Below are 262,602 nucleotides of genomic sequence, written 5' to 3'. Positions count from 1 at the left end.
CTATATAAGGCCACCAGCGCGGCGGCCTTGTGTAGTGTGTTGGCGTCTGTAGGAGTTAGTGGGTGTTCTGTGTACCTTCAACACAGTATACACCGATCGTTATCGGCCAATTTTTCGTTCTTGCTCTTCTGTAGTGGTTGTTGTCTGCGTGCCCTGACTGCAGTATACACCGCTATATTCACCTATATAGCTAGCTATATTTCTCTTTTTTAATAGAGCTTGCAGTCAGTGTTAGGAGATTGTGTGTGCTGTCTGCGTGCTCTGAACCCAGTATACACCGCTATATCCACCTATATAGCTAACTATCTTACTCGTTTTAAATAGAGCTTGCAGTCAGTGTTAGGAGATTGTGCGTGCTGTCTGCGTGCTCTGAACCCAGTATACACCGCTATATCCACCTATATAGCTAACTATCTTGCTGGTTTTAAATAGAGCTTGCAGTCAGTGTTAGGAGATTGTGCGTGCTGTCTGCATGCTCTGAACCCAGTATACACCGCTATATCCACCTATATAGCTAACTATCTTGCTCGTTTTAAATAAAGCTTGCAGTCAGTGTTAGGAGATTGTGCGTGCTGTCTGCGTGCTCTGAACCCAGTATACACCGCTATATCCACCTATATAGCTAACTATCTTGCTTGTTTTAAATAGAGCTTGCAGTCAATGTTAGGAGAATGTGCGTGCTCTGAACCCAGTATACACCGCTATATCCACCTATATAGATAACTATCTTGCTTGTTTTAAATAGAGCTTGCAGTCAGTGTTAGGAGATTGTGCGTGCTGTCTGCGTGCTCTGAACCCAGTATACACCGCTATATCCACCTATATAGCTAACTATCTTGCTCGTTTTAAATAGAGCTTGCAGTCAGTGTTAGGAGATTGTGCGTGCTGTCTGCGTGGTCTGAACTCAGTATATACCGCTATATCCACCTATATAGCTAACTATCTTGCTCGTTTTAAATAGAGCTTGCAGTCAGTGTTAGGAGATTGTGTGTGCTGTCTGCGTGTTCTGAACCCAGTATACACCGCTATATCCACCTATATAGCTAACTATCTTGCTCGTTTTAAAAAGAGCTTGCAGTCAGTGGTAGGAGATTGTGCGTGCTGTCTGCGTGCTCTGAACCCAGTATACACCGCTATATCCACCTACATAGCTCTTCTCTATTTGAGCCATCTGCCATCTGCAGGAGTTAGTGGAAGTTGTGTGTGCTTCCAGCACAATATACACTACCCAATTGCTGGTTTTCCCAACTCCCTTCAGGCCATTACCATGTCTGAACAAAAAAGAAAAAACACTGCGCTATTTCAAAAAATAAAAAAAGTGAGGAAAAGTAGTGACTAAACTATTATTAGTAACTAAATAATTAATTAAAAATACCAGAGGCTCATGGGAAAAAGACACACCCCCAGAATTAACCCCGTATGTGCTCACACAATGTTAAAGACGCAAACACACAGGACCACAAATACATCTCAGTTCTCAATTCTGGGGGTGTGTCTTTTTCCCATGAGCCTCTGGTATTTTTAATTAATTATTTAGTTTATATATTGCAGCAATGTGGGGGAGTCAGGCTATGCCCCTGTTGAAGACTTTGAGGTCGAAACGCGTAGGGCCTGCAGTTGTTTGCTCCCCACATTGCTATTGTTTTTATGTATCACGTGATTTTATAATATTAAGTTCTGTCTACCAGAATTTTTTCAATAAACCATCATTGGTTGTATTTCACTATGCAAGGCGTTTTTTATGCTTTGTTCCTTTTATGGTGAACCCTCACGAGACTTCTGGCACCAAGCTCTACAGTAGTTTATGGTACGGAAACCCTACTCACCTTCTCCATCCGGATACCGTAAGGAACCCTGAAAGGAAAATAACATCTGGTCGGTGTACTGGGGTGAGTGGCTGGAGCCCCCCCATAAGCTCGCAAGACACACTACTATACGGTGGATGTGTCCAACCCATCTGGTAAGAGTATCTACTTTCTCTACTTGCCTATAACCCATGTTCAAGAGTTTTTGAGGTCTGAGAACGTGACAAGATATTTTACCTTGAATGCCATCTGAAGATTTTTAACCAAGCTCTAGATGCACCAAACGGATTCATTTTGGGACTGTTCTCAAATATTTCATGGACTTTCCATTCACTTGTTTTGTTTGTTAGTTACGAACATTTTTTTCACTTATTTAAATAGGTGCCTTTAAGCGCAGCACTAATTTATATACATTACCATGTCTGATAAAAGAGGGCAAGCAGGCTCTGTGTCTAGAGACAACAGTGCTGGTCGTGGACGCGGTGCATCGTCATCATCAGCACGTGGCCATGGGACACGCTTGTCCTTCTTTTCGGCAGCTGGACATGTTGAGCCGCAACATGCCAACGACTTGGTAGAGTGGATGACCAAGCCCTCTTCATCCTCCTCATCGTCTCTCACCCAGGCTCAGGGTACTAGCAAAGCAGCTGCCAACCTCCCTCCTCTCAATGTCATCATCAGTGACTCCTTCCCTAGACCCACCACATCCTCCTGAGGAGTCTCCTGAACTCTTTGAGCACAGTGTTGGGTACATGCTCCAGGAGGATGCCCAGTGTTTTGTAGGCTCTGATGATGATACTCAGCTAGAGGAAGGCAGTAGCGTGAATGCAGAGAGAGGGGATGCTCAAGAAGGACAGCAATCTGGAAGTCATGTTCCACAAGCTGCAGCATACTGCCAGGTTTGCTCCAGCGATGAAGAGGGAGGGGATGATGAGGGCACTGACTCCACGTGGGTGCCTGGTAGGAGAGAGGAGGAGGAGGAGGCACATGTCCAACAAGGCAGGATGCCCTCCGGGGGCCAGCTTAGGGGCAGCACACCGACTGAATCACACCGCAGAGCTCCGCCTGTGCAGGGCGCTGCCTCTGCACGTTATTCTAAAAGTTCTTTGGTGTGGGCCTTTTTTGAGACGAGTTCATCAGATTGCACCGCTGCTATTTGCAACATATGTCTCAAGCGTATCTCGCGTGGCCAAAACATCAGCCGCTTGGGCACCACATGCTTGACCAGACATATGTTGACCTGCCATGCAGCTCATTGGCAAGCGTACCTCAAAGACCCACACCAAAGAGGACCTCTCCTTGCTCCTCATCAGCCGGGATCTCCAACCCCACTAGACCTTCAGTCCTCTCTGAAACCTGCTCTGAGAGGAATGAAGGTGTACAATTAGGTGTGTCACAGCCAAGTGCTTCCGGGCACTCTGCTAGCAGTACACCCACATCCGATTATAGCAGGCAAATGTCCCTGCCCCAGCTGCTGGACCGGCGAAAGAAGTTCACTCCCAGCCATCCACATGCCCAGCGATTGAATGCTAGCTTGGCTAAATTGCTAGCACTTCAAGTGCTGCCTTTTCAGTTGGTAGACTTGGGCCCCTTCCGTGAGTTTGTACAATGTGCGGTTCCTCAGTGGCAGGTCCCCAAAAGCCACTTTTTCTCATGGAAGGCGATTCCGGCTCTCTACCGGCATGTGGAAGGCAATGTCCTTGCCTCGCTGGACAGGGCGGTCAGCGGTAAGGTGCATATTACCGCTGACTCATGGTCCAGCAGGCATGGACAGGGACGTTACCTGTCTTTCACGGCCCATTGGGTCACTCTTCTGGCAGCTGGGAAGGATGCAGGACAAGGTGCAGTAGTGTTGGAGGTTGTTCCGCCACCACGCCTCCAAAATGCTACTATTGGTTGTGACACACCTCTCTCCTCCACCCCCTCCTCTTCTTCTTCCTCCATGGCCTCTTCCAGTGCCCTGTCCTCAGAACCAGCGGTGCTCCATAGGCGTTCAAGGGGCTACGCAAGTACGCAGGCAAAAGGATGCCATGCCGTGCTTGCGCTGGTTTGTTTGGGGGACAGGAGCGACACTGGGGCAGATGTTTTGTCAGCTCTGCAGGGGCAGGCCGAGAGGTGGTTGACGCCACGTCAGCTTAAGCCAGGAATGGTGGTTTGCGACAATGGCACCAACCTCCTCTCCGCCCTCCGACAGGGACAACTGACCCATGTGCCTTGTGTAGCTCACCTCCTTAACCTGGTGGTGCAGCGGTTCTTGGGCAGGTACCCGGGCTTACAGGATGTCCTGAAGCAGGCCAAGAAAGTCTGTGTGCATTTCCGACGATAATTTAATGCCTGTGCTCGGCTGGCTGAGCTACAAAAGGAGTTGAACCTGCCCAAGAACCGCCTTATATGTGACATGCCCACCAGGTGGAACTCAACACTGTCCATGCTGCAGCGGCTGCACACGCAGCAGAGGGCCATCAATGAGTACCTGTGCCACTACGTCACTAGGACAGGGTCAGGGGAGCTCGGTTTTTTCTCACCACGCCAGTGGGGAATGATCAGGGATGCATGCACTGTCCTGTAACCATTTGAGGAGGCCACAAGGATGGTGAGCAGTGACAGTGCATGCATCAGTGACACTGTACCTCTTCTCCACCTCTTGGAGAATATGCTGCGTGGAATAATGGACAGGGCACTTGAGGCAGAACAGAGGCAGGAAGAGGAGGACTTCCTTGCCTCTCAAGGCCCCCTTTATCCAGACAGTGTTCCTGCTGTGCCACCCATCACACAGGAAGAGGATGAGGAGGAGGAGGAGGAGGATGATTGTGTCAGCATGGAGGTGGAGGCTGGCACTCAGCATCAGCAGCAGCAGCAGTCTTGTAGGGATGATTTAGAGTCCCAAGAAACCCGTGGACTTGTACGTGGCTGGGAGGAGGTAGCTGCGGATCATGTTGTCCTTAGTGACCCAGAGGACTCCGGACCGAATACCTCAGCTAACCTACGCTGCATGGCCTCCCTGATCCTTCAAAGCCTGCGGAAGGATCCTCGTATTCTTCGGATCAAGGAGAGGGACCATTACTGGCTGGCCACTCTCCTTGATCCACGGTACAAGGGTAAGGTTGCCGACCTTATCTTGCCGTCGCAGAGGGAGCAGAGGATGAGACATCTCCGGGAGGCCTTGCAGAAAGGTCTGTGCAACGCGTTTCCAGAGACTGGGAGGTTACAAACTCCTGGTCCTGGACAACATGTTGCTGAGGCATCGGTCAGAAGGAGCGGTGGAGAAGGTGGCTGTCTGATCGATGCTTTCAGGCAATTTTTTAGTCCGCAGCCCCAAGGTATGATCGGTTCCAGCAACCATCGCCAGCGTCTGATTTACATGGTGCAGGAAAACCTAGGGGCAAGGTCAGACTTGGACACCTTTCCCACCGAAAATCCTCTGGCTTATTGGGTCTTGAGGATGGATCACTGGCCAGAGCTTGCACAGTATGCGATTGAGCTACTGGCCTGTCCTGCATCCAGCGTTCTTTCGGAACGCACCTTCAGTGCTGCTGGTGGCTTTGTTACCGATCACAGGGTGCACCTGTCCACCGAATCAGTTGATCGACTGACCTTCATCAAGATGAATCAGTCTTGGATCACCCACAGCTACCAAGCACCTGAAGCTGATGTAACCGAATCATTTTTTTTAGAAATATCACATCCCTTCAAGACTGCCTATGCTGATGCTGAGAGACTGTCCTGTTATGTTGATTGTCTATCCTCTTCCTCCTCCGCTGATATGTTGGAAGAACATTTTTGGTTCTGGGTGATGCCACCAGCCCAATTTTTCTGCCCCTGTTTAACAGGGGCGTTTAATAACAATTTTTGATGCAATGCTTTGCAGCAGGGCTCATTCCTGCACTACAACTAGAGTATATGGGAGAGGTTGCAGTGTCGTGGCACCAGCACCAGTGCCTAAGGCCCAATTTTTCTGCCCCTGTTTAACAGGGACATGTAATTACAATTCTTGATATAATATTTCACAGGAGGGCCTGTTCCTGTGCCCACCCAGAGTAACAGAGGACTTATAGTGTTGTGGCACCAGCACCACAACCACCAAAGGTAAATTTTTCTACCACTGTTCAACAATGGCATGTACTTACAATTCTTGATATAATCGTTCACAGCAGGGCACTCCAGCGCCCACCAAGAGTCACTTTGAGGGCTTACAATGTTGTGGCAAAACCAACACCTTGTTCTGCCATTTCTGCAGAGCATATAGGGCAGGCCCCTACTTTCAAACATCCAACTTACAAACATCTCCTACTGCAAACGGAAGGAGACAACAGCAAGTGAGATGAAAAAAGGACGGCAAAACAAATTATACAGGAGTGATAACCCTTCCCTATGTTTTCCAAAAAGCTTAAAAATAGTTTTTTTGACTGAAACTACACTTTAAAAATGTACCAGTTGAAAATTACAAACAGATTCAACTTAACACAACAAATCTACACAGTCCCTGTCTTGTTTGCACCGCCTGTATACTGCTGTTCTGAGTATATAGGGCCTGGGGGCCACACGTATTTCCTTTTTTTAATATGGGTACGGGGTTCCCCTTAATATCCGTACAAGAACCAAAGGGGCTGGTAATGGGCAGGGAGGGCTACCTATGCCATTTTTCTCAATGATTTTCAACCATATTGCAGGAACCAGATATAACATTAAAACCGCAAGCAGTTTGAAATGACGTTATTTCCGTTAAATGTCATTTTGTGCAGGGACTGTTCTAAACACGGGAAACATGTGGCACTTCATAGGCATACTATAGACACCCCCCAGGCACGATATTTAAAGGAATATTTCACTTTTTTTTCACTTTAATCATCATTAAAATCAGTGCTCCCGCCAAAACGGCCATTTTTAAAACTTTTTTTTGCATTGACCCATGTCCCCTGGGGCAGAAGCCATGTCCCCCAAACCCTTTTTAGGACAGTATCTTGCATATTAACCGTTAAAATTAGCACTTTTAATTTCGAACGTTTGAGTCCCATAGACTTCAATGGGGTTCTAACCTTCGTACGAATTTGGGGTCCGTTCGAAAGTTCTGGTGCGAACCGAATCGGGGGGTGTTCGGCTCATCCCTAATCCCTAATAGTAAGCGAACAAGATAGGTATGATTTCTAGGTGTAGCACTGTCAATCATAGAGATAGTAAAAAAATGCAGCACGCTGTGGTGTAAGCATGTGACTTGAGTCAATGACAACCAATAGATCCACAATAAGCATGTTAGTTATTCAGCACCATGTTTCCATGAAACATTAAAGATAACACTGCATATAAGTTGGATAGGAAAATATGGTCAGCTGAGTCAAATCACAGAGCCTCAAAAAAATGTTCAGGCTGTGATCACTTGCTCAATATACCAGTTGAAAAGAAACTCACTGTTTAGACGATATTATATTGGTCCTCAATTGCAGCGACAAGGTGGTGAATCCAGAGTCCTTTGCAGGGGTCCACAGGTGTGCATGATGCAAATATCTGTATTAGGGCATGTGTAGGCGCACACACCGACATGTTTCACCCACTTGTGACATGGGTTTCTTCAGGGTCAAGTGTTTCCATGGACAGAATCCTTTTGTAGGCATTCAGAGTGACACTCAGGGAATTACTTCCCGTTACATCCCTTCCTGCCTAGACATGGTCATGTTAACCCCATAGGGGAATTCAGACTGCTGTAAGGAAAAAGTGTTTTTACACTGCTGCCATCTTGTGGTAGTATATGACTATTGATGTATAAGGTAAATCGCCATTCACAAGTTGACATTATATGCTATTAATCACATCTATTAAATTCAATAGTAGTTGTATTAAGATGTGAATGTAAAGCTATATACAGAGTGATACATTTGAACAAACTGAGGCTTAGTATGATATTTTGACAATCGATCAGTTCAGTGGAGATCAACTTATGGAGTCAGGAATACATGTAAGTTCAGCTCAATGTTTAATCCATTCGGCGCGAGCGTCCCCAGCCAAAAAATCCACTCCTTTTCTTTTTAAAGAAGTACCAGGTCGAAGTCACCTCTTCTTACTGGGAGTTTTAAGGCATAGAACCCCTTAATTTTGAGTCCGTTTGGTTCCCTACTGTGATATTTCGAAAAGTGTTCTCCTATGGGGGTATCTTCATCTGGGGAACAAATACTTGATAAATGTTCCCCTATAGGGACCTTTAAGGGACGCTTTATTTTGCCTATATACAGTTTATGACAGGGACATTCCAGCATATACAGTACTCATGTAGTATAGCAGTTAATGAAATCTATAATTTGATACACCTTTCTTCCTGTTGCATCTGTAAATGAGTCAGATCTATCTACAAATCCACAAATATTGCATTTTCCAGAAGCATACATCCCTCGCAGTGGAGGCAGGTTTGTGAGCCAATCAAAGGAGAACACAGTGCTGTAAAGAGCTAGGAGGGTGCTGCTCACCCCAAGTAGATACAAATAGAACTAGTTCCCCCACAAACGGGGTTTTTAGGCAGCAAGAGACAGTAATAGAAGCCAATAGAAGTAGTATAAAAGGTATTTTAATATTAATTGGTAAAAACAAACATGAGCTTCACCTGAACACTTGGATAACAGACAAAATCATGTATATAAAGTACATATAATGTCACATGGAAGTAAAATAACAGACACAGCTATGTTACACTGTATGGGTAGATAACAGTGAGAGCATAAAACTAACGCGTTTCAACCCCAAAGGGGGTCTTCTTCAGAGATGGTGGTCTGTTAAAAGAAAAACAAGATTACACTGAATAAATGAATCCGGTGTTATACATGTTAGGGATACCCAATATTAATTTAAAATGGTTTACCCAATAATGTACTTTCAGGTAGGTAAGGTGGATTATAGTGCTTCGGATAAGATTCCCCCATAGGGCAATGTCTCAATTTCCTTTACGCATCTTGAGTAGTACCTGGTCCGTATGTGTTGCCACGATGCCAGAGGGAAGAGGAGGCAGCGTCACAAACCCACTGGCGTGACTCGCGGGAGGTCACACTGTTACCTTGCCCCCCAGAAGAGGAAACTCCGGGGGGGTAGGTACGAGTAAGGGTACACCGAAGATATGGCGAGTGACACCTGCAGCGAGATCCCAACAACAGGCAAAAAATTAATTAATTAAAAGCGAGGATTATTTAATATTGGAAACATGGAGTGCATACATGATATGAGGTTAATGATATCATATCCTCATTATGTATGCCAAAGGTTGTATACATGTACATATATATATATATATATATATATATATATATATACATGTGCACCCCCAATTGTCCAAATATCCATATAGCATGCTTTCTAAGGCCAGGACAGAGAAAGAAAAAAGAGGGGGAGGGGGGGCCATGCCTGGGAGTCCATGGAGCCTTCAGGCATGGCCCCCCCTCCCCCTCTTTTTTCTTTCTCTGTCCTGGCCTTAGAAAGCATGCTATATGGATATTTGGACAATTGGGGGTGCACATGTATATATATATATATATATATATATATATATATATATATATATATATATATATATATATATATGTACATGTATACAACCTTTGGCATACATAATGAGGATATGATATCATTAACCTCATATCATGTATGCACTCCATGTTTCCAATATTAAATAATCCTCGCTTTTAATTAATTAATTTTTTGCCTGTTGTTGGGATCTCGCTGCAGGTGTCACTCGCCATATCTTCGGTGTACCCTTACTCGCACCTACCCCCCTGGAGTTTCCTCTTCTGGGGGGCAAGGTAACAGTGTGACCTTCCGCGAGTCACGCCAGTGGGTTTGTGACGCTGCCTCCTCTTCCCTCTGGCATCGTGGCAACACATACGGACCAGGTACTACTCAAGATGCGTAAAGGAAATTGAGACATTGCCCTATGGGGGAATCTTATCCGAAGCACTATAATCCACCTTACCTACCTGGAAGTACATTATTGGGTAAACCATTTTAAATTAATATTGGGTATCCCTAACATGTATAACACCGGATTCATTTATTCAGTGTAATCTTGTTTTTCTTTTAACAGACCACCATCTCTGAAGAAGACCCCCTTTGGGGTTGAAACGCGTTAGTTTTATGCTCTCACTGTTATCTACCCATACAGTGTAACATAGCTGTGCCTGTTATTTTACTTCCATGTGACATTATATGTACTTTATATACATGATTTTGTCTGTTATTCAAGTGTTCAGGTGAAGCTCATGTTTGTTTTTACCAATTAATATTAAAATACCTTTTATACTACTTCTATTGGCTTCTATTACTGTCTCTTGCTGCCTAAAAACCCCGTTTGTGGGGGAACTAGTTCTATTTGGGTCTGTGAGCCAATTGTGTGGATTAGGTCTGGTATATTCACTTCATCGAGATCATCGGTCAGATTTTTGGCTCTTCTTGCTACCATTAAGGGTTTAGGGCCTATACTATAGAAGCCACCTGGGAAGCTCGAGCCAATACGTGCTAATGTTTAGTCAAAATCGTTCGCACATCTTCCCACTGTGTACCAAAAGTGGTGATCATTTTCACTTGATCAGAAAGGCTCTTGTTGGCATCTTGGTCATTCTTTGGTATTAGCAGTTCTTTCCAGTCAATTGCGGATGCTCATTTTCTTGAGTTCTTTAAAGATCTATGGGGGTAACCCCTTTCTCTAAATCGTTTATAGAGTTGCTTTGATTCAGCCTGATAGTCCTGGTCCAGTGAGCAGTTGCGTCTAATTCTCAGAAACTGCCCCATTGGTATACCTCTGACCAAGGACTTAGGATGATTGCTGGTTGCCTCAAGAAGGGTGTTTGCTGCTGCTGCTTTATTAAACGTTTTCATGGTTAGATGGTCTCCATCCATCCTTATTAGGTCCAGAAACAAAATTTAGTTCAAGTCGTAGGTGAATGTTAGGCATATATTACGGCTGTTTTCGTTCAGTTCACTCAAGAACTCTTCAAGGGATTCGACAGACCCCTTCCACAGCAGCAGGACATTGTCGATATATCTTAGCCACAATCTGGCATGGTCTAGAGAAGATTCAGAGCAATAAACAACTTCCTCTTCCCAATAACCAAGATGTAAGCATGCATAGGCAGGTGCCCAAGGGGCCCCCATGGAGGTTTGTCTATAATAGACCCCTAGAAACTGAAAGCAGTTATTAATCAAGGCAAACTGCAGCATCTCAAGGATTAACTCATTCTGAGGTACGTGGAATTTTCTGGTCAAGAAAGTATGCCACTGCTGCCAAGTCCCATCATGGGGTATAGAATTCCAGGATATACTGTTACTTCTTACATTTTTGCTAATACATCAAGGGTATCTCTAACGTATGAGGGTTACATCACAGACCGTTTTTTCAGTAGGGCATCTAAGTATCTTCCAGTTTTCTCCAGGGGACCCTTCACTGAAACGATTGGCCTGCCTGGTGGGTTTGTCAGGGATTTATGGACTTCAGAAATGATGCAGATGGTAGGATTGCTAAACTCCTTCACTTTCAGATACTCATACTCACTCCGAGACGAGAAGAGCCCGGATTCCTGTGCAAACATAAGTTTAAAATTGAGTTCATTGGTTATAGAGGTAAAGGGGTTAGCAGGAAGTTTTTTATAGGTGGATTGATCATTTAACTGTCTTTTTATCTCATTTTCATAGTATTCTGTTGAGAGCCATACCACATTGCCCCCTTGTCGCTTTTCTTGATCACCAAATTTGGTGCCTCCTTCAGCTCTCATAAAGCCCAGCGTTGTTCAGGATTCAGGTTGTCTTTTCTTCCTCTTTGCCAATTCACCTCAGTAAGGCCATCTTGAACCAGGTCTAAGAAGACCCCCAGCCATCAATTTTTTCGGAAAGGGGGCATTTGTGTTGATTTTATAAGTAGATTGGCATCTCATTTCTATGGGCTAGAGGGAGTAGGGATAGATTGGTCATCATCCTTACTTTCCATTAATAAGGAGGTAAGTATATCTAGAACTTCATCTTGGGATTCAGTTGGGGGGTTTTCATCTTTGTCTTATCTAAACATTACGCTTTATATGCCATGTAAAGGACACGAGGGGTACTACCTTCATGGTAATTTGTTTAGTATATATGTATATGGTTTCTGGCCACAAGATGATAATGAGTCCTTATTGCAGCTATCCCATCCTTTTTAGCTTTAATATATCAATATAATAGGCTAGCTTCATATTTTATATACCGTAGTAGTATACATTGTTATACATTTTCCTTTGTTGTTTGTTTTATTTGGCCCGGTCTAAATATTTCAGCCAATGTGATATTCAGGGTGATCTATGTACAGGTATATCCCTGAAATAATTATTGTTCTTTACTTCCTGTCTCCGATTTCAAATCCGGCTAAGAAGTGAATTGATTGAGTGGCGTCATTTACAATTCCTGGAGGTTTCCCATTGTGAGGCTTGTAACACAATTAAGGTGAAATTCTGTGAGTCACCACCCTATCTACACATTATATATTTACATACATACACCACTGTTGTGCTCATAAGTTTAAATACCCTGACAGAATTTATGATCTCTTGGCCATTTTTTTTTGAGAATATGAATGATAAAACAAATAGATTTATTTCACTCATGGTTAGAGCCCATTCACACAGGGGCAACACGACTTGTAGGCGACTTGAGTCAGGCAACTTGGACACGACTTGAGTTAAGATCACAGCGCAACTTGGGACGACTTCAAAACGACTTGTGATGACTTCAAGCGCGACTTGGGACGACTTACAAGTCGCCCCAGGCCAGGCGACTTTTGCCGAGGCCAAGCAGAGAATGAGCTCAAGGTGGAACTCCACGGCAAATTTCTGAAAAAAATTTGGCGTGGGTTCCCCCTCCGAGAGCATACCAGGCCCTTAGGTCTGGTATGGATTCCAAGGGGAACCCCCTACGCCGAAAAAACGGCGTGGGGGTCCACCCCCAGATCCACACCAGACCCTTATCCGAGCACGCTACCCGGCCAGGAAAGGGGGTGGGGACGAGCGGGCGCCCCCCCCCCTCCTGAGCCGTACCAGGCCGCGTGCCCTCAACATGGTGGGGTGCCTTGGGGGAGGGGGGGCGTGCGGCCCCCCCCACCCCAAAGCACCTTGTCCCCATGTCGATGAGGACAAGGGCCTCTTCCCGACAACCCTGGCCGTTGGTTGTCGGGGTCTGCGGGCGGGGGGCTTATCGGAATCCGGGAGCCCCCTTTAATAAGGGGGCCCCCGGATACCGGCCCCCCCACCCTATGTGAATGAGTATGGGGTACAATGTACCCCTACCCATTCACCTGTGGGAAAAAAAGTACAAAAAAAAAACACAACACAGGGAAAAAATATTTTATTGCACAGCTCCGGGGGTCTTACGTCTTCGGGGGTCTTCTCGCCGGACTCCTCCGCTATCTTCTTGTAGCTCTTTTGCTAGCAGAGGAGTCCGGCTTTCTTCCTCCCCGCCGCCGGCCTCTTCTCCCGACTTCGGGGGTCTTGTCCCCCTCTTCGGTTCTTCTGCCGGTCTTCTGTAGCCGCCGCCGCCGCCGCCGCCTTCCGTTCTTCTTCTTCTTCTCCAGGAGATGTTGACACGACGCTCTCTCCGGCCACAATGCCAGGGACGCGCTCCGCTGCCACTTATATAGGGACAATGGGGCGGTGTCACATGGGTTGATGTCACATGGGTTGGTCACATGGGTTGATGTCACATGGTAAGGGGCGGGGTCACCATGTGACATCAACCCATGTGACATCAACCCATGTGACACCGCCCCATTGTCCCTATATAAGTGGCAGCGGAGCGCGTCCCTGGCATTGTGGCCGGAGAGAGCGTCGTGTCAACATCTCCTGGAGAAGAAGAAGAAGAAGAAGAACGGAAGGCGGCGGCGGCGACAGAAGACCGGGCCACCGCCTGCAAAAGAGCTATAAGAAGGTGCGGTGGCCCGGCAGAAGAACCGAAGAGGGGGACAAGACCCCCGAAGTCGGGAGAAGAGGCCGGCGGCGGGGAGGAAGAAAGCCGGACTCCTCCGCTAGCAAAAGAGCTACAAGAAGATAGCGGAGGAGTCCGGCGAGAAGACCCCCAAAGACGGAAGACCCCCGGAGCTGTGCAATAAAATATTTTTTCTCTGTGTTGTGGAAAAAAAAGTACAAAAAAAAAACACAACACAGAGAAAAAATATTTTATTGCACAGCTCCGGGGGTCTTCCGTCTTTGGGGGTCTTCTCGCCGGACTCCTCCGCTATCTTCTTGTAGCTCTTTTGCTAGCGGAGGAGTCCGGCTTTCTTCCTCCCCGCCGCCGGCCTCTTCTCCCGACTTCGGGGGTCTTGTCCCCCTCTTCGGTTCTTCTGCCGGGCCACCGCGCCTTCTTATAGCTCTTTTGCAGGCGGTGGCCCGGTCTTCTGTCGCCGCCGCCGCCTTCCGTTCTTCTTCTTCTTCTTCTTCTCCAGGAGATGTTGACACGACGCTCTCTCCGGCCACAATGCCAGGGACGCGCTCCGCTGCCACTTATATAGGGACAATGGGGCGGTGTCACATGGGTTGATGTCACATGGGTTGGTCACATGGGTTGATGTCACATGGTGACCCCACCCCCTTACCATGTGACATCAACCCATGTGACATCAACCCATGTGACACCGCCCCATTGTCCCTATATAAGTGGCAGCGGAGCGCGTCCCTGGCATTGTGGCCGGAGAGAGCGTCGTGTCAACATCTCCTGGAGAAGAAGAAGAAGAAGAAGAAGAAGAACGGAAGGCGGCGGCGGCGACAGAAGAACCGAAGAGGGGGACAAGACCCCCGAAGTCAGGAGAAGAGGCCGGCGGCGGGGAGGAAGAAAGCCGGACTCCTCCGCTAGCAAAAGAGCTACAAGAAGATAGCGGAGGAGTCCGGCGAGAAGACCCCCAAAGACGGAAGACCCCCGGAGCTGTGCAATAAAATATTTTTTCTCTGTGTTGTGTTTTTTTTTTGTACTTTTTTTTCCACAGGTGAATGGGTAGGGGTACATTGTACCCCATACTCATTCACATAGGGTGGGGGGCCGGTATCCGGGGGCCCCCTTATTAAAGGGGGCTCCCGGATTCCGATAAGCCCCCCGCCCGCAGACCCCGACAACCAACGGCCAGGGTTGTCGGGAAGAGGCCCTTGTCCTCATGGACATGGGGACAAGGTGCTTTGGGGTGGGGGGCCGCACGCCCCCCCTGCCCCAAGGCACCCCCCCATGTTGAGGGCACGCGGCCTGGTACGGCTCAGGAGGGGGGGGGCGCCCGCTCGTCCCCACCCCCTTTCCTGGCCGGCCGGGTAGCGTGCTCGGATAAGGGTCTGGTGTGGATCTGGGGGGGACCCCCACGCCGTTTTTTCGGCGTAGGGGGTTCCCCTTGGAATCCATACCAGACCTAAGGGCCTGGTATGCTCTCGGAGGGGGAACCCACGCCAAATTTTTTTCTGAAATTTGCCGTGGAGTTCCCTCTTGAGAGCTGATAATTCTGTCAAAGTCGCCTCCGTATAGACGGAGATCCGACTTGGAGGCGATCTCCATTGAAATCAATGGGTACCGGTCGCCTACAAGTCGGATAGAAGTAGTACAGGAACCTTTTCTGAAGTCGGAGCGACTTCAGTAGTGTGCATTAAGACGGCTCTCATTCACTTACATTGCTTTTTAAATGTTGTCCGACCTGAGGCGACTAGGGGCGACCTGAAGTCGGATCAGGAGTTGCCCCTGTGTGAATGGGCTCTTAGTGTTTGGCTGAATCCATTTATTATCAAACAACTGTGTTTACTCTTTTTAAATCATAATGACAACAGAAACTACCCAAATGACCATGATCAAAAATGTACATACCCTGATGATTTTGGCCTGATAACATGCACACAAGTTGACACAAAGGGGTTTGAATAGCTATTAAAAGGTAACCATCCTCACCTGTGATCTGTTTATTTTTAATTAGTGTGTGTATATAAAAGGTCAATGAGTTTCTGGACTCCTGACAGACCCTTACATCTTTCATCTAGAGCTGCACTGACGTTTCTGGATTTTACTGCAGGTGTTGGTGGAAGACCACTGTTCATCTTTGTAGTCAAGGTTCATGCACCTACCAGGTGCTTCTTGGGATTGATGGAAAATTACTTTTCTTTTATGGACATTTAATTGATGCATTTCTTCACTTTAAATTTGTATATTGTTGCCCACCAATTTATGCTAGCTGCTGTCCGCTTATTGTCTTTGTAACTTAAGCGCAGTATCATTCATTTTTATAACTACATCTGACCTCTGATTACCAACAAATGTTTTGCTGCCAAGTACCAAGTCATGTTTTGCGAAGAATCAAAAAAAATAAAAAAAAAGTTTTGGGACTTTAAATGAAGCACAGCTAAGAACGTATAAGGATAAAAATCATATCATTATGGATGCCAAAAGCATATACAGGCAGTCCCCTAGTTACAAACATCCGACTTACAAATGACTCCTACTTCCAAAACGGAGGGAGACAACCGGAAGTGAGAGGAAATCTACCCCAAGGAAGGGAAATTCACTCCTGTAAGGCAAATCATGGTAAAAAGATGTCTCCACTGATGTTTTACCACCAATCCTTGTTTCCACAACGGAAAATTTTCAAAATCCAATTGTCATTGGGACAGAAAGTGAGGTGAAATCTTCTGAACAGGGGTACAGACAGCAAAACAAATGTTACAGGGGTGTTGCTATCCAAAAAGCTTAAAAATAGTTATTTTGGCTGGAGCTACACTTAAAAAATGTACCTGTTCCAACTTACAAACAAACCTATAGACCCCATCTTGTTTGTAACCCGGGGACCGCCTGTACATTGGTTCATAAGAAAAACATAATAGAAATAAATGAAATGATAATGACATAATTCAAAACCAATCTACAGGTAATATTGGCACAGGGTAATATGTTAACTCAGACAACATAATAGTATTGAAAATGACATAAGTCATAACCAATTTATAAAAAAAATTAATACATTGGAATAAGATAGTGTGATTATGCCAATTCATAGGCAACATAATTATGTTAATGGTAATAAAATTAAAAAACATATTGAAAATGTAAACATTGAAGGTAAGATTAATATCACTTAATACGGAATCTCAAGCTCACATTATTATGAGGTGTAGCATAAGGCTGAGGCTCTACGCGTTTCGTGGTAATTCCCACGCATCAGGAGCAGTTGCATATATAACGGTCTATAATAGAAAAAGAAAGGATTACGAAGTGAACAAATGCTGGACACAGAGGAACTTGGAGCGAGAATGCAAGGGTATTGCTAAACGCTCTTACCTACAAGTAAAAATGGATAGTTGAATAATCTTATTAAAAGCTGAAGACGCCATGGGGATACCAGAGATCCTATGGGAGCAAAAAAATGCGGCCACACCAAGGCCCAGGACTGCAGCATGAGGAACATCTGTGATGGTGCGATTCCCTATCGGTGATTGAATGTTTGGTGCAAATTTTTCCCACGAACTATAATAAAAATAATAAAATAATAATAAAATAAGTGTATTAGTGTATGAGAGGAATCATTGGGCAGGATTTGCCCAGGCCAAGTGAAAAGCTATATTGGACGTTATATCGCACCAACCCAACCAGGGTTGGTGAAAATGTGAAAACCAAAAAACTCAGTGAGAAATTACACTAACAAAATAGTGAAAAAATTGTGATTAATTTAAATCTCTGAAGGGGGATCGTGGGAACCAATGTGTGCAGGTCTGGAGAGTGAAGTGAGGTGTGTGTTCAGCCAGCGTGCAGCCCAGATGGCTAAGGATAGCTGCGGTATGAAGCGAACACCACGCTGCGCCATAAAACAGAGGGAGTGGGGCGGCGCCACCACCCGGACGTCTAATGTCACTCAGCAGCTGCACTCCAATCCCTCCCGTGTATAACGCTGTTGGAAAAGAAAGGCACAGTGGCGCACAGCGTCATGACGCCACACATTGGGTGTACTAGGTTGTGGCGTCGATGTGTGGGTGGCGCTGCCCACTTCCCCAGATCCAAGGAGGGGGGGGCGGAGGGAGTGGCCACGTCACACATCGCAGCTCACAGGGGTACAGGACCCATGCGTCCAGAGCCAAGATTATAATATTAAACAATTAAACCATGAAGTCCAAAGTGTCAAGCAGGAGCCACATTGTAAGGTATAACCAATAACTGGTAAATAAACCGTATGCTACCTTAGCTATTGTGCTTCCATCCCTAAGTCATGGCGGTAAAAAAAGAGGGAAGGGGATTTGTGGGACTTTAATTGAGGCAATGAATGGGTAGGTTCATCTGCCTCCATCCCCAATATCTGCAGAAGCATTAAAAAAAGAAAATGTTTTGGGACTTTACATGAAGCACAGCCAAGAACGATAACGATATTAGGGATGGAGGCAGATGAACCTACCATTCATTGCCTCAATCCAAGTTCCATAAATCCACTTCCCTCTTTTTTTACCTCCATGACTTAGGGATGGAAGCACAATAGCTAAGGTAGCATAAGGTTTATTTATCAGTTATACCTTACAATGTGGCTCCTGCTTGACACTTTGGACTTTAAAGTTCAATTGTTTAATATTACTAATTATTTTAGTTCACAGCACATACGTGGGAAAAATTTGCACCAAACATTCAATCACCGATAGGGAATCACACCATCACAGATGTTCCTCATGCTGCAGTCTTGGGCTTTGGTGTGGCCATGGTTTTTTTCAGCCTCAGCTCCCATGGGATATCGGTTATCCCCATGGTGTCTTCAGCTTTTAATATGATTATTCAACTATCCATTTTAACGTGTAGGTAAGAGCATTTAGCAATACCCTTGCATTCTCGCTCCAAGTTCCTCTGCGTGTCCAGCATTTGTTCACTTTGTAATCCTTTCTTTTTCTATTCTAGACCGTTATATATATCTAACTGCTCCCGATGAGTGGGAATTACCACGAAACGCATAATGTTACCACGAAATGTTGTCTATGAATTAACATATTGCCCTGTAACAATATTAACTGTAGATTAGTTATGAATTATGTCATAATCATGCATAATAAATGAAGATTTCATTTATTTCCATTATGTTTTTCTTCTGAACCAATGATCATAGGAATTTTATCCTTATACTTTGTTAGCTGTGCTTCATGTAAAGTCCCAAAACTTTATTTTTTGATGCTTCTGCAGATATTAGGGATGGAGGCAGATGAACCTACCCATTCATTGCCTCAAAGTCCCACAAATCCCCTTACCTTTTTTTAACCGCCATGTTTTGTGAAGGCGTCAAATACTTATTTCACTCATTAACCAGTTGCCGACCGCCGCACGCCGATGTACGTCGGTACAATGGCACGGGCAGGCATAAGGACATACATGTACGTCCCTTGCCTCCCGCGGGTCGGGGGCCCGATCGGGCCCCCGCCCGGTGCCTGCGGCGGTCGGTATTCGTTCGGGAGCGATCCCGGACGAGGGGACGGCCATTCATTCATGGCCACCCCCTCGCGATCGCTCCCGACGAATAGAAATCCCCCGTGACATCACTTCCTCTCCTGTAATGTAAACACAGGAGAGGAAGTGATGTATTCTCTCCTCCGTGTCGGTATTTTTCGTTCCGACACGGAGGAGAGCGGATCAGTAAGTTGCACCAACACTCACACACACAGTAGAACATGCCAGGCACACTCACACCCCCCCTTTACCCCCCCCAATTACCCCTGCCCCCCAGTCACAGTGACACCAATGTCATTTTTTTTTTTTTTTTTTTTTTTTTTTGCATTGGTGTCATTTGTGACTGTAATAACTGTTAGGGCAGTTAGAGTTAGCCCCCTTTAGTTCTAATGTACCCCCCTAACCCCCCCAATAAAGGTTTAACCCCGTGATCACCCCCCGTCGCCAGTGTCACTAAGGCTGGGTTCACATTGCAGCGGTTTATGAGAACGAATGTGATTCGCACCGCACTGCAGTGCAAATCACATCCGATCTCTGTGCGATTCGAGTTCAGCCATTCGCCGCACCCGCCGCACCCGCCACACCCGCCGCACCCGCCGCAAATTCGCACGGGACCCTTTTTTTGGCCCGCAGCAGAATCGGATCGCATGGGTGTTCACACCATGCGATCCGAGTTTGCAGATCGCACTGCGATATGCGAACTGATCTGGGGGTGTCAGTAACATTTCACTGACACTCCCAGCAGTTCGCATAGGGCAGTGTGAACTGCCGCCGGGAGGCATGCGATGCGGGAACCCGCCGCGGATTTGCGGCGTTTCCGCATCGTTCCAGTGTGAACCCAGCCTAATAAGCGATCATTTTTCTGATCGCCGTATTAGTGTCACAGGTGACGCTAGTTAGGCAGGTAGGTATTTAGGTTCGCCGCAGCTTTTTATAGCGCCAGGGACCCCCATATACTACCGCATAAAGCCCCCTGATTGCCCCCTAGTTAACCCTTTCACCAGTGATCACCATATAACTGTTACAGGTGACGCTGGTTGGTTAGTTATTTTTTTATAGTTTCAGGGCACCCGCCATTTATTACCTAATAAAGGTTTAACCCCCTGATCACCCGGCGGGTGTCATTTGTGACTAATAACTGTTAGGGCAGTTAGGGTTAGCCCCCTTTAGTTCTAAGGTACCCCCCTAACCCCCCCAATAAAGGTTTAACCCCGTGATCACCCCCCGTCGCCAGTGTCACTAAGGCTGGGTTCACATTGCAGCGGTTTATGAGAACGGATGTGATTCGCACCGCACTGCAGTGCAAATCACATCCGATCTCTGTGCGATTTGAGTTCAGCCATTCGCCGCACCCGCCGCAAATTCGCACGGGACCCTTTTTTTGGCCCGCAGCAGAATCGGATCGCATGGGTGTTCACACCATGCGATCCGAGTTTGCAGATCGCACTGCGATATGCGAACTGATCTGGGGGTGTCAGTAACATTTCACTGACACTCCCAGCAGTTCGCATAGGGCAGTGTGAACTGCCGCCGGGAGGCATGCGATGCGGGAACCCGCCGCGCATTCGTGGCGTTCCCACATCGCTCCAGTGTGAACCCAGCCTAATAAGCGATCGTTTTTCTGATCGCTGTATTAGTGTCACAGGTGACGCTAGTTAGGCAGGTAGGTATTTAGGTTCGCTGCAGCTTTTTATAGCGCCAGGGACCCCCATATACTACCGCATAAAGCCCCCTAATTGCCCCCTAGTTAACCCTTTCACCAGTGATCACCATATAACTGTTACAGGTGACGCTGGTTGGTTAGTTATTTTTTTATAGTTTCAGGGCACCCGCCATTTATTACCTAGTCTCACTAGTGTACCCCTAAATTTAGGGGTGTCTACTTTCCAAAATGGGGTCATTTGGGGGGGGTTTGTGCCATCTTGGCATTTTATGGCCTTCAAAACTGTAACGCCCTTAGAAAGCCTGAAGGCGGTGCTTGGTTTTCGGGGCCCCGTACGCGGCTAGGCTCCCAAAAAGTCCCACATATGTGGTATCCCCATACTCAGGAGAAGCAGCAGAATTTATTTTGGGGTGTCATTTCACATATGCCCATGGCATGCGTGAGCAATATATCATTTAGTGACAACTTTGTGAAAAAAAAAAAAAAAAAAGTTTGTAATTTTCCCGCAACTTGTGGCAAAATATAAAATATTCCATGGACTCAACATGCCTCTCAGCAAATAGCTTGGGGTGTCTACTTTCTAAAATGGGGTCATTTGTGGGGGTTTTGTGCCATCTTGGCATTTTATGGCCTTCAAAACTGTAATAGGTAGTGAGGAGTGAAATCAAAAAATTACGCCCTTAGAAAGCCTGAAGGCGGTGCTTGGTTTTCGGGGCCCCGTACGCGGCTAGGCTCCCAAAAAGTCCCACATATGTGGTATCCCCGTACTCAGGAGAAGCAGCAGAATTTATTTTGGGGTGTCATGTCACATACGCCCATAGCATGTGTGAGCAATATATCATTTAGTGACAACTTTGTGTAAAAAAAAAAAAAAATTTTTTTTTTTGTCATTATTCAATCGCTTGAGGCAAAAAAATAAAATATTCAATGGGCTCAACATGCCTCTTATCAATTTCCTTAGGGGGTCTACTTTCCAAAATGGGGTCATTTGGGGGGGTTTTGTACTGCCCTGCCATTTTAGCACCTTAAGAAATGAGATAGGCAGTCGTAAACTAAAAGCTGCGTAAATTCCAGAAAACGTACCTTAGTTTGTAGATGTGACAACTTTTGCGCAAACCAATAAATATACAATTATTGACTTTTTTTTTACCAAAGACATGTGGCTGAATACATTTTGGCCTAAATGTATGACTAAAATTGAGTTGATTGGATTTTTCTAATAACAAAAAGTAGAAAATATCATTTTTTTTCAAAATTTGCGGTCTTTTTACGTTTATATCGCAAAAAATAAAAATCGCAGAGGCAATCAAATACCATCAAAAGAAAGCTCTATTTGTGGGAAGAAAAGGACGCAAATTTTGTTTGGGTACAACATTGCATGACCGCGCAATTACCAGTTAAAGCAGCGCAGTGCCAAAGTGTAAAAAGACCTCTGGTCATTTACCAGCAAAATGGTCCGGTCTGAAAGTGGTTAAAATGCAAATCAATTTAACTTTTTTGAAATGCTTTTTTTTTTATTTTTTGTTGTTATTCTGTGTCTCACTGTTAAACTGTTAAAATAAACCCACCACTAAAATTATAGACTAAGCATTTCTTTGTCAGTATGCAAACATACAAAATCAGCAGAGGATCAAATACTTTCCCTTCACTGTGAACAAAAAAATAAAAAAAAAAATAAAAAAAACAGACGGGATCTGTCTGCATCCATCTGGGAGGATCGGATCCGAAGGCTCATAGTTGTGCCCACTTTACATAGGCAGAGTGGACACGAAGAGGTCATCCATCCTCTCGCTCTTGGTGGCCTGCGAATGGTTACCATGTTGCTTAAGTGGCCCTCACTCTTCAAAAGGTTGGGCACCCCTGATATAAAGAATAAAGTAGCTTCTGTGGTCAACTCAAATGTATATATATTCTAAGATATGGTTTATCGAAAGACACTTCTTAGAGATATATCTGCCCTAAAAAGTATCTTTCGATAAACCACACCTTAAAATATAGATATATACACCGATCAACCACAATATTATGACCACTAACAGGTAAAGTAAAATGATTAAATTGTTACAATGGCACACGAAAGTGTGTGGGGATATATTAGGGCAAAAGGAACATGTTGTCCCTGACGCTGTGTTGAAAGCAAAAAAATGTATTTGATCTGGTTCAAGGCAGCTCCAAAACTGCAGCTCTTTGCAGTGGTCAGAGCAGGACCTTCCAAAATTGGTTCAAGAAAAGAAAATTGATGATGTACATTAGGAGAGAAGGCTGGCACGTGTAGTTAAATCCAATAGAAGAGCTACTGTAGCTCTAAGAAGTGAAGTGACTTCACCTACAATGGGCATTTGAGCATCAGAACTTGACCATGGGACAATGAAAGTATCTTTTTGGTGTTGGCTTGGCCTTCAAATTCTCCAGACCTCAATCCAATAAAGCATCTGTAGGATGTGCTGGAAAAAGAAGTGCAATCTCCATGGAGGCCCTTCCACTCAACTTACAGGACTTAAAGGATCTGCACGTGACAGCTTGGTGCCAGATACCATATCATACCTTCAGAGGTCCAGAGGAGTCCATCTTTTGAGGCAGGGCTGTTTTGGCCTTAAAAAGGGGACACCTTTAATATCAGGTGGGTGGTCATTTAATAAAATAATTACATTCATGTGGATCCTAAATGCCATCTCCAAAAACGTTCTATACTTTCTCTTTGGACCACAACTTATGAACATATGGTAAAGTTAGTGAAGAAAGCACACAGAGATTAACAGCAGAACGGTTTTGTTATAATTTTAATTCATTTGTTCAATACTTTTATATTACAAGTGGATCAAAAATGAAAAAGTCCTATTGTACCAAATCAACATAAATAAATCAATTAGAAGATACAAAACTGGGAAACAAATTAAAGTAACATGTACCGTTGGGTAAAGTTACACAACATTGAACGACAATTTTCTGGATGTTTAATTCAGCACTGTTATATGCAGTTTAGATACATTTCCCAAGATATATAAAAAAACAAAAACAAAAACAAAAAAAAAAAAAAAACACATTTGCACTGCTTCAGAGAACAATATATGTACCTTTTTGTGCCTGCTCAGCACCATTAACTTTAAATGCTGCAGTACCTGAACATGTGTGGAATTGTGATCTATAACTAGTAAAGGGCAGGCCACCAAAAAAAAAAAATGATACTTCATTTATGGAGATAGCGCACTATTATATCAGATAATGGTTCCTTGCATCTCTCTGGAAATTCAATGATGAGATTTCAGTGCTCAAGTTCCTAGTTCTGAACACATCCCAGGACCCTTACAAAAGCAGTCGCCTTTCCGTGCTGGGTGTTTATTTTACATGGAGAATGCAAAAAGGACAGTAGGAACACCAAAAACTCCAGGAAACCAAAATCAGATCTCATAGCTGGAGTCCCCAAGAGATAAGCTTGCAAGTGAGACTGCCCATCACACTCCATTTAAATAAAAAAAAATGTTTTGTGGGCTGACCTTTAAAATATATTTTTCAATAGGCTATACACTATTACTGGTTAGGGACAGATGAGAGCTTTTCAAGGCAGTGTTTTTTTTTTTTTTTTTTTTTTTAATTAGTAAAAAATTGCAGAGGGAAAAAAGTTACTGAACTGATGGACATAATTCCTACGTGGAAGTCAATGGAACAAATGCAAGATTATATTTAAAAGGAATTTAAAAAGCAACATGTTCGAATCAGAGCATTTATCATCACTGACTAGGAGTATGAAGCATTATCAGCTAAGAAACTATTTTTAGTATAAAGACAATCTATACTTGGCCCCTACAAGACAAAACTATCACAGGACCTAGGGTGTATCTTAATTAGCATATTTTAACTAAACTGCAGATTCCAAAAGAAAGAATACTTTTATGAGTTCAGCTGGTCATTATAGCCGCACTTTCCCAATTATATATGCTATAGCAAATTTTCGTTCCTGAGGTTATTTTTTTATCTTGATAACTGATATTTTCCCTTTCTGTATGAGGTTTACGTTTAACCTCTAATTTTTATTTATAATTTTTTTTTTACAAGATAAGGCCTCGTACATAGATGCTTCAGCTTGTAAAACAACATTATACACAGCAAGCTTTTACAAAGGATTGTCAAAGCTTTCAACCAGTATCATGCAACTCTCTGGAAGTTTATGGCGCAAAACTCAGCACCAACTGAAGGATCTTAAAGGGTATGCCGGCCCTCACTTAAAACAAGCTGTTTTGCAGGCTGTAGAAAGATTCAAGTGTAATTAAAGTTAGGTTTAAAACAAAACAAAAACAAACATGTCATACTTACCTGCTCTGTGCAATGGTTTTGCACAGAGCAGCCCTGATCCTCCTGTTCTGGGGGCAAACTGCTTGCTGTGGGGGCACTTGAGCAGGCTTGCTGTTGAGCCGCTGCTCTGCATGTCTATTCAGACAGGCCCTTCCCTCTTTTTCTCATTGGCTCACTGGCTGTGATTGACAGCAGCAGGAACCAATGGCTGCTGCCTGAGCCAATGAGGGAAACTCCTTGGAGAGCAGAGACTTTGGTGTGCATTGCTGGATCGCATCGGGGGTTAAGATAAGTATAAAGGGGAGGGGGCTTCCGCACAAAGCTTTTTTTTATCATGCTTAGAATGCAGGAAGGTAAAAAACCTCAAGCCTTCAGAAATACTTTCAGCACTGCTTGAAATTTGTTGAAAGCCTGCTGACAGCCAATGCTCTCAAACGTTTGCACCCATTTTCCAGATTCTGCAGCCCCTCACAATTTCTGTGACAGCATACCTGCTGTCACTATTTAAAGAGCTCGGGCGTGCGGGGCTCCACTCAAACAGCTGTGTCATTGATTCACAGATCCCTATGAATCAGCTAACAAGTACCGATAGCCTTTGTGGTTGTCGGCTTGTCAATTAACTACCAGGGCGCTGTTGAGCACTCTAGCGGTACATTGAGTCTTCATGTCTTTGTGAAACTGCCTGCCCATACAATGTACAGGCAGACAGCTTAAACTGACAGTCTGTAGAAGTCTTGCATGGCACCCGCGATCTGCTGATCGCGGATGTAATACTTTCCAAGATCCTACAAAAAAAAAAAAGTAAATGCATATTTTCTTACCTGCAAAAAAATAAAAAATATTTGTTTTTACATGTATTTATTTTAAAGTGAACCTATCCTTTAACCGGAGCTGGAAGTTGCTTTAAAGGCTTCAACAAACCTTCCTGAAAGTTTCAACAATGCTTTAAGACAAATGTGTACGTCAATATTTTTTCAAACACACTGAAGCCCATATGTACAAGGCCTTAAAGACTTAAATAACAGAAGTGCAGAAAGAGGTCTACAACCAATGCTTCATTTTTATTCACTCTAAAGCACTGGCTTTTAGATATCTATACACTTTTATAGGTAACAAAACCTGGATCTTCCTTACATTCACTGCATACAGATAAATATAACCAAGTAAAAACAAAACTTTTGGTGAAATATCTTGAATAATAAGATCAAGATGAATTGCTGTTCAAATCTTGAAAGAAAAAAATCCAACCGTTTAGCTCCAAGCAAACAATGTGCAGAAAACTTGAACAATCTGGGAATTCCAGAGCTTTAAACATAAAGAGTGTAATTACCAGAAAAAGCAAATTATGAAAAAAAATAAAAAAATCAGAAGAAAATCAGATGGCTAGACTGAACATTTATCCGATTTTCAAAATCTTTTCATCGAAAAAGTAATAACTGCAATCAGCATAAAAGCCATACTAGTAAACACTGATGCTCTCTCTCAGATGTATGAATTGTTAGAGGGGTTTGTACTTGGCCACCTTCTGATATCATCTACAGTCCTTGATGTTTCTTTTGTGGACACTATATAGGTGTCCATCATTCTAATATCACAGCACTATAATATCTGAATAGATCTGTTCTACTTACAATGAGACTACAGTTAAAGAGGGATTTCACTGTGGAAAAAATTAAAAGCCAGCAGCTACAAATACTGCAGCTGCTGACTTTTAATAAATGGACACTCACACGTCCCAGGGTCCAGCGATGCCGGCAGCCGAGGCCAATCAATCGCTCGGCTCTCGGCTGCTGCCCCCACCATTCTAGGTGAGGGAATCAGGAAGTGAAGCACTGCGGCTTCACTTCCCGGTTCCCTACTGCGCATGCGCGAGTCACGCAGCGCAATAGGAATGGTCCGCGCTGTCTCTGGGACCCGTGTGTGTCCCAGCAGACAGCGCGCTGGGACAGGAAGAGGCATAGACTCCCGTGGGAGTCTATGCCCAGAAGTCGGTGTCTTTGACAGGTATCTGCACCCCCCCTCCCCCCTGAAAGGTGCCAATTGTGACACCGGAGTGGGGGAGGGTTCCGATGAGCGGAAGTTCCACTTTAGGGTGGAACCCCGCTTTAAAATCAGACCTCGCACCTCTTAGAGATTGAGGAGGTTGAAGAGTAGCAGGATCACCTTTGGTTGTGAGAAGAGACCTCAAGCACGGAGTCCACACTTTGTTTTAAATTTTCTCCCTTCAAGCCCACCTAATAAAAATGTGCAAATTAAGGCTCCCTGTAGGGTTTCCATTTCAGACTACATAAATACATTGTGGCAGAACAAATGGACTGCAAAAACATCAATGCTTTTGCTTTTAAACTGTACAAAGGTTATACCACTTTAAATTAAATTATTTTTAATAGACATAGTTCAATACCTTCATTCTGTAATTGGATATCGTGCAAAGGACAGCAGCAACTTTAAGCATATTATAATATAAAAAAAGAAAAAAAAAGAAAATAAAAGAAAAGGAATTTCATAATTCTATACTGAATGCTTCAGTATGGAATCCAAAAAGATGATGTTATTAACACATTTAAATTATACTCTGGTTTCAAGACAAAAATTACAAGCATGTAGGAGTGCATTTCCTAAATCTAGATGAGATCTGTCCCCCTCCATTGAGTTCTGCAGTATGGCCCTGCCAGCAGGAATAACTTGCTGCTGTGGTAAGCCAACCTGAGTTGTAGTTCAAGTGAATAAATAGTAGTCAAACTTTGTTGATGTCATCCAGTGGCAGAGGATCCAACACACATAGATTTAACTTGTATCTTCAGTCTTTCATTGATTACAAAGAGTAATTTACATAATACAAGAAGATGCCAGCTCCCGTACTTAGAAAAAACAAAAATCCCAATGATTACATATATCGCATTTAGTGCAGGGGTACTCAAACGGTGCACAGAAAGCTTCCCTAAAAGTCTTCAGTGCAGAAAGGGTTAATCCACATCATTTGATTATCACTGTAAACTGAAGAGAAAGAAAAGATCCCTGTCTTCCCTAATATCTACATTTTATGCTCAACCCATTAAAGGTCAAAACAAAACAGGTTGAGTTATACGTATTTGGTTGCAGTAGCATTGTCCATTCAAACAATGTTATTTTAGGCACAGTTAGGAGGAGGGATTGAAATTGCAGCTGGCACTAAACGTTAAGCAAGTCCTCGTCACTGTCATCATGAAATGAGGCTACATTCAGCTTGTCCTCTTTATTCAGTTGGCCTGATCTCGGCTTTCTAGTCTTTTCTTGCCCTCCATTAAAAATTCCTATCAAGTTCTCGTCACTGTCAGAAGGATATGGGTTTAATGACGGTTTTTCACTACTCTTCTTGTTTCTTGCAGACTTTATTCTGACTTCTGGTACAGTCAGAACCTCATCTTCACTGTCAAGGTCATCCACATGCAAGGACGTAAATGCTCCGGCCTTCACGCTTCTGACATGGCCGTTCTCATGGTGTGGTTTTGCATGGCTTCCAGACACTTCTTCCATAAGCCACTCTGTTTCATTGTCCATTTCTTCTTCTGTATTGATCTGAATGATGTAACAAAATAAAAAGGAAAATAAAAAAATAAATAAAACACACATCCGTTATACTGATTACAGGAGAAACAAATACTAACCTCTTTGTGGACTATATCTGGATGATGCCTGCAGCCACAGGAATCATCCAAATATCTTTTTTTTTTTTTTTTTTAGTTACAGATTCCCTACAATGTTAAAGAAATCCTAGCAGCCGATTAGCCACTAAATAGCTTTTACAGACAATGGGAGGGAACGAGCCTTCCCTCCCGCTGCCCATCAGTGACCTCTCCTTGCCATGGGAAAACAAGAGATATGATCTGGTGGCGCCGTTGGGTTACCACGGAGCTGGACGGATGGTTCCCCGCCAACTCTATGACCCTTGGAGGCTGGAATTGGTGTCATGATGTTTTTTTCTTTTCTAGAAAGCAGAGATCCAGGTTTTCTTTTTTGATCTTATGCTTTCCAGGGTAGAGGAGATATCTGGGGTCCTATAGACACTAGATGTCTTCATAAAAAGGACTTGTCATGCCTTCTATCACAAGGGATGTTTAAATTTTTTAATAAATAATATAAAAATTGTATAAATAATAATTTAACACATAAGCAGGTCGTGCTCGCATATGTAAATGAGGTTTGCACCACACATCTGAGCTATCACCATGGACATTATAGTGAGAGCAATAATTCTAGCGCTAGACCTCCTCTAACTCTAAGCTGGTAACCTGTAAACAAAATTTGAAAGCATGGCCTATGGAGATTTTTAAATACCATAGTTTGGCACCATTCCACGAGTGTGCACAATTTTAAAACATGACATGCAAGGTATTTATTTAGATAGCGTAATATCTTTTATAACTTACTAAAAAATAGGCTATATATTGTGTTTTTAAGCATTAGAAATTAATTAACCACTTGGGACCCGCGCTATAGCCGAATGACGGCTACAGCACGGATCTCCTTTTACGGGACTACGTCTATTGACGTAGTCCCGTGCACGAGTGGCCTGCACGCCCCCTGAGGGGCATGCGCGCGGCGCGCTCTGTGATCGGCGAGTCTGAGACTCGCCTGATCACCGATCAGAGCAAGGGGTCGATCCCGACCCCTTATCACGTGATCAGCTGTCAGCCAATGACAGCTGATCATGTGATATAACGGAGCCGGTAATCGGCTATTATTCCTCCTCGCGCTGACAGCGCGAGGAGAAAAAAAAAAGCCGATCACCGGCGGCCGTGATCGGGACATTAGTCCCGATCACGGCCAGCCCTGCCAGTGCCCACCTGCCCCCTACCAGTGCCCACCTGCCCCCTCATCAATAAAGATGATAAAAAAAATAAGTGTCCCCCGTCAGTGCCACCCAGCAGTGCCCATAGTGCCACCCAGCAGTGCCCACAATCTGCCTCAAAGGTGCTGCACCCCAGTGCCACATATCCGTGCCCATCAGTGCCCCTTAGTGCCACCCATCTGTGCCCATCTTTGCCCATCGGTGCAGCCTATCAGTGCCCATCGGTGCAGCCTATCAGTGAGCACCAGTGCAGCCTATCAGTGAGCACCAGTGCAGCCTATCAGTGAGCACCAGTGCAGCCTATCAGTGAGCACCAGTGCAGCCTATCAGTGCCGCCTCATCAGCGCACTTCAATGAAGGAGAAAAATGACCTGTTTGCAAAATTTTATAACAAACTATTAAACATGATTTTTTTTTTTTTGCATCTTTTTTTGTTTGTTTAGCAAAAAATAAAACTCCCAGCTGTAATTAAATACCACCAAAAGAAAGCTCTATTTGTGGGGGAAAAAAATGATAAAAATTTCATTTGGGTACAGTGTTGTATGCCCACGCAATTGTCATTCAAAATGCATCAGCACTGAAAGATGAAAATTGGTCTGGGACTGAGGGGGGTTTAAGTGCCCAGTAAGCAAGTAGTTAAAGTATTTTTTCCAAACAAATCACGTTTAAAAAAAAAAAAACGCTGCGCAAAGACCGTGTGACAAATTGCAACAACCACCATTTTATTCTCTAGGGCAGTGTTAGCGAACCTTGGCTCTCCAGATGTTCTGGAACTACATTTCCCATGATGCTCATGTACTCTGAAGTGTAGTTGAGCATCGTGGGAAATGTAGTTCCAAAACATCTGGGGTGCCAAGGCTCGCCATCACTGATCTAGGGTCTCTGCTAAAAAAAACAAATATAATGTTTGGGGGTTCCGAGCAATTTTCTAGCAAGAAAATAGATTTTTACATGTAGGAGAGAAATGTCAGAATTGACCTGGGTGGGAACTGGTTAATGAACATTTAAAACTATAATCATCTACTCCATCGTATATATTTCTGTTTTGGACAGCTGAACTACTGTCTTGATTGTTCAATCATTTCTAAAGCCATACTTTAGTTTAAGACAGAGCTGAAAATATTTAGCAACCATGATAGGTTTTTTTATTGCAGCCTGTGACATTCACTCGCTTGTTTGACCTTGTAACCATTGTCACTAGGACTGAAATTTTTAAGTCGTCACTGGAAGAGTGAAAGTCTTTAAATAGGGACCCTTTAATGGTGCCAACTGTCAAAAGAGGAGACTATCCCTTTGCAGAGATTTCCTCTGGTTTCCCTTTGAGTCTTTGGGACAAGACGTGAAGGAAAACAGGACACTAGATGCTGCAAGAATAACACTATGACTGTATGCTAAAACCATGATCTTTATTCAGCTGTAATATGGACATTCTTCCTACTGACTTCAAATATCAGGGTCTGCTTTTTTTTTTTAAACTTTATTACTACCGTAGTTTCATTATTCATTCATGATCATTTATAATTCTCTAAAAAAGTTATTGCATGGGAGTTGTAACTGTATTCTATAAAATGTTCCCTCTATAAAAAGGTAAGAAAGAAATTGTTAGCTTTGGGTGTCAAATCTAGGTGAGTTTTTCTTACTTTAGATATTATTGTTTTAGATATACAACTTGTTGATCACGCTAATGCATAGTGAACTGTAGATAAAACTTTTAGCAGGGGTTCCGAAACCTAATAATTTTTAGGGGTCCCTTCAGTGCCCTTAGTAAAAATCTAGTATAGGCTCTCAAAGTAATGTAGCAATACATACAGTGCCTTGAAAAAGTATTCACACCCCTTGAAATTTTCCATATTTTGTCATGTCACAACCAAAAAACGTAAATGTATTTTGTTGGAATTTTATGCGATAGACCAACACAAAGTGGCACATAATTGTGAAGTGAAAAGAAAATGATAAATGGTTTTCCAAATTTTTTACAAATAAATATGTTTAAAGTGTGGCGTGCATTTGTATTCAGTCAATACCGTCTTTTACTGAAATTAAAGCTGCAAGTCTTTTTGGGTGTGTCTTTAACAGCTTTGCACATCTAGAGTGTGACATTTTTTCTCAATCTTCTTTTAAAAATAGCTCAAGCTCTGTCAAATTGGATGAACAGTGCCTGAATAGCAACTTTCAATTCTTGCCACAGATTCTCAATTGGATTTAGGCCTGGATTTTGACTGGGCCGTGCTAACACATGAATATGCTTTGATCTAAACCATTCCACTGTAGCACTGGCTGTATGTTTACGGTCGTTTCCCTGCTGGAAGGTGAACCTCCGACCCGTCTCAGGTCTTTTGCAGACTGTAACAGGTTTTCTTCTAAGACTGCCCTGTATTTGGCTCCATCCATCTTCCCATCAACTGACCAGCTTCTCTGTCCCTGCTGAAGAAAAGCATCCCCACAACATGATGTTGCCGCCACCATGTTTCACAGTGGGGATGGTGTATTCAGGGCGATGTGCAGTGTTTGTTTTCCACCACACATAGCGTTTTGCTTTGAGGCCAAAAAGTTAAATTTTGGTCTCATCTGACCAGAGCACCTTCTTCCACATAATTGCTGTGTCCCCACATGGCTTCTCACAAACTGAAAATGGACTTCTTATGGCTTTTAACAATTGCTTTCTTCTTGTAACTCTTCAATAAAGGCCAGATTTGTGGAGCGCACGACTAATAGTTGTCCTGTGGACAGATTCTCCAACCTGAGCTGTGGATCTGTGTAGCTCCTCCAGAGTTACCATGGGCCTCTTGGCTGCTTCTCTCATTAATGCTCTCCTTGCCCGACCTGTCCGTTTAGGTTGACGGCCATGTGTTTGTAGGTTTGCAGTTGTGCCATACTCTTACCATTTTTGGATGATGGATTGAACAGTGCTCTATGAGATGTTCAAAGCTTGATACATTTTTATTTTATATAACCTAACCCTGCTCTAAATTTCTCCACAACTTCCCTGACCTGTCTGGTGTGTTCCTTTGCCTTCATGATGCTGTTTGTTCATTAAGGTTCTCTAAAAAACCTCTGAGGACTTTACAGAACAGCTGTATTTATAGCAAGATTAAATTACACACAGATGGACTATTTACTAATTAGGTGACTTCTGAAGGCAATTGGTTTCAATAAGTGACTAGATTTTAGTTAGGGGTATCAGAGTAAAGGGGGCTGAATAGAAATGCACGCCACACTTTTTAGATATTTACTTGTAAAACATTTTGAAAACCATTTATCATTTTCCTTCCACTTCACAATTCTGTGTATGGTCTATCACATAAAATAAAATACAGTTATGTTTTTGGTTGTAACATGACAAAATGTGTAACTTTTCAAGGGATATGAATACCTTATCAAGGCACTGTAAATGCATGCAATCTTTACATTTGCAAATGTGAATTTTGCAAGATTACAAGCTGCATGAAGACATTAGCAATGCTCCTTAAATCCCCTCATACACACTACACTGTTTTGTAGGAAAAAAAATAAAAAAAAATAATATATATATATATATATATATATATATATATATATATATATATATATTTCATGATGGTCAGATGATCAGTCCATGTTCGACTATGGCTGAACATGTATTGTAATCATGAAGCTGCTTGAAGTTCTGCTCCAAGCTGAGGCCGAGTTGTCTCCCTACCAGTATTCAGATAATGGGAGCAGACATCAAAGTTCACTTATCCAGAAGCGTCAAGCTGTTCAATATAGGACACCGCTCTGATCGATCCAATAATGATGAAGTGTATTAAGATGTGTGGCCTCAGCCAGCACTGCTCCAGTCGTGCCCTGTGACGCATTTCCCCCATCCACTGGGGCTTGGTCACAGATACTTCCTCAGCATTGGGTCTGTCTGAGCAGCGTCCTATATTACTCAACATTTAATGCCACACATTTAGAAATACCTAGGTCTACATTTCCAATTCCTACACTTTAGTTGGTAAACTGCACCCAAAATGGAAAAGTGCACATCCCAAGTCTAGTCAAACGCCTGACTTTATGATCAAGAAAGTAACTTACTTTACCCATAAAAAAAATTTGTGCACGGTGAATTAAAGTATTTGACACTAAAATTAATAATACTGAAAAAAAAGGGCTCCCTGCAAAGAAGTTAGATCCTCACTTTTCCTGATGCAGGTGTTCTGCCAATAAAAATCCCCCTGGCGGATAACGAACCCCTTGCCACAGGTGCAGCGATTGCACAGTACGAACCACAATGAAGCCGGCAAAAATAGCCAAAGATGAAGAGCTGTGAGGCAGCTGTACATGGCGCCTGTGCAATGACGAATGCAAAACCTGCCCTTAATTTGTTTAAACACGCCCCGCAAAGACGTGTAGTTTATTGTTAAAATCACCCCTAAATTATCAGCTCTGCCCATCAATTTAAAATTCGCCCTCTTCTGTAGCCATCCGCCGCTTACACGATATAACAGCTATACACCTGCTCCTGGCAGAGTAGCACGAGCATCGGGAGCATACGGCAGCGTCTGGCACAATGTCGTGGTCATTGCGAAGGCGCCATGTACAGCTGACTCACAGCTGTTTATCTTCGGCTATTTTTGGCGGCTCCGTTGTGGTTCGTACTGTGCAAGTGCTTATCCGCTGGGGGACCTTTTTCGTCAGGACACCGGCACCACTGATGTCTGCAACAGAAAGAATATATCTTCAGACACCAAGACTCCTGGCAGTGTTAGATGCCTTATTCCCTGATGCTTTCAGTGGTTCCATCTGCTAGCCTCTACATCAAGGATATGCAATTAGCGGACCTCAAGCTGTTGCAAAACTACAAGTCCCTTCATGCCTCTGCCTCTGGGCGTCATGCTTGTGGCTGTCAGAGTCTTGCTATCTCTCATGGGACTTGTAGTTCTGCAACAGCTGGAGGTCTGCTACATGCATGGAGGAACCACAAGTAACAGCAGGGAGATCAGAAATAAGACACCACCAGAAGTGTCTGTTTCTGAAGTCTTAAAGTAGTGATTTCTCTTTATTTAAGCGGTGTTTGGCAGTGTGGGAAGCAGGAGAGGCATTCAACATTTTTTGTAGGTAGTGCTTTATTTTAGGCATTAGTTTTAGCAAAAGGTCACTTTAATTTTACTTAAAAGGCTTTTGTCGAGCTTGCATTTTTAACATGCAAAAAAAATCTGAACCTACAGCAACCCACATTTAGCTTTCAGAATCATGAAATCTAGTTCAGTGCTGTCTTATCAAGTGTAGTATGCCTGAATGTTATAAGATCCAAGCTTACCTTTGTGTATTTGTACGACACATTGGAACTCCTTCTACAGCAGTTGGTTAGTTTGTACATCACAGTTTCCCTAAAAATAAACCCAAAAGAATTAAAATGTATAATATTTTCTAGACACACTAACTTGCTACCACTTACATTTTAAATAGTGGTGAGTTAGTTACTACATTAAATTGGTAGTATAGTATGGTAAGGAACTTAGGGGCTTAGCAGCAGCAGTATGCTAGCATACAGGACTTGCACTGTTTGCCCATCCCTTTCTGACTCTTCTGCCATTCAAACTGGTAGTAGAATTGCCCCACAATGCAATATGTTCTGTGAATGAAGGAGGAGAGAATGAATATCAGGATCTCTCCTACCCATTCACAGAACATGTAGTATTGCGAGACAAATAATAGTACAAGTTCTGTTAATAAGGGAGGTGCCAACAAACCAATCCAAAAAAAAAAAAAAGTGTCATTCATGTACCTGTGCCACAGGAGAATAGATGAACCTTATTAACAGAAAATGTCCCTCACATCCCCACCTGGTGATATGCAAGGCAGGACAAGTGCTACATGCCACATCTCAAAAGGTAGCCACACCGATTAAAAAGGAACACACTGTGAGTAAAACATTTTATAGGACATCTGTTATTAGGATTTGATCCTTTAACAAGTATTCCACATAAATGAAATTAAAAAAAAGCTGCTCCAGGTGAATAAGTCTCTGGTTAATCCCCACACACACTAGTCAGGTGCTAGCCCAGCTCGCATTATGATGTTTAATATAAGGAAATAATTCCGGATGGCTGCACTTCCAAAATTCCTTTTATGGAAGCTTCATGTGACAAGTGGTTGACAGATGGAGCAGGGGACAAAGAGGTAGATGCGTTTCACACAAATGTTAGAGCTTAGTCATTACTAAGCGCTAACATTTGTGCAAAACGAGTTTCCTCTTTGTTCCCAGCTCCGTCAATCCCTTTTCATATGAAGCCTCAATAAAAGGATTTTTGGAAGTGCAGCCATCCAGAATCATTTTTGAAGTAGTCCACATACTCTTGTGTTAAAGGCTGCGTTCTTTAGAACATGTTACACCTGTATATAGAGTAACATATTCCAGCCCCCCTCACCACCTACTTACCCTGCTAAGTCGCCTATCTCCAGCAATGCAAGGTCTACACCCCATCTTCCACCCATGCTTTCAGGTTCGGAAGTCTTCAGCTGGCTACCATGCACAGCTGCACCAGATTTTGTGCTTCAGGTTTAGTAAATCAACCCCAGTTTGTTTTCAGAAATTAGGATATAACTTTTCCTTAAAAGTAACTTACCTTCTCTCTTTTTTGTACAACAGCAACACCACCAGACAAATGACAAGGATCACTAAAAGAATACTAAGAATAGCTCCCACAGCTTGGCTTCTGCCAGACAGGCCCTGGTATTGATTCTGATGGTCTCCGTCGTCTGTAGTACTTCCAGCACTGTCAGGCCTGCCAAAAAAAAATGCAGCAACAGTAATAAAAGCTAAATCCAAAAATACAAGATTGTCTGCTATATTTTGCAGAGAGTTAAGAATGATTACGAAAAAACTAACTATTATTTAAGGAAATGAAATACAAAAAAAGGAAGGAAACACTCTCCTCGCCTATTTAAGCAATTTTAGCAGAAGACTCAGTGTATATTAAGGCACTTACACATACACATTTCACTTAGCAGCAGCAGTCAACTTCAAACATGCAAACTGCAACAGAAACTGTTAAAGCTAAACTGGCAGATAAAAGGCACAAATGAATGCAGATCTGCCTAAAGCAGTATTACAGACAAAAATAACTAGATAAACATGAATTAAAAATAAAACTTGCTGCTTCTACTCACACTTTAGCCCTACTGTACACAGACTGCAAGAAGCTGATATCATGCCAAATTCAGATATCTACAGTACCGTATATACTCGAGTATAGGCCGACCCGAATATAAGCCGAGGCCCCCAATTTACCCCCAAAAAACTGGAAAACTTATTGACTCGTGTATAAGCCAAGGGTGAGACATGGCTGTCCATCCCTGTGTGTCCGTCCATCCCTGTGTGTGTGTCCGTCCATCCATCCCTGTGTGTGTGTCCATCCATCCATCCCTGTGTGTGTGTCCGTCCATCCATCCCTGTGTGTGTATCCATCCATCCCTGTGTGTGTGTGTGTGTGTGTGTGTGTGTGTATCCATCCATCCATCCCTGTGTGTGTGTGTGTGTATCCATCCATCCATCCCTGTGTGTGTGTGTGTGTATCCATCCATCCGTGTGTGTGTGTGTGTGTGTGTGTGTGTGTGTGTGTGTGTGTGTGTGTGTGTGTGTGTGTGTGTGTGTCCGTGCAGCCTTGTGTGTGTGTGTCCAGCCTACCTGTGTCCCAAGCCTCCGTCCCGAGCCTCCTCTGTCCCGAGCCTCCTCTGTCCCGAGCCTCCTCTGTCCCGAGCCTCCTCTGTCCCGAGCCTCCTCTGTCCCGAGCCTCCTCTGTCCCGTGCCTCCTCTGTCCCGTGCCTCCTCTGTCCCGTGCCTCCTCTGTCCCGTGCCTCCTCTGTCCCGTGCCTCCTCTGTCCCGTGCCTCCTCTGTCCCGTGCCTCCTCTGTCCCGTGCCTCCTCTGTCCCGTGCCTCCTCCGTCCCGTGCCTCCTCCGTCCCGTGCCTCCTCCGTCCCGTGCCTCCTCCGTCCCGTGCCTCCTCCGTCCCGTGCCTCCTCCGTCCCGTGGCTCCTCCGTCCCGTGGCTCCTCCGTCCCGTGGCTCCTCCGTCCCGTGTCGTGCCGATGGATCGCCGCTCCAGGATCGCCGCTCTTCTCGGCGGCCATTCTACAATTCAAAAGCCGCGCCTCCTTCTCCGCCTGTGATAGGCGGAACACTCAATTTCCCAGCAGCCTGTGTTCCGCCTATCACGGACATCCTCTCATACTCGTCCGTAGTATGAGAATGAACGGATGTCCGTGATAGGCGGAACACTGACTGCTGGGAAATTCAGTGTTCCGCCTATCACAGGCGGAGGCGGAGAAGGAGGCGCGGCTTTTGAATTTTAATGTCCGCCGTCTGTCTGCTCGATACGCTGATCGAGCAGTCAGACAGCGGTGACTCGAGTATAAGCCGAGGGGGCACTTTCAGCCTCAAAAAAGAGGCTGAAAATCTCGGCTTATACTCGAGTATATACGGTACTTGCATTAAGGACATACATGTAATGATTCATTCATGATTTTATAGCTGCATTCATTTGTATCTTTTATAGCTACCTAGACTCCAGCTTTAAAGGCTATATTTTATAAATACATTTTCAAAGCATTAAAAATGCTGTTTATTGGATAATGAATCAAGATCCATAATCAATTCTTTTTTTAACCCTTTACATTTGCAAATAATACAGATAGCTCTTTAAATCGTTTTTTTCCAAAATCAGATTGTTTTAACCTTTACCTGAGAAGTTGCTTGTCGATGGTATTTTTTAAATGCAATTCAATTTTTTAAATGCCAATCAATTTTTTTAAATTCCAATGGCACATTTTCTCAGTTGAAACATTTGACACGTTTTCTATTTTCTATTGCGACTAAAATATTGGTTTATGAGATTTGCAAATCAGTGCATTTTGTCTTTATGTAGATTTTAAACAGCATCCCAATTTTTGGGGAATTTGGGTATAGTACAACCTAAAGTTTAATGGTACCAGCCTTTTGAAATGGGAAAACCTGTAAAATCCTGTATTTACATACACACGTCATTCCACAACAATAATAAACTACTCATTTTAGAGACACTCTAAATATCAAACATATATGATTAGTAAAACCTGAACTTACACCAGTGGACAGATGGCAGCTGTGTACCAAGAGAATAAATACTGACAGTCGGCGGTCTCGTGTAGGAATTCTGGTGTCCCTTCCCCTTCAGTTTGGCCACAGTAGAAGAATATAGTGGAAGTGGCATTTTTTTGGGGATCTTTACCACATATTGAGTTGGAAGAGAAAACGGCTTCTAAACTATCATCTGTGAAAAACAAAACAAAAAATGCAATCAATGGCACTGATAAGGATCTACGCGATGATATATTACCCAAAATGTAAAAACATTTTAAACATTTGTGTGTAACAAATCAGAAGGGTTTATTTCCCCTTTTAAAAAGAACAGTGTTCTTAAAATCATGTTTTTTTAAGCCTCCTGCACACAGGATGTCAAAAACACCACTTTAACAGGTGTTTTTTTCTTTTGCCTCTAAATGTCCCTCTGTGTTAGCCTACTCACAACATAGATAGGCATTCACACTCATTTAGAGGCAGGAGCATTTAAAGGCAGAAAAAAACCCATCACTTGTGTGTTCAGAAAAGGAGTGTTTGGGCAGAAAAAACAACAAACCACACATTAACACTAGATGCACGTTCACACACATTTATACATTCTAATGGCCAGCAAAAATCTATATTTTGGCCAACAGAATACATTAAACACCAAACTCTATTCATGAGACCTTTTTACCTTTAAGGGTATGAATATAGGAGCTATCAATATTATATATATATATATATATATATATATATATATATATATATATATATTTTATAGAGCTGCACAATTAATCTTTAAAAAATCGTGATCTCGATTCAACGCCTCTGACATCTCTATTACAGAGTTTGCCAATTCTTTCATATAACAAGTGGAGAGACTTCTCTGCTCACTCAGCTGTCAAAAGAAAACATCTGGGCAGTCTGCCAAGTTTTTAAAATTAAACATTGTAACCAACTTCCTCCTTAGATCAAAGGGATAAACTTCTGTGTGTAAAGAAAAAAATCCAGGCAGTCTGCCAAGTTTTTAAACAAGTGTGAATGCAGGAAGTTTAACCACTTAAAGCAGGGGTGTCCAAACTTTTTTCAAAGAGGGCCGGATTTGATGAAGTGAACATGCGTGAGGGCCGACCATTTTGCTTGACATTCTTTGAACCGTTAAAATTCGGTCTAAGTGTGTTCGTTCGAGCTCTAATACACTGCCCAACAAGAATTCTCTTGCCTTTGTGGCCCCCACCATAGCCAGGAATGCACCATCATAGCCCAGAAAACAGCACCATTGCCAGGAACGCAGCACCATTGCCAGGAATGCACTGACGAGCACCAAAGGAGAATCTCCTATTTACACGGCGGCCTCTTTAACAGAAATTCCCGCCTCCTTTGATGGACAGAACAATCGTCCAATGGCACCGCCGGAGACGGGACTTCCTATTACAGAGGCGGCCCGTAAACCGGAAATTCTCCTGTGTACGGCACTCGGTCCTGCCTCCTTCCTGTCCTTTCCGAAGCATATACATCTTTTGTGGCCCGGCGCTGGGAGATCGTCGGGGGCCACAAAAGTAACCAGACGAGCCGTTCAAAACCGGGCCGTGGGCCGGACTTTGGACATACCTGGTCTAAATCTGTTTCTGACACTTGTTTAAGGTAAAATCAATATTTTTTTGCTAGAAAATTAGTTGGAACTCCCAAACATTATATATATTTTAGCAGAGACCCTAAGGAATAAAATTTCAATTGCTGCAATATTTTGTTACACTATTTGCCCAGCAGGCTTTCAAACGCAATTTTTTGGGAAAAAATACACTTCAATTAATAAAAAAACACAGTAAGGTTTGCCCAATTTTTTTGTTTTAATGGGAAAGATGATGTTAAGCTGCGAGAATCATGAGAGAATCGTGATCTATCTTTTAAGCAAAAAAAAAATAAAAAATTGCGATTCTCATTTTAGCCAGAATCATGCAGCTCTAATATTATAGAGAACCTGCACTCAGGTGATCTCATCTTTGAATCAAGTGAAAGCTGCTCAAGTATAATTTAACAGCAATATTGTAAAAGTTTAACACTGTTGCCCCTGAATAAGCTACAAACATAGCAGTGAAACATGTTGGATTTTTGTATTTTCATGGGGTTTTAGCTTGAAATGAAAAGAATTATATAAGAGGGAAGTAAAGATGAAAATGAGAAAGATTGTAAACTACTAGCTAAAACTGGGCAAGTGTTTAAAAATAAGAATAAAGAGGAAATAAAGGAAAATGCATAAAGTTTGAATTGAAGACTAGATGCAAAAAAAAAAAAAAAATCTGGTATTTTTAGAAAGATCACTTGGAAAAGTAGAAGACCGAGATATCGAAATTTTTGGGGTCTTCTAAATTGTTAATAAGGGCGCAAAGTAAAAACACACGATGAACACAGAGTTTTTATTTAAGGATTTTATTGAGATATTTATTAAGAGTTAAGTATTATAAATTCTGATCAGGATACAGATACAAATGCAAGTGTGTGTGTGTGTGTGTGTGTGTGTGTGTGTGTGTGTGTGTGTGTGTGTGTGTGTGTGTGTGTGTGTGTGTCCAGCCATTACATAAAAAATTAATAATTAATACCCAGAGTACAGAACGAAAAGATGTTAAAAAGTAAAATCTCCTTAGTTAATTTTAAACTCCAGCAAAGCTAGAAAACAGGAGTTATGACTAAGCATGAAATCCTTTTCTGGAAGTTCATTAGGGGCACAGGATCAGAAAAAATTACTGGAAAGAGATTCCATCTGGAACTTTTTTTTTTTTTTCAACTGAATGAAAGCATTCAGTGCTCTCTATTCCATTATGAGGCAAATGCTCACTTTAAAGCATAAGTTCACCTTTTATAAAAGATCCCAAGTTCACAGTCACAGGGGAAAAACTGGTGGAACATGTAACGTTCCCATAGGTGAAATTTTCCTTTACCCTAGGTTCACATCTATGCAGCTGTTAAGGAGTGGGCTGGGAAACCGGGTGTTGCGTCCTTAACTGATAAGTCAATAGATGTCAGCGTACAAGAATTGCCAGCAATATAAAAACGAAATAAATAAATATATATTGGGGGAAAAAAAATGGTGTCCCCCCCCCCCCCCCCCCCCAAATCCATACCAGGCCCTTATCCAAGCATGCAGCATGTCAGGAAAGGGAGAAAACAAGTGAGCGGGAAGGGCGGGGGGGGTTGGCCTCTACCCATTCACCAAAAAATTGTGTCTTATGGATTGGTGCACTTGTCATTTAACTCCCCCCCCCTTTTCTGACCTTCTGTGTTGCATGCTCGAATAATAGTCTGGTATGAATTTGGGGGGCCTACGCCATTTTTTTTTATAGCATCCCCCCCCCCCCCCCCAACTACAAACCCTCAAAATCCATACCAGACCCGAAGGGCCTGGTATAGATTGGGGGGCTGGGAACCATACGCCATTTTTATTGCTGCCAATTCTTGTTTTCACAACCCCGCTGACAAGTTTTGTTCTTTATTTTTACTTTTAATACGTTGTAAGATGTTGTTAGTTTACGTCACAGTTATCAGCAGAAACTGGTTAAAAAAAAAAAGCTATTTGTACTGATGAATATATTACATTCAGTTATGGGAAAAGACTTCTAGATGGAAATAATATACTGACATATGCAACTATTTAAAAAAAAAAAATGCATAGGTGTGAACCTAGAATAAAAGAGGATCTTCACCCTGTAAACAAAAACGTAAAAATCAGCAACTACAAATTCTGTACCTGCTGACTTTAAAAAAAAAAAACATCAAACTTCCACTCAGAGTCCAACAGCGATCTGACCAGGAACGGGAGCAGGTATCTGTTAAAATCAGCTCCTGCTCCCCCTCAAAAATAAAATAAAACTTAACCTTTTAGGTGAAGTTCTGCTTTAAGTTCAGGAACTGTGAACAGGTTTGAGGAGAAAACTTAAAACTTCCAGTGACATAGCTAATTAAACTTCTAGGAAGCACCATAGAGGCGTTTTCCCATCAAATTACATACGCAAGTGTTTTTTGCACTGCCGTTCAGCAGACCAATATTTAAGCCTGTAAGCCTTAATTTACCCTGTACACAGTGCACTCGGTATATTGCACACTCCTGAAAGCTGTACTCTGTATATTGTACACCCCTGAACTCTGTAATTATATTATATATATATATATATATATATATAGCGCACCCCTGAATGCCGCAATCTCTACATTGGCGCACTCCTGAACTCTGCACTCCTAAATACTAAACTCCGTACATTGTGCACTTCTTGGCAAATACACCAAGGTGATAAATAACCAAGCCATACTAAAATCTAACTAATAGAAGTAGGTAGCTACAGCAAGGAAAAAAAAATGGCAAAAAAAAAATAAAAAATGTATTGCTGTGTACAACAAACTGAATAAAATATTAAAGCAATTGTTAATCTCCCACCAAAAACATTTAATAAAAATAAAATATATGGATCCTGCTTCTTTAACCACTTCAGCCCCGGAACAATTTACCCCCTTCCTGACCAGGCCATTTTTTGCGATACGGCACTGCGTCGCTTAGTGCTTTGATTGACAATTGCGTGGTTGTGCAACATAGTACCCAAACAAAATTTATGTCCTTTTTTTCCCCCATAAATAGAGCTTTCTTTTGGCGGTATTTAATCACCTCTGCAGTTTTTATTTTTTGCGCGATAAACAAAAATGACCCCCAATTTTGAAAAAAAAAATTATATATATATATATATATATATATATATATATATATATATATATATATATATATATATATATATATATATATATATATTTTTTTTTTTTTACTTTTTCTATAATAAATATCCCGATTTAACCACTTCCCTACCCACCCATTGTCATATGACGTCAACAGATGGGATCTCCCATCCTATGCAGGCGTCATATGACGCCCTCAGCTTCCTGGCGGTATAGGAGGCGCGTGCCGCATCACGAGGAGCTGATACGCGTGCCCGGCAACCACGATGGCTGCCGGGCGATCGCTCATTACAGAGCAGGTCCACGTCCTGTCAGGGGTGAGGAGACAGATCGTGTGTTCACATTAAGTATGAACACCGACTGGCCTCCTCCTCCTCAGGGAAGGAGTTATCAGTGCATATTTATAGCAATGATCATTGTATAACTGTCAGTGGTCCCAAAATTGTGTCAAAAGTGTCTGATCTGTCCGACGTAATGTCACAGTCACAATAAAAATTGCACATTGCCGCCATTACTAGAAAAAAAAAGAAAAAAATGCATAAAACTATCCCCTATTTTGTAGGCGCTATAACTTTTGCACAAACCAATCAATATACGCTTATTGCGTTTTTGTTTTACTAAAAATATGTAGAATATTTTATGGCCTAAATTGAGGGAAAAAAATATATATTTTTCAAAATTGGGATATTTATTATAGCAAAAAGTTAAAAATATTGCATTTTTTTTCCAACTTGTTGCTCTTCTTTTGTTTATAGCGCAAAAAATAAAAACCGCAGAGGTGATCAAATACCACCAAAAGAAAGCTCTATTTGTGGAGAGAAAAAAAAATGATAAAAATTTCATTTGGGTACAGTGTTGCACAACCGTGCAATTATCATTCAAAATGTTACAGCGCTGAAAACTGGCCTGGGCAGGAAGGTGAAAATTCTCTGTATTGAAGTGGTAAAAAAAAAAAAAAAATCCTCAGTTTAGGCCGATATGTAATCATCTACATATTTTTGGTAAAAAAAAAAAAAATGCAATAAGCATAGATCGATTGGTTTGTGCAAAAGTTATAGCGCCTACAATATAGGTTATTGATTTATGGCATTTTTATTTATTTTATTTAGTAATAGCGATGATCTGCGATTATCAGGACTGGACATCGTGGAGGACAGATCGGACACTTTTTTGAAACTATTGACATTTATACAGCGATCAGTGCTTTAACTAGTCATTGTATAAATGTCACTGGTAGGGAAGGGGTTAACACTAGGGGGGGCGATCAAGGGGTTAAATGTGTTCCCTCACTGTGTTCTAACTGGGGGGGGGGGGGGCAGGAGACTGATCAGTGTTCCTATATACTAGTGACACAATTCCCCCTGCTGGGCCCACGCATTGGCTCATCAGTGACACGGCCCCTGTACCCCATCCAGCCACAGCGATTCGTGCAGGGGAGTCTTTCTGCCATTGTTGGATGGTGGCAGAAAGGCTCCCCTGCACAAATTGCTGCGGCTGGATGGGGTACAGGGGGCGCGCGCCCGCCACGTCATGTGGTTAAAGCATTTTATACAGCAAAGTGCTTGTGCTGCGTAATTTGGACCCCTTTAACACCTATAAAAAATAAAAAAAATAAAAAAAAAACCTGGCCGATTCTGCCAGGTTCTCTCCTGCCTATGTAAACAGACCACTATAATCATGGCTGCTGAGCCCTGACATCGTGGTCTGTTTACGTGTCTCTGTCATCTGCAGTCTGCTCTCCTGTGTCTGTCTCCTCTGCCTGTCACCTAGTGACAGTGCCACCCCATCAATCTCCTGCTGCAGGAATAATATATTGGCATACTATCCATTTGTTTCCTAATACAGTGCCTCACTGTGTTTTATGAAAAAAATAATCCTCCTATACTGTATCTCATGACGGCTTCCAGTGAGCACGTGAACAGCCATGTCTCCTCTCTCATCGCGGCCTGCTGACGTCTGCGGGGAAATTTCAGCCCTGCCCGCTGCCTCTGTCAGACGGGCAGAGAGGATACACGGCTGGTTACATGAGTGCTGGGAGCCGCCATGAAATATAGTATAGGAGGAATTCTTTTTTTAAGAAAACACAGAAAGCGGGGCACTGTATTAGGAGACAAAACGGTTAACAACAACTTTAAAGCAATAATTTTGAACATATTGTGCTGCCTTCAAAATACATACTTTGAGCATATCTTTTTAAGAGTAGCAGAAAATTAGTAAGAAGCCACAATATGTAATTTTTATTTTTTAGTAAAATGGTAAATAATAAAAATAAACTTACCATCGATATAATACTTGGTTTTCATAGGAGAACCGACTGCTCTTGTGAATGGATCATTTGTCTTTACTTGGCATATGCTGGCTCCATTACAGTTCTGATGGGCAGAGTTTACTCTACCAGAAAGTTGAATTTCATACATATACTTATCTGTCCCTCTTACATCCCCACTGGCACTGTAATATCTGCAGACAGTTAAAATGGCTGAGTTTAATATAACAAATAATTAATACAGAAGAAAAAACAGGATTTTTAAAACAGCTTACCTGTAAAATCCTTTTCTTTGAAGTACATCAGGTGACACAGAGCTATTGTAGTTACTATGTGGGTTAATAGGCCACCTTTAGGTGATGGACACTGGCACGCCCGAAGACCAGAAGTGCACTCCCTATATAACCCCTCTCACTACTGGGAGTACCTCAGTTTTGTAGCCAAGCAATACAAGTGTATACCAAAGAAGGGAGGGACCTCTGTGTCCCTGATGTACTTCAAAGAAAAGGATTTTACAGGCAAGTTATTTTAAAAATCCTGTTTTCTTCTCATACATCAGGGGACACAGATCCATAGTAGTTACTATGTGGGATGTCACATCGCAATGGCAACTGAAGGAAGGGAGACAACAAAAAAAGTAGGGCAAGAGAGGCTAGAGGACTCATACTGCAGCACACTACGCCCAAGGACAATATCCTCATGATCTTTAACATCGATTTGATAGAATCTGGTAAATGTATGAACTGAAGACCAATTTACGGCCTTGCAGATCTGAACCATAGAGGTCTGATGCACCGCCCAAGAGGCACTAACCGCCCTGGTAGAGTGTGCTTTAACATGAAAAGGACACATTTTTTTCCTTAGACCATAAGCTTGAACAATCACTTGACAAATCCATTTGGAAATAGTAGATTTTGATGCTGCCTGTCCCCTTTTTGGAGCTTCTAGCAGTACAAACAAAACATCTGTTTTGCGAACCTGAGTGGTCGCCTTTAAATAGACTCTGGTCACTCTTACTACATCAAGGGAATGTAGTGCCTTCTCTTCCCTAAATCGTGGCTTTGTGAACAAGGAAGGTAGAATAATAATAATTAAATAATATCCTGGTTTAAATAAAAACCTGTCACCACCTTTGGCAGGATGAGGATGCAAAACAACCTTATTCTTATGAATGATCAAATATGGCTATTTACAAGACAGAGCCGCTAGTACTCTTCTAACAGAAGAAATGGCAACCAAAAAGATTTTCCTTGTCAAAAGAACCAAGGGAATTTCCCGTAAAGGCTCAAAAGTCTGATTCTGTGAAGCCGATAAGACTAAATTCAAAACCCAAGGATTTAGAGGTGCCCTGATAGGGGGATTGATCTGCGTTACCCCCCGAATAAAACTACACACCAGAGAGTGAGAAGCAAGAGGCCATTGAAAAAACACTGACAAGGCCGAGACCTGGCCCTTGATAGTACTCAAGGCCAGATTAATTTCCAATCCCATTTGCAGGAATTCAAGGATCCTACCTATGACATACTTCCTGGGGTGCCACCCCTGGATCCACACCAGGAAACATATGCCTTTCAGACTCTGTAGTAAATGACTCCGGAGGCCAGCTTCCTGGCATTAACCAAAGTAGACACTACTGAAGGGGATAACCCACGGTCCTTTAGAATGTGGGTTTCAATAGCCAAACCATTAAATTTAGCATCTGTAAGGTAGGATGGAATACCGGACCTTGCACGAGAAGGTCTGGCCATAATGTCAGGGTCCAAGGGACTCCTACCGCCAACTTTATGATCTCGGCAAACCAAGATGATCTGGGCCATGCTGGAGCCACCAGAATCAACTCCTTTTATTCCTGCTTGATAATATCCAACCCAGAGAGATTCCAGGTAGTTTACAGCTGCGATTAAACTTTGGTTTAGACCAGAGACTGAATGATCTACTAAAAGTAGATCATCTAAATAGGCTAGGATAGTTATGCCCTGAGCCCTTAATCTGGCTAAAGGAGGTGTCAGAATTTTTGAGAACACCCGCGGTGCAGTGACTAGACCAAATGGCAGAGCCATAAACTGAAAATGATGATTTTTTTATCTCGAAGCGTCGAAATTTCTAATGAGCAGGAAATATCGGCACATGGATATATGCATCCTTGATATCGATTGATGCCAAAAACTCCCTTCCTTGCAAAATGGAAACAACCGATGGGATTGATTCCATGCGCAAGGACTGGATATTTAAGTGCCGATTCAGATCTTTGAGATCTAGAATGGGTCTTACCTCTCCGTTTAGTTTTGGAACCGTAAAAAGGTTGAATAAAACCCTGAGCCCTCTTCCTCTGATATCACCAGTTGGGATAAGAGATGATCCAGAGCTAGAAAGAGAGACTTCCTTTTTCTCTGGATCCCTGGGAACATTTGATCGTAGAAAACGAGGAAATTCCCGGAACTCTAGTTTGTAACCTAGAGAAACTGAGGAAGCCACCCATCTGTGTTGACCTTGTTCCTGCCAGATCTTTGAAAATTGCAGAAGCCTTCCCCCCAACCGAGCGAGCAGGGGCGCCCCTTCATAAGGAGGCTTTAGCATTCTGTCTTGCGGGCTTTCTGCCCCAAGACCTCTTTTGGCCCTGGTGCTGCCCTTGGGCTCTTCCTCTTGAACCTGACGGTGGAGGCCGTCAAGACTGCCTATAGGTTGATGCCCCTGGCACAGGTGAGGAAGCACGCTTAAAAAGGAGAAATGTTTAAATGTTCTTCTTTACTGGTAAAAGAGCTTTTCACATTAGAGATTCTTTGGATGCATTTATCTAGATCGTCCCCAAATAGCTGTTCACCGTCAAAGGGGAAACTGGTCAAAAGTTTTTTACACAGGGCTTCGGCTGACCAATTCTTCAGCCACAGGACTCTGTGAGAATGCACTAGTCCTAGCATAAGCCATAAGGCTTGGATGATAGAACCTTTCATATCATTTACTGTGACACATAATGCATCTGATACGCCAGCCCATTGCTGGGCCTGCTGATCAGGAAGAATCTCAAGTATCTCCACAAACTGTTCCTTAATGGACTGAGATACACCAATTGACACAAGAACCGGCTGAGCTACTGAACTCGCTAGAGACAAGTTTTTAACCACTTCAGGACCGCCGTATTGCCAATGTACGTCAACACAATGGCACAGGCAGGCACAATCACGTAGATCTACGTGATAGCCTTCCAGCGGGTGGGGGGTCCGATCGGACCCCCTCCCGCTGGTTACGGCGGTCCGGTTCGCTCCAGGAGCGCTCCGTGATGAGGGGATGGCCGTTGGTTTTCGGCCACCCCCTCTGGATCGCTCCTGGCCAATGAGAAGCTTCCTCCCACTGTGTATTGTTTACACAGGAAGGAGGAAGTGATGTCATTCTCCTCGGGGCGGTCTTTTTGACCGGACTACGAGGAGAAGACTGATAGTAAGTGTGCACCAACACTACACTGACATGTAGGTACACACAGGCACACAAACCCCCCCCCCCCCCCCTCCAGTCACAGTGTCACTGATTGCATTGATCATTTCTTTACTGATCAATGCATTCAGTGTCAGTTGTGACAGTAAAAACTGTCAGGACAGTTAGTGTTAGGTCCAGGGTAGCCCCCTATCACCCCCCAATAAAGATTTAACCCCCTGATTGCCCCTAGAGTTAACCCTTTCACCCCCTTTTGCCAGTGTCACTAAGCGATCGTTTTTCTGATCGCTGCATTAGTGTCGCTACAGTCGCTAGGTAGCTAGTTATTTTTTTAGGTTCACCGCCAGGTTTTTATAGCGCTAGGTACCCCGATATACTACCCAATAATGGTTTTAACCCCCTGATTTCCGCTAGTTAACCCTTTCACCCCCTTTTGCCAGTGTCACTAAGCGATAATTTTTCTGAACGCTGCATCAGTGTCGCTAGGTAGCTAGTTATTTTTTTAGGTTCACCGCCAGGTTTTTATAGCGCTAGGTACCCCGATATACTACCCAATAATGGTTTTAACCCCGATTGCTGCTAGTTAACCCTTTCACCCCCTTTCACCAGCGATCACAGTATAAGTGTCACTGGTGACGCTGGTTAGCCAGTTATTTAGGTTCCCCGTCAGGTTTTTATATAGCGCCAGGGACCCCCATATACTACCTAATAAAAATTTGAACCCCCTGATTGCCCCTAGTTAACCCTTTCACCACTGATCACCGTATAAGTGTTACGGGTGACTCTGGTTAGTTTGTTTTTTATAGCATCAGGGCACCCACCATTTATTACCCAATAAAGGTTTAACCCCCTGATCACCCGGCGGGTGATATCAATTAGGTTTTAGGGTCAGGGTCTGCGTCGCCCCAGGCAGCGCTAGGTTAGTGCCAGTACCGCTAACACCCACACGCAAAGCATACACCTCCCGTAGTGGTATAGAATCTGAACAGATCAATATCTGATCTGATCAGATCTATACTAGCGTCCCCAGCAGTTTAGGGTTCCAAAAAAACGCATTGTTAGCGGGATCAGCCCAAATACCTGCTAGCACCTGCGTTTTGCCCCTCTGCCCAGCCCACCCAAGTGCAGTATCGATCGATCACTGTCACTTACAAAACACTAAACACATAACTGCAGCGATCGCAGAGTCAGGCCTGATCCCTGCCATCGCTAACAGGTTTTTTGGTAGCATTTTATATTCAAATCCGGAAGGCAGTGCTTGGTTTTCGGGGTCCCGTACGTGGCTAGGCTCCCAAAAAGTCCCCCACATGTGGTATCCCCGAACTCGGGAGAAGCAGCAGAATTTATTTTGGGGTGTAATTTGACTTCTGCCCATAGCATGTGTGAGCAATATATCATTTAGTGACAACTTTGTGCAAAAAAAAAAAAAAGTTTGTAATATTCCCGCAACTTTTGGCAAAATATAAAATATTCCATGGACTCAACATGCCTCTCAGTAAATAGCTTGGGGTGTCTACTTTCCAAAATGGGGTCATGTTGGGGGGTTTTGTGCTATTTTGGCATTTTATGGCCTTCGAAACTGATAGGTAGTGAGGAGTTAAATCAAAAATTTGCACCCTTAGAAATCCTGAAGGTGGTGATTGGTTTTCGGGGTGCCGTGCGCGACTAGACTCCCAAAAAGTCCCACACATGTGGTATCCCCATACTCGGGAGAAGTAGCGGAATATATTTTGGGGTGCAATTCCACATATAACCATGGCATGTGTGAGCAATATATCATTTAGTGACAACTTTTTGTAAAAAAAATTTTTATATTTTTTGTCATTATTCAATCCCTTAGGACAAAAAAAATAAATATTCAATGGGCTCAACATACCCATCAGCAATTTCCTTGGGGTGTCTACTTTCCAAAATGGGGTCATTTGGGGGGGATTTGTACTGCCCTGTCATTTTAGCACCTCAAGAAATGAGATCGGCAGTCATAAATTAAAAGCTGTGTAAATTCCAGAAATTGTACTCTAGTTTGTAGACGCTATAACTTTTGCGCAAACCAAAAAATATACGCTTATTGACATTTTTTTTTACTAAAGACATGTGGCTGAATAAATTTTGCCCTCAATGTATGACTAAAATTTAGTTTATTCGATTTTTCTTATAACAAAAAGAAGAAAATATCTTTTTTTTTCAAAATTTTCGCTCTTTTTCCATTTATATCGCAAAAAAATAAAATTCGCAGAGGCAATCAAATACCATCAAAAGAAAGCTCTATTTGTGGGAAGAAAAGGACGCAAATTTCATTTGGGTGCAATATTGCATGACAATTACTAGTTAAATCAGCGCAGTGCGAAATTGCAAAAAGACCTCTGGTCCTTAAGGTGTTTATTGGTCTGGAGCTGAAGTGGTTAAAAAGAAATTACAACTTTTTATATTTGTTGGATCCTTTAACATCAGAGCATTATCCACCGGACAAGTGAGATTTTTGCTCACTGAGGCGATTGCAGCATCAATTGCTGGAACCCCCCCCATTTCTTATAGAAATCCTCCTCCATAGGATACAGTGTATAAAACTTTCTACGAGGATAAAAAGGATCATCCGGGTGTTCCCATTCAGAATATATAAGCTTTTTTAACCATGAACGAATAGGAAAAGCATCCCCAGATGGGGGAGGCTTTAGTGATCCCAAACCAGAGGTGGGTTCATCAAGATACTGCGCTGCAGGCAGCAAAAAGTTTGACTGAACCAATTTAGTAAGGAAGTGTACAAGCAAACTGTCTTGTGATACTACTCCCTCTATATTAGGATCCTCGGAAGAGTATATATTAGTATCTTCCAAATCTCTTGGAAGATCTTCCTGATCCCCTGCCCCTTGTACCTCAATATAAGGGTCCTGAGCACTGAATAGGGATCTGCTACGTTTGGACGCACTATGGAGAGTGATCATAGCATCAATCTTCTTTTCCAAATTAGAAATGGTAGAAGAAAAAACCTCCTGTATGATCTATATAGGGGCTGAAGTGTCCAGCGCTGCTGCAACATCCGTCTCCCCTGATGGCTCAATCTGACCGGCCGCATCACTCTCAGAGGAGGATGACATTCTTTTGGAAATGGATTTAGGTTGTTGTGAAACCATCAAACCTCTATAACCCTTTAAAGAGTTACTGGTCCCTCTTCCACTCATAGCCTGAAGCACAAAGCACAGGCACTACCAAAAAGAGTGCACACTGCTAGGCTATAGTACAGCAATACAATGCTGCTATTGATGCCCAGCCTGAAACTGTAATAATGTGTCAAGGGGAAATGTCTGTGTCACCAAATCTGAAGTGAAGCCACCTCTGATCGTGTCCCTTCACAGCCAGCAGCTGCACACAGTGCTTTTAAAAGCTTCCTCCACGTGTCTGGCATCTGAGAATGCCAACGCCGTTAGCCCCGCCCCCCCACACTGATTATGGCCCCAACTATGTTTTTCAAAAGAAGGGGTTTTCTTGCCTGAGCGGCAGACTATAGGTGCCTAGCATACAGAGCTGGTATGGGGGGGAACTTGGGAAAAAAAAAAAACACTGCTGTGCGGCCCCGTTTTATATATATATATATATTTTTTTTCATAGAAAAATTAATTCGGGCTTTCAAATCCCGGGGGGGGGGGGGGTTGGGGGAGTTCCAATATTGAGGGGCCAGCACAGGCGGAGAGACAACTCCCCCATCTTTCTTACCAGAGGAAGAGGGGGGACTCCTGACACAGCGCTGTTTCCAGCATAAGGCGGTGAGTGCTCAATACAGCCCCCAGTGGTGACACATAGCCATAACAACATTATATACTTAAAGATATTCATAAGAAAATTCAAAGATATTTCTTAGAAAACTCCACTTACCTTCCCGCCGCAGGGTTTTCTGGAGGTAAACCCAATCTTCACCCTTCACGGTGGGCTCCATAACCTTCAGGAGCAGGGCAACCTAAAGGTAACCCACAATCCTGGACCTGCAACAGCACCCTGCCAGTAAAAACTTTATGACCTTACTACCAAAAAAGTACTGGATCCCAGGGTCCAGCTCTCTAAAAAGAGAAGCATTCGCAGGCAAAACCTTGTTTCTTCGGATATGAGGCCCAGGTACCATTCCTTAGGCCCAAAAAAGGACACACTGAACGGATCCAGTCAGTATGGCTAGCCCCAGTAAGGATTGCTCCAGATGAGCTCAGCACATCTTTACTCGTGACCAACACCTTAGAGACTGGCAAAAAAAATTGAGTTATTCCCAGTAGTGGGAGGGGTTATGGTCTTAGGGCGTGCCAGTGTCCATCACCGAAAGGTGGCCTATTAACCCACATAGTAACTACTATGGCTCTGGGCCCCCTGATGTATGAAAATAAAGATTTTTTCTTTTATGTTGGGGGCTGAGGCAATAGCAATATATTATAATATTTTATAAATCATACAGACTGCAATAAAGTAGAACAGTGAGAACTTCAGCCTCAGTCGTGAATTCACCTAGATCACCATATAAATATTCAGACTGATTTAGTAAAGCAGGCCAATACGCACTGAAGTGTAAAATGCAGCAAACCATTACAAAGTACAGTGAAGTAATGATTGCTCTAGATTAGTGCATAATATACACTGCTCTTTGCCTTATGGAATAAAGCTAATCAGTAAATATTAGTATAATTTTTAACCACTAGTGCTCATCAGCAAAGCATACAGTGAAATAGAGGTTCAACAACCATGTAACACCATGACACTGCTTTATTTGAAAGAAGACCAAAACGAAAGAAAAAAAAAAAAAATACTTAACAAGCTAAAAATGTTTTTTTTTTTTTTAAATAAAACAATGTAATAAAATATTTAAAAAAAAGTCTTACTTGAGATAGATGCCTGACATGTTAACACTTGCACCATTGTCCCCATATATTATTCCATGTGTCATCACAACCTCTTTTGGAATAACAGCACAAGCTGCTCTGGTCTCCCAAGTAATTATGTACTGACAAGACTCCGAGTTGTATCTATAAAAAAAAAAAAAAAAAAAAAAAAAAAAAACAATTTAATTATTTTTTTTACATATGTTTTAACATGTTCATTGTAAAAGTAATTTTCAATATTTTTAAAATGTGCTTCTGTAATTTAAATATCCGGTGATGCTGCTATGAAGGTCCTTGTTTTATAGGATGACAACAGTCTTTCCCAGTTTTGCAAATGTCTTTCTGCATTGTCCCATGCTTTCAGTGGAGATTAAAAGTAGCTTTTAAACACACGTTACACATGCATGGTTCACTGTAGTCGTGATCAAAAACATGCTCTATGAGAAATGTCACGCAGCCATCATCGGACTGCATGCAGGTACACAAAGTGGTGTTGTTTTTCTTCATTAAAAAACAATATCTTTTTTTCTTTATTGTAGCTTCAACAAATAAGTGCCATTCAGTTAAGCATTTGGCTTCCTTATGACTTAAAGTAGGGTTCAGATCTACTTTAAAATATCAGTAAATACTATAATAGTATGGAAAGCAATGGTACCCCACACAGTTCTCTACAAAATCATGTCTTTCTTAAGTGGCAATGCAGCACAGTGGGGATTGGAGTACGGACGAGTCGCAGGGTGCTAGCAGGGGGGAGCTGGATTTTGTATCTACTTTTATATAGTGCCGATATGCACCAAAATCATATGTGAGGTTTTATCTATAGGTTTATTAAATGTATTGAGAATTTATACCATGTGTGATGCCGCTACTACTTATGTCATGGCTAAATGTGTGGCTGGAGGATACATCTAGGAGGAGTATTTGAGTGCACTGTGTTGTGACATCTGCAGGAGTGAGGATATGCAACTGGCAGGATCCATATATAGAGCACTATTGCCTTTACATAATTACAGAGGCAAAGGATTTGCTAATGAGTGTGGTTTCAACGGGTAGAGAAGCGCACATTTTGTGATAGAAAAAAAATAAATAAAAAGGAAGATTTTTGAAAACTATAGGACAGCTCGGTATGTGGTGTAAAAAGAACGAATCACCTTCTATTTTACATCTTGGAAAACACTACCATCACACAATTTGTGACATGGGGATTATTGTATTTTTATAATTATTTGTATATTCGCATGTTCATGAAGCCACTTTATTAGGGAGGCCTGTTCAATTGCTTTGTAACACAAATTGCTAATCAGACACTCAATGCATTTAGGCAACTAAACGTGATGAAGACAACTTACTGAAGTTCAAACAGAGCATCAGAATGGGGAAGAAAGGGGGTTTTAAGTGACTTTGAATGAGGCATGGTTGTTGGTGCCAGACAGGCTGGTCTGAGTATTTCAAAAACTGCTGATCTACTGCGACATTCTGATGGTAGGGTCAGAACTTGGCATAAACAATGATAATTCATGAATCCATCCAGTCTCATATCAATGGTTCAGGCTGGTGGTGTAGGAAATATTTTCTTGGCACATTTTGGCCCCCTTAGTACCAATTGAGCATCATTTAAATGCCACGGCCGACTTGAGTATTGTTGATGACCATGTCCATTACTTTATGACTTTAGTGTACCCATCTTCTGATGGCAACTTGCAGCAGGATAATGCACCAGGTCCCAAAGCTCAAATCATCTCAAACTGGATTCTTGAACATGACAATGATTTCACTGTACTCCAATGGCCTCCACAGTGACCAGATCTCAATCCAATAGAGCACCTTTGGGATGTGGTGGAACGGGAGACTCACATCATGTATGTGCAGCCAACAAATCTGCAGCAACTACGTGATGTTATTTCAATATGGACCAAAATCTCTGAGGAATGTTTTCAACACCTTGTTGAATCTATGTCACGAAGGATAAGGAGGTCCTTCCGGGACTAGCAAGGTGTACCTAATAAAGTGGCCGGAATACAATTACACCCCACACTTTTACAGATAATTATTTGTTAAAAAGTTTGAAAAACATTTATCATTTTCCTTCCACTTCACAATTATGTACCACTTTGTGTTGGTCTATCTCAATCACAAAATACGAATAAAATAAAATGTATGTTTTTGGCTGTAACATGACAAAATGTGGAAAATTTCAAGGGGGTATGAATACTTTGCCAAGGCGGCGTGTGTGTTTAATTTATATATGCACACACACCGTATTTACCGGCGTATAACATGCACTTTTTTCCCCTTAAAATCAGGGGAAAATCGCGGGTGCGTGCTATACGCAGATCCTCCACCATTATGGAGCCTCTGGGCAGCTTTCAGCGGCCTTCGGCCCTTCTCGGCGGCTTTCGGTCGCCTTCAGCCCTTCTCGGCAGCCAAAAACCGGCGAGAACGGCCGAAAGCTGATGAGAAGGGCTGAAAGCCGACGAGAAGGGCCAAAGGCGGCCAAAAGCCAACAAGAACGGCCGAAGGCAGCCGAGAACTACCGAGCACCGCCGAGATACACAGGACATCTCGCGGCGCCATTTTTAAAAATAAAAGCTGAAAATGACACTGACAAGGGGACAAAGCTGCAACAATGGACTAGGCTGCAACGATGGACTAGGCTGCAAATGACACTGACAAGGCTGCAAATGGACACTGATAAGGCTGCATTGATGGGCATTTAAATGTAAGTTTTTTTTCCTTAAAATTCCCCTCCTAAACTTGGGGTGCGTGTTATACGCTGATAAATATGGCACACACACACACACACACACACACACACACACACACACATTTTTATCGGCATATAACACGCACCTTTATTTTAAGAGGGACGTTCAGGGAAAAAATATAAAGAACTTTGAAGCAAAAAAAGGGTCAGTGCCCATCTGCAGCCTCACAATTGCCCATCAATGCAGCTTGATCAGTGCCCATCTGCAGCCTCACCATTGCCATGAATGCAACCTGAACAGTGCCCATCTGCAGACTCACCGCAGATTACTGCTGCCTTGGAGGGGACAGTGAGGGTGGTGGGATAAGCACCGTCAGATTACATACAGCGAGAATCTCCTGTTTACTCTGCGGCTTCTTTAATACAAAGTCCCGCCTCCTGGACCGGCTTCTATGATAGACAGAACAGTGGTCCAATGCTGGCTCAGGAGAGGGGACTTTATAACAGAGGTCACTGAGTAAACAGGAGATTCTCGTTGTATATAATCTGACGGCTCTCGTCCCGCCCCTCCCCCGTTCTCTCACAGGCAGCCCAATCTGCAGTATCAGCGTATAACACGCACACACTATTTGCACTTGATTTTCAGGGTGAAAAAGTGTGTGTTATACACCAATACATACAGTATATACATATTATATATACACATACACACCGTATTTATCGGCGTATAACCCGCACTTTTTCCCCCCTTAAAATCAGGGGCAAATCGTGGGTGCGTGTTATATGGCGATCGCCGCTGATTGTGAGCGGAGTGAGCGCCGCCAATATACACATAGCCGAGCATACTCGGCTTTGTTTATGTCGGCGGCACTCGCTCCTCTCCGCTCACAAGTAAGTGGAGATCTAAGCCAAATTTTAAATAGCCTGCAGATGGACGCTGGGCAAGGCTGCAGATGGTCACTGATAAGGCTGCATTGATGGGCATTTAAATGTAAGGTTTTTTTTCCTTAAACTTCCCTCCTAAACTTGGGGTGCATGTTATACGCCGACAAATACGGTGTGTGTGTGTGTGTATATATATATATATATATATATATATATATATATATATATATATATATATATATAGATAGAGCGAGAGTGAATCACGGTATTTAATTATACAGAGTTGCTAAAGTAATTTTCTTGCCACTTACTGCTTCATCTTTGGTTTTCCAGTTACATTCGCACACGTCAGCTCTATTGTGGTAGAAAATCTTTTGTCCTTTCCACAAGAGTCTCCACCGGAATAAGTCACTGACACTACATTACCTAGAAAAAGAAAAAAAGGATGTAATTAAAGAGTTTGCAAAAGAAGAACTACAGAGTAATTACAGTTTATGTTCGGCCAACCCTCTTTTTTTTTGTTTTGGATACAGTGCCTATGGATAGAATCCCTGTTTATGTCCAAAATTTACCCTATTTGTCTGCATGACTATTGCCACTAAAATAGAAAATGATGGGAAACCCAAAATGTTTACAGTTGTCAACCAGCACAAGAGGTTAGGGTTACCCTTCCAATGGAGACACAAGTGTCAGTGAAAGTTTGGCTATAGAGCTAAAGTAATTGAAAGTACTGTAACCTCTCCTATGGAGATCAGCAGTTCCCTGCCATCCATCAAGCCATGGATCAGCACCCATCTCGGCCACCATTCAAGCCATGGGTCTCCACCTATTCCTTGCATTAATGCATGTTGTTTTCAAAACACAAGTAATGCAGGAGGCTAAGCAGGGAGATTTCTAACTGGATTATAGGAAATTGCTTTTTTTTTTTTTAATTACCAAGTTATTCTGCTATGAAATGCTCTAGAGCATTGGTCTTCAAAGTATGGCCAGATGTGCTTGCCTTTAGCTTTCCGGACACAGAGCATAATTCCAGTTACCGTTACCAACAAAAGGGAACAATTTCTACCACTTATTCCCAACAATAGGGCACTATATCCCTTCCACAAGACACAACTCTTCCCACCGACACCAATGATAGGGCAACATTCCTTCCCCTGAAACCAGCTATGTGGCAATATTCCTCCCATCAATACCTTCATGGGGCATGGTTTACTCCCATAGACGCCAGGGCTTTTCCTGCTTTCACTGGCCAGTCTGGCCCCCTTAAAGTCTGAAGGACAGTAAACTGGCCCTTTGTTCATAAAGTTTGGAGAGCCCTGCTCTAGAGAAACAATCTAATCAGGAACAAATATTTAAATATCTGTACCAATTATTTAAATGGGACTGCATGTAAGGCATTTTTTTTTGTTTTTAAACGTTACATTTTCCCTAAAATTATCAGGAGATTCTTCCTCAAGCAATTCTGTCAGTTAAATGAAAAGTATAAGTACAATTGGTAGCCTTACTATCTACAAATACATTTTGAAAATGACTGAAGAAATGGTCACATTTAACTTACCGTGCACTGAGACCTTCTGTGTGTGAACTTGCCCCAAAACCTGAACTCGCCCATTACTCTCTTGGCACACACTAGCACTCTCTGAGCATGCGCTAGGACCCCGGTTCACTCTTTGACAAAGGTTTAAATAATACCTGTATATCAAACAATAAAAAATAATACGTTGAGAAAAGTATAAAGAAAAGAGAAAAAGAAGAAAGTACAATAGAAAATAAATACATTATCCAAAATTCATAGAAAACAAGCTTGATAGTTCTTGCTGCAGAAACAGGCAGACAAGATGTGTGTTTGAAAGGCAATGGGGGACCTGCATCTACATAATCATCACTACAGGAATTTTACACTTTAAAGTGCTGCATTTGCTTTTACCCTTTTTAAGCCAAGCATGAATCATTTTATGTGCCATCGTCTGAAATAATAATAGCGAGCTTCTTAAAGGATAAGTTCACCTTTGTATAAAAAATAAATGCATATTTTTTTGCAGGTAAAAAAAAATGTGCATTTATTATTTTTTGTATTAGGAGCCTGAAAAGCATTGCACCCGCTGATGCCATGGAGGTCTCATGCACACTGTCAGTGTATCTGCTTACCTGTAAGGGTAAGCAGATGCTCACACTGACAGGAAGATTCAATGAACTACCACAGCACTGCTGGTAGTTCATCAAAAACTACAAAGAGTCAGCCGCTAAGGACGTCAGGACTTGTAGTTCATGGACATACAGAGGTGTGTGTGTGTGTGTGTGTGTGTGTGTGTGTGTGTGTGTGTGTGTGTGTGTGTGTGTGTGTGTGTGTGTGTGTGTGAATGCCGCGGCCATGTGGGCAGAGCGACAGCTAGTATAGGGAATTTCTCTACGTACTGCTGCCACAGGCAGGGGGGGGGCAGTGGCTGCAGCACCTAAAATCGGGTGGAACATGCAACATGTTTCCAAAGATGAACTTATCCTTTAATGACATATATCAAAACATTAAAAATGTTATATGGATTTAAATGACATTTGTAACTTGAAGTGACTTACTTGCTGCCGTCTGACGCAAAAGACCAGGATCCAGTCAAGGAGGAGAGCATCCTTAAGTCATAAGACTTGTGATCGATAATGAACTTGCAATCTAACTTCCTTGGAAGACATGCCAGCTGCGTTTTCCATTCAAATGTAGCTGAGCACCCCTTGGTGTCAGCAACCAACACAGGTGCTCCTCTTGCAGCATGTTCATCGCACTTAAAGAAGATGGTGGAGCGTCTGCTATCAGATCCTGAAAAACATAGACAGGTGTAAACCTAATTCTCTAAACCTGAAAGTCAGATGACATTACTGTCCATGATGCAGTGGTTTTAAAAGTAAATTGGTAGCTTTCACCTATGTGCACAAGGAGACACTTTCTTGCAGGAGATTCCTCAAAAACACAATAATGGGAGAGGTACCATCTTATGTGGCCAGAAATATGAGGACAATAACTTGGAACTATTCAGCTTTACATAACAGATACACAGCCTGTACTGACCTCTCCCACAGTATTTTATGCAGAGAGCTTAATTAGGCAGATGAACTTTAAAAGAATAGGTGAAATCTAAGAAGGCACCACCTGATTAGAAATTCTCAACATGCATACTATATTCTGTCATGGAATTACATAATTTAACAACTTTGTATGAACAGTTTGAAAAAGCCAAAAACTTTAGAGGTTCAAAGTTATACAACACTGGCAGGATAATACACTTCCACCAGAGGATACAGCAATGCCATAACTTGATGCTTCTGGTCTACAGGTTGGCTTGAGAAAACCACTCTGAATAAAAAGCTTAGGAGCATTCCTACCATGAGGCACCTGTGTAGTAAGCAGACTAGAACACAATTTTTACACTTTTTCCGTAAAGACTGCTCTTCAAATTTTTAAAGCTCTCTGAATTAATGGCTGGCAGAATTTCAGCAAATGTATTAGTATCCTGAATAATGCCAAGAATCCCTATCTTTCAGGAAGGTTTAACGTCTATCACACCTACGGCATGGTTATTCAGTCAATGTAGCTGCTTCCCTGGTATAGAACACTATATATTTTTTCTCTTTTCCCCGTGTGTTCAATGTAAAGCATGGGGGGGTTGCAAAAATGTTTTGTATTTAAGTCAGACCAAAAAAAATATTAAAAGTGTAGGTAGAGGAAAAACTTTTTTCAAGCTTTGGATATTGAGAAAGGGTTAGAATCTGTGTTAGGTTATTATAGCCGTCTTTGTCCCCACTGGAGAGATTCAACATCTCTATTTGTCATGTTGTCTAATTTTACCAGATCAGAAAATGCTTGGAAATGAAACCATATAGAGATGTCCTCAAAACAGAAACAGAGAGGGGACCTTCCAGTAGGTTTATAGGGATTCTAGGGATATTAACTTTGGTTTGAATAAATGTATCACTTTCCTTTCCATCTCTATGACATAAAGTAAAGAAAAATCTCTCCAACATGAGAGACAACAAAATCTAAACTTAATTATTATGTAATCTTACATCCAAGTCAACTAGTGGAGTACTAGACTCATTTTTACATGTAAGCTTTTTAACTTTTTCTATTATCTAACAAAATTCTACAAATATCAGTAATTAAGCTACAATGTACACATATAATTGAATAACTCATCCCTTGTTGGACAGCTGACTCCAAAGACCATGAAGTTTTTTTTTCAAAAGGAGCTTCAGTCAAGTTCTAGGAGCCAAAGCACCCAATGTTCTGGACCCTTCCTTTTTTGGTCAGATTTCCACAGAATTTGTCCACCTCAAGTGTGAAAAACGAAACACACTTGGAGCAATCTAAAATTACGTTTAATATCAGGACACATTTTATGGACCACGGGAACACTATTACATGTCTGGAATAGTCACAGCTCTTCTTCCCCCTCCATTTTCTTTTTTTAGGCAAGACTTTCATTATGGGTATACATTTTTGGGACATTGGGTTATATCAATATCTGTCTGTGTAATCTGATCATTTTCATAGTACTTAATATACACACACACATTTGTATTCAATGGGGGGATCCTGGTGCTCCTTGTACTCCCTCTGTTGACCATGGGGGGGTCATCGGCAACTTAGGAACACACTATTTTTATTCTTGGTTGATGGTCTTCTGTATCTTGTCAGTGGGCAACATAAGTCATTGATTATCATTAATGTTAAGCGTGTGCTGTGAGGCCTGTTTGGATTTTTTGTTTTGATATATGCACTTATATTGCAGACCTACCACCCATCTTACTTCTTGATTGAGATTCTCTTGAAATTGAAATGTGTTGGTCCCACATGTAACAAAATCGATCAAAGTTTGGTTGTAAGGAAAGTAAAACATCTTGTGACGTGTGTTGATAAGTGGTTCTTGCGACATGATGGTCCAAATTTTTAATCAGCTTTATACGTTTTTTTTTTTTTTTTTTTTTTTTAAGTATTTTATGGAATATTAAATCAAATTTGTTTTATTATGGTGTCTTTTTGTGATGCCTGAAAAAAAAAATCCAATTTTTTGGACTACTTTGGTTGTAACTGCTTATATAGCTTTGTTTTCATCCCACATTTCTGCCCAGGTTTATCTGCTCCTTCATAAGGAGCCCCAGTTAAGACTACAATTTGTTTTACTATTATATCAAACTGCCCATCAATAAACCTTAAACTGAGATAAAAATTCTTAATACAAGGAATACCTTTTAAACAATAACCCCATTTGCAATTTTTCTCAAAATCTGAGGAGGTCGGACACCATAGCTGAGGTTTATCTTCAGAAATACATGTGCAATAAGTTTTTCCTTTATATGTAAATGGTAGGACACAGACATCACCACTTTCAGTCAAAAAAAATAAAAAATGAAGATGTATAAAATGACAACAATCTATTACATAGGAAATAACCATAGAGGACAAATGTTCACTTTATTAAAGGCAGCAACAATGTCTCTGCACAAATTCCTTACCAAATCACCTGGGTGGAGCTATACATTACTAAGCATTACTACATATGTGTGAATTATGAGTGTTTTTACCTAGTGGGCAAGGATCTCCTCCAACATACTTAAGAACCAACATATCTTCTAAATGATGATACTCCATTTGCATTGCTTTTGTGCTGCCATAGGAAAAAGCAGTGTTTCCTGACTGAAGGCACACAGCGCCATCACATTTGCCAAATGGTAGATTTTCTGCTGCGGAACATACTCCAATGTAGTAGGGGTTTATCCCAGATACCTGAAAGAAAAAACAGGTTAATTTTATTCATGTTAATGGGCAGCACTGGAGAAGGCAAGCAATGCAGTTGTTGTTCTGTTTGTACAACAGCAATGCTGTATGAAGATCCCCGGTATTCAAATAACCATACTGGGGGACAATACTCTGTCCAAAAACTGCCTTAACGGTTGGGACATTGTAGCTGTGTGAGTACAACCGCAGAAAAAGCGCCCAAGGAAGAAAAAAAAAAAAGCCAAAAAATGTTACAGACTGTGAGGGGTTGCACAGGGTATTGTAGATGTTGTTAGACGATTACAAACAGGCTCTGTTTGAAAGTGCTGCCAGAGACAAGAGCCATCACTGCCCTCTTTCCTCTGTGCAAGGTCTCTGTCACGCCCCTCTCCTTGCTGTGTGCAACCAGTTATGATATTTGCCTCATTCTAAACAGCACTGTCCAACTGTGGCGGAAGGAAGGGAAATGGGCTGTAGACCAAGCTAGCTCACCAACCACAGTGCGGATCTTAACAGGACCAAGTGCTAAATGTACTTTGTCCCATGGGGGACATAGACAGGGATTTTTAATTTCTGGTGATAATTCTTTAAATCACACCTACATGGTAAAAATACATGTTTAAACCTTAAAGTCAACCTTTCATTTACCTATGTCTCCTTTCCTAGCAACACATTTTCTTTTGCTCCCCAGCTATTCTTTACAGTTGCTGGGGCCAAAGTTAACAAATGTTTTGTACTTAAAGTGGAAGTAAACACATCGATTTAAACAGTTAAAAAAAAAAAAAAAAAAAAAAAAAGGCATGCCGGGAATGCTAACTGAACATTGGCTGTGCTCTCAGCCAAACTATCAAACCATCCAATGGCTGGTGTCATAACGAATCACATGTGCAGCACCATAGCAAGAGCAGAATGAGACTGTACCTTCCCACCACAAACCAAAAAAAAAGTAACTAATCTTTAACCACTTCCCGACCAGCGCACGACGATGTACGTCGACAGAATGGCACGGGCAGGTATATTGGCGTACAGGTACGTCCAATATTCAATGCCGCCCTGGCATCGGGAGCGCGCCGCCGGAGCTGGTCGGGACCCCCGTGAGTCCGGTCGCGGGACCCGCGGACTCGATCGCGTGGGCATCCCCGCGATCGTCTCACGGGACGGCTGAATGGAGGAAATGCCGTGTAAACAGCATTTCTCCATTCTGCCTAGCAACTAGTGACGCTGATCTCTGCTCCATGTGATTGGAGCAGAGATCAGTGTTCACTAAATGAAAGCCCAACCCCCCCCCACAGTTAGTAACACACCCCTAGGAACACTTAACCCCTACACTGCCACCCACTGGTTAACCCCTTCACTGCCAGTGTCATTTACACAGGAATCACTGCATTTATATAGCAGTGATTACTGTATAAATGACAATGGTCCCAAAAATGTGTCAAAAATGTCCGATGGGTCCCCCACAATGTCGCAGTCACAATAAAAATCGCTGATCGCCGTCATTACTAGTAAAAAAAAAAAAATAATAAAAAATTATTAATAAAAATGCTATAAAACTATCCCTATTTTGTAAACGCTATAACTTTTGCGCAAACCAATCAATAATCGCTTATTGCGATTTTTTTTACCAAAAATATGTAGAAGAATACGTATCGGCCTAAACTGAGGGAAAAAAATGTTTTTTTTAAATATTTTTGGGGGATATTTATTATAACAAAAAGTAAAAAATAATGCGTTTTTTTCAAAATTGTCGCTCTATTTTTGTTTATAGCGCAAAAAATAAACGCAGGGTGATCAAATACCACCAAAAGAAAGCTCTATTTGTGGGAAAAAAAAGGACATCAATTTTGTTTGGGAGCCACGTCGCACGACCGCGCAATTGTCAGTTAAAGCGACGCAGTGCCGAATCGCAAAAAGTGGTCTGGTCTTTGACCAGCAAAATGGTCCGGTCTGCAAGTGGTTAATATTTAAAGCAAACTCCCCTATTTACCCATGTCTCTATACTTTGATTTTTTTTTTCTTCAGAAATCACTTTGAAAAACACCCCATTGCCATTTCTGGTCGTGGCCATCTTGAGTAAGGGTAAATTATTTGTGTAGCATTTACATCCTGGAATCGGTTTGCCCTTAGCTCAAGCGTGCATGCAGGAGAGTGTGCTTAGAGAAAACTGCTCCTCCTCTTCTGAAGACTCCTGGGATGCAGGACATCATTTACCTAGGCCTGGAAACCAGGAAGTGACTGAAGAAATGTAAAAAAAAAAAAAAAAGTTTAACACAAGCAAATGGAATATACTTTCCTATTTACTAATGTTAACAGCATGAGGCTTAAAAATAATCAATGTTGATTGGGAGATTGAATTTCCACTTTAAGGAACAGGAGGAGCTTTTGATTCCATGTGATAGCATGGGTGGTTGGTGAATGGGCTATTGTCACATAGATTTGGGAGAGTCTTCAGACATGTGTAAGCTCCCCAGAGGAGATTTGGGGCATACATAAAGTTGTCTCTTAGTTTCCCAAGCACTGGGGGAAGCAAAGAAAAGGCAAGTATGTGCAATTAGAAAAAGGGGGGGCTACAGTAAACTTGTCACTTTTCCCCGCTTGGCCTATGCACGGGTTCACTTTAAAGCTGAATTCCAACTTTATTTTCATTAAAAATATGATTTTTTTCACAATACTTACCTGTAAAATCCTTTTGAGTACATCATGGGACACAGAGTTAAGCGAATATTCATTACCTGCTGGGTTATACTTCATCTCCAGGTGAATGGACACTGGTAGACAAAAAGTCTTCAGACAGGAACTGATCCCCTATATAACCCCTCCCATACAGGAAGTACTTCAGTTTTGTAGCAAACACTGAATCCTCAAAAAGAGGGGAGGGACCTCTGTGTCCCCTGATGTACTCAAAGAAAAGGATTTTATGGGTAAGTATGATGAAAAAATCCTATTTTCTTTTTCTTTTATCATGGGACACAGAGTTAGGCAAATATTTATTACCTGCTGGGCCGTCCCAGAGCAAAAAGTCCAGGAGCTTCCTACATCCCAGGTAGAATGAGCTCTCACACTAAAGGGAGGGGTTTTACGTTTCAGACCATAGGCCCGAATGACCAATTGATGGAACCAATTGGGTCACCTGCTTTGATTATCAGAGCATCTCTTGTTTGGGACAAACTGCTGTAGCTTGTTGTTGAATCTGGATGCTAGTAGGTCGACCTCTGGCCATCCCCAACACTGGCAAATTTCCTGGACCACCCCTGGGTGTAGGGACCATTGCCCTGGGCAGATCTACTGGCGGCTGAGATAATCTGCCTTCCAGTTCTCTACTCCTGGGATATGGACTGCCGATAGTATTGGCACATGTCCCTCTACCCAGGCTAGTATGTGGTTCACCTTCTTCAGAGCTGAATGACTCCTGATACCGCCTTGGTGGTTTATATAGGCCACTGCAGTGGCATTGTCAGACTGAACACTCATAGGACAGTCCTGAAGCTCCACCATCCAGGACCGTAGGGCCAGACGTACTGCGCGTAATTCCAGGACGTTGATGGGCAGGATCTGTTCTGTCCTTGACCATTTCCTCTGAGGTGTGAGCCCCTCTAGGGTTGCTCCCCAGCCTGAGAGACTGGCATCGGTAATCAGTACTCTCCTAGTTACCGTGAGGAAGAATTTTCCCTATCACAGGTGCTGATCCTGCGACCACCAGTTTAGGCTTAACCGTACCCTAGGAGATAAGAACATTGGATAATCCAGGGCTTGTCCTCTTCTGTTCCAAGCCAACAAGATGTCTTGTTGTAAAGGCCTGGAATGGAACTGGACACTGCCTCGAAGGAGAATAACATCCTCCCTAGGAGACTCGCACAGAGCCGAACGAAGGGATGTCTGGTGCCCCCTTATCTGACGCACCTGATCCTTCAGGGCACAGATCCTTGCGGGTGGCAAGAATACTCTTGCTTGGACCGCGTCTAGGATCAGACCTGAATACTTGAGACTTTGGTCTCAAGGTTGACTTTTCGGTATTTATGATCCAGCCTAAGCTTTCCAAATACCGCACTGTGCATGTTATGCTCTGTTCTAGAGTCTGTAGTGAGTGATCTCTGAGCAAGGGGTCATCCAGATACCTAAGCACCAAGGGCCCTTAAAAGACCCAGTACTGGTGCTAGGACCTTTATGAATACCCGGGGAGCTGTAGCAAGCCTGAACGGTAGAGCCACAAACTGAAAATTACATTCCTCTACTGCAAATCGCAGGAACCTCTAATGATGCTGAAAGATCGGTACGTGTAAATACATGTCCTTTATATCGATGGAATCGATAAATGAATGAATCTGCAGGGAGGCTACTACTGAGCCGGCTGACTCGATCCGAAAGGACTAGATCAGTAGATACTGGTTCAGGGATCTTGTGTCCCAGTTTGGTTTTTGAACCGTAAACAGGTTTGAGTAAAACCCTGATCCTCTCTCAGTTACAGGAACTTCTACAATAACTCCTTGATGCACTAAATCAGGGATATGCAGATAGTGGACCTACAGCTGTTTCATTACTACAAGTCCTATGAGGCATAGCAAGATCGACAGCCACAAGCATGAAAGCCAGAGGCAGAGGCATGATGGGACTTGTATATTAAAATGCAAATAACCGCGCTTAGGAAAAAACCCGAACTGCAGCCTCCCTAATACAGGAACACCACCTAAGTGGAGTCCAGAAATTAATAAAACTCTAAATAGGGAAGATGGCGTTGACCAAATAAAATTATAAAAATGGTGAAAAAAAGGTATAAATATTTGGAAATGTTAGGGAGATATATAAAGTAAAAACTGTGTCATAGCTATTGTAGGTGCACTAGTTCACTTTTTAACATGGGTGCTAGCACTTGCACCTAACAGTTACAAATATTTATACCTTTTCTCACCATTTAGAATTTTTCTTTGGACAGCGCCATCTTTCCTATTTAGAGTTTTATTATATGATAGGACTTGTAGTTTTGAAATAGCTGGCGGTCCGCTACTTACATATCCCTGCACTAAATGATGTAGTGCCTGAAGCAATAAGTCTATTTTTGGAAGATCCAAGGGAATGCTGGATCTTAAAAAACTTTGTGGGGGATCCCCCGCAACTCCAGCTTGTAACGGCAGGATATAGTTGAGGTGACCCACTCGTCCTGAATTATTGTTCTCCACCAAATGTCGGCAAAGTGCAGCAGCCCCCAACCCCCCACCGATGGTGGGTTTAGAAGAATTCTCTACCCAAGGCTTTTTCTGATCCTGGCCTTGTGGCTTGCCCCTGGCTCTAACACTCTGTTGGCAGAGGAACTGCCTTGGAACTGCCTTGGCACTGAGACACTTGAGGTTGGTTTTAAACCATGGATGCCTGTAGCTTTTCTTCACAGGAAGAGAATTCTTCCCTCTGGAAATTCTTTGGATATATCTGTCCAAATGATAACCAAATAAACGTTCCCCATGAAAGGGGAAACCTGCCAATAACTTTTTACAAGGAAGCTCAGATGACCAGTTCTTAAGCCACAAAAGTCTGTCCATATGTACAGACAAGAAAGCTAAACGAGAAACCTGCTGTATTGAATCCTTTAAGCCGTCAACAACAAAACACAGTGCTCAAGGAATATCCATCTTATTTTCAGCCAGACCATCCTCCTGGTTTGGCCTGTCAGGCCATCTGATCTGATCCTTTATGGACTGGCAGATACCAATTGCTGCAACAGCTGGCTGAATTGGCCAAAGCAAAGGAATCCTTTAACCGGTTCCCGACCAGCGCACGCCGATGTACGTCGGCAGAACGGCACGGGCAGGCATATTGGCGTACAGGTACGTCCAATCTTCAATGCCCCCTTGCCATCGTGAGTGCGCCGGTCGGGACCCCCGTGAGTCTGGTCGTGGGTCCAGCGGACTCGATCGCCGCGGGCATGCCTAGCAACTAGTGACGCTGATCTCTGCTCCATGTGATTGGAGCAGAGATCAGTGTTCACTAAATAAAAGCCCAACCCACCACAGTTAGTAACACATCCCTAGGAATACTAAACCCATACACTGCCACCCACTGCCAGTGTCATTTACACAGGAATCACTGCATTTGTATAACAGTGATTGCTGTATAACTGACAATGGTCCCAAAAATGTGTCAAAAATGTCCGATGTGTCCACCATAATGTCGCAGTCACAATAAAAATTGCTGATCGCCGCCATTACTAGTAAAAAAAAAAATAAAATTATTAATAAAAATGCCATAAACTATCCCTATTTTGTAAACGCTATAACTTTTGCGGAAACCAATCAATAATCGCTTATTGTGATTTTGTTTACCAAAAATATGTAGAAGAATATGTATCGGCCTAAACTGAGGGAAAATTTTTTTTTTTATATATATATATTTTTGGGGGATATTATAACAAAAAGTAAAAAAGAATGCGGCTTTTTTCAAAATTGTCACTCTATTTTTGTTTATAGCGCAAAAAATAAAAACCGCAGGGGTGATCAAATACCACCAAAAGAAAGCTCTATTTGTGGGAAAAAAAGGACGTAAATTTTGTTTGGGAGCCATGTCGCACGACCGCACAATTGGCAGTTAAAGCGACGCAGTGCCGAATCAGACCCTTATCCGAGCACGCTACCCGGCCGGCCAGGAAAGGGGGTGGGGGACGAGCGAGCGCCCCCTCCTGAGCCGTACCAGGCCACGTGCCCTCAACATGGGGGGTGCCACGCGGCCCCCCACCCCAAAGCACCTTGTCCCCAATGTTGATGAGCACAAGGGCCTCTTCCCGACAACCCTGGCCGTTGGTTGACGGGGTCTGCGGGCGGGGGGGCTTATCAGAATCCATGAGCCCCCTTAAATAGGGGGGCCCCATATCCCGGCCCCCCACCCTATGTGAATGATTATGGGGTACAATGTACCCCTACCCATGCACCTGTGAAAAAAATGTAAAAAAAACACAACACACAAGGGTTAAAATAGTTTACTGCACAGCTCCGGGGGTCTTCTTCCGTCTTCGGGGGTCTTCTCGCCGGACTCCTCCGCTATCTTCTGCTCTTTTGCTAGCTCTTTTACTAGCGGAGGAGCCCGGCTTTCTTCTTCGCCGCCACCCTTTTCTTCCGACTTCGGGGGTCTTGTCCCCCTCTTCGGTTCTTCTTGCCGGGCCACCGCTTGTAAAAGAGCTAGAAGAAGGCGCGGTGGCCCGGCAAGAAGAACCGAAGAGGGGAACAAGACCCCCGAAGTCGGAAGAAAAGGGTGGCCTTCTGCCGCTGCCTTCTGTTCTTCTCTTCTTCTTTTCTTGAGCTGTTGCCTCGTCGCTGTCTCTGGTCACGACAGGCACGTGGCGACTTATATAGGGACATCGCCAGATGATGTCTCCGCCCATTATGATGTCACAGTCCCAGCTTCCTCTGGGACTGTGACATCATAATGGGCGGGGACATCATTGGTATCATTGTAAAAGAGCTAGAAGAAGGCACCGTGGCCCGGCAAGAAGAACGAAGAGGGGGACAAGACCTCCGAAGTCGGAAGAAGAGGGCGGCGGCGGCGTAGAAGAAAGCCAGACTCCTCCGCTAGTAAAAGAGCTAGCAGAAGATAACAGAGGAGTCCGGCGAAGATGGCAGAGGAGTCCGGCGAAGATGGCAGAGGAGTCCGGCGAAGATGGCAGAGGAGTCCGGCGAAAATACCCCCGGAGCTGTGCAATAAACTATTTTAACCCTTGTGTGTTGTGTTTTTTTTACATTTTTTTCACAGGTGAATGGGTAGGGGTACATTGTACCCCATACTCATTCACATAGGGTGGGGGGCCGGTATCCGGGGGCCCCCTTATTAAAGGGGTCTCACGGATTCCGATAAGTCCCTCGCCCGCAGACTCCGACAACCAACGGCCAGGGGACAAAGTGCTTTGGGGTGGGGGCCACGCGCCCCCCTTCCCCAAAGCACCCCCCATGTTGAGGGCACTGGTACGGCTCAGGAGGGGGTGCGCTCGGTCGTCCCCACCTCCTTTCCTAACCAGCCGGGTAGCGCGCTCGGATAAGGGTCTGATATGGACCGGGGAGGGGAGCCGTTTTTTTGGTGTAGGGATTCCCCTTTAAGTCCATACCAGGTGCCGTGGCCAGCGATGCCTCCTTCGCTGGTCCCGGCTACCTGGAGCCATGCTCAATATGAGCGGACTTTTCTCCAGGCGGGAAAAGTCCATTCATTTCAAAAGTACGGCGGACTAGCACACACACGGCCGTATTGTCCGCCAGACTAGCACACACACGGCCGTATTGTCCACCAGACTAGCACACACACGGCCGTATTGTCCGCCGAAATGCGAGTCTGGCGGACAGATTGATGTGAAAAACGACTTTCTTAGTCCGCCGGACTTTTGGGTAAAAAAAAGCCCACACATGGGCGGATTGTCCGGCGGACTCAATCCACCGGATTGTTTGATCGTGTTTACGCGGCTTAACACTCCCCTTTGTTGTCTTTCAGAATCTGCAAATTGTGCAACTTCCTTCACTGCCCTGATGGTGGATGGGATTGAATACATCCTAATTACCATTCAATTCCACCCAAGTCACGCATCACAGATCACAGCATTATTGGAAAAGGAAATCCCTTCATACACAGCCTGTTCTGAGAGCCAACTTTGGTTATGCTGGGCAGGATGGAATGGATCATAATTAAAATTCAATCTTGCTCAGATAAATATGATGACCAGTGAACAGGGAGAGTCTCACCCCTCAGATCCCACCCTCCCAAAGCCATACTCTCTGTGAAGTAATTTACATAAGGAAATGCCTTCATAATTACCTCCCATAGCCCTTCCTCTGTAGTCTTGCAGTAAGCCATTATTCTTTGGCATGCTGCAAGACAGCAAGGACACAGGAGGAGATATGACACATTTACACCTTTCACCACCCACATGAAGACCCAGAAACATCCACCATAACCCTAGGACCCACCCACATCAACTCCCAGAACTGGTACAAGCAACTCCTCGTAGCGCACACTAAAACTACAGGGGATCATGGTATGGGACATGTATAATCAGGACTGGAAAACGCAGGAAACTGAGTCAGAGAACTTTTAAATTCAGCCAGGAGGAGGAGTGACATCACAGACACAGAAACCTGCTGTATACAGCTAAAGGAGGCAAGTTACACACAAACTGACAGTGGGGCTAGGATTCATTTACATGCACTATGCATCCGTTTTTTGGGGGAGGAAAAACTGGAGTTCTTCTTTAGGCACACAAAAAAGCAGTACATTTTATGTGTTTGTAGGGCCTAATAATGCCCAAGTTTAAACAGTGTCCCTTTCTTTCCTCCTCCTCTTTCTTTAATCTGGGTCATAAAAAAGATTAATCGTAGACCTAGAATGCCTGGTCCCTACTGTGTTTCAGCCACCATTATCCGAAAATACAGAACTACGTCAGAACTTATCAGAAAAGGGCGACATTGACATATGATACCCTATACTAGCAGCACGCAGAGGAGGCAAACCACTGTTCTCATCAGTGCTGGCCTCCAATGATCTGACACCCCCAGCATAGTCCTCCCATCAACAAGACTATTTCGATAGAATGAGCATCAGCGGGGCATGTCGGAATATTGGAGACACGAACTGATGCATTCTGCGTGAAAGCTGCCAGCACAGTGCAGCTTCTTCCATTTTTTTTTAATCATGAACACACAAAAATGTGCCACATTCTTTGTTATGCAGCCTGGCTGGATAACAAGTACACAAAATAAAACATCTTTGCGGTTACCTAGGTCTCATTTCCTAGATCTGGCTACTCCATCTCTAAGACAAAACAAAATAGAAGGTTTGGAGTTCCACCTCTGCTGGCTGCATGCTCTTCAGACAAATAGCTCACTTAAAATAGCAACTAGATAAAGATGTTGACTGGTGAACCAGTAACTTTAAAAGGGAAGTCATCAACATCAGTACCAGCACTTCAGACGTGACAGGTTTCCTTTCAAAATGCACACTCAAAACCCATCATGACCACCATCACTTTGGGCATAAGAGCCAAGGGTCAGATATAATAGCCAAAACAACTGCAGTGTCAAATAATATGCAGAGGAAATGTATAACAAAAGCATTCACATACATCTGAACACCATTAAAATAGTATTTTTATCCAATTAACTGCGTCTGTTTTCATGCTGTAATTAGATATAAACATGTATACATGCAAAGCCAGGTCCCCTTACCTTGTAGGTTTGCCCAGATAGGCTAGACAGGTTAAATGTGTAATGACGCTGCTGGTCCATCAGAGAACATCCAGACAATATTTCCTCATCAGGACACACTAATGGGGTGCCCCACTCAAACACATAACTGCATTTAGCTTCTTGGACAAACTTTGGGCTTCCCTGTTAATTAAGAATGAAATAAAGTATGTATTATCTAATTAAAAGTTCTATAAAAGCCTGAAATGGTAAACTGACAAATAAATGTATTTACCAGGTCTACTCCCTTTTTGCAACGAAAGATGATAATGGTAGAATAGTTTAACTGTTTGTCCGCATCACATGGTGCCGAGCTGTTCATTGTGATTGAGACTGTTTGGTTTGCAGCATCCATCCGAGGAGGACTAGTCGGGCGACCAATATCCTTTAAAAGGAATTAAAGAAATAAAAAGCGAGTTATAACCAAAAATGTTTTAAATGTTGTTCAGGTAATCGCACAAATCCAATTACACAGCTCCACAAAAAAAATTGACACTTGAGCTGTAGTTGCATTAACTGCTTCCGGACCAGTCGCCGCAGTTATGCTCCCCTGCACGAGTCGTCGTACCCATGCTTTAGCAGGCACACGCCTCCAGAGGTGTCCCCGCAGCCGATGCGTGTGCCTGACGGGCACGATGTGCATCGGGCACCCACGATTGCTCGTGACAGAGCGAGAACCGGGATCTGTGTGTGTAAACACACAAATCCCAGTTCTCTCAGGGGAGTAGAGACAGATCGTGTGCTCCTGCCAAGTAGAAACACTGATCGGTCTCCTTCCCTAGTCAGTCCCATCCCCCCCACAATTAGAACACACTTAAGGAACAGTGTTAACTCCTTGATCGACCCCTAGTGTTGGCCCCTTCCCTGCCAATGACATTTATACAGTAATCAATGGCCATTTGTAGCTCTGATTGCTGTATAAAGGTTACCGGTCCCAAAAAAGTGTCCGATCAGTCCGCTGCAATGTTGCAGTCACGATAAACGCTGATCACTGCTATTACTAGTAAAAATAATAAAATGACAAATCTAGCCCCTATTTTGTAGACGCTATAACTTTTGCGCAAACCAATATACGCTTATTGCGATTTTTGTTACCAAAAATATGTAGAATACATATAGTCCAGTATAAATTCACCAATTATCAAAAAATGAATGAACATAACCCACCTTTGTGGCAAATATTATAGTATATAACTGTAAAAACAGCAATATATTCAAATGAAAAAAAAAAAAAAAACACTGGGTTGAGGACACAATCTAATGTGTTTGCATTTCCAGCATACCAGGAATGTAACTTTTTTGAAACCGAGCTGACTTCCTGAAAATTCAATCACATATCTCTCTTAAACAACCCTGGAATAGGGCGGTCTGTTTTTCCTGATCTGGGTATTCAAGATCCTGAGGAGAGAGGACTTACCGTGCTTGGCTGTTGGGGCAGGATAAGAACTTATTCCCTGGATTGAAGGACAGGTGAAGGTTATCGTTTGCCGGCAGGCTGATGTAACAGGCTCCTCTGATCTCTATAACTTGAGGTCCAACTGACCTGCTAAGCAGCATTAATATCGTATGTTTTTGGCTGCAGGAACATCTTGCCTCTCTTGAATACTGAAGATCTCCATAATCGCTGTTTATATGGACTATGTTGTGTTTCATAGCACTGATTCTTTGAAATAGGCATCACTGTGTAAAACACTGTTCACATGACCACTTTTGAATTGCGTTTTTTTTTCATTTGAATATATTGCCGTTTTTACAGTGTTATATACTATAATATTTGCCACGGAGGTGGGTTATGTTCATTCATTTTTTGATAATTAGTGAATTTATACTGGATGCGCACTTGTTTCTTTTGAATTATATGTTTTTGAGCTTTTTTGTATTTAGGCTAGCACAAGTAGCTGCACAATTTTTCATACGTAGTTAGCGCAAAATTCTTTACTTTTTTACCCATAGAATAGATATCGACTTAAACTGAGGGAAACATTTTTGAATATTTATTATAGCAAAAAGTACAAAATATTGTGTTTTTTTCAAAAATTTTAATTTAGTTATAGTGCAAAAAATAAAAACCTCAGAGGTGATTAAATATCACCAAAAGAAAGCTCTATTTATGGGGAAAAAGGACATCAATTTTGTTTGGGTACAATGTCGCACGACCGTGCAATTCTCAGTTAAAGCGACGAATTGTCGTATCATAAAAAATTGCCTGGTCAGGAAGGAGGTAAATTCTTCCGAGGCTGAAATGGTTAGAAAGCAAAGACAAACATACAAGCATGTCGAGAGCAGCAGCACTGCTCTTTTCCTCCTTACTGGACTCAGTGAGAGCAGTAATAGCTATTGGCTGTCAATCAAATCCAGTGAGAAGGGTGTGAGGGGGCAGGACCGAGCTGCACTGTGTGTGTTTATGCACACTGCACATTTATGGGAAGCTGCACAGTCCCTCATCCAACATTTCAGAATTTGGAGAGGACATAAAAATGTGTTGGTTAGCCTCCTTTTTAGGGCCCTCAGGGGATTTGTGAGCTTTTAACACGGCAACCTGGCATTACTACTGCCCATAGCGGAGAAGTAGTGGACCTGGATGTGATGGCAAAGCTTTGAAGTGGATTTAAAGTGATTGTAAAGTCTCTTTTTTCTTTCAATAAAAACAAGCAGCATGTTATAATTTACCTGCTCGGTTGCAGTGGTTTTGCACAGAGCAGCCTAGATCCTCTTCTGCACTCCTGGCCTCTCCCTGCTGTTGAGTGCCCCCACAGCAAACGGCTTGCTATGGGGGCACCCTGGCCGAGTCACAGCTCCCTGTGTCCATTCACACGTAGCTGTGGCCTGGCCCGTCGCCTCTCTGCCCTGATTGGCTGACTGACTTTGATTTACACCAGCGGGAGCGAATGGCGCCACTGCTTTGTCTCAGCCAATCGACAGGGTTCTTGGCTGACCGATACACTCGTGGACAACGCTGGACAGAGATGGGCTCAGGTAAGAATTAGGGGGTGCTGGGGCAGCTGCTGCACACAGGCTTTTTATCTTAATGCATAGAATGCATTAAGATAAAAAAACCTTTGACTTTACAACCCCTTTAATGAGAACCCCTTATACATTTCAGTGAATGTGGTTTGCTGCTTGAAATTGGGCAGCATATGGTTCTGGTGAGTTGGAATTCTTTTTGCTCATGGCTGGGATAAAACACCGTTTTGGCGGATCGTTATTTGCATGGTGCTAGACGATCATACGGACTTTGTACAAGATTATTTTGATTGGTATAAGAGCCAATCTGATTGCTATCAAAGACTTGTATTTAAGACCACATAATTGTTATCGCTTGATGGTAATGTGTTTATTTGATATATTTATGGGATATTTTCATACACCAACTGTAGTTGTGCGCTGCATTTTGCACTATTGTATAATATGTAAGGTGTATCAACCTATATTGCCAGCTGACTTTTTTGGATTTATCTAGCGCTATTTTCCTTTTTTTCTTTTAAATTCTCTAGCTATGCTCAGAACTTAGCATGCTCTGTAGGTATATATTATTGCATATGTTTCATAGTTAGGTTTTTATTGATGGACTTGGAAAACCATAAAAGGCTGAATTTAGGCTATTAAGCTGGGCTTGGGATAAACATCTGTATACAAAGATTGTGTTGGATTAAATTCACATGATACTTATGTTATCTGTTTATTGTTGAGGTAACCACTTAGCCTCAAATGAATGAACCACATGAAAGCTTTGTAATCAGAAGAACAATAGCTGGACTCGGACCCCCCCTGCTGTGATGTGTGTGTGGTTGCAGGCTTAAAAGGGAGTAAGAGACAACACAGCATGCTTCCTGAGGAATGGACATAAGGAATGCCTCTTGGCGAAATCTATTGGATGGAAGGCAAATGGGGGTGGCTACGAGTGGGTGTGTACGTTTGTATGAAAAAGGCTCACACACAGACAATGTTTCCTGTTTGCTGTAAGACCCTGCCATGTGGTGATTCAGCCTAATTTGGGAGATGGCTCCGGCCTAAACCTCATGGTGAAGGCCCTGTCCTGGTCTGAGCCTAGCTGATGCAGCAAAGCCTCGCAGAGGACCGTGTGATAAGTATCTTTCATATTATTGTATTGTATGTTCTGAATGTAAGCTGCGTGATATTGTAATGTCCTTTTATTAATTTATGTTAGCTTTCCTAATTTAATGGGAAATAAATAAGATAGTGTTTTACTAGCAGCAATGTGTGTGTTTTCATAAGTAACTTTATATCAGTGTGTTTAGTAGGGTTTAATAAATTAGATAACTATGGGAAGAGACAAGGTAGTAGTAGTCTGTAGAGCACAAAATGTCTTTCAGATTGAAATACACTCAGGTAGACTATCATTGTAATTCTGTTCAACAAATCTTGTGCACCAGGTGACCCCTGCCAGACAGCATATCTAGGTCCCAGACCTTTCTTTTCTCCACTGTACATAAGCAACATCCTTGATTGCCAAACCATCCACATTCTGGGGGAGCCAAACCACAGCTCCATGTCTGAATGGATACCCGGAGCTGCAGCTTGGCTCGGGTGCCCTAATAGCAAGCTGCTTGCTGTGTGGGCACTTAACAGGAGGGAGGGACCCGAGAAGAGGAGGATCCAGGCTGCCCTGTGCAAAACCACTACACAGAGCGGGCAAGGATAACATTGTTTTTTTATTAAAATAAACAAAAAAGACATGACATTACAATCACTATAAAGACTTGTGGCAGAAAGAGAAACTGCTACCAAGAGCCTCCAATAAAACTAAAGCATGTCTTAATGTTTATTAAAACAGGAAGGTTCACTTGTAAGAATAGTGTCCTTTAAATTTTGTAGTTTGAAGTAATTTGAAAAGTTTGCATTTCTAAAATTAACTTCACAACATACATACAAAAAAGTATTTTACAGAAACAAGTGAAAAGTTTTAGGGCACTTTCACACTGGTTTGCTTCAAAACTGCCAGTAAAACCCTTACGCGTTAAAAGCTTTTTTGCAGCATTTGCGGTGCCGTTTTTAACGCGACTTAAAAATTGCACCAAAAACGCTTACAAAGGGCGTTTTTGAGGTGCTTTTAAATGTGGTTCCCATTGATTTCAATGGGGAGGAGTGTTTTTGGAGGAGTTATTTTAGCTCCCCAAACGTACTCCATAGATGCTGCAAGCAGGATTTTTTTGCACTGCAATGGAAATGCACCGCCCCAGTGTGAAAACATTTATTGATTTTACGGGAAAGCATTTTTCTTGAGTTTTTCAGGCACTTTATTTTTTTTTTTAACACAAAAGTTTTTGAAAAACTCCTCAGTGTGAAAGGGCCCTTAATTCTGCAGCAATAACAACACTACATTGCACCTTTTCTACTAATAAATCTATTAAGGAAAATACAGATTCATACTTACAATTGCTTCTCCACTAGATGTGACCCTGCATGCTGCTGCGCCTGGTGGGCATTTAACACCAACAATCTCATTTAAAGGCTGACATAAACTTAGGTAAAAGACTGCAGAATCCAACTCGTCACTCTGCATGGCCTCATAGTAACCCACGTGCTTCATCAAAGGACCCAGATTAATAGTGGAGGTGCCATTCTGCACTGAGCATTCAACCTGGGGAAAGGAAATAAAAGATCACCAGACAATAAACAACTGCAGTTTGGATCTAACATAGAACATATGCTAGAAAAAAAAAATATGCACACCTTTTTCTCACAGACCAGAGACGTGTGCCATGTGAACTGCCAGGTACAGGTGTCTTCACTGAAGGACACAAAGGATGGAAGGCTGCCAGCAGCAGAGTCTGATACACACACAAAGGTGAAAACACTCTGGTGTTTGAATGATGGGTTCTTGCTGCATTCATCGCCATCTTTATAAACTAGCCTCAGCATCTGATCTGAGTAGGTGAGCTGTCTCTGGGCCTTTCCTGCATTCAAGTGCTTTCCACCTTCTGATACACACACACCTACAGACACAGAAAAAAATAAGCGATTTCAAACCTTATATTTCCAAATAAATATTCAAATCATAAGGAATACCAAATATTCTACTTTCAGATGCACTGCCCTGGAAATGGTATGCAGCCAAATCATCAGCCGTTTTGAAACTGACTTATAGGCCCAGGCCTCTTTTTCAGACTCTGCGTTTACATGTTTAAAACTGTTTTTTTTGCTAGAAAATTACTTAGAACCCCCAAACATTATATTTAGTTTTTTTTCTAACACCCTAGAGAATAAAATGGCGGTCATTGCAATACTTTTTTTTCACACGGTATTTGCGCAGCAGTCTTACAAGCGCACTTTTTTGGAAAAAATGCACTTTTTTGAATAAAAAAAATAGGACAACAGTAAAATTAGCCCAATTTTTTTTATACTGAAAAAGATAATGTTATGCCGAGTAAATTGATACCCAACATGTCATGCTTCAAAATTGCGCCCGCTCATGGAATGGCGTCAAACTTTTACCCTCAAAAATCTCCATAAGCGACATTTAAAAAATTCTACAGGTTGCATGTTTTGCGTTTTACTGAGTAGGTCTAGGGCTAGAATTATTGCTCTCGCTCTACAGATCGGGGCGATACCTCACATGTGTGGTTTGACCGCCGTTTTCATATGCAAGAGCTACTCACGTATGCGTTCGCTTCTGTGCGCGAACTTGTCGGGACGTGAGGGTTTTACTTGATTTTTTTTTTTTAAGTGTAAAAATAAATAAAATGGATCACTTTTATTCCTATTGCAAGGAATATAAACATCCCTTGTAATAGAAAAAAGCATGACAGGTCCTCTTAAATATGAGATCTGGGGTCAAAAAGTCCTCAGATCTCATATTTGGACTTAGATGCAAAAAAAAAAAAAAAATAAAAAAAAAAAGTCCTTTGAAAAAATGACATTGAAAAAAATATACCTTTAAGAGGTATGGGCGGAAGTGACGTTTTGACATCGCTTCCGCCCTCCTATGGTATAGAGACGAGTGGGGGCCTTCTTAGCCTCACTCGTCTCTATACCCAGCAGAAGAAAGGACCCAATCGGCTCCGGTAAGCGGCGGAGGGCGCGGGAGAGCAGCGGGTGGCACCTCTCCCGCCGACGATAACAGTGATATCGCGGTGAACCCGCCGCGGAGACCACCGTTATCGCACACAGGACCGCTTCCTTTAAAGAGGGATATCTCGGATGTACACATGAGGCGGTCCTTAAGTGGTTATACAAAAGAAAAGAAAATCATCTTAACCACTTAAGGGCCAGGCCTATTTTTGAAAATCGGGGTTTAAAATAATTTTTTTTTGGGTAGAAAATGACTTAGAACATCCAAATATTATATTTTTTTCAGACACCCTAGAGAATAAAATGGAGGTCGTTACAATACTTTGTCACACCGTATTTGCGCAGTGGTCTCGGAAGCACAATTTTTTTTTTTTGCAAGCCCATGCCATGGAACCCTTTTTCTGCTGCTAATGGGGCAGTTTTAACCCCCGCTAGCAGCCGAATAGTGCCGCTAAAATGATGGTAAAGCGCTGCTAAATATTGCGCCACTTTACCGCCAGCGCCCGCAACGTTTCACTGTGAAAGTGGCCTTATTCTAGCCAGCCCAAAGTGATCCCTGCTTCAATAACTGGAGAGTTCTGTGCACCAGCAAGGTTTGCAAACCATACCAGACCACAAGTGAACAATGTCTGGGACTAACACTTCCAAGTGGTCCTGGGCACACAGTACGCTTAACCGATCCTGGATGTGATTCGAAGCACTCACACTAAACAAACGAACCAGAACAAGGGGACGAACTGTACCCAGAACCAGTTATTAGTGCCAATGTGAACGCACCCTTAGAGTGCAGCTGGGGTCTGTTGTGTAGCGGTGCCATGTGTTTTACAACAAATTTGAAAAGAACATTTCAACAGTCACCCACTCTTTATTCAGGAGATTTCAAACTTACCAGCGGCGGCATCGCAGAACTCAGGCTTAACGGCACTGCAAATATTTAACTTTATTGATCTTTGCCGATCATTAATAGCATAACCATCTTTGCTTGATAAGGATGACAGATCAAAGAGATAACCTGGAGAAGGGACAGTTACATTAGTCACATATAACATAAGATACTGTAAAATACAAAGCTGGCATACAACGGCTTCTGTATGACAGTCTAAACTAGTACCAAATACTGTTACTATGAGTTGCACAAGCCTCAAACAAACCAAAAAAAATCTGATTCCTTTACATTCGTTAAGTAAAAATTAGATTTTTCCTACATATTACCAGTAAAATCCTTTTCTTTATCATACAACACAGGACCAAGCCAGTTATATTCATAACTATTTGGGTTATACTCCACCTATAGGTGAATAGACACTGGTAGATAAATCAAACAGGAAGTCCTCACCTATATAACCCCTCCTATACAGGAAGTACTTAAGTTTTGAGGCAAGCAATAAATTCCCAAAAAGAGGGGAGGGACCTCTGTGCCTTGTGATGTACATTAAGAAAAGGATTTTACAGGTAAGATGTAGGAAAAAAAAAACTATTTCTTTATTGTACATTACAGGACACAGAGCCAGTTATATTCATAACTATTTGGGATGTCCTAAAGCAATGCCCTTGAGGGAAGGGAGACACCATCACAGAAAAACGGACACCAAAAAAGGTGTACTGTTTTCCAAAGGCAGTATCTCCCAGGGTTTTGACATCCACCTGGTAAAAACCTTATGAATGTATGAACCAAAGACCAAGTAGTGGTCTTGCAAACCCGAGCCACTGACCCCTGATGGAGAAACGCCCAAGATGTGCCCACACACCTGGTAGAGAAGCTCTCCCCTGCAAGGGTGGGATTTTGCTTCAAAACTTAAGTACTTCCTGTATAGGAGGGGTTATATAGGGGAGGACTTCCTGTTTGAGGGATCTACCAGTGTCCATTCACCTATAGGTGGCGTATAACCCAAATAGTTATGAATATAACTGGTTCCGTGTCATGTGATGTACGATGAAGAAATCCTCCTTTATTTGTGCCTCATGCCCCTAGCAACAGAGGCAGTGTTGTTCCTACAGCAGTAGGCAGGACTAAAGCTGGCCATACGGAAATTGAAATGCGGCCAGTTCAGCTGGGAGTGGGCAAGAAGGTTGTACAGAAGCTAAACGATCTTCCCCACTTGATCAGCTCCACTGGCTATAGCCAGCAGCGCTGATCAGTGTATTCTGACAGAAGAGAAGTCTCTCCGTCCTCAAACTACAAAGCTCAGCAGGGACGATTCCTCCATCCTCCTCAAATGTGTGGAAATCATGCCATTTTATTTGTTCAACCCACTAGTTGAAAGAAAAAAAAATTTGACTCATCTATGGGCTGGCCAAATTTAACCAGGTGTTAAACACCCTGTTATACAGGGATGCAGTCCCGCTGTCAGAACACAAAAAGCCCAGTGGACGAGGTTGCCGCACCAACATCACTTAGTATGGCAACCGCTTTGTTTTTTGTTTGTTTTTTTTCATTCTCCCTGCTGGATTAAACAAAAAACTTTGTGTGTTTCCATCCTTGGAAAACTGTAAGGCCTGTTTCACACAGACTTCAACTTATATAAGGGCAGTGGGAACATCAAGCTTTTTCTAAAGGGTTTGCAGAACATTCAGAAAGCTTTGTTGAAGCTTTTAAAGTGCCATTCCGCTCCAGCTTGTAAATGCCGAACACAGACCTTAACGGCTGTGCTTATTTTCAATTTAAACAAGCTACAAGCAGGCTTCAGCACTACAATTTATTTTTAACATGGAGCTTGCAAAGCATTGCACCTGCAATCAGACTCCTGACAGCTTCTGCCCGTACCTCCATACAGGCAGTAAGTGAAAGTGTCACATCACCAGGAAGTGTGAGTGAACTATGAGGGTGCTAAGTCCGTTAAAGCGTAGCTCCATCTAAAAAAAAATATATATTTTTTAAGTCAGCAGTTACAAATACTGCAGTTGTTGACTTTTAAAATAAGGACACTTGCCTGTCCCGGGTGCCCACCATGTGCTCACCTGAAGCTGACCCATCCCTTGGCTCAAGATGGGGGCGCCGGAATCTTAAGTAAGGGAATCAGGAAGTGAAGCCTTGCGGCTTCACAGCCTGGTTCCCTAGTGAGCATGCACGAGTCGCGATGTGCGTTCTGAGTGTCCCTGCTGTATTTTGGGACCTGTGAGTCTTACAGAAGACAGAAGGGGGGATGGAGGAGGGGCCAGACATGGCGTAGATCGCCGAGGATACTGCAGTGATCTTTTGCCAGAAGTGGGAGCAAATACCTGTATTAGACAGGTATCCGCTCCCCCCTAAAAGGTGCCAAATGGGATACCGGTGGGGGGAGGAATCCGGACAGCCGAAGTTCCATTTTTGGGTGGGACTCCGCTTTAAGAACTACAAGCCGTCTGCCGTGGTGGACGACGGGATGTGTAGTTCATTCTGTGCTATACAAGTCAACATAATCTAAAAGTCAAATAAGGACCGGGTGAATGCAAAAAAAAAAAAAAAAAAAAAAAAAAAAAAACTTAGTGAACTCCTGCAGCTTTCAGACAGACAGCCCGTACGGAGGTACGGGCAGAAAGTTGCAGGGCTTGTCTGTAGAAGCCTGACATTGCATTCCTGATCCACTAATCAAGGGTGCAATGCTTTCCAGGCTTCTGCAAGAAAAAATACTAAATGTAAATTTTTCTTGCAAAAATATGTGCATTTATTTTCTTGAAAGGTGCACTTATCATTAAAAACATTTTCTGGTAATCTTTTTGTGTGCTTTTTACGTGCTTAAAACCCCTACATACCCTCCTTGCGCTGTAATGTTTAGGAGGGGATTGTGGAGAAATGTAGTGTTCACAGTTCCTAATTATCAGCAAATTTAAACACTGTTGTAACAAAGGGTTAAAACTTTGAAACTGCTCTCCTGAATTGTTGGTTAATGAGGTATAGCTCGCTCTGTATGGGGACAAAGACTCTATGGAAATTTTCAGAATCAGCCATGACACCTTCTCCTTGGAAACATATAAAAGGGACGAAATCGCTCTTTTTTATTTTTATAAGAATCGTGGGTGAAACGTAAAAACAAAAGCAAAAAAAAAAAAAAAAAACATAGTGGGGGCTTGTTCAAATTTAAATGCAGAATATATATTATCTTTCATAAACTTAATTTTAAAGAGGGATTCCACCAAAAAAAAAAATATTAAAAGCCAGCAGCTATAAATACTACAGCTGCTGACTTTTAATAAATGGACACTCACCTGTGCCGGGTTCCAGCGATGCCGGCAGCCGAGGCCGATCGATCGCTCGGCCCTCGGCTGCTGCCGCCACCATTCCAGGTGAGGGAATCAGGAAGTGAAACGAATCGGCTTCACTTCCCGGTTCCCTACTGCGCATGCGCGAGCCGCGCAATAGGAAATCTCCCGCTGTCACTGGGACCAGTGTGTGTCCCAGCAGACAGCGCGGCAGGGCAGGAAGTGGCGTAGACTCCCGTGGGAGTCTATGCCCGGAAGTGGGTGAAAATACCTGTCTTTGACAGGTATCTCCACCCCCCTCCCCCCTGAAAGGTGTCAATTGTGACACCGGAGGGGGGGGGGGGAGATCCGATCAGCGGAGGTTCCACTTTAGGGTGGAATCCCGCTTTAAATTAAACAATTTGGGACCGTGTAATATCAATATTACAAGTAAGCCATCCACACGTTTCTATGGCTAATTCCAAGTACAGCCTTACCTGTTGTAGGGTTTGTAACTCTGCAGTCATCATGTGTGTTTACTTTCAGTTCACAGGCATTAGGTGTACCCCAATAAAAGGTATAGTCGCAGTCTCCCAAGACTGAAGTCAGATGTGGCTTGGAATCCTGACAACAACAATTAAAGTCAAAGTAATCCTTGACATAACACAATCTTTAAGAAAACACAAAGCACACCATCACAGATTTGAAAATGGCAAAGGACCCGGAGGCAGCAAGGAAGACACCAATGTTGGCATCAGTCATAGCAGCCCCACTGATGTTGGTAAAGCTGGAGCCTTTAGTATCCGGAGAAATTAAAAGGAATGGGTTTCACATATTTGAGGAAAGCATACCCTAATTGACTAAACTTCAGAGGTAAACATCCCAGAATTAGAAAGCTTTAATGTAAACTTGTCACCTATGATAAATAATCTATAAAGTAACAACATCCACCTCTGCTCCGGACCGTCTAACCCCCTTCATGTTCAGTCCATTTTTTGCTATTTAGCACTGCGCTACTAACTGGTAATTGCATGGTCATGCAAGGCTGTACCCAAACAAAATGTATATCATTTTATTTTTCACATAAGTAAAGTTTTCTTTTGGTGGTATTTTATAACCACTGTGGTTTTTCATTTTTTATTTATATAACACCAAAAATTTTGAAAAAAAATTGAATAATTTTTTTTAAAATAAAATCTAATTTCTTCATAGATTGAATTTTGAATTGGCACACCCTTTGCAGATATAACAGCTTTGACTCTTCTGGGAAGGCTGTCCACACGGTTTAGGAATGTGTCTATGGGAATATTTGACTATTCTTACAGAAACGCATTTGTGAAGTCAGGCTCTGATGTTGGACGAGAAGGCCCATCTCGCAGGCTGCACTCTAATTCATCCCAAGTGTGTTTTGTTGGGTTGTGGTCAGGTCTCTGTGCGGGACAATCAAGTTCCTCCACCCCAAACTCGCTCATCCATGTCTTTATGGACCTTGTTTGTGCACTGGTGCACAGTCATGTTTGAACAGGTGTCAGAAACCATGAATCAGACTGAGACAGAAGTGCAGTTAAAATCACACTCATTTGATAATAGTAAAAGGTAAACCGAGCAATGTAGTCAAATTATAGCATGATGGATGAGCGAGTTTGGGGTGGAGGAACTTGACTGGCCTGCAGAAAGTCCTGACCTCAAACTGATAGAACACCTTTGGGATGAATTAGAGCAGGGACTGTGAGCCAGGCCTTCTCGTCTACTTCAGTGCCTGACCTCACAAATGCACTTCTGGAAGAATGTTAAAACATTCCCATAGACACTGCGAATTCGCAGCGTTTCCCGCATCGCATGCCTCCCTGCGGCAGTTCACACTGCCCTATGCGGACTGCTGGGAGTGTCAGTGAAACCTTAATGACACCCCCAGATCAGTTCGCATATCGCAGTGCGATCTGCAAACTCGGACAGAAATCGGATCGCATGGTGTGAACACCCATGCGATCCGATTCTGCTGCGGACCAAAAAAAGGGTCCTGTGCGAGTTTGTGGCGGGTGCGATGCGAATTCAGCCATACTATCTGTATGGCTGAACTCGCATCGCACAGAGATCGGATGTGATTTGCACTGCAGTGCGAATCACATCCGGTTCTTGCTGCCGCAGCGGTGGGAGCCCAGCCTAAAGTGAATGTAAACCCTCACCCTCACATATACCCAGTGACGTCAACAGCCTTAAATGATACCCAGGGATGAATACAAAAGTTTTACATGTATATCTGCTGTCTTCAGCTTTATATATTCTTTAGAAAGTTCTGATTGTGTTCAGCATTGCAGTGAAGCCTGGCCATACAGCTAAGACAGCTGATTGGAGGAAAGGCACACACCCCCTCTCCTCATAGGTAGAGACTTTCAGAACTGTTTGTTGAATAGTTCAGCTTTCTGCTAATCTATTGATAGCATCCTCCCCAACACAAAACTCAGGCTACTTTTATCTCAGTTGTTGGAGAACTTGGCAGAAGTTATCATGCTGATAACAGAACGGAGCAGGAGATCGCTATTTATCTATAGAAATTTGCAGACAAAAATTTTATGACTAGATAGTGTGTCATGACTGTTTCTAATGAAGACTATGGATTCAGATAGATATCCAGTGTTCAGAAGACATCAGTCTGGGAAAAGTCCATACTATATGATTGAATGCTGTGACTAATACATGAAATGATGAAGGTGCGTTACTTACAGCTTCATCTCGTTCACACTTGAATCGTATAGTAGTTGTCTTGTTTCTTGACTGAGGACAGGGGGCTCCATTCGTATACTGGAGGACAGCAACACCATTTTCCCATCTAGGACTGGATAAAGGCTCTCCCAAGCTTATAGCCTTTGTACCATCAAACAGACAGGCAGCAGCACCATATGGACAGGAGGCTGATCCTAAGTAAAATAAAACGTGGAAGATTAGAGATTCTTTACATTTCTGTTTAATATGCTCTAAACTCCAAAAATATTTGTGTGTTTTCAAGCTGGTTTATTTAGTCATTTTTCTTTTATGAAATTCATGTTTACACATTTTCAATACGGTTCACTTTAACGAATGATTTACATGCATTACCATTAAACTCTATGCAACATGTACTTTGCTGGAAACCGCATCCAAGAAAGCTAATTTTGAACAACTTTTTAAAATGCACTTGGCAAAGCTCTTAATGGCAAGATAAAAACAATGAGAAGCCAACGCTAAACTAAGGAATCGAAATCTAGAGACGTAAAACAAGCCCAAAAGCCTGAAAAACAAACAGAGTCTGACCATTTGTTTTATATTTATTGTACATATTTCACAGTATACAAAAAGATACTGTTGCCAGTTCTCCAAATTTAATGTGTCCCATTAAGTAACCAATGCTACCAACTGTCATTTCTAAAGTCGCAGAGGGTGATGATGTACAACTCAAACAACTTGGGTGCATTTAGACTTGCAAATAAAGCAGCATTTTTAGTACAACCCCTCCCCCATCCCCCCCCCACAAATCACCGGCGGACAGGGGTATTCACATGATATCGCTGCTGAAGAGTTTGGTGGATTGTAAACCCACCAAATACGACCCATTTAGGTAAAGAGCTGCCAATGCTCCATAGCCATGTGCAATTCATGCTGTTGCTGGGTAAAACTAGCAGTCAGGATGTGTCACGCGTCCGTCAAACGCCTCTGAAAAGTGATCCAAAAATGATTTTCAGAGGCACAGCAGTTTAGGCAAAAGTCTAAACTTAAGCTGGCCATAGATGGTTCGAATCTCGGCTAGTTCAGCAGGGACGGGTTGAGATTCAAACCATCTATAAGCAGGCTTATCGTATCCAAGTCAATCCATCGATAAAATTAGGTTCAACCAGCATGTTGGATTTTTATATGCAATTATTGCCAGTGGCTATAGTCACCAGCAATAATCACTGTGTTGTCCCAGCAGGGACGGCTCCCCACACACCACGCCAGGAGCACACAATAGCTCCACAGGACAACAGATCATGTTGATGGGGGAATCAACAGATTTTCTTTCCTGCAACCCATGATTGCAGAAAAGAAAATCTAATCATCTGTAGCCTGCCTTAGCCTAAAAGGCAGGTATTACCTTACGAGACCGTTTTTACAACTGGTTTGAAAATCTCTCAGTCAGCGGACCCATCCTATCCTATAAAGAACAGAGCAAAGGATTGAAGTACATAGGCCACTGACATTATTAGGCTTGTATCGCAGTGGGTACCAGAGGCAATGGTATGGCTAGTGAATATCTGCTTAGGACAGTCTAAACACTCCCCACTCCTACGTAAAAAGTCAGCAGCACAACAATATTACTGGTTGTTGACAGTATTTTCCACACAAAAAACATTAATAAACCAGAAAACAAAGCCAACCTTATTTGCTAGGGGATTATTCAAAATCAGTAAAATTGACAACGTGCAGGCAGGAGAAGTTTTTGGGATACTCTTTAGAGACCCTCTAATGGCATTAGTGCATTATAAGTCTCTGTGGAAATTCACCCCTCTATTTGTCCTGGTGACCATGATCTCCGTGGGAAATCTAAAATTTTAAAGTTGTTCCCAGGATGAAAGTTGAGAGGAAATCTTCCAATGAGGACACCTCTTGTGGGTAAAATTGTGCAAGAGGGACATTTAGAAAGTAAGGGAGAATTGCAAATTTGTAGAGTTGGCACCAGAAGAAGAGTTGAGGGGAACTCCTCCAAGCTGTACAAATGTCTTGGTGACAACCAAGAAGGGGAGTATTTTTATAGGAAGATCTATCGCTCGCTAATGCATCTCCAGAATAGGAAGTGAAGGGAAATCCCCAGTGGGACACAGACGGCAGTTCCTAAAATGTTTCTTTTGTCATAACTGAGGAAAACCATATCTGTCCAGACAGCTTTAAACAATCACATTGACAAGGAGATTCATGCCTGCAGCATAATAACACACACTACATACTACTTTGTGCCAACAATGCAGACACAAGAGTAAACCAATGAAAGGGTAAAAAAAAAAAAAAATAAAAAAAAAAAAAAAGAAGTTTTCCTTGTCCATAACTGCCTTATAGGGGTTGGTTTAGGTGTTCTGCGACTACTACAAGAATAAGTAGAAAAGACCATGTATTTACATTTTGAGACATAATGTGCTAATACTGTAAATGTTTAAATAGGTTTTATTGTCCAATGGAGCTTAAAAAATGCAATTATTCCACAAGACTGCCAATCTACCCGTTGACAAACTATGAAAATTAAAATAATGAGGCTAACAGACATGTATGTATAAATGATCTTACCAGATTTTGGCACTAAAGGCTTGCAAATATTTAGAAGGTACGTTTGCTTTGAGTCAGACGAAACTTCAGCTTCCCAGTTTTCAGTGTAATGTGACAGTGAAGACAGGTCATAAGAGTTCCCATCAGTGTCCCTTCAAGGTGAATTAAAAATAAAGGAAAGAAACAATAACTAAATATTAAAAACAAAAACTTTTAAAATTATATTGATAAATGTGAGTTAAAGAGTTCATCCCGTATTACCAGTTTCCCAATGTATGGTATAAATGACCCCATAACTGTTTTACTGCAGTAGACAGCTTGTATACCTAAATATTTCAGAAAACTTTAGGTATACTTTACAAAAATAGAAGCCTGAAATGAATAGGATTACAAAACATTCCTTCTACCACAAACCTAATGATTTAAAAAACAAAAATGATCTGGAAAAAAACACATTTGTCTTACTTGAAGGAGCAGTCAACGGGTTTGAAGGGAGTTAATCAAAAAGCCTCCAAAATCAACAGGATACCATCGTCCCAATACGTATATAGGAAAAAACTGGGCATATAGCTCAGAACAACCAAGAGGAAACAACCTCAAAGAGATAAGTTTCCAATTGGTTCAGTGGGAACAGGGACTATTGCGGTATCAGAAATTATTGTGAAACAATCGTTAAAACACAATTACATTTTATTATAATTTGATCCATATAACAGATAATACAAAGACATTGCTGTAGCAGAACCACATTATTAAATCCAGTCACAGGACCCAATTGGCTCAAGTTCTAAACAATTGTTTTACGGAGATACAGAGATGACGCATAAATCCGACCGGTTTCGCGGTACTAAGAACACCGCTTCCTCAGGGAACGTCACTTTTATAAATCTAGTATGAAAAATATATATATAAATATACAATAATACCATACAAAATATCAAGAAGTTTTTTGAAAACTTTAGGTATACTTTACAAAAATAGAAGCCTGAAATGAATAGGATTACAAAACATTCCTTCTACCACAAACCTAATGATTTAAAAAACAAAAATGATCTAGAAAAAAACACATTTGTCTTACTTGAAGGAGCAGTCAACGGGTTTGAAGGGAGGGCAGGCAAGGGGTGTGCGCCACTCAAACATATATATGCAGTCCGGTGTCTCTTTCATAAAAACAGGCTGAAATGATATGATAAAATACAAAAGCATGCTAGATGTTTATGTGCATGTATGTAAATCGCAACGTATAACACTAAGGAATTTGCATAAAAGTGATCCAAGACTCAATTATGCCCTTATTACAATTTGATAAAACGAAATCCTCATTTATTCCTAATTCATAAAATTCATTAAGCCATCTACTAGTCTTGCCCCATACCTGTGCCTTATTGGCAGACCAACTACACCCTTATTCATTCCTTCTGTGGGTCCTGGATCTCTTTTACTCCAAAAAATATTTCTCCTGGGTCTTCCTCCCCAATTTTCCAAAACTTCCAAAAATCTACTGGCCCATTTGCGAACAGCAGCAAGCTGTTTGGTAGCTCTTAAGTAGGAAAAAAGGGAGCCTCCCTCAGTGATCAAGCTACATGCAAGGACTCCAAACATAAAGAGGATAGAATCTCTTATAGCATCCCTAAACTATTCTCTGGACAAACGCAACCAAATCTGGAATCTGTTGGACCTCTTGGTAACGTACGGGGGGGTCACATTGTATGGTCCGATTTCAGAGGGGGTGGGGTTGGTGTGGTGGGGGATTGGATGTCGGGGACCTTGGCAGATAGACATTCTTTTTTTCTCTCCCCTTTTCCTTTTATCTCTGGTCTCCTGCTTTCTCTTTTACTTGATTCCCTTTATCCCTTCTTATTTTTACTACTGATACACGGACTGTATTTTGCAGAATTGAATATTTGTTGATTGCCATTTGCTCTGCCTGCATATATACTGGTGTTATTATGTTGCTTGAGTTTTGCTCAACAGCGTCTTTTAGCTACTGATTTGATATGTGTTCTTCTACTGACTGGTCTATGCTTGACAGACTTGCTGCCATGACATCTTTCGGTCTCCTATTTCTGAGCCTTTGTGTACTCTTGCCCTGTATCATTTCTAACAAAAATAAATAAAAATTATCAGTTTTCAAAAAAAAATAAAAAAAATAATAATTTAGGCCAATAAAACGGATTAGTAAATTTGAACCTCTATATAGGTTAACACAGAATCCTTTAAGCATAATGTTAAGACAGTTTAATACTGTGAACTGGACTGGCCCCACTGTTTCAACACAGAAACAAATGCTTGCGTTTTTCCTCTCTCCTAAAGTAACTAATGGCAAAACTATTTTTTTTGTTTAAGATTTATTAAAGAAAGGATAAGAACCTTCATAGGTTTGGCGTCTGTGTTCCCGTTTTGGAGATACACCTATTTTGCTTGCCCTGGTCCAGGTCTAAAAATGGTGGCAAATCCAAAATTTTACATGTGTCACCACATCAGTAGGTGGGGGGGGGGAGTTTCCAAAGGGCACATTTGCCTAAAAATGGGTCTAGAGGCAATCTAACCAGAACATTGGGCAACACAGCAAACAACTGCTAATGGGCACCCTGTAAAACAGGAAACCGGGAGTGCCTACAACTCAAAAAACAGCCTAGGGCCTGATGTCTGAAGCTAGCATAAGATGAGGCAGAAACAGCCACCAGAAAGGGCCATGAGAAGGTAGTGAAAAGGGCCTACAAAAAAAAAATGCAGAAAGTCCTGGTGAGCAGGAAAGATGGGTATATGTAAGTAGGCAATTTTAATTTTACATCCAAAGTCCAGAAGCCCCCTGGTAGAGGGCAGCAATTGTTAACTCCACAGAGAATTGTTGGGCTGGACTGTAAACATTAGGGACATTAGGAGATCCATGAGATGAATGTCCCCTTTGAGTTTTGGGACAGTGAACAGGTTGGAGTAAAACGCCTAAAACCATTCTGCAGCTGGAACTTGGGTAAGGACAGGTTCAAAGAGTGTCTGATGGAGATTGGCAAGTTGCTCAAAGGAGAAAAAGAGGTTTGACATTAGAAATTGAGGAGAAGGAAGGAAAAGAAAGTTGTTTGCAGGCCTGAGACACCACCTTTAGCACCAAGGCATTTGGGAAACATAAAGGAATAAAAACTTATTTCTGCTGGCTTTTTTAAGAAAAGCAAAACATTTTACATTTTGGTGTACCATCCCTGTTGCTGGTACAATTGATTGCTTGGATGGAAAGGAGCCCAGCCAGAACCTGAGATGTGACTGTTATGAACGGAGCCTATTTTTGCTGAGAACGGCATGTAAAATATTTAACCACATTTTTTTTTATTTGCCAGTGTCCAATCCTCCTGTAGGTGGCAGGATAATCTCCTGTGCCCCTCATTGTAAAAAAAAAAAAAAAAAAAAAAAAAGTGGTTTTCCTTTCAGTTTGGAGAGATTTTTCACTTTCTGCTGTGAAAGAAATGTTTTGACTTTAGATCTATTGTGCAATATTGTGCGCTTATGGCAATCTTAAAAAAAAAAAAGACAAATTTTTACAAGAATCATTTAAAAATAAATAAAATAAGTTTTTTTGTTTCAGGATCAATGAGGTATGGCTCCAGACAACAGTCTGATAAATAATATGCACTGGTATTTTGCTGTGCTTCACAGAAATCAAACGGTCATTTTCTTACAAAAAGGTTTCCAAAAACATAATACCAACCTTCCCTTCGGTTTTATCACAGTAGAAGAGAATAAGTGTTGTACGGTTATACTTCTGGTGACAGAGATCTCCTCCTGTATAATTTACCATAATGAGGCCATCTTCATATATCAACTTTTTGTTGGTTAATCCTATTATACAAAAGGAAAAATGGGACTATTAATAAATAGGTAATACAATAATGGAATTGTTGTAAGCAGATAATGAACAAATTTGAAAAGATTAGTAACAAAACATAATTGGTTTCAATAATCTGGGTTTTTTTTTTTTTTTTGGTGTGTGTGTGGGGCACAGATTTTAGAGTTAAACCTCCATCTCAACTTCAACCACAACATGTTTCAGAAAATAGTCAAAGGGATAAAACATTTTCACTACAGAGAACAGCTAATGATGACTAATGGCAGGTAGCTGATGCGCTTTGTATGCTTGTCCACACTGCAAGACTACCACGAACAACTGTAACCGTATACCCAAGAGTACAATATAAGTGACGGATTATAGTCTTTTCTCTACCTACAATAAATTCCCCAAAATGTTGGAAACCATCTGACTGATAGCAAGATCTTCCAAAACTTACAAGTGCTCAGTCTTGCTCTAAAGAGGACTTTTATTAAATATGATCATTACAAGGGCTGTCTCTTCCTGTTGCACTGCTTGCAAATATTGGGTGATTTGTAGACAGGAAGTTATAGAAAATTTGATGCAACCTACATTTTTGGCACAGAGCTTTCCATGCTAAAAACAATTGTGGGTTTTAGAGTAAACTTTCAGGCTAGACCAGCTCAACCTTTTCAACACAGAGGAACCCTTGATATAGTTCTCTGGTCTCGGGGAACCCCTACTAAAAATTAGAAATCTACAACTCATGATACATTAGTATGATGGTCAGTGAGAGCAATGCTCCTTACACTCGTGGTCATTGGGAAGAATTCCCTCCATACAGATAGCTAAAAAGATCAATGGTGTCAGTGGGAACTTATCTGAGAGGCAGAAATTGCCCAATGCTGAAGGAACCCCTAGCAACCTCTGGAGGAACCCTAACGTTCCACAGAACCCTGGTTGAGAATCACTGGGCTAGACAGTTAAAGTGCACCTATAGCCAAAGCTTTTATGTTTTGGACAGAGAAGAAAAAAAAGTTAACATATCTGTGAGGTTTTCATTACTATGACCCCACAGGGAAAATCGCCCTTTTTGTAATGGTAAACTATAGACCCTGGGAAAGAAAGTGGTGGGCAGTCAAAAATGTAACAGTGCGCATCCAATGTTAATTCACAAATTATCAAACAATGAACATAACCCACGGTGGTGGGTTATGTTCATTGTTTGATAATTAGTGAACATTGGATGTGCACTTGTTTCTAAGCTTTTTAGTATTTAGGCTATCACAAGTAGCTGCACTATTTTTCTTAAATACCGTAGTTAGCACAAAATTCTTTACGTTTTTAGCCAAAAATGTAACAGTAATCACTGAAACAGAAAGTGAGGGAAATCATCTTCCAATGGCTACTAGTTCTTGTGAGAAATTGCCCCCTACTTTAAAGAGATTTCAACCAATTTCCAGTTTTGTTTCTGAAACATGCAGTAAAGTAAATCTACCCACTGGGACATTTACACAAAAAAAAAAACCAAAAAAAAAAAAAACACACGTTTTACACTCTACTCTAACCAAAAGTAAAAGCTTCTGTGTAGAGGTACACACCTTTCCAAGTCCTTTAGCTTTAAGCTTTACTAAACCCAGATCAGTAAAATCAGTCTGTGTGTGCAGTGAAGCATGCTTGTTATCACTGTGGAACATAAGGGGTTAATACTCCACATTGTGTGAAAAGGCTGTTTGATCCTGTCTTATCTGATCCTCTCCTCCCCTTCTTCCACTGTCCCTCAGTCTATCTTCCAATAGTACAAAACCTTTGGAGTCACTCTGCACATGCCCATTTTGGTGTGTACAGCACAGGCCCAATCAGCACTGTCCAGATAGAGGGTCAGGGGTAATTTTGCCTCACAAAACAATCAAAGGAGAATGAAAACTCCTCCTACAAGCTTTAACCAGACACTGGTAGAAGTCACAAAATTGCTATATACTGCTGATAAGAAAAGGTATTTAGCAGCATATTCTTGCCAAAATAACTGAATATCAATGTTCTGTGTATTGTGGGAGACCAGATATAGTGAATGTAGGGTCCTGGGTTTAGTAGTACTTTAAAAGTACACCTAAAGCTCCTGTATGATAGCCTAAACCAATGTCTCTCAACTCAAGGTGGGAGTATAAAAAAAGTTTATTTGCTCTAACCGGCTTGTACATCACATGTGACTGGATTTGGGGTTTGTTTAGACCTGTGTTTCTCAACTCCAGTCCTCAAGGCGCCTCAACGGGTCATGTTTTCAGGATTTCCCATAGATGAAACAGCTGTGTTAATTATTAAGGCAGTGAAACTGATCAAATCACCAGTGCAAAATAATAGAAGGCCTGAAAACATGACCTGTTGGCACGCCTTGAGGACTGGAGTTGGGAAACACAGGTCTAAACAAACCACAAATCCAGTCATATGTGATGTACAAGCCGGTTAGAGCAAATAAACTTTTTTTTATACTCCCGACTTGAGCCAAAACGTTCCGCTCAAACGACACTGCAGCTCACATAGGAAGGTTATAGCAGCACTGTCAATTCAGAAAGCAGTGGGTAGGGCGAAGATCGGGTGCTGAATGATAAGTACAGACTTGTGAAACGGCAGTAACAATGTTAATAGCAATGCGCTGGGCAAATTATTTTTTTTTTTATATATATATCTTGCTGTAGTGCAAGCAGACGGAGCCTACATGAGAGTGAATTGCGGTAAATTCAGGCGCAGTGCTACATCATTGCCACATCATCACAGGAGGTTGCATTAGGGGGACTTTACTGGCAGGTTTAACAGGTATTAGTGGGATTTTGCATAGATACTTAGTGTTGCAGGTTTTTTTTTTCTAATGAGATGCCATAGTTCTACTATGACACTTAGCCTGCCCCCTAACATTTAAAATTAAAGGGATTGTAAGGTGATTTTTTTTTTTTTTTTTTTTTTTTATATAACAAACATGTTATACTTACCTCCACTGTGCAGCTCGTTTTGCAGAGTGGCCCCGAACCTGCTCTTCTGGGGTCCCGCAGGTGCTTCTCATGTTCATGCGAGCTCCCTCGCATGGTGAGAAGCACCTGCGGGTGCACTCCCATGAAACAGCCGGCGGCTATAGCCGCTCACTGTATCGCACGTCCCCGCCCCCGGTGCTCCGCGTCAGTGGATGTAATTGACAGCAGCGCGAGCCAATGGCTGCGCTGCTTTCCATCCATCCACTCCAGCCAATCAGCGGCCAGGCTGAACGTTGGAAAGGACGGCGGGGGCAAGCGTGGGATTTTCGAGGGGTGAGGTAAGTAAAACGGGGGGGGGGGGGGGGCGGGCTGGGGGCGCAGGCACTGTCAGATATTTTTTCACCTTAATGCATAGAATGCATTAAGGTGAAAAAACATTTACCTTTACAACCCCTTTAACTTCAAACAAAAATTCTACATTTTGCAAAAAACATCAAAGAAGTGCATTAATAAAATGTCTTCTATTTCAACCTGCAAAGAATTTCACCTGCAATCAGTGGATCAGCAAAATCTGCCCCTCCAGCCCTTGGTCCATACTGGAGGTACAGACCTTCAGCCACAGAACAGGAGAAAGTAACAAAAGACTACAGGGTGGGCAGCACAGTGGCTTATCACTTCCGCCTAGCAGCACTAGGGTTGTCGGTTTGAATCCCAACCACGACATTACCTGCCTGGAGTTTGAATGTTCTTCCTGCATGGGTTTCCTCCAGGTACACTGGTTTCATCCCACACTCCAAAGACGTGCTGGTATGTTAATTGGCTCCTGTCTAAATTGGCCCCAGTATGTGTATGTATGAATGTGAGTTAGACACCTTAGCCTGTAAACTCCTTGAGGGAAGGGACTGACATGAATGTACAATATGTGCATGTAGAGCGTTGCGTAAATTGACAGAGCTATATAAAAGTACCTGTAATAAATAATAAATTCAGTTTTTTTTTAAATCTAGGACACAGGTATTATCATAACATGCCCTCAAATGTCTCCTGTACATAGTATACCTTTTAGAGGTCAGAATAACGACTCAAACTTAAAAGGAAAAAATAAATAAAAAATACATTAGTCATGTTAACTTGACTCCATGTATTTGACAGTAAATAGTCCATACGCACAAATGTCTATCAAGCAAAATTAAATTTTTATACCGGGAGAATTAAGCAGGAGCTCTGTATGTACCAGGAGTGTCAGGGAAAAATTAAAACAAAAAAAACACAACAGCTATCAACCGAGATGGATTTTTACGCAGGATCATTAGTTTCCCCAAGTAGGCGTTGGCCATGAGGCTTTGCGTAGGGCCTATTGGCCTAAGAAATCCCAATTCAAGCAGAATTTAAATTTTTAAATTGTTTTGGCCCAGAAAACCAACTTCTCACCCCGACCTACTCACCTCATACCTATTTTGTGCTGGGAAAAAAAAAAAAATCATTGGTTAAAGTGTTACTAAACCCAGGAACCTACATTCATTCTATCTGGTCTCCCACAATACACAGAATGTGGAAATGCAATTATTTTACTAAATATAAACTGCTAAATACCCCTTCTCATCAGCAGTATATAGCAGTCTTGTGACTTATCAGTGCCTGGTCAAAGCTTGTAGGAGGAATTTTCATTCTCCTTTGACTCTCCAATGAGGCTGCAGGACCCTGACCTTCTGTGTGGACAGTGCGGATTGGCCCTGTGCAGATAACATGCAAAACTCTTTGCACATGCTCAGTTTGGTGTGTATTGCTAGAGGGCCTCCATGGCTCTCTTCTATCAGGAGATGGATGGGGGACAGTGCAAGAAGAGGAGGATCAGAAAAGACCAGATAAAGACAATTCACACTTTGCAGAGGATTAACCCCTTAGGTTCCACAGTGAGTATAACAAGCATGCTTTACTGCACACACAGACTGATTTTCCTGTTGCGGGTTTAGTAACACTTTAAAAGTAGACCTGTCATGCAATGCTTTTCAAGTTAAAGTCAACAAGTTTTTAAGGTCATTTAAGGTAGCAGAATTCCATTTATTTAGAATTTATGACTATTCGGACTCATCCAATCGATAAGGGTTTTTACAGGACTATTTACGTTCAAATACAAAACTAAGAAAAGTTGACCCTTTGGTTTCTTCAAAGGTTACTTACAAACTGACCCTTCAGTTAAACTGCAATAGAACAGGATTATATCAGTACCTGCCACCTTTACTGTGGTTCCCTTAATCTGGCAGGAAGAAACGGTTGTTCCACTAGGTGCTTTGGCTTTACAAGAAGGTTCCGTAACTTCCCCACAGACACGGAGCTGATATGTGTAATCACCGTCTTTAACTTCCACACTCTTTTCCCCCAGTGATTTAAGATTATATACATGACCATATTTTGGGTCTGTAACTTGGCATTCGTCACCTATTAGGAAAAAAAAGTGATTGTTAATAATTCTGATATTTAAATAGGTTATAATTTGTAATTTTTCAGCTAGATGCTGCTAATTGCATGTCCGGTATATGGGTGAGTGTGAATGACCATCAGCAGTTCCCAAAAAGGGTGTGCACTAGATGAGTAAAAGCCTCGCTGGTTAGTTTCATAGCTCCTGATTACTAGACAAATGGGGGCTAAGTGACTAAAACTGCAAAGTGTAAAATCTGCTACAGCTGTGCATGGTAGCCAATCAACTTCTAACTTTAGCTTGTTCAATCAAGCTTTGATAATAAAACCTGGAAGCCGATTGGTTTCTACGCAGAGCTGCACCAGATTTTGTACTCTCCAGTTTTAGTAAATCAACTCCACCGTTTTTGTTTAAAGTGGAAGTCCACCCTAACACTTAAATCCTCACCCTGCAATCATTAATGTGAGATAAGTTCAGCATTATGCCTCAAAATGAAAAAAAGTCAGTTTTTCTACCTCTATTTTGCAGCATCTAGTGCGGTCACATGACTTCAATTCTTCTTTTGAGTGTAAAATCAGACAGTGGGTGTGGTTCCTGAAAGCTATTGACATAACACCCTGGGAGGGACATTGTTCTTGTGTAGCCAGTGGCCGTATACAGGATGGGAGGAGCTAATCATAGGTTCCCACCCAGTGTTCTCGCATCAGTAAGGATGCATTGTACATCCCAATTCATGAGAAAATGAATAAAAAGCCCCATCCACACAGGGGGGATGGGAGGTGCAATGCACATACACAGTATAGCTGTGCACAGGAGAAGTGGCCTGTTCGTGTAGCTGGAAGTGCTCTGGGGTCTCAGAGAGCCATTGGCTCCTGCTAGAGCTGCACGATTCTGGCCAAAATGAGAATCACGATTTTTTTGCTTAGAATAAAAAGATCATGATTATCTCACGATTCTCGCGACGTAAAATTTTTCACATCATACAAAAAAAAAAAAAAAAAATGGGCGAAGTTTAATGACAAAAAAAAAAAAAAACAGAAAAGTTATTTTTTCCCCAAAAAATTGCATTTGAAAGACCACTGTGCAAATACAGTGTGACATAAGCTACCATTTTATTCTCTAGGGTGTCTACTAAAAAAATAGATACAATGTTTGAGGGTTCCAAGTAATTTTCTAGCATATAAAAATGATTTTAACATGAAACCAACAAATGTCAGAAAAAGGTTTAGTGTTTAAAAGCGGAGGTTCACACAAAAATGGAACCTCCGCTTTTCGGAACCCCCAATACAGGCATTTGCACCCACTTCCGGGAATAGACTCCCATGGCAGACTGGCCAGTTTTTTCCTTCCTTTTGACAGCTGTGGCTTCAGAAGAGCAGAGAGAATTCTTTGCATAGAAAGAGTGGGGAAACACTTTAGTGAAGATCGCAATAATGATTCTTGAAGATTAATCGTGCAGCTCTTGCCGATGTCAGTTAAATCCCGTGAAGAGGGAGCATGGCCAAGCTGAGCTGTGTGTATATATGGATGCACACAGCCTGGCTTGGGAGTGCGCCCACACGTGTATCCCCATAGCAAGCAGCTTGCTATAGGGGCACATGCAGGAGGAGGAGTAGATAGACCCCAGAAGAGGATGCAAGGAGAAATTCTGTGTACCACCACTGCACAGAGCAGGTATATATAAATCTTATTTTAGTTAAAAAAAAAAAAAATATAGACTTTACAAAAACTTTAAGGGCCAGTTCACAAAAGAACTCAATGAATACAAGGCTTCCTCCAATTTGCCGAGACGGAGATTGTGACATCATCCACCCACCTCTCCACTTCAGCCAATCAGCGGATGCCTCGTATTCATTGATGCAATGAAAAACTTCCTCCTAATGGCAGCCCTCAGTCTGACTCCATTTTGTTCCAGGAGCAAGGTGGGAGGTTCCCATACTGCTGCCAGAACAGTGTTGTACACCACATGTAGCTGATCCTACATACCATTTATATACAGCACTCCCAGTGAGCACATCTGTTAGTAAAGCAAATTGTTTGTTTGGACCAACTTGGTCCAAATTAAATACTTAAAATCGCAAGAAACATGGAGTTTGGCTTCAAGCATAAGATTTGTGCCAGGAGACTGAACCTAAAGCATAAAACCATCCAAAAAGGAAAAATTAAACTTCCCATCATCCTCAGCTGCGTGTGCAGAAGTGGTTGCAGGCATATAGGAGACAGACTCTGGAGGAGAAGGCATAGAGTAGACAAACACTTGAAGGCCCAGAAATCATGCATGTGATTTTACTCATAAAATCAGCACATTACAGACAGATCTCAGGGCCCAGGTACCGTCTAAGACGGTGATAAGAATCAGACAATCCGGAAAACTACAAAGTGAGTTCCCTTGGCTCTGTAGTCAACAAAGAATCTTTGTTTAAGAAAAAATTTCTTGATTGAAAAAGGAAAAAAAATGGCTGCTGCCCTTCTCTGAGGAAAAAAAATAAAAATCCATAGTACCAAAACACTAGCAAAAAATCTAAAGCATGATGGGAGTGGGAGGGATTATGCTGACTGACTAGTGATGAGCTCAGGTGTGTTGGTGTGGTCCACGTGCAGAGCGCGCCAGGAAGTCGGCGCAGCGCTAATCACAAGCAGTGAGACATTGCCCGATCTCTGCAGCCACGCATCGGGGCAATGTCTCACTGCCTGTGATTAGCGCAGCGCCGACTTCCTGGCGTGCTCTGCACGTAGACTATGCGAACTCGCCTGAGCTCATCCTTCTGGCTGACTACATTTTTTGTTGCCAGTGTCCAAGTCTCCTGTGGGTGGAAGCATAACCCATATGTCTCAGAATTCCTTCTGAAAAGTTTGATATCGGGATGCAGAGTATTAACTGAAAATATTGAACGGGAACAAGGGGCCACACCCATCTAGCGTCTCATGTCTATTTAAAAAGCAGCTGTTCGGGAGGCCAGATGTAGAGAACATCATCAACTGCATTTATGCCTGTCAGCTGGACAGAGAGCAACATTTAGCAGAGCAACTAAAGTTGGTCATACACTGTTCCCATTTTGGCCAATTCCTGATTAACAAATCAAAGTTCACTCAGCGGGTGGCCTGCGCCGCCATGTCCCGCCTGACGTCCCTCAACTGAAAAAAATGAGCCAGATAGAAATAAAATCAGATGCAGCAGCTGTTGAGGTATTTTGACAGCTGGTGGGGCTGGCTGCCACGTGAATGGAGGCATCTTGAACTTTTTACGTGCAGCCTGCAGAGTGAATGGGAAAAAAAAAAATCTATGTGTGTATGGCCAGCCCAAGGCAGGAGAAATCTTCTCCGGCTGTGTAAATGCTTACCTTCAGCTCTTATAACAGGGCAAGCTTCAGATGTCCTCCATGCAAATACATATTCACAGTCATCTAGCTCTTGGAAAACAGGGGATCCCTATTATAATAAAGAAAATATTAAAAAAATGCCACAGATATATATACTGATTTATACTGTAGAGACAGGCACAGAAATCCTTGTGTTCTCGTGGTTTCTAATAAAAATTCAGTATAAAAAAAATTGTATTTAGAAGCCATTAATTCCCAAAATGGTTTACATGATAAGCTTTGCTCTAAGGCCTAAATCAACACCTATGCAGGTTGCAGTTTGCATATTCCAGGTGCATTTCGACTTTTTCAATAAACGCTTTTGATCCATTGATGGAACCAAAAACCATAGAAAAAAAAAAGTCCCCGGCTCTTTCCATAAAATGTACAGAGGTGAACTACATCCATAGGAAACCATGTTAAATGGACTGTAGCGTGTTTCTGCAAAACTGAAAATGCACTAAAAAAACATGGGTGTAAACCAGGCATTACACATAGTTTAAAATCCACATGAAAGAGAAACCCTGACATAACATGTCCAGATTTAGTTAGTAGTCAGACAACTGGACAGCACTTAAGGGAAAAAAAGGGAGTCGTACTATGTTATGGCCACACTGGAAGATGATCCGTGTAGAGTAACGCTTGTTGTCTCTACATTTGTCTCCACTCATGTAGACGATGGTAAGAGACCCATCTGCTGAAGCCTGAGGACTCATCTGAATAAAGCCAAGGTTGAAGCTTTTACTATCTGTAGTCTTCATACAGGACCCAACAACTCCCCCTAAAGAGAAAAGAATTATACAGGGAAAGATACATCACATCAGATACATCACAAAGGCCTTCATATATAATCACAGTTACCATCTTAGAGATTTATTATGTTCCAGTTTGGCAGAAAGTATCATCATGGTGGGAATGACCCCTTACACTAGCTGTGGAGGCATGGGAAAAGTAATAGAGTTTTAAAGCTGAACGCTAAGTAGATGTAAAGGACACAAATTGATGCAGCTTTTAAAGTGGTTGTAAACCCTCCCCCACAACTTTGTCCCATGTAAATCAGCATAAAAAACCCTAATGAACACTGCTTGTAGATATCTCCTTACTTGCTTAGTATTGTTGTAATCCTTTTTGTTCTTTAGAATGAAGTCACTGAGCATGCCCAGATCTCCCCTGATTTACGGCACACTCTCTATGTCTTATCTATCGGTTATCAGGACTTCCTACGGCACAACACTGAACTCTGCTAATCACTCAGAGCTTCCTCCTACACACCATGTGACATGACATACAATGTAAACCTGGCCATTATTGCAGTCTTATCAGCTGAAGCTGATAAGACTGACAAAGGGAAACATTAGACATCGGCACAAGTAAATACTATGAAATAAAACAAGTAAGCTATGAACAGGGAAGCAGGGTTGCCATAGAAATGTTGGATTGAGAAGGAGGGTTGGTTAACAGTACAGGAAGTGCTCAATGTAAGGGCGGAAATACACTCCACTGGCTGGATTACAGTGGCTATAGTCTGATAATTACTTATTATAATGGACTAAATGAAGAGAAGCATCCGAGTGGAAGAGTTTACTTCCTCTTTAAAGTGTTACTAATCCTAGGACCCTGCAGTCATATCATCTGGTCTACCACAGTACACACAACATGGAAATTCAATATTTTTTAGTAAATATAAACTGCTAAATAAGTTTTTTTCATCAGCAGTTAGGGCAGTCTTTTGACTTCTATCATTGTCCGGTTAAAGCTTGTAGGAGGAGTTTTCCATCTACTCTAACTGTCCTATAAGGCTTCAGGACCCCTGACTCTGTTTGGACAGTGCTGATTGGCCCGAGTGCTGATCAAATGCACTCTACCAAGAAAGAATTTTTTTTTAGCAATACACACCAAAAACGGAGCATGTGCAGCTTGTCCTCTACCAACTATTCTATCAGGAGATGGTTTGGGGACTGTGGAAGAAGGGGAGGATCAAAACAGTCTTTTTACACAATGCGGAGGATTAGCCCCTTAGGTTCCACAGCGAGTATAACAAGCATGCTTTACTGCATATACAGACTGATTTTACTGTTGTGGGTTTAGTAACACTTTAAATGTACTTTATTTTAATACAAGTTGTGTAATTACCTGAACTAAAATTGATATCATTCTCTTACAGTACCAGTACAGCAGAGCTGCAGGGTAAGGGGGAAAAGCGTTACAAGGAGCCAATCAGTTCCTGTGCTGAGAAGAAGCATGCTGATTGGAGCCAAGTGACTGTGTTGCTTATCCTTTCACATTCCAGTCACAAACTGAGGTAGGACCAGGACAACCTGGGCTCAGAGGAAGTGCAATAAATGATGTGGGCTACCAGACTGAAGACATCTAGTAGCAGAAAAGTGCTGCAGGGAAAACCTCTGGACTGAAGCTGAATATTACACCAAAAACTGATTGTGATTTTATCTTTTGACGGCTATTCATTTTGATGTTGTTGCTTTTGGCTGGAGTTCGGTTTTAAAGGGAGAGTACATTACTTAATTGAGCACACCTTTTAATGTACTATTGCACTTCACGTTTGACAGTGCATGTTTAAGCATGTCTTACAACTTTGCAATTCATAAACATTTTGTCATGTTTGCTCTTTAAAAATTAGGCAAATAAAGAAAAATACCCACTGATCTGCCAGTGTGCTACTAAATTTGTAGTGTCAGCCCTGACCAGTTCTCTTTTGCTGGATTACAGAACACTCCATCTTCTCTTCATTTCCATAATATAGGGGGACACACATTCTGTAGTTTAAAAACTGGACAGGGCTGATAATACTGCATGAAAAGTGCATAGAAAGCTAAAATGTCATGGGGTTGTTGGTAGATCAGCATGCATTCTTCTGTAATTACAGGGGTTTTTAAAAGGGAAAAAACATGGCTGCCCTCATTTAAAAGACTATGTTTTTTTTAAATGAATTTACACATTGATTAACCACCTGCCGAACACTCACAGTAAAATATACTTGTACGTGACCAGCCTTCTTCTGGGTTTGCACGCCCCCTGCTGTGATTGGACACAGCACAAGTTTAGCAGCAGATTTCAGCCAATGATTTCAGCTGAAACCTGCTAATCGGCTGTGTCCAATCATGCACAGTTTTGTTTACAAACACATGGTGCACTGTGTACATAGGAACAGAAATCTGGCTGTTTCTTCTCCCTCAAAAGCAGGGAGAAAAAAACGGCAAGATAAGTAAATGCAGCACACATTAGGAACACAGATAACCCCTTGATTGAGTACAGCCTTACTGATCACTGTATTAGTGTCACCAGCAACAACTGTCATTTAGGGACCCTCCCAGCCAGTGCCAGATTGCCCTCCACCCCATCACAGTCACACTACAAGTAGCTGATCACCGCCATTACAGTATAGTCTATATAGCTGCGTAAATTCCAGTATACCATAGTTTGTAGACGTTATAACTTTCATACAAGCCAATTATACTTAATGGAATTTTGTTTACCAAAGACGTGTAGCAGAATAAATTTTAGCCTAAATTTATGAAGAAATTAGATATTTTATTGGATATGTTTTATACCAGAATCTTTTTTTTAATGTCTTTTTTGTTTATATAATAAATACAAACCCCAGTGGTGATTAAATACCACCAAAATAAAGCTCTATTAGTGTGAAAATAAAATGCAAAATTAAATGGTGATCTTTTATACAGCATCTCACTATATATATATATATATATACACACACACACACACACACGTATTATTATTATTGTACAGGATTTATATAGCAGCAACAGCTTGCGCAGCGCTTTACATCATGAGGGCAGACAGTACAGTTACAACACAATTCAATACAGGAAGAATCAGAGGGCCCTGCTCGTTATCGCTTACGATCTAGGAGGGAGGGTCAAGTGATGATAAAAAAAAAGTAATAGCTGTGGGGGATGATCTGATGGAGAAAGTAAAATTACAGTTGTTAGACGGGGGCTAGAGAGGCTTCTCTGAAGGAGAGTTTTCAGGGAGTGTTTAAAAGCAGAGCAGGAGATAGTCGGGCAGAATGGGGTAGGGAGTTCGAGAGGATAGGAGAGGCTCGGGAAAAGTCCTGGAGGAGAGCATGCGAGGAGGTGACGAGGGAACTAGAGAGCAGGAGGTCTCTACATACAAATACATACACACACTAACTCACAAAAGTGAGTACACCTCTCACATTTTTTGTAAATATTTTATTATATCTTTTCATGTGACAACAAATTGGGCCAAGTGTCAATATTTTGTGTGGCCACCATTATTTTCCAGCACTGCCTTAACCTTCTTGGGCATGGAGTTCACCTTTTTTTTTTTACAGGTTGCCACTGGAGTCCTCTTCCACTCCTCCATGACAGAGCTGGTGGATGTTAGAGACCTTGCGATCCACTACCTTCTGCTTGAGGATGCCCTATAGAGGCTCAATAGAGTTTAGGTAGAGAGACATGCTTGGCAAGTCCATCACCTTTACCCTTAGCTTCTTTAGCAAGGCTGGAGATGTTTGGGGTCATTATGTTGGAATACTGCCCTGAGACCCAGTCTCTGAAGGGAGGGGATCATGCTCTGCTTCAGTATGTCACAGTACATGTTGGCATTCATGGTTGCCTCAATGAACTGTAGCTCCCCAGTGCTGGCAGCACTCACGCAGCCCCAGACCATGACACTCCCACCACCATGCTTGACTGTAGGCAAGACACACTTGTCTTTGTACTCCTTGCCTGGTTGCTGCCACACATGCTTGACACCATCTGAACCAAATACATTTATCTTGGTCTCATCAGACCAAAGGACATGTTTCTGGTAATCCATGTCATTAGTCTGCTTGTTTTCAGCAAACTGGGGGACAGAAAATTGACACCGTTATACAAGCTGTACACTCACTACTTTACATTGTAGCAAAGTGTTGTCACATGAAAAGATATAATAAAAGATTTACAAAAATGTGAGGGGTGTACTCACTTTTGTGACACTGTACATATTCTAGTTCAGCAGCAAGCCTTCAAAAATAAAAAATGTAACATAGCAACAATAACACAACTAATAAACCACACTGTAATTATGTGCACATCAGACCTGTGACAATGCTAAACACACCTTTCAGAAGCGTAATTTTCCAACTCACAGGCCACATACTAATTCTGGGGTAGCAACATCCCCTGTAGTCAGTCTAAATTGACTCAGTTTGTTTTCCCCAAAACTACTGTAATTCACAAGTGAGCTGTGCAGAGATAAGTGCTAAGCTTTACAACCGTTAAACAGAAAACAGAAGCAGATGTTGGCCCAAAACCTTACCTGGGCATCCTCGAATGTACGGAAGAGGCTTGCAAACATTGAGGTAAAATGTTCTACTTTTTGCACTGTCGGATGTATCTATAGCTATCCAAGGTTCATTATCCCGACTAAGGTCACTTAAATCATACTCATTGCCTGCAGTATCTAGAAAAGAAAAAATATATACATTTATATTAAAAAAAGGAAAAAAATAAAAATAAACACCCACAATATACAGAAATGCAAGTACTTACCTGTAACCTGACAATCCACCAGAGAAGGGGAGCAAGCCATTGCAGTTTTAAAATCAAAGAATGTATGGTAGAGACTAGTTTGAGAGTTTATTTCCTCTCTTGAAAAGCTGAGTTCACCGGGATAAAAATCATCATCGCACACAAAGTTTATTGTAAACTTATCCCCTTGGCCTGAAAAATAGATACAGTATTAAACAATTATTGAGTTTTCTCTGAACTGCCAACACCACTTTCTCTATGATAAGGCACTAGTAGAAAAGCTTTAGAAAATTTTAATCAACTATACTCGTGCACACTGGACATTTTTGCAGCTGCTGTTTTATGGGTTCAGGCATTTTTTTTTGCAGCCATTAAACTCCCCAGCATGTTAACCTATCTAGCCATGCACACATAGGCTATTAGACCCCATTCACACTGGGCTACAGCACTAAAATTAGTGTATGCTAAGAGCCCTGAAAGAGCCGCTGCCGAGGGCTTTCACACTGGAGTGGTGCGCTGGCAGGACACTAAAAAACGTCCTGCTAGCAGCATCTTTGGAGCAGTTTAGACACTGCTCTTACCCATTGAAATCAATTGGGCAGTGTGGCTATAACGCCGGCATTATGCTGCTGCTGCAGCAGCGCTTTGCGGTGGTTTTAACCCTTTCGCGGCTGGTTTTTAACCCTTTGTCGGCCGCTAGCAGGGGGTAAAAGTGTTCCACTAGCTGCCGAATAGCGCCAAGAAATTGACGGCAAAGCACTGCTAAAAATAGCTGCACTCTACCTTTGACGCACCCACCGCCCCAGTGTAAAGGGGGCCTTAGTGTTTTTTGGCAGGGGCGTTTTCTGGCTGCAAACCCCCCCCTCCCCAGAACTACTGGGTTTTGAGAGGAGTTTCTTAGCTGTAAAAATTAGGGGGTGGCCGATATTCACTTTTTTAGAACACTCGGTATCGGTCACGAATTGACCGATATTGCTTCAAGAGTTTGTACCAGGGTGATGCATACAGCTGCAGGCATCACATCGGTACCATTCTTTAGAGCGGATGGTCAGTTTAGCGTCCCCCCTCCCACTGCCTTCCGCCGGGGTCTGACGTCTCACGTTTCTCCAGTGTGAAAGAGGTCTAACAACAGCGCTCGCTCGTCCCACCCTTTCCTGGCCGGCCAGCATGCTCGGACAAGGGTCTGATGTGGACCTGGGGGGGACCCCCACGCCGATTACTTCGGCGTTAGGGTTCCCCTTTAAGTTCATACCAGGTGGCGGGGCCAGCGACGCATCCTTCGCGGGCCCCGCCTACCTGGAGACGTGTGCAAAATGACAGGAAAAGTCCGTTCATTTCAAAAGTAAGGCGGACTGGCATACGCACGGCCGGATTGTCCGCCGAAATGCAAGTCCAGCGGGAAGATTGGAGTGCAAAACTACTTTCTAAGTCCGCCGTGCTTTCGGGTAAAAAAAAGTCCGCCGGAGGCTACACACGGGGGGGATTGTCCGGCGGACTTGAGTTTGCCTGACTTTTCCACCCGATTGTTTGATCGTATGTACACGGCATTAGTCACAAGAGAGGTTTACATTCCTTGTGACAGAAATAAACATGGTAAAATTAAAAGGACAGTGTAAAAATAAAAGCTTTAAATCAGCAAAATATCCGCACCGGATATCGGTGAAAAAAACACCGGTCGACCCCTAGTAAAAACACTAAAAAGGGCTATATAGTGTGTTTTTGAGCCATAAGCTCTTGAGGGAGTATAGTTTTGCTACAGCTAAAAAAAATAATAAATAAATAATGCTTCAGCTTAAAACAAAAAAAAAAAACGCTACAGCTAAAAAAAAAAAAATGTCCAGTGGGCATGAGGCCTAAGGATCTACCTTATCTATTGCATATTCTTGACCTACTTCGGCAGAAAAATACACTCAACAAGACTTCTCTCGTTTCCTGTAAGATCAACTGTAAGTGAAGGTATAAATTTTGAAACAGGTCCACGGTCATCAAGAAAAACCTGACACAATTCAAGCTCTAATTTTTTTTTTTTTTAAGCGTTATTTGGGGTCTGTCTTCATACTCGGCTTATAGGCTGGAGCAATTTTTAGTTTTGGTCCTATTGACTCAACAGGAGAGGGGGAGGGGGGGGGGGTAAAACCAGATTGTATTTTGGCAGTATTGTCTTGCCAAAGGTACTCGGGAAGTCTTTAACCTTTGGGTTATACTGCTGCCTAAAAGCAGATTGAATACTAGCAAACAGAAAAAAAAAAAACGTGTACTCCAGGCCAGAATTTTAACACAATGAAGGCATGCTTGTTAGAAGGCGTTATCCTGAGCTGGCTTACAGTTGCTTGCCAGTATCCAATCCTCCTGTATGTGGCAAAAAATACCTCCCTAAAGGCTGAAGATTTCCTGTGCGAGGAAGAATGCATTTTCTATATATTCTAAAAGGCAAAAATAAAAAATTAGGAAAACTTTTCTTCTAGAGAATTTTCAGGAATTTCAGGAATTGCCACTGTAAATTTTACAGATTACAAGACCCGTTTTATAGTCTGAAAGGTTTAATATTAGTGCAAATTTATTTTACTCTGCCATTGTCTGGTTCATTGTACTAAAATTATATTTTTGTAGTGGGTATCCCAATATCTACTTCCATTTCTCAGGGATTCCAATACTGAGATATAGCCACAGTATATTATACAAAAGAGAGACTTCCTATATGAACTCCTAACCGACTATGTCAACAAGAGTGAATTATTCTCCTCACCAGTCTCTATATGACGTACTCCATGATAGGTAAGGGAGATGAAATCTGAAGAAAGATCCAGTGACTGGCTTATCTGGACTGGTCTATTTGCCTTGCCGTTTTCAAGTTCACAGCCAGCGACTGGCAAATCCCCAACAGAACCACACGCCTCAACCGGGCCACATATATTCAGCTAGGGAACAAACACATGACAAAAAGTGTTAAAAGGGCCTAAAATGCCATAAGAACACAGGGGAAAAAAATGCAGATATCAAATTGTATGAAAAGCACTATAACAATTTAAGAACATTCTATGTGCAAAATTATGATGCACTTCTGATAGGATACAAGATGAGCTAGTCACTGTATTGGCAGCCCAAGAAGACCAAGTCACTTCAGATGGAAGCCTGTGTTAATTTTGGCATCAAATTTTGATTTAGTTATAGTCATAGGGCCCAGTTCACACCATAGAAATGTAGTTCAGATGCTTTTCTGCATGCACATTTTTTTATGCATTTTTCCCCCTCTTTTTCTTAACCTTAAATAAGGACATGTGTGTTCCAGGGCACAATACACACCAAACTGAGCATGTGCAGAGTGACTCAAAAGGCCCTGTCTTAATCAGGAGATGGATTGGGGGCAGTGGAAGCAGGGGAGGATCAGAGAAGAGAGGATCAGACAACCTTTTTACACAATGCAGAGGTTAACCCCTTAAGTTATGCATATACAGACTGCTTTTACTGTTGTGAGCTTAGTAACACTATAATTGCAAGGCGCTGGGAGCAAAATAATAGAAAAAAAATGCAATTAAACATTTCTTTTTCATAAATAAAAAATAATTCTAATTCTCACCTTCCTGGGATTGCTACTTCAAAGCTATGAGAGCAGTATGTTTCTGAGCCGCAAAGGTTCTGCTCATGTGCGCACACACAAGGTTTATTTCCACGCAAGCATACAAACGTAGCAGAGCTTTAGTGCCCATCTAGCAGAAGCTGGTAGCACTTGTGTGCACGTGCAGGAATCTGCTGCCCATGACTTAAAAATCTGCTCACTTTGACATATACATCGACGAAAAACAGTGAAAATACTGTAAATTCCCTTTATGCAATGTGCCCACAAGGCCAAACAGCTGTATTGCAGTAGGACAGCAGTTTCTATCATTTCTGTTCTCTCACACTTATTTGGGAAGATTTATGCTTTCCGTTAGTAGGCCCTTTATAGTGGAAGTAAACCCTGATGAGTTTACTTCCTCTTTGATTCTATGCAAAGGTAAAGCATAACGGACTACTATGCATCGCATAGTAGTCCATTATGTGTCACTTACCTGACACAGGAGCCAACGAAGCCACCGCTGTCCCCTGTAGTCCAGAGCGTCCATCTTCTCGGGTGCTCCGCTGCTGTCATTCGGCAAAGCCGCAATGACGTCACTCCCGCACATGCGCACGGGAGCCGCCACTCGCGGCATATCGCCGTTGACAGCGACACGCTCCGTGCGCCTGCGTGCCGCTGTCTACGGCGCATGCGCCATAGACAGCGGTGCCTGTCTTTCGGCAAATATCTCCTAAACCATGTAGGTTTAGGAGATATTTCTTGGACCTACGGGTAAGCCTTAATCTAGGCTTACCTGTAGGTCAAAGTTGGTTATAAGGGTTTACAACCACTTTAAGTCTACCAACATTCACATATACGTCTTTTTGATTATATATGAAAATCCAGCTATTTAGAACTCTGACACTTTACCTTGTAAGTTTTACCATTTCCTTTAGCAACATATCCAGACTGATTCCTCAAAGATTCCAAATTATAAACAAATCCTGTGTTTGGGTTTTCCACTTTACACTCCTGCAAGCAAAAACATCACAGTTACGGTAGATAGACTTGGAAACAATCAATACAGGAATCCATAATGATGTTAGCTGGCAACTCAGATGCTTCTTATTGAAAGTCCTTTCATTTTTGACACGTGTAAAAATACAGAGTGCACAGGTTCTAATGTGTTTCGGCTACACAGCAAGTAGCTGTAAAAATCGGAAATCAAAACTTTTTTTTTTTTGAATCATGTGTGTATAAATTTTATTTGTTGAGTAGTACAAGTCAGGGTTAGGTTATAAAAAAAAAAAAATCCAAATCTTTGATGATCCCTAGGAGCACCATCAAAATCGATCATAACCAAATGGAAAGAACATGGCACAACAGCAAATCTTCCAAGAGATGGCTGCACACCAAAACTCATGGATCGGGCAAGGAGGGCATTAATCAGAGAGGCAGCACAGAGACCTAAGGTAACCCCGGAGGAGCTGCAGAGTTCCACAGCAGAGACTGGAGTATCTGTACATAGGATGACAATAAGCCATACGCTCCATAGAGTTGGGCTTTATGGCAGAATGGCCAGAAGAAAGCCATTACTTTCAGCAAAACACAAAACAATGGCAGGTTTTGAGTTTGCGAAAAGGCATGTGGGAGACTCCTAAAATGTATGGAGGAAGGTGCTCTGGTCTGATGAGACTAAAATTTAACTTTTTGGCCAAAGAAAAACGTTATGTCTTGCGCAAACCCAACACATAACCCAAAGAACACCATCCCCATAGTGAAACATGGTGGTGGCAGCATCATGTTTTTCAGCAGTCAGGACTGGGAAACTGGTCATAGTTGAGGGAAAGATGGATGGTGCTAAATACAGGGATATTCTTAAGCAAAACCTGTACCACTCTGTGTGTGATTTGAGACTAGGACGTAGGTTCCCCTTCCAGCAGGACAATGACCCCAAAAACCCTGCTAAAGTAACACTTGAGTGGTTTAAGGGGAAACATTTAAATGTGTTGGAAGGCCTAGTCAAAGCCCAGACCTCAATCCAATAGAAAATCTGCAGTCAAACTTAAAGGATTGCTGTTCACAAGCGCAAACCATCCAACTTGAAGAAGCGCTTGAGCCGTTTTTGCGAGGAGGAATGGGCAAAAATCCCAGTGGTAAGATGTGGCAAGCTCATAGAGACTTATCCAAAGTGACTTGGAGCTGTGATAGCCACAAAAGTTGGCTCTACAAAAGTATTGACTTTAGGGGGGTGAATAGTTATGCACATTGACTTTATGTTATCTTGTCCTATTTGTCGTTTGCTTCGCAATACAAAAAAAAAAAAAAAAAAAACTCTTCAAAAAGTTGTGGGCATGTTCTGTAAATTAAATGATGCAAATCCACAAACAATCCATGTTAATTCCAGTTTGTGAGGCAACAAAACACAAAAAATGCCAAGGGGGTAAAGACTTTTGCAAGGCACTGTATGCTTATCAAATAATTTCTATGCGAGTTCCTAAATACTGAACTCTGGGCAAATTTTTTTTTTCCCCTCAGTGCCCACACTGCGCACATTAACCGCTTGTTTTTGTCAATGGCATTGGAGAGCGGAGATATACTTCCCGGATTCTCCTCACACAAGATTGATCCCTACAGCTCCTGTCCCCAGCAGTCTAGCCAACCTGTCCAGTGGACTGTTCCTGATGTCATCACACCCGTAGACCTGTTCTGGACATGAGAACACCAGGAACAGTCCACCGTTGGATTATGGGGAGCACTTTGAAGCACAGACCCGGCATTCTAAAGACTGCTACGTGGTGGCACATACTGTGACTGCGCAGTACCCCTGGGGGGTGAGGCTATTTGGTGAGTGTATTTACAATAAGAGCACAGATAAAAATTAGCAACACCGTTGTCACTCAAATAAAGAAAACAATGAAGGTTTTTTTTCTCAACAAGCACTGGACTCTTTTTGAGCACAAGTCACTTTGTTCATTACTAATGCATTTGATGCGATATTTTTTTTTTAATTGTATTTCAATTTTTATATTTTTTTCTGAGAGTCATATGCACTGTTTCTAGTATGTTATAAAACATCATTAACGCTGGCTAAATAGAGATTTACAGGGCGCCAAACCCCTCTAGGTCTAATATCTGTTAAAATCCAGAGGTCATTTCTAACATATCAAATTGTGAAGGTATCTGTGTTTTTTTTTTTTTTTTTTTTTTTTTGGTTGCATCCGGCAGAGGGTGCAACACACACACACACACAATATTTTTCAACACGTTCATAAACAAGTTTACCAAATCTTATTTGCACATTATTACTTTAAAGGTACACGTTTTTAGGATCATATCTTACAGAGGATGCAACACACTAGAAGAAGTATATTGACACACTTGAATAATTGTTTATTACACTCAACAGAGGGGGGATTAGTCACATAAAACAGGCTATATCTAGAACTAAAGTGACCATATATTATAGCACATAATTTATATGCTACATCTGCCGAGGGTGCAACACATCAGCACCTGGCACTTTGTAAAAACTAGGTTTAACCATCACTTTTTCTAATCTAATTTTTTCTGAATGGGTAATGTCCACATATTGAAGGCACTTACACAGATCTAGAGCTACACCCCGCAGAGGGTGTAACAGCAGCACATTTCTTTTTTCATAGGCGTCACGCTCTCCAAACACTTTGGTTTATTGGACATCGGTTCAGATTACCTCCATTTCTAAAGGCATTTACATTTGGGGGTCACACCCTGCAGAGGGCGTAACACATCAATACTAGTAATGCTGAATGTTAGAATTAAGCCACTAAACACATCCATATATGTGTTTATATGAAAACATTTTCCCGAAGTTACAACCAACCCATAGTGGTATTATTTTGACTGAGGTTTTTATTTCTCCATTATCTGAAGGTGAATAGGAACCTTTCCTCCAGGTGGTGGTTCATCTCTATATCTTACCATATAGATTTTTTTATTACTGTATGTAGATTTGGATTTTATTTCTGTTCATAGAGGAAGGAACACTAGCATTATTTATGGAGTACAATTTTGAATTACTGGATATTGTATTTTTGTGCGATACTTATTAGTATCTCTAGTTAGGTTTAAGCGCACTATTACTATTTTTATTGAATTTTTTTGTATGCGGCAACAGAGCACATTTAAATAGCTGCAGCTGAACCAGTTTTCCACATTAGTAATTTGGTCCATATGAGCGCTATAGAAACCCTTTTATTACAAACATTTATAGGTAGAGGTGATCCAGGGAATATCCGATTGGCTCTTGGGGGATCAGGAAGGATTCTTTTCCCCTACTGGAGCACATTGGATAATGCATTTCTTACCTTGCCCTGGATTAGCTGTGGGTGTAGGAGTACAGGTGCGGGATTGTGTATATGGGATAATATATTTTTCCTTTTTTTCCTTCTAATGGCTGAACTGGATGGACTTGTGTCTTTTTTCAAACAAAAATATGTAACTACGTAACTACTTTAGTACGTTGAGCAAGTAAAGGCTATTTGATATCACAAAGGTTGAATATTCAACTATATACATTTTAATTTTTCACTTAATGTTCTCAATAAAAGGCACTGCACTACCTAAACTACATGGAATGTATTGTATACTCTTTATAAAAAGTATAACTAAAGGCAGTTTTTTGTTTTGAAGTGCAGAGGGATTAGAATATCTGTAAAGTTTTTATTAATGCCTGCCACCCCACTAAGGAGAAGCACCCACTCCGTCATGTTTATTATCATCGAAAGTGAAAAAAATCCCATATTTTGGGTTGTCCCCAGAATAGTAATAGAGAAAATCTTCCAATGGGGACACTAGTTCTGGTGGCAACCAGTAGGCCCGCCCCTGCAGTTTTGCTGCTTACACATGTTTTGCCTGTCCTCTTCTGAAGGTGGCGCTATAACCCTAAGGTCAAGATTAAAGGTGTTGTGTCCATCAATGAACGAAAGAAAAAAGCCCACATTTTGGGTTGTCCCCAGAATAGTAATAAAGAGAAAATCTTCCAATGGTGACACTAGTTCTGACAGCCAGAGATTCTCTTACTCCAGGAGGGATTTTCTCTTGCTTCTTGTTTTGGTTATAAACCGCCTTTACTTTATATCTATATAACTGAAATGTATATATTCTACTAAAACATATTTAAAATTAAAAAAATATATTTCCAATAATGTACTTACTTTTCCGTGCATTTCTGTGACAACAGGACAAGCAGCTTCAGTGTACCATATAAATGTAGCTACACAATTTGAAACTGCAACAAAAATTGGACTTAAACTCTACAAAATAAAAAAATAAAAAAGAGAAAAAAGGACTTATTTTAGGCATATATTCCGTTATTCTACAAAGATTCACATACAACTACACAGCATTTTGTTCAAGTGATTGTAACGTCTCAAAAAAATAAAAAATAAGCATGTTATACATACCTGCTCTATGCAGTTGGTTTTGCACAGAACAGCCCAGATCCTCCTCTTCTCAGGTCCCTCCCCTCCTGTCAAGTGCCCCTACTTGCTATGGGGACACCTGAGCCGAGCTGCAGCTCTGTCTTTCCATTCAGACACGGAGCTGCTGTTCGGCTGATTGGCCAACTTTGATTGCCAGCCACGGGAGCCAATGGCTCTGCTGTTGTGTCTCAGGCAATAAGGAGGAGAGGCCCGGACGGCCGAGGGAATCCTGGGCATCGCTGAACAGAGAGGGGGCTGGGAGGCTGCTACACACAAAAGGCTTTTTATCTTAATGCATGATGATAAAAGAACATTTTGCCTTTACTCCTTTAATCACTTGCCGACCGGCTCGCGCCGATATACGTCAGCAGAATGACATGGCTGCGCAAAACAACGTATGGGTTAAGAGGCACTGGAGGCTCACCCGATGCGTGTGGCCAGCGGGCACAAGAGCCAGCACGGGGATTTGTGTGTACAAACACACAAATGCCTGTGCGGTCAGGGGAGAGTAGATACATCGCGTGTTCCTCTAGTAAGTAGGAACAACATTAGGCCTCCTTCCACAGTCAGTCCTATCCCCATACAGTTATAAACACTAACTAGGGAGCACATTTAACCCCTCGATCGCCCCCTAGTGTTAAACCCTTCCATAATAGTGACATTTACACAGTAATCAGCGCATTTTTATAGCACTGATCGCTGTATACATGTCAAGGGCCCCAAAAATGTGTCAAAAGTATCCGATCTGTCTGCTGGAGTACCAATAAAAAAAAAAATCACAGATCACCGCCATTACCAGCAATAAAAAAAAATGCCATAAATCTTTCCCATAGTTTGTAGATGCTATAACTTTTGCCCAAACCAATAAACGCTTATTGCGATTTTTTTTTAACCAAAAATATGTAGACTATATCTTGGCCTAAACTGATAAAGAAATGTGTTTTTAAAAAACATTTTTGGGGATATTATAGCAAAAAGTAAAAAATATTGTTTTTATTTTTAAATTAGTAAATGTAGAATTTTGGGCAAAAGTGAGGTCCCTCAAAATGCAAGTGTCCAGGGAAGTGATAACTAATGAGTGATTAATTCCAAAATGCAAAGTGAGCTAGTGAGGGGGAAAAAAAAAAAAAATAAATAAAAAAAACACAATAAAAATGAAAATGTACATGAAAATTAGAAACGAAAAAATAAAATAGAAATAATAAAAATAAAAATAGAAATAAAAATTAAAACTAGAAGTAAAAATAAAAAATGAATAAAAAACAAGTAAAAATAAAATTGAAATAAAAATAAAAAGATGGAAATATGAACATTTACCATTTTATTTCTTGGTGTTACTGTGACCCCTTTCCATTTTGCAGCACTTGTGAATACACCCACATTTACTTTTACATACACTGCTCTTCCCTATTTAATCCCAGTAGCGAATAGGCCTCCATTACTTTTATTTTTAAAATTGTTGTTCTTTTTTTTATTTATAGCGCAAAAAATAAAAACCGCAGAGGTGATCAAAAACCACCAAACGAAAGCTCTATTTGTGGAGGGAAAAAAAGGACAGACATTTAGTTTGGGTAGAGCGTCGCACGCCTGCGCAATTGTCAGTTAAAGTGATCCAGTGTCAAATTGTAAAAAGAGCTCTGGTCAGGAAGGGGGTAAAATCTTCTGAGGCTGAACCTGTCAAAGAGCCCATGAAACCTTTCACAAAAAAAATAAAATAATAAGGCCAGTTGTCCCACATCTATGGCATTGGTGGAAAACTGTGTTGCTTTTTAATTTTCTCCTCTTCTATGTTCCACTGTATGCCTCCAAACTACTTTTTGCTTATCCAGTATTAAAGTGGTTCTGAACTCAAAATTATTATTTTTTTTTTAACCTTAATGCATTTATGCATTAAAGGAAAAGTGTGGGATTTATTTATTTTTTTCCAATATTATAATAACCCAGGTGGATGCATTACCGGTCCAATGCTGCATCTGTCTCCCACCGGCACCAAAACTAAGTATAGAGTGATCAAAAACCGCCAATCACTCGGTTCTCAGGGCTCCCTGAACAGAGAGCTGGTGACTGTCAGTCGCTGCCATCTGCTCTGCGATGCAAATTTAACAAGAGATGGAAAGGGAGAGTGGCCTATGTTCTGTTCTTTAATTCAAGATATGCAATTTACAGTTAAATTGTTACTAAACCCAGGAATCTGCATATATGGTCTCTCACAGAACATGGAAATGCATTAGTTTTAGTAAATATAAACTGCTAAATACCTTTTTTCATCGGCATTATATAGCAGTCTTGTGACTTCTATCATTGTCCAGTTAAAGGTCGTAAACCCACTAATAAAAAAAAACAAAAAACCCTGCATAGCATACTAGCGCATTATGAATTACTTAACTGAGATCGAAGCCCCTCGTACACAGTCTTGGCCGGCGACATTGCTCCCGAAGTTACTTCTAGGTATCACGGGCTCCGGCGCTGTGATTGGTCGGAGCCGCGTACGTGCAATTGTTTCAGTACGCATGTGCCGATGACGTTAGAACATAAAAATACAGGGAGATATCTGGGGTAGCGACAGGTAAGCCTTATTATAGGCTTAACTGTAGTAAAAAGTGGTTCTTCCCCGATTGTCCTGTGAGGATACAAGACCCCTGACCCTCTGGACTGATTGGCCCTATGCTGATCACATGCACACCCCCCCAAAAAAAAACAAAAAAAAAACTCTCTAGCAATACACACCAAACTGAGCATGTGCAGCTTGTCTCCTGGCCTCTGTTCTATCAGGAAATATATTGGGGACTCTGGAGGAGGGGGAGGAAGGGGGGGGGAATCAGAGGTGACAGGATTAAACAGCCTTTTTACACAATGTAGAAGATTAACCCCTTAGGTCCCCACAGTGAGTACAAGCATGCTTTACTGACTGTAGAGACTGTTTTTTACGGTTGTGGGTTTAGTAACACTTTAAATTCCTCTTCTATTAACACCTTGGAGCTAGAAATCTGGGGCGGGGCTTAAGGTCATGTGACCATCATGATTGGCTGTCACATAATCGGGAGCATTCCATTAGCCAACGATAACTTTTCCCAGGAACACAAACGCTTACCGTAGCACCTTTCTTGCAAGAAAGATGTATTACTGAAGAATAGGTGGTCCGGTTTCCTTCCATGTCGATACACGCAGATCCATTTGTATATTCCAGGATTACATTATCGCCATCTAGAACAGGCTTCTTGCTTGCCACCCCCAAATTGCCGATTTCCACATTTTCCACTATCATGTCCTTAAAACAGAAGCATTTGAACAAATGGATGCATATGAGCGATTGAAATCAAAACCTCTAGCTAACTAGATTAGTAATTATCTAACGTTGCTATAAAAGAATATCATCTAGTAAACACAGTAAAATGCCCCAATCACAGTTGTCTGTCTATATTTTCTGTATTCTCTCCATTACATCTTGTTGGCTGACCGATCAGCTCATTCAGAAATCCAGTCTCATCTTTAGCTAAGGACATATTTACTTTGTTCAGATCTAATCAGATATGATGTGCCGAGTCAGGCAGTTCCATGCATAAACCAAAAATAAAAAAATAGTATGCCTGCAGAACACAAACTAGTGAACCAGTCAGAAAACCTGTATGCTAATCTGCAATGGACTAAGAAGCAATTCAGCAATCTCATAAATGCGAAAGCCAACTACTATAGTAGGGTCCACTAAGCGGACTCCAGGCCACGCACTTAATAGAAGGCAAGACAGTTTAAAATAATATGCCAACACCAATTACAATAAAAAAAAAAAACAACAACTTTGTGGTGCCATGCAGTCCTGTAGCAACAGAAACATGGGGTCTAATGCAAATTCGGACCCTACCAGTCCTGCTGCACCATCACTATGTCCACTCTAGCTGGGTACTTCCTCAGGGAGCTGTGACCTGAGAAAAGTATGTGGCCCACTCAGGCTTGATAGGGAGGAGGTATATATGTAGTGCATCCGCAGCTGCTACTAGAGTGCTGGCAGGGCATGGAGACCGTTCTGGCTCCTGCAAAGGTTCAAGAAAGGAAGGGTGACCCCTGGAAGTCTCACATCTATGGTGTCCTGCTGCAATAAATAAGAGTGGCAACCTCAGCCTGGACTATGGGGGCGTGGCCTGGTCAGAGTCCAGGCTGAGGTTGCCACTATTCATTGCAGCAGGACACCATTAGATGTGTGACTACCAGGGGTCACCCTGCCTTCCATGGGGAGCTGTGCCCCGTAACAGCACCCACAGTCAATTTACTGCCCTTTAAAAGAGAAAAGTGTGAGATTAAAAAAAAAAATCATACTCACCTAGGTGGAAGGAGCATCAGTCTGATGATGCATCTGTCTGTCTCCCACCACCCCTAAGACCAAGAACTGAGCAATCAAAGATGGCCCTCTGCTCTTCCCCTCCAGTGTTTACTGCAGCACCGGGCTATGGAGGGGGCACACAGAGCAGCACGCTGAGAGGCTGGGCCAGCTACTGGTCAGGCATCTAGGTGGATCCCAACATTAAAGTCGGGATCCCTTCAGAATCTGGATCGACTGAGTGACTTCAGCCGACATCAAGCTTTAGTCTGCTTTTGGCTGAATACAAGTCACAGGAATGCAGAACAAAGTGCACACCTGTGATCTCCAGGAAAACTATGGCCACAACAGCTTTGTCTTTAAATATCCTATAAAGCAGAGTAAGCTGAGCAGAGATACTTTTTTTTAAATAAAGCTGCACAGGGAAGTTACAGGGCATAGTAATTACTATATGACAAGACATTAAACAACCACCTTTAGCAAGTTTGCCATAAAGACCTTCTGACAGCAGCTTTACATTCATGGTAATCTTGTACACACAGGGATATGACAGGAAAAGATGTGTTAAGAGAATCAGCCCAAATCCCAAGGCAAATGATACCAGTCAATTCCGTCTTCAGACCAAAAAATACCTTCTGACTGGGTATAGTGCAGCAGGAGCTTGCATTTCATTCTGCTACTGTAATAAAATGATATTTGCGCTTATTCTAAAAAAATATCATTATATTGAAGGTGCTGCTGCTTAAAGGGATTGTAAAAGGTATTTTTTTTAATTTTTTTTAAATAACAAACATGTTATACTTACCTCCACTGTGCAGCTAATTTTGCACAGAGTGGCCCCGAACCTGCTCTTCTGGGGTCCCTTGGCGGCTGTCTCTGCTTCCTCCCGCAGGTACTTCTCACGTTCATGCGAGCTCCCTCGCATGTTGAGTAGCACCTGCGGGCGTGCTCCCGTGATACAGCCAGCAGCTATAGCCGCTCGCTATATCACATGGCCCCGCCCCCGGGGCGCCGCGTCATTGGATGTGATTGACAGCAGCGCGAGCCAATGGCTGCGCTGCTTTCAATCCATCCACTCCAGCCAATCAGCGGCCAGGCTGCGTGGCGAAGAGGATGTCGGGGGTGAGCGCGGGACTTTTGAGGGGTCAGGTAAGTAAAAGGAGGGGCTGTCAGATGTTTTTCAACTTTAATGCATAGAATGCATTAAGGTGAAAAAACATTTACAACCCCTTTAAGATAGCCTGGATACTGTAGATAATGATAATGTGAGAAAAATATAAGCTCACTACCCAAATTTACAATGAATACAAACAAATCACACATAATAAGTGTCCATGTATATACGATAAAGTGTCAAAGGGTTGATACAGTCCAACAAGGGCTCTAAAACAAGAAAAATATATTGAAAAAAAGTGTTCACTCCATGTGTTCTTCAAATATAATCACAGCTGCTTACCAGAGCAGTTGGATCTCAGATTATAGAGATCAGATGCGCTAATGCAAGGATCTCTCTTGGATATCGACCATCTGTCTCCAGATATTCTCAGATAAATGGATTAATGGAATGAAAAGGCTTCATAGTGTAGTACTTCACACAAAAATTTATTTAAAAATATGTAGCACTCCCATTAAAAAAAGCTGTGAAATTCACAACGGTAACACAGCCATGGATCTTGCCAAACAGACTGCAACATGGTGACATCTAAGGAATGCTGCTGTACCCCACACGTTTCCCTGTAGGAGGCATCAGTTGGGAGCAGAGGCCACCTGTTTGGCAAGATCCACGGCTGTGTTACCATTATGAATTTCACAGCTTTTTTGAATGCGAGCGCTACATATTCTTTTGTATTTAGTAGTACACTATGAAGCATTTTCCTTCATTGAATCCCTTTATCTGAGAATATCCAGAGACAGATGGTATATGTATATATATATATATATATATATATATATATATATATATATATATATATATATATATAAGGAAGATGCTTTACCTGTTACAGCCCAGTCCCATTGAGGAGGTGCAGTGTGCAGAGGACCACAAGGAGAGGATTTTCCATCCTGGATCTATTTGTATGAGCACATCTAATCTCTATAATCTGAGATCCAACTGTTCTGGTAAGTGGCTATGATTATATTTTCAAGAAGAACATAACGAGTGAACACTTTTTTCAATACATTTTTTTTTTGTTTTTGAGCACTTGGACTGTTCATCAACCTTTTGACACTATAACTTATATACATGGACACCTAATATGTGCGATTTGTTTTTTCTTGTAAATATATTTTTAATTGGGTAGCGTGCTTATATTTTTCTCACATTTCATTCTGCTATAAGAGTAGATACAAACTCCCCGTTTTGATCAGCTTATATGGTGCCAGCTTTTAACCCATTGCGGAGAATGACAGATATATAGATTGTTTTTTTACATTCTGAGAATATATATACTTACAGAGACATTAGTATATTCCATTTGGCACACAGATGCAAAGGGATCACACCCTGTAACAGGTATCAAAGACCGGCATACATTTATATAATATTTTCTTCGTTTCCCATGGCCTTCATCAATGGAATACCAGTTTGTAGTGTGTACCCCTTGTACCTTAGATAAGCTGCAAGAAAAACAGAAGAATCATACACTGTATATTACAGTTACTGTAACTTACATTTTCCAACTCCTAAAGGAAAGCAAAGCAATAAATACGCAGCATTTGCATTTATATATTTCATAATTTTTTTTTAATCTACATAAAATAATATACTGCTCGTATACTGGTTATATACGACAAAGTGTTTTTTCAGGCTCCTGGTAGTGCTAAAGTTTGCTAAAAGCAAAGGCTTGTTTAACCAGTTGCCGACCGCCGCACGCCGATGTACGTCGGTACAATGGCACGGGCAGGCATAAGGACATACATGTACGTCCCTTGCCTCCCGCGGGTCGGGGGCCCGATCGGGCCCCCGCCCGGTGCCTGCGGCGGTCGGTATTCGTACGGGAGCGATCCCGGACGAGGGGACGGCCATTCATTCATGGCCACCCCCTCGCGATCGCTCCCGACGAATAGAAATCCCCGGTGACATCACTTCCTCTCCTGTAATGTAAACACAGGAGAGGAAGTGATGTATTCTCTCCTCCGTGTCGGTATTTTTCGTTCCGACACGGAGGAGAGCGGATCAGTAAGTTGCACCAACACTCACACACACAGTAGAACATGCCAGGCACACTCACACCCCCCCTTTACCCCCCGATCACCCCCCCAATTACCCCTGCCCCCCAGTCACAGTGACACCAATGTCATTTTTTTTTTTTTTTTTTTTTGCATTGGTGTCATTTGTGACTGTAATAACTGTTAGGGCAGTTAGAGTTAGCCCCCTTTAGTTCTAATGTACCCCCCTAACCCCCCCAATAAAGGTTTAACCCCGTGATCACCCCCCGTCGCCAGTGTCACTAAGGCTGGGTTCACATTGCAGCGGTTTATGAGAACGAATGTGATTCGCACCGCACTGCAGTGCAAATCACATCCGATCTCTGTGCGATTCGAGTTCAGCCATTCGCCGCACCCGCCGCACCCGCCACACCCGCCGCACCCGCCGCAAATTCGCACGGGACCCTTTTTTTGGCCCGCAGCAGAATCGGATCGCATGGGTGTTCACACCATGCGATCCGAGTTTGCAGATCGCACTGCGATATGCGAACTGATCTGGGGGTGTCAGTAACATTTCACTGACACTCCCAGCAGTTCGCATAGGGCAGTGTGAACTGCCGCCGGGAGGCATGCGATGCGGGAACCCGCCGCGGATTCGCGGCGTTTCCGCATCGCTCCAGTGTGAACCCAGCCTAATAAGCGATCATTTTTCTGATCGCCGTATTAGTGTCACAGGTGACGCTAGTTAGGCAGGTAGGTATTTAGGTTCGCCGCAGCTTTTTATAGCGCCAGGGACCCCCATATACTACCGCATAAAGCCCCCTGATTGCCCCCTAGTTAACCCTTTCACCAGTGATCACCATATAACTGTTACAGGTGACGCTGGTTGGTTAGTTATTTTTTTATAGTTTCAGGGCACCCGCCATTTATTACCTAATAAAGGTTTAACCCCCTGATCACCCGGCGGGTGTCATTTGTGACTAATAACTGTTAGGGCAGTTAGGGTTAGCCCCCTTTAGTTCTAAGGTACCCCCCTAACCCCCCCAATAAAGGTTTAACCCCGTGATCACCCCCCGTCGCCAGTGTCACTAAGGCTGGGTTCACATTGCAGCGGTTTATGAGAACGGATGTGATTCGCACCGCACTGCAGTGCAAATCACATCCGATCTCTGTGCGATTCGAGTTCAGCCATTCGCCGCACCCGCCGCAAATTCGCACGGGACCCTTTTTTTGGCCCGCAGCAGAATCGGATCGCATGGGTGTTCACACCATGCGATCCGAGTTTGCAGATCGCACTGCGATATGCGAACTGATCTGGGGGTGTCAGTAACATTTCACTGACACTCCCAGCAGTTCGCATAGGGCAGTGTGAACTGCCGCCGGGAGGCATGCGATGCGGGAACCCGCCGCGCATTCGTGGCGTTCCCACATCGCTCCAGTGTGAACCCAGCCTAATAAGCGATCATTTTTCTGATCGCTGTATTAGTGTCACAGGTGACGCTAGTTAGGCAGGTAGGTATTTAGGTTCGCTGCAGCTTTTTATAGCGCCAGGGACCCCCATATACTACCGCATAAAGCCCCCTGATTGCCCCCTAGTTAACCCTTTCACCAGTGATCACCATATAACTGTTACAGGTGACGCTGGTTGGTTAGTTATTTTTTTATAGTTTCAGGGCACCCGCCATTTATTACCTAGTCTCACTAGTGTACCCCTAAATTTAGGGGTGTCTACTTTCCAAAATGGGGTCATTTGGGGGGGGTTTGTGCCATCTTGGCATTTTATGGCCTTCAAAACTGTAACGCCCTTAGAAAGCCTGAAGGCGGTGCTTGGTTTTCGGGGCCCCGTACGCGGCTAGGCTCCCAAAAAGTCCCACATATGTGGTATCCCCATACTCAGGAGAAGCAGCAGAATTTATTTTGGGGTGTCATTTCACATATGCCCATGGCATGCGTGAGCAATATATCATTTAGTGACAACTTTGTGAAAAAAAAAAAAAAAAAAAAAAAGTTTGTAATTTTCCCGCAACTTGTGGCAAAATATAAAATATTCCATGGACTCAACATGCCTCTCAGCAAATAGCTTGGGGTGTCTACTTTCTAAAATGGGGTCATTTGTGGGGGTTTTGTGCCATCTTGGCATTTTATGGCCTTCAAAACTGTAATAGGTAGTGAGGAGTGAAATCAAAAAATTACGCCCTTAGAAAGCCTGAAGGCGGTGCTTGGTTTTCGGGGCCCCGTACGCGGCTAGGCTCCCAAAAAGTCCCACATATGTGGTATCCCCGTACTCAGGAGAAGCAGCAGAATTTATTTTGGGGTGTCATTTCACATATGCCCATGGCATGCATGAGCAATATATCATTTAGTGACAACTTTGTTAAAAAAAAAAAAAAAAAAAAAAAGTTTGTAATTTTCCCGCAACTTGTGGCAAAATATAAAATATTCCATGAACTCAACATGCCTCTCAGCAAATAGCTTGGGGTGTCTACTTTCTAAAATGGGGTCATTTGTGGGGGTTTTGTGCCATCTTGGCATTTTATGGCCTTCAAAACTGTAATAGGTAGTGAGAAGTGAACTCAAAAATTTACGCCCTTAGAAAGCCTGAAGGCGGTGCTTGGTTTTCGGGGCCCCGTACGCGGCTAGGCTCCCAAAAAGTCCCACATATGTGGTATCCCCATACTCAGGAGAAGCAGCAGAATTTATTTTGGGGTGTCATTTCACATACGCCCATAGCATGTGTGAGCAATATATCATTTAGTGACAACTTTGTGTAAAAAAAAAAAAAAATTTTTTTTTTTGTCATTATTCAATCGCTTGAGGCAAAAAAATAAAATATTCAATGGGCTCAACATGCCTCTTATCAATTTCCTTAGGGGGTCTACTTTCCAAAATGGGGTCATTTGGGGGGGTTTTGTACTGCCCTGCCATTTTAGCACCTCAAGAAATGAGATAGGCAGTCGTAAACTAAAAGCTGCGTAAATTCCAGAAAACGTACCTTAGTTTGTAGATGTGACAACTTTTGCGCAAACCAATAAATATACAATTATTGACTTTTTTTTTACCAAAGACATGTGGCTGAATACATTTTGGCCTAAATGTATGACTAAAATTGAGTTTATTGGATTTTTCTAATAACAAAAAGTAGAAAATATCATTTTTTTTCAAAATTTGCGGTCTTTTTACGTTTATATCGCAAAAAATAAAAATCGCAGAGGCAATCAAATACCATCAAAAGAAAGCTCTATTTGTGGGAAGAAAAGGACGCAAATTTTGTTTGGGTACAACATTGCATGACCGCGCAATTACCAGTTAAAGCAGCGCAGTGCCAAAGTGTAAAAAGACCTCTGGTCATTTACCAGCAAAATGGTCCGGTCTGAAAGTGGTTAAAGCTGCTAAAGCCAATATTAGTCCAAATCTTGATTTTACACAAGACGATGTCCTTCTAAACAGTGTTCAGTTTCTCAACTACAAAGCACCAAAAAGGTAATATTCAATGCAGCAAGGTCTCTGGCCTCGTCCAGTCTAATGAGAACTTTCCCAGCCAAAGATAGCCAACATTGTTGTGGATATTCCACTACTCTCTTGCGCTAATAAGCACTCTTCCACCATAATGGTATAATGTAACCTTTTGATCCCATGTCTCCCCTCGTTCCCCATTCCCCAGTAAACAGACATTACCACATTCTTACGTCCTCATCTCAGCATCACTGCCTTTCTTAGCAGTCCCCTTGCTTTTATTTCCAACATCACAAAAGCTATAACAAACAGGAAGCAATGGCTACAACAGCCAATCACTCCCTCAACACACAATGACATCACAGGAAATGACCATATAAAGATGTAACACTGGATAAATGGCAACAAAGGAAATACAAAAATGACTAGGGGAGTCGTATGGGAGTGTCTGGGTGGGGGCAGCGTGCACAATCTCCAGGTCCCTGTCTCTGATCACAGGAAGCCCGAGACTATGAACACCTCCCCCAACCACAACGATTCAGAGAATCCCGTTTTTATCATTTGTTTGTGAATCCTTATTCTACATTGTTCCAGAGAACAACGCATACCCGGACTATTCTACTGTCCTTGTTGACGAGAGATTATTGGAAGGTGTACACTAATGGGGCCACAAATATATCGATCAGGCACACAGGGGTGACACGAGCGCACACTCGTTAAACCAATAATGTCTTTGCAGAGCGAACACACCCCCACCAGACGATCGTTCTGTGCATCACACAGGGGCCCTTAGCTGGTGGACATGTCCCCACTCTGCAAACTCTTTTCTACATCCCCAAGGAGCTTTTCACTACCAAACGGATCTCAACGAGCGTCAGTCTGCCCCAATCAGCTCTTTAGAGCTGGCTGTGGGAGCTCTAACACTGGGAGACTCTTATAACAATACATTAAAATACATCTTCATAAAATTTCCACAACATCATCCTTCTGTATGTGGTGGGTTGCGAGGCAAGGTGGACAAAGTTAATGGGTGCCAGACACTCCTTGGATGTAAAAGAGGTTTTATTTAGCTTAACAGTTCTTTTTATATTTTGGGGGAAAGAGGGTTAGGGCCAGGGCCAGGACACCCTTAAGTAGTTGCAAATTCAATTGGCAGACTCAGACTTCAATGGGAGGACAGCCTTACAGAGAAAGGCCCCAGCAAGGTGACACATCGGCACATGCAGGAATGCTGCCCCCTATGGCAACAGTCTAACAGTTCCTAACTCAAATGTAACAGTACCTTCACTACAGTTCAACACTGAGCTCCCGGTGTCTCAATAGACCCTCTGATTCACTGACTATGAATCCCTTGAGCTCCTCCAATATTTGTGGTGGTACCTCCCTCAAACATCACCCACACTTCCCTTCTGGGTACCTAGCTTGGTGCTCCAGGTACGTCTCAAACTACACCCCTGCTAACCGGCTCAGCCCCTAGCTTGACTCACAAGGCTGCTCTGCAAGCATCACCTCTGCTGGTTGGGTCTCTGACTTGATCACCTGCCTGAAGTTTTCCGATTCTCCATCCGTTCAGTGAGAATGCTGCCCTGGTACTCATTGTGGTACCTGGTAATAAGGTTGTTGGTCCCTTTGTGGAGACAGTTTCCCTTCTACCTCCGACCACTGATAGGTTCTGCGGCCGACAGAACCATCACTTCTGGTTGGTCGGATAGGACCTCACACAGCCTAGCAGCCAGATGCCCCCAGGATAGGCCCAATCTCCGGCCTAGCAGCCCGGGGCACACAACACACTTCCACCCAGACAGCCGTCCAGGTGGCACAGAACATAAATCACCTGACTCCACTCGGATATATAGGCCCTCCCAGCAGGCCAAGGGATCCAAGAAAATCCCTGCCCATTGGCTGAGATACCCCATATAACCATAACCTGGCCTTGAGTTGTCCTTCTCATATCTAGTACCACAAAGTGCCCGTCCACCTAGTGGCCACCTAGTGTTAGAAAAGTACAACCAGGCCAAGCTTAAGGAGAAATCAATGGGTCTTTAACAATTGACTAGGGTAACTACTCCTGGCAAGTAAATTTGTGAGGAGCATCCCCGACTAAACCCCAGGGTGCTACATCAACATTATTAAAATGTTTTTTGTATAATAACAGTTATAATTTCCTCTGTGGATTTACCAAAAGAATGCAAATTAGCATGGTTAAATGTATGTACTGAATCCAATAAATTCCTGCATATTTGACTTTGGAAAACTGTTTACCATGTGCAGGAACAACTTGCGGCACCAGCATCTCAATTATGTATGCTATAAAGAGGGGCAAAGGGAGTGCTGACAGACCCACTCCAAGCGTAAGCTTATTAGAAGAATAATATGAGCAACTGTACAAGGTTTTCTAAAACATTTCCCTACATGACTGACAGCCAGTGCTGGCCGCAGGGAAGAAATCAATGTTGCTGCAACTGTAATCTAATGAATATAGTATAGGCACATTTAACCACTTGCCTACTCTACTAATGGGCACTTTCAACCCCTTCCTGCCCAGACCAATTTTCAGGTTTCAGCACGGTCACACTATGAATGACAATTGTGCGGTCATGCAACACTGTACCGATATGAAATTTGTATAATTATTTTTGAGACAGATAGAGCTTTCTTTTGGTGGTATTTAATAACCACAGGGTTATTTTTTGCTTAACAAAAATTTTGAAAACAAAAGAAAAAAAAAAACGCACCTTTCTCTTCATTTCTGTTATAAGTTTGCAAATAAGCAATAATGTGCGCTGAGGCTGCACTGATGATCAGTGTAAATGTGTGCGATCGCTGGATAGCCGGCTATTGGCTTTCCTTTCCTCGCACAGTGACAGTGCTATGGAAAGGAAATGCCGATAACCACCATTTGTGTACATGGGATCAGCTGTGATTGGACACAGTTGATAACATGGTAAAGGGTCATTGTGATTGACACTTTACTTTGATCAGCTGTGGACACCAAAGGACACAGCAATCACAAAACACGCACAAGCACGCAGGGGGGGGGGGGGGGGGAATGGGAGGACATCAATGGATGCCCTCCCATGACTGAACAACCATGCAGTAGGAATCTTTCGGCGACAGCGTGGTTGGCAAAGGGTTAAAGTGGTTCCAAAGGCTGAAGGCTATGCATGAAAGTAAAAAACCTGTATGCAGCTCCCCCTAATATTTACCTGAGCCCGATCTCAATCCAGTGATGTGCAAGATGGCTCTCTCCCTCTTCATTGGCTCAGACACAAAAGCAGGAGCCAACAGCTGCTGTCAAACACAGTCAATGGTCACACAGAGGGGCCCCATAGCAAGTGGCTTAGCTCTGGGGGCACTCAGCAGGGCGAATGAGCCCAGAGCGCAGACGAGGGACCTTAGAAGAGGAGGATCAGTGCTACTCTGGGCAAAACCATTGCACAGAGTAGGTAAGTATAACATGTTTTTTTTTTTTTTACTGTATATACTCTAGTATAGGCCTAATTTTAGGACAAAAAACAGTGAAAACTTATTGACTTGAGTATAAGCCTAGGGTGAGAAATTCAGCAGCTACTATAAGTGGAAAAGAGGGTCAATAATGCCCATCTGCATGCCTCACTCTGCCCATCTCCCTGCACTGTGTCCATCTACAGCCTCATGTACCTGATCTCCGGTGCTGTGACATGCAGTCAGTCTAGTTGGCGGTCGTACGGTATAACAATTTCCCATCAGTGAGTCAGTGTTCCGCCTATTACGGATGAGGAGAAGGCAGGGATTTTTTTTACACGGGATGCCGCCGATTAGACTGCATGTCACAGCACTGGGAAATCAGGCCCATGAGACTACAGATGGGCACAGTGACTCAAGTATAAGCAGAGGGGGCTTTTTCAGCACAAAAAAATGCTGAAAAACATGACATATATACGGTAATACCTTTAGTATCACTAAGCAAAAAAAAAAAAAAAAAAAAAGCACAATGTTGTAATAAAGCAGAATTATGGCTTGCCATTAAAAAAAAAAAAATAAATAAATAAAAAAAAAATGCCTAATCTGAAAAGGGGGAATGGGGGCGCTTTAATTATTTTATTATAAACTTTTTACATGGGCCATTTTATTTTTACTTTTTTTTTTTATCAACTTCATTGCCATCACAAGGGATGAACAACATCCCTTGTGAAAGCATGGGATGTAATGAAAATTAATAATTTCATACCACGCTCAAATGCGTATAAACAAAAACAGAAACAAAAATAATAATGCAATCAAATAGTGTTCAAATACCAATGTAAATTTTCACTAATAACGTTCACAAGCCACCACCGACGATTCCTCAATCAAGTGCACAGTGATGAACAAATTCAGGAAGTAGAAAGTGCCGTCTGCCACCAGTTTTAGGCAAACATCCTACTCATCAGATTGATCAGACACCCATGACAGGTGTCAGTTAAGCAGAAAGGTAAATCAAGATGTATCTACCAATGCAGAGGCCTTTCACCAGCGATGTAACCAGGTGGGATTCGCAAGTCCTCCTCTTCTCGGGTTCCTCCTCTATGCTCCTGGCCTCTCCCTCCTGTTGAGTGCCCCCACAGCAAGCAGCTTGCTATGGAGGCACCCCAGTCAAGTCACAGCTCTGCGTGTCCATTCAGACATGGAGCTGCGGCCCTGCCCCCTTTCTCTCCTCATTGGCTCACTGACTTAAACAGCAGGAGCCAATGACATCACGCTGCTGTCTCAGCCAATGATGAGGGGAGTCCCAGACAGCCAAGTCTCTTGAGCAAAACCACAGCTCTAGATGGGCCACAGGTAAGTTTTGGGGGGGGGGGGGCTGCTGCACACAGGAGGTTTTTTAGCTTACGCATAATATGCATTAAGGTAAAAAAAACTTTGCCTTTACAATCACTTTAATGCCAGGAGGCAGAGTGCCTTCCTGATCACGTGTCTGCCATGAGCGGCTCTTGGGTCACATGATCGGGAGTCAGCAGCAGAAGAATTTATGACCAAGTGCTGCTGCAGACAGTTAAGTCAGCGCAGTGAACGCACTCTCCGCACACAACCTCTGGCGCATATGTGCAGCGGTTGGGCCCACTTTTCTTGCCACCACGTGTGTTATACAATCAGGAAGTGTTTAAAATAGTACAAAAAGAAAAAATACACAAATATAAATTTACCATTACCTGGATAAATCGTATTGTTTATTTGTTGTTTCATCTACCAAGATACATTCCACAGGCTGTGCTGGACAGGCATATTTAGTGTACCACTTGAAGTTATATGTGTAATTGTCTTCTTTCTAATATTCCAGAAAAAAATAAAAACACTGAACTCATTTTTCATAGGGGACTTGTTACATTTCAGTACACAAATATATCATTTCTAATCCTTTTTTCAATTGATAATACTGTATTCTCGTTATGAATTTTAATTGAACCTACAATAAATACCTTATTCTCTCTTTTGTTTAACTTTGGTTATCACCTGTACAAAAGGGTGATAAAAAGGAGTCAGCACCCTGAGCCATTTCGGTCTCTATTCATTTGCACAGTGCTGTCAGTCTAACGCTGTCAATTTTCTTACAGGATCAAGTACAGCCTCTCTTTCACTGTACATCCAACAAAATGAATGTACCCCATTCACACCCAACGTAGTCGGCTGCATTTTTGACTGCACTTTAACTGCATAGACAGTCCACAATCAATGTAACCCTATGGGCATTGTTCACATTATTGCAATGCAGTTAAAAAAAAAAAAAAAAAAAAAAAGAAGTACAGCATGCTGCATTTTTCCGCACCACAAAAACACTGCAAGGCATCACAGTGCACACAGAAGCCCAGGGAAAGAAAACAAAGAAGTGACCTCACATGACAAAGGCATATAGAAAAAAACATAAACGAACATAAAAATGCACAGCAAATATATGCATATGTGCAAGGAAGAAACATGCAGTAGGTGTGAAATTTCTAGTGTGAATAGGCCCTTACTAAACCGTGCTACTGGGGATAGAGATATGGCCGTAATACCTGAATTAAGGCTGCATTCACACCTGAGCGTATCGTTTTCAGGCAGAAAATCGTGAACATTTACAGTGTTTTTTTACCGTGTGCAGGGCAAAAGATCACCAATGTAAAAAGAAAAAAAAAAAAAACGCCCAAATCTGCCCGATTCCAGTGACAAAAAAGGGTCCAGAACTTGTTTGAGCTTCAGGCGACTTGCAGCGGAGATGTGAACAGTCTCCATTGAGAATAGATTTTTTTTTCCCCCCTCTAGCGTTTTGTAGCTTCAGGCTTCAAGCTACAAAACGCTCAGGTGTGAATGCAGCTTTAGACTATTTTATAAGAATTCTAAATCCTCTAGTAGGTAGTTCGCAAATGTGCATTTGTCTGGAATCTGATTTAAGTAACCTAATTTACAAATAAGGTACTAAATGCACCTGAGGATATTTTCAAGCACTAATAATGTATATATTCAGTTCCAGAAAAAACAAAACAAAAAAAAAAACAAAAAAAAAAAAAAACACACACCACACTGTACTGGCACGCAGTTAAAAAGCATCAAAAATACAACAAAACGCACCAGACCCCAGTACAGGTATGATTACCTGATATTCTGGCTGACCAATATCTGCATCTCTATCACACAAGAAAGTAAAACGCGATGAGCGAGGGGTTTTCTTATCATCGTTGTAGGGTGTTCCTCCTGTGTAGCTTAGCTGGATCATTCCATCATAGTATAAAAGTTTGGAACTTGCTACACCAATATTCCAATGACCACTCTTCCTAAAAAAGATATACACATTGCTGGTAACCAATACTACTTTTACACATGCAGCAAAAATGATGAAAATTTTAAAATGGCTTACGATTTTGTTACTTGACATGCTCCTGAGCCAGTGTCACAGGGTTCTTGTGTTACATTGCTGCATACATTTAAATAAAAGTCATACTGGTCAGCAGCAATACTGTAACTTTCATTTTTCTTGGTTAGTGGTGACAGGTCAAAGTAAAAACCTGAAAAAATAGAAGAAAAACAAGGGATAAACAATTAAAAAAAAATACTTTTTATAGCGGTATGAGATAGAGATATATATATATATACACACACACACACACACACACACACACACACACACACACACACTGACCAACTAGTATATCTACACTCAAAATGACAGCTCCAGAGCTTGCCCTTTTAAAATCCAATGCAGTAAAGCAATGGCAGTTCCCTTATTTGTTTTTGCATTTTTACTTTAAAGGGTACTAGTATTCAGCAACAACAAATCTAAAAACTATAAAACAAAATTAAAAAGGGAAAAATAATATTTTAAAACCTGTAAAAGAATATAAAGGTCTCCATGATCCTTCTGGGGATGAAACTTGAAGCGATATTAAACACTTTTTTATTTTAAACATACATGTTCTACTTACCTGCTCTGTGCCATGGACTTGCACAAAGCAGCCTCGATTTTCATCATTAAATCAGAGTGGAAAACACATTTTAAGCACGGGTTAAATGGCAATTGTCTAGGTTTAGAGGAATAAGCTGTAATACTTAACCCTATTCCTTGCTCCAGCAGGATGACCAGACCAGAAAAGCCTCCTCTCTAAGGTGCTCCCAGGTGCAATCCCACTCCTGCCATCTCCATGTACAATGCTGGGTTAATAGCCTAACATTGTATGTGATGATGCCAAGAGGCTGCTCACAGCCCAGAGCACTGGAGGAAGAGAAAGACAGCGCCAGAGTGGGGGGTTGGCACGTTTCATACAGGCCAAGAAACCACAAAGAAAAATTCCAAGCTCACTTACCAGCCAGCCTGCAACAAACTAAATTGTCCTAACAGTTCACTTTAAAACCAGGGGTTTAGATTGCACACATTTGCAAATATATGCGTGAGCAGCAGAGGCCATGTTATGGCATCCCAGTGTACTGCAGTTCTAACTCTATACATTTTGTTTATACATTTTTGTCTGCAAAGTTGGAGCACATATATAATAATGGATAGATTGAGGGCAGGTATGCCGAGGGAGCCCACCCCTCAAAGGCATAGGGACACACTGGACACCCAGCAATATCACAATGGCAGCATAGGTATCCAGTGTGCCCCCCATCAATTCACTGCCATGCTGGGTGTCCAGTGCGTCCCTGTGCCTTTAAGGAGGAGTGGGCTCCCTCCAGACATACCTGCCCCCAACCGGTCCATTATTATATGTGTTCCAACTTTGGAGGCTTCCAAAATTTATAGTTAGGACTGCAGTACACTAGGGTGTTGTAACGCTGCCTCTGCAACTTACGCATATATTTGCAAATGCGTGCAAACTAAACTCCTGGTTTTAACATGAATTGTTAGACAGGACAATCGGTTTGTAGCAGGCTGCCTTAGTAAGCAAGCTTGAAATTTTGCGTTTTTTTATTTTTTTTGCTTTTTACATGCGTCACCCTTCTATGTGCTCCTTGCTGCAAAGGCAAGCTACAGGCTGGGGTGGTGGCCATTTGTTTGTATCACACAGGCATCAGCTTGTATAACAGCAGTGTCAACGGCAAGCTATGACAAAGCATTTGCAAAGCTTTCCGCAAGATTTGTTGAACATTTTAAATGTACCATTTACTGTATCTCCAGTTTGTGAAGGTTGAACACAGAACTTAATGAATGTGAAGATTGCCACTTTAAAAAAAGTTGCTAGCAGGCTTCAGAACTACTTGAAGCTTGTTGAAAGTGACAATCTACACTCCCATTAAAATCGGTGTATAAAATTTCCCAACAGGAGCTGAAGGTCACTTTAGAGGCTGGGAAACGCAGCTCGAAACTTTGCAAAAGCTTGCTGGTCACACTGCTCTTATACAAGCTCAAGCACAGAAACAGGCCAAAAGGGAAGCATTTCAACTTCTTCATCTCTCCCTAGAAGCATTTGTGTGGGGTCCCTGCAGGGTTTCTTTTGCTTCTTCTAGCCAGGTGTTGGGCTTTATTAAATCCTTGTGACACAAAAAAAGGTTCCTGTGCAGCTAATCTGGTGGCTTCAAGTAGATTTATGGTACTTAGGCTCCATCTATTAAATATTAAAAAGTGAAACATGTATACTTTATTAATTACTGGTAATTATATAGCACCGACAATTTATGCAGTGCTTTGTATAAAATTCATATTTTATTTTGGCTAGAACCATAAAAATAAAAAAAAGTATATATATCTTTTTAGATTTGAAATATGGTTTATTAATATTCTGTGTTATGCTCCAGAAGGTGGAGCTTTAGACTAGGCTGATAGTAGTTAAATCACATTGAAATGAATGTGTTGCACAATAATGAAGGCGTTTCAAAACTTTTACAAGCTGCTTATGAAACAAGATCATGTGTGCTGAGAAAACAAAGACCAAATGTTGCATAAACTCACCAACATGAGGATCAGACACTCTGCAATTATCTCCTTCTGTTTTGGATAGGACACAGGCTGCAGCAGTGTTCCACTCAAACTCATACAGGCAGTCATCTGAATGCTTCAGTATAGGGGGACTTTCGAGGTTTCCTGAAAACAACGCAGATGTTGTCGTTAAAGAGATGTGATACAGAAGTAATTTAAAGTGTCACTAAACCCACATGAAAAAAATAAATGAAAAAAAATACACACCGATCTATAGATGGTGTATTACATGCTGCTCATACTCACTCAGTCACTATGAGATTCATTTTCTGTATCCTGCAAAAAAACTTGGTTGATCCTGCTGCTCTCTATTTCCCCCTTCTGTTCATGTCCCCAATTCAGCTAGGGATTTTGCAGTTGTGGTGTCAAGTCTGCACATGCTCAGTTTCCAGTGAGTTTCTAGGCGGAGCATTTTCTCCCTATCAAATCTAAGCAGCCCATGTGACTATAGCCACACATGTGGGCTATACACAGTGGTAAATGACAGCCCACTCCCTCTCTCCCTCCCTCCCTCCTCCATGCCCACTAACCAGCTAAACACAATGGGGGTGGAATATACCATGTAGATTAATGGAGACTTCACCTTCCTCTTATTCTAAAACATAGGCTGCAGGGATGCGACACAGCCTGTGACTGACAAAAATCCACCCACACCATAATTCCACAAAATAATAAAGATTTGATTTCTAATATATATATATATATGTATGCCATCTTAAAATCGCTTTCATTGATATTAATAATTTATTTAATAATTAATTATATATTTTTACTCTGTATTCCAAAGGCGTTTTTTTTTAACATGTGACCAGAGGACTAGAAGTTCCTCCTGCTTATGTTTCCCTGCAGACATGCTGGGAAAGATCTGTCTCATGTGACAACAGTATATCGATTAGGAAAAAGGTACTTAGATTTTTTTTTTTATTAAAATAATTACAGTGCCATCATCCACATACAGAAATAGAAGGGACATATAAATTAAACATTGTGTGTTTAATATCACTTTAAATGAAGGCCTTTCGCACATAGAGTTTTAGATAAAAATGCCGCTTATACTGGCATTTATCGCTTCTTTACGCTTGTAAAAGCACCTCAATGTTAGCTTTTGTGGTCATGCACATTGAGGCGTAACATTAGAGTGCTTTCTTTCTGTAATAGGCCTCATGCAAATAAGCATTTTTTTCTGATAGAATTTGCTAGTAAAAAACATTTTTTTTTTTTATATATATATATATATATATATATATATATACACACACATTTTTTTTTTTATTAGTGCCAAGTTCGGGGCAAGAACAAAAAACCCTATTGCGGATTTATTCTACAATATTGTTTATTGGTTATTGTGAAACTTGTGCAGTTCCTTTGTTGCACATTTTCTCTATTTCTCATGTGCTGCATTTCTCTTGCACGCTTTTAGCATCTAGCAATAGGCTTGTGTTCTTGATAATGTGTAAATACAGTATATGAGCTAGGATAGTAAGTGGTAAATAATTTAAACACCTATACGCAGGTGCTCAAAGGGTCCGATTACCCTTTTTGGTTTGGCCAGCTTCTTTTTCAGCTCAATGAATATATGCTTGTTGTTTATGAATAATAATAAAATAAAACCTGTTCAAACCAACAAGAAACATGTTTTGTACAGATGTCATTGTTTCTACAATTTTTATACTAATGACAGCTCTGTGGTTGGATATTATGAGCTTGACTGGCTGCAGTCTAGTGTCTGTAGGCACTTTTTATAAGGAATCACGCACATACAGCTTAAGAAACACCGCTTATACAGGCGCTCAGCATTTAAATGCTTGCAAAACCACCTCTACCTTAGACTATGTGGCCATAAATTATAATTCTTTCCAGTAGAATGGATTTACCATCAATCACCATGCACACAAACATTTGTGTGTGAATATATATATATATGATTATATATCTATCCATCTATCTATATATTAGTCCAGTAGGTAAAGATTGCCTTTCACCTGCTGGCACAGAAGAAAGAGGAGATCTCTCAAAAGCAATGGGATACCCCTTCTTGGATATTTGTCACCCCCCAGTGGAAGATTCCCTGCTCACACCCTGTTCCTGTAAAAAAGCAAAAATTTGAATTACCCATCACTTTTTGCATCTGTAGGGAGGGAGAAACTTCACAGTGATAAACAGGGGCGGTCCATCCATCAGGGGAGACCGAGCACCACCCCCTCTCTCCAAGCCACCCCCTATATGCAATGGATAGATTCATGCATAGGATGAATCTATCCCTGGCCACCCCCTATTTATGCGTCCTTTCAGGGCACCGGGCGCATGAATTACAGTGGCCAGGATTTTGTTTTTTGAAGCACCCGATTAGAGCCAGCGGCTCCAATAGGCCTCAAAATAGGATGGGCTCGGGTCGCAGAGGATGCATCCGTAGCCCACCCAGGTGTGTTGCAACAGCAATCCTATTGGATGCCTAGGAGGAGGGGAGGAGACGCATAGCAGAAATGAGGAGGAAAAGTGCTGCTGCCCGATGCCTGGTTACCCGGTCCCCGCCGATGCCTGAATGGCCAATCCATGTGCCTCGGATGCCCAATCCCTGCTGCCGCTCCTCAGATGCCCTCCATCTATATGGGGTATGTGCCGGTGGACTGACTGGCAGACAGCAGGCTTGGGGGGGGGGGGGGGGTGAGTGGTTCTGTCAGTTGTTTGCCCGCTAGAGATTATGAAAAAAAAAAGTTTCTAAAACACTGATAAATATAAATAAGCTGCTTTACATCAATTTTAATGGTTTTAAACTTATAACTAAAAATTATTGCTAATCAGTCTCAACTTTCCCTTTAAATTTTACTAGTTATGTATTTAAGAAATAGAATAAAGTACAGAGGATACACGATACCTGGACTGCATATAAGCGTGATATTGGTTTGAATTCTCTTTTTTTCTGCACACACTGAACCCTCTGTGTATTCAAGTACAATGTGATCGCCAACCAGCTTTGGAGGGGACAAAAACTTCCCTAAATTTTTGTTTTGCTCGGAATCTGTAAGAAAACAATAAAAGCAATAAAGTATAATACCCCAACAAAAATAAAACACATAGCTGGCATATAGTATTACAATTCCCAATTCTTACCCACTGCACAAATTGCAGCATCCTCCTCACAGCCCGCAGCACCTCCTCTCTGTAAGACCTCATGGCACACATTAATATAAAAACGATTCTTGTCATCAGGGTTAGTGTTCAAAGCCTCCCAATTCTGAGCTGTGCTGGACTCTGAAAGAATTCACAAATTAAAAAGGAAATGCAGTGTACTATTTGCAGTGAAAACATTCTAAATATGTCAGTGTTAATCGTTTAATAACAAAAAGGCATGTACAATGTCGTTCACCCTGGCGTTTTTAAAGTGTCATTAAACCCACATTAAAAAAAAAAACAAAAAAAAACTACTATCAATAAATGCTGTATTACATGCTGTTCATACTCAGGCACTTTGAGATTCTTTTTCTTTATTCTGCAACAAAACTTGGTCGATCCTGCTGTTCTATCTCCCCCTATTGTCCATGTCCCCAGTTCAGCTAAAGATTTTGCAGATGCGGTGGCAACACTGCACACGCTCATTTTTCAGTGAGTTATTTTTTATGCTGAGCATTTCCTTCCTATCACATCTGAGCAGCTCATGTCACAATAAAGTCACACATGTGGGTATATACAGAGTGGTAAATGACAGCCCACCAACGAGCTAAACACAATGGGGGGTGGGATATTACATGTAGATTAGTGAAGGCTTTATCTACCTCTTATTCCAAGACACAGGCTGGAAGGCTGTGACACAGCCTATGACTAGCAAAAATCCACCCACACCAAGATATTTCAACAAAATAAGATTTAAATTGTCATACAAATGTATATTTAAAATCAAAACAGTTTATTCTATTTATTTTTACTCCGTATTTCAAAGGCAGTTTTTTTTTTCTATTTTGAACATGTGACCAGCAAGCAGAGAATTAGAAGCTCCTGCTTAGGTTTCCCTGCAGACAGGCTGAGAAAGATCTCGGTCATGTAACAGCTGTATATCAATTGGGAAAAACACTTAGAACTTTTATTAAAAAGATGACAGTGCCATTATCCACATACAGAAATAAAAAATAAAAAAAATAAATAAAATAAAACACAACAAGGAGAGGGGTGCCCCTGAACAAATCATAAACACTTTAAGAAAAGCACATAGGTGAGCTGGATACTGTCCAAGAGCAGGGTCAGGATGGATGATGGGGTTATGGTGAGATCCGCTTCTCACTAGTGATAGGAGTCCTGCTAGAACATCAGTATCCAGGGAGTGGTTGAAGTAGTGAGATGTCAGAGCCAAGGCGTTCAGCGCTGCTATTCCTTGCTTGTCCTCGCTGTTCACCGCTGCAAGATGGGAGACAGCCGTGCAGTGTCAGGTCTCATCCAGAGAGAGGCTTGGAAGGCAAGTGATGGCGCGGGGCTGTAATGTCACTAATATGGGACGCATTTCCAAGCTTTCGTACTGCCACAGCCCCTCGTCGTCACGTGTGTTCCAAGCCTCGCTCTGAATGAGACCTGACAGTATCCAGCTCACCTATGTGCAGCATTGCTTTCTCTCATGTGAGTTGATATTGCTTTTCTTAAATTAAAGTGTTTACTATTTATTCACAGGCGTTCTCCTTGGTTTTTTTTCCCAGCACTACTGGATTTCTGGCTTCTGGCCGATGTTGGTGGCAGCCCTGACCTGCAGACCCATTACTCATCATATACCCATTGTTGGACTTTTAACTACATGGTCACCTTTGAGGTACTAGCGTGTTGCTCCTTTCACTGGTATTTATATACAGAAATATAAGTGACAGATGTAAATTACACAGTGTGTGTGTGTTTAGCATCACTTTAAATGTAAATATTTAACATCTGCCTACAACCAACGCTACCAGTGCTGCCCGAACAGGCTCTGTTGGGCATCCATGAGGATGACCAGAGACCCCGGTACACGAAGATACTGGTCTCAATTTTGTTATTCTATGCCAAGAAGGAAGTCCTTAAGAACTGGGCCTCACCCTCCCTCCCAAGGTAGAATCATGGGACTCCACTATAAATGCTGTATTACCTATGTATAAAATGACCTACACGAACAGAGGATGCCCACAGAAATTTGACCAGATATAAATACCCTGGACGGAACAATTCTAATTCCTCTGTTGTGTAGAGAAAGGGGCACTGGCCCGGGCCAGTGGGACTCTGGAATGGGATGCTCGCAACCCCCTTCCCGACAAGAGGTACTGTTATAACTTGCGGTAAATATTTGCACATTTGTTACTACAGGTCACTATCCCTACCCTACGTAGGAAATACATTAAAATATAGAAGAAATCACATGTGCCACGAGTATATATCCACACACACACACACACACACACACACACACACACACACAGGTCCAGGTATCTGGGTGGATCACAACATTAAAGTCAGGATTTCTCCAGTGCCTGCGCTGGCTGAGTGGTGTCAGCCAACAGCAGGCTTTACCAATCTGTCAGCTGAATACGGGTCACAGAAGTGCACTCTTGTGAACCACATTATAATAGGACCAAAAAAAGTTCTGGTCAAACGTCTCCTTTAAAGCCAAAGAAACTTGTGGAGAGGTTCCCAGACTTTATAGAAAAAAGGTCAGGATTGGCAGCCTATTTATGTCTCTTATGGTAGATTTACTGTAAAGATGCTTGCAAGAGCAGATACTTGGAAAATAATAAAAAATCTGCGCTTAGTAAAACAAAATAAATCAGCAGCTGAACACTATAACCAGGATACTGGGCACAACGAAAACAGAAGAAATAAAAGTGCAGCGCTTGGCCTATAAATATGAATGTGACTTAATAGAAAAAAACTGAAATTAAAATATAAATGTTGTGAAAAACCTAAATAATGTGAAAATCATTAATAAAAAATGCTGGTACCCCTGATGACGTCAGACCTTTGACGAAACGATCGTCGGGTAGCCACGCTCACACCCATTTTGCATCAGCGTTCGCATTTTACTCATGTTGATGAGTTTTTTATTTTGCTAGCAATCTGTTCGTTTTTAAACGTTATTTGTATCTTCGTGTGACTCGGTGGAGTCATTTTTTAGCGCTCAAATTATTCGGTTGAATTAAAACCTGTTCAAACTTTATTACACGATTTGGCGCACTTTTGTTGTTTTTTTTGGTGAGATGTCGCTTTGAGGCCTATGAGAGGATCTGAGCGGATTTGAAGATTACGTGACATCCGAATGATTGGGTCGTTTACCGGCTTCCTGTATCGAAACGTCTATGTGATCGTATCTGCGCAGACTGACCTCCCTTAACAGGGGGTCACTGGGGATCTGGTAAGCCTCCATTCATTATTGGTTTACAGAGGTGAAGGGTCCACGTGGTCAAGTATTATTATCGTTGCTTGAACAAACAAGATTAGCCACTTTTTGTTTCATATTCACATGGGGCATCATCTATATTGTGCTGCATCAATTTTTCTATGATTTGGATTTATAGTTTGTTTTTCACTCTATTGGACACTTAAGTTTCAGAAAAACGTCTTTTGACTTTATTGGACACAAGAGCAGATACTTACCAGGACTGCGAATTAAATCAAACAGGTTATAGTGCTTTTTCTTGCTTTCAACATGACACAGGTCCTCTTTCTTCTTAAGACAAGCATATTTGGTCTCCCAAGAAAAGAAATAAGTGCAATCAGCTTCACCATCAAATTCTGGCACTCCTTTCCCATCATTCTCTAAAACAAGACAATAAATTGTACAATACATTAATATACATGTTTCATTAAAGTCTTAGACAATGAAGGATGTAAAGAAAGAGAAACAGAGAAAGGATTCTTTGGAACAAGGACATTTCTAGCCCTACTAAAACAGACACATAAAAACGTACTCAGATATTGATAAAATGGCAATAAAGTCTCAATCAGAAAAATATTATATAAACTATATAAAAACAAAAAACTGGGCATACAATGAAACAATTATGTCTCAGTAATTACTTTTAGTGAAACCAGCTTGCTAAACAACATATCCAGAAATATTAGTGAAATCAGCATGCCAAGGGATAAAAACAACTAAAAAGGTATAAGCTGATCTCTACAGTTCCTGAAAAACCTCAGAGGGGGGGATTAGATAATAGACTAATAAAAACATTTTCCCCTTATGGTAGAGGGTTAGTGTGGGATTAGAGGTGTTATAAGGGTTTCCATAATAAATTCAACATGGAAAGTGATGACTCCACATAGTGACATTTTCAGGTGTGCAGATCTGGGAACTCAAGAGCAGATATCTAAAATAATCCCCAAAAGGTACAAGAAACTGTCAACGTGTTCAAATCTACAGAATCTCATGCATATAGCTGTATGATATACTCAATGATTTAGTTCACTCTGGAAGCAGCAGGTGGCATGTACAACAGGCCATAGAAGTGAATGGTTGCATGCACAAATGGCGTACTCCCTGAACACAGAAGTTCTGCATACAGTTGCTCTCTTTTGTAGGATGCCACCCCAAGATTTTTACGGTAAGCCAAAAATGCACTACTACCTGTTCATGCGCATGAGCCCTAAAAAACTATTAGGCCCCTTTCACACTGGGGCGGGAGGTGCGTCGGATATTTTAAGTGGTACTTTACCATCAGATTTGCGGCGCTATTTGGCCGCTAGCGGGTGGTTTTACATCCTGCTAGCAGACCGAGAAAGGTCTAACAACCACCGCAAATCGCCTCTGAAGAGGCACTTTAACGGCGGTATAGCCATGCTGCCTCACTGATTTCAATGGGCAGAAGGTGAAGGAGCGATGTATACACTTGCTCCAAAGATGCTGCTAGCAGGACTTTTTTTTTTAATGTCCTGCCAGCACACCTTTCCAGTGTGAAAGCCCTCGGGGCTTTCACATTGGAGACAAAGCAGCGGCTGTTTCAGGGCTCTTTGCAGGCGCTATTTTTAGCGCTGTAGTGCCTGCAAAGCTCCCCAGTGTGAAAGGGGTCTTACGTTTTTAAAGCAGAACTAAAAAGGCAAAAATATTTGGTCCAACAAAAGCGAGATCCCTCACCAGCACCTTCTCCCCTGCTTGTTCTGGGTGCCAGTCTTAAGACCATTTTGATTGGCTGGCACAGGATGATATCACTCCTACACATGAGCAGGAATGCAGTATGCCAGAATGTATACAGAGTTATGCATGCACAGCTCAGTGAACACTTAAAGAGGAAGTAAACCCTGATGAGTTTACTTCCTCTTTCATTCCCTGCAAAGGCAAAGCATAATGGACTACTATGCATCGCATAGTAGCCCATTATGTGTCACTTACCTGACACAGGAGCCAGCGATGTCACCGCTGTCCCCTGTAGTCCGGCGCATCCATCTTTTCGGTGGGGTCTCGCAGCTCCGCCGCTGTCATTCGGCGGAGCCACGATGACGTCACTCCCGCACATGCGCACGGGAGCCGACACGCGCGGCAGCTCCGTTGTTGGAAATGCCGCGCTCAGTGCGCCTGCGTGCCGCTGTCTACGGCGCATGCGCCGTAGACAGCGGTGCCTGTCTTCGGGCAAATATCTCCTAAACCGTATAGGTTTAGGAGATATTTCTTGGACCTACAGGTAAGCCTTAATCTAGGCTTACCTGTAGGTCAAAGTGGTTTGTAAGGGTTTACAACCACTTTAACAGGGAATTTGCAGACAAGCAGGTATTTTATTGCAGAAGATACAGTTGTAGTTTTTTCTGCAATAAAGATCCTGCCTTTTCCTTATGTTTTTCAGCTTTAGTTCCACTTTAAGTTAACCATATTCTTCACTGTGGAACTTATTTGAACATTAGGCTCATTTCACAAAGCTAACACACCAGGGAAAGGATACATATCTGAAAATAACGATCACTATTTTGCAAAGTTCAATTACATTTGAAGTTTACATTCACATGGCTGGTTACATCAATGTAATTATTCTTGTTTTAGAGCTTTGTAAATAGAAGAATGTGTCCCATACAGCCATCTTTTTTAAAATCGAATATAGTGAAAGTTCTCTTTACCTGCAGTTTCATTACATTCAAAATTAATTACGGTCATACGCTGGAAGCCAGTGCTACAGGTTTCTCCTCCAGAATACGTCAAAGTAATGTCACCATCAGAAAATCTAAGGAAAGACATCAGAAAATGACTAAACACTTACATGTCAACATCTAAAAACATCGAAATGACAACATTTTTAAACAAGTCTATAGGTTAACTGTGATACAACTCTGCTAGATGACACATCCCTAATGGAAGTATAGAACCACAGAAAATCACCTATTGGTGGGACTTTTTAGACATCAGAGTCACATAATATATCAAACCTCAATTAATAGATGTTTTTATTGTTCCATCGCTGAATAAAAAACACACTATCATATATAGCAGTAGAGCTTGGGTGAAGTTTCACCCAAGCTCTACTGCTATGTGGAAGTTGATGAGCGGAGTTGGTGCACTGGCTGTGCAGTTCACTACCCGTCCATAGAAATCGCCGGCAATACAAAGCTTCTTCTTATAATAATTTTATTTGGCACACTAGCAGTGTACAATCCACATGATTGTAACGCGTTTTGGCTTTCTCGTAGCATGCCGAAACGTGTAAACTTCATGTGTATTGTACACTGCTATTGTACCAAATAAAATTCTCATAAGAAGACGCTTTGGGTTTGCCGCCAATTTCTTCTATGACACTATACAATGTATGACATGGTATGCACAACTACTGTTACACCAACTGTGCGTGATGGTCAAAGATGCAAAGTGATTTCCTCTACTCGACGCGTTTTAGAGTATTATCTCCATCAAGAGTATGAGAGGCATTGTTTGTAATCAAGCAAATGGTGTAGTAGATAAACATTCCATGCTGTTCATTAAAAACATTCTGTTCGTATGCCCCATTTATTTATTTATTTTCATTGTGCTAGAAAACTGGTATGGATGAGGGTTCACCCATATGAAAAGGGGAGACAGGCAACACTGAGGCCTAGAAGATTTGATCCTGCGCCTCAAAAGGATAGTCCTGCATAAGATGGCTGGCCAAAGTAAACCAATGCAAAGAGGGAGCCTCAAAGATGTTGTAAGATGGCTGTGGTGAGAAGCTTCTGGCTGAGCAATCTCACTAGGAGATACAACACGTTTATGTCGTCCCATAGGCAGGACCACAGGGATGTTACATCTGAATATAGATGCATTGTTGTCTATAGTACAATGCACACAGCTGCAGAGCCGAAAAACAAAAATAGAAAAAGAAAAAAATGCTTGAGAGCAGTTGTTGGCATTTATGCATCTATACCTGCGTATATTGCAGCACTGGCACTGGCATTGAAGACGTTTACACATGTGTGCGCATATGCGTTTGATCAAGTCACTTACAAACATTTTAGGACTTATTCTTTTTTTTTTCAATACATTTTTTATTGATTTTTTTTCATAAAATAACACAATACAGAAAAAAAGAAAAGCACACAATACATTTTCCTTATTCAGATGTCCATGACACAGCTGTAAAAGTTTCCTGATCATTGGGACAAAGAACAAAAAGTTCCTCCATAATGATCAGTAAATAACTGATCAATTTTTTAATGCGTAAAAATTGTCATGTTCTTTTTCTCAATGGTAATGTATACGCATGTGCTCTGAAGCGGATATTTTTGGTTATGGATCCCAATTAGCGCATGTTTACGCACCTGTGTGGATGTCTCTACTGAAAACAATGGAGCAGCGTTCTGATCCGCAAATAAAAAGGTCTCTAATTGTGTTTTTTTACAGCTGTGTGAATAAGGCCTTAGGCTCGGTTCACGTTGCCGAGACCTGAAAATAGTGCAAATTGACAGGTGACTTAGAAGCAAAGGGAATCTTCCTGTAATGTCAGATCCAAATCACATCAATTAAGAGGAGGATCCAACTTGGAGGCAACTTTCATTAAAGTCTATGGGCACAAGTGAGATAGAAGTCGCCTTAAAGTGGAGCTCTACCCAAAAGGGGACATTTTGCTTTAAGGACTCATTCCCCGCTCCTCTTGAACAATTGGCACTTTTGAGGAGCAGATACCAGATTTTGATAGTTTCCTGCTTCCTACTTCCTTTCCAAGTGGCACAGCGCTCGGAAACAGAAGTTCTCCTTCCTCCCTCCCTCCCCCCTGCACTCTTCTGGGACACCGACAGGTCCTTGGAGACTGCATCCACTACTCACCATGTGCAGCGAGACTGGGGCATGCGCAGTAGGCACCCGGCTGGGAAGCCGGAAGTTGTCACAGCCAGGTGCCCATAGTAAAGATGTGGACACCGGGGACCAAAGACAGACTGGGCTGAGCACACCGCTGGATCGTGGGACAGGTGATTGGCCATTTTTTAAAAGTCAGCAGCTACAGCGGTGCGGGTGGGAATGAAGTAGGGGCTTCGTAAACGTGTTTACTAAGCTCCCCCCTGTGGTACAGTGAATATATGCAGCTCCTATATTCACGGACAGCTGATCATTGTAACCGCAAGTGTTACAATGTATCGGACTGTCATTTTATGAATGAATGAAATCTCAATACAGATTTTCATTCATTCAAGTGCGGCACGGAAAAGGGACCATCTTCAGTCCCTTTCCCTGTCTCAAATAAAGAGATAAGGGGGTCTGTTTAGATCTCTGATATCTCAACAGTACCCCCACTCACCCCTCTATGGATACCTCAGCTTCCCCTCCCGGCCAATCAGATCCATTGTGATTGGCCAGGAGGAGAAGCCAGAAGACAATAGCAAATATTTATTTGCTACTGTCACAAGTGGGTGGGTTTGGGGTGCAATCCTCTGCGGCCCGAGCCACACCTTTTTCAAACCAATTAGAGCCTCAGGCTCTAATCATGTGGCTTAGAAAAAAAACACAGAAAATTCATACAAACGTATGAGTTTGGCACCCTGCAGAGGGGCGGTGCCCCAGCGCCCCAAATGGACTGGCTACTCCAAGACCCCTTTCCCATGGAGTGGAATCTGTCTGCTGATCCCCACTGAGCAGGTGGATGACAGGTTTGTGTCTGCTCCGCTTATCCAGAGCGGACACGGACACAGCTCGCCATTCTATATGACGGTCGGATAGAAACAAACCGCCTATCCATTTACATTGGATGCCATTCGATCCGCTAGATGGATGGTGAATGGAATCCCCATCCGTCTGTTTTTAGCAAACTGTATCGGATGACAGGTCTGTGTCCACTCAGTTGATGCAGGGTGGACACGGACACAGCCCGCTGTTCTCTATGGGACAGTCGGATGGAAAGGAACCGCCTGCTAGTCTCCATCAGATACCATCCAAACCGATCTGCTAGATGGATGGGGAATTGAATCCCCATCTGTCTGTTTTTAGCAGACTGGATTGGATACAGACGGGTGTTAAGGGACACATGTCCATTTACATCAGCCTCTCCAAAGAAAACAATGGGTGGTCCGATTGGGTCCGCCTGAAAAACAGACAGGCAGACCCGACCGATGTGCTTGTGTGTAAGGGGCTTAAGGCCTTGTTCGCACAGGGCACAGCGTACCTCTCACAAATTCTGAAGACTGTAAGGGAAAAATTAAACCCTTCTGATTTTCTGATAAATTTGTACATTTTTGTGTACGTTCCATTTTAACGATTTTGCACATAGGCGCAAAAAAAAAAAAAAAAAATTGTAAAAATGATAATTTTTTTGTTATTTATTAACTGCACACAGGTTAAGCTTTTGTATTTAGTAAGGATTTAGTATTTAGTAGCTGGAATTTTGTAAAATTTGCTTTGTTTGTATCTGCTAATAACGGTTTTAGTGTATTTTTTGCAAATATATTAGTTTGATAAACATTTCCGCAAATATCGCAGGGTCTAAAAAAAAAAAAAAAGGAGTAGCGCCTTCTTTTTATTCTAGAAGTCATATGCTTTCAGAAAACACATGGATTTGGGTGTCGTTCACAAATTCTGAATGTTATAAGGGAAACATGAAAACCTTCAGATTATTAGAAAAATTTGGATATTTACATTTTTGCGTATGTTCAATTTTCACCATTTGGCAAAAAGGCGCAATTTAAAATTGAAAAAATGGTCTGGCCACCTGAGTGTTCAAAATGGAGCACAGGGCTTGGCAGCGAAAGGGTTAAATATTGCTTTAAAAGTTGTTAAGCTACAATATACTTAAGTTTTGCTTTCAGTTTTAGATTTGCTTTCAGGTCCCCAGTCTGACTGGAGAGAGAAATGAGACGTAGCAGCTTAATAATTTAATATGTCACTTTGCTCTCTACTACCATCAGTATGTTCCTCGCTAGTATTTAAAGAGGAAGTAAACCCTAATGGGTTTACTTCCTCTTTCATTCCCTGCAAAGGCAAAGCATAATGGACTACTATGCATCGCATAGTAGCCCATTATGTGTCACTTACCTGACCCAGGAGCCAGCGAAGTCACCGCTGTCCCCTGTAGTCCGGGTCATCCATCTTCTCGGTGGGGTCTCGCAGCTCCACCGCTATCATTCGGCGAAGCCGCGATGGCGTCAATCCCACGCATGTGCACGTGAGCCGAGACATCTTCATCATCGACGATGCCACGCTCAGTGCGCCTGCGCACCGCTGTCTACGGTGCATGCGCCGTAGACAGCGTTGCCCGTCTTCGGGCAAATATCTCCTAAACCGTATAGGTTTAGGAGATATTTCTTGGACCTACAGGTAAGCCTTAATATAGGCTTACCTGTAGGTCAAAGTGGTTTGTAAGGGTTTACAACCACTTTAAGTGCTGCAGTACGATTGATTGGCTCCTTTAGCTGCTTCACCCTCCTTTATTTAAAAATAAAAATACCCTCCTTTATGCTGGGTTAACACTGCAGTAAGGAGCGGCTCACAGCAGGGGTCCGGTGCGTCCCTGTTTACCGTTTAAGGACCATTTCGGTCTGAATTTGTGGCTGAATTCGGACCTGAAATGGACCAGAAGACACACAGGGCTCCTGTGCAATTTACCCGGAGACGCTCCGGAAAGGTGAACCAGCTCCATTGAGAGCTGGTCACAGTCTCCTGACATGATAATTGGATGTGGCGAAACCCACATTCAATTTGCAATAGTGTGAACCCAGCCTTAGTTTAAACTCTACTGGCTGATACCAAGCCAAATTCTGGTACTTACAATGCTTGCATTAAAACAAATAAAAAAAATATATATAATCATAATGATGATGATGCATTAATAAATACAGAAGTGCACTAACTTGTGTCTTTTATATCTGCCTGTAATTTAGTTTAACAAGTCATCCAACAAAAGCAGTCCACTAATCAAGGAGACAATCCCAATAAAGTACCATTGAAATATTGATTTAGGACAGAACACGATAAAGTACACATCACGGAGTGCATTTACATACCTGAGCGCCTGGTTATTATAGGAGCCAGCACCTTTACTCTGGCCGTCAGCTTTCTTAAGCTGACAGGAAGACATTTCCCCCACGCATTCTCCTCCACGCGTCTTCTCACAAACATTCAAGTAATAGGTGTATTCGCCCTTGTCATCTTCTGCATGGTAAGCACTGACTGAAACACAAGAATGGGAAATGTATCTGAACAACAATTTCCTTTTACTAGTCATATGAAGCAATGTGAGAAGTTTGATGTGTGACCTCACATTTATATATCTCTCCCAAATTCTACAGCAGGCTCTCTCAACCTTTTAACCCTAGAGGAACCCCAAAAAGTATTTTCAGGTCTCGAGGAACCCTTACTAAAACCAATTTATCAGGGGTCAATAGGAACAATGCCCCAGATTCTGGTGACCAATAGGAAGAATGTTCCCCTTAAAGTGGTGCTCAGATTGGCACCCTTTAAGACAGCTAAAAAGATATTTGGGGTCATGCTGCTGGCTTTGCCAAGTGATGCTGAACCTTGAACACTGTAGGCACCATCAAAAAGTTGGTTCATCAGCCACAGCTCAAAGAAACCCTAGCAACCTCTGGAGGAACCCCAGGGTTCCACGGAACCCTAGTTGAGAATGGCTGTTCTAGAGTGTTCACATTTGCTGCCCTTCGCCCCCTCAAAAAAGCCAAGAGATATTTCTCTCCGATTATAAGTTTTATTGTGTAACCCCAGCCAAAAGACTTTTTTTTGTACTGGATAGAGTGGAGGAAAATGAGATACTCTAGTTTTTGTTGAAAATGAAGACCTTACCGTTAGGCCTCATTCACATTGGCACTGTCAAATGTGCATTAAAAGCAGGCGTCACCAAGCCCTGGGCTGCAGACCGGTGCTGATCCATGTCCTGTTTGAGGCCGGGCTGCACAGGGCGCACTAAAGGAGCTAAGTAGTAGGTGAGCAGATACCAGGCTTGGTGGATCACTGCCAACATCATCACTGTTGGATCCATTTTCATGAGAGTCACAATCTCTTAGGAGTGGAAGTTTAAATCCAACTGTGCATGTGCCAGTTTTTCCCTGGCTCCTGACTTGTAATGCCGACTCCATGCTGAGGCCCCAGCACTGGGGAGAGGCTGCAAAAGGCTCGACTTGCAGTGAGTTCTTTCACTGCACGAAGAAAACCCTTGCAAATTGGCCGTAGAAAGTAACACGCTGCAGTGACGCACTCCTTGAGGTGATAAGATGAACTTATCCTTTAGCTTAACTAAGTACCAGTGTGAATGAAGCCTTATGGTGACAACTGTTTCAGCCTTTCCCCTATTCTACTTAAAAAGCGGTTTGTGACCCTGTAAGATTAAAAGCCCAACTGTGGGTAGACAAAAAAAAAAACAAAAAAAAAAAACCATCTCTTGCAGTGGGGATATGCCTGCACTGGTAATGGCTCACATTGTCCAGGGGAGAGGAGAGACCGTTTTATGTTCCTGATCCTCCGTGATCCGGCGGTGGACTGTCCGCCAGCATCCTCACAGCCAAAGCAGAGCTATGGAACATGCTCTGGTCCTGATGACGTCAGGAACCTAGACCGGTAGAAAGGTGCAGAAGCTGTGGGGACCGGTCAAGCTGTGGGAAAGAGCGAATAACACACCTTTATTAGAGTGTCCCCACTCTAGATGAAGGAGCAAAGGGGACACCTTTGGACAGCAGCATTTTAAGTCTGGGGGGGAGGGTTGTGTTAGATGTACCAGCAGATTTAGATACACTAACAAATTAAAGACAAACTCCAGTTCACACTGCATTACAGTTTTTGGGATAAAAGTTTTACGTGAATAAATGAAAGCCGGTGATTGTCAGTGTCAGTGGTAAATGGTTTGTCTCAACTCTCTAATGGCTACAATTGCAGGACAGCTTGTTCTGTTGGAAAAACAGACTTACTAGCCACCACATCTAAGAGATGGTAACCTGCAATATAATAAATGTTTGCTTCTGGGTTTAATAGCACTTTGACTGCATTTTCAGTCCTGGTGACAATATACAGTACAAAAGTACATTTTAGCACAAGCATTTACATGCATGAAAGCTATAATGTATAACGATAAAATATGAACATAAATACAGCCCTGGACACCGCCGTTTTTTTTTTTTTTTTTTTACACTGCTGAATACAGAGCAATAATGCGCTGCAAGGTGCAGGTATGTGAATGGGCCCATATCCTGCTCAACTACATGCATAGATGTGTACAAAACTGGACGCTGTACATGGCTTTTCGTCACCCGTGGATGAGCCCTTATATTTACAAATTTGCAAATCATCATCTGTTTGTTGCATGTTCCCGCTATAAATATCACTTCCAGGTTGATCATTCACTTCCTGTTTACCGCTCTGCTTGTTGCACACCCCACCCGTTTGGATCATGCTCTCTCACCTAGGATTCAGGTATCTCTTGGCTACATTGTTCATTTTGGATGTTTTGTTTTTGTTTTTTTCTTGGTGCTTTTTTCCTACAGCTTATTCCTTTGGTGAGAGCTACAGGATCTTAATTTATGTTATCTACTTTGACTCCTCACCTGGGTTCACTTTTACTGACACCATGCTTTGGGCTTTAGTCCTCACTATATCATTAGACATCCACTACCTACATTGATTTACAGTAATACCTTGGATTACGAGCATGATTCGTTCCAGAAGTAGGCTTGTAATCCAAAGTACTTGTATATTAAAGCGAGTTTCCCCATAGGAAATAATGGAAACTCAGATAATCCGTTCCACAGCCACTGCTTGTCTATGCAATACCGCATGTGGCCAGAGGTGTGGGGGCGCCAGAGACACTCATGACGCGAGTGTCTGAGCGCCACTTGTGCCCCCACACCTCTGTCCAAATGCAGTACTGCACAGCCCAGCGGCTTGAACCCTGCTGGTCTTGTGAGACAACACTCGCAAGGCGAGTAAGAATTTTTTTAAATAGCTTGTATTGCGAAACACTCGTAAACCACGTTACTCGCAATCTGAGGTTCCACTGTATATTTTAGTGTCCTCTGTGACACACAATGCATATTTTTTATGGAGAGCCCATTCCCATGGTAGTCTATTAAATTACTGCTTGTGTTGTCTTCATGCCGCTGGCCACCACCACAGCTCCCAGAGATAAATCCTTGATTATATATATATATATATATATATATATATATATATATATATATATATATATATATATACATATACATACATACATACATACATACATACATACATACATATACACACACACACACACACACACACACGTGCTTCTTTTGAAGTCCCAACTTTCCCCTTTAATTTGTTGCAGGAATTATTTTTTTTTTCTGTACAAGTATAGTTAATTGTTTAATTACAAGTGCTTGTCAATGCAAGTCCTCACCAGAAGTTTCTTTCAGGGGGGTTAGGTCGATAGAAATGCCTCTTTCCTTGCTGAAGAGTTGGCAGCTATTACTTTCCAGGTACGCTGTGTGACAGGCATTCTCGGTTACCCATTCGATCTCATAACGGCAATTGGAGTTGGCCGTTAGTTTTGGGGCTGTAACCTAAATGACAGTAAATGTGGTACAGTGTATAAATTATGCTTTTTTTTACATGATACATTTAAACACAAAAAAAAAAAAACAATCTTTGGAACTACTGTACAATATATTCAAGTATTCATGAAGGTAAAGAATTAATCCCTACATGTGACAAACGGAACCTCAGTCAGAATGTGTGTGTTCATTTTTGGATAGAGTGGGGATTAGTAAGATCATCTATTTTAACTGCTGTATGTGACCCTTTCTAGGAAATTTTCCTTAACTTCTTGTCCCAGTGACACCCAGGGTACTAGTGTGAGCAAAACCTCCAGTATGCTTCTCTGCAATGCATTTGCATTCTATTCTTAGACGCTAAGGATAGGGATACTGTACACCTTTTCAATATGAACATTGAAGAAATTCACTTGAGAAAGGGGAAGCAGGAAGTTCAATTCACAGCAAAGCCCTGGGTGTCACTGGAACACGAAGTGTTCAAATGGATTTTCTTTGAATCATCCCTGCCCTATCCCAAAACAGTTCCTGTAAGCATCACAAGACCAAAATCAAATCAAAACAGCACAAGCAGTTGAAACCAGTCAAAGTATCATAGGACAGCTAAAGACCACCAAGAAGTGGAGTCTGGGCTCCTTGTTTGAATTCTCAGTCTGCAGTCCAGGTTAAGTAAAGTTACAGTGGAAGAAAACTCCGTAGTTTGATTTATAAAGAGGACCTGTCACCTGCCCAGTGCTATAACACAAGATACTTGTTAGACCCATTGTGTTAGAGAAAACATTTTTAAAAGGTGTAAAATTGTGTGTGTGTGTGTGTGTGTGTGTGTGTGTGTGTGTGTGTGTGTGTGTGTGTGTGTGTGTGTGTGTGTATATATATATATATATATATATATATATATACATATATATATATATACACACATATATATATACATATATATATATACATATACACACACACAGTATATATAATTCTATAATATTCATCTAAAGCTAAGAAAGCAAAAATTACAGCATCCTGTCACCCCTGCACGCACCCTTATTCAAAATGCACAGCGTAGGGTAAATAAGTGTATGTAAACAACTGCTCCACACCTGCGAGGTATCACTAAAAACACTGGAGCATTAATTCTAGGGCCATAATTCACAGTAAACTATTAACTGATAACCCGTAAAGGCTTTTAACATTGCAGCCTATGGACAATTCTGGGTACCATAGCTTTTTGGGATTTTTTTTTTTTTTTGTCATTTCAGAAGACGTGCACAATTTTTAGGCTTGTTATATTTTTTTGTTTAGTTTTGTTTTTCTTTTCAATAAAGATTTTTATTGAGCAAAGTTAGAGTTAGGCTTGTTATATATGGTATCCATTTACTCAATGCGACTCCATGTTTTATATTTTAATTAAAAAGTGGGTATATATATATATATATATATATATATATATATATATATATATATATATATATATATATATATATATATATATATATATATATATAACATTTATACTTTAATGTTATATTTTAATATTTTTGTTTTGTCAAATATTCTGTATTTGTTGTTATTTATTATTTCTAAAACAAATAAATCTTTTGAACGAGAAAAAAGTGGGTATAATATTGTGTTTGTTTGCACCAAAATCCATTTTAGTTTAGATTTCCTGAAAATGATCAGGTTATCAACTCGATAAACCAAAACTTGTTGCGATACGCTGTGGTGACATGCAGTGAGGGGCAGCGCATGGTGTAAAAGTGCAGCATGTTTGCATTCTTATGCAATGCATCGCATCCCACCTCAAAGAAACGTTATGGTACAAACAAGGCACAAACAATTGTTTTCTATGTGATTTTGTGTTGAGTCTATGTTGTAGATCAATGCAGTTCAGTACAAATAGCGTGAACGAGTCCTTATTGTACAGTGTAAAAAATGATTATTCATGTATGCCTAGCTTAGCCAGCATCAGTAATGGCAACATTGCACCAACCTCAGTTCCTGCTGTTGGACAGATAAACGTTATAGTTACAGCTGGCTGATGATCATTACAGAAATCAGGCTTTGTGTCTGTTTCATAGTGTAGAACAAGCCTAAAAAGGGGGGGGGAAAAAACGGTTAGTGGAATACAAATCTTTCATACAGGCTAAAAGCATAAAACAGGTAAGTACATAAAGGGCTTGCGGGGTAGACCGTGCAGGAGAAAGTGACACTAGTCACTTCTTTGCCGCAACTGAACTTAATGTTGCTTTGAAGCTTCAGTCAAAGGGACTTCTGGTAATGGAGACAGACCAGCAGACAGAAGCAACGCAAAGTCCTTTCATCTTCCAGGGTGCTGAAACTTACTTTTAGTCGCCTAGTAAAAAGAGGACCAACGGGACACAAAAGTCTTATAGTAGACCACTCAAACAAGAGATCAGAGGACCTCCAAGGACTAGGAGTAAGCTTTATACACTTCTACAACTGTCAGAGCTGCACTCTTACCACTTCAGGAATAAAAAAAAATTTTAAACTGTCAAATTTACAAAGAGCGGCACCAATGTGTGTTAAAAAATTGAAGCCAGCAGCCATCTCGGTTCTCCACTCTTAGAAGGGATTACAAAAGAACACCTTCTGAGACACCACAAATTAAATCGAGCCTGTGGGCAGTTAAAAATGGGTAAAAGCCCATCAATGATGTGGAGCCGGAAAATATGGGTCTCGGTCTGTATGCTTACATACCCGTGTTACTGTTTTAGCATTCCAAAAGCCTGGTTGATATAAAAAAAAAAAAAAATGTAAAAAGCATTTTTAGGATCTGAAGTCACAAATGGCCACCCTCTTTCCACAAACCATCTCTCTCCATTTACACACAATTCTCCTTCGTAAGTATGGAGGTGCGGGAGATAAGAGGGCCAGACATATTTGTTTCTGGAGTTGCTTTGCTAAGGCTAAACTGTACACTGGAACTCCCTAGACATGAGCTCTCCTGGCAACAGAAAATGCTTAACGCAGCAAAAATGTGTCTAAACGCGGGACCACTTTTACCCATATTTTGCTGCGTTTAGCGTCTGGACGTTTATTTATTTCATTGGTGAGAGTACTGAGGCGCGTTTTGCCACGTCTGCATTTTTTTGGCCAAAACTTTCTTCTCCTGAACACTATTCTTCTGCGTTCAGGAGACCATGTTTAACTGTCCTTAAACTCTGCTCCTCCTAAACTGGTAAAAGCTTAGTGTGCATTGACACATAGGCCTTTATTGAGTTGAGATCAGGAGCTTTGGCAAAAAAAACGCTAAAAGCTCCTAAACTCACATTTAGGAGCAGCAGTGTACATAAAGCTTAAAGGTTCGGGAAGGTAAAGATGCCCGAGCACACGTGTGGTACACCTGTTTTGCCATCACTGAAGAACTTCTAAGACTATTCAAGTCATTATCAACAGTCACTTGAACCGAGTTTATTTTTATTAATTTTTTTCCCGAATGCGATTTTAATTACTGCACACATTTACAGAATCTCCCCTTAAGCAGGCCATAGATGGTTCAGCGGGGACTGGCTGAGATTCAAACTGTGAATAGGGCAAGCTGAATGTGCCAACCAGCCTGTCCAATTTACCATGCTTATTGCTAGCAGTAATCACTGTTCTCCCACCGGGAGAACACAATGGCTTAGTGGGATGGATTTTCCTATCAACGCTGACTGTATAGATCAAGCTATTTTCTTTCCTGCAACCTATGGTTGCAGGAAAGAAAGATCACTCCGTCTCTGGCCGGCTTTAGTGGCTACCTCTGGTCAATTGCCAATACAACTGCTGAGACAAAATCAACCGGCCACATTTATACACCGATTTGCATCTACACTAGGCAAAAATTATATTGTGTTAAAAGCAAAACATGGCCGTCCGTTGTAAGCTAAACAGAAAACTTAATGAGAGGGTTTTTAAACCTTCAACATACAATTTTTTTTTTTTTACATTTCATGGATGGATCACATTTAACTATATATCCAGGACATTGATACAAAGATAAATGCACTGCTCCAGGTCAGTCCAACAATATAGTGCCTTGTAAAGGAAAAGGTGCAGTTTCAGCTCGCACTGAAATCACTGGAAGAAATAAGAGGTGGGCGATCACATATCCGAAGAAAAAAATCCAACTTCTTTACAGGAGAAATGTAAAACCACAACAGCACAGACACACAGGTAACAAGGCTGACGCGTTTCAAAGACAATCATAATCACATATACAGGACACTTGAAAATAACCTCCAACACAGTACAACTATCAATTTAATAAACTCTTTTACAACATTTAAAAAGCAAGCTAAAGTTTACCTCTCTGCGAAATAAGATTTAAGAGGCTCCTTTGGTCGTCCAATATCATAAGCCTTGCCATTCTTAACAATGCACGCAGCACTTGCTGCAGGACAAGCCGACGTGTCTCCTTCTGAATTGCCTTTTGAAAGAAATAAACAAAATTTCCGAAAATAACCTATTTCACAGTATAGACAGGCATAAAACACAATGCATTAAAGAATAATTTTTGCTTTAGATGGAGTGGAGAGGGATTAGCGCACCCGTCAGATTTTTATTGTCATCACTCCCTGTTAAAGCCCATATCCATGTTTCCGGTCACTTTAAAGAGTCCTGGTCAAAACAATTTCCTTCACTAGGTGCTGTCTGAACTGAAATTTGCATGTCCTGCCACATATTCTCAATTGGATTTAGGTCTGGGCCGTGCTAACACATGAATATGATTTGATCTAAACCATTCCATTGGAGCTCTGGCTGTATGTTTAAGGTCGTTGTCTTGCTGGAAGGTGAAGCTCCACCCCAGTCTCAAGTCTTTTGCAGAATAAAAAGTTTTCTTCTACGATTGCCCTGTATTTGGCTCCATCCATCTTCCCAGTCCCTGCTGAAGAAAAGCATCCCCACAACATGATGTTGCCACCACCATATTTCACAGTAGGGATGGTATGTTCAGGGTGATGTGCAGTGTTAATTTTCCACCACACAGCGTGTTGCTTTTCATTTCAGTCTCATCTGACCAGAGCACCTTCAACATGTTTGCTGTGCCTCCAGCATGGCTTCTCGCAAACTGAATACATGACTTCTTATGGCTTTCTTTCAACAATACCTTTCTTCTTGCCACTCTTCCATAAGGGCCAGATTTGTGGAGTACATGACTAATCGTTGTCCTGTGGACAGATTCTCCCACCTGAGCTGTGGATCTCTGCAGCTCCCTTCAGAGTTACCATGGGACTATTGGCCACTTCTCCGATTAATGCTTTCCTTGCCCGGCCTGTCAGTTTAAGTGGACGGCCATGTCTTGGTAGGTTTGTAGTTGTGCCATACCCTTACGCATTTGCAGATAATGGATTGAACAGTGCTCTGTGAGATGTTTAAAGCTTGGGATTTTTTTTCTTTTATTTTTATTTTTTATAACCCAACCCGCTTTAACCTTCTTCACAACTTTATTCCTGACCTGTCTGGTGTGTTCCTTGGCCTTCATGGTGCTGTTTACTAAGGTTCAATAAAAAACCTCTGAGGGCTTCACAGAACATCTGTATTTACATCAAGATTACATTACACACAGGTGGACTCCATTTACTAATTAGATGACTTCTGAAGGCAATTGGTTCCACTAGATTTTAGTTAGGGGTATCAGAGTAAAGGGGGCCGAATACAAATGCTCACCACACTTTTCATATATTCATTCGTAAAAAAAAGAAAAAAAAGTGAAAAACCATTTATCATTTTCTTTCCACTTCACAATTATGTGCCACTTTGTGTTGGTCTATCACATAAAATACATTTACGTTTTTGGTTGCAACATGACAAAATGTGAAAAAGTTCAAGGGATACGAATACATTTTCAAGGCACTGTACAATACATAGGGTTGGGTTCCAGCTGTGCGACAGAGGCTTGCCGTCTTACACCCGAAGCAATGGAGAATGTGTCTGAGCAGCACTCAGCCATTCAGAGGCAGCTTTGTAATCTGTGAATTAGAGCTGCACGATTCTGGATAAAATGAGTCACAATAAAGATCACTATTCTCGCAGCATAACATCACCTTTTACATTATACAAAAAAATTGGACTAACTTTACTGTTTAGTTTTTTTTTTTTTTTTTTATTCATTGAAGTGTATTTTTCCCCCCAAAAAATTGCACTTGAAAGACCGCTGCGCAAATACAGTGCAACATAAAATATTGCAATGTCCGCCATTTTATTCTCTAGGGTCTCTCATAAAAATAAAAAATGTGTATATATATATATATATATATATATATATATATATATATATATATATATATATATATATATATATATATATATATATATATATATATAAAAATGTTTGGGGGTTCTAAGTAAGTTTCTAGCAAAAAATATGGATTCTAATTTGTAAGCAACAAAATGTCAGACAACGGTTTGGGCTTTAAGTGGTGAAACTGCTTTCATCTACCGTCCAAAGTTCATTCCTTTCATCTAAAAGAAACAATACTTTGTATGTTTTCTCTTTTCTCTCAGTGCTGAGGAATGTTGATGAACATTAGTTGGGGTTTTTTTTTTTTTTTTTTGACAGCTCGGCTCTTCACAGTTTACATAGACTCATGGAAACAGCCTATTAGCATAATGACGGGGGTTGAACCAAGAGTGATCTTTTAATGATTAATTGTGCAGCTCTACTGTGAATGGATACATAGCTTTCTGATTGGCTGAGTCAGAGTGTGACGTCATAGGCCTGCCCCTCCAAGTCAGCCAAACAGAGGAAGCTTTGTATGCATTTACAGAATATAAAGCGGCCTCTGAATGGCTGAGCGCCTGAGCTGCCTCTGAATGGGTGAGCGCCATCCAAACAGACTCGGTTTCGGGTATAAGCCGCAACATCTGTCTCCCAGCTGGCACCAAGAACTGCATACTATATGTAGCTGAAATTACATGCAGTACTTAGAGATACTACAGCACTTAGTGAAGGAAATAGTTAACTTGTCTCAGCTTGAACCAAACAAACTTATTACAGTGACAGGAAACATGGAAACCGTCTTTAAGGAGAGTCACCCTCTTTATATGTTCTGTTTATTGCTATCACCAAAAGTGAAAGTAAATACCAACTTTTGGGTCGTCACCAGCACAGAAATAGAGGGAACATTTTTAAATGGGGACACAAGTTCTGGTGACAACCATGGGATTCCCTCACTTTGGAGGGATTTCCTTTCACTTCCTGTTTTGGCTTAGGTTGGCCTACACAAATAGCTTTTCGAACGAACCTTCACATGAACATTTATATGAAAATTCTCATCGGTACATTTGAGGACATGATGAATGTCGTTCGAAAAGTGCTCCAATAAACATTTGTTTTAACATTTAATTCTGGAGTAAACTTTACTTAACCAAAACACACATCCATTGTTAGAAATTCATTCACTTGAGAAAAATTTTGCATCCTTTGAATTTTCTTGTCGCTGCAGTCGCAAAAAAAAAGTTAATTCGACGCCACTAACAATAAGAAAAATTGTCAAACAAAATTCTACTAGTGAATGGACAAAGCTTTAGTAAAGGGAAATATCCCCAATGGGAAAGACATCACACATGTAAAACTTACAGGGGGGTTATAAATCCTCCTTTAGCTAAAAATAATAAAGAAAGTTTTGCTTCTAGTTCTTCTCTAAACACGGCAAAAAAACACGGAACTTGATAAACCTGCTTAAACACACACCATGTTATGCTAAGATGAAAGATAAACACGGTAAAACGTGCACATCTTTTTGCAGGTAAAACAATTAGCATTTATTTATTTATATATTTTTTGGGGGGGGAGAGCCTAAAAAGCACAGACCCACGATCAGCAAACGGTGGGTGCAATGCAGGGCTCTTGCAGACTCTGTGTAAGCTGTTTGATATACATCCAGGCAATTACACACTAACTGGAAGCATCAATGAACTTCCACAGCCCTCAACAGCACCGTTGTAGTTCATTGAGAACTACAAACCAACAGCAGCAAAGGCTGCCAGATCTTGTAGTTTTCTATTCACAGAATGAGTGATGTGGCTGGACGGGCAGAGAATGACAGAGAGCTGGGGGAAGATCGCTCTCCGCCTGTCACATAGAGGAGCTGGTAGATTTGTTACATGTTACACCCTGAATGTGGGTGTAACCCGATACAAAAGGTGAATTTTGTAATTAATTTTATGCATTAAGGTAAAAAACCTCTGCTGCTTGTGTTTTCCCAGGCCCTCCCCCCACTTAATCAAGCCTTATCCCAATCCAGTGATAAGAACGAGAGCAGCAGCTCTCTCAGCTTTCTGTCCCACCTCAACGCAGATTGATAACAACAGACTCCCAATGCTATCAGTCAAGATCTGTGACGAGCGAACAGAGGGCGGGGCTGAGCCACTTTGTGTCAATAGACGCAGACAAGTCAGCTTGAGAGCGAGACTACACAAGTGCCCCCCATGGGAAGCGGCTTTTCATGGGAGCACTTGCTAAGGAGGAGAAGCCTTTCTACAGGTTACCAGTTTTGAGTTAAAGAGGAGTTCTTTTGTTAGAATTATTGCTCTCGCGCTAACAATTGTGCCAATACCTCACATGTGTGGTTTGAACACAGTTTACATATGCGAGCGCAACTTGCATATGCGTTCGTTTCCGCGCACTAGCTCAAATGGACAGGCACTTTACTTTTTTTTTTTCTACACTGTCCCCTTTAAAAAAATAAAAAAAAATGGATCACTTTTATTCCTATTACAAGGAATGTAAACATCCCTTGTAATAGAAAAAAAAAAAAAAAAGCATGACAGGACCTCTTTAATGTGAGATCTGGGGGTCAAAAAGACCTCAGATCTCACATTTACACTTAAATGCAATAAAAATGTTTTTTCAATAATAAAAAAAATAAAATAAAAATTGCTAGCGTTTATTATAGCCGCTTACAGTATTCACCACAGTAAACATGTGGCTCGTGGTTGCAGGAAAGGAAATCAGTCTATGGCCAGCTTAACAAACTGATGAAGAACCTTGTGTGAGGACTGGTATTCATTTATTTTCTTAAACCAAGTTGTGCATATGCCCTAGCCTGCCTGATTAAAGGTACAAAGCATTCATAAAAATGCATGGGGGCTAGTGGGTGCACACACACGACGCATGAGCGTCCCCGTGGACTCGATGTCCGCAATCATGACACGGAGATGCCCATGTAAACAAGGCATTTCCCTGTTCTGCCTAGCAACATAACAGGGATCTACTGCTCCTTATCATCGGGAGCAGTGATCTCTGTCATGTTTTAGTGAGCCCACTCCCCCCCTACAGTTAGAACACACACACAGGAAACACACTTAACCCCTTGATCGCCCCCTAGTGTTTAACCCCTTCCCTGCCAGTGTCATTTATCAGAGCATTTTTATAGCACTGATCGCTGTTTAACCACTTGCCGACCACTGCACGCTGATATACGTTGGCACAATGGCAGCAGTGGGCCAATGGGTGTACCTGTACGTCCCCTTTAAATGGCCGGGCTAGCGGACACGCGCCTGCTGCATACAGCGTGACCGTACCCGTGGGCTTGATGTCCGCCGGTCTCCCAGTGATCGTGTCACGGAGCCACGGAACAGGGAATTGCCTATGTAAACAAGGCATTTCCCTGTTCTGCCTTGTGACATGACAGATCACTGCTCCCATTTCATCGGGAGCAGTGAACGCTGTCATGTGAGTGGAAGCCCATCCCCCCCAGTTACAATCACTCCCTAGGACACACTTAACTCCTTCATCTCCCCCTAGTGGTTAACCCCTTCCCTGCCAGTGTCATTTACACAGCAATCAGTGCATTTTTACAGCACGGATCACTGTATAAATGACAATGGTCCCAAAATAGTGTCAAAAGTGTCCGATGTGTTCGCCTTAATGTCGCAGTCCTGATAAAAATTGCAGCTCACCGTCATTACTAATAAAAAAAATAATAATAATAAAATGCCATAAATCTATCGCCCATTTTGTACACTATACCTTTTGCACAAACCAATATACGCTTATTGCCATTTTTTTACCATAAATATGTAGAAGAATACATATCGGCCGAAACTGGGGGGAAAAAAGTTTTTGTTTTTTTATATATTTTTGGGGGATATTTATTATAGCAAAAATAAAAAAATTTTGCTTTTTCCCAAGTTTACTCACTTTTTTGTTTATAGCACAAAGAATAAAAACCGCAGAGGTGATCAAATACAACCAAAAGAAAGCTCTATTTGTGGGGGAAAACAAAAAGACGTCAACTTTGTTTGGGTGCAACGTCGCAAGACCGCGCAATTGTCAGTTAAAACACAGAGCTGAATCGCAAAAAGTGCTCTAGTCAGGAAGGAGGTAAAATCTTCCAGGGCTGAAGCACTTAAATGTCATTGGTCCCAAAATAGTGTCAATAGTCAATAGTGTCAGATCTGTTGCAATGTCGCAGTCACAAAAATCGCAGATTGCCACCATTACTAATAAAAAAAAAATTAAAAAATGCTAGAAATCTATCCCCTATTTTGTAGACATAGTGCACAAACCGATCAATATACACTTATTGCGTTTTTTTTGTTTTTTTTTTACCAAAAATAAGTAGAAAAATACATATCAGCCTAAACTGAGAAATCTATTTGTTATATTTTCTTTGGGATATTTATTACAGCAAAAAGTTAAAAATATTGTTTTTTTTTTCCCCAAAATTGTCGCTCTTTTTTCTTTATAGCACAAAAAAAAAAAAAAAGAAGGGCAGAGGTGATCAAATTCCATCAAAAGAAAGCTCTATTTGTGGGCAACATAGCACAACCGCGCAATTGCCAATTAAAACGTTGCAGTGCTGTAAAAAAATGCTCTGGTCAGGAAGGGGGCAAATCCTCCCTGGGCTGAAGTGGTTTAAAAAAATAAAAAAAAACCCTAGATATATTTTTAAACAACTGTTTTCTGTGACCCGTTCACAGCATGCATGTGCAGTGGTGTGCAGAAAAACGCAGCTCAATAGAGATGGTGTGTAGAAGTCCTTAGGTCCCTACACAGCGACACTCAGATTGGGAGATAGAGGATCAGCACTAGAAGACAATCCGACACTTTAGTGCACATGTGCCAACAGGGAACATGATGATCTTATTAGTGTGCTGCTGCTCCATCATCCAATCAGCAAACTAGGAGTGTATTCTGGATCAAGCGGTGATACTGCTAAAGTGGAGGTCAAGGACCTAGTTATGCTGTCTTGCAGAGGTGCTTCTATAACAAGACTGACCAGGCAGAACTAAGAATTCCTCGGTAGGCAAAATCGTTATCATATATGTATTTCAATGGTGTCTTTCTTTAGCAGTTTGTCTGGAATTACAGAAAACTGGCGTTAAGTTGTACAGAGGCTGTTAATTGCCTGGCTGTTCCTGGATTCAGTATTTCTGATCACTGGCTTGGAAGCAAGCAAGCACACTAGTAAGGCCCGATTCACACCTATGTGTCTTTTGGTGATTTTTGCAGAAACGCACTACAGTCCTTTTAACATTGTTTTCTATGGGATACGTTTACATCAATGCTTTTTTTCAGCCGCTGCAATTTTGGGGTGGGTCAGTGACTTTTTTCCCCATGCAAAACAGTGCTTTTTTTGCTTCAAATTTGTGTTTTTTTTGGGCCAATTTGGTTTAAAACCACAAATTGTGACAAAAACTGCACTACGTGCTTTTCTGCAGCTTCTTCTTTGAAGTCTATGGAACCACAAAGCACCGTTTTGCAATTATAAAAAAAGTCACTGACCCTTTCCAAAAACACAGCGGCTGAAAAAAAGCATAGATGTGAAAACGTGGCCAATAGGAAACCATGTTGAAAAGTCCATAATGTGTTTCTGCAAAAAGCATCAAAAAATACAAAGGTGTGAATCAGGCCTAAAAGTCAGAATGGTCAGAACTCCTGAGGTTTGTTCCAGGTCAATGACTCCAAGAAATTAAGCCGATATATCAGCAAGACTGCCAGGGAATTGGCATCTTTAGTGGCAGTGACCGCCTTTACATTTCCTCTGAAATAAGAGCAAAATGAGAACTCTGCCCAAAGAAATTGAGATGCAGGTACCCTTTCAGAAAACGCATACACACGAATTACAACATAACCTTACCAATTGTTCGACAAACATTAATGTATAAGTCAGAATCAGGATCCCAATCATCGACTAAATATCCACCAGTGGTCTTTATTAATGGGTTCAAATCATGTTTCTTGTAATCAGCGTCAAAAATGTAACAGGGTACCTAAACAGAGAAGTAGAGTGGTTACATGGGTAGTTTAAACATTTTAACTACTTGGCAGATTTGACACGTTCTAATATTGGCCAATGTACATGCTACCTAGGGAACAGGAGAATTACCTGGAATCAGGGCACACATACAAATCCCATACAGCACTCCCAATTGGAGGAACTCTGGGATTGGCTATGGCCACACATAGTGGCAGCAGTAAGTGAATGTCAGGGAGGTTCTTTAGAAAGGAAGTGGAGCCCCAGAAACTCTCCAGCCATTTTTAGCATTAGCTGTTGACAGCCATTCTGTTGGATGCTGGTGCTAGTCTTTGGTGGTCCATTCTTTCCCCATCTATGAGGTTTTGCGATTAGCTTGATATGCCTATTGATCTTCTATGTTTGTATCATTCACATTTTATTCTTAATGAAAATTATTATGTCCTTCACAAGACCAGTGCGCACTGTTTTTTTCTATTTATGTACGTTTCAAGGGGGCTTTCAACAAGTATTGATGAATCTTACCAATTCTTGAAGCCTGCAAGAAGCTTGTTTAAAGCCAGACATGGATGAAGAGATTTTCTTTCCTGGAACCACAGGCTGCAGGAGAGAAAATCTTTCAATTCCCCCATCAACAGTGTCAGAGTAGAAGATGGATTTCCTCCCGCAGAGATATTGGGTTCCCCCAGCAGGGGGGGCTATACTTGCCGGAAGAACAAGCAGTGATTATTGCTAGTGACTATAGACACTGGTAATAAGCACAAGAAAAATCAGACATACTGGTTGGACCCAAGTTGATGATCAACCAATTTGGGTACATTCAACCTACCCAAATGTGGTTTGAAACTCAGTCGGTCCCTCTTGAGCAGGCCAAGATTCAAACCGTCTATGGCTGGCTTTAAGCGACAGCACTCCCATTAGGATCGATGTTTAATCTCCCCAAACTGGAGCTGAAGGATGCTTTTAAAGACATTTTCCTGTGAATGTTTATTTAAACTGGCAGTGATCATTAAAACAGGAATTTCTGAGTGGCTCCTTCTCATACCTTGGAATCCAGCATAAGCACATACAGGAAGAAAACAGAACACATGGCCATAAATGTATTAGAAGTTTAGACCCCTTTCAGACAAAGCAGACTCCATCAAGCGGATCTGCCTGTTCAGCGAGGGATCTGTCCGCTGGAGGAGATGGTTGACAGGTCCGTGTCTGCTCCACTCATGCAGAGCAGACAATGACATAAAACGCTGTCCTCTATGGGGCAGCTGTATGTAAACAGACCGTCTATCCGTTGCCATCCGACTATCATCCAAACCGATCTGCCAATCCCCATCCATCAGTTTTTTAACAGACAGGATCGGATGCTAGCGGTTGCCAGCAGACACATGTCCGCTGACATTCACCACTCTATAGAGAGCAATGGATGGTCTGATTGGATCCAAATAAAAAACTGACAGGTGGACCCGATCAGTCCGTCCATGTGAAAGAGGCCTAAGAGCAACTCGTTGGCTTAAAATAATTGTATTCAAGTATCTATTCTTTTTTTTTTTTTCTAAAGAATTTGTATTAAAGATTTTGTCAAACATTACAAAAGATAGACAATACAATTTTCATGTATTCAGATATGTAACGGAGCATGGTTCAGATTACAATTTAAACATCATAACTTTGGAGTAACACGTCTTGCCAGGGCCCTTTGAATATATTTCAAATACAAGTACAATTCCTGGTTTAGAAAGGTTTTGTACGTTCCTCAAGCTTCAGTTCTACGCTTAGTTAATGTGAGATCTCTCGAGGAGCTACTCATCTACCAGGGTCGGTAGGGATGTAGAGCTGCTACATTGCCTCCTAACTCGTTTTCTGCAAAGTATGTATTCTTAAAGAGGGATTCCGCCCAAAAAAAAATATTAAGAGCCAGCAGCTATAAATACTACAGCTGCTGACTTTTAATAAATGGACACTCACCTGTCCCGGGTTCCAGTGATGCCGGCAGCCGAGGCCGATCGACCGCTCAGGCCTCGGCTGCTGCCGCCGCCATTCGAGGTGAGGGAATCAGGAAGTAAAGCGAATCGGCTTCACTTCCCGGTTCCCTACTGCGCAAGCCGCGCCGCGCAATCGGAAATCTCCGCGCTGTCACTGGGACCCGTGTGTGTCCCAGCAGACAGCGCGGCAGGGCAGGAAATGGCGTAGACTCCCGTGGGAGTCTATGCCCGGAAGTGGGTGAAAATACTTGTCTTTGACAGGTATCTCCACCCCCCTCCCCCCTGAAAGGTGTCAATTGTGACACCGGAGGGGGGGGGGGGGGGGGTTCCGATCAGCGGAGGTTCCACTTTAGGGTGGAATCCCGCTTTAACTCATAAAATGTACCTTTAATTTTGCTCAGACTCCTCCAAATTTCCATATTTTATTCTATTTTTATTTTGTTGCTACTATAACCCAGCATCCTGTTAGAAGGTGGCTGCGTACATCCTCCATGGTCCCAGTGTATGTAGAATGTAGCCACCCCCTCTCTTGTTCACCACTGAGATGGACTAGGGACTATGGGATCTGTAGTACACATAATGCCATGCATATGACCACAACTAATGTGTACTGCGAAGTGCGGAGAAAAGGACAATTTTGGGAGCTCACTGAGAACATTACGAGGAGAAATAAAAAACATGGTAAGAAACAGTTTCATGAAAAAGAATACAGGACCATTATGTACAGGATGTGTATGGACTTTTTGGCAATTTTTAAGAACTTTTATATAACTTTTATATATTGTGTTTGGGGTTTTTTGCTCATCTAGGACTCCAAACAATAACAGAAAGGAGGAGCAATTTCCACCAAATGCACAACTGTATATGTAAGAATGGTGTTGAAATAATGCTGTTTAAGGTCATAATTCTATATTTTTTACATGCAAATTCCATATAGATGTAACCATCTTAAAATCTTTTAATTTTGTTTTGAATATAATAATTAAAAGAACAGAGAGAGCAGTTAATTAAATTTCTCATTATCGTTTATATTGTTCTTTCCATGAACACAAAAAAGAATAAGGTTTATTTCATCGTAAACCTGCACCTTACCTCTTGGATAGGTTTAAATTTGTTCTTCTTGCAAGCAGTGAATGTTCTCCACTCAAAGTAATGTACACACTCTTCAAATTTCACAAACTCAGGGGTTCCCTGCAGAGAAAGCAAACATTTTAACTCTGATAATATTGCATCTTTACATTGTATCCCCAGTCTTGTCAGGGCAGACAAGGAATACTGAAAAAGTGTGAAGGTACATTTCTAAACCTCCTGGTATACACAGTGTTAAAATAAGCCCATGGCTGTTGCAGATGTGTTCTTATATTTATTTTTACAGTCAACTTTTGGCTTTAAAAGGAAGAAGTAATCTGGGTGGCACTACTTTTACAGGGCACCAAAGATACCCCACAAACACCTGCAGTGGTTCCAGAGCTCTCTAGTTCCTCCGGGAAGCCTGGAACTATGGTAAATGGAGATAACTTTGCAAGCAGGCGGTGATTGGGGAACATCTGTTCTCAAAGCCCTTTTGCAACTAATAAGCATAAAAGCCATGTGTACGAAGTCACTTCTGGGTTCACAGCGGTCATTCTTCGGCTATTGTTGCACGATCTGTGCTGGATTAGCTGCACTGGAGGTTAGGGAAAACATTGGGAGTCTAATAGACACCTGATGTCATGAGAATAAGGAACTGTCACCTGCCCAGGCTATCACATAGGGAGTGTGTTAGCCCCATTGAGAGAGCAATAAAGTTAAAAGTAATAAAGTGTACAAAATATTTTAACAATGAAAGTTAATCGCCACAAATATATTAGAGAGAGCGCAATAATTCTCGGACCATAATTCATGGTTAACACTAAACAGATAACCTGTAAAAGCTTTTAAAGCCTTAAGACAATTTGGGTATCACCATCGTTTTTTGCTTTGCCTGGGTTTGCACTAAAATAATTTTTTTACGCAAATACTGACATAAAACATTGCAACTACCATAATTTTTTTTAACAGATTCTCAGCTCACTTACCAGGCAACCGAATTGACCTCAGGGTTGCCAACTGTCAGTAAAATTAAAGAGGAAGTAAACCCTGCAGTCCCTATGTTGCTTTTCATATATTTCATTTTAATCACTCTCTTGCAAACATTACAAGGTCTAATAGCACACAATAGCTGATTACTTACTTTTTTTTCTAACTTTGAAAAAAAAATTCTATTAAAGATAAGGCGGCGCTATCTTCAGTATGGTTTGGTTTTCTCAGCCCATGTATAATATAATTTCCGCCCTTTCAGGTTTCCCTTCAAAGTAATCTCGTGCATGCGCGATCTGACATTACTGCGGTAACCGAGCACCGCCACTCATAGCTGACCTGCTGCATCGTTTTTGTGCTTTATCAACAGGTAAATACCCGTTCTAGGTATATGCGTGCCTGTTTGTTTTGCTGCAGCTGATCGCCTCGCTAGGATACAGAAGGTTTACTCCCCATGTGACGTCACGCGGTCACATGGGGAGTCTCAGGATGATCGAGGAAACACTCTGCAGTCTCGTGCGATCCAACAGCTATGTCGCTGGAAGAGGAAGTCCAATTCACGGCACCCTGTCAATAGATGGGCTGAACACAGTGTGCCGTGAAGGGAAGGAAGCGCATGTGCCTGTCACGTCATTAAACAAAAACAGGACAAATTACTACAAAACTTAACGGGTAAGGAGACAGCTACAAGCAGCAATCATTAGTGTTTTTTTAATGAGGATTTCAATACAGTAAAGTTGTTTGGGACGGTTTACAACCATTTTAAAGGAAGGTTTGAAAAAAAAAAAATCTAACTTTCACAGCTGTCTGTAAATATCAGGGGCAGATCATTTGTCATGTTGTGTTGACTTTTTAAGTGTAAACTATGCAAATTACTTGTTCTGGGTATTGTTGGAGTTTCCATATTGTGTTTACACTGTTTAACCACTTACAGCCCAAGGATGTCATATGGCATCTGACTTTGCGTGGGGATATCTGAATGATGTCTGCAGCGATCATTCCGATAACATCTTTTACAGCCGGCGATTCTGTGCACCATAATAACAATCCTATCGGCAGTCCAGCAGTTTGATCGTTCTTACAGGCGGCAGAAGGAAACATCCCCTCCCGTCCTCCTAGGTGCTTCTATCGGCTCTTCCTTGATGATCGGCTAGCCAGAGAAGACAATTTTTTTAAAAAGTGTCGCCTATGGAGATTTTTAAGTACCAAAGTTTGGCGCCACGCCACAAGTGTGGGCAATTTTATAGCGTGACATATAAGGTATCCATTTACTCGGCGTAGCATCATCTTTCACATTATACAAAAAATGGGCTAACTTTACAGGTTTTGTTATTTTTGTTTTTTTAAATTCACAGAAATTTTCCCACCGCCCCCCCAAAAAACGCGTTTGAAAAATTGTTGCAAAGAATGCCATTTTATTCCCTAGGGTCTCTGACAAAAAAATATACATATACAACGTTTGGGGATTCTGAGTAATTTTCTAGCAAAAAATACTAAGTTAAACATATAAACAAAAAGTTCCAGAAAAGGTCCGGTATGGAAGTGGTTAAATATCGATGGTCTTTTTTTCAATGCCCTGTGGGCTGAATGTTTATGGATATACTTGTTCTTTTCCTGCAATGTATCAAGCTGTCAATTGTTCAATAAACTATATTGTTTAAAAAAAAAATATCGATGGTCTTGGTTTTTATTGGAGTCCTGTAATTTTTCAGGTTGTCAGCAAAGAATCTGCCCCAGTCAGTAAATTTTCCATGTTCTGTCAGTACAAAATGCTGCAGGAGGTTGTTCATATTAAAAACAAGGGGTTTAGTCGCACATATTTGCAAATATATGTTTAAGCCACGTACATCAGTATCGTACATCACAGGACACAGAGCCATAGTAATTACTATGTGGGATGTCCCAGAGCAATGTCAACTGAAGGGAGGGAGACACAATAAAATTAGGGCACCATAAGACCAGATGACTTATACTGCTGCCTGCAGCACACTGCGCCCAAAGGTGATAGCCTCATGCCTTTTTACATCCACCTGACAGAATCTGGTGAAAGTATGGACTGAAGACCAAGTTGCGGCTTTGCAGATTTGAGCCAACGAGGCTTGGTGATGCACTGCCCATGAAGCACTAACAGCCCTGGTGGAGTGCGCTTTGGTTTGAGAGGGTAGAATCTTCCTCTTTAAACCATAAGCTTGAACAATTACTTGCCAAATCCATTTAGAGAATGTAATGACTTTTCTTCCATAGAACCGGGTTCTGGAAAAAAACGAAGGTAGAACAATATCCTGGTTTAGCTGAAAACCTGACACTACCTTCGGTAAAAAGTTAGGATATGGATGCAATACTACTCTATCCTTGTGAATAATCAAATATGGCTCTTTACAAGAAAGTGCAGCCAACTTAGATAACCTTCTTGCAGAAGATATGGCTACCAGAAAAACTAGTTTCCTTGTCAAAAGGACCAAGGGAATATGACATATCGGTTCAAAAGTTTGTTTCTCTAATGCAGACAGAACTAAAATCAAGTCCCAAGGGTTAATGGGTGACCCAACCGGTGGATCAAGCCACGTTACCCCCTGTATAAAGCTATGAGCCAAAGAATGCAAAGCAAGTGGTCGTTGAAACAATACCGATAAGGCCGAGACCTGGCCTTCAATAGTACTCAAGGCCAGCCTCATTTATAACCCCATCTGCAGAAAGTCAAGGATTCTACCCATGACATACCTTCTGGGATGCCAACCCTTGGATTTACACCAGGAAACATATGCCTTCCAGATTCTATAATATATGATTCTAGAAGCCGGCTTCCTTGCATTAATCAAGGTAGATATCACTGAACCTGACACAGCCTATGCTTCTTCAGAATGTGGGTCTCGATAGCCAAACCGTTAAATTTTGCTTTTGTAAGGTAGGATGGAATACCGGACCAGGCGAGAGTAGGTCTGGACATGGTGGTAGGATCCACGAGTCCCCTACCGCCATCCTTATGATCTGTGCATACCAAGATCTTCTGGGCCATGTCGGGCCACAAGAATCACAGACTTCCCTCCCTGCTTGATCCTGCGAAGAAGTCATGGAATGCATAAAATCAGTGAGAACCAATTCCACGGGACCACCAAGGCATCTGTTACGCATGTTATTGGATCCCTTGTTCTTGACAAAGTTGTCGATCTTCCTGGTGAACCTGAACACAAACAGATCTACGTCCAGGATCCCCAATCTTTTGGCATATTGGGGCAAAGGGACCATTCTCCCGGGAACAACTGCTAGTGACTCAAATAGTCCACCTGCCAATTTTCTATCCCTGGAATTAAGACTGCCAATAGCCAAGATACATTGTTTTCTGCCCAAGTTAGGATACAATTCACCTCTCTGTGGGCCGCACAACTTCTTGTACCCCCTTGGTGATTGATATAAGCCACGGCTGTGGCATTGTTGGATTGAATCCTGACAGGATAATTCCGTAACCTGAACGTCCAGGCCCTCAGGGACAATCGCGCTCCCCGAATATCTAGAATGTTGATGGGCAAGGCCATTTCTGACTTGGACCATTTCCTTTGGACGGTTGCCTCCTCCAGGGCTGCTCCCTACTCGAAAGGCTAGCATCTGTTGTTGCTACCTTCCAGATAACTGGAAGGACTTTCCCTTTTGTAGAATTTTAGTTAACCACCAACTGAGACTCTGGTGCACCTTTGAAGACAGATAAAATTGGGAAATCTAGAGCTTGGACTTTCTTGTTCCAAGCTAATAGGATACTATTTTGCAGCAGCCTCAAATAAAACTGAGCATAAGGAAAAGCCTCGAATGAAGCCACCATCTTTCCCAACAACCTCTTGCGACTCTTGAACTTTTACTTTTACTTGCAAAGCCAAATAGGATTCTTTTTTTTTTTTGCTTTGACCACCTGAATCAGTTCCTTTATGGCACTGATCTTTGCCTGGAGCAAGAATACCTTTTTCTGGGCTGTATCTGTTGATCAGAACCAAGTATTTTAATCTCCTTGACAGTTTTAAAGACGATTTCTCTAGGTTGAGAATCCAACCTAGGTATTCCAGGTAGTCAACTGTAGTGACCATACTTTGGTCTAAGTGGGCTACCAACTGGTCTATCAAGAGCAGATCTTCTAGATAAGCTATAATTATTATACCTTGGGCTCTTAATCTGGCTAGTGGAGGGGCAAGGACCTTTGTAAAAACTTGAGGTTCAGTAGCTAGAGTGAAAGGCAGAGCTACAAACTAAAATTAAGATTTTCTACCTCGAAACGTAGGTATTTCTGGTGAGCGGGGAAAATCAGCACATGGCGGTAAGCATCCTTGATGTCGATTGATGCCAGATGTTCTCCTCCTTGTAGGATGGAGACTAATGATAGGATTGACTCCATGCGAAAAGAGTGGATATTCAGGATCCGGTTTAGATCTTTGAGATCTAGAATGGGTCTGAGATCTCCATTTGGTTTTGGCACCGTGAAAAGGTTTGAATAAAACCCCAATCCCTGCTCTTGCATGGGGACCACCGAGATAATCATGTGAGATAAAAGATAGTCCAATGCTTGAGAGACTTCTTGTTTTCTCAGATCAAGCGTTCCTAAGGATCCAGAGAAAAAGGAGATGGGGCCTCTCGGAACTCTAGCTTGTAGCCTAGATCTATGGAGAATTCACCCATTTCTCCCGACAATCTTCCTGCCAGAGCCTTGAGAACTGCAGAAGTCTTCCCCCACTCGAGCGAGCGGGGGCGCCCCTTCATAAGGAGGCTTAAGTATTTTGTTTTGTAGGTTTCCTCCCCCAGGACTTCTTCTGTCACTGGGGTTGACCCTGAGGTTTACCTCTTGAACCTGACGGCTGAGGCCGTCGTGACTGCCTGGAGGCTGATGCCCAGGCACTGGAAAAGGAGCTTGTTTAAATTAAATACGTTTACTCCTTTTCCCACTTTAAATTCTTTGGATGTATTTATCCAAATCCTCCCCAAACAGCCGTTCACCGCGGAAAGGGAAACTAGCCAGGAGCTTTTTGAAAGGCGCTTCGGCTGACCAATTTTTTAACCATAGTATTCTATGCATATGTACTAGCCCAGGCATAAGGCGCGAGGCCTATAGAATAGAATCTCCCATAGCATCTATTGCAAAACATAAGGCACCTGGTAGCTTGGCTAAATCCTGGGCCTGCTGATCAGGGATAACTGAGCACCAGTTTAAACTGGTCTTTCAAGGATTGACATACACTAATTGCTGCCACCGCAGGTTGAAACACTGAACCTGCTAGAGAAAATGCGTTTAACAGGAATTACAATTTATCCGATGGATCCCTAAGCATTTGAGCATTGTCTACTGGACAAGTCAAACTTTTATTCACAGAGGATATAGCAGCGTCAATTGCTAGTATCTCCCACTTTTTAGTGAATTTTTCTTCCGCAGGTGTTGAAAACTTTTTGGGAGGAAAAAAATAAAAAAAGTTTTCCCATGCGAGCGCGGGCTTCCGTTCCAATGGAATTGGCGTGAGTGGAGGAGGGGGCAGCGAGCAGGAGAGCTGGTGACAAACCGCCGTGCAGGGTGGTGGAGAACAGGGCGGCATCTGCTAATCGTTCTAGCTTCCCCCTATCTATCCAGGGAGAGGGGGAGCGCTTTTGCCCAGGTGGGGGGGGGGGGGGGGGTGTTATTTTTTTTAAGAAATCCAGAGGAAAGACTGCAGCTTCTGCTGACACAGCGTGATCTAAGGAAAGCATGACTAGGTGCATGCTCTATACAGACCCCAGTGGTGACTTTAGGCATGACAACATTTACTTTTAAAGGAGACAATCCATAAGAAAATTTAAAATTCCTTAGGAATCTTTTACCTAATCCCGCCGCAGGAATTCTGTGGTAAAACCAACAGACCCAACCTTCACTCCTCCCAGTGGGCTCCGTTAAACTTCCAGGGACCAGGGTCGCTTTTTAAATCGGGGATCAACACCCCTGAACCGGTAAAGCAGGAAAACTTTATGGCTGAAAAAACCAAAGCACTGGATGCCCGGGTCCAGCTCTCTAAAAAGAGAAGCATTACGGGCTAAACCTCGTTTCTTCTGCCACGAGGCCCGGGTACCATTCAATATGGCCTGAAAAGACACTTTGAATGGATCTGGTTGCAAGAGACATTCCAGTGGAGCTCAGCATAGCACATCTTTACTCGTGACCAACACCTATGACACTGGTGAAAAAATTAACCCCTCCCACTACTAGGAGTACCTCACATAGGGAGTGGACTTCCTGTCTTAGGGTGTGCCAGTGTCCATCACCTAAAGGTGGCCTATAACCCACATAGCAATTACTATGGCTCTTTGTCCCATAATGTACGATAAAGAAAACCCCAGCAAAGCATGATCCAATTTGCTACAGCAAAATTCCTTCCTGACCCCCAAGAGGCAATCGTATTTTCCCTGGATCAACTTTACCTATAAATGTTAGTACCCAGTTATATTGTGTGCATTTAGGAAAAGAATCCAGGCCTTTCTTAAAGCCATCTACTGAGCCAACCAGAACCACCTCTGCAGGGAGTCTATTCCACATTTTTACAGCTTTTACTGTGAAGAAACCTTTCCGTATTTGGAGATGATATCTTTTTTCCTCTAGATCAGGGATATGCAATTAGCGGACCTCCAGCTGTTGCAAAACTACAAGTCCCATCATGCCTCTGCCTCTGGCTGTCATGCTTGTGGCTGTCAGAGTCTTGCTATGCCTCATGGGACTTGTAGTTCTGCAACAGCTGGAGGTCCGCTAATTGCAAATCCATGCTCTAGATGTTTAGAGTGCCCCTTGTCCTCTGTGTTGACTGTAAAGTGAATAACACCACCAAGTTCACCCCTTATATATTTGTACATGTTAATCATATCCCCTCTTAATCTCCTCTTCTCAAGAGAGAATAAATTCAGTGCCTATAATCTCTGCTCATAGCCGAGCTCCTCCATGCCTCTTATCAATATAATAACATAACATATAATAAACATACTTACTAGAGTTTTCCCACACACTAGGTTAATGATACTTTGGACTGTATGGCCAGGCTCTGAACAGCTCACAGAAGTGTTATACACAAGTACATTATTGTCACTTTGAACAAGTACATTTCCTGGTGAAAAACAAGACAGACACATCAAAAATATATTTAAAATTCATTAAACAATACAAAAATTAAAGTTGAACTCTAGGCATATAAAAAGGCACAATCTAAACTGATTCAAAAAGGTGTTATTTGTATTCCTTTAAAATAATATACACATCATACTTTAACAGTTCTGCCCAATGATTTTGCAAAGAGCAGCCCTGATCTTCCTCTTCTCGTGTTCCCCGCTGGCACTTCTAGCCCCTCCCCCTTGTCAAGTGCACCCAGCGCAAGCTGGTTGCTTTGGGGGCACGTGTGCGTGTGTGTGTGTGTGTGTGTGTGTGTGTGTGTGTGCGCGCGCGCGCTCGCGCGCTGACTCCCGAGCCGCCTGTGTGTGTCTATGGGACATACAATGCATGGTTAAAGCGGTAGTAAACCCGCTGACATGTTTTTTTGGGGTTTTCACACCTGCAAGGCAAAGGGCATAATGAGCTAGTATGCACCGCATACTAGCTCATTATGAAATACTTGCCTTAGAACGAGCCCCCGACATCTCACCCGATACACACCGAGGGAGCTGACGTGTTCCCTCGGCGTGTCTTCCAGATAGCGCGGCACCGGCGCTGTGAGTTCCCGGAGCAGCGATATCGTCACTCCAGCGCATGCGCACGGGAGATTTCTTTCTGGCAGGGTTCAGCGTCTGCCAGTCTTCCAGCCGAGAATCCCCTGTGTGCATGCGCTGCTGCAGTCAGCAGCTCATTGCCAGGGGAATATCTCTTAAATCTTACAGGTTTAAGAGATTTTTTTTTACCTACAGGTAAGCCTTATTATAGGCTTACCAGTAGGTAAAAGTTCAAATTAAGACTATACAACCGCTTTAACACCAGCCCCCCCCCCCCCCACTCCCTCCTCACAGGCTGCAACTGACAGCAGCAGGAGGAGCCAATGGCTCCCGCAGACATCTCTCAGCCAATAAGAAGGCAGAGACCTGAAAGAGCTGCTGCTCTTGTGCACATTGCTGGATTGAGATAGGGCAGGCTGTTGGGGGAAGTGCACACTGAAAGTTTTTTTTTTTTTTACCTTTGTGCATTCTCTGCACCCTTTACACTCACTTTAATGCAGCTCTAATCAGTAATACATCAATACATTTTTTTTTCAAGTGCCCCATATGCATAGTGCCATATCCCTTAATGAAATACAAATGAAAAAATATAATGGTGGTATTATAAGGGTAGTTAAAATCCCAGGGAATACTGTGCACATGTCCCTGTTAAAATCTGTGCTGTGGTTTCTAAGCAGCATCGAGCCCCTCCCATGCCCCCCCCCCCCCCCCGTTTTCTGACCATGCTGGACAATACAGATGGAATTCTGACTGACAGCGCACAGAGGAGTGGGGGGGGGGCAGTACAGCCCTCCTCTGAATATTGCAGATGGCCCTGGCCTCCTCTGCTCCATTTGTACAGACCAGCCGCAGCCCCTTCTCCATTCGGCAGTTGCTCCTCTGCTATTGTTAGAAGCCTGATCCTGCAACCTCCCACAGCCATCCAACTAGTATTTTCAGAGCAGGTTGTCTTTAAAAGATCTGCAGTCAGCAATCAAGTCAGGGAAAGTTAAAGCATTTTTATTTATTTTTTTTAAACCCACTTCACAATGAATATGTTAAGAGTGCAACATTAAAAAATAAATAAAAGGTGTGTAGAAGTAGGGCTAGTAGCAAAATCAATAGTAGCAAGTCTTACCGACTGGTCGAGAAGTATTATTGCTTATATTATGAGCACAAACAAAACTTGCCGCCCCTCCACAATCACCGGCTTTTAGGTTTTCACAGACGTTGATTTTGTAGTGTAACGTTCCATCGTCTACCGCTTCCCACGTGTGTCTAAAAAGAAAAAAGAAATCTATTGAAATGCTTTCAAGAACAGTCTCAATAACTTGACTGAGGTACCTTAAAATATAAATATGTAAGTTGCTTAAACCTGTCGCTTACCAGGAGCTTTTTTTATAAATTTTTTATTTTTTATTATCTATTTTTATGCTATACAATATTTGCGCTACTTACATAGTTAAGTTGAACAAGATGAAAAAGTGCATCTAGGTCAACCAATAGAAGAAAAAATAAATAAAATAGAAAAAAAACCTCCATTATACAAAAATTTCTTTAAGGGGAGGGCCAGCTGAAAATTATTATTTTTTTTTTAAGTCAGCAGCTACAAACACTGTAGCTGCTGACTTAATAAGCACACTTACCTGTCCAGGGTGCCCATGATGTCGGCCGCCCCGTCCCTTGGCTCTCGGGTCCCGGTGCCGCCATTCTATCTAAGGGAAACAGGCAGTGCAGCCCTGCGGCTTCACTGCCCGTTTCCTACTGCGCACGCGTGAGTCGCGCAGCGCTTTGTGAATGGGGCGCGCCGTGTTCTGGGACACACACAGTTCCCAGAACACACCGCGCCCCATTCACTAGAAGACAACGCACGTAGTAAAAGACCAGCCAAGATCACCGCGGAGTAGGAAGACGCAGATTAGGACGATCTGCCTAGCAACCGGCATTTCTGGCAAGTTTAAAAAAATAATAAATAATAATAATTTTTATTTTTTTTATATTTTTTGAAACATTTTAATGTAGTTTTGTTTTTTAGGGTGGCCCTCCACGTTAAGTCCACACTGGCAGAGTCCACCAGCAGATCCGCCCGCTCAGCAGGGGATCTCTCCGTTGACCCCCATTTAGCAGGAGAATGACAGGTCCGTGTCTGCTGCAAAGCAGACACAGGCACAGCCTGCTCTATGGGCCTTCGGGTGGTAATGGACCGCCTGTATGTTTCCAATGCGACTGTCATCTGATCCGCCAGCCGGATGGGTAACAGATCCTCATCAGTCTGTTTTTAGCTGACAGGATCGGATTTCAGACGTGTCAACGGACACATGCCTGTTGACATCCGCTGCTCCATAGAGAGCAATTCATAGTCCGATCGGGTCCGCCTGAAAAACTGACAGGCGGACCAGATCGGTCCACCAGTGTGAAAGGGGCCTTGTCCACAATTGTTTCAGAGAAAGGGGGGGGGGGGGACTTATTGTGATTTTTCTATCACAAGGGGGCTTGTAATTACACCATGTTAGAAATACACCTTTGTCTTATTTACGACTCCATTCAGAATTGAACGCCAAAGTCGCACACTTTCCAGTGCATGTGCACCCCTAATATATATGTAAAAACTATTCACACCCCTTGTCACGTTACAACCAAAAGAGTTAATGTATTTTATTGGGATTTTATGTAATAGACCAGGGATATGCAATTAGCGGACCTCCAGCTGTTGCAAAACTACAAGTCCCATCATGCCTCTGTCTCTGGGTGTCAGTCTCTTGCTATGCCTCATGGGACTTGTAGTTCTGCAACAGCTGGAGGTCCACTAATTGCATATTCCTGTGATAGACCAACAAAGTGGCACATAATTGTGAAATTGAAGGAAAATTATAAATGGTCCCTTTATGCTGATACCCCTATCTAAAATCTAGTGGAATCAATTCACCTTCCTAAGTCACCTAGTTAGTAAATAGAGTCCACATGTGTATAATTTAATCTTCGTATAATTACAGCTGTTCTGTGAAGACCTCAGGTGGTTTTTTTTAGAGAACCTTCGTGAACAAACAGCATCATGAAGGCCAAGGAACACACCAGACAGGTCAGGGATAAAGTTGTGGAAAAATTTAAAGCAGGGTTAGGTTATAAAAACTATCCCAAGCTTTGAAAATCTCACAAGGCACTGTTCAATCCATCATCCGAAAAATGGAAAGAGTATAGCAAAACTTCAAACCTACAAAGATATGGCCATCCACCTAAACTGACAGGCCGGGCAAGGAGAGCGTTAATCAGAGAAGCAGCCAAAAGGCACATGGTAACTGTGGAGGAGCTGCAGAGATCCACAGCTCAGGTGGGAGAATCTGTCCACAGGACAACTATTAGTCGTGCACTCCACAAATCTGACCTTTATGGAAGAGTGGCGAGAAGAAAGCCATTGTTGAAAGAAAGCCGTAAGAAGTCCTGTTTGCAAGAGACCATGTGGGGGACACACCAAACATGTGGAAGAAGGTGCTCTATTCAGATGAGACCAAAATGTGGCAGAAAACTAACACTGCACATCACCCTAAACACACCATCCCCACCGTGAAACATGGTGGTGGCAGCATTATGCTGTGGGGATGCTTTTCCACAGCAGGGACAGGGAAGCTGGTCAGAGTTAATGGGAAGATGAATGGAGCTAAAATACAGGGCTCTTAGAAGAAACCATGTTAGAGTTTGCAAACAACTTAGGACTGGGGTAGTTCACCTTTCAGCAGGACAACGACCCTAAACATAAAGCCAGAGCTACAATGGAATCGTTTCAAAGCATATTCATGTGTAGGGATGAGCTCCAGCGTGTTCGCACACTCCACGTGCAGAGCCCGCCAGGAAGTCAGTGCGGCGCTAATCACAGGCAGTGAGACATTGGCGCAATCTCGGCAGGCGCACATTGAGGTGACCTCTCAATGCCTGTGATTAGTGCAGCGCTGCATCGACTTCCTGGAGGGCTTTGCACGTGGAGTGTGCGAACAGGCTGAAGCTTATCCCTATTCATGTGTTAGAACGGCCCAGCCAAAGTCCAGACCTAAATCCAAATGAGAATCTGTGGCATGACTGAAAATTGCTGTTCACAGATGCTCTCCATCCAATCTGACAGAGCTTGAGCTATTTTGCAAAGAAGAATGGGCAAAAATGTTCTCTAAATGTACAAAGCTATAAACAGACATCCCCAAAAAGACTTGCAGCTGTAATTGCAGGGAAAGCTGGTTCTGCAAAGTACTGACTCAGGGTGGCTGAATACAAATGCACACCACACTTTTCACACTCCCTGCCACAGTAAATGCACAGTGGCCGGGCGGCAATCGATTAAATTCATTAAAAAAAAAGGGAAAAATATAAAAAGGAGTCTTTTTGTTCAATATACTTTTATTGAAATTTAAAATAAAATATTTACAACACGAGCATACAAATTCATGGTATTTTTCATAGCTACACGACACATTGCATTCGTCAGTAATTTTTATGGTAAGCCAAGTTTGTCTTTAATCCTTTATCAAAGTATAGTTTAAGTTGCAAGAGGGCAAATATGAAGCAGATCTCTTATTTTTATATATACCCAGAACAGAATACTTTTCATACTAACTACACTAAAGTAAGAAAACCAAACAAGGAAAGGCAATCCCTAGGTTTTAAAGAACACGATTAGCATGCTGTTAAGACAAGAAAATAGACTTCTGTCCGTGAACCTAATTTTCAAAATAACATAATATATACACACACATATATATATATATATATATATATATATACACATATACACATATACATATGCACACACACACACACAGGGCTAGGTGTCAATACAATGCAACTCCAGCAAGCATGCACTAGATCATTTATTATTATACCAGATATATTTAGAGCCAACAGTTTGCATGGCATTTAATAAATAAATGGAAACAGAACAGTTAGTACAATTCAAATAAAATACAATTCGAGACAAAAAAGGGAAGAAGAGCAAAAAACTTATTTTATTTTTTTGTTTAAGACAAGAGGAGGAAGACGCTCACAATGCAAAAGCCATTGTTCATTTCTACTGAAAGGACCGATGCACAGACTCCTCCACCTGGCGTTACTAACCCTAACGCATTTCACCCCTCCATAAAGCTTATTTGTAGAGACTATGAATAGGCTCCATGTAGGAGTGAGATGTGTTAAAGGTGGAACTTAACTCTCCCAATTAACAATGATTATTTTCAATCCCCATGCTGCTAGAATTAGTAAATGGATAGCAAAGTCTATTATATTTACCGTTTTTCAAAAAAATTTGTTTTTTTTAAACGTCCTGGTTTCTTGCCTGGGCAAATGTCATACATGCCAGGAGTCTTCAGGAGGGGAGGAAAGGTTTTCTCAGCTAAGCACTTTCCTGAAGGCATGTTTGAGCTAAGGGAAGATGGATTCCAGGAGGTAAATGCTATATTGTATTATCTGCTCTTACTTACAAGAAAAATATGGGTTTGGGGTTCCCTCCCCCCCATCATACTTACCTATGTGGTGACATTCTCAGTGCACAGGCACCAGGGGACAGATGCTGCCTCTGTCCCCAGGCGCCTCTGCACTGAAAACCAAGCAAACTTCACCGATGCCTCGGTTCACACAGCTACCCTAGCATAGAGCCGCTGACTGTCAATCAGCAGCTCTCCACTCTGCTCCTCCTCGATCCCTGGAGTGCTGAGCTGTGGAGGAGCAGGGAGCGACCATCTCAAGCTCTCAGTGGCTCGCTGGGAGGCTAAGACAGGCATCAGTCCAAGCACCTGGTGGATCTAGACTTCCATTGTCGGGATGACACAGTGCCTGGACTGATTCCTGTGATGTCAGCAGAGAGTGGACTTTAGTCCGTTCTCTGCTGAAAACAGGTCTGTGACCCATAGGAGAAGTCCAGCGAAACGAGCTTAGGCTGAACTTATCAGATAAGAAGGCCACAGCCAGAAATGCAATTGGGTTCTATTTCCAAAGTGATTTCTCAACAAAACAAGGCATGGAAACATTGATGGATGGGCGAGTTTGCTTCAAATATTAACAATGATTTAAATAGTGCTTTTTTTAAATTTATTTTTATTTGTGGTGTTCAGATGCAGTGAAGATCCGTTTCAACGTTGGTAACGTCAGGTAGACGACAGGTCTGTGCATCACTCTTTAATAAACCTGAACATTGGTTTTTAACCACTTCAGATCCGCGCTATTGCCAAATGACGGCATTAGCGCGGACCTACATTTCCAGGACTACGTCTATTGACGTCGTCCTGGTTACGAGCGGCCTGCGCGCCCCCTGAGGGGCGCGCGCGGCGCGCTCTGTGATCGGCGAGTCCGTGAGACTCGCCTGATCACCGATCCGTGTAAGGGGTCGATCCCGACCCCTTATCACGTGATTAGCTGTCAGCCAATGACAGCTGATCATGTGATAGAACGGAGCCGGTAATCGGCTATTATTCCTCCTCGCGCTGACAGCGCGAGGAGAGAAAAAAAAAGCCGATCACCGGCGGCCGTGATCGGGACATCAGTCCCGATCACGGCCATCAATACAGCTGACCACCTGCCCCCTGCCAGTGCCCACCTGCCCACCGCAGTGCCATCCTGAAGTAAAATAAAAGAAAAAGTAAGTGCCCCCCGTCAGTGCCCCCTGTCAGTGCCCACAGTGCCACCCACAGTGCCACCCACAGTGCCACCCACAGTGCCACCCACAGTGCCACCCAATCTGCCTCAAAGGTGCTGCACCCCAGTGCCGCCCATCAGTGCCCAGCAGTGCCGCCCATCAGTGCCCAGCAGTGCCGCCCATCAGTGCCCAGCAGTGCCACCTATCAGAGCCACCTATCAGTGCCACCTATCAGTGCCCATCAGTCCCATCTATCTGTGGTACCTATCAGTGCCCATCCGTGCCACCCATCCGTGCCACTTATCCGTGCCACCCATCCGTGCCATCTTATCTGTGCCCATCTTATCTGTGCCCATCTTTGCCCATCAGTGCCGCCTTATCTGTGCCCATCGGTGCCGCCTTATCTGTGCCTATTAGTGCCGCCTTAACTATGCCTATCAGTGCCCACCAGTGCAGCCCATCAGTGCCCACCAATGCAGCCCATCAGTGCCCACCAATGCAGCCCATCAGTGCCCACCAATGCAGCCCATCAGTGCCCACCAATGCAGCCTATCAGTGCCGCCTAATCAGCGCACTTCAATGAAGGAGAAAAATGACCCGTTTGCAAAATTTTATAACAAACTATTAAAACATGATTTTATTTTTTATTTTTTTTGCATCTTTTTTTGTTTGTTTAGCAAAAAATAAAACTCCGAGCTGTAACTAAATACCACCAAAAGAAAGCTCTATTTGTGGGAAAAAAATGATAAAAATTTCATTTGGGTACAGTGTTGTATGCCCGCGCAATTGTCACTCAAAGTGCATCAGCGCTGAAAGCTGAAAATTGGTCTGGGACTGAGGGGGGTTTAAGTGCCCAGTAAGCAAGTGGTTAAAAACGGTAAGCGTCTTCCTCCTCTTTAAGACTGGAGTATTCCCAATGGAGCAGTTCACGACCACTAGGAGCATGCATCCGGTGCCATAGGACTAGAGAGAAGGGGGTTTCGCCTGTATTAGGATACAATTCTGTTATAATACTGTGGGGATGGAGGGCCCTGCTCATCGGAGCTTACGATCTATAAAAAGGAAAGGGCAATCAATGATTACTCAATGGCCAAAATATATAACACAGGCTGGAAGAAAGACAGGAGAAGATGGCATGGCAATAAGGGGAAGTGGTGGCCTTGCATTGCTAATGGAGGCCAAACTGGCTGCTACTTTCACATTGCATGTCACCACTGCTGTTTGAACTAGCTTAGCAAATTTAAATACTAGTGACCAGAGCCGACAATACTTCCCAGGATGTAACTTTGTTTTTACTTTCGAGGTTATAAAGTAGTCAAACCAGTTTAGCAGAAATGAGCTCTGAGCAGTAGACCTAATGCAGAGTACACAACTTCCCCCCCCCCCCCCCCAACTGGCAGCTTTGATTAGTCACTACTGTCATATGATTGTTGGCAGCGTTCTATCGAACCAGCATCATAAAGAAAACTTAGCTTGTCATACAAAAATATTTCAACATTTAATATTTTGATACTTTAAAGCAGTAGTAAACTGCATTCAAAAAAAAGAAAGGATGCATTTAAAAAAAAAAAAACGGAGCCTGGCCAGTTCAAGCTATAATGTGCTAGTATGCATCAGTTAGAGAATCGCTGGTTGGAGAAAAAAAAAAAAAAACAATACAGGGTTTATGGCATATTGCTGCAGCAAGGACCCTGGTAATTTCACTTCCGACCAGGGACCTCTTTTGTCTATGGCCAATCGGCAAGAGGTTAAAGTGGTTCTAAAGTTTGAAGGTTTTTTTTTTTTTACCTTCATGAAGTCTATCCCTTCCACCTGAGCTCTCTGTCGATCCAGCAATGTGCACGGAAGCCTCGGCTGTCCCGTGTCTCTCTCTCTCTTATCATTGGCTCCCACTGATATCAATCACAACCAGTGAGCCAATGAAATGAGAGCAAGGGGCGGGAACGAGCCATTGCTCTATTTGTCCTATGGACGCATTGAGCAGGGCTCGGGAGCGAGCACACACCAGTGCCTCCATAAACAAGCAGCTTGCTATTGGGGGGACTGGTCAAGGTGGTGGAGTGTTAGCTGGGGGCCAGAGATGAGGAGGATCGGGGCTACTCTGTGCAAAACCATTGCATAGAGCAGGCAAGTATAACATGCTTATTAATTTAAACAAAAAAAAAAAAAAAAAAAGTACCATACCTTTAATATCACTAGGTTTCTTGGATAAACCTGCCCATTTTTGACCAGTTCCATGACATTGCACGGGGAAGAGAAAGTTTATGCTGAGAGCATAATTGGATACTTTATCTGTGGCACAAAGTACCATAGACATCTCTCTCTCCATCTCTCTCCATCTCTCTCCATCTCTCTCCATCTCTCTCCATCTCTCTCCATATCTATATCTATAAAAAACTGCCTATAAACATTTTTAAGATAATGAAAAATGTTTACTTGACAGGGTTTACCAGCAGCTACATGGAAAATCTACTGTAGTTTACAAAAGGAGGGTGGTGGGGATCCTGGCTTTCAGCCTTTCAGCTAAAAAGCAGGGCTCAAATAGAGCTAGTTTTAGATAGTAAAAAAAAAAAAAAAAAAAAAAAAGGGTCTCTGAAGAAAAACGAAAGTGGGGTCCCATTAGCGCAACATTTGGCAGAAGAATCTCAAAAGAACCAGGAAAAATAAAATACATGCACCCCCCTCCCCAACACGTGAGCGCTAAAGAAAAGGAAAATGAATGGTGTTTAAGGGCGTGGTTACATCGTAATAACCTTCCATCTGGCTCATGGTAGCAGTTTAACAGCCAAACAAAGAACTACAACACCTCCGACCATCATCAGCATAACAGATGTGAACCTAAGATTATTGCGTAGTGTGAAAAGGAAGTGGTGCAAGGAGCACACCACAGCAGAATCTGGTGGTTTAGAGATTATGTAGTTAAAGAGGAAAGTTAGATAAGGAGCAGAGAAGTAAACTCTGCATCACCTATGTAGTCACCGCCTAAATCCCTTCCAGTTTCCCTATCCAACTTCCCCACTTCTCACTGCACTTCTTATCTGGCTAAGGCTGGATGAAGGCTGATGGCCCAAATGTCCACCAATTCCTGCTGAAGCTGTCGAAATTGGAGTTGTGGATGGCTCTTCAAGTACCTGGAGAAATGATTGGGCAGGCAGTCACGGGTTTTACTATAGTCCAATGCAATTTCTTAATATAAAACATAAAAAACATAATAAGTATCATCATAAAGAGTCCATGCATAAGCGAAAAAATATGCGTGTGTAATATATATATATATATATATATATATATATATATAGCCCATGCATCTGTAGAAGGTCGATTTCAAAAGCTGCACCAGTGCAAAATCTTCAGCCCACAATATGTGCCCTTTGATTTGTTCACGAGTGAACACCCGGTGCTCTATGTAGTGAGCTTCATATATGCGCTTACCAAAGTGCGACACGAAACTGCTTGAGAAGTCAGAAAACACTTTATGTAACTGCCAGTCCGAATACCAATACACTCAGATGCACAGCTCACACTTGTCCGAAAATCACATGGCAACCAGTCATCAAAGAGAAGAAAGGAGCACCAAGCTTGCGTAGCGTAAACTCATCAATGGCTCAAATCTGCTGCCAATCTTCTGGTGTGTCCAATTACAGTATGGGTCGTCATGTGCACCCCAAATCCGGAAGCAAGCTGGCAATGTACATCTACAGGTGGCTAGTCATTCTCCAACCAGCAGGCTGTGTAGGTGAAGAGGGCAGTGTATACAATCTCTATATATAAAATGTTTTAATCCATGTATTGCAAATTCATTTTCGAGAAACCAGGTAGCAATGGAGCCATATGGGTAGGTCCCTCCTGTAACTTTTGTATTGAACTGTACTGTAATTGTGTTGTTCACCTTACACATTGTAAAGCGCTGCGTAAACTGTTGGCGGTATATAAATCGTTAATAATAATAATAATAATAATAATAATAATATTAATAATACACCCAAACTAGCATGAAACTATTAAAAAGAAAGATGTATCCATTTTACACCGCACTGACAATGCTATAAAAAAAAATTGCAAGTCACCATCCACTGGTGTAACCAAGCCCTAAGGGAGCCTAGTGATAAGCAGTTGGTAGCCCTCCAAGCCACAAGAACCTGCATACAACTACCGTAGATGTAAAGTAAAATAGAAAAGCTCAAAAAAATAAATAAATGAATATATGATTTCCAATGAAATAGTAGGTAAAACACAAATGCTTTCTGTATTGCATGGAAGGAGCACACAAAGGTGTTAGAAGCAAGAATTTAGCACTGTCAGTTTATTGTGAAATTAATTACAGGGAAAGTGAAAAGCAGCTATTATGGTTAACGAGATCATTAGCAGATGCAGTTATCACCTACTTAGCAAATGCACTCATTAGTGAACGACTGAACGTATCTACATACATACGTTTGTGCATTTTGGAAATAATCTTTGGAAGGATTATTCATATAGCCAATTCGTTGCACTGCAATATTATTGAGCGGATGATTTCTTGCAGTGTAGGATAGGAGGACTGTATTGGAAGCTCATTTTCCCACGAGGTCCCAAGAGTTCTTCTGCATTTTAGGCTGACTTTACACCAATATTCGAGCATTTAAGGCAGGGCCCTCAACTTTTTAGTATGGGGCCACCTTGAAAATTTTACAAAACATTTGAAAAATGTTCCAAAAACTGGGAAAAGAAAAATATAAAAGTGGCTCAAAAGTGTATATTTTTATTTAATGAAATAATAAACAGGTTTATGCTTACCCGGTACAGAGCCACCCTGAACCTCCTCTCCTGGGATCGCTCGCTGGCACTTACAGGCTCCTCCTCTTCTCCAAGCCGCTTGCTATGGGGCAGCACATGTGGGCTTGCTCCAGAGCTGGGCTGTGTGCATCTACAGACACACAAATAGCGTGGCTTAGTCCTGCCCCCACATTGGATTTGACTGACAGCAGAAAGAGCCAATGTCTCCCACTACTCTGAGCAAAGGCCATGAGACTAGGAAGAGAGGGAGAGAAGACTTGCAGCATTGGACCGATACAGGAGTCAGGTAAGTGTTAAGAAGGAGGGGGGGACAGGAAGTAGAAGTTTTTTTTGCGATTCGGCACTGCGTCACTTTAACTGACAATTGCGCGGTCGTGCGACGTGGCTCCCAAACAAAATGGACATCTTTTCCCCCCCCCCCACAAATAGAGCTTTCTTTTGGGGGTATTTGATCACCCCTGGGGTTTTTATTTTTGGCGCTATAAACAAAAAAAAATAAAAAACGCATTATTTTTTACATTTTGATATAATAAATATCCCCCCCCCCAAAAAAAAATAATATATATATATATATATATATATATATATATATATATATATATATATATATATATACACACACACACACACACACACACACACACATTCTTTTTCCTCAGCTTAGATCGATACGTATTCTTCTACGTATTTTTGGTAATAAATAAAAAAATTTATCGCAATAAACGTTTGATTGGTTTGCGCAAAAGTTATAGCGTTTAGAAAATAGGTGATAATTTTGGGGCATTTTTATTTTTTTTAAACTAGTAATGGCGGCGATCAGCAATTTTTATCGTGACTGCGACATTATGGCGGACATTTTTGACACCGTTTTTGGGACCGTTGACATTTATACAAGAATCAGTGCTATACGAATGCACTGATTCCTGTGTAAATGACACTGGCAGTGAAGGAATTAACCACTAGGGGGCAGTGTAAGGGTTAAGTATGTCCTGGGGAGTGATTCTAACTGTGGGGGGGGGGGGGGGGGCGTGGCTACCTGTGACATGTCACTGATCTCTGCTCTCAATCACAGACTCCATCACAAACTCTTTTTCATATTAGTCCTTTGGCAAGGATGCTAACTGCTATGAGTGGTAGGTGCATAAAAATAAAGAGATTCTAAACAGCCATGTGTACCAAATTATTTTATGGACAGAGTAAAAGCATAAACTGTTTTTTCACATTTTATACAGCAGCCACTTTGGCTCAGTTTACACTAGTGCGATTTTAGATTTGACTTGAGTCAAAAAGAATCGCATGGCAATGGAAATCACAAAGTTTTCCAATTTGCCCGTTCTCATCAATGTAACTCAGCACAGTATGATTTTGTAAAAAAGGTTCCTGTACTACTTTGGTGTGATTCCAGTACCATTTTGGCTCCCTAGAAGAGGTAACAAGGCGGAATAGTGCCCCATCGTGGTGTCAGTGGGTGGGACAGTGCCCCATTGTTGCTGCCAGTGAGAGGGATAGTGCCCTATTTGTGGTGTTATTGGGAGGGATAGTGCCTCATATGAATAAGAGAAAATAGTGTCCTAGGTGCCAGACAGACGCAGTTAAGGGCTGAATGTGGCCCAGAGGAGCCCACTGCCCTAGAACATGCAAACCACACTCAAGTTGCACTACACGAACACATAAAGTTGGACCAAAAATGGACCGCAGCAGTGTGGACCTAGCCTAAAACCAATGCTTTGTAGAAAACATGAAGTTCCATCCAATGAAGAGCGAGTTTGTAAAGCTCATTGCTGCAATAACTCTCCTCCATTTTAGATGCAACTTCCCATTTTCTCAGTACAGACGCACACACTAAAGTGGTCATGTTCTTCTAGACAGCTATGAAAAGGAGGATAAAGTGCAAGCCAGTAATGTTCTCTTCTTGTTGACTTGTAAAGAAACCCAACCTAGTAGCAACAATAAAATGATGCCATGGAGAATGACAGGGAAAACATCAATTACACTTTTACGAGGTAAGAACACGTTGGGAGTCTACTTTGGGCTTGTTCTGCTGCAGTAAAAAGAACAAATAATGGTCAGGATAAATGACTGCAAGTAATGTCATATAGGCAACACTTTGTAGCTCTTGAAAAATAAAGACTACATATAAGCGTTTTGTCAAAGGCTAATATTTCTATTACAAGCATGCCGGACCTTGGTGATCCTGCCATGAAGATCCTTACTCAGACGCCTTATGTTCTAGAGTTAAACGCTCTAACAGGTCTCACAATCGGTCTCAAGCATGGTCACCCTGGCTTGCAGTCTCCACTCTAATTCATCCCAAAGGTGTTTTATCGGGTTGAGATCGGGACTCTGTGCAGGCCAGACAAGTTCCTCCACCCCAAACTCGCTCATCCATGTCTTTATGGACCTTGCTTTGTGCACTGGACCAAATGAGTTGGTGGAGGGGAGATTATGGTGTGGGGTTGTTTTTCAGGGGTTGGGCTTGGTCCCTTAGTTCCAGTGAAGGGAACTCTTAAGGTGTCAGCATACCAAGACATTTTGGATGATTTCATGCTTCCAACTTTGTGGGAACAGTTTGGGGTTGGCCCCTTAATGTTCCAACATGACTGTGCACCAGTACACAAAGCAAGGTATGTTTTGTGTAAAGCTCAACTCCAAGCACAGTAAATTTTATGGGGGGCGAGGCTTTCTTAAAAGCAGTGCATCGAGGGCAAAACTGAAGGGGTTTTTTTTCATTTATTTTTAAAACGGGAGCCTGCAAAGTACTGCACCTGCAATCAGTAGATCGCAGATGCAGCGTCAGGCTGCTGTGCAAACTCCCTACTACTCTGTTGCCCGTAGCCCTGTATTAGCTGTCATTTTCAGAGTTGTAGGCAGTGTACATCTGACACGGTGACAAACGGGACTTGTAGTTTTTTTTTTTTTTTCATGCACAGATTCCTGTGAATGAATGGCGTGACTGTGTGGGAGGAGGTCTGCACAGCCACATAGTTTTCAAAATCAAACAGTGGGCACGGGGAGAAGAACCCTCACCTGCTGTCACAGTGAGATGGAGAGGAGAACAACAACAGGTTACATCCTAAATATGGGTATAAAATGTTCTAAAAAGGTAAACACTTTAAAAAGCCATTTATAAACAGATCGCCCCGATTGTAACTAGTGATGCTCCCGAGAGGCAAGGGTGACATCACAATGCTTTCCTGCAGAGCTGGGAGCCTGAAATGCCAGCAAAAGCCCATTGCATGAATGCAATCTCATGGGATTCCGAGCTATCCCGGGAGACAGTGGTGAGGCATTGTGCACTCCTGGAAGTTTCACTGGCCGGAGTCCAGGTAAGAAGATTTTTTATTTTTTTTTGGATGATCTGTTAAATGGTTCTAAGCCTCACAGAGAAATTCCGATATGTACGGCAGAACGGTGATCCTCTGTTTCTGATTAATAGGCTCTATCAAACAATGAAGAATAGTTGTTAGTGGGGCTTTAAAAAACACACAAACACATGAGTTTTTGCATGGTTAGCTTATATTTCAATGGTCCTCAAAAACTCAGAGTAACTTTATTGGAAGTGAGGACAATGGACCATGCTTGTGTAAGGTTTGCTAAAAAGCAACTTGTAGGCTTCATAGACAGCTCATGAAATAGTTGTGCAGTTACTGACAGAGTTGCACACAACACACAAACGGCCCTCACAATCTAATAAAAAAACTTAGTGAATGAAAACAGGATAACCTGCAGGAGACAAGACATAGCAATATAGAAGTGAACAGAACTAGTGCTTAACCACTTCCCACCCGGCCAATGCGTATATACGGCCGGGTGGGAGCCGCCTGCTCCTGATAGGACGTTTGGGAACGTCATTCAGGAGCAGCGGGATCGCGCGCGCGCGCGCCCGCGCAGCGGCGCGATCCCGATGTGCTCGTGTCACCCGGACACGGCACATCTCAGATCGGCAGGAGGGCTCTGTGATTGGCCCTCCTGATCACATGACGGCCGTGTCCAATCACGGCCATCACGTGATGTAAACAAACAGCCGGTTGCTAGGCAATCGGCTCTCCTCTCCTCACACGGAAGTCACCGCTGAGGAGAAGAGAGCAGATCGCTGCAGCCGGCTGATGATCAGTGAGTATGGGCTGCTTTTTACAGCTTTTTACTCACTGATCATCAGTGTAGTGTACACACACAACACACCACACAGTACAAACACAGTCCCCACATATGTCCCCAAAACACACATGTCCCCAAAACATACATGTCCCCAAATAATAAAAACACATGTCCCTAATAATAAAAACATGTCCCCCACATATGTCCCACTAAAATCACATGTCCCAATGATTATCTGCACACATATGTACGTGATCACCTGCACACATATGTACATGATCATTTGCGTACATATGTCCGTGATCACACAAACCAATTATTATACACTTAACGGAATTTTTTTTACCAAAAACATGTAGCAGAATACATTTTGGCTTAAATTTATGACAAAATTTGATTTTATTGGATTTCTTTTCAAATAGAAAAAAGAAAATATAGTTTTTTTTCCAAATTTCCGCTATTTTTGCGCTTATATCGCAAAAAAAAAAAAACGGAGTCGTGAATAAATAACACCAAAATAAAGCTCTATTTGTGCGAAAAAAATGATAACAATTTCATTTGGGTACAGTGTAGCATGACCGCGCAATTGTCACTGAAAGAGCGAGAGCGCTGAAAGCTGAAAATTGGGCTGGGAAGGAAGGGGGTGAAAGTTCCCTGTATTGTAGTGGTTAAAGGGTTAGTTCACATTTTTTTTTTTTTTTTTTTTTCCTGAAAAGGTGAACAAACAGCCTACACCCCCTCCCCGCCTCTTAAAAAAAATAAAATAAAAACATAAATAAAACGCGCAACAAGCTCTGTCACTGCGTACGCAGCCATTGTATTGGTCTGGGGATCTGAAATCCACACTTTTTCCTTATTTGTATAGGACTTTCAGGACAGATCAGAACAATTCTGATTGTTCAAAGCAGATTCATGCTACTGCTGACCAATCAGAAGCATTCTGATCTGCACCAGAAGCCCTACAAAAAGAAGGGGAAAAAGATTTCAAATCCCTGAACTGCTACACCAGCTGCATGGGAAGCTCATCATCCACCAATGCAAGGGGGACCAGGGGGGTTGTAGGGTGTTAGGTCACCTTTTATTTTATTTTTCAGAAAAGGTAAATCATTTTTATTTTTTTTTATTTTTTTTTTTAAACCTACACTTTAAATTGGAACAAAATTCTGTAAACCGCATATGGCAACCATAGGGAAACAAAACATGTCCTTAAACCAGGGATACTCAAACTACGGCCCTCCAGCTGTTGCGGAACTACACATCCCATGAGGCATTGTAAAACATTCACACACGACTAGGCATGATGGGAATTTTAGTTCCTGAACAACAGGAGGGCCAAAGTTTGAAGACCCCTGCCTTAAACAGAAACTTGTTAGTGAAAAAAAAACAAAATGTCACTGTCCTGGAACAAATATGTTGGATGAAAATATGAAGGTTTTTTTTTGGTTTTTTTTTTTTAGACTCAAGGTACAGGAAGTCTCCTGTTTTTCAGGAGAACTTTTAGGCATTTTCAGGGTACGGCTGAAGAACAATGAACATTTTCAGATTTTTTCCAATAATGTAGCAAATCTTTATTTTTGCATTCTGGTCCACTTTAAAGTGGTTGTAAACCTCAGGCATGAAATATGAACAAAGTACATCCCTCTGGTTTACTGGTCTCAATTCAATTGGCTGTAAAGGCACAATGTTCTGTGTTCAGCAACACCAACCACCCACCCCCCCCCCCCTTCAAATACTGACCTGAACCCCCTCCCAATCCAGCGATATCCACGAGAGCCTCTCTGGGGACTGGTGCGCATGATTGGCTTTAGGCCGCAGCAGGAGCCGTTGCAACCCATCACAGCCAGTGAGCCAAATCAGGAGATGGAGGGGCGGGGCCATGTTGAAGCTCCGTGTGTGAATGGACACGGAGCCGTGGCATGGAAGCGTGCCTGCTTGGGTGTACCCAGAGGAAGCGGCTTGCTGTGAGGCACCAGCAGAAGGGAGGAGCCAAAAGCAACGGCAGGGGACTGGAGAAGAGGAGCATCAGGGCCGCTCTGTGCAACAGCAGGTAAGTATAACATGAATAAAAAAAATAAAAAAAAACAAGGCTTTACAATGAAAATGATTGGGTTTTTTTTTTGTTTTGTTTTTTAAACATGTTATACTTACCTCCACTGTGCAGCTCACTTTGTACAGAATGGCCATGATCCTCGATTGCTGTGGTCCCCCAGCAGCTCCTTCACATATCAGATAACCCCCGAGTAGAAGCGCTCTCCCAAGGGATTACCTTGCAGGTGTGCTCCTTAGTCCAGCATTTGCGTCGATAGACATTTAGCCAATGGCTGCACTGCTATCAATCTATCCAATCAAGAGCCAGGACCCCACAGAGAGAGGGACAGCGCGTCACTGCCGAATGAATTCCAGGGCTCAGGTAAGTAAGACCCCTTTCACACCAGGGTGTTTTGCAGGCGCTATAGTGTTAGAAATAGTGCCTGCAATCAGCCCTAAAGAAGCTGCACCATTATGTGTTGTGTGAAAGCCCCGAGGACTTTCACACTACAGCGGTGCAATGGCAGGACGTCGGAAAAAAGTCCTGCCAGCAGCTTCTTTTGTTCGGTGAAGGAGCGGTGTGTTTACCGCTCCTCCACCGCTGATCCCCATTGAAATCCATGGGGCAGCGCTGTAATACTGCCGGCAAAGCACTGCTATTGCGGCGTATTGCCGGCGGTTTTAACCCTTTCTCGGCCGCTAGCAGGGGGTAAAAGCGCCCCGCTAGCGGCTGAAATAGGCCGCAAATCCGGCGGTAAAACACCGCTAAAAATAGCTCCGTTTTACCGGCAGTGTGGTGTGAAAGGGGTCTAAAACGGGGAGCTGGGGGGGGCGGTCACTGGCAGAAGTTTTTTCACCTTAATGGATAGGATGCATTAAGGTGAAAAAAACGCAAGGCTTTACAACCCCTTTAAGAGCACTAAGTGTCATATTTGTCTTCTGCTTCATTCCTCTGTTATACACATGAATGAAGACTGATGAGTTTTCTTGACACCAAGATAAAAATGGTGACAGGGAGGGAGCTTCAGCCAATTGACAGCCTCAGCTCTGTTCCTGGGTTCTGTGTGGAGGGGGGAGTGGTCTCCTCCCTCCAATCAGCTCTCAGAGCTCTCCTCACTGAGCTCTGAAGTGTGTCATTTCAGCTCTCTGTCCCCTTTTTTCGGAACTCTCAGACAAGCTTTATAAAATTCGGAACTTTGAATGGATGTAGAGAGAAGACTGAAGATAAACAGGTACAACTTGAGGATTTGTTTTGTCTCCGAGTCCAGTCACTTCTCTTGGTATATATAAGGGTTTATCAATCACTTTAAGCTGTCTCAACTTTCTTTTACACCGTATTGGAAGGAGTAAGTAATGTTATCACAAAGAAACATGGAGAGAAATGTAGGCATTTAGAATTGAGATTTTCAGGTTACATAAATCAGAATGTAGTAAAACAAACAACTGAACAAGCTCCTACAAAAAATAAAGCCAGGCCTGTGGGAAAATGATCTGTGCATAATAAATCTTTAAAGTTAGACAAAAACCATTAGAGGAGATCAAAGGCTCATAACTAGAAGTGCACTTACTCAGATGAAGTAAACCTCAGCGAGGCTGGGAGCTATCCGAAAAACAACTTCACACTAGTTGCATATTTCTGTAATAGCAGCCTTCAGGTAAATTACAATAATAATTATTCTTATTATTAATATTGTATAGAGCACACAGTGCGTAGTTTTCTCAACACTTTACCAAATAATGGTTAACAGTACAGTTACAATACAATACAAAAGTGCTTCCTTTTAAAGTAAAGTATATTTCCATTTTTGCAACGAAATTGGGAAAAGGCCTGCTTTATATTTATTTGAATGTATGTGAATAAAAAAAATAAATAAATAAATAAATAAATATGAAGCTAATTTCTGGAAACACCAGCAATGAAGAATCCTACTTGTTCTGCTTGGTTAACCACTTTGTATCTGGTTCAAATCTGACACTTCACTCCTAAATGTAAAAATCGAGAAAATTTGCTAGAAAATTACTTAGAACCCCCAAACATTACTATATTAAATGTCTTTAGCAGGGGACCTAAAGAATAAAATGAAGGGTGTTGCAATCCTTGTATGTCACACAGTATTTGCGCAGCGGTTTTTCAAACACATTTGTTTAGGGGGGAAAAAAAAATTACCCCAATTTTTTTGTATAATGTGAAAGATGATGTCACGCCACAGACACCAAACATGTCATGCTTTAAAATTGTGCCTGCCTGTGGAACAGCGGCAAAATACAGGGCTTACAATTCTTCATAGGCGAACGTTTTAAATGCTTTTACAAGTCACCAGTTTAGAGCTACACAGGAAGTCTGGTGCTAGAATTATTGCTCTCGCTCGGTCTCCCATGCAGCCAATCAAGCGGAAGCGGAAGTGATGACATACTGGTCGCTCCCGGTTTCCGTGGTCACAGAGAGAGGGGAACAAATCCTTTTCTAGAGCCTGCGGTGGGCTCTCTTGTGATAGCGATCTGAGTGGCTAAACGGCAACTCGATTGCTGTAACAAGCAGCGGGAGTTGCTCTTGGATGTGTCTGCTGTTTGTTTCTTTTGAATTTCCGAGTCCTGACCTTTGTCAGTTTGCTGCCCAATCTGGCATTAAGCATTTAGCTCCGTTTTGTGCACCCAGTTTTCAGGCCTCTGGCTTGTCCCCAACAATTTTTTTTTTTCTCTCACCAGGACCAGCGCTGACACCGCGCCAGTCCTGAGGTGCTGCGGGCTGGAGTTTTTAGGCGAGGGCGCGGCTTCAGCCTAGTCTGCAAGGCTGGACACCACAGACTAGGCAGAAGCTGTGGCCTTGCCTAAAAACTCCTGCCCACAGCTGCTCAGTACTGGCGTGGTGTCAGCGCCGATCCTAGTGGAAAAAAAAAAGAATCAAAAAAAATCGATTTGCTGAAATTTTTAATCGATTTGACCTCTCAACTAGTTTCAAGATTTAAATCGATTTTTCGATTAGTGCATGTCCGCTTACATCAGCTACTCATAGGGATTATAATGGACCTGTCTTTTACCCCCCCCCCCCACCATTACAAAATGGATGTCAGACCTGTGAGTGTTTACGATTTGTTGTGCACCACTCTTTATCTTAAAGAGGAGGGCCGGTTAAAAAAAAAAAAAAAAAAAAAAAAAAAAAAAGTCAGCAGCTGCAAACACTGCAGCTGCTGACTTAATAAAACACTTACCTGTCCAGGGCGCCCACGATGTCGGCCGCCCGAGGCCGACCCGTCCCTCGGCTCTCGGCGCCGCCATTCCCTCTAAGGGAAACAGGCAGTGGAGCCTTATGGCTTCACTGCCCGTTTCCTACTGTGCATGCGCGAGTCCCGCAGCTACTGCGCATGCGCGAGTCCCGCAGCGCTTTCTGAATGGGACGCGCTGTGTTCTGGAACACACAGTTCCCAGAACACAGCGTGACCCATTACCCAGAAGACGCCGCGACGAAGAGAGAAGACAGAAGATCTCCGCAGAGGAGGAAGAGGAAGATTAGGATTATGTGCCTAGCAACAGGCATTTCTGGTAAGTAAAAAAAAAATTAATAGATTTTTTTGTAATTTTTAACATTTTTTGGTTTTCAGGGTGGCCCTCCACTTTAATCAGCCACATGGGCTTAGAAGGATTGCCTGAAAAGTAAAAGGGTAAACAGAGCTTTCAACACAAGTACAAATAAAAAGATAAAACATTCAAGTTACAGCAAGCTGATCAAAACATTCATGGAAAAATCAGCCCAGCCCGTTCCCTTCAGAGAACGTTTTCATCAAACAGGGAGTTCACCTGCTAACTGCCTTCATTTAAGGATAAAAGAAATGATTTAGCTTTGAACAGCAATGAGGAAAAGCAGAAATTTTTTTTTTTTTTTTCTTAAGGCCAAGTTCACTTAAAAAAAAAAAAAAAAAAGTGCATTTATTTTATTGTTTTTTTTCTTAGGAGCCTGCAAAGCACTGCACCTGCGATCAGCAGATGAAGGCTACAATGCAAGGCTCCTGTAGACACTCAGGACTCAAGAGTGCTCATCGGCATCCTTGCAATTCATTGAGAACTACTAGTCATCTGCCGCAGTGGAAGATGGGACTTGTAGTTCATTCATTTACAGATCTGTGTGAATAAAGGACGTGGCTGTGTGGGTGGAGTCCCAAACAGCCATGCCATTTTTAAGGCCGGATTCACGGTACGACGCAACAGTCGACTTTGCCCTGCCACTTGAAGTCCAACATGTGTCTGACTTCAACGAATAGGGATCAGACTTTGATCCCCGACAATACTAGGGACTGTCTAGTACGAAAAAAAATAAAAAAAATAAAAGGGCATTGGTCCCCCCTCCAAGAGCATACCAGGCCCTTTGATCTAATATGGATTTTAAGGGGAACCCCTACACCAAAAAAAAAAATGGTGTGGGCCCCCCCCCCAAAATCCATACCAGACCCTTATCCGAGCACACAGCAGGTCAGGAAAGGGTGTAGGGATGAGCGCCCCAATGCCAATATAAGTAGTGACACACTGCACACCCAGCATTAGAGCGAGAGAGAGAGAGAGTAGAGTCAAAAACTGAAGAAAAACAGAGGGAGAAACAGCAGGGAAGACCCAGCAAAAGAGTGAGAAGACAGCGGAGAAGACCAGGCAAAAGCAGACTAGAGCGGACAGGGTGAGAAGAACCAGAGAGGGAAGAAGACCCCGCAAAGACAGAGCATGTCGCCAGAAGAGGGAGAAGAGCCAGAGAAGAATTTGGAAGAGACGCCGAAGCTGTATTTATAAAGGACTTTAAAAACCTGTGTACTGCGTTTTATTTTTAAAACTTTATTTAAATTGTATTTTTTTTGGTGAATGGGTAGGGGTACAGTGTACCCTATACTCATTGACACAGGGTTGGGGGCCGGGATCTGGGCGAGCCCCCCTTGTTAAAGGGGGCTTCAAGATTCCGATAAACCCCCCGCCCGCAGACCCTGACAACCAACGGCCAGGGTTGTCGGGAAGAGGCCCTTGTCCTCATCAACATGGGGATAAGGTGCTTTAGGGTGAGGGGGCACAAGGCCACCCCCTTTCCTGACCTGCGGGGCTGTGTGCTCGGATAAGGGCCTGGTATGGATTTTGGGGGGACCCCAAGCAGTTTTTTGGGGGGGTTTCTTCAGCACAGGGGTTCCCATAGAAATCCTTACTAGACCAAAGGGCTTGGTATGCTCTTGGAGGGAGAACCCATGCTGTTTTTTCAGGGTTTTTTTTACATTTTGCGTAGCTTTCCCCCAAAGATACATACCAACAAAGGCGGAATGTGACTTTAAATGAGATTGCTGACAATGTGGAGGTAGATTGAAGCAATGCAAGTTTTGTGGTCTTTTTTGGTTACTTATATGTACTAGGGATGGAGGCACACTATCTAAGTGCCTCATTTAAAGTCCCAAAAATCCCCCCCTTTTGAAAGACAGATACCAGACACAGTGTCTAGTATTGTCGGGGATCAAAGTCGGATCCCTGTTCATTGACGTCGGACTTCAAGTCACAGGGCAAAGTCAGATCCACAGTCATACGACTATTGTGTCCTACCGGTGTGGACTCGGCCTCGATTGCGAAAGCAGGTGTGGGGAAATGAAACAGTCACAATGGGGGATCGAGGTACTAAACATGGGTGTAACATTAACTAAAAAAAGATGGAGTTCTCCTTATATGTAAACTCGCACTAAAAACTCTTAATGCTTTAAATCTGAAAAAATTACAATTGGCTAGGTTATAGTGGCGGTTTGGCCTCTGCCTGACTTTTTGTGGGCACAGCTTCCACAGTTCAGTTACTCTTAACATGTTAGGCTTCATGTACTCTGCTGCTGGTAAACAGACGTTCAGAGGCAGTCGGCTGCTTTTTTCAGCTGCCCCTGAACTCATCCAATGATATCTTATGTGTACATGTGCACAGGTTTGTTTAATGTCATTTTTAGGCTGTTGAGTTTAGAGGCCTTTTTGGATGCACTTCAAACGCTAAATGCTTCCAAACGTGGTAACTCGCCTTTAGCCACGTTTCGTTTAAACAAAATTCTTTTTTTATAAACACAAACATGGCTAAACGCAGCAAAACAGACATTTTAAACATGGGTTACTATTTGTCAAGTTAAATCGTTCAGGAGAGGTTGTAAAAATGTGTACATTAAGCCTTAAAGTGCATGTACCACCAAACTTTTATTTCATTCTTTTAAGTCTTTAGCAGAGAAAAAGTAAACCTTTATTAGGATATTTTTGTTGCCGGTGTATTTATAGGGAGATTTCTGTTTACTTAGGCTTCATGTACACTGCTGCTGATAAACGGATGTTATAACATCCGTTTATCAGCAGCAGTGTACATGAAGCACATTTTTATATATATATATATATATATATATATATATATATATATATATATATATATATATATATATATATATATATATATATATATATATATATATATATATACATACATATATATATATATATATATATATATATACACACACACATATACATACACACACACACATACTGTCAGTACATTGTTAACACTGATAATTAAAGTGGTTGTAAACCCTTACAAACCACTTTGACCTACAGGTAAGCCTAGATTAAGGCTTACCTGTAGGTCCAAGCAATATCTCCTAAACCTATATGGTTTAGGAGATATTTGCCCGAAAACGGGCACCGCTGTCTACGGCGCATGCGCCGTAGACAGCGGCGCGCAGGTGCACTGAGCGCGGCATTTCCAAGAATGGAGCTGCCGCACGTGTCGACTCCCATGCGCATGCGCGGGAGTGACGTCATCGCGGCTTCGCCGAATGACAGCGGCGGAGCTGCGAGACCCCACCAACAAGATGGATGCGGCGGACTACAGGGGACAGCGGCGACTTTGCTGGCTCCTGTGTCAGGTAAGTGACACATAAAGGGCTACTATGCGATGCATTATGCTTTGCCTTTGCAGGGAATGAAAGAGGAAGTAAACTCATCAGGGTTTACTTCCTCTTTAAAGCACTGATCATTAATGCCACCTACCAGTGACCATCAGTGCCTCCTCAGCAGGACTCTGAGCTGACAGCATCTCTCATACAGCCCAGAGCCTGCACTGGACATTTCCCCCTCCCTTGCACGGATAGGAGAGGAGATCTACTCAATTGCCTCCTGCCCTTTTCGTCCTGATCAAATTCAGCTGCTTAGCTTCACACTTCCGGTGGTGCACACAGGAGGGGAGGGGCAAGAGGAGAAGGAATAGATCAGCTCTCAGCTGTACAAGAGAGATGCTCAGAGATCTGGCAAGCAAACCTGCTGGGTGCCCAGCAGGGTTGCTTTGATCTCCTACAGATTTTGTAAGTTTGCCCACTTAAAAAATATAGACCATTTCTTTGTATCATATGTATATTTTAAATAATGGAGACAGAATATGAACCAAAAATCCAGAACAACACAATACAAATGTTATAAATTGAGTTGCAGTTCAGCGAGTAAAATAAGTATTTGATCCCCAAGTAAAACGTGACTTAATACTTGGTGGAGAAACCATTGTCGGCAAGCACAGCAGTAAGATGTTTCTTGTAGTTGGTTACCAGGTTTGCACACATCTCTGGAGGGATTTTGGTCCACTCTTAAGGTTTCTTCGCAACTCAAAGTTTCAGCTCACTCCATAAATTTTCAACAGGATTAAGGTCTGAAGAGGCCAGGCCACTCCATGAAATTAATGTGCTGCTTCTTGAGCCACTCTTTTGTTGCCTTGGCAGTATGTTTTGGATTATGTTAGAAGACCCATCTACGACCCATATTCAGTGTTCTGGCTGAGGAAAGAAGGTTCTCATCCAAGATTTTACAATACATGGCCTCGTTCACTGACCCCTCAATGCAGCAAAGTTGGCCTGTACCTTTAGCAGAGGAATAGCCCCAAAGAATGTTTCCACCTCTGTGATTGACTGTAGGGATGGAGCTCTTAGGGTCATAGTCAACATTTTTCTTCCTCCAAACACAGCGAGTCAAGTAAATGCCAAAGAGCTCAAATTTTGGTCTCATCTGACCACAGGACTTTCTCCCAATCCTTCTCTGAACCAAAATTGAGCTATTTGGCATTAAAGCGGAGGTCCACCCTAAAGTGGACCTTCCGCTCATTGGAATCCTCCCCCCCTCCGGCGCCACAATTGGCACCTTTCAGGGGGGAGGGGGTGCAGGTACCTGTACAGTACAGGTATCTGCACCCACTCCCGCTTTAGCTTGACTCGACCACCTACAAGGAAACGTCTTGCCTCTGTTTGTGAACAAGAGTTTTTCCACCAACTACGAAGTTATGTTTTGCTTAGGGATCCAATACCCATTTTACTCACTGAACTGCAGCCCAATGTAGAACATTTGTATCATGTGTTTTTTCTGAATTTTTGGTTGATATTTTGTCTCTATCATTTAAAATACACATGACAAAAAATTATAAACCCTTATTTCTTTGCAAGTGGGCAAACGTACAAAATCTGCAGGGGATCGAATAATTATTTTCCCCACTGTATGTCTACTGCATAAATTGACAGCACTATATAAGAAACCCCTATTAACCACTTAACAACCGCCCATTGCCGATTAACGGCATCAGGGCGGTTGTTTAACTCTAAGAGGCCGTTAATTAACGGCCTCCTAGAATTCTGCTCTCGCGCGCCCCCTGGGGCGCGCACACGAGAGCATCCGTGACCGCTGGGTCCAGTGGACCCGGCGCATCACGAATCACGGTAAACGGCCGCTCATCGCGGCCGTTTACCACGTGATCGCTCCGTCAAATGACGGAGTGATCACTTGTAAACAAGCCGGCGTCATGTTATGACGCCGGTTCCTCCCTCCCCCTCTCTGTACCGATCGGTACAGCGGAGGGGGAAGAGATCGGTGTCAGCAGCGATGTGGGCTGCATCTGCAGTGCCCACATCGCTGCTCACCGAAAATTAACCCCTCAAATCCCTGCAAATACTCTGCATTACTCTGCATTACTCTGCATTACTCTGCATTACTCTGCATTACCCTGCAAATGCCCTGCAAATGCCCTGCAACACTCCGCAATGCCCTGCAACACTCCGCAATGCCCTGCAACACTCCGCAATGCCCTGCAACACTCCGCAATGCCCTGCAACACTCCGCAATGCCCTGCAACACTCCGCAATGCCCTGCAACACTCCGCAATGCCCTGCAACACTCCGCAATGCCCTGCAACACTCCGCAATGCCCTGCAACACTCCGCAATGCCCTGCAACACTCCGCAATGCCCTGCAACACTCCGCAATGCCCTGCAACACTCCGCAATGCCCTGCAACACTCCGCAATGCCCTGCAACACTCCGCAATGCCCTGCAACACTCCGCAATGCCCTGCAACACTCCGCAATGCCCTGCAACACTCCGCAATGCCCTGCAACACTCCGCAATGCCCTGCAACACTCCGCAATGCCCTGCAACACTCCGCAATGCCCTGCAACACTCCGCAATGCCCTGCAACACTCCGCAATGCCCTGCAACACTCCGCAATGCCCTGCAATACCCTGCAACGCTCTGCAATACCCGCCAATACCCTGCAACACTCTGCAACGCTCTGCAACCCCCGCCGATACCCTGCAACACTCTGCAATGCTCTGCAACCCCCGCCGATACCCTGCAACACTCTGCAATGCTCTGCAACCCCCGCCGATACCCTGCAACACTCTGCAATGCTCTGCAACACCCGCCAATACCCTGCAACACTCTGCAATGCTCTGCAACACCCGCCAATACCCTGCAATGCTCTGCAACGCAGTACTCTGCAACACCATGCTCTGAGATACCCAGCCATAGTCGGTGATACCCTGCAATACCCAGCCATAGACATCTCCCGCCGCCCTCCGCCCTCCGGTGCTTCTACCGAATCGCTAATACGATCAAAGCCAGAATCTTTTTTTTTTTCAGGCTTCCCAGCTTAGAGGTGAGATGTGGGTCTTATTGACCCCACATCTCACTGTAAAGAGGACCTGTCATGCCATATTCCTATTACAAGGGATGTTTACATTCCTTGTAATAGGAATAAAAGTGATCAAAAAAATTATTTTTGGGGAAAAAAATGTCAAACTAAAATAAATAAAGTAAAATGAACAATAAAAAAAAAATGTTTTTTTTAAAGCGCCCCTGTCCCCATGTGCTCGCATGCAGAAGCGAACGCATGCGTAAGTCCCGCCCACATATGAAAACGGTGTTCAAACCACACATGTGAGGTATCGCTGCGAACGTTAGAGCGAGAGAAATAATTCTAGCCCTAGACCTCCTCTGTAACTCAAAACATATAACCAGTAAAAAAAATGTAAATCGTCGCCTATGGGGATTTTTAAGTAGCGACGTTTGCCGCCATTCCACGAGCGTGTGCAATTTTGAAGAGTGACATATTAGGTATCTATTTACTCAGCGTAACTTCATCTTTCACATTATGCAAAAATTGGGCTAACTTTACTGTGTTTTTTTTTTTTTTTTAAGCACAAAACAGTTTTTTTTCCAAAAAAAAGCATTCGAAAAATTACTGCGCAAATACCGTGCGAGATAAAAAGTTGCAAAGACCACCATTGTATTCTCCAGGGTGTTTGCTAAAAAAACATATATAATGTTTTGGAGTTCTATGTAATTTTCTAGCAAATAAATGATGATTTTTACATGTAGGAGAGAAATGTCAGAATTGTCCTGGGTGCTCCAGAACGCCTGATGGCGCTCCCTGCATGTTGGGCCTCTGTATGTGGCCACGCTGTGTAAAAGTCTCACACATGTGGTATCACCATACTCGGGAGTAATAGCAGAATGTGTTTTGGGGTGTAATTTGTGGTATGCATATGCTGTGTGTGAGAAATAACCTGATAATATGACAATTTTGTGAAAAAAAAAAAAAAAGTAAAAAGAATCTTGATTTTGCAAAGAATTGTGGGAAAAAATGACAACTTCAAAAAACTCATCATGCCTCTTACTAAATACCTTGGAATGTCTTCTTTCCAAAAAGGGGTCATTTGGGGGGTATTTGTACTTTTCTGGCATGTTAGGGTCTCAAGAATTGAAATAGGCCGTCAGTCCTTCAGGTGTGATCAATTTTCAGATATTGGCACCATAGCTTGTGGACTCTATAACTTTCACAAAGACCAAATAATATCCACCAATTTGTACTTATTTTTACCAAAGATATGTAGTAGTATAAATTTTGGCCAAAATTTATGAAGAAAAAATTTCTAATCTGCTAAATTTTCTAACAGAAACAAAGAAAAATTCGTTTTTTTACAGAATTTTCGGTATTTTTTCTTTTATAGCACAAAAAAAAAAAAACCCAGCGGTGATTAAATACCACCAAAAGAAAGCTCTATTTGTGTGAAAAAAAGGACAAAAATTTCATATAGGTCCAGTGTTGCATGACTGAGTAATTGTCATTCAAAATGCGAGAGCACCGAAAGCTGAAAATTGGTCTGGTTATTAAGGGTGTTTAAGTGCCCAGTGGTCAAGTGGTTAAATAAATAGAGATGGGAACAGATCCAGCATAGCTCCTGCTGATGCCATGAATTTTATAGTGGAAGCACACTCGGGCACCCTGATCTTTCAGTTTGAAACAAGTTGTGAATGACACAGAACTTTCCGTGACCAACATACAACTGTTTTTTTTATTTTTCTCCAGGCCCAGTCTGTCACCCATTCCACAGCACCATGAGGCTGTGAGTCAGCTAACATATCAGAAGTGGTGCAATGCCCTCATAAGGAAGCTATTTCTGTTCAATGTAACCCTAGCTTATCAGAAGGCGGCATGGACAGGATATGCACCAGTGATCCCCTTTAATTGGTTATAATATACCCAGCTTTTGGACAAAAGCTCTTCTTTTACAGTTACTGCTGTGATGTAATACTTACAGGCTTACAGCCACGAAGAAAGAAATACAAGGTATTGCACTAGTGTTACTTTGTAACTGTCAGAAAACCACAATGGTAGCCATTTACCAAGTTCAGAACACCAAAAAACTGCCTGGTGAAACAGCAATATGAAATGTAATAAAATCCTCTCTTTCTACTTAACTGTGCAACCAGCAAGTTGGTGAGATGTCGAAAGACCCAGTATGTTAAAATTCCAGCCAAAAAAAAAAAAAAAAACGATAGAGCTTATACCCTTCCTTGCTAAAACGAATAAAAATGGCTTTTAGATAGACTTTACCATGTTAAAAGGAGAAGAAAAAGAAGAACTGCACAACACTGAAAGCTGTGCCAAAAAAAAAAAAAAAGTAGGGACAAAGAAGAAGAGAAGCAGAGCCTTCCAAGTGTAGCATAAAAGTACTGGCTGGACTGTTTCCACTGTGGTGGATTCAGAATCAAAGCCCTTGGCTGTGCTGGTGGCTCCCAATCGAGAGAATTATTGCTCCTTCATAGTGCTCCTGATGGCGAACGCATGCACTAAACACGTGCCACTCCCACTGCTTCCACCTCCAGTGTGGACATCACTACCTCCTCCCCAGGGGTCTTGGACCTACCAAGTAAAGCTAGGAGCCACCAGAAGGCACCGCTTCTCTTCTCATCTATCCACATACCGAGTGTCTTCTAGCTCTACAACCAGTGGCCACTGAGTCAAGCACGTCGGCATATTAGCATTTTCACAGGCCCCCATCCATATACTGATAACCTATATCAGGGATATGCAATTAGCGGACCTCCAGCTGATGCAAAACTACAAGTCCCATCATGCCTCTGCCTCTGGGTGTCATGCTTGTGGCTGTCAGAGTCTTGCTATGCCTCATGGGACTTGTAGTTCTGCAACAGCTGGAGGTTCGCCAATTGCATATCCCTGACCTATATACTAACTTTGGACTGGTTTCTGCTAGTGCGACAGATACAGAAAAGGGGGTGGTAAGTAGGGACAAAGGACTAGTCACCAGTATGGCCTGGTTTCCTCGTAGCTAACCTTTCCTCATTAGTAACTTATGACTAGTTGTAAAGCTTTCTATGTATAAAAAGCAGCCATTGTGGTAGAGGACCAGCAGGACTTCTTCCTCATTTCAGAGCCTCCAGCATGGAGAACAGCGAGCAGCACAGTAGTGACATGACTAAGTTTCACTTCAAATCACCTAAGACTACAAGTCAGAGGCAGCAGTACCTTAGATCTCACACTGCAGATATGCAGCTATGACGCTGGAAGCAAAGATACCTCCACATATCAGGAAGGGCAAAGCTTTTTTTTTCCCCAGGAGAAATTCGAGACAAAATACTGTTTAAATTTATTTACTGCAACATTTCTAAGTGTCCCCCTACAACACAGCAAATCTTTGCTTTTTGAATTCAGGTAATATTCAGGTCCACTTTACATTTTTAAAGTTTACACGTTGATAGAGATGAAGATTTTACTCCCCACACCCTTGTCACAGTCCTTCACCGAAACACACAATATGAAAACTACAACTTTTACATCATCCAACATAGTACACCTAAATAAAATACAAAAAATAAATGCATAAAAAATAAAAGAAAATAAAAAACACAAGAAAGCAACACCATCATTGAACTAAACCTATCAAGAGAAATGTGAAGGTTGCCTTTATTGACCTACTGAAAATGCTAGCTACCTGGGTGCTGACTATGGCTTCATGCTGACTGGGGACATGTACAAAGATTGGGAAAATTTACAGAAAAGTCAAAAGTCTTTATTCAAATATTAGGTTTTTAGCATGTGCCTAATTTTCACAAGAAAATGTCAGTAATGGCAATCTCCATATTTTCTACACACTATTCCACTAAGTTTCTCTTGTAGCCTACACAACTTGCACCCAGGGCCGGATTAACATAGGGGCTATTGGAGCTGCAGCTCCAGGCCCCTTTCTCAAGATAGGCCCATTTGCCCAAAAAAAAAAAAAAAAAAAAAAAAAATCAAAAAAAAAAAAAAGATTGACTTTGAGAATTGTAGCTCGGCGATCAGGAGTCACAGAGACCCCACATTTGGGGGGTAGGTAGCTAAAGACCCACTCCAGCACTGGTTCAAATATGGGGCTGCTATCATCTATGGTTCCGGAGATACAGGGCTCCTTGCGCAGCCTGTCAGAAGCTACATACAGAGCGACAGTATAAATACAAGCTGGAACACTCTGCAGCAGACTGAGAGGATGAACTCACAGAGCTTATAATAATTATTTGTAGATAACTTATGATAATTAACCCCTTGCCACCCAGGCCCATTCTGAGACTTCTCTCCTACATGTAAAAATCATCATTTTTTTTATGCTAGAAAATTACTCAGAACCCTCAAACATTATATATTGTTTTAGCAGACACCCTATGGAATAAAATGGTGGTGTTTGCAACTTTTTATGTTATACGATATTTGCGCAGCAATTTTTCAAACTTTTTTTTGGAAAGAAACTGTTTCATTCATAAAAAAAAACACTAAAGTTAGCACGATTTTGCTTTACATTTTTTTACAGGTTACATGTTTAGAGTTACAGAGGAGGTCTAGTGCTAGAATTATTGTTCTCGCTCTAACAATCGTGGCGTATGTAACCTGTGTGTATCTGGCTCTGATACTAACCAGTGCTTACCCAGGGACTGACTAGTATCTCTCCCCAGCCTGTCCCCACACACCCTCTCACCTGCTGACCTGTGAATGGGGCGATCACTCCCGCAGTGTTATTGTGTTCTGCCAGTCAATACAATGATTAGTGTTGCCAACTATAGCTGGCAGCACTGATTGTTTTGGGGAAAACCTGACAGGCTGGTTGTACTCAAGTTGGTTAATAGGTTGACTTGTGTAAAACCAGCTAGCCCATACATAGATCGACAATGGCTGGTCTCTGCTTAATTGGTGTAATTTCAATCCATGTCTGGCCCACTTAACCACTACACAGTCCCTAAACATCCTTCCACAAACCTTTACATTTTTCCTTCCCAGATTACTTCATCCTCCTCTCCTATACATAGTGCCCGCTGTCATACTCTCCACACTTCTCTCCTGTACATACTGCTCACTGTCATATCCTACACACTTCTCTCCTATACATAACACCCGTTGTCTTATCCTACACACTCCTCCTCTCTTGTAAATAGTGCCCACTGTCATACACTTCTCTCCTGTACATATTGCCCACTGTCATACCCTCCATACTCCTCTCCTATACATAGTGCCCACTGTCATACCTCCAACACTTCTCTCCTATGCATAGCACCCACTGTCATACCCTCCGCACTCCTCTCCTGTACATACTACCCACTGTCATACCCTCCGCACTCCTCTCCTGTACATACTACTCACTGTCATACCCTCAATACTTCTCTCCTATACATAGCGCCCACTGTCATACTTTACACACTCCTCTCCTGTACATACTACTCACTGTCATACCCTCCATACTCCTCTCCTATACATAGTGCCCACGTCATACCCTCCCTCCACACTCTTCTCCTGTAATTACTGCTTACTGTCCTACTCTCCACACTTCTCTCCTGTACATAGTGCCCACTGTCATGCCCTCCACACTCCTGTACATATTGTTCACTGTCATACCCTCCACACTCTTCTCTTATACATTGTGCCCAATGTCATACCCTCTACACTCCTCTGCTGTGCATACTGCCCACTGTCATACCCTTCACACTTCTCTCCTGTACAAAGTGCCTTCTGCCATACCCTTTGCACTCCTCTCGTGTACATAGTGCCCACTGTTAGACCCTCCACATTCCTCTCCCTCACCTGCACATACTTCCCACTTGTATACCATCCATACTCCTTCCCTATGCCTCTTACCCACAAAAACTGTTCTTTAAAATTATACTGAATATCCTCAATGTTACCAGCTCTAGAATGGGCACTTTTGTCAGTTCAACTAAAGGAAATCTCACAGTCCTCATATTTGTTCTGCCCCATTATTAGTACTTATTTCATTTTGTAATTACTATTGTGATGTATAGAGGAACACGGGGGATGTCAGCTACTATAAATATAGCACTTGTAAAGAAAAGCGTCCCTGAAAATATTTTTGAAATGTTGACAACTATGCACTTAGGCACTGCCCAAGGGCCACAGGGTCAGTAGGGGGCCCCATGAGAGGCTTGTGATATTAAAGCGGTAGTAAACTTTTCTAACATTACTACTTTTTAGAGGCCCTGGGGTAGGTTATGCCATAATGTACAAGTATGCACAGCATATTAGCATATTAGGGTACACTTAAATTGTCAGACTGAGCCCTCCAGTGCTGTGCTGTGATCAACCGGCGGGGCCCCGGGCACTTCCATCTTCACCTGGTCTTCCTTCTGGGTTCTGTGCCTTCCGTCACTTGCCTTGGCCAGGCTGCGTTGATGTCATTCCCACACATGCCCATGTGCATCCTCTCTCTCTCATCCCCCCCTTTCTCTCACATCCTCCCTCCCTTACCCCTCACACCTCTTTCACCCCCTTTCTCTCTCTCTCTCTTTCTCATCCTCCCTCTCTCTCTTTAATTTAATTTGTTATCACAAAAAATAGTTGCATTTTTATTTACTTATTGTTTATAAAAGGCCCCACCAAAATCCTCAGCACCAGGCCCATGATGTTCTTAATCTGGCCCTGCTTGCACCTCCTTTAATGTTATATCATTTCAGGGGAAAAACTGTAGCTTAAAAGGGGTTGTATGGGGTTTTTTTTTTTTTTTTTAAATAACTAATATGTTACACTTACCTCCACTGTGCACAGAGTGGACCCGATCCTCCTGTTCTGGGGTCCCTCAGCGGCTGTCTCAGCTCCCCCGCAATAGCTAACCCCCTCTGGGAAGCTCTATCCCGAGGGGGGTTAGCTTGCATGCGCGCTTCCCTGTCATACACGCTGCACTTCCATAGACACAGCGTGTATGACATGGTCCAGCCCCCCCAGCGGGCCACGTCATTTGATGTGATTGACAGCAGCGTGAGCCAATGGCTGCGCTGCTATCTATCCTAGCTGTCCAATCAACAGCCAGACTCTGAAGATGGCGCCGGGGACGCGCACAGCAGGTGAACAGGCTCAGGTAAGTAAACGAGGGGGGGGGGGGGGGGGGGAGGGGCTGGTGGACTCTAAAGGAGTTAAATTTTCGTACATACAAGTCTCGTTCATCCTAACTGCCTAGCCTTCATTTCTCTCACTCACTGGGGCCATCGTCCATGCACCTGCACATTTGTTTTACATAGCCTGGTGGATTTCTACCTATTATGTTGGGAGAACTGATATAAAAGACATTGGGGTTGATTTACTAAAACTGGAGAGTGCAAAATCTGGTGCAGCTCTGCATGGTAGCCAATCGGCTTCTAACTCCAGCTTGTTCAATTAAGCTTTGACAAAATCTGGAAGCTGAAAAGCGAACTAGGAGAAGGTTTACCTTTGGGAACACATGTTGCACCCGTTTTTAGGATGGACGTGTAACAGGTTCCCAAAGCTGCAGGCAATGCCGGAGTAGCGGAGTGTCTATGTTATGTTTTTCTATTAATGTAAGCAATGCAGGGCAGGGATATACAATTAGCGGACCTCCAGCTGTTGAAAAACTACAAGTCCCATCGTGCCTCTGCCTGTCTTGCTATGTCTCATGGGACTTGTAGTTCTGCAACAGCTGGAGGTCCGCTAATTGCATATCCCTGGTGTAAGGAGTCCCTGCATGCAAGGGTGACTCCAATAGATGCTGCAAGAGAAAAGAGGCACCCTGAAAGATGAAGACTAAGGCAGCAGTCATGGCATCAGCTTAAGTTGGAACATAAGCAAGTATTAACATAAATAAGCTGCATAAATCAGCTGCTGGAAATATTAAAAAAATTCTGGACCAGGTTAGTCTTAAATGCAAAATTGGCATCCGCGTCTCCTCCCCTCCTCCTTCCTGCCTTCCTTCATGAGACGGCTGAAAGCAAAACAGTGCTCTCTCTCTCTGGAGTGGGCTCACTGTTTCTAACAGCATGTTAAACAAGTCCTGCACTCAAAGTGGTTGTAAACCCTTACAAACCACTTTGACCTACAGGTAAGCCTAGATTAAGGCTTACCTGTAGGTAAGCCTAGATTAAGGCTTACCTGTAGGTCCAAGAAATATATTTGCCGAAAGACAGGCACCGCTGTCTCCGACGCATGCGTCGTAGACAGCGGTGCGCACCACAGTTAACGGCGATATACCGCGAGTGGCGGCTCCCGTGCGCATGCGCGGGAGTGACATCAGGGTTTACTTCCTCTTTAAACCCCGCGGTGCTGCACACCGATAATGGTCCTCCTGCTGATCATACCGACAAGCTGATCCTTAATGCTGTGTACTGACAGATTTCCTCCATAGAGCACTGTTCTTAGCTTTGCCTTGCTAACACTGCCCTGTCCTGATCCTGTCTGACATACTAAGGCAGGCTGCATGATGGGCACTGTTAGGCTGCATTTAAAGGAACCTGGTGAGGCAGCATTGATCTCCTGTACCACGTCCCCCAGTCTCTGACCATCTGCTGTACCACGTCCCCCAGTCTCTGACCATCTGCTGTACCACGTCCCCCAGTCTCTGACCATCTGCTGTACCACGTCCCCCAGTCTCTGACCATCTGCTGTACCACGTCCCCCAGTCTCTGACCATCTGCTGTACCACGTCCCCCAGTCTCTGACCATCTCCTGTACCACGTCCCCCAGTCTCTGACCATCTCCTGTACCACGTCCCCCAGTCTCTGACCATCTCCTGTACCACGTCCCCCAGTCTCTGACCATCTCCTGTACCACGTCCCCCAGTCTCTGACCATCTCCTGTACCACGTCCCCCAGTCTCTGACCATCTCCTGTACCACGTCCCCCAGTCTCTGACCATCTCCTGTACCACGTCCCCCAGTCTCTGACCATCTCCTGTACCACGTCCCCCAGTCTCTGACCATCTCCTGTACCACGTCCCCCAGTCTCTGACCATCTCCTGTACCACGTCCCCCAGTCTCTGACCATCTCCTGTACCACGTCCCCCAGTCTCTGACCATCTCCTGTACCACGTCCCCCAGTCTCTGACCATCTCCTGTACCACGTCCCCCAGTCTCTGACCATCTCCTGTACCACGTCCCCCAGTCTCTGACCATCTCCTGTACCACGTCCCCCAGTCTCTGACCATCTCCTGTACCACGTCCCCCAGTCTCTGACCATCTCCTGTACCACGTCCCCCAGTCTCTGACCATCTCCTGTATAAATTTTTTTTTTTTTTTTTTTAACAGTCCTTTTCGGTATCAGTTTTCGGCCTAGTGCATTTTTCATTTTCGGTATTGTTTTCAGCACCAAAAAACCCATTCGGTGCCGCCCTATATATTCATATTACCAAAATGTATGCTTATTAACACATTACACTGTATATTCCGGGAGTAAGAATCACCTAATAGTGCAAAAAAATTGAGTCTCTGACCCAAAAAAAAAAGGAAGATATAGCAATCCTGTCATTCACCCCATAGCAATAATACCTTGGACAAATAAATGCTCAGTACATGTCTTTATGCTCCTAAAAGGAGGATTTTATTTTTTTCCATTTAATGTAAAAGTGGTGCAGACAGAGTGATGACGATTTGTAGGGGCCATTCATCCTTTGTCAGCTGCTACAAACATTTGCCCAGCTGCTATTGTAGTGGGGATACCATTATCTATATGTTACATATTTTGGTCAACACTTTTCAAGTTCTCTCATTTAATAGCAAGTAAGAATTGCTTGTTTTATATGTATTTGCTACCCATTTCTATGGAGCATATGAAGATGGAGGTACGGCACTCCCAAAATATTCTCACTGTATGTACTTTTTATGTTACAATAAGGATTTGTGACATGAGGATTTAATCCTTTTTAAATTCAGTGGGTCCTGTCCCGATCTTTTTTTCACATTTTATTTTTGTACAAACTGATTTATATTGTCCCCCAGTTTTAAAAGGAAGAAGTGTGGACTTAAAAAAAAAAAAAAAAATTATATATATATATATATATATATATATATATATCTCCATACTCTCCTCCATCTGCAGCATCTGTCCATTCACATAAGGAGCCATGACCCCTGTTATCAGCAGACTGTGGGTCACAGGAAGACAAAAGTAACTGTACTCCTGTGAGCCACCAGAGAAGCGTGGTCAAAAGAGGACACACAGTACTTCTCTTACAACATAGCTTCAACCAAATAGGCGAAGTTTCATTTTTTCAGCCCTCCTCCTCTGCTCCTGTTTGAAATGAAACTTTTGGGGAGGGGGAACCAAATTTTGACAGGTACCCGCTCCTACTTCCACACTTCCGCTCTGATTGCCTAAGCAAAAGTTCTCCTTCCCCCTCATTTCCGCATTCTTCTGAAACACGTGACAGGTTCCAAAAGACTGCAGGACCAGTCACAGTGTTCAGTGCCGCTCACGCATAGAAGTGGGCAACTGGCTGTGACGCCACAAGCTATCAGATACAGGTGCCCATAGAAAAAGAGGACACAAAGTGATAAACGGCTGGGCTGAGCACACTGCTGGATCGTGAGACAGGCGAGTGGCTGTTTGTGAAAAGTCAGCACCTACATTTTTTTTTAGATGACAATTTTACATTTTTACATAGGATACTGGAGCTCATCTTTAATTAATTGTTTTCCAAGATGGACCTTTATTTTTTTTATTTTACAAGGAGTGGATCAAAGCAGATCTATAGAAGCAAAATAAAAAAAAGGAAAGAAAGGGGAAAAGATCGAAGGCTTTATATTTTGGATATTATGGTTAGACCCATTATGAATGACTATTGAAGACTCAGCAGTTTTAATCTCCTTATAAAGTAGATTAAATGGCTTTCACAATCAAACAAACATTCACTGGTGGAGAATACATGACTCCTATTTAAAAACGTATGGACCCGGTTCTCCACCACAAAATGTCTGTGAAAGTCCTGTCCTCTGCTTTATAAATAGACCGAGAGAATTCTTTATGGAGGGACTGCTGGATGGATTCATCCGATCACATGCAGAATATTAACCTGTAAAATTTGCCAGGATTTTTGGGAACAATAATCCTATGCAAGAAAACATATTCTGAATAAAGTTTAACATCAACACCAATGGGGTTATGCAGCATTACAAATGTCCAAAAACTTGGGTTTATTAAATTTAATAACTAAAAATCAATTCAAAGCTTTCTTTGAGAGAAAGTCTATGTGCTATGCATCTGTACAGGTGCAGTGGCTACATGGACACAATCATTTTGATTGTTGGCTCAACAAATAAGAAATGCTTCTTAAAGTGGTAATAAAAAATAAAAATAAAACTCTTCCCCTACAAGTTAAGAGCATAATGTGCATACTAGCACATTATGAAAGACTTCCCTTAAAACCAACCCCTCCATTGGCACACGGTCACCACTGACAGGGCTTCCAACTTCACCTGTTCTTCCTTCCGGGTTCACAGGCTCCGGCTGTTTAAATGGCAGAACGGGAGTCAGGGCTGCGGCACAGCGCTCCCAATGGTCGGCATGCCGTCCATTTTTGAGAGCAGTGTGCATGCACTCGTGACGTCACTGGCTGCTACGAACATAAAGACTTATTATAGGCTTACCTGTAGGTATAAAACAAGCAGACTTTATTAGCACTTTAACCCCTTCCTGCCCGTGCTATAGCCAAAAGACGGCTACAGCGTGGCTCTCCAAGTTCTAGGATGGCGTCCTTCAAGAACTGGGGCTCCCGTACCACCTAGGGTGCACATCGGCCATGATCTGTGCCCACTGTGTTTTTTGGACACAGCTGATCACAGACCATAGTATAGGGCCAATCACAGCGGCCCTTTACCATGTGATCAGCTGTGTCCAATCACATGTATACAGACTTGCTGTTTATTAGCAGACCTTTCCTCACACGCTGTCTGTGTGAGGGAACGAGCGCCAGTAACCAGCAAAGTTGACAGGGCACAGCGAGTACATTCTTTACACTCAAGATCAGGGCACCGATTACCAGCCACGCCTCACCAGCGCCCGATTACCAGCCACGCCTCACCAGCGCCCGATTACCAGCCACGCCTCACCAGCGCCCAATTACCAGCCACGCCTCACCAGCGCCCAATTACCAGCCACGCCTCACCAGCGCCCAATTACCAGCCACGCCTCACCAGCGCCCAATTACCAGCCACGCCTCACCAGCGCCCAATTACCAGCCACGCCTCACCAGCGCCCAATTACCAGCCACGCCTCACCAGCGCCCAATTACCAGCCACGCCTCACCAGCGCCCAATTACCAGCCACGCCTCATCAGCAAAGAAAACTAATTAATTACTTATTTGCAAAACTGTATAACAGAAAAACGAAGAAAAAAAAAACTTTTTTTGTTTGTTTAGCAAAAAATAAAAACCCCAGTAGTGATTAAACACCAACAAAAGAAAGCTGTCTCGAGAAAGCGATAAAAATTTAATTTGGGTACAGTATTGCACGACAGCGCAATTGTCATTCAAAATGTGGCAGAGCTGAAAGCAGAAAATTGGCCTGGGCAGGAAGAGGGTGAAAGTAGCCAGTATTGAGGTGCATAAACCCAAACGTTGGGCACAAAGAAAAAAAAAGAAAAAGGGGGCTAAATGTGCGTTACTTCAAGAAAGTTGCAGAAGAGGGGCTGTACTGCTTTAGTTTCTCCTCAATCTTGACTGGTCCCCATAGTCAACCTCTCTAAGCCGCACACAGCAAAAATTCAAGTCATGCGTTTCTATATTCCACATTTTCTACTTTTCAAATATCACCTGCTGCCCTCTAAAGATGAGAAGAGGGACGCAAGTCTTGAGCTAAACAATGACAAGCATACAAATCTCACTGCAAGTTCAAATTTTACCTGAGCAATAAATGTATTCTACAACGCGTTTTGACTTTTGTTCTGTGTAAACATGATATCCATGGCAATAGGAGATAAAAAGTTTTGGAAATGATTTCAGCTTTCGCTTAACTTTGAGAATCGTTTCCTTGTCAGCGAAGTGAAAATAATGGCAGGAATCAACTTTTATTTATCGTCTGTATAAATGAAGTGTGCATTCTACGTATTTTCTATTAACCTCTTGTTTGTCAAGGTACATTTATAAACATCATTGGAGATCAAAGGGGTTAAAGCAATCTCGCAGCTGCTCGGTATTGATTTTATCAGTGAACTCGGTGTATTAAAAGGCATTCCCCTTTAAAGAGTAAGTAAACTTCCTCTGCTGACATTTACCTATAGGTAAGCCTATAATAAGACTTACCTATAGGTAGTGAAAATATCTCCTAAAACGTGTACTGTTAAAAAGATATGTAGATTACATGCAGCCAGCGACATCCCTGGCACATGCACTCTGAAGGAACGGCTACGAATGCTGTTCCTTCCGAGCCATTAAAGGCGGCTCACATATGTGGCAGTGACATTATTGCTGCTCCGGTCAATCACAGCGCCAGAGCCTATGAACCTGGAATAAACTCAGAGGGGAAAATGCCAGCCGTCACAGCAGTGTGCGGTTGCCGCTGCAACAGCTTCGCTCTAAGCCATTTCATAATGAGCTAGTATGCTATGCACACTAGCTCATTATGCCTTTGTATTACCGTATATACTCAAGTATAGGCCGACCCCAGTATAAGCCGAGGCCCCCAATTTACCCCAAAAAAACTGGGAAACTTATTGACTCGTGTATAAGCCAAGGATGAGACATCCCTGTGTCCCGTCCATCCCTGTGTCCGTCCCTGTGTCTCGTCCGTCCCTGTGCTGTGCTGTCCGTCCATCCCTGCCTACCTGTGCCAATCTGCAGCCTCTGTGTGCCACGCTCTCCTCCTGGCAGACGGCGGCCATTCCTCTGTTCAAAAGCCGCACCTCCCTCTCTGTGATAGGCGGAACACTCAATTTCCCAGCAGTCAGTGATCCGCCTATCACGGACATCCGCTCATTCTCATACTATGGACGAGGATGAGAGGATGTCCGTGATAGGCGGAACACTGACTGCTGGGAAATTGAGTGTTCCGCCTATCACAGAGAGGGAGGCGCGGCTTTTGAACAGAGGAATGGCCGCCGTCTGTCTGCTCGACACGCTGATCGGGCAGGCAGACGGCGATGACTCGAGTATAAGCCGAGGGGGGCATTTTCAGCCTCAAAAAAGAGGCTGAAAATCTCGGCTTATACTCGAGTATATGCGGTACAGGGTTTTGTTTTTTCCAGAGTTTTCAACCTCTTTAAGCTTTACTCAGACAGGCATCGACACCCGCTCTGTGTGCAGACCGCATTGATTATTGTGCCTGCTTCCGCCCCAATTTGCGCACAAGCAGCCTTTAGAGCAGAGGTCCCAAGCTGGTGGCCCTCCAGCTGTTGCTAAACTACAAGTCCCACGAGGCATTGCAAGGCTGACAGATACAAGCATGACTCCTACAGGCTGAGGCATGATGGGACTTGTAGTTTTTCAACAGCTGGAGGGCCACCAGTTTGAGACCCCTGCTTTAGAGGTAGATGCAGCAACTAGAGCTTTTTCTAAAAAAAAAACAAAAAAAAAAAAAAAATATGCGATTAAAAAAAAAAAACCCAATTCACGATTTGACACCGCGCCAGTCCTGAGGAGCTGCAGGCAGGAGTTTTTAGGCGAGGCCGTGGCTTCGGCCTAGTCCCGACACCGCGCCGGTCCTGGTGGGAAAATAAATAAATAAAAAAACTGAATCAATTTGACCTCTCAACTCGATTCAAGATTTAAATACATTTTTCCCCCAGCCCTAGCAGCAACTCTATGGACAGAGTTGCATTTCAAAATCTGCCATGCACGCAGGAGAGGGAGCACGTTTTCAACAGCTCACCGAGGTCAGAAATTTGCTCCCGTGCGTAGGTACATCCATCAACGGGTATCAAAGCCTGTCTGAATAAAGCCTTACAATACATTCAACAGCCTTGACTTACCTATACTCATGGCTCAGAAAGTCTAATTACACCTTTTATATACAACAATGTTAGAGATGCCGGTGGTGGCGTATAGTTGACAAATAGTCTGCTTTCAATGAATTGCACAGTTGCATCAAAGCCTTAGAGAGAAATATTTCCTTTGAAGCCAAAGCTCCAAGCTACATGGGTGACTTTTATTGCTTGATGCTAAATTATTTAACCATTTACTGAAACTCATGCAACTAGCAAATCGCATCATTTAATGTGGAAATGGAATCACTGCCAAAAAATCGTTTAAAAAGTTCGACTTCAGGAACATGTTACACTTGTGTTTAGGGTTTAAAATGTAACATGGTCCAGCTCTTGCCCCCATCTCCTTCCCTTGCGACAGCAGGGGGGGGGGGGGGTCCTTTCCTCCCACAGCCGCTTTCATATTAAAAATCAGTGCAGCTGTGCGGAGCTCAGCCCACACATCCGTTCATTCACAGGGATCTATGAATGAACAAAGTACAAGCCCCTCTCCTACTGTGGCAGGTAGGTTCCTGGTGCTCAATGGATTACAAGCATTCAGTCCCATTCACTCTTCCTCCTCTTCTAACTAAAAGCTCATACAGGAGGTACAAGCAGAAAGCTAGAGGGATAGTGTGCAGGAGCCTGAGAAGGCACCCATAATTCACCGATTGTGGGTGCAACACTTTGCAGGCTCCAGTAGAAAAAAAAAATGCACCTTTTTTTTTACCTGAAAAAAATAAATATAATTTATATATATATATATATATATATATATATATATATATATATATATATATATATATATATATATATATATATACACACACACACACACACACATTATTTCTTCTTATTGTCTTATAATAGTAAGGGTGAGTTGGGTTTGGAGGGATGTTGTATGAGACCTTGTTTCATGATGTAATATGAAACATGGTCTAAAAAGTAGGTACGTGGAGATCTACCTGCATAACATGGGAGAAGTCAAAGATCACCGGGCACAACGTTGTCTCCTCACACCCGATTTAAACCTCTAATTGCTGTACTACCGTGTCGCAATCACATGCACTGCATGGCAATCATGTGTTTAAATCAGATGGTGAGGAGGCAACATGTCGCCTCCTCACCACCTAACAACACAATCGGATCACTTTTCAGAGGAGCAGTAGTGCCTTCTGCACTTGTGAATGAGCCCTTAGTTGCATTTGGAAGCAGCACGCTTAAGGCTCTTACCCACGTAAAGTTGGGGGTGGTAAAACAGCAGGATATAATAGAACCACCCCTGCGGTGTGTGTAAAACCATGGCGCGTCAGCGTGAAAGTAGCCCTATAACTATAATGCCCAGTGTATGGCTTCATACAGACCTGAAAATCTCTTCTTTCCTGCTGCTGGCACCTCTCTGGAGACCATTAGCAGAGCTGCTCTTTAAATCTCTCAGTAACAAGTAAAATGACCCATGTAGCTTGGGCCCAACTTTTTAGAAGGAAGAGTGCTGACCATTAAAATAGGAAGGCTACAGAAATATTTGCTTAGCAATAGGGAATTCCCGGAGGGAGGAAATCAAGCCTTGCTGTGTTCTACCTCAGAAACACAACATGGATAAAATACATACATATTTCACGTTTAGCAGCTAAAACGTCAAAGCAAATTACATGCAGAAGGGAAAACACATCTGAAGGTTTGTATAATTAGCAGACTGCACCAAGTTGATTGAGCAGACTCTCTTATTAAAATTCACACAGGCCCCAAACCTACAAATAATCCAGTCTGGACCAAGGCAGGCCATACATTATGCAATTTTCTTCCTGTCAAACTGCTGCAGTTGAAGGAGAGAAAATTGCTTGATTCATCCAAACACATTCAGTAGTGATGGGGGGGTAGCGCTCCTGAGGAGCCAATATATTCTGACAGCGAGAGGTTTCCCAGTCAGAATACAATGATCACTGCCAGTTGCTATAGCCACCAGCAGTGATCTTACAAAAAATCCCTGGCAGGTTGGTTGTGGAAGTCAATCGATAGACCAGCTTCAATATAACAAGCTTGCCCATACAAGGATCTAAATTCAGCTAGTTCCTGTTAAACCAGACAAATTTTGATCTATATCTGCGGGAGCTGTCATCCTCCCATTGGCTACGGGCAGGAAGCCCCCATTGAAAACAATCGCAGGGAACCCCTGCAGCCAATCATAAAAAGCCCCATTTCCAAGTGTAAATGGTACCTAACAGTATTTGCTAAAAAGCATAAGTAGCTCAATAAATGGTCAGTCCACCCTAAACTGATATTCCTGTTTTTGATAAGCACTTAAGAGAAGTATGGGATTGGGTTATTTTTTTTCTAGAATTATACTTACCTAGGTGGATGCAGTATCGATCCGATGCTGCATCTGTCCCTCGGGACCTCTACAGCCGATAGTTCGGTTCTGACAGCTCCGTGAGCAGAGAGCTGCAGACTGTCAGTTAAATCTCTCCACTCCCTCCTCGCTCATTGGAGCGCTGGGCTGTGGAGGGGGCAGAGCAACTAACTCAGGCTCTCAGCGGCTTGCTGAGAGGCTGAGCTGGGTATCAGTACAGGGATCTGGCAGATCCAGATTTTTACTGTCACGACGATGCGGACCCTGGACAGACTTCAGTGATGTTAGAGAGTCGGACTGCAGCCCGCTCTCTGCTGAAAACGAATCACAGGAGTGCAAAATGAATTGCACTCCTGCGATCCAGTGGAGAAGTACAGCCACACCAGCTTTGGCTGTACTTCTTTAACCACTTGCTTACTGGGCACTTAAACCCCCCTCAGTCCCAGACCAATTTTCAGCTTTCAGCGCTGATGCACTTTGAATGACAATTGCGCGGTCATACAACACTGTACCCAAATGAAATTTTTATCATTTTTTTCCCACAAATAGAGCTTTCTTTTGGTGGTATTTAGTTACAGCTCGGAGTTTTATTTTTTGCTAAACAAACAAAAAAAGATGCAAAAAAAAAAGATGCAAAAAAAAAAATAAAAATCATGTTTTAATAGTTTGTTATAAAATTTTGCAAACGGGTCATTTTTCTCCTTCATTGAAGTGCGCTGATTAGGCGGCACTGATGGCTGCATTGGTGGGCACTGATGGGCTGCATTGGTGCGCACTGATGGGCTGCATTGGTGGGCACTGATAGGCATAGTTAAGGCGGCACTAATAGGCACAGATAAGGCGGCACCGATGGGCAAAGATGGGCACAGATAAGATGGCATGGATGGGTGGCACGGATAAGTGGCACGGATGGGCACTGATAGGTACCACTGATAGATGGGACTGATGGGCACTGATAGGTGGCACTGATAGGTGGCACTGGGGTGCAGCACCTTTGAGGCACATTGTGGGCACTGTGGGTGGCACTGTCTTTTATTCAGGATGGCACTGCGGTGGGCAGGTGGGCACTGGCAGGGGGCAGGTGGTCAGCTGTATTGCTGGCCGTGATCGGGACTGATGTCCCGATCACGGCCGCCGGTGATCGGCTTTTTTTTCTCTCCTCGCGCTGTCAGCGCGAGGAGGAATAATAGCCGATTACCGGCTCCGTTCTATCACATGATCAGCTGTCATTGGCTGACAGCTGATCACGTGATAAGGGGTCGGGATCGACCCCTTGCACGGATCGGTGATCAGGCGAGTCTCACGGACTCGCCGATCACAGGGCGCGCGCAGGCCGCTCGTACCCGGGACGACGTCAATAGACGTAGTCCCGGAAAAGTAGATCCGCGCTAATGCCGTCATTTGGCAATAGCGCGGATCCCAAGTGGTTAAGAATCAAGCCACCGGACAATTATTTCAGGGACTTTCTGAGATATCAGCACATGAATTCCTGAGTCTGAACGCCACCTGTATGCCAATATCAACGTTCCTACTATTCCTGTTCCAAATGCTACAGGAGGTGCTGGAACATACCGATGCCAGAGAGAGCACCAAAATATTCCAGGTGGACAGGAACAATTTTGTGAAATATTGCAGGGTGATCCCACCACTGGAATATCCAAAACACGCAAGAAGCCAGGGGCTAAATGTAACGTTCAGTCCAATACCAGGGATCAGAAAACATGGCTGGCTTATTCTAGGTTCTCTTGCAGCAGACCCAGTTCCATAAGACAAACAGGCCTAGTCGAACGTGACTGCCATCAGGACTTATCACACAATGCTATATGTACTGACCCAGTAGCATAAGGGCCTTTTTACTCACACAAATCGATCAGGTCCACCTGTCCGCTCTTCAGACCCAATTGGAAGGTCCAAGCATTCCTATGGACCAGCAGGCTTAAACGGACGTGACTCTGCTCACAGACCCCCTGCCGATTGGAATGGATGGCACCCAGGGAAAAGGGCCCCAAGAGGCTGAGCAAAAATTTAATGAAATGTGTATCTATGATACATGGGCGAAACCGGTGTCCAAAAAGGTGACAAAAAAAAAAAAAAAAAAAAAGGGCCTCAGCAGGTGCTTAGCTAGGAAATGCAGTCTGTAAACAGTCAGGACTGAGGTCAGTCCAGATGGCAAGCAGAAGACGTAGAAAGTAAAACAGGCGAGCGGTTAGTCCAGGCGGCAGGCAGAAGACGTAGTCACTAAAACAGGTGAGAGGTCAGTCCAGGTGGCAGGCTGAAGATGTGGTCAGTATACCAGGCAAAAGGTCAGTCTAGGCAACAGGCACAGCCAGTAAAACGTTGGTCCGGGCAGCAGGCATAGCCAGTAAAACATTGGTCCGGGCAGCAGGCATGGTAAGTAAAGCAGGCATTAAGTGTTCCACTTACTGTTCCTCCAGCTTTCTTTCCAATGCCTTTCAATATATCCTCGTTTCATATATGTTCCATATTTACTGTTGCATCCCATGACAAGGCATTATATCTATTTGTGTCTGTAATAGACAATCGCTCCCTTTGGTACATGTCCCCCTGCTGCTGCCTGCTTTCATTCAAGGCATAGGTCCCATCATAGGATGTAGTTCACTTGTATAGTGATGCTAAGGGCCATGCAGCACTTGAGTCTAGTAGAAAGATACATGGAGGATGGGGATGGCATATGGGGCCACATTGGCACCATCTTTTCCTATATCCCTTAGGACATGAGGACATGTGGTTCCTGAGAAAGCCAGGTGTCACCGGCAAATCGGTCAAGCATTTGTTGACACCCAACATCTTCCGCCCCTTTATCAACAGCTTTTGGATAGGCGTAGATATAGCATACCCTGGCCTTGACTAATAACCATGTTATACCCTGTTAAGATTCATGAACTTTGTAACAAGTAGTAGCAGACAGTCCCTAATTTTGCTCTAGCAGCACAAGTCCCCAATTGAAAGCTTTACCTTTTACTTGATTTGTTGTGTGAAGTACAAGTTAAAAGAAACCACAAAATCGAATTTGAATGTCATACCCGCCCCTCTGCCTTCGCATTATTTTAGGTTACGGAAACCTAAAAAAAAAAAAAAAAAAAAAAAAAAAGGGAAGGAGCATAGTTCATTTGTACAGAGAGAAAACTGAAAGAAAAAAAACTAAAAACAAAACACACTACGTTATGAAAAGCCAGAGATGGGAATTAGCAGGTTATACGCAGGATGTGGAAATCAGATAAAGCATCCGAGTGTAGTCTGGTTTAAAATATGATGACATAATTGACAAACTCCATGTATCACCATTCTAATCTTTCTACTACATTCTATAAAAAGCTCCAAACCACTCTGATCACAAGATTTGCAACTACTCAAAAGAGAGAGATGCATCATTATTCACTGCGCAGAGCTATTAAAAACTTCCAATTTCACTTCAGTATTTTAAGTGCAATGCAAAATTGCAACATACATCACATAATACAATCGGACTTAAAAAAGGTGAACAGGGAAACACCGACCCCTGCTGTGAGCCGCATGCCGCCATTGTGTGAACTCAGCCTGAAAGGGTTTTGTTAACACGCAAACAGAAGCAAATGAGATGGAGTTTACTTACACCTAAACTAAAAACGATTCACCCAAAACATTTTTTTTTTTTCTTTAAACATATACTATAAAAAAAAATAAAAAAAAAATAAAAATAAAAAAAAACACCCCACACACTACATTACAATAAAAAAAAAAGGCAAGGTTTTGTAAAATCAACCACTTCCTGTTCTAGGGCGACAACACTGTCTCTGTTTCACAACTGTACTCTGTGTTGTCACCATGCAACAAAGGAGGAGGCTAAAAATCAAGCCACATTACACAGAAATAGTGCCCCATATTCAACACCAGGAATCCAGCCCTGAGAATGCCATGCAGCCATTGCTGGAGTGTACGTATGGAGGAAGAAGCTGCAAAGCCAGCAGCACTGGGATGAAAAAAGTGAAACAAAGTATTCTAAACATAAAATGTCGATTGTTATTAATAAACAGTGCTTTAACAAACTACCAGTGTGGGTTGCCTGTGTTCTGCCAAAATTAAACTGGCAGAATGTGCAACCCGCATCTCTTCCTGTGACGGGGAATCAGCTGCATCGCCAAACAGCGCTCACTACACATGCGCAAGGCGTCATACATGCCTTCAGTGGCTGACGTCGGTGCACAAAGGAATTTGCCTGACAAAATGCCCGGCTGACTACAGCGCATGCACAAGGCAGAAATCAACTAACACTTACAAAAATTACGTTAAGCCCATCTTGGTACACCTTATGCTCGACCTCATCACATCTACAGTAAGAAGGCGGGGCAGCGAACCTCTTGCTACACTAAAACCCATTTTGAATTTGTCAACTAATTTAAAGCAATCGAGTCAGCTTATCTACTTAAATATAGTATATTTCCATGTACAAGGTGGTGTTCTAACAAAATGAGCAACCTGTGCAAATGAAAATGTCCAAATTGGGCTCAATTAGCCACTTTCCCTCCCTGGTGTCATGTGACTCGTTAGTTTCACAAGGTCTCAGGTGTGAATGGGGAGCAGGTGTGTTAAATTTGGTGTTATCGCTCTCACTCACTGGTCACTGGAAGTTCAACATGGCACCTCATGGCAAAGAACTCTTTGAGGATCTGAAAAAAAATTATTAATGCTCTACATAAACATGGCCTAGGCCAGTGATTGCAAACCTCGGCACCCCAGATGTTTTGGAACTACATTACCCATGATGCTCATGCACTCTGCAGTATAGCTGAGCATCATGGGAAATGTAGTTCCAAAACATTTGGAGTGCCAAGGTTCGCCATCACTGGCCTAGGCTATAAGAAGATTGCCAAGACCCTGAAACGGAGCTGCAGCATGGTGGCCAAGACCATACAGTGATTTAACAGGACAGGTTTCACTCAGAACAGGCCTCGTCATGGTCGACCAAAGAAGTCGAGTACACTTGCCCGGCGTCATATCCAGAGGTTGTCTTTGAGAAAATAGACATAAAAGTGCTGCCAGCATTGCTGCAGAGGTTGAAGGGGTGGGGGGTCAGCCTGTCAGTGGTCAGACCATACGCTGCACACTGCATCAAGTTGGTCTGCATGGCTGTCGTCCCAGAAGGAAGCCTCGTCTAAAGATGATGCACAAGAAAGCCTGAAAAGTTTGCTGAAGACAAGCAAACTAAGGGCATGGATTACTGGAACCATGCCCTGTGGTCTGACGAGACCAAGATAAATTTATCTGGTTCAGATGGTATCAAGCGTGTGTGGCGGCAACCGGGTGAGGAGTACAAAGACAAGTGTGTCTCACCTACAGTCAAGCATGGTGGTGGGAGCGTCATGGTCTGGGGCTGCATGAGTGCTGCCGGCACTGGGGAGCTACAGTTCATTGAGGGAACCATGAATGCCAACATGTACTGTGACATACTGAAGCAGAGCATGATGCCCTCCCTTCGAAGGCTGGGCCGCAGGGCATTATTCCAACATAGCTAACCTAACACACACCTCCAAGAAAACCACTGCTAAAACAGCTGAGAGTCAAGGTGATGAACTGGCCAAGCATGTCTCCAGACCTAAACCCTATTGAGGATCTGTGGGGAATCCTCAAATGGAAAGTGGAGGAGCGCAAGGTCTCTAACATCCACCAGCTCCGTGATGTCATCATGGAAGTGGAAGAGGACTCCAGTGGCAACCTGTGAGGCTCTGGTGAACTCCATGCCCAAGAGGGTTAAGGCAGTGCTGTAAAATAATGGTGGCCACACAAAATAGACACGTTGGGCCCAATTTTGACATTTTCACTTTGAGATCTACTCACTTTTTGTGGTCAGCAGTTTAGACATGTCTGTGTGTTGAGTTATTTTGAGGGGACAGCAAATTTACACTGTTATACAAGCTGTACACTCACTACTTTACATTGCAGCAAAGTGTCATTTCTTCAGTGTTGTCACATGAAAAGGTAATAAAATATTTAGAAAATGAATAGGTGTACGCACTTTTGTGAGATACTGTAAATACACACGTCACGGTATTAGGTATACCTGTTCAATTGCTTGGTAACACAAATTGCTAATCAGCCAATCACATGGCAGCAACGCAATACATTTACGCATCTAAAATGTGGTGAAGACAACTTGCTGAAGTTCAAACCGGACATCAGAATGGGGAAGAAAGGGGATTTAAGCGACTCTGAACAAGGCATGGTTGGAGCCATATAGGCTGGTCTGAGGATTTCAAAGACTGCTGATCTACTAGGATTTTGATGCAGAACCATCTCTAGGGTTTAAAATGAATGGTCAGAGAAAGAGAAAATATTCAGTGAGTGGCAGTTATGTGAACGGAAATGTCTTGTTGATGTCAGAGGAGAATGGACAGACTGGTTGCAGATGATAGAAAGGCACCAGTAACTCAAATAAACACTTGTTACAACCAAGGCATGCAAAATACCATCCCTAAATGCACAACACATAAAACCTTGAAGCAGATGGGCTACAGCAGCAGAAGACCACACTGGGTGTCACTTAAGAACAGGAAACAGATTACAATTCGCACAGGCTAAACAAACGTTGCCTGGTCAACCCGGTCCTAGGAAGGTGTACCTAATAAAGTGGTGTGTATGTATATATTTATTTTTATATTATAAAAATAACTTTAAACTGGCATTCTACCCATTCTGTAGTATACCTTCTAGAACTAATGACAGATGTAACTACACATGACAGATCCCAATCCGCTTCCTTAGCATCAAGTGGTCTGCAGCCTCCAGATCTCCCAAGGATACAGAAGGCAAAAGACAAAAAGCAGTTTCAACTACTACTATCTCTGTTTCTCAAAAAAACTACCAGTATTACTAGAATAACACGGTATGCAATAACGGTGAGCAATAACTACCAATATTACTAGAATAACACAGTGAGCAAAAACTTGACATTTAGCAGATGAGACACAGGAAACCTCCACAACCGCGGCAAGGTTTAATCGGCACTAAGACCTTTCGATTCCTTCAGTTCAGCATTCAAGGTGTGAAAGAAGTGAGGAACATTAAACCGGTGTGGGATGCTCGCTCACATGGTCACATAGAGCTGTACACTGTGAATAGAAGTGTACATCTCTGAGCCCAGGGGTGCAGGTGTTTGAACCCCTGTAAAAAGCAATGACAGGCTGTGTGCTGGTAAAAGTATTTCCGTACAGAAATGGATGGGCACCCCCAGGTACAGACCGTTTAAATCCAGGGGCACACATCTATCCCTGAATGCATGTAAATACTCAGCGGTGATTTTCTCTCACTTCCTGTTAAGTCTCTGGGACATGATGTGAAGGGAAATCTCCCCAGTAAGACAAATACTTCACATCACAACCGTTTTGGGGTTTAAAAAAAAGTGTCTTTAACCACTTCAATACAGGGCACTTTCACCCCCTTCCTTCCCAGCCCAATTTTCAGCTTTCAGCGCTCTAGCGCTTTCAGTGACAATTGCGCGGTCATGCTACACTGTACCCAAATGAAATTGTTATCATTTTGTTCGCACAAATAGTGCTTTATTTTGGTGTTATTTATTCACGACTCCGTTTTTTTTTTTTTTTTGCGATATAAGCGCAAAAAAAGCGGAAATTTGGGAAAAAAACAATATTTTCTTTTTTCTATTTGAAAAGAAATCCAATAAAATCAAATTTTGTCATAAATTTAAGCCAAAATGTATTCTGCTACATGTTTTTGGTAAAAAAAATTCCGTTAAGTGTATAATAATTGGTTTGTGTGATCACGGACATATGTACGCAAATGATCATGTACATATGTGTGCAGGTGATCACGGACATATGTGTGCAGATAATCATTGGGACATGTGATTTTAGTGGGACATATGTGGGGGACATGTTTTTATTATTAGGGACATGTGTTTTTATTATTTGGGGACATGTATGTTTTGGGGACATGTGTGTTTTGGGGACATATGTGGGGACTGTGTTTTCACTGTGTGGTGTGTTGTGTGTTTACACTACACTGATGATCAGTGAGTAAAAAGCTGTGAAAAGCAGCCCATACTCACTGATCATCAGCCGGCTGCAGCGTTCTGCTCTCCTCTTCTCAGCGGTGACTTCCGTGTGAGGAGAGGAGAGCCGATTGCCTAGCAACCGGCTGTTTGTTTACATCACATGACGGCCGTGATTGGACACGGCCGTCATGTGATCAGGAGGGCCAATCACAGAGCCCTCCTGCCGATCTGAGATGTGCCGTGTCCGGGTGACACGAGCACATCGGGATCGCGCCGCTGCGCGGGCGCGCGCGCGCGCGCGATCCCGCTGCTCCTGAATGACGTTCCTGAACGTCCTATCAGGAGCAGGCGGCTCCCACCCGGCCGTATATATACATTGGCCGGGTGGGAAGTGGTTAAAACCCACATCAATAAAAACCTGTCAGTGCATGCTGTTCATACTCCTTCAGTCACTATGGGATTTATTTTCTGTATTGTGAAAAAAAAAAAAAAATACTTGGTTGATTCTGTCCCTCTGTTCACTGTCCCTCCCTCCTGGTCTGTGTCCCTGCTATAGCCCGAGATGGTGTACATCAGCTGTTGCTACATCTACTGAGCATGCTACAGTTTCAGTTCCCTTCCTTGACTTATATATATACATACATACATACATACACACATACACACACATACATACACACACACACCAGTAAATGGCAGTCCCCCTCCCTCCCTCCTACTCCATGCCCACTAACCAGATAAACACTCTGGAGCCAGAATGTTACATGGCAATTGATGGAGTAATCACCTCCCTGTAATTCTAACTACATACAAACAATAGAAGCAGGTTAGATTGGCAGAACCTCCCCCCCAAGAAAGTGATTGTAAACTATCACTTTGTAAAAACAACCCATTGGTATGGATTTTAAGAGGAACCCGCACGCTGAAAAAAAAAAAAATAAAAAAAAAAAAAAAACGGGTGGGGTCCCCTCAAAATCCATACCGGAACCTTATCCGAGCACACAGCCCAGCAGGTCAAGAAAAGGGATGGTGACGAGCAAGCGCCCCGCCCCACCCCCGAACCGTACCAGCCCCAAAGCACCTTGTCCCCATGCTGATGAATATAAGGGCCTCTCCCCGAAACCCTTACCGGTGGTTGCTGAGATCTGCAGGCCTTTTAGAATCTGGAAGCCCCCTTTAACCACTTAAGGACCGAGCCTCTTTCTGAGATTTGGCGTTTACAAGTTAAAAACGATTTTTTTTGCTAGAAAATTACTTAGAAAAAAAATATATAATATTTGGTGGTTCTAACACCCTAGAGAATAAAATGGTGGTCGTTGCAATACTTCATGTCACACCATATTTGCCCAGCAGTCTTACAAGTGCACTTTTTTTTGGAAAAAAATACACTTTTTCTAATTAAAAAATAAGACAAAGAGTAGAGGTAGCCCGATTTTTTTTTATATTGTGAAAGATAATGTTACGCATTTTATACCAAACATGTCACGCTTTAAAATTGCGCCCGCTTGTGGAATGGCAACAACCTTTTACCCTTAAAAATCTCCATTGGCGACGTTTAAAAAAATTCTACAGGTTGCATGTTTTGAGTTACAGAGGAGGTCTAGGGCTAGAATTATTGCTTGAACACCGTTTTCATATGCGGGTGCTACTCACCTACGCGGTCGCTTCTGTGAGGGAGCTTGGAGGGACGGGGCACGTTTAAAAAATTATTTATTTTAACTTTTATTTTTACACTTTTTTTTTTTTTGTGTGTCACTTGTATTCCTATTACAAGGAATGTAAATATCCATTCTAATAGGAAAAAACGCATGGCAGAACATGTACCCCATACTCATTCACATAGGGTGGGGGGACGGGAACTGGGGCTTCCAGATTACGCTAACCCCCCCCCCCCCCCCACAGACCCCAACAACCACCGGCAAGGGTTGTCAGGAAGAGACCCTTGTCCTTAACAATGGGGCAAGGTGCTTTGGGGTGGGTGGGTGCAAGGACACTACGCGCTCCACCCTCCTTTCCTTACCTGCCGGGCTGCATGCTCGGATAAGGGTCTCGTATGGATTTTGGGGGGGGGGGGACCTACGCTGTTTTTTTTACCAGCGTGGGGGTTCCCCTTTAAATACATGCCAGACTGAAGGGCCTGGTGTGGTCTTTAGGGGGAACCCACAAGTCCCTAACACACACTACTACTGCCGGTGGATGTCTGATTCAATGTGACCTGGCCAGGACAGCTAATCGCCATCACCTGTCAGTCATACCACCGGATGCCTTCTGGTTCTTACCTCCAGAAAGGGCACTACAATCCTGATCACAAGTGTGAATGGGGCCTAAATATCTGTATTTGGGATATACCAACAAGGAGAAAACAGAATTAGATTGCAATCATCACTTCTAAATTATACACGGGATAGAAGAGAAAAAAAAAAAGAGATGATCATCCAAAAGAAGTTGACTGCCAAGTTATTATGATCAAGAAAGACTTGCTATTCTTCAAACTCTCTAAAGTCTTCCTTAATCAATCAATCATCGGAGGTACATGCTGGGTAGCCAGCTGCACTGAATCCCAGAAATGTAGACACTGCCTGCTTACCGAGATCTGGTTAGTTTGTAATGATTTTATAAAAAAAATAAAAAAATAAAAAAAAAGAGATCAGATTGCTGACATTATCCCAATGTTGCAGTGGAAGTGGTAACAATTACAGGGGAGCTTTTTTGGGGGGAAAAAAAATGGATTGGGGTTACTGGAAAGCTGCTTTAAGGCTGTCTATACACTATACAATGAGATTGTGCAATCGCTTGTAGCTCTACCAACATATCAGCGCGATGGCCTTAGAAAACGCAAAGGAAAGTGACTGTTTAGGTTTGTCTAATAGTTTTGGTTAATCTAAAGTATATTGTATAATCAGATTGTGATGTGTATGGCCATAGCTGGAAGGGAGGTCATATATAAAACACAACCTACCCTAAAATAAAGATCACATCAAGCAAACAACATGGCTTGTTGGGCTCCTGAGTTGTCCCTCTCAGAAGAGTGGCACACATGACAGTAGGCAGCGATCTAACAACACCCAGGCCATGGTGGATGGGACACATGTATTGTGTAGTAAATGGGAAGCTTCCTCTACATAATACAAGGCTTGTGCATTGTCATGGCCAGCACCGATGACAGATCTGCAGGATACATAGACAGCAGCGATCTCCTCTTACCCGCACAGCTCCTTAGGTGCTCCCCCTGAGGACTGTCCGCTGGTAATGATGATCAGGAGAACAGCTACCAACACGGCTCCCGGGGGTCTCATGCTGCGGCCGAATCAAGAGCACAATCCCGACGGACACACACACAGAGCCAGCGCAAGACAACGTCATGTGACCATCACATGACAGCTCCGCCTACGGCCCGACACGTGATCTGTGCGTGTCTCGTCGTCTCCCTCTAGCGTACAGCGATGGTCACTGCTAGGGTGTTGTGCAAGCTGGGTAGTGACTGTAGGGGGGATCCTGGGGTGTTAAAGGGAACCTACACCAATTAAATCAACTTAAAGCGGAGTACCAACTGTTAAACATTTTTATTTTGTATTTTTTTTATGTATATCTTTTTTAAAAAAATCTTATTAATAGCACTCACGTTTCTCTGATGAATCGCCGCTCGATTGCCAAATTTATAGTGCAAGATATGTTATATTGCTCGTTCTTGGCAATTTCCATCTTGCTTGTGGGCACGTTAAGCCCACAAGCACTATCTTCCGGGTCAGGCGCAGCTGAGCAACCAGCATGCACCACCCGTTCTTGCACATGCGGCTACACGTCTGACGTTGCCATCACAATGCGCGGCGTTGTCGGAAGTGCCCGCCCCGTTGTGATGGCAACAAAGCCCTCTACGCTGCCCACTGACTCCTGGGAAATGACGACAAGCATCTCCCAGGAACACTAGCGAGCACAGGCGCTGAGGGAAAATGACGTCAGGCGCCAGGGAGAGAAAGAGGCTATTTACAAGACACCCCTTAGCAACAGACATGAAAAAGTGAGTAAAACATTTTTTTTTCCAAATGTTGTTTCTTAGGTTTAATGCTGCTGAATAATGCAAAGTTAATTTTATGGGTGGAACTCCACTTTAAAGAGGTTATAAACCTCCCTGTAACATTTGCACCTATAGGAACTGTAAATGCACCGTTTAGGAGATATTTACTGTTTACTGCGTTGATTATGTCATCGGCGCATGCGCTCTGAAGGAACAGTCGCACGCGCCATTTCTTCAGGAGTGTGCGCTCTGACCGGCATCTCGCATGCGTGGGAGTGACATCACACATCTCCAGACCAGTCACAGAGCCGAAGTCCGCAGCCCCAGAAGGAAGAGGGGCGAAGATGGATGCAGCCAACAGCGGGGGGCGGCGTGGGCTTCATTTGCAGGTAAGTGTCACATAATGTGCTAATATGCGATGCATACTAGCACATTATGCCTTTACTTTGCAGAGAAGAAGAAAGGAAGAAAAACCCATCGGGGCTTACTTCCTCTTTAACCACTTGCCGACCAGCTCCTATAGATACATGGCGGCAATGTGGCTCCGTCCCACGAATCGCCATACCTGTACGATGGCTCCTTTAAGATCCATAGCAGGCATGCATGTGCGCCTGATGCGAGTGACCGGCGGGCGCAATTGCCGCCAGCCACCTGCGATCGCCAGCAGAAGAGCCAGAATGGGGATTAGTGTTTGCAAACTCACAAATCCTCTGACAGGAGAGAACAGACAGATCTGCTGCTCATAGTAATTACAAACAGCAATATGTCTCCTCCCTCGGTCAGTCCCACCCCCCCCCCCCCACAGATACAAACACTCCCTAGGGAACACATTTAACCCCTTGATCTCCCCTAGTGTTAACCCCTTGTCTACCAGTGACATTTATACTGTAATCAGTGCATTTTTATAGCACAGCTCGCTGTATAAATGTTAGTGGTCCCAAAAAGTGTCAAAAGGATCCTCTCCACCGCAATGTCGCAGTCCTGCTAAAAATCGCAGATCACCGCCATTACTAGTAAAAAAAATAATAATAATAATAAAAATGCCATAAATTTATCTCCTATTTTGTAGACGCTATAGATTTTGAGCAAACCAATCAATATATGCTTATTGAGTTTTTTTACCAAAAATATGCAGTAGAATATATATTGGCCTAAACTGATGAAGAAATTTGATTGCATATGGCTGTACAAGTTCTCCTTTTGCCTTCTACGTTTGTTTTTGTCCATGTCAAAACCTTATTTAAATGTTTGGTCGAAACAAGCTGCATACCCTGCAAAAAAGCACAGCTTAGTGTACATTCTCAGCATGCCTTTCACATGGGCCCTGCTCAGCGGGAGATGAATCCGTTGATCCTCGTTGAGCAGGTGGATGACAGGTCCATCTCCACTCACTGTGCAGAGACGGGCCTGTCAGTGTCCCGCTCTCCTCTATGGAGAGATCAGATGAAAACGGTGCACCTGTACGTTTTCAATGGAAAATAGGGTTTCCATCCATCTGGATTTCATGGACAGGATCGGATCGGAGAGCAGTGGGTGTCAGTGGACATGTCACCGCTCACATCTGCTGCCCCATAGGGATGAATGGAGGTTCCAATCAGGTCTGCCTGAAAAACTGATAGGCGGACCTGATCAGAGCGCCCGTGTGAAAGGGGCCTTGGTGAATTGCCCATGTGTGCATGCACAGGAGTTATGTCACCCATAGACATGTGCATTTCGTTTCATTCCGAATCGAAATTCGGACAAATTTTCATTATTCGGACATTCGGATGCATCCGAATTACCGAATTACAATGCTAACGAATTCAAACGAAATTCGAATCAAATTCGAAAAATTAAATTTTTCGACCCAAATTTGGGGCCACGTATCTCGGGGCCACTTGCAGCTAGAAACCCCAAATTTGGTATGCAAACACAGTAGAACTAGCACTACAAGATACGAGATACGTGGCCCCAAAGTCGGGTCGCAAAATGTCAAGCATTTTTCTGCAGCAGAGAATGACATTTTGTGACCCGACTTTGGGGCCACATATCTCGGGGTCACTTATAGCTAGAAACAACAAATTTGGTATTTGGCTAAAGTCGGGTCGCAAAATATTTTTGAATCCGGTTGAAATAGTTTCCATTGCAGTTGAAATAATTTCGAATCATGTTGAAATCATTTTGAAAATATTTCAACCAAATTCGAAAATATTTCTACCGGATTCGAAATGATTTCAACTGCATTGGAAACTATTTCAACCGGATTTGAAAATATTTTGTGACCCGACTTTAGGGCCATGTATCTCGGGGTCACTTGTTGCTAGAAACCCCAAATTTGGAGATGTTGTAGTGCTAGTTCTATTGTGTTTGTATACCAAATTTGGGGTTTCTAGCTCTAAGTGACCCCGAGTTACGGGGCCCCAAATTCGGGTCACAAAATGTCAAGCACTTTTCTGCAGCAGAGAATGACATTTTGTGACCCGACTTTGGGGCCACGTATCTTGGGGTCACTTATAGCTAGAAACACCATATTTGGTATACAAACACAATAGAACTAGCACTACAACATCTCCAAATTTGGGGTTTCTATCACCAAGTGACCCCGAGATACATGGCCCTAAATTCGGGTCACAAAATATTTTCATAATAGTGTACATAATAGTGTAAGTAAGGAGGGGCTGGCCAAAGTATCACACATTATTTATGCATTCAGCTCTTAATGAAGTGGAGAGGGTTACCTGTCCAAAACAAATGGGGGGGGGGGGGGGGGGGTTGGTGAGGAATCTGATAAGGGGACCTTATACTTTTGGCTTTAAATACTCATTTTCAAAAATGTTATACTGATCTTGGCCATAAATGTTTGTGTCTAATCTACTTGCAATGTTGATGTGCAAAATGACAATTTTTTTTTCTTGTTTGACTCCACAGTTTCCTTCCACGCCACAGGAATGGCAGACTGTGGCCTCCCACTTTGCCACCCATTGGGACTTTCCCAATTGTGGAGGTGCAATTGATGGGAAACACGTCCGCATCGTCCCACCCCCCAACTCGGGGTCCTACTATTATAATCACATATGACTTCCTGTATGTGGACATGGGGAAAAATGGCCGGATGTCAGATGGTGGAGTGTTCGCGCAGATGGAGTTCTACTGGCATCTCCAGAGTGGGCTTGCCACCTCCAGAGGAGAATGTGGAAGGACTCCCCTTAGTTTTCGTCGCCGATGAGGCGTTTGCTCTGGCAAACCATCTGATGCGGCCTTTCCCAATGAGGGCCCTCACCCCGGACCAGAGGATATTTAATTTCTGGCTGGCCAGAGCCAGAAGAGTAGTGGAGAACACTTTCGGGATAATGGCTAGCCGCTTCCGCTTATTTTTGACTCCAATCCACATGGCGGAATATAAACTCAATCATATTGTGCTTTCGTGCTACATTCTGCACAATTTTTTGAAGAAACACTCAGCAAACTATGTGGCCTCAGTTGGGCCTGATGCAGACTTATCTGAAAATGCCAACCTGATGGCCCTTGAAGCTGGCTGTCCTGGCTTACCCCCCCCCCCCCCCCCCCCCCGAAGCACCCGCGAGGTCAGAACAAGATATGTGGAGTACTTTTTGGGTAGGGGGGCCATTGATATGCCAGACAATGTCTGAGAGGCATTTTTTTATTATATTTTTCTTTCAAACTACAATAATCTTTGTTTTCATTTACTGCTTGGCTTTGTTTTAGGTGTCTCCTAGGTTTTTTTTTGTGTTTTTTTGGGCCTTTTTCTACAACAGTGCAAACCCAATTTCTGTGCGAGATGAGTTGACAGTCTCTTCTTCAGCTAATTTTATTATGTTGTGGGTCTGCTACACACACACCTTGTTTTTGTTGTTAAAGTATGTAGTGCATTACTGACAAAAATATTGCTCATTTTCAGCACCATGGCAGAAATATGTGGGGTCATGAAAATGGCATGATTGGGGTAATTTAAAAAACACTGTGGGTGTTATTTAATAAAGGCAAATCCACTATGCACTACAAGTGCACTGCAAAAGTGCACCTGAAACTGCACTTGGAGTGCAAAGTTGATTTGCCTTTAGTAAATAACACCCATTGTCACAGAAAACAGCAACTTTACTACAAATACTGCTTTTGCGTATTGAAAAAGGAAGCCACACATTGTTGATAATTTAACTTTTTACTCAAAGCACATTCACATGTGCACTTAGAAAAGGGTTTTACTACAAACCAAGATATTTGGTGTATATAAAACATTATTTTTGGTAACATTTATCTAACTTGGCGTTTTTGAATAAACAGACATCAAAGCATAACATACAGAACACAGGAACTTACAAAGTTCAACTTTGAAAAGTGAAGACAATATCAGACATGAGTATGTACAAACTGTGTTGATATTGCCTTCATCACATGGGTGTCACCCCTGTAAAAGCCAAAATTGGAAGATGCACACAAATTGTGAATCAAAAAGTGGCCATTTTCCTCCTGATCCCATGCCTAATGTCAACATGTGCCCCATCATGGGGTAACAATGTACGTGTTTTGGGGGTGCAACCCCTTCATCTCAGCCACTTTAGTAGCAAGGAAGGGGTTGCACCCACAAAACGCATACATTGATCCCCCATGATGGGAGATAGCACATGTTGACACACCGTGTGCATCTTGCAAATTTGGCTTTTCTAAAAATATAAAAGTGTTTTGGAAAAATTAAAATGGATGCTAGCTAGTTTTGGGTGTTTCAGATTCTCCCTAATACATCAATGATGGTCTTCATTTTTTGCTGAACATCATTGATGTTTTTCTTGATATCTAAATTGCGATTGAACCCCATTATGTCCCCAATGAGGATCTGGGCACTTTCACTGGTAAAATGTGATTCTTCTTCCACAACATCCACATCACCTAAAAATAAACCAAAAAAAAAACACTGTGTATTATAAATATGCAGGCATACATTGATTAGCTTACCTAAAGTTGTGGTCTCAGACACTCACTTTGCCAATCCCTACAAACTCTCCTTCCTCCTTTGCTTCTGGTGTTGGTATTTCCCCTTCTTTGGGAGGTGTGGGGTCCCTGGTGTCCTCAGATGTCCTGAGTCTTCTCTCCCCTATGAGAATGTAAAAAAGGAATACTTAGCACACAGATATTTGAGGGCAGAAATAGGAATATGAAACATTGCTTGGAAGTGTCGTACAATTGTGTTTTTTGGCAGAGTTCAAAGGTGAAAACATTATTTTTTACACTTTGTAAAGCTGGAATACTTACCCGTTGTGTGAACAAATGTAGTCAAGTGCAACTTGCCAAAGCATCGTCTTTGGAGTGGGCTAACGTACGATGTTTATTATGGACCAATGAACTCATGAACATAAAAGTGGAGATTTTAAACTGTACAACATTAAATCAAAGCACATGGAGCAGTATGCAAGCAATAATAATAATATGAACACACGACAACTACTTACTTTTTTGAAGAACTCACTTGATCCCTGTAACGGCTCCCCTAATATAAAGGGGGTTAACGCCGTTTGCGATGTTCCCTCTCCGAGACACACATCCAATCGGTACCAATATCCACAGTTAAACGACCCTTTCCTATAGGAGCCGATCCCTCTGGCAAAAAGACAAGACGCACTCTGTCTCTGCTGTAGTAGGAATGACTTTATTAAAAACCAACATTGTATTTTTATACACAATTCCAGGCACATGCTTTAACATGAACAAGAGCCCAGCTCCACCCACACATCCCAAGACGTCTGCTATGCTTCAAACGATCCCACCCAATACACATCTTTTCACAAAGGGTTAGCAGCCAGTCTGTCTGGCACTTTACACTACACACAAGGATAGACTTAAATGAACAATAGAAATGCAAAACAACTTAATTCCTCACAACAATGACACTTAACCCCCACATACAGTATACAATGTATTATACAGCCTTAAATATGGCTATCACAGACCATATCGGGGGTTTCTTTTATTCACCCTGTGTCCAAAGTGACCCCACTGTCACAATCCCTTTGTACTGATCGTGCACCCTCAGTTTCAGGTCTGACCAGCATTTTCTCAGTTGATCCTTGGATCGTCGTACCGCAAAATTCTTCTGAAGACTCTCCACAACTTTAGTCATGATCTTGGCCTTTCTGACATTTGAGTTTGGGTAAGGTCCATACTTCCCATCATAGTCGTTCCTCTTCAATATGTCCACCATCTCCAACATCTCCCCAAAAGACATATTTGAGGCCTTAAATCTTCTCCTCCGGGATCAGGACGTTTCTGGCTCCGGGCTTTCCTCGTTAGTGGAATTATCATGCCCCTGCTGTGTCTCTACCATGTGCTCTCCCCACTGCGCCGAAAGAGAAGGGGCGGGGAATAGACTAGAAAGAACGTCAGGGGCGGGCAGAGTTTCACGCATGCGCACTGCATATAAAAAGCAACACGCGTGTGTCGCACGTACGATCTGTGAGATGAGGGAGGAGCTGGCTCGCCGATCGTTCAAATGAAGGTACAATTTTAACTTGGTACATCACTAGCCTATAATGCTTCTAGATTGAGGCCTATATTGGGACAAGATTAGGAGAGTTTAGCCTGACATTAGGGTTTGTCTTGTGTTGTGTCTTGCAGGTAATAATATGGATGGGTTTAACGACCACAGCTTTCTCCCCCTGTTCATCGACAAGTACAGGGAGCTGTCCTATCTCTGGCAAGCTACCCATCCAGCTACAGCAACAAATTAAAGAGGCAGGCAGCGATGGAGAAACTGCTGGAGTTTGTGAAGCCGGTGGTCCCCAGGGCAGACATCACCTATTTAAGAATGAAAATTGGTGGCCTGAGGAGTACATATCTGAGAAAGCGCAACAAGGTGCTGAAGTCCATGAAAACTGAAGCAGCAACAGATGAAGTTTATGTCCCCAGGCTGTGGTACTATGAGAGGATGCATTTTCTGTCAGACCAGGCTGAGGTCAGGAAATCCCTCTCTACTCTTCCTTCCACGCGTCCTTCTATGCTACATTCCACACCTGCTGAGGCTTCCGACACCCAACCTGGGCCTTCCAGACAGGAAGAACTGGAGGAACCCAGCTTGAGCCAGGTATAGTATTGTTCTACATATTTTTGGAGTAAAAATTAATGTTGTTAACTTGATTTTTGCTCACTAATTGCTGATTTTAGAAAGTGTTTCACATATCAATAGAAAGTAGTGGCCAAAATGTTTGGGCCAAGAATGAAAAATGGTGGGCTCAGAATGATAATCTTTTCTATTTGTTAACAATTTGCAACAGTCAGGAGCTGAAAATTGTGTGTGTTTGATGAACCAAAAACTAAAACTATGTCCCTTTTGCATACACAGGAAGACCTCAGCCAGGAGGAGGGTGTGGAATGCAGCAGCCAGGAGGAGGAAGGGGTAAGTGGCAGCCAAGAGGTGGGCAGGCCTAGGAGCCTGACTCAATCCCAAGTCCCTCCCCCCCGCCTTCCACCCAAAAGGGCCAGAAAGGGGGGGAATGTGGAGGAGTCAGCGCTCAAGCTAATTGGGGAGGCTTCTGCGGCCCTCAAAGCCACCCCCACATATCAAGAAGCCTTTGCCGCCTTGGCTGCGTGCAAACTGCAGCAAATGGAGGAGGGGCCACACCTCATGTGTGAGGAGCTAATTATCCAAACACTGAATAAGGGTTTGAAGGGCCAAATCACACAAACAACACACTTGTGTGACTTGGACCTTGCTCCTCCTCCTCCTCCCTCTGCCACACCTCCAGCACCACAGCCACAGCCTAGAAGGAAGCTTGGAAGGAAGACCAGAGAGTGATGACCTGGGTTCAGTCTGGTCTGACAGAAGATGCAGGCTCTTATATGACTACAGCCTGGGGACATAGATGTTATCTACTGCTGTTCTGGGTTTCTTGGACTTCTGGACCAGACTGTTCTCCCTCAGATATGTACTCCTCAGGCCACCAATTTTTGCATTTAAATAGTTGATGTGTGCCCTGGGGGCCAAAGGCTTCGCTAATTTCCCCAGTTTCTCCAGCGCTGCCTCCCTCTTTATTTGTTTATGACACCTAAATAAAGGTTTTTTTTGGTTCAAGAAATACTTGCCTAAGTGTTTTACTTCAAAAAGGGCAGTTTATTTGTGAGTAGGCATGTACATTTCAAAAATACAAAGTCAAATTAAAACAAGGGGCACAAGGCAGCGGTGGGTTGTGGGCTCCCCCGGGAATGACCAGTTTTAAACAAATGTATGCTCTGTCCGCCTGGGGCCCGGCCCATCGCCCATCTCCCTCCTCTTCCCTTTCTTTATAAAATAACAAAATTTGTGCATCTCACTGTAATGCATGGCCATGTGATGATTACTGCTCACCTGGGTGGGATCGGATTGTCTAATTGGTGTTGGAGGTCTTAAGAGGGGAATTTAGCCCCCGGTTCAGGAATGCTTTCATGTTTAGTTTAAAGTGGTTGTATACCCACATTTTTAACTTTTACCTACAGGAAAGCCTATAATAAGGCTTACCTGTAGGTAAAAAAAATATCTCCTAAACCTGTACGGTTTAGGAGATATTCCCCTCGGTATGCGCCGCTGACTGCAGCGGCGCATGCGCACAAGGGGTTTCTCGCCGTCAAAATCCGGCAGCAGCCGAGCGGCCGGACTGAAATCTCCCGCGCGCATGCGCGGGAGTGACGATATCGCGACTCCGGCCACTCACAGCGCCGGAGCCGCGATACCCGGAAGAAACGCAGAGGGAGCATGTCAGCTCCCTCGGCGTGGATCGGGCCAGATGTCGGGGCCTCGTTCTAAGGTAAGTATTTCATAATGAGCTAGTATGCGGTGCATACTAGCTCATTATGCCTTTTGCTTTGCAGGTTTAAAGAAAAATAAAAATAAATGTGCGGGTTTACTACCGCTTTAAGCCTAAGTTGGGGGTGGTCTCTATATCTCCCACCTGGGTGCTACCGAAAGGTTTATGTTTTGAAATTCTGTATGTTTTATTATTGTCCATGTGCCTGTTATTTCTTCTGGCATTCAATAAAGGAATTACAAAAAAACAAGGGGCACCAACACCAAACATCCTCCTAGAGATCTAAAAAGAAAACAATAAAATAAAAACATAATAATGGTGTTGTGGTAAGTTGACACACAAAACACACCAAAAAAATTACAAAGATGAGCAAAATGTCATAAAAGGAGATCTTGATTAAAAAACCAACCACAACATTTACAGAAAAAAAAAACAAATATGATTGGGGAGATCTGACAAATGAAAATATTGTATCCATGAAATCAGGAAAAAGAATAAAGAAATACGTTTTGGAGAAGTGTGTGTGAATATGTGCAGCAAAACAACTTCATTTTTGTAGCATTATAAAGAAAAAGAGAATGCGCTGCATTAAAGAATTTTTAACATTGCAGCATGACGAATGTACTATATTGATTAAAATGGTAGTTTTACCTGACCGAGCGTTTCCATCTCAGAATTTATTCTGAGCATGCGTGGCACTTTGTCTGTTGCACTAGGCTACACACGATTGGAATTGACGCGCATCGGTTCATGTTGTCGGAAAATTTTATATCCAGCTCTCAAACTTTGTTGGTCGGACATTCCGACAGAAAAAGTCAGATGTAGCCCACACACGGTTGTATTATCTGACAACACGGTCCGATCGGACATTTTCCGTCACCATTTCCGACCGTGTGTACAAGGGCTTAGAGTGTCCCCATTTTGGATGAAGGAGAACAGGGGGCATCTTTGGACAGCAACATTGTCAGTCTGGGGGACGGGAGTGTTATATGTACTAGCAGGCAAATTGAAGCCAAATTCAGCTAATACTTTATAAGCAGGTACAGCAAACCATTATTATTTTTTGACCAACAATATTTGTATTTTACAAAATCTTGTTACCATATTTATCGGCGTATAACACTTTTTCACCCTGAAAATTGGGTGCAAATAGCGTGTCCGTGTTATACGCCAATCCTTCAATTTTGGCTGCCTCAGAGATGACGGGGGGGGAGGGGGGATTACATACAGTGAGAATCTCCTGGCCTCTATCATTGGACCACTGTTCTGTCTATCATAGGAGGCATGACTTTGTATTAAAGAGGCCGCCAAGTAAACAGGAGAGTTTCACTGTATGTAATCTGTTGGCGCTCCTCCCGCCCTCCTCCTTGTCCCCTCTACGGCAGAAGTAATCTGACGCGACGCTGCATTGATGGCAATGGTAAGGCTGCATTGATGGCAATAGTGACTGGGCTGCATTGATGGCAATAGTGACTGGAATGCATTGATGGCAATGGTAACTTGGCTGCATTGATGGCAATGGTGAGGCTGCATCAGGGCCGGACTGGGAATAAAAACCAGCCCTGGAAATAATTTCAGCCCTGTAGCATTATTATACCAGACCAACAGCATAACGTCATTATTTTCTTGTTCATAAAAAGGGAAAACCATCCATTTTTAAAGCACATTTGAAGAGCATATTATATATAGATAAGACGGATATGAAAGCACATAGGGCTAAGGATATATATATATATATATACGTATATATATATATATATATGTATGTACGTATATATGTATATATATATGTATATGTATGTATGTATATATATATATATATATATATATATATATATATATATATATATGTGTGTATATATATATATATATATATATATATATATAAATATATAAAAGCAGGTTTCAGTTAAAAGTAAAAGTGGAGCAATCATCAAGGGCGACACCTGGGACTCTGGGAATGTGGGGGGGGGTCTCTGGTAACCTTCCCTCGGACACAGCCAGTCACAGATCGCTGTAAAAGGCCAATCACAGCGGCCGTTTACAGCGCAATCGGCCTATCCAATGACAGATGATCTCATATGTAAACATATGAGATCATTTCTCAGTGCCGCTCTCCCTCCTCACACAGACAGCGTGTGAGAAGGGAGAGATAAGTAACAAAAAAATGTACATGCCATCCTCCCCAGTGCCACCCACCCCCAGTGCCACCCACCCCCAGTGCCATCCTCCCCCAGTGCCATCCTCACCCAGTGCCATCCTCCCCAGTGCTACCTGCCCCCAGTGCCACGTGTTAGTGCTATCTGTCCCCAGTGCCACCTGTTAGTGCTATCTGTCTCCAGTGCCATCTGTCATCAGTGCCACGTATAAGTGCCATCTGTCATCAGTGCCACGTATAAGTGCCACATAGTGCCATCTGTCATCAGTGCAACATATTAGTGCCATCTGTCATCAGTGCCACGTATCAGTGCCATTTGTCATCAGTGCCACCTGTCAGTGTCACGTACCATCTGTTGTCAGTGTCAGGTGTCATCATTGCCACTTATCAGTGCCATCTGTCATCAGTGTCACACATCATCGGTGCCACGTGTTAGTGCCATCTGTCATCGATGCCACGTATTAGTGCAACGTATTAGTGCCATCTGTCATCAGTGCCACGTATTAGTGCCATCTGTCATCAGTGCCACGTATTAGTGCATCTGTCATCAGTGCCACGTATAAGTGCCATCTGTCATCAGTGCCACGTATAAGTGGCATCTGTCATCAGTGCCACATATTAGTGCCATCTGTCATCAGTGCCACGTGTCATCAGTGCCACGTATAAGTGTCATCATTGCCAGGTATCAGTGCCATCTGTCATCAGTGTCACGTGTCATTGTCCTGGTGCTCCAGGGTCTTCAAAAGTGTAATAGGTAGTCAACAAGTTAGATGTGTAATTTATGCTCCTAGAACACGTGATGGCGTTCCCTGCATGTTGGGCCTCTCTATGTGGCCAGGCTGTGAAAAAGTACCACACATGTGGTATCGTAATACGTAATACTCGTAATACTCGTAAGGAGGAGTAGCAAACATTTTTTGGGAGTGTAATTTGTGGTATACACATGCCATGTGAGAAAAATAACCTATTACAATGCCAATTTTGTGGAAAAAAATTAAAAATCACAACATCAAAAATCTCACTATGCCTCTTACTAAATACCTTGGAATGTCTACTTTCCAAAAAGGGGTCATTTGTACTTTCCTGACATGTTCGGGTCACAAGAAATGAGATAGGCCACCAGTACATCAGATGTGACCAATTTTGTATGATTCGCACCACAGCTTGTAGACTCTCTAACTTTCACAAAGACCAAATAATATCCACTAATTTGGGTTATTTTTACCAAAGATATGTAGCAGTATAAATTGTGGCCAAAATTTATGAAGAAAAATTAATAATTTGCATAATTTTGTCACAGAAACAAAGAAATATGCGGGTTTTTTTTCAAAATTTTCGGTCTTTTTTCCTTTATAGCGCAAAAAATAAAAACCCCAGAGGTGATCAAATACCACCAAAAGAAAGCTCTATTTGTGGGAAAAAAAAGGACAAAAAATTCATTTGGGTACAGTGTTGCATGACTGAGTAATTGTCATTCAAAGTGTGAGAGCACCGAAAGCTGAAAATTCGTCTGGGCAGGAAGGGTGTTTAAGTGCCCAGTAAGCAAGTGGTTAAAAAAAATCAACGTGTCAAGGTGCTACACAAACAATCGTAGTCCTCCCGCAGCCTCTCAATTGGTTCAAATCCTGGTGCAATAAGAAATCTTAAAAGTGCATAGATTTCAGAATGTTACAGTTTCTTCAAATTATAAATAACAAACAATCCCAATAAAAGAAAAAGTGCGGTAGAGTTGATGTCACAGAAAGTCCCATGTGCAGATCTCTCTCTTCACAAATCACCAATTAAGTGCTGCACCAAACCCCCTTTCTGTGAATCAACACATTTTGTTGCTTGTGCTGGCTCGCTGCAGAAAGTGTACAGGCATACCCCACTTTTAAGTACACAATGGAGTTTATTTACTAAAGCTGGAAAGTGCCAAATCAGGCTCACTTCTACATAGAAACCATTGAGCTTCTAAAGCCCCATACACACTATCAGATTGTCTGCTGATTTTTTCCTTCAGGTTTACCAAAACCATGTAGTAGACGGGCCTGCCTGATTGCATACACATTGAAACCCCTAAGGTTTGACCTCATATTATATGGTTTTGGTAAATCTGATGGAAAAAAATCAGCAGACAATCTGATAGTGTGTATGGGGCTAATCCCAAGCTAGCCCCATACACACTATCAGATTGTCTGCTGATTTTTTCCATCAGATTTACCAAAACCATATAATATGAGGTCAAACCTTAGGGGTTTCAATGTGTATGCAATCAGGCAGGCCCGTCTACTACATGGTTTTGGTAAACCTGAAGGAAAAAATCCTGGAAGCTCATTGGTTTCTATGCAGAAGTGAGACTGATTTAGCACTTTCCAGCTTTAGTAAATAAAATCACAGCACCAGCAGCGAGGAGAGCCATGATTGGCCACAGGCAGGATGCCTGTGGCCAATCATAGCTCACGCTGTGTAGTACACGCCCCACACTATATAAGGCCGCCAGCGCGGCGGCCTAGTGTAGTGTGTTGGCGTCTGAAGCAGTTAGTGGGTGTTCTGTGTACCTTCAACACAGTACACACCGATCGTTTTCGGCCGATTTTCGATCTTGCTGTTGTGTAGTGGTTGTTGTCTGTGTGCCCTGACCGCAGTATACACCGCTATATTCACCTCACCTATATAGCTAGTGATCTATCTTTTATAATAGAGCTTGCAGTCAGTAGTGTTAGGAGCTTGTGCGTGCTGTCTGCGTGCTCTGTACCCAGTACACACCGCTATATCCACCTACATAGCTCTTCTCTATTTGAGCCCACTTGCCATCTGCAGGAGTTATTGGAAGTTGTGTGTGCCTCCAGCACAGCACAGTATACATCTGTATATACCCCTTTATCTCTGGTGTTCTATAAAAAAGGCATCTGCAGGAGTTAGTGGGTTTTTTGTGCCTCCAGCACAATATACACCTGTATCTACCCTTTATTGCTGTTCTCTAATAGAGCCATCTGCAGGGCTTAGTGGGTGTTGTGTGACTCAATTACAGTATACCCCTTTATCTCTGGTGTTCTATAATAAAGGCATCTGCAGGAGTTAGTGGGTGTTGTGTGACTCCAGCACAATATACACCTGTATCTACTGTTTATTGCTGTTCTCTAATAGAGCCATCTGCAGGGCTTAGTGGGTGTTGTGTGACTCCATTACACTGCTGTTTTACCCAACTCCCTTCAGGCCATTACCATGTCTGGAAGGCCAGCAAGGAGAGGCAGACAGGCGCGAGCCGATAAAAGAGGGCAAGCAGGCTCTGTGTCTAGAGACAACAGTGCTGGTCGTGGACGCGGTGCATTGTCATCAGCACGTGGCCATGGGACACGCTTGTCCTTCTTTTCGGCAGCTGGACATGTTGAACCGCAACATGCCAACGACTTGGTAGAGTGGATGACCAAGCCCTCTTCATCCTCCTCATCCTCTCTCACCCAGTCTCAGGGTACTAGCAAAGCAGCTGCCAACGCATCGTCTTCCCTCCTCTCAATTTCATCATCAGTGACTCCTTCCCTAGACCCACCACGTCCTCCTGAGGAGTCTCCTGAACTCTTTGAGCACAGTGTTGGGTACATGCTCCAGGAGGATGCCCAGTGTTTTGTGGGCTCTGATGATGACACTCAGCTAGAGGAAGGCAGTAGCGTGAGCGCAGAGAGAGGGGATGCTCAAGAAGGACAGCAATCTGGCAGTCATGTTCCACAAGCTGCAGCATACTGCCAGGTTTGCTACAGCGATGAAGAGGGAGGGGATGATGAGGGCACTGACTCCACGTGGGTGCCTGGAAGGAGAGAGGAGGAGGAGGAGGCACATGTCCAACGAGGCAGGATGCACTCCGGGGGCCAGCTTAGGGGCAGCACACCGACTGAATCACACCACAGAGCTCCGCCTGTGCAGGGCGCTGCCTCTGCGCGTTATTCTAAAAGTTCTTTGGTGTGGGCCTTTTTTGAGACGAGTGCATCAGATCGCACCGCTGCTATTTGCAACATATGTCTCAAGCGTATCTCGTGTGGCCAAAACATCAGCCGCTTGGGCACCACATGCTTGACCAGACATATGTTGACCTGCCATGCAGCTCGTTGGCAAGCATACCTCAAAGACCCACACCAAAGAACAAAGCGGACCTCTCCTTGCTCCTCATCAGCTGGCATCTCCAACCCCACTAGACCTTCAGTCCTCTCTGAAACCTGCTCTGAGAGGAATGAAGGTGTAGAATTAGGTGTGTCACAGCCAAGTGCTTCCGGGAACTCTGCTAGCGGTACACCCACGTGCGATTATAGCAGGCAAATGTCCCTGCCCCAGCTGCTGGACCGGCGAAAGAAGTTCACTCCCAGCCATCCACATGCCCAGCGGTTGAATGCTAGCTTGGCTAAATTGCTAGCACTTCAACTGCTGCCTTTTCAGTTGGTAGACTCGGCCCCCTTCCGTGAGTTTGTACAATGTGCGGTTCCTCAGTGGCAGGTCCCCAAACGCCACTTTTTCTCACGGAAGGCGATTTCGGCTCTCTACCAGCATGTGGAAGGCAATGTCCTTGCCTCGCTGGACAGGGCGGTCAGCGGTAAGGTGCATATTACCGCTGACTCATGGTCCAGCAGGCATGGACAGGGGTGTTACCTGTCTTTCACGGCCCATTGGGTCACTCTTCTGGCAGCTGGGAAGGATGCAGGACAAGGTGCAGTAGTGTTGGAGGTTGTTCCGCCACCACGCCTCCAAAATGCTACTATTGGTTGCGACACACCTCTCTCCTCCACCCCCTCCTTCTTCCTCCATGGCCTCTTCCAGTGCTCTGTCCTCAGAACCAGCGGTGCTCCGTAGGTGTTCCAGGGGCTACACAAGTACGCAGGCAAAACGATGCCATGCCGTGCTTGCGCTGGTTTGTTTGGGGGACAGGAGCCACACTGGGGCGGATGTTTTGTCAGCTCTGCAGGGGCAGGCTGAGAGGTGGTTGACGCCACGCCAGCTTAAGCCAGGAATGGTGGTTTGTGACAATGGCACCAACCTCCTCTCCGCCCTCCGACAGGGACAACTGACCCATGTGCCCTGTGTAGCTCACGTCCTTAACCTGGTGGTGCAGCGGTTCTTGGGCAGGTACCCCGGCTTACTGGATGTCCTGAAGCAGGCCAGGAAAGTCTGTGTGCATTTCCTCCGATCATTTAATGCCTGTGCTCGGCTGGCTGAGCTCCAAAAGGAGTTGAACCTGCCCAAGAACCGCCTTATATGTGACATGCCCACCAGGTGGAACTCAACGTTGGCCATGCTGCAGCAGCTGCACACGCAGAAGAGGGCCATCAATGAGTACCTGTGTGACTATGGCACCAGGACAGGGTCAGGGGAGCTCGGTTTTTTCTCACCACGCCAATGGGTCATGATCAGGGATGCATGCACTGTCCTGTCACCATTTGAGGAGGCCACAAGGATGGTGAGCAGTGACAGTGCATGCATCAGTGACACTGTACCTCTTGTCCACCTCTTGGAGCATACGCTGCGTGGAATAATGGACAGGGCACTTGAGGCAGAACAGAGGCAGGAAGAGGAGGACTTCCTTGCCTCTCAAGGCCCCCTTTATCCAGACAGTGTTCCTGCTGTGCCACCCATCACACAGGAAGAGGATGAGGAGGAGGAAGAGGAGGAGGAGGATGATTGTGTCAGCATGGAGGTGGAGGCTGGAACTCAGCAGCAGCAGCAGTCTTGTAGGGATGATTTACAGTCCCAAGAAACACGTGGACTTGTACGTGGCTGGGAGGAGTTAGCTGCGGATCATGTTGTCCTTAGTGACCCAGAGGACTCCGGACCGAATGCCTCAGCTAACCTACGCCGCATTACCTCCCTGATCCTGCAAAGCCTGCGGAAGGATCCTCGTATTCTTCGGATCAAGGAGAGGGACCATTACTGGCTGGCCACTCTCCTTGATCCACGGTACAAGGGTAAGGTTGCCGACCTTATCTTACCATCGCAGAGGGAGCAGAGGATGAGACATCTCCGGGAGGCCTTGCAGAAAGGTCTGTGCAACGCGTTCCCAGAGACTGGGAGGTTACAAACTCCTGGTCCTGGACAACGTCTTGCTGAGGCATCGGTCAGAAGGAGCGGTGGAGAAGGTGGCCGTCTGACTGATGCTTTCAGACAATTTTTTAGTCCGCAGCCCCAAGGTATGATCGGTTCCAGCACCCATCGCCAGAGTCTGATTTACATGGTGCAGGAATACCTAGGGGAAAGGTCAGACTTGGACACCTTTCCCACCGAAAATCCTCTGGCTTACTGGGTCTTGAGGATGGATCACTGGCCAGAGCTTGCACAGTATGCAATTGAGCTACTGGCCTGTCCTGCATCCAGCGTTCTTTCGGAACGCACCTTCAGTGCTGCTGGTGGCTTTGTTACCGATCACAGGGTGCGCCTGTCCACCGAATCAGTTGATCGACTGACCTTCATCAAGATGAATCAGTCTTGGATCACCCACAGCTACCAAGCACCTGAAGCTGATGTAACAGAATAATTTTTTTTTAAATATCACATCCCTTCAAGACTGCCTATGCTGATGCTGAGTGACTGTCCTGTTATGTTGATTGTCTATCCTCTTCCTCCTCCGCTGATATGTTGGAAGAACATTTCTGGTTCTGGGTGATGCCTAAGGCCCAATTTTTCTGCCCCTGTTTAACAGGGGCGTTTAAGTACAATTTTTGATGCAATGCTTTGCAGCAGGGCTAATTCCTGCAATCAAACAAGAGTATATGGGAGAGGTTGCAGTGTGGTGGCACCAGCACCAGTGCCTAAGGCCCAATTTTTCTGCCCCTGTTTAACAGGGGCGTTTAATTACAATTTTTGATGCAATGCTTTGCAGCAGGGCTAATTCCTACAATAAAACAAGAGTATATGGCAGAGGTTGCAGTGTGGTGGCACCAGCACCAGTGCCTAAGGCCCAATTTTTCTGCCCCTGTTTAACAGGGGCGTTTAATTACAATTTTTGATGCAATGCTTTGCAGCAGGGCTAATTCCTGCAATAAAACTAGAGTATATGGCAGAGGTTGCAGTGTGGTGGCACCAGCACCAGTGCCTAAGGCCCAATTTTTCTGCCCCCGTTTAACAGGGGCGTTTAATTACAATTTTTGATGCAATGCTTTGCAGCAGGGCTAATTCCTGCAATAAAACTAGAGTATATGGGAGAGGTTGCAGTGTGGTGGCACCAGCACCAGTGCCTAAGGCCAAATTTTTCTGCCCCTGTTTAACAGGGACATGTAATTACAATTCTTGATATAATATTTCACAGGAGGGCCCCTTCCTGTGCCCACCCAGAGTAACGGTGAGGACTTATAGTGTTGTGGCACCAGCACCACAACCACCAAAGGTCAATTTTTCTACCACTGTTCAACAATGGCATGTAATTACAATTCTTGATATAATCGTTCACACCAGGGTGCTCCAGCGCCCACCACTTTGAGGGCTTACAATGTTGTGGCAAAACCAACACCTTGTTCCGCCATTTCTGCAGAGCATATAGGGCAGGCCCCTACTTTCAAACATCCAACTTACAAACATCTCCTACTTGCAAACGGAAGGAGACAACAGCAAGTGAGATGAAAAAAGATGGACGACAAAACTAATTATACAGGGGTGATAACCCTTCCCTATGTTTTATAAAAGGTTAAAGATTGTTTTTTTGACTGGAGCTACACTTTAAAAATGTACCAGTTGAAAATTACAAACAGATTCAACTTAACACAACAAACCTACACAGTCCCTGTCTTGTTTGCACCGCCTGTATACTGCTGTTCTGAGTATATAGGGCCTGGGAGCCACACGCATTTCCTTTTTTTAATATGGGTACAGGGTTCCCCTTAATATGCGTACAAGACCCAAATAGGCTGGTAATGGGCAGGGAGGGCTACCCATGCCATTTTTCTCAATGATTTTCAACCATATTGCAGGAACCAGATATAACATTAAAACCGCAAGCAGTTTTAAATGGTGTTATTTCCGTTTAATGTCATTTTGTGCAGGGACTGTTCTAAACACGGGAAACACGTGGCACTTCACAGGCATACTACAGACACCCCCCAGGCACCATATTTAAAGGAATATTTCACTTTTTTTTCACTTTAATCGTCATTAAAATCAGTGCTCCTGCCAAAACGGCCGTTTTTAAAACTTTTTTTTGCATTGACCCATGTCCCCTGGGGCAGGAGCCAGGTCCCCAAACCCTTTTTAGGACAGTATCTTGCATATTAGCCGTTAAAATTAGCACTTTTAATTTCGAACGTTCGAGTCCCATAGACTTCAATGGGGTTCTAAAGTTCGTACGAATTTGGGGTCCGTTCGAAAGTTCTGGTGCGAACCGAACCGGGGGGTGTTCGGCTCATCCCTAAATGTGAAGGGTTTGGAATACTTGGACCATCCAGGAGCCAGATGAAATAGTGTCCAGCTTATACTCAAGTGTTGTTTGACGAACATTTTGTGAGGCAAATCCTTCTGGTGAGTGATTCACAGAAAGGGGGTTTGGTAGAGCACTTTATTGGTGTCTTTTGAAGAGAGAGATCTGAAAGTGGGTCTCTACCGCACTGTTTGTTATTTATAGTTTGAAGAAACGGTGACATTCAGCGCCTCTGATATCTATGCACATTTAAGATTTCTTATTGTGCCAATATTTGTGTTTTATGTGTACTATTATTTTTACTTAAAGTTATTTCTGCAAAAAATAAGTGCGTATTGTTACCTCAAATACTGAGGTTACACAGAAAACACTTTTTCAATCAGTATCAGAAAAAAAGTAAATATATTCATTTTGGAAGATCCTCTACCCTTATTGCTCCCCATGATGATGAATATTTAAAAATGGACATTGCTATAGTGCCTTGCAAAAGTATTCACCCCTTGGCTTTTTACCTATTTTGTTACATTACAGCCTTTAATTAAATGTTTTTTTTTTTTAATCTGAATAATATGTGATGGATGAGAACACAATAGCCTAAGTTGGTGAAGTAAAGTATAATTTTGAAAATATATACATGAAACTATTTTTCAGAAATAAAAAACTGATAATTGGCATGTGCGTATGTATTCACCCCCTTTGTTATGAAGCCCTTAAGAAGCTCTGGTGCAACCAATTACCTTCAGAAGTCACATAATTAGTGAAATGATGTCCACCTGTGTGCAATCTGTGTCACATGATCTGTCATTACATATATACACCTTTTTGAAAGGCCCCAGAGGCTGCAACACCTAAGTAACAGGCATCACTAACCAAACATTGCCATGAAGACCAAGGAACTTTCCAAACAAGTAAGGGACAATGTTTTTGAGAATTACAAGTCAGGGTTGGGTTATAAAAAAATAAATGGGGAAGAAGAGACACTCCCTTATGCTCAAAGTGTACCATCCATAAGGAAAACTTCATACATATGATCTGGCGCTGTCCAAAGCTTACAAGATATTGGATGGAGGTCACACAGACTATCTTCACTTTGGCCCAAACGCCCATACCATCTACCCCATTGGTGTGCCTCCTAGGGGCGATCAACGTGGAAATGTATCTAAAAGGTATTTATATTATGGTAACCAGACTATTATACCTTGCTAGTAAACTTATAGAACACTTTTTGCTGGCACCTGCTGTGCCTACTAGGGCCCAATGGATTATCTATGTTAACTCTCTTCTCCTCAAGGAACAGTTGGCATATGGACATCGTAATGCAGTTAGAAAGTTCAATCTTATAGGGCAGAACTGGTTGGATAGGCTGAATCTTGCCCCACCGCAGCAAGTGATAGATAGATTATTACGGCTCTAAACCCTTTTATTGTTTTTTGGGTTTCCCCCTGAGCTTGGAGCTTCTACTACAATATATATAACGTGTAGATGAAACATCATTCGGTGCATTTGCCCACAAACGAGCTTGGAGGAAAGTGTTTTTTCCTTTTTTTTCTTTTAGTTCCAAGTTCTAACAGAAATAAGATTATATGGGCTTGGCACTAGGTAACTGCATACTCTGCATTTGGGTATATACATTATATATACGCTTCTGTTGCTATTTTCTAGCGGGGTCGATCACTGGAACTAGCAAGGAGGAAGACTGGAGACCATATATAGAAAACATAGCCCAACAAACATCCCAGATTGCTCAGGACTGTCTCAGGATTTGAAAAAAATTCCTAGGTCCCATGTATCTCAGCTGCTGGGTGGTGGAACGCTTGTTCCAGCACACAGTTTCAAATAACTGAAGAGTGATCTTCTGTCTGACTGTGAAGGTACAGATCTAGTGGTAACCTCACAGAAATCATATGCTGTGTCACATGTCACAAGACTTTTAGAACCTTTTAGGATAATTGAAATCCACTGACCTTCAATGCTGGGGTGGGGAACTTTACCTCACTGGCTAACAATGCTAGAAAGGGGGGGGGGGGTATTTCAACCTCACTGACTATCTGTCAGGTCACCTTGAGACGAGGTGACAGATGCACATCGTAGGGATCAGGAGTGCACCGCAAGGTTGTGGACCCTAAGGCTGACTGCTGCGGACAGAGACAGATCCCACCGAGGTTAGAGCGTAAGATTCCCTGGGGCGCGGAGTCTAAGAGCCAGCAGGTGTTCACCAGAGCCTCTAGTGGTGAGGATGGACTTGGCTGCAACTGGCTCCAGGTCCCGACCCCCAGGGTCCCCCAGCTCGCACCCACAGTAGGCAACAGGAGGATAGGGATAGTGAGGGATAAAGCCAAGGTCAAGATCACAGGCAAACAGGGATAGTCAAGGACACGCCAAAGTCGGTAACGGAACAACAGAGGAGCACACGGCAGGTAACAGGAAGCTAAACACACAAAGGAATACACAATGGTTGATCAGCAGTGTTGGCCTGCAGTGCACAGGTTAATATAGAGTTCTCTGATAGGAGCTAGGGTGGAGTCATGCCAGAGGATGGATTACAAAAGCAGTCAGGTGAGGGTCGGCTGGTCTCTAGAGATGAACACATGGAAACAGGTAAGCAGACAAACTCTATTGCATAACCATGACACTATCAATATTAATGGGTAATTTGTACCCAAAGCCCACCAGTACTGAGGTGGAGGATTTCAACTGAACAGATCACAAATACCGGAGGGGGGCATTTTGTATCCCACTGCCCACCAATGTTGGGATGGAGTATGTATACAGCACTGACCACTATGCTAAGGGATTTTTCTCTTGCTTAAAGGGTAACTCCCCTTTCGTGCAGAAAAAAAATGTGCAAATAAAGAAAAAATAATAAAGCGTATACACTTGCGACACAAGTCATATTGTAATTCAATGGTAAAATTCAATTACGTTGCCGATCACCGGCTTATGCCCAAGGGACATCGGACCCGAAGAGGAAGGAGGCACATCTGCATCCTCCTCTGTGCCTGCAAGTGCCACCTGCCATTGCCCACAGCGCCTACCACTGCCACCTATCAATGCCCACAAGTGCCACCTATAAATGCCCACCAGTGGTGCCAATCAGTGCCTCATCAGTGCCATCTAGCAGTGATGCCTTTCAGTTTAACCTATCAGTGCCCATCACTGCCAGCTATCAGTGCCACCTATCAATGCCACCTATTAGTACCACTTCTCAGTGCCCACCAATGCCACCTATCAATGCCCTTCAGTGCCACCCATCAGTGCCACCTCTCAGTGCCGACCTGCGCCGGACTTACCATTGGGCTTGACTGGGCTCAAGCCCATGGGCCCCACCCAATGGGGGGCGCCGAGGTACATAGCCAAGTGTACTCAGCTCGGCTCCACTCTGCTCACAGTCATGTCCAGTCCTGCCCTATAATGGACATAACACAGGGACTGGGCATGACTGTGAGTCGAGACGAGTACACTCGGCTACTCTTGGCTCCGCTCAGGACTGCAAGAGGACCTGAGAGCCGATGTAACGACATTCGGCGACCCATCGCAGTTTGCTATGGAAGAGATGTTCCTTCGCCGCCATCTTGCTACACCCCACACTCGTCCACAGTAAGGATACACTAAGAACGGGGTAAAGCAGACATGTTGTTACACCCGCCGGAGTTCTGCATTTTAGACGTATTTATAACATTAAAGTTAGTATATAGTGAAATACAGTACTTACAACTCCGTCTGACTACGTAGATGTTGAATTTTAAAAGTAGCAAGCTTCTGTCAGATTAGCAAACCTGTGAGATGAGCAGGGTTGCCGCGGCTTTTAAAATTCAAGATCTAAGTAGACAGACGGAGTTCTAAGTCCTGTATTTCACTATAAAAACTGACTTTACTGTTATAAATACTTCTAAAATGCAAATCTCCGGTGGGTGTAACAACATGTCCGCTTTACCCCTTCTTAGTGTATCCTTACTGTGGATGAGTGTGGGGCATACCAAGATGGCACCAACAGAACGTCACTTCCTTAGCAAACTGCGATGGGTCACCGAATATGTTGTTACACCGCCGAGAAGACCCGAGAGCCACGAGATACACAGGACTCTGTATCTCGGCGGCGCCATTTTTAAACTTCAAGACTACAACGACAAGGCTGCAAATGACACTGAGGCAAGGCTGCAAATGACAAGGCTACACTGACAAGGCTCCAAATGACACTGACAAGGCTGCAATGACACTGGACAAGGCTGCAGATGGACATTGATGAGGCTGCATTGATGGGCATTTAAATGTAAGTTTTTTTCCTTAAACTTCCCTCCTAAAAAAAAAATTTCCTTAAAATTCCCTCCTAAACTTGGGGTGCGTGTTATACGCCGGCGCATGTTATAGGCCGATAAATACGGTAATGTATAGAAGGTAGGGCCCGAAAGTGACTCAAGCCCAGGGGCTCCCACCGCCCCAAGTCCTGCCCTGGTGCTGCCTATCAGTGCCCACCAGTGCCGCCTATCAGTGCCCACCAGTGCCACCCTATCAGTGCCCATCAGTGCAACTCATTGGTGCCCATCAGTGCAGCCCATTGGTGCCCATCAGTGCAGCCTCATCAGTGTACATCAATGAAGGAGAAAAATTACCTATTTGCAAAATTTTATAACAAAATATAAAAAATATATATATTTTTTTAAACATTTGGTATTTTTAATTTTTTTTAAACAAAAAATAAAAACCACAGAGGTGACCACATACCACCAAAAGAAAGCTCTATTTGTGGGAAAAAAATTATAAAAATGTCATTTGGGTACAGTGTTGTATGACCGCGCAATTGTCATTCAAAGTGCATCAGTGCTGAAAGCTGAAAATTGGTCTGGACAGGAGGGGGGTTTAAGTGCCCAGTAAGCAAGTGGTTAAGAAAAGTATCCCCTAAGCCAAATCTAGTTAGGATCTCCCAGAGATAGGGCCACTCAACACTGTCAAAAGCCTTGGCAACGTCTAAGCATAGAATGGCCCTACCCCTATTATTATCAACCGGAGTCTGTAAATTAAGGAATAGGCATCGAATATTATCCGCTGTGGACCATTTCAGGATAAATCCAGACTGGTCATGGTGAACCAGTGGACCAACAACCCCCCAAAGCCTATTAGCAAGGACCCTAGAAAGCAGCTTGACGTCTGTGAGGGTCAATAACATTATTAAAGTCCCCTACAGCTGATACTTGAACCCCGGGGTCCATAAACTGCGCCAGTTTCTTCAGAGGGTCTGAGGAGAAGCGTGGAGAGGTATACATAGCAGCAATAATACATAAGGCTACATAATAAAATACAAATTTACCCTCTCTGTCAACCTGCTTCTCCAGACATTTAAAAGAGATATTGTTGGCAATCAGCATGCTCACTCCCCTAGAGAAAGAGGAGTAGGTGGAATGGATCTGTATTAAGGAAAATTTTTATCCATACTTACCGTAATTTTCCTTTCCTGCATCCTATATCAGCCTACTATGGGTCAGCTCCAACCACCTTTTTCTTAGCCCATATAGGGCAGCTGTGTGACCACACCAGTGTTCAAAAAATACCCGCCTTGCGACAGATAAACTGGGTGGGACTCCTCTGGCTGACACGGGGAGGATCCAGAAAAGGAAAATTACGGTAAGTATGGATAAAAATTTTCCTTATTCCTGGACCTTCCCATGTCAGCCTACTATGGGATGTACCGAGCAATATTAAGAAGAGAGGGAAGACAAAAAATAAGCGAAACCCTCAATGCAATGCTACTCAAATTTTTAATGGGCAACAGCCGCCGTAATAACCATAGAGCCAAATGTTTCCTTGTGCAGACAAGCCAAATTAAGCCTGTAATGCCTAATAAAAGGTGTTGGGCATGCTTCAGCTTGCTGCTCTGCAAACTACCTCAGAGGCGACCTTCGTGTATGCTGCCCAGGATGCTGCCATACCCCTTGTCAAATGTGCTTTGATCTCTGAAGGAGGAAGGCCCAAAGTTTTGTATGCAATATGTATGGTCTTGACAAACCAGGAAGACACAACTCTGGATGTTGCTGGCATACCCTTTTTAGGCCCCATTGGGAAAATCTACAGCTGATCTAGTTTTCAAAAGCTTTTAGTCTATTTCAGGTATGTTGAAACTGCAGAGACCAGGTCTAACCTACTCCACTCATCATCAGCTGTATCCGCCGGAAAGACTGGGAGAATGATCTCCTAGTTCATATGAAATTATGTGGCAACCTTAGGTAGTAAGATTGGTATCAGCCTAAGGACTATCTTGTCTGGGAGCAACAAACAATATGGTTCTTTAGATGAAAAGGCGCACAACTCTTATGCCACGTACACACGACCGGACTTTTCGAGGGACTAGGTCCGACAGACTTTTGACGGAGTTCTGACGGAATTCTGACAGAGTTCTGACGGACTTTCTGAATGAACGGACTTGGCCACACACAATCACACCAAATTCCGACGGATTCGAACGTGATGACGTACGACCGGACTAGAATAAGGAAGTTCATAGCCAGTAGCCAATAGCTGCCCTCGCGCCGGTTTTTGTCCGTCGGACTAGCATACACACGAGCGGATTTCTCGGTAGGAACTGGGTCCGGCGGAGTTTCGGCGGAAAAATTTGAAACATGTTCCATTTCTAAAGTCTGTCGGATTTTTGCAAATCAAAAGTCCGCTGCAGCCCACACACGATCGAATGGTCTGCCGGAATTGTTCCGTCGGACCTTTGATGTTGAAAAGTCCGGTCGTGTGTACGCGGCATCAGTCTCTTCTGGCCAAGGCAATGGCTAGTAAAAAACAAAAACGAAAAACTGTTAAAAGAAATAATGAACAAGAGAAAGCTTGATCAAACGGAGGAACCAGTGATGTTCCCAAGACTAGTGTTAAGTCCGATTTTGGAAAAAAACAATTTCAATGGAGATCTGATTTCTATGGCTGCCCCTAAAAATCAGATCACCAACGGATGTAGAGCATATCTTGTACACGACATGGCAGACAAAGCGGGGATTTGACTCTTCAGGGAATTATAAGCTAACCCTTAGGCCGCGTACACACGCGCGGACTGTTCGCCCAACC

At 42.8% G+C, this 262,602-nt stretch overlaps 1 protein-coding gene across 1 annotated transcript; it reads right to left on the bottom strand.

The window, feature by feature from the left end:
* Nucleotides 1-23,635: 23,635 nt before the first annotated feature.
* On the bottom strand, nt 23,636-235,610 carry IGF2R (insulin like growth factor 2 receptor). Its single transcript, XM_077486170.1, has 47 exons — nt 235,439-235,610; nt 180,700-180,839; nt 178,872-178,987; nt 170,928-171,026; nt 167,740-167,872; nt 159,959-160,079; nt 157,641-157,740; nt 155,506-155,668; nt 152,126-152,291; nt 146,789-146,892; nt 144,341-144,502; nt 140,852-140,992; nt 140,616-140,759; nt 137,714-137,845; nt 135,188-135,335; nt 134,927-135,104; nt 133,506-133,621; nt 124,188-124,350; nt 120,511-120,687; nt 117,153-117,251; nt 112,885-112,986; nt 111,166-111,337; nt 108,441-108,611; nt 108,208-108,351; nt 103,500-103,681; nt 102,883-102,970; nt 99,352-99,561; nt 94,058-94,188; nt 91,433-91,530; nt 90,376-90,506; nt 87,808-88,001; nt 85,581-85,707; nt 81,815-81,937; nt 79,588-79,850; nt 79,289-79,495; nt 74,129-74,278; nt 73,876-74,037; nt 63,499-63,700; nt 60,502-60,736; nt 59,486-59,619; nt 58,239-58,353; nt 54,339-54,482; nt 46,066-46,247; nt 39,090-39,276; nt 36,595-36,753; nt 35,286-35,355; nt 23,636-28,731 (listed from the first exon to the last, which is right to left on the bottom strand). Exons 1-47 carry the CDS (start codon nt 235,528-235,530, stop codon nt 28,345-28,347), a joined length of 7,164 nt encoding a protein of 2,387 aa, XP_077342296.1. The 5' UTR covers nt 235,531-235,610; the 3' UTR covers nt 23,636-28,344.
* Nucleotides 235,611-262,602: the final 26,992 nt, after the last annotated feature.

The sequence above is a fragment of the Lithobates pipiens genome, unplaced genomic scaffold (assembly GCF_037356315.1).
Source record: "Lithobates pipiens isolate NorthernLeopardFrog02 unplaced genomic scaffold, aLitPip1_a1.2 Scaffold_18, whole genome shotgun sequence".
NCBI lineage: Eukaryota > Metazoa > Chordata > Amphibia > Anura > Ranidae > Lithobates > Lithobates pipiens.
This window is presented reverse-complemented; position numbering and strand designations above follow the sequence as displayed.

Excerpts from the sequence above, each read along its gene's own strand:
- IGF2R (XM_077486170.1), bottom strand. The coding sequence starts at position 235,530 with ATGAGACCCCCGGGAGCCGTGTTGGTAGCTGTTCTCCTGATCATCATT. Across the intron at positions 152,292-155,505 it reads CCCCCTGAAAGAAACTTCTG|TCAGTGCTTACCATGCAGAA; the intron begins GTGAGGACTTGC and ends CTTGTGTTTCAG. Across the intron at positions 36,754-39,089 it reads GCTGCCATCTGTCCACTGGT|GCCTGACAGTGCTGGAAGTA; the intron begins GTAAGTTCAGGT and ends TTTTTTTGGCAG.